Source organism: Euleptes europaea, chromosome 11, assembly GCF_029931775.1.
Source record: "Euleptes europaea isolate rEulEur1 chromosome 11, rEulEur1.hap1, whole genome shotgun sequence".
Taxonomy (NCBI): domain Eukaryota; kingdom Metazoa; phylum Chordata; class Lepidosauria; order Squamata; family Sphaerodactylidae; genus Euleptes; species Euleptes europaea.
This window is the reverse complement of record NC_079322.1, coordinates 10,831,807-11,080,570: the sequence shown is the minus strand read 5'-3', so window position 1 is coordinate 11,080,570 and position 248,764 is coordinate 10,831,807. Positions and strand designations below refer to the sequence as shown.

Here is a 248,764-nt window from a genome sequence, read left to right as displayed (position 1 = left end):
TACACCTCATAATCCGAAAAGTAATTGATAGCCACAGTTATTGCAGCGCTGACAGCGATTTGCTGGGTACACATCAGTATCTGTGTGTACAGGATTAATGTGAGTTAATTCATACGCTGAGCTTTCCAAGAACCGTTTCCCTTTTTCTAAATCAACTGCAAAACACATGGAAACAAGCAACAGCAGCCACTAAGAAGCAAGAAGACCATTCAAAACCTTCCTCACCTTGTGAACTTAATTTCCTCTCTTGCTTTGGGTCTTCAAATACCAGTGACTTGACTTTACCGCCGTGTTTCTGTGGTAACGTGGGAGTGGGGGACAGAATGGCTGTAGTAATTACCTCAAGGCTGGCTTAGGTACGCTTATCAGTCCTCTACCTCAAATGGTACTTTGATCCCAAAGATTGCTGTCACTGTTGTGAGAGGGAAAATATGGAGAAACAGAGCTATTGCAAGTGATGGCACATAGGGTTGCCAACCTCCAGGTAATTACTGGAATTCTCAAGCACTTATGGCAAAATACAGACAAAAATATGCTGTTCTCAAATCAATCTACTACACTTGCGAGCACAATTTGCAAAACAAACATTAGGCAAAATACATCTAATGCACTAATCATGATAATACATGTATAAACTCTCTGTGTAGAGTAGTAACAACAGCCGATGCAACTTGGGGACCTTGCAGCTGAGTAATGAAAGCAAAGCTTAAGGTCCTTGTGGCTGTGTAGATGAACGCCAAGATAGGTTCCCGGTAAATATCCTATTTCGCAAAACCGCTTTTTCGTTATTGGCAGTCCATTAAGACAATGTTCTCAGAACTTTTGTTCCAAGCAAACAAGCTCATAGCTCCTCTGTAGGTGTGGATGGCGCCACAGAAGTAACCACGGAGTTTGCAGCTCATGCTGTTCACTATCTAAGGCTATCAGCTCCAGTACAGTCTGAAGATGTTCTTTATTTCTTCCTTGCCTTCCAGGTCTCCAGCTTGTCTTTTGATGGGCATGTAACATTAAGCCCTGTGGTTGACAGCTCCACTTTGAGTAGGGTTGCCAACCTCCAGGTGGTGGCTGGAGATCTCCCACTATTACAACTGATCTCCTGGTGACAGAGATCAGTTCCTCTGGAGAAAATGGCCTCTTTGGCCACTGAACTCTATGGCATCGAAGTCCCTCCCCTCTCCAAACCCTGCCCTCCTCAGGCTCCACCCCAAAAACCTCCTGCTGGTGGCGAAGAGGGACCTGGCAACCCTACACCTCCCCCTTCCTCCCCGCCCTCCCCCAAGCGAACACTAATATCTTGCCAAGTCATTCAGCAGTCTGGTTATTTCTCTGCAGACGTCGAGTTGTCACATGGAGATCTCCCTTAGGCCCTTTCCACAATGCCATTCTAAACCTGTTGTCATCAGTTGTTGGCCCGATTCCAAGTACAGCGATACTGGGATAAGGGTTTCATACAGCATATCTAAGTCCGTTAATGAGCCTTCTCTGAAGTGCCTGGCCATTTCAAACTGCACTGCTTCCCCCCTACACACACACACACTAGTCTGCAGGGGTTAAAGACAGGCTTGCGTGATTTAAAAAAATTCAACCTCCCCACAAATTCTTATTAAACATCCTTTTGAGGTGCATATTCAGAGCTGGTTGACAGTGTGTTGGCTGAATAGGGGTACAATGAGTCTGAACAATCTGAGAGAAGTACAATCTGAAAATATGAAGTTATGTAGGAGAAATACAAGATAAATCTTTACTTATGTACAGACCTGAAAAACATAACCCCCACCCCCAAACACAAAAAAGTGAAACTCTTTGCAATGCAAACTCTGCTAGTAGCGGAAGACCAACATATAATAGTTACCAGTTAGTAATGAACCAGTTTAAAGAAATTAGTTGTTACTAATGAACAGTGTTCCGAGCCCCATGGCGCAGAGTGGTAAGCTGCAGTACTGCAGTCCAAGCTCTACTCACGACCTGAGTTCGATCCCGACGGAAGTTGGTTTCAGGTAGCCGGTTCAAGGTTGACTCAGCCTTCCATCCTTCCGAGGTCGGTCAAATGAGTACCCAGCTTTCTGGGGGTAAAGGGAAGATGACTGAGGAAGGCACTGGCAAACCACCCCGCAAACAAAGTCTGCCTAGAAAACGTCAGGATGTGACGTCACCCCATGGGTCAGGAATGACCCGGTGCTTGCACTGGGGACCTTTACCTTTTTAATGAACAATGTTACAGAAGTTAGTTGTTAATAATGAATCAGATTAAACAAATTAGGTGTTAGTAATAAAAAAGGTTAGGGAAAAGAGGAGATTGAGGGGGAACATGGTTGCTCTCTTTCATTATTTGAAGGGCTGTCACTTAGAGGAGGGTGGGGAGCTGTTCCTGTTGGCAGCAGAGGATAGGACTCACAACAATGGGTATAAATTATGAGCAGAAAGGTATTTGCTGGATATTAGAGGGAGAATTTACAGTAAGAATAGCAGTGGAACTGGTTGCCTATGGAGGTGGTAAGCTCCCCCTCACTGGCAGTCTTCAAGCAGCGGCTGGACAAACACTTCTCAGGGATGTTGTGTCGACCTGACTTGTCATCTCGAGAGGTCTGCCGGGAGCGCACATCAGGGATGTGACGGAAAGTCTGGATATACTTGTTAGACCCACACATCATTATCCCTTCCTGCTTATCCATGTGGGAACAAACGATACTGCCCAGCACAGCCTAGAAAGTATTAAAAGGGACTATACAGCTCTGGGTAAAAAGGTGTAGGAACTGGGAGCACAGGTTATGTTTTCGTCAGTTCCTCCTGTAGTAGGCCACGGCTTGGGAAGGGAAGGAAAAATTCTAGAAATAAATGAGTGGCTGCGTCGATGGTGTTGCCAGGAAAGGTTTGGTTTTTTGGACCATGGCTTATGCTACCTAGATGATGCTTTTCTGTCGGTAGATGGCTTGCACCTCACAAAGGTGGGGGGAAATGTGTTTGGCCAGAGCCTTGCAAGACTGATAAGGAGGGCTTTAAACTAAATCTTCCAGGGGAGCGAGACGTAAATTTCAAGCCTCACATGAAAACAATAACTGCAGATATAGATATGAAGAATTTGCGGAGGGTAGAGCATACGCAAGGAAAGACATTTCAAAAACTCATCAATGGGAGGGAAACAATTTTAAAAAAGCTGCCAAGTAGAAGTGCCTGTGGTCTAAGATGACTCTACACTAATGCACAGATCATGGGAAATAAGCAAGATGAACTAGAACTCTTAACAGAACAAAGCAAATATGATATAATAGGCATTACGGAAACCTGGTGGGACAAGTCTCATGATTGGAATGTAATACTTGAAGGGTATAACCTATTTCAGAGAAATAGACCAAATAGGAAGGGGGAAGGAGTAGCATTATATGTTAGGGATTATTATACCTGCGAGGAGGTCCAGGACTTAAACACTGGAAGCCAGCTTGAAACCATCTGGGTAAAAATTAAGGGGGAGAAAAACAGTGATGTCATTGTGGGGATATATTATAGATCCCCAAGCCAGACTGAAGAGTTAGATGATGCCTTCCTGGAACAGATGTCCAAACATTCAAAAAAGAGAGATGTAGTAGTGATGGGAGATTTCAATTATCCTGACATCTGTTCGAAGACAAACTCTGTCAGGACAATAAGGTCCAATAAATTCCTCACTTCCCTTGCAGACAACTTCATTGTCCAAAAAGTGGAAGAAGCAACAAGGGGAACAGCTATTTTGAATCTGATCTTAACCAATAATGATGACCTGGTTTATTGGGTGGAAGGAGTGGGATCCTTAGGTGGGAGTGACCATATTCTCCTGGAGTTTGTTATACAGAAGAAAGGAGAAGCCAGGAGTAGTAAGACATGTATTCTAGACTTTAAGAAAGCTGATTTCAATAAATTTAGGGAACTACTGGAGGTGATCCCATGGGTAAGAATACTGAAAGAAAAGGGAGTGCATGAAGGATGGGAATTTCTTAAAAGTGAGATATTGAAGGCGCAATTTCAATCAGTTCCAATTATTAGAAAAAATGGTAGAGGTTGAAAGAAACTAGGGTGGATGTCCAAAGAACTTTTGGTTGAGATAGGATTTAAAAAGGGCATGTACAAGAAATGGAAAAATGGGGAAATCAACAAAGAGGAATTCAAACAAGTAGCCAGCACATGCAGGGAGAAAGTCAGGAAGGCTAAAGCGCAGAATGAGCTCCGGCTAGCCAGGGAAGTTAAAAACAACAAAAAAGGGTTTTTTGGTTATGTCCATAGCAAAAGGAAGATCAAGGTAACGATGGGGTCACTGCGTGGAGAGGATGGTGAATTATTAACAGGGGAGGCAGAAAAGGCAGAATTCTTTGTCTCAATCTTCTCCCAAAAGGGAAATAGTGCTCAATCTGGGAATAATGGAGCAGAGGACGCAATAGAGGAATTACAGCATAGTATAGACACTGGGAAAGTAGGGGAATACCTGGCTACTTTTAATGAATTCAAATCTCCAGGGCTGGATGAACTGCATCCAAGGGTGTTAAAAGAATTGGCCGAAGTGATCTCAGAACCACTGACAATAATCTTTGAGAATTCCTGGAGAACAGGAGACGTTCCAGCAGACTGGAGGAGGGCAAATGTGTTCCCCATCTTTAAAAAGGGGAAAAAAGAAATCCCAAACAATTATTGCCCAGTCAGCCTGACATCAATACCAGGTAAAATACTAGAGCAGATAATTAAACAGACTGTCTGTAAGTACTTAGAAAGAAATGCTGTGATCACTGACAATCAAAATGGGTTTCTCAAAAACAGGTCGTGCCAAACTAATCTCATATCTTTTTTTTGAAAGAGTGACAAGTATGGTAGATGAAGGGAATGCTGTAGATGTAGTGTACCTTGATTTCAGTAAAGCCTTTGATAAAGTCCCCCATGATCTTCTTGAAACAAAGCTAGTAAAATGTGGGCTGGGCACTGCTACTGTTAGGTGGATTGGTAATTGGTTGACCAACTGAACCCAAAGGGTGCTCATTAATGGCACAACTTCATCCTGGAGGGGAGTGACCAGTGGGGTGCCACAGGGGTCTGTCCTGGGACCGGTACTATTTAATATTTTTATAAATGACTTGGATGATGGAATAGAGGACATGATAATCAAATTTGCAGATGACACCAAGTTAGGAGGAGTAGTTAATACCCTAGAGGGAATCCATCTATCTTTAAAAACCATTAATAGTTCAAAAGGCATATAATCACTTCCCAGAGCTTTGTTAATTTTTAATTTAGGAATTAATTTCTCTATATGAGAGATTGAGACTGGAGGCCCCTCTGGTAAATTTATTGCAGTTATAACAGATCTAACTTCTTGAGTCACAATTGAAAATAAAGCAACAAAGTGTTGTTCCCCCTCTAGGGAGCCAACATGGTGTAGTGGTTAAGAGCCGTGGTTTGGAGCGGTGGAATCTGGTCTGGAGAACCGGGTTTGATTCCCCACTCCTCCACATGAGCAGCGGAGGCTAATCTGGTGAACTGGATTTGTTTCCCCACTCCTATAAACGAAGCCAGCTGGGTGACCTTGAGCAAGTCACATTCTCTCAGCTTCACCTACCTCACAGGGTGTCTGTTGTGGGGAGGGGAAGGGAAGGTGATTGTAACCCGGTAGAGAAAGTCAGCATATAAAAACCAACTCTTCTTCTTCTAGGGCTCTAATATGGTAATTTAATGGGGAATAAAATGCTGCATATCCCCCACGAATAACCTTCCAAAAGAGGTGTGAATCATTTTGTCTGGCATCACATAATAGTTTATCCCATCATTCTCCCATATCTCTGTTCCTATGACTTAATTTCAGCCTTCAATTTACATTTAATAGGGTTGCCAACCTCCATGTACTAGCTGGAGATCTCCTGCTATTACAACTGATCTCCAGTTGGTAGAGATCAGTTCACCTGGAGAAAATGGCAGCTTTGGCCATTGGACTCTATGTCATTGAAGTCCCTCCCCTCCCCAAACCTCGCCCTCCTCAGGCTCCGCCCCAAAAATCTCCCAGTATTTCCCAACCCAGAGCTGGCAACCCTATTAATCACATAATATTCCATAGGGATTTCTCTCAATCCTCTGTTTTTATAATCTTGATAGATTACAGCATTTTGTTTTTTTAAGATCCTTACAATTACCACAGGCCCAGGGTTTTTTAAAATGTTTGTTCTTTTTACCAGTACCTGACAAGATCAATCTTTTTGAAAGGCCATAGTTAGCATTTCATAATATTGTACGCTTTTTCTAGGACCTTCTGTTTCCATTAACTTATTCTTAAGGATAATAATAATAAAAAAAACCTCTGTATCATGAAGAGCTTGTTTTTTAAATCAACAGTCCATCTAACTGCTCTAATGTGTCCAGAGTCATTGTTATGTAAATCCTTCAATATTTGTAGAGGCTGGCTACCTCTACAAATATGATTAAACCTCTATGATTAAAAAAGAGGAAGATGGTCTGACAGCAACAGATTTCCCACTGAAAACTGAACTACTGACCAAATAAGTTGTCGAGACTGATGGAGTGAGCGACTCAGCATGCCTGGACATTGAGGGGGGGGGGACTACATCACTCTAAGTGTGTATGAGTGTTCTCTCCTTGAATGGGATGTCCCTCTCTTTATCTTAACCTGGGAGCTGCCCTCTGACCCCTCCACTCTCTCCGTGTTCATTATTCTTCCCTCTCTCCACATGGCTTTTCATGGGATCACACGCATCTACAGGTCTCTCCTGTAGAAACGATGCCTCATGCTTCAATACACATGATGCCAGATCAGTTGGCAACTTGTGAGAGGGAAAGTACTCTTTAGATTAGGCCTCTCTCTTCCTTTCGACTGAAACCTGACTGTGAAATGAATCTACTTGTTGTTGTTGTTTTTGACAATATATTTATTGGGAGATTTATTTACTACACTCAATATCACGTTTCTATGACTGGGCAAACTCGGCTACATTAACCAAATTTTCAAAGCAAGAGACATTCAGAGGTGGTTTGCCATTGCCTGCCTCCGCGTGGGCTGAGAGAGTTCTGAAAGAACTGTGACTGGCCCAAGGTAACCCAGCAGGCTTCATGTGGAGGAGGGAAGAATAATTTATCTTTGAGTCATGGGATTTGCTTCAGACAGAAAAGAGGCAATATTTAGAGGGTGACCATCCCAAAGTCTAGATTTCTAAAGGGGATTGTTTGGGGGACTCAGTCTAGCATTCAGATTCTCTCCTACTTCTGGATAGTTTAAAATATCCTCAGAGAAATAATATGAGAGATCTAACCAGATGTGCTTTGTCTCTTGTCTTGTCTTAGCTGGAGGATGACCTTGGGCCATTCACTAGGGCTCTCGATTTGGTTCCATACGACATGGAAAACAGCTGAATTTTCCCTGATTCGGCAGTTTCCAGTTCGGATAGAGCCTAAGTAAAAAAAGGTGGGAAAACGACGAGCCGAATTCAGCGAGTTCGGGTGGACGCCAGATAAATTCGTACAACTTTGGCACCCCCGAATCAGCATTTTCCCGCTGCCAATGGTGGCCCAAGCTGGGTCTTCTTCTGGCCAATCAGAGCAGGGATTCTCCCTTTTGAATTGGCCAGGAGAAGAGTATAAAAACTCCCGAGTCCCTCCCGTCCCATCCCTTCCCAAGTTCATTGCCTTCCATTTTGGTGGTGCTGCGGCTGAGAGATCCTGAGCTAAGCTGCTTACTGGAATAGGATTTGATTTACTTCTCCTCCCTGCTCCTGCTGGAAGACATCCACACAGTTTGATTTTTGGGGTTTTTCTCTATACCTTTTCTCCTGTGTGTGTGTGTGGGGGGAAGCAGATTCTGTGTGGGGGGGAAAGCAGTTTCTGTGGTTGGGGGGAAGCCAAAGGGGGGCTGTTGCCTGTTCTGCCGGGGGGGTGCCCACTCACCTCTGCGGGAGTGTGCGTTCTGCCTTTTTCTGCCCGTTGCCACCCTCGCCTGGAGTTGAGTCAGTGTGGCGGTGCAGAGTGAGTGTCCCTCCGCTCGGCACCCATGCCGCCTCCTCTTCCTTGGATCGTTTGTTTGGGGTTGAGCTGAGCCGTATTGGTTTGAGGGGGGGTTGTTCTGCTGGGGGGGGGCTTGATTGCCTCTGTGGAATGTGATTTGGGGGGTTACCTGTCCTGGGGGTGCTGATTGCCTCTTTGCGAGTGAAATCTATCAATCCTGAAGATACGGAATTTGCGCAGATCGCACTTACACTAGTAGCGTTATAAGATGCACTTTGGCTGTGTTGAAATGAAAAGATATGTTACCCATGCTAGTTAAGCTGTTTACTTACGCTTTGAGCTTTGTTGGATGCACTTTTGGCATATTTACATCTGCTCTTAGAAGCCACGGACTGACTTCTACTGTGGGGGGGCAAGCCAAAGGGGGGGCAACCTGTCCTGGGGGGACTTGATCTCCTCTTTGCGAGTGTGATTGTTGCTGTTTTCACTGGTTGCCACCTTTGCCTGGAGGTCAGTGTGGGTCGGTGAGTCTCTCTCTGGCTGCCCCAGAAACAATGGGAGGTTTTGCCTTGGATTTGCCGCTCTCTGATGCACATTAAGAATTGCCGGCTCCTCTTCATTCCAATGGGCAGAGGGGGGACCCCTTCCAGACCCCATAACTCGGGACCCCCTAACCCAATTTGCACCAAACTTGGGGGTTCATGCAAGAAGGGTCCCCTCAAGCTACACTGAACGTTTGGGACCTCTAACTCCAAAAATGCCCCCCCGGAGCCGCGGAAAGCCGCGAATGTGCTTAAATGGCATTAATCGGTCGGATTTATTCGCGAACGCCGAATTTCATGCCGAATGCCACGGATCCAAATAGGAGGACTTTGGACTTCGGCATTTCCCAAATAAAAACAGGCTGAATTTTGCCGAATCCAAATTTTACCGAATTTCTTGTTTAGCAGCCCTACCATTCACACATCCTCAGTCTAACCTACCTCATAGGTCATTTATGTATGGATACTTGGACTCACATTCGCCCCCTGTCTGACTTAGTTGTTCCATGGAGTTCTGCATGAGTTTTCCATCCATTCAAAATGACCTTGAAGTGGATGCTCTATGACTTCCCCTTCAACCTCACTGCCAGCCCTCGCAATGTCCGGATCTTCCCATTCCTCTTTTAACCCGACTCTTCCCTCTCCTCTGAGCTCAGCCCGGCTGAAGTCTCTATGCAGAAGACAAAGCACGAGCCACAGACGCTTGCTGTCTCTCACAGCCATTCACAAAGCAGTGTGTAAAGAGGCAGGGATTCATATGCTTCCTGCTTCCTCAGAGCTCTTTCTGAGCAGAAGAAAGGCTTTTTAAAACCGAGGCTTGAATTATCCCCCCCTTTTCAGATTGCTCCGGTTTTTGGTTTTTGTTCCTAAAATGCTTTTTTATACGGCAATAGGGTTTTTTGGGGGGGGGATATTTTCGCTCACAATGAGCACTGCAAAATAAGCCAATTACAAAGCATCATTTAAAGGGGCAGGACTTGGTTTGAGTTTGGAGACTGCTGGTGCATAGACACCCAACAGGAAAGTGTGGGTCCAGCGAGCAATGAACCTCAGGGAAAACTCCCAGGCATAAATGTTGTTACGAGAATAAAATGGAGGTGAACAGAATGATGTAAACTGCTTTGGGTCTTCATTGGGTAGAAAAGTGGGGTATAAATGAAGTGAATAAAATAAATAAAATAGGTATGGAAAATGGGAAATATTATATATTGTACACTGTATTGTTATATATTGTTAAAAGTAAAAAGGTAAAGGTCCCCTGTGCAAGCACCAGGTCATTCCTGACCCATGGGGTGACGTCACATCCCAACGTTTACTAGGCAGACTATGTTTACGGGGTGGTTTGCCAGTGCCTTCCCCAGTCATCTTCCCTTTACCCCCAGCAAGCTGGGCACTCATTTGACCGACCTCGGAAGGATGGAAGGCTGAGTCAACCTTGAGCCGGCTACCTGAAACCGACTTCCGTTGGGATAGAACTCAGGTCGTGAGCAGAGCTTGGACTGCAGTACTGCAGCTTACCACTCTGCGCCACAGGGCTCATTTATATATTGTTACTTGCCTGTTTATTTATTTATCACTCTTACTAATTTATTGGTACTTAATTCCCTACTTTGTTTTTAAAAAAGGGTGATTGTGGAATGTGCCATCAAGTCACATCCAATGCATGGTGACTTGAAGGGCTGTCATATAGAGGATGGTGCGAAGTGGTTTTCTGTAGCCCCAGAAGGTCGGACCAAAACCAACAGGTTGAAATTAAATCAAAAAGAGTTTCCAGTTAAACATTAGGAAGAACTTTCTAACAGTTATAGCAGTTTCTCAGTGGAACAGGCTTCCTCGGGAGGAGGTGGGCTCTCCTTCCCTTGAGGTTTTTAAGTAGAGGGTAGATGGCCATCTGTCAGCAATGCTGATTCTGTGAACTTAGGCAGATCATAAGAGGGAGGGCAGGAAGGGTTTCATCAGTGTTTGGCTCTCGTGGCCCTTTCGTATATGCCCAGGGTAATGCTGATTGTCACTTTGGGGTCAGGAAGCAATTTCCCTTCAGGCCAGATTGGCCAGGGATTCTGGAGGGGTCCCCCCCCCATCTTGTAGGCATGGAGTAGGGGTCACTGGGGTGTGGGGGGGAGGTAGTTGTGAATTTCCTGCATTGTGCAGGTTGTTGGACTAGATAATCCTGGTGATCCCTTCCAACTCTATGCGTCTATGATTGTATTCAAGGGAAGAGACATTCTGGGGTGGTTTGCCATTGCCTGCTTCTGGATAGCAGCCCTGGACTTACTTCATGGACTCCCATCCAAATACTAACCAGGCCCAACCCTGCTTAGCTTCCAAGATCTGATGAGATAGGGATAGCCTGGCCCATGTAGGTCAGGGCTTTGAAGAAATATGGAATTTTGCTTGTTCAGATAGGCAGGCTTTGCTCCCTAGATCTAGGTTTTGTTCGTGGGTTTTTAAAGTGACACTTGTTAATAAACTGCCCTGCAGCCCTGGCGGTCCATAGCTCAAAGGGGCTAGTCATCCCCGAAGATGCCCTGATCCCCAAAAAAAAAAAAAAAAAGGTCACACGTAGCATAGTGCTAGAGTTGCATGCCCCCTTTTGTACTGGCAATGCTCAGAGAGCCAACTCCAGGTTAGGAGCAGTGGACTCCTGACTTGTCTTGCTGACAACTTTCTATTCCAGAAGGTGGACAGGGAAACAAGGGGGTCTGCTATCTTAGACTTGATTCTCACCAACAGGGAAGAACTGGTTGATGAGGTTAAAGTAGTAGGCACCCTGGGTAGTAGTGACCACGTACTCTTGGAATTTACAATTTTGGGGAAAGGAAAACCTGTACATAGTCAGACATATAGGTTGGACTTTAAAAGAGCAAATTTTAACAAACTTAACCTTATGCTAGGTAGAATCCCATGATTGGAAATACTTAAGGAGAAGGGAGTTTAAGAAGGGTGGGTGTGTCTTAAAAATGAAATACTGAAGGTGAAATCCCAAACCATTCCTATGAGAAATAAAAATGGGAGGAGCCTAAAGAGGCCAGGGTGGCTCCATAAACAGCTTTTTAAACAGCTGAGAAATAAAAAAGACTCATTTAGGAAGTGGAAGGAGGGCCTTATAACCAAAGAGGAATATAAACAAATAACTAGTGCTTGTAGGGAGAGTGTTAGGAAAGCTAAAGTTCAGTATGAACTTAGGCTAGCGAGAAATGCTAAACGCAACAAAAAAGGGTTCTTTTCCTATGTACAGAGTAGGAGTAAGAACAAGGACAAGATAAGCCCATTGCATGGACCGGAAAGTGAAATTGTAACAGGAGATGAAGAGAGGGCAGAACTCCTCAATTCCTACTTTTCCTCAGTCTTTTCTCGTGAGGGAAGTGGTGCTCAACATGGCATAAACAGAACATGTGATGAGGGAAGGGATTTGCAGCCTAGAATTGGCATTGGGGTAGTGCACAAACACCTGGTTTCTTTAAATGAAACAAAATCCTCTGGGCCAGATGAATTGCACCCAAGGGTATTCAAAGAACTTGCAGATGTAATTTCGGAACCTCTGTCCATTATTTTTGAAAAGTCTTGGCAAACAGGTGAGGTGCCAGAAGATTGGAGGTGGGCAAATGTTGTCCCCATCTTCAAGAAGGGGAAAAAGGAAGATCCGGGTAACTACCGACCCATCAGCTTGAGGAATACCAGGAAAAGTGTTTGAACAAATCATCAGTCAGTCCTTGAGCATTTAGAAAGGTTGGACCTGATCACTAAGAGCCAGCACGGGTTTCTCAAGAATAAGTCATGTCAGACTAATCTTATCTCTTTTTTTGAGAAAGTGACTACCTTTCTGGATCAGGGGAATGCTGTAGACATTGTTTATCTAGATTTCAGTAAGGCTTTTTATAAGGTTCCACATAGTATTCTAGTTGACAAATTGGGAAAATGTGGGTTAGATCCTATTATTGTTAGGTGGATCTGCAACTGGTTGACAGATAGTTCCCCCAAGAGTGCTAGTTAATGGTTCTCTTCCACTTGGAGAGAAGTGACTAGTGGAGTTCCTCAGGGATCTGTGCTGGGCCCTGTGTTGTTCAACCTCTTTATAAATGATTTAAATGAAGGAATAGAGGGGATGCTTATTAAATTTGAAGATGATACTAAATTGGGAGGGGCAGCAAATACGGTAGAAGACAGAGCCAAGATGCAGGATGATCCTGACAGGCTGGAGAAATGGGCTAGAACTAATAAAATGCACTTCAACAAAGACAAATGTAAAGTTCTGCATTTCGGTAGGAAAAATCAAATGCATAATTATAGGATGGGGGAGACTTGTCTGAGCAGTAGTGTGTGTGAAAAGGATCTTGGGGTCTTAGTAGACCAAACACTGAACATGAGTCAGCAGTGTGATGCGGTAGCTAAAAAGGCAAATGCGGTCTTGGGCTGCATCAACAGAAGTATAGTGTCCAGATCACGCTAAGTGATGGTATCGCTTTACTCCTCTCTGGCTAGGCCTCAACTAGAGTACTGTGTTCAGTTTTGGGCACCACAATTTTAAAAAGATGTAGACAAGCTGGAAAGTGTCCAGAGGAGGGCAACAAAGATGGTGAGGGGTCTGGAGACCAAGTCCTATGAGGAAAGGTTGAAGGAACTGGGTATGTTTAGCCTGAAGAGGAGAAGACTGAGAGGGGATATGGTAACCTTGTTCAAGTACTTGAGGGGCTGTCATATTGAGGACGGTGCCGAGTTGTTTTCTGTTGTCCAAGAAGGTAGGACCAGAACCAATGGGTTGAAATTAAATCAAAAGAGTTTCCATCTAGACATTAGGAAGAATTTTCTAACAGAGCGGTTCCTCAGTGGAACAGGCTTCCTCGGGAGGTGGTAAGCTTTCCTTCCCTGGAGGTTTTCAAGAGGAGGTTAGATGGCCATCTGTCAGCAATGCTGATTCTGTGATCTTAGGCAGATGATGAGAGGGAGGGCATCTTGGCCATCTTCTGGTCACTAGGTGTGTGGGGGGGAGGTAAATGTAAATTTCCCGCATTGTGCAGGGGGTTGGACTTGATGACCCTGGTGGTCCCTTCCAACTCTATGATTCTATGATTCTATGACTCTATGACTCTAATCAGGAGAACCGGGTTGGTTTTCCCACTCCCACACATGAAGCCAGCTGGGTGACCTTGGGCTAGTCACAGTTCTCTCTGAACTCTCAGCCCCACCTACGTCACAAGATGTCTGTTGTGGGGAGAGGAAGGGAAGGAGATTGTAAGCCCATTTTATTCTCCTTAAAAGGTAGCAAAAGTCGGCATATAAAAACCAACTCTTCTTCTTCTTCTTCAATTAATCCTTATAGATGTGATCAGATGTATCTGTTTATGCAAAGGGGACTGCACACCAACGTCTGCATTTATCCACTGTTACATAAGCAACTGAAGATGGATTGGGGCCAAAGGGTGTTATAATGTTGTGTTTTCTAATGCTCTTTCTTTCCTATTTGATTTTAATTTAGCACTGACAAAGAGAATAGTCCTTTCATGTACAATCTTCCTTTTGATGTTCATTTAATATTAAATCATGTATACGTGGGGAAAGGGAGAAAGGAAAATAGGTTCCACGAACAAAGCTTACATAAATAAGACAGAAACCCTTTTTTCATGCGGCAATAAACACCAAAACATTATGTTCCATCTCCAAGCATTCAGCGTTTGCAAAGCTAAAAGCCTGTGCATGTAAGACGGCCACAGCAAATGGGCTGCAAACAGTTCTGAAGGTGCAACCAACCAAGCCAGTAGCAAGGGATGGCATACGACTTGCAAGATTAAGAACTGTCACAGTTAGGGTTGCCAACCTCCAGGTAGTAAAGCAACCACGGTGGCACTTATGGCTAAATATATACACGTAAACACTTATATGTCCAAAATAAAAAAATCACTGTAATTGACAATCCACACAATAGCAAAATTACAACTAAGCAGTTGTTACAGACAAAGCAAAACAACATGCAACATGCTCACAGTTGATAAGAGTAACTGGATCATTATCCAGATAAGGTCCACTCTTTGCTATGCAAAGTATATAATCCCTTTGGTACAAAGTTCATAGATACCAATAATATTCAAATGGGTATCCGGTAGTTCTTCCCATTTCGCATCAGCTTCTTCAATAATGGCAATCCTATGAAAAAATATATTTCACAGAACCTTTGTTCCGAACCAGGTGTGTAACCTCTCGTAGTTAGCGGATGGTTGCTGAGTCATCTCAGCAAGCCATCCACTGATGCGAAATGGGAAGAACTACCGGATACCCATTTGAATATTATTGAACTTACTTATATGTTATTCTAGATAGTGTGAATCAGATTCTTTTAACTAAATCAGACTTCTTTAACTGTCATATTCTAAATTTTGGATTTTAAGATTACTTAGTATATAGAACTTGCTTGTATTCTTGTATGCACTTTTAAGACTTTAAATATTTTATCATACATATATTACATTGAAGTTATACAATAAAAAGACTTACTTTTGTGAGTAAATTAAGTTGTATCCTGCTTATTAGGTGACTAACTGAATAAGATAACATACCACTTCTCAGGAATGGGTCAATTCTAACAGCTTAGGCACTGACCTGCTTCAGGAGAGGTTCAAAAGCCTGAGAAATGCAGAATAACACATTCCTACAAAATTCTGAGGAATTGGAAAGAAATGAGTTGATGTTAAAAAAAAAATCAGCCTGTTCAAATACAAAGACCACAAGAATACCAAACAAGGCTCTCATTCAACAGTTAGAAAGAAAATATGTCAGTGCGTGGGCCAATGTGGGTCAGGGGGGATGGTACATGTTCACATCTGTCCCTTATGTGATTGTTGACAAACAGAGGCAACAGCATGCCTTTCCTCCCCGACAATTTGTTCTGCTTTCATTGCCATAAGATGGCTGCATGTAGTTGTAACTCCAAGGTGGTGGTGGTAAGTGCCATCAAGTAGCAGCAGACTTATGGCCATCCCATAGGGTTTTCAAGGCAAGAGATGTTCCAAGTATGATCCACGGCTGGCCCTGCTTAGCTTCTGAGATCCGAAGAGATCAGACTGGCCTGGGCTATCCAGGTCAGGGAAATCATTCAACAGAGGGTACAATATTAAATCTGGGGGGGGGGGTGCAATTAAGCCACAGCCAACATACGACAACCCCATTGGGTTTTCAAGGCAAGAGATGAACAGAGGTGGTTTGCCATTGCCTGCCTCTGTGTAGCAAACCTGGTATTCATTGGTGGTCTCCCATCCAAATACTAACCAGGGCCAACCCTGCTTAGCTATGGAGATCTGACAAGATCCGGCTATCCAGGGCTATAGTTCAGTAACAAGGGTAAGCCAGTGACATCTTTAGATCAATAGAGAATGGATTTGGGGAAAGGCGTGATTGAGAAAGGAACCTGACACATAAAAACTCATGCTTGTTGAAAATTACAGCATGTATTCAGATGGGATCTTAAGGATGACAAGGAAAACATCGCTAAATTATTAAATGTGTCTTTTTTTTTTTCCTTAGAAAGGAAGAAAGGATCATGGATGCAAGCCAGCATGAAATATATATTTCCTGAAATACATACTTCCTACGAGGGATGGAAGAATACTGAAGCAAATCTGGACCACGCCAGGAGAAGAAACTAAAAAGCAGAACTGGAGCAAAATTAAATTAAAAACAAGGGCGAGAAGGGGTACATACAGAAAATTAGAAGAGATGCTTATCGTTTAAAGTTTTAAAAAATCAAGACAAAGATTAACTATACAAAATTGCTAGAGATATTGGTATACTTTCATTTTATGGAAGTCATGGCAAGGAACTCCCAACTGCATTCAAAAGAATGGTTGTCTCAGAGCTACCTTTTTTGCCATCAGGTTACAGCTGACTTATGGCGACCCCGTAGGGTTTTCAAGGCAGGAGACATTCAGAGGTGGTTTGCCATTGCCTGCCTCTGCATCATGACCATGGTATTCCTTTGAGATCTCTTATCCAAATACTAGCCAGGGTCGGGGCTGAGAGTGTGTGACTGTCCCAAAGTCACCCAGCAAGCTTCTGTGATGTGGGATTTGAATCTGGGTTTCCCAGGTCTGACGCTTTAACCGCTACACCATGTGGCTCTCTCAGAGCTACCTAGCAGAATTAATTATAACAGGCAGCTTCCTAGACAACTTTACTGAAGTTCTGTAACAAAATTGGAGCTCTGCTAACCCTATGGCAGATACTGTTCACTCTTCTTATGGACTCCCATACATATTACAATGGCTGGGACACTGATATTACACCAGTATTTCCCACAAGGAAAAGGTACACCTGCAGAGCGGTAACAGTGGCAAGGGAAGTGAGGCACTTCCCTCGGTCGCACAAAGCTGAGGGGTGCAGAAAAAGCATATCATGACTAAAACAAACATTGTGTTACTATTATTCTTGATATTTATGTATTTACTTTTTTTTACCAAAGTAACTACTATGGACGTATAGAGGGCACAATTTTATATTCTTGCCTCAGGTGCAAAATTCGCTAGTTATGGTGTGATGGACAGCTACATTCCAGGGAGTTATCCTGGACTTGGAGCCCCGTGATTGACAGGTGTGGAATTCTGAGAGTGGCAGTTGGAACTGTGCCAGTTAAGAACAGTTAGGGGGTTAAGGAACTGAGGGGGAGAACAGAACAGGCCCAGCTGTGAAAGCTGTAAGCTGTCCGGTGGAGGATTTCTCCTCAAAAGTTAAAAAAGGAATACATTTTGAGTTATTGGATCAGGACAGGATAGACAACTAGTCATATAAGGACTGAATGACTAGCTTCAGAGAGTGATTCCTAAGAGTCTAATTTGGGGAACAGCTCGAAAGAGAAGAGTGATCTCTAAGCTAGAAAAGGAAATTGCTTTGGTGAAACGAGCGATCCCGAAAAGGGTTGAAAGAGAAGAGGCTTTAAAGCAAAGAGAGATCCCAGTCCGGTTTAAGAAAGAAACTGGGGAAGTGATTTTAAAGTTAGTAACTCCTAAAAGTAAAGAAACAGTGTGTGAAGGAAACTTGTAATTAAACCCAATAAACCAACCAACAAGAAACTGCCTAAAAAAGAAAGCCCTCTCAGTAGGGAACCAAGTTTCAATCATTTATAGGTGAAACATCTTAGTTACAACTACAAAATATCTCATGTAAGACGTGCCTACTCCTTGTTTTTCTGTGACCAGCCAAATACCTTTTATGGAGCCTTGTTTACCTGATCTATACCCTAAGATGAGACAAAAATCTTCTGTTTAGGTTTTACTTCACAAAGCCTCTCACGTGCCAGATATTTTCTGACCTTATTGTTTGAAAGAAACCTCCTCACTCTGTTACATATGGCTCTATACGCCTATCTGCAAACCTTTTACAGGTTATTGCCTTTACTATAGAAAAGTGGTGGAAGTCCAGTATTTCCTATAGCTATCAGGATCTAGTGGGTTTCTCCCAGAGCAAGACAACAAATTATCCACTAATGTTTACAACTGTTGATCTCCTGTTGAAGAGCCTCTTTGGGAGGGGCCAGCTGAAAGCAGTGAAGTAGTGAAAACACTTTCTCCCCCCAAAGGATAAAGCACCCCACCCTCCTATTCTGAATCACTGTCTCCCAAAGTGGCTTTTACAATCCAAAACGGCACTGGATTCGGTTACATGTATCTGCCTATAATTTCCAATTTGGCTCTTAGAGCAACTTTACATAGTAAGGATTTATCAGCAATAGTACGGAAGTCAAACCAGTTGCTCGCTAATCGATATGCTTAACTCTTTGCACAGCCAAAGAGTCGTACTGCCCCATCTTATCTCTATTCCTACTTACTGTGATCACTACAATATCATAGTATCATAGTCTATGGACCCGAGTGCTATCAGAAGCTACTCGGCTACAATCCTCTGTAAACCAATTTAGCAGGAAGCCCCATTAAACAAAGTGGGACTTCTGTCTGAGGTCGGTTATGCATGGGTACTTTCACTCACATTTGCTCCCCGTCTGTCTCAGTTGTTCCTTGGAGTTATGCGTGCATTTTCTGTCCATTACAGCCCATTCCTGAGCTGAGTGGCCAAAACTGCTAAGGAGGTCAGGAAGGGCCTGCGCCGGCATCCGCAACACTTGCGCTGGTGTCCGGGCAACTTCCTCCAGCACGACCAGCGTGGACGCTGGCATTGGGGTGCGGCTGCCAGCCTCCCAGCACTGACGTGGCAGCGCAGCCCCAGGCTGCCAGCAAAGCCCAGCGCCAGTGTCCTGATGGCACACTTCTGTGTGCCGTTCTCCCAGAGGCATTCCCGGGACGATCCCGCGCCAGGCCAGGGGAGGAGCTGCCTTCAGAAGGCCTCCTAAGCTGTTTCGGCCTGGAAACGCTCCCTTTGCCCTTACCTGGAAATACGCCACCTTTTTAGGTGGCATATCCCCGTGGAACCCAATGGGTTCCATGAGTTTTACAGGTAAGGGCAAAGGTTTGTCTTCATTGGGGGGGAATCCTCCTTTAGAGGCAGCACTGCTGGAAAGGGCTGCCCGAGGAAAGGGCTGCCCGAGATGACCTGGATGACTTCCTGTTCCTCTGTTAACCCGATTCTTCCCTCCCCCCTTATCTCAGGCCGGGTGAAATCCCTGTGCATAAACAAAGCCTGGGACACGCAAGCATGGTTTCTCTCACAGCCAATTACAAAGCAGTGTGTAAAGAGGCAGGGATTCAAATGCTTCCTGCTTCCTAGAAGCTCTTTCTGAGCAGAAGAAAGGTTTTAAAAACCAAAGCTTGGATTTCTCCCCCCCCTTTCAGATTGCTCCATTTTTTGTTTTTTGTTCTTAAAATGCATTTTTATGCAGCAATTGGGTTTGGGGGGGGCTTTTTTCTCTCACAGTAAGCTCTACAAAGTAAGTAATCACAAAACAGCATTTAAAGGGGTGGGGACTTGATTGGAGCTTGGAGTCTGCTGATGCATAGATTCCCTACAGGAAAGTGTGGGTCCAGCGAGCAACGAACCTCAGGTAAAACTCCCATGCATAAATGACCTGAGTAAAAATGCAGAGTGAACCAATTAATGCAGCACCCTATTAGAAAGGGGGAATGCGGGTACAAAGTATGGTACAAAAATAGGAGGGGTAGATCACCTATCAAAAATGCCCTCTCCATCCAAGGGGCTGAGCATTGCAGTGATCAGCACTTGATGGCGTTGGAGGAGCAATGCCACCATTGCTTTCCTAATGGAACAGTGCTAACTGAGGGATGCCAGCAAGGCTGTACTCCTTAGAACTTGTGTAGTGTGTGGCAAAACAATGAAATAGGTTTATACTAGTGAATTTCTCAAACAGTGGGAATGCACATGGAAGCACAAGTTTCCCTTAGCCCCTGGATTCTACTAACTTCCTTTCCTAGGCCAGCTGATTCTCTCATGGCCTTCCCTCTTAATTAGGGTTGCCAACCTTCAGGTGGTGGAAATCCCTATACAGGAAAATTATTTTTCAGTGCACAACCACTAATCACTCTAAATATTCTTTTTCAAACTGTATTACACTTTATACATATCAACGTATGATGAATTATTACAGTAAGACATACAATACTGAATGCATAAGATGGACCATAACATGTAAGTGTCCATAAGCCAAAGTTCATATAACTGTTGTTCAAAGTTATATAACAAACATCAATCCAGAATTGTAATAATGTAATAGTTGGAACACCAGGGAGGAAAAAAGAGGGGAATTCCACTTATCCGGCAGTATGATCCTTCAGTGCCAAAATTGAAAGATGCACTTGTTCCGTGTTCAGCTGATCCTTGCTGGCCAACCCTATGTTGTTCCTTGGATGTATTGCTGCTAAGAAGCTAGCGTAGAAAATGCTGCTGGAGAAAACTGTGCACTGCATATGTAATTGTACATGCATGCAATGTATACACACAGGTTGTATACACTTGAAATATGTAGAAAGTAACAAAACCCTGGTTTCATCTTGTTTCGCGTTGATATTGTGATAGCTTCTTCAGACTTTACATTTATATCTATAACAACAACAAAACATAATAGTGTAATAGTCTAATATATATAACCTTATAACCCATCTGTGTATTATATTGAAAGATATATATGCTTACCCGACTGCAACTTAGCAGTTAATGACTCTTTAGTCCTTTAATTTGTGAATTCTACAATCCAAGGGTGAAATGCACTTGACAACCCCTGCTCCACCCCCACCAATTTGAGAAAAGCTTTCCAAAACTTGGCCACAAACTGAACTCCGCAGTCACTGATTATCTTGCGCAGAAAAGAGTGATATTTAAAAACATGTGACACAAATAGGCGGGCGAATTCTGGGGCAGTGGGCAAGCCTGCACAGGGAACCAGATGTACCTGCTTGGAAAAGAGACCTGTAACCACCCATAGTACCGTTTCCCCCCAGCTGAGAGGGAGATCAGTCATAAAATCCATAGCAATGACTTACCACGGCCCTGCAGGCATTTCCAAAGGCTTTAATAACCCAGGCGGTTTCCCTGTGTGTCAGGAGCAGGCCATGAAGACAGTTCATGGTTGTGCTCCCAGGTGTTGTTTGCAGTTCTCTCCAAGGCCAGTCTGTGCCCCGTGTTTAGACTTCATAGAGTCCTTCATAGATTCTGTAACCTGTCGAGTCTAATCAATAAAACTGCTTTCGTGGACTTGCCGTCTGCTGGAATCTGTTTATGGTTTTGCCACAGGGCTAGAACTCACACTGTGGAATGTTTGGCGGTTGCACAGGTGGGACAGGTGCGGATGAAGGAGTCCTAGTCCGATTGCATTCCTGGCCACCAAAATTGCCGGCGGAGCAGGTGTAGAGTTTTAACAAACCAAAATGTCCTGCAATTTTAGCCCCATGAGCGAGACTCAGCACCTCCCCCCTTAGTGCTTCAGGCACATATAACTTGGTGTTTTTAAACCACAGCTCCCCCAGCCTAATGATGTTGTGGGGGAAGGTATTGGCCGACTGCTCGGTTTGGTGGCCATGGACTACAGCATCTCCAGAACAGGACTGTCAGGAGCTGTGCTAGGAAGCCTGGATGGCTCTTCGGAAGTTAGGCTTGCAGGAGGTTCTCCTGACACTTCAGCCGGCTGCTGCAGAAGTGGGGGGGTGAGTGCTTCAGTCGGGCGCGTTACTTCTTTTTGCATACAGGCAGGTCTGAGTCTCTGCTTTCCACACAGCAATGTATCGGTGCTGAAGGAAGCAGAGCCTGACACATATTTTACTCTTGCCGGGAGGGGCCGGCAGCTCCTTAAAAAACACAGAAACAGTACACTCACCGTACAGGAACAAGGTCACAGACAGACACAAGCTCCTCGCCCTTAAGGTCTTGGCTGCAGGCCACGGCTTTCTTCGAAGTTCAACATCACAGCAAACAGGACTCCAAATGAAGCTTCTCAAGATAAGAGATAAATCTCAGATTAGGTTGTCAGAGACAGGCAGCATGCAATAACATTTGCTCCCACGAGGCAATTAACAGTCAGTCTTGCTTATATTGCCTTCATGACTCTCCAGGTGTTTCAGCTCAACTGTCGGCTTCAGACTCTGATTCCTCCTGCGCCAACTTACATCTTTTGTCCAAAAGCCTTTCTCCTTTGATGCAGTGCCATTCTACCTTTTACTCTTCTTCTCTCCACTGGTGGAGGAGACCCTGAAGGTGAAAGGCTTTCTCTTCCCTGTTCCTGTTCTCTTGTTTCAGATGGACAGTCTTCTGGCTCAGAGGCCCCATCTTGCTGTTCCAGTGTTATCTCTTCAGAGGGAGTGAGGGCTTGTTCTGCCACCTCCTCTTCTTCTGAAGAGTAACTCTCAGGCTGACTCACGACACTCCTGTGATCCTTGGGGACCACCGTATCTGGGCATGAGTCTGCACGGCTGAAGTAGACATGAGACTTCTTTGTGCTGGAGTGAAGAGGGACTCCGTGGGGCGCTCCAGTTTGCTTGGGTATTGGGGAAGCCAGGATAGAGCATCCACCAGCTGGTTTTGTTTCCCAGGGACATGTTTTAACACAAACTGAAACTTAGAAAAGAAATCTGCCCATCGTACTTGCTTGGCTGAGAGTTAACGAGTCCCTGTCAAGGCTTCCAAGTTCTTATGATCAGTCCAGACTGATCAGCTCCTTCTAGAAAATGTCTCCATACCGTTAAAGCGTGTTTCACCGCTGCAGCCTCCTTTTCCCAAATGGGCCAGTTTAGCTGGGAGTGGGAAAACGTCTTGGAAAAATAAGCACACGAGTGTAACTGGCCGTCTTCCCCAGCTGCAAAAGGGCCCCTCCCATGGCTACCTCGGAAGCGTCTACCTGAACAACGAACATCCGCCCACAGTCTGGATGCTTTAGCACTGGCTCCGTAGTAAACAACTGTTTAAGAGTCTCAAAAGTCCTTTGACACTTCGGTGTCCATTCCACCCGAGCGGATGGCTGAGTTGCCGCACTCCCCTTCCCCACGGTTTTTAAGAGGTCGGTGATGGGCAACACAACTTGTGCAAAGTTGTGGAGGAACCCCCTATAAAAATTTGCAAACCGAAGGAACTGCTGCACTTGCTTACGGGTTGAGGGTGGTGCCCAGTCCACCACTGCTCACACCTTGTCAGGATCCATAGCTAGCCCCTGGTGTGAGATTATGTTACCCAGGAAAGTCAATTGGTCCCGGTGGAACTCACACTTAGATACTTTAGCATAGAGTTGGTTCTCTCTGAGGCACCGTAGCACTTCTTTGACCATGGCAACATGCTCCTCATAGGTTTTGGAGTAAATCAGAATGTCATCTAAGTAGACCACCACTCCTTTAAACAATAGGTCATGAAGGATTTCATTAATTAATTGCATGAAGACTCCCGAGGCGCCTTTTAAGCCGAAGGGCATCACTAGGTACTCGAACACCTGTTCTGCTGGGGGGTGGGCTTGATTGCCTCTGTGTGGGGCTGTGCTTTCTACTGTTTTCACTGGTTGCCAACTTCGTGTGGAGTTAACTGTGGGTCTGAGTCTCTCTCTAGCTGGTTCCTATTGTTTCCAATGGGCTGTGCAGCCACTCCTGTTGTTTCGAATGGGCTAACCTGTCATTCGTTTTAGTACATCCCCTGTAATGTCTTTCAGTGGAGTCAATGCAAGTCAACCGATATTCCCCTCTCCCATTATCTTCAATGGGCTGGGCAGCCTCTCCCATTGCTTCCAATGGGCTGACTTGTCATTCGTCTTAATATATCCCTTTTAATGACTTTATTCCAATGGGCAGATGGGGGGACCCCTTCCGGGCCCCATAACCTGGGCCCCCCTGACCCAATCTTCACAAAACATGGGGGTTCTTGCAAGAAGGGTCCCCTCAAGGTACGCTGAGATTTTGGGATCTCTACCTCCAAGCATGCCCCCCCAGAGCCACGGAAAGGCACGAATGTGTTTTTAATGCCTTTATTCCTGTGGGTGATTTTGGGGGGACCCCTTCCGGGCCCCATATCTCGAGACCCCCTGACCCAATCTTTACAAAACTTGGGGGTTCTTGCAAGAAGGTTCCCCTCAAGCTACGCTGAAATTTTGGGTCCTCTACCTCCAAACATGCCCCCCTGGAGCTGCGGAAAGGCACGAATGTGTTTTTAATGGCTTTATTTGGCCGAATTTTTCCCCAAACCCGGAACTTGGTGCCGAATTCCACGGACCCGAATCAGGGAAGTTCGGACTTCAGCATTTCCTGAATCAAAACAGGCTGAATTTTGCCGAATCTGAACTTTACTGAATTTTTTTTCAACAGGCCTAGTGCATACCTGCTTCACATTTCTTAAGAGCCCCTTTAACGCGACTTTTTGTGTTTGTTCCACCCCTGCCTCGAAGAATCCCCTCAAGGAAGCATGCAAAATCACAGCTGTGCATTAGCTATGCAACCGGCAATTGCTAATGACTAGGCAAACAAAGGAATGAAGGAGCAGGCGTGGGGGTGTGTGGGGGTGGTGGAATTTCTCCTTTTGCATCAGGACCGTGAACAGGCATTTTAAAGGTCACATTTTTAAAAAGAGCGAGCATCAAAATTGGCCCTGCATAAATGGCCTTTGTGTGGAAAATCATCAAACTCCAGTTTGTCATAACAATGGCATATAGGCACCTGGTAGGGCTGCCAGCCTCCAGGTGGGGCTTGGCATTTCCCAGCATTACACCTTATCTCCAGACTGCATTGATCATTTCCCCTGGAGGGAGCTGCACTTTGGAAGGGTTGACTGGCATTACTTCCCTGCTGAGCTCCCTCTCCACCCCAAACTCCACCTTCCTCAGGCACGGCCCCCAAATCTCCAGGAATTTCCAAAGCCAGAGTTGACAACATCAGCAGCTGGCCAAACTGGAGAGTGGTTTACAGTCTTGATTGGTGGGGAAGAAAGAAACGACTGTCTGTCCAGACACCTGCATTCAGATGCCCTGGAAAACTAGCCTGAAGACTTCCAAATCCAGGACATTTTCAACTTGTTTCATGTATGAGGAAAGGGGGAGAGTGTTGGGGGCATGCCATATTTCTGTCCTATTTGGAACAAGCATCAGGTTAAAAAGCACAGATTCTCCATCACAGCTTGCCCGCCTTGGGTCCATCTGGAGAAGAGCAGACAAGAAAGAATGTAAATAAATAAATAATGAATAATAATTTAAATAAATTAATTTCCTGTGTGTCTGTTTGTCTCCAGTAAAGCAAATAAGAAGAATACAGGCAAAGGTGATCAGTTCTTTGTAAACACTGGCAACATTATTGATATAGATATCAGCGCTTTCAAGTGATTTGACTTCGAAGGGCAAACTAGTTGTTATGGGTGAGGGTTGTTATGATTTAGCTCAATAATATCTAGAAATGAACATTTTGCATACATTATGTTAAAGAACATACCAAATTATATTTAAATAAATTCTCATATAAAATAGCAAGATTGAAAACGCAGCATTAAGCCAATCAGATATAAAGTGCTGAGTTAGCCTTAAGTAAGAAGGAATAGTATGAAGGTTCACTGATAATGTTCAGATAACACAGTCCAGTTACAAATTCACTTTTCCTTACTTTTTCTTTGCAGCCTTCAGAAGTGCGCACGCGTGTGTGTGGGGGGGAGATCAGGCTGGTCTCATGAAGCCGTCTTGAGCCACAATCAGGCCAAGCTTCAAAAAACGGGTCCCTCTTTGGTCAGCAGGAAGAACGGATATTCTGCTTGATGAAATCCACTTCAAACGTCAACCATTAACTTTCTGCAGCACACAGAAATTCCCTCCTCCCATCTCAGAGTCATTGGCATTTATAGACACATGACACCAAATTATTTTATTGACAGAACAAAGGTGGAGACGGAAAAAGGGTTTTCAGAGTTAGCGGCCTAACAAAGGCAGGGTTGTTCCCAGCATCCATATAGTTCTACAATAATCTATGGTCAAGCCGATGCAACAGGTTTTGAAAATGCTGTAAAATAAATCTGCAAAACACTTTGTTACTTGTTGTTGCATCCATCCCACTATTCCCTGGTCAAAGTGTGTGGGTTTGACCAGAGTACTGACAGCAGTATGTCATCTGTCTCCAGTTTAAAGCCATAATCCTACTATTATCTCCATTTAGGGTAGCTTCCTTTCATGTTATCATGATTACATGGTGTTAGTGCTTTAGCTTCTGACCATCAGGGAATTTGTGGACATTTATGGCTGTTTCCTCATGGTCACTGTGCCAACTACTTTGGGGCTTTGATTTGATTAGGCATGCGTTTTCTGAATGTCAGAGATAGGGTTCCCAGGTTTCCGGTTATGGCGGGCAAATGCCCGCCAGTTAACCAAGCTGCCCACTGTCCCTCAGCTGATCAGCAGGTGGAAGCAGGCCCAATGAGCATCCCCGTTGTGATGACATCACTTCCGCATCAATGTGGAAGCGCTGGATTGCGCCAGGGAAGCTCTAGGAGTCAGCCTCTGTGCTCGCAGCTGGGGTTTCCTGGGTAAGGCTTCCTGTGCATCTCTCCATCCTTACAGCCCTGGCCCTCCCCATATGCCTTCCTGTTTCCCGTTTCCCCCAGACTAGAGGCCTGGCTCTGCCTGTTTGGAAGCGGGGCTTCCTTTGTTCTCCTGCTGGCTAGCGGCGAGGACTGGCCTTCCTGCTTTTCTGTCCCCTCCCCCCCCCCAGCCTGTTCCCACCTGCTCAGCTGCTGCCCCGGGCTCAGCGTCAGGGGCCGGTTTGTTCGATGGGGCCCAGTTGTCCTAGGGCCCAGCGCAGCAGGTGCTTGCTCCACTGTGGCCAGAGGGTGGGGGCAGGGCCCTCTCCACCGCTCCGTTGGGACCTCGTTGAGGATGTTGGTAAGTTCTTTTGCCCGTAGCCCTTCTCAGAGGGGATAGGGCTGGCATCCACAGGGCCTCGCAGTCAGCTCGTTGTCGGCGCTGCCGTTCTCCCCCCACCCCCAGCTGCCAGGTCCCAGACTGTGCGCAGCTCGGGCTGCTAGCTGCTGCTGGCTGCCCTGGAGTCCAGATCCGCAGCTGGGACTGGACACTAGCATTCTCCCCCCAAACCATAGAGGTTTCGGGGGAGTGTGCTAGAACATCCCTGGTGCAATCCGGCATCCAAAGTAGGGCCTCAGATTATGACCTTAGAGTCCAAGTAGTCTTTCAGGAATCTCCTAGCTGCTGATCAGCGCCCGGATTTGCTGATCAATTTTCGTCGCTGGCTTTTGTAGTCATTCGAGTGGCTTCCAAATTCTGATGCCTTCTCTTTGAAGTGGTGTTTACAAACACCATTTGAAAAGTGGGAATCATAAAGAGGCGTGTGTGTCCAGGACCAGCCAGTGTACTGACTTGCCCAGGTCCACATCTAACACTCCAGCCTGTTATCTAGAGGGTTCAGGTTTGCGTTAGAGGCTATTTCAATGTTCAAAGTGCGGCCAATGCACTGTGGGCCCAGAGTGTGAGCATTATGAATCTCTTCAGTCAGCAGCTCCCTCTGTTGACATATGAAGAGAATCGTCACAGGCAGAAGTCTCAACATTGGACAGGTGCCCTCAGTCCCAAACACTCCTCGAAAAAGAACTCTGGATATAAAAGAAAACAGTTAAGGCAGTTACAATTTTTCCTCCAAAAATGTAGAAATTAATACATTAAAGCTGCCCATTTAAACTGGGCACCATACGAACAGCTCAGTTTACATTTTTTCATGCTAGGCTACTATAAATGTTAGGGGCTGTAAACCAATCCTTGGCTTAGAAAGTAGGTTAGTAGACAGCCCGGATTCTGGGATCAGTGCTATAGACAGGCTTAATAAGAATTTAGTTACATGTTGGAATGATATAAAATGCCCACTGGTTGCAACATCAATAAAGTTCCTTTAAGAGATGGTCCAGACATAGGATTGCCAGGTCCCTCTTCACTACCGGCGGGAGGTTTTTGGGGCGGAGCCTAAGGAGGGCGGGGCTTGGGGAGGGAAGGGACTTTAATGCCATAGAGTCCCATTGCCAAAGCAGCCGTTTTCTCCAGGGGAACTGATCTCTATCTGCTGGAGATCAGTTGTAATAGCAGGAGATCTCCAGCTAGTACCTGGAGGATGGCAACCCTATCCAGAGGCTCAAGCCTGTTTAAGGCTTTCCCAATGGTAATACCCCATCTTTGGAATGCCCTCCCCCATGACACTCACCTGGCACCTACCTTGTTAGGATTCAAGTGCCAGGCTAAAGTGGTTCTGCTTACTCTGGATTTTAACTGAAGACTTATTTATAGGGTTGCAAGCCTCCAGGTGGTGGCTGGAGGTCTCCCACTATTACATCTGATCTTCAGGGGATCGAAAACAGTTCCCCTGGAGAAAATGGCTGCTTTGGCAATTGGACTCTATGGCATTGAAGTCCCTCCCCTCTCCAAACCCCACCCTCCTCAGGCTCCACCCCAAAATCTCCAGGTGTTTCCCAACCTGGAGCTGGCCACCCTAGTTATTTATGAGATCTTCAGCCTTCACTCCCTGCCTGCTTACTGCTTTTATAACATGCATTTATGTCCTCTGTTTTATGCTGTGGAAGTACTATTGGTTTTATTGACTGTACTGGGGCAGTTTTATTGCTAGGGTGGCTAGTTTTATTGAACTGATTTATTGCTTTAATTTGTACATTTTGTTGTTCGGAGCCTAGAGCAAGTCGGTGGAAAGACAGCATACCAGCATTCCAAATAAGTAACATAATGTACATGCTCTTGTGAGCAGGATATTATCTGAACACTCCCTTCTATGCCTGAGAAATCTAACAGCTAGATTCAAGTCCAGCAGCACTTTAGAGACCAATCAGTTTTTGGGGAATAAGCTTTTGAGAGTCAAAGCTCCCTTCGTCAGATACCTAACAAAGGAAGCTGCGATTCTGAAGCGTTCATAACCCCCAGATCTTGTTGGTCTCTAAGGTGCTGCTGCACTCAAATCTGGCTGTGCTACTGCAGTCCATCACCCTCCTGAAACTATCTTCAAGAGAAATCTAAGAGGGTTAATTGTTACTAAGGGGACTTACCTAGAGGACAACGAGGCGTGGCACATGCTGCTTGAAGCTAGATTCATAAGGTTGCCAGCTCCGTTTTGGGAAGTACCTGGAGATTTTGGGGGTGGAGTCTGAGGAGGGCGGGGTTTGAAGAGGAGAGGGACTTCAATGCCATAGAGTCCAATGGCCAAAGCAGTCCTTTTCTCAAGGGGAACTGATTTCCATCACCTGGAGATCAGTTGTAATGGGGGAGATATCCATCCACCACCTGGCAACCTTATAGATTTGCCCAAGATTCTGGCCAACTTTATGTTAATAAGCAAAACTTTTGCTTAATTTGTTAAGGGAGACAGTGCCAATGTGGTGAGAGAAACGCATTCACCAGATGCCCCCTTCATAGCACTTGACCCTATAGATTGCACTAACATACAAGTGATGGGACACATCAACAACACCTCACAGTCACCGTGGCCCTCTCCAAAAACCAGTCGCTGTCCAGGACAACCTATACATACTTACTTTTAACTTAGAAGCTACTCACTCACCTACGAGACAGCTGGGACAGGAACCTCTTGAGAGGTGCCGTGACGTTCAACCTGTAGGCCTAGTGGCTACAGAGACAGGAAGTGGCACAACTTCTGTGAGCATCATGAAGGCGTGACCAGGAGCCTGAGCCAAATGCATGTGACCATTCAAGGCTTGGAGCCAGGGTGGCCTCACCCACAAAATCAGGGATGCTGGGGATGCCAGCCTCCAGGTGAGACCGGGGGATCCTCTGGAATTACATCTCATCTCCAAGCTACAGAGATCTGTTCCCCTGGAGAAAATGGACGCTTTGGAGGGTGGACTCAATGGCATTCTGCTCCACGGAGGTCCCTGCCCTCCCCAGGCTCCACCCCAAATCTCCAGGAGTCCCTCAACCTGGAGTGGACAGGGAGAAGCTTTTCTCCCTCTCTCATAATACTAAAATGTGGGGTCATCTGCGGAAACTGGAGAGTGAGAGATTCAAAACTGATCAAAGGAAGTATTTCTTCACACAACACACAGATCAGTTGTGGAACTCCCTGCCCCAGGATGTGGTGATGGCTGCCAACTTGGAAGGCTTTGAGAGGGAAGTGGACATGTTCATGGAAGAGAAGCTACTAGTTTAAATGGATACTAGTCATGATGCATACCTATTCTCTCCAGGACCAGAGGAGCATGCTGAATATATTAGGTGCTGTGGAACACAGGCAGGATGGTGCTGCTGCAATCGTCTTGTTTGGGGGCTTCCTAGAGGCACTTGGTTGACCACTGTATGAACAGACTGCTGGACTTGATGGGCCTTGGTCTGATCCAGCAGGGCTTTTCTGATGTTCTGATGATAGCAACCCTATCTCCCCACCACCTGCCAGTGGCCGGGGGACGGGGGGAGGGCTGGCAACCGTAACACACAAACAGAGGAGGCCTGACCCTTCTGTATCCCATCAATTGTCTGCATTGCTACAAGGTCTGGAATAGGGTTTTGGCCTGTGGGAACCACGGATCCCCTTTGGTTAATGTGAAGTACGTGAACTTGGCTCTTTTAAAAAATATTTACCATCTGAAAGGTGTTGGCTCTCCTGGCTGTGCATCTTCATGCAATAGCATTGTGTGCTACCCTGCTCACCACCAGTTCAAACGTGTGTGCTGGCAAGCCTCAGTAGAATTTACTCCTATATTTTGCATTGTTTCATTTCAAACTCGTTGCCCAAGCTTACAGGATGGCTTCTGTTCACTACAAGCTTTGACGCAGATGGTGTTATTTAGCACATTAACTAAATGATTTACGCCATCCCCCCCTTCCCCCAGTAAAGACTTGCCCGATGCTAGCAGTCACATATGGTTTACTTCCTCAAGACATCTGGGTTTGTTTTATCCAATTTATTCTTTGGAGCTACAGGCGTTCTGGCACAGCAGCATGATCAAAATGCCACTTAATACGGTAGCCCTGTAGTGGTGGAACTGCTGCTACATTAACCAGTCCCACACCACATTGTCCATCTGCTTTGGATGTCAGCCTCCAGGTGGGACCTGCGGATCCCCCGAGATTACCATTCACCTCCTGAATACAGAGATCAATTCCCCTGGAGAAAATGGATGCTTTAGAGGGTGGACACTATGGCATTGTACCCCACTGAGATCCCTGCCCTCCCCAGCCTCCACCCCAAATCTCCATGAGTTTCCCAGCCTGGATCTGGCCACCCTCCCCCCCGCATTCCCTTTGGGGGTTCCTTCCCACAACAACACTGTTGAGACTTAGGAGAGCAATTGTTGGCCTCCGCAGATGAAGGGTGCTAGTGTGTGAAACGCACAGTCTGCCCCACCCAGTGTGTTTCCTGGGTACAGACGTTACTGGGGCAGCTAGAAATTCTCAGCATGCAGAAAAAGCACTCATCCTGTTTTAGTTATATAAAATATGAAGCATTTCCTATGTAGGTTCCCAAGAGACTTGGACTTCAACACATTCAGATCATTCAGACTGGAAAACACAGGCAAAACATGCGGAAACATGCGGGAAGAGCGAGGCGACCTCTGATGGTCAGGAAAGGCATGCACGAAGCACTAGAGCAGTTGGCAGGGTGGCCGCACGGGAAACAGCCCTGCATAAATGGCATTGTCGTGGGCCAGGACGCAAATAGTAACATGCCCATAGAATCCCATATAAGTCTCAAGTGTATAAATAATAATGTCATGCTGTGATGTGCTATTCAAGGCTACCCAATACTTGTTCTCAATACTCCTCTGAAATCGGCATGGTGCAGCTGCAAGGTTGTGAGTAATAATATGAAGGGACATCAGCACCACTTATCAGAGGCAACGGGATTCTCTTCCTCGTATAAGTTAAGCTAGTGCAACTTAGTTCTCTGTCTTGTTATCAATGTCATTAACTAGAAGGTCTTTCTTGTTTAGGAGCGAGAGAGCTCTTCTTAAGGTCAGATAAGATAAGTGTGGAATATAGCTTCCTTGTGAAAGTGCTGACTGTGAACTGTATGATGTAATAGTGTAATGGGTTCCTACAGCCTTTCCCTCAGCTGCTGACCTAGAGGAATAAACCTGCCAAGGATTTATTTACAATACTGCTAAAGTATTGTCAAGGACAAACCTTCTATTCCATGGGTGCAGAAGACAAGCACTTCAGGGCAGCTGGTGCTTTACAAGTACAAGAATATCACAACCCTATGCTCCAGAGGTGCAGAAGTATCTAACCTTAGATCAGATAACCACTGATCTGGAGAGGATATAAGGCAGAGCCGAACAGGCAGAAACCAGAGAGGGTTGACAGAGGATGGCTTCGGCTGTCTGGCCTCACTCTCTCCACACATCTCTAAGATGTAAAACCAGAGAGGGTTGACGGAGGACGGCTTCAGCTGTCTGGCCTCACTCTCTCCACACATCTCCAAGATGTAAAACCTAGGAGTGTTAATGGAGGACAACACTGGTTGTCTGGCCATAGCTCATTCTATTATTTTATATCTTGCGTGATATTTCACAAAACTTCTTGTGAGATTGGAAAAGACTCTTTTTTTTGGAGGAGATTCATTTCAAGATGACTTGCTAAGGCTGGATGTCTGAAATGGATGCTTGCAGACTATTCCTTCCTATGAATAGGATGGAGACTCTTAGAATTCCTACTAACCTTAACGTGGGTCTAAGAGTAATGGGATCTTTCCATATTTGGAATACTGACATCTTGATTCCAGCAAGGATTAATGAGTTTTCACAAAGATCTATATAGTCTGACTTGGCTTTCCAAGACAGGTCTTGAAGGTCCTTCAAGAGATGAAGAGACTGGAAATATGTTCATTGAGACGCTCTCAGAGATTTCTCTAAACAACCAGAGATATCTCTCAGGGTATGAGTCAGAGGTTTCCCCAACGGGCAGGGGACGCTTCTGCACTCAGTGACAATGCATACACAGGTAGTAGAAAAGAGCAAGAGTCTAGTAGCACCTTAAAGACTAACAAAAATATTTTCTGGCTGGGTATGAGCTTTCGTGAGCCACAGCTCACTTCTTCAGATACAGCTAGAATGTGAATCCATCTGTCTTTAAGTAGAGGAGAGTGAATTCAGACAAGCATTAGTATGTAAATGTTAACAGTATGTAAATGTGAATAACAGGCGTGATGGGATTAGGGATGGTATGCAGAAGAGTCTGTGATGTCCAGGGGAGAGATGGATGTGGAGAAATCAGCATTGGTAATGAGCCATGAATGCAAGGTCTTTATTCAGCCCAGGTAAATGCATTGTCTTTAGTTTGAATATCAACTGTAATTCAGCAGTTTCTCTTTCCAATCTCCCTTTGAAATCCCTTTGTAAGAGAACTGCTACTCTTAAATCTGCAACAGAATATCCTGGAAGGTTGAAATGTTCTCCCACTGGTTTTTGAATATTGTGGTTTCTGATGTCAGACTTATGTCCATTTAATCTTTGTCTAAGAGACTGACCTGTTTGTCCAATGTAGATTGTGGAAGGGCATTGCTGGCATGTGATGGCATAAATCACATTAGAAGATGAGCAGGAGTATGAACCTGAGATAGTATGGCTGACATTGGTGGTAACAACTTCACTCCACGCAGTTCTGCTATGTACAGTTTATTTACAATATTTACACAAAGGCTTTTAGCAGTCAACATTCACTGCTTTAGACTATCAAAGTGCTTCGCCTACCACCAGCATTCCTAACAGGACAGTCTTACATTCAATGCATAGACTTATATATACATTCATGACCAATCACATTTCACCTGAGATGAGTCATTCTGGAAATCCCCATTGCTGGCTGCACAAACTAGCTCAGACCAGCATAATCACATGACTCAGCTGTCAATCTGATCAGTATGATCTATCTAACAAACTGCAGACTAGCTTAACTTAGACATATGTTGACAAGATGATGTTCCTAGAATCTATATGAGGGCAAAGTTGGCACCTTGGTTTGTCGCAGGCCTTGGTGACAGAGTCCATGTTCCTGTTAAGTAGTTTATCGTCATGGGTGAGAAGTTGTTTTAGGTTAGCCGGCTGTCTGTAAGCAAGAAAGGGACACACACACCCAGTGCATACACAGAGTGCTTATACAGATACTCTTGCACTCAACTAGAGGTTCATACAAGGTTCTCTCTAATATTGGCATATAGAGAGACTTCAGAGTTGTAAGTAAAAACTCTTTAATATTAAAGCTACACATAGCTACAAGTTACTGACTGACTGATAGTCTTGCAGAGTACTGACTTCAGATTGGCATGAAGCAGCTTTCTCTGATACAGAACAAGGGAGTTCTATATTTTCATGAACCTAAACTAACATGGATTACTTAAAGAGCTTTTGGACTTCAGCTCTTACATGAACTAGGAATCAGAGATTCTCTGACCTTTGCATATACCAAAGATATTGCAAGAACATAGAAATATTGGGAAGATTCTATGTCCTCACAGAAAAGGTTTGAATATCCTAAACATGAGTTAGGACCTTTACAAATCTCCCTCAGCTAAGCATATGAGCTGGAGAGATTTAGAAATAATATAAGGTTGTACTTGGTTTACAACTTATGCTTTATATTTCAGGTACTCTGAATTAAGATGCTTTTAACTATAACAGGTCTTTTTCCATTGTACTAATCATATTTTACAGGATTTCTGTAACTGTTATATTCCTGAATGAAATGGAGTTACAAGTTCAAGGTATGAACTCTCATATAGAGAAATATAAAGAAACAGAAAATGCTTAAGGTTGTTTAAGATTGCTTGCATATATGAACATGTAAAGAATCATAATGTTTGTACTTTATGACATGTTTTTAAGAGTGTGTAAATGTTCACATGCAGATATTTTATGTGAAATAAATGGTAAAATGAAACCCACGGTTTATAAATTTATTTGGCACACTTCAAGAAAAAGACTTGCTTTTTAAAAGTGAGTTAATCATTGAGTCTTGCTTTGGTGACTGGCTGAATAAGATAATATATCATTTCTCAGGAAGTGGTCTTTTCTAAGAGCCTAGTCACATCAACAGCATGAACAGTGACAGCCTCTGTGATTCTGTGGAGCAGAGGTCCCCACACATTTTGAGCCTGTGGGCACTTTGGGAATTCTGACACAGGTGGTGGGCACAACCCCTTAACATTGCTCCTGCAGGAGGCAGAGCCAACCACAACATGGTTGCTGCAGAAGGTGGAGTCACACATGCAGAAGAAGCCCAAGTTCAGGGGGAAAGAGGGGCAATTAAAAAATATACAGGGAAGGAGGGAGAGAATAAAAGCAACACTGTGGTGACAGCTGCTACTGAAACAGTATTCTAATCTGCATAGCCAATCAGCTTCCCAAAGGCCAATCAGAAGTCCTGCTTGGCAAGAGCCCCTCATGGTCCCACCCACTTTCTAAAAGCACTTGGTGGGCACCAAGAAAGGGCACCACGATGGGGACCCCTGCCATAGAGTCTGCCCTCTGAAACCTCCATTTCCCCTGGTGGAACTGTTGTCTGGAGATCAGTTATAATTCTGGTAGAACTGCAAACCCTACCTGGAGATCTTTGGAGGTCTTTAAGCAGAGGCTGGATGGCCATCTGTTGGGAGTGCTTTGATTGTGGGATCCTGCATGGTGGCAGGGGTGGGAGGTTGTACTGGATGGCCCTTGTGGTCTCTTCCAACCTTGTGAACTTGTGGAGGTTGGCAACCCTACTTCGAATGTATCCAAAAGGTGGACTTTGATGATGAAACCTGTCCTGCTTACTGAAGTCTCTTCTCTCCTGGAGCAGATGCACCATCCTCAGAATAAAAGAGGCATCACCTTAACTACCCAAGTTCAAGTAGCCTTTATTGGCATAAGATAAAGTGTATAAAAGCAAATACATAAAATCCGTACAGTACAAGAAACCCAATAGTTTTTTCAGTAAAATCAATTAAGGTGCATTAGACAATTTAACAGTACTAGGCCAGCATTATTTGGTGCACAAACGCTCACGTTCTTGAATCGCGAATTGTAAGAATCTTGCCACCAATTCAATTTTTATGGGGTCCTGGGTGGTGATGAGGAAAGACACCTTAATTCTGGTGGGTAACCATCCCCTGTCCACAAATAATGGGTCAATAAATTGAGAACGGCCCCTAGAATAAAATGAGCAGTTAAGGAGGACATGGGAAACTGATTCTATTTTGCCCTCCCCGCAAGGACAGGCCCTATCCGTATATGAGACCTTATTGAATCTTCCGTAGAGCAAGGCGGAAGGAAGGGCATTAAATCTAGCGAGCATGTAAGCCCTTCTCTGTTGGGGATCAGTTAAGCATGAGAGGTAGTATGCTAAGGACTGATTGTATGTCCCGGGCTTCCAGTGTATAGGGGAGCATCTACTACAGGCCGCTCCTCTAAGCTCCTGCAGATCTATATCCAAAAGCCTGTTCTTAATCAGCTCAAAAGCTGATTTCTCTGTAAGGCAGAGTGAAGAGTCCAAGGGGATTCCAATTGATCTAATTTTGCTTTCGATATAATTTGTCCAATTAGCACGTTCAAATTCTGATAGCATATGATGGGCAAAGCTGTTGAACTCTGGTTTGAAATGCCAGTGTAACCAGAATTTGGTTGTCATGAGCCAGGCTCTGGTTTCCAAACGCATTTGGTTTGTTTCTAGACAGAGCGATGCATAGGGGACACAGGATGGTAATCCTAGAATTTTCCTTAGAAATTTGGATTGTATTTTTTCTACATCCTGATTTAGAGCTTGGATCCAGATTGGAAATCCATATAAGAGCTGAGAAGTTGCCTCAGCATTAAAAACTTTGAGAGCTGCAGGGACATATTGATGGCCCTTAGTATAGTAAAATCGGGTGATTGCCGAAATGCTATTCGTAACCGTAGTTATTGCTAGTTTCCTGTGTGTCACCCAACTGGCTCTATAGTGAAAGTGAATACCAAGGTATTTAAACCATTTTATCTGCTCGATCTCATTTCCTCTTATCCTCCATTTAAGAGGGGTCCATGATTTAGCAAAGACCATGATTTTAGCTTTTTTCAAAATTCACTGTTAATCTATTTTGATCACAGTACTCTAGGAATCATGATAGCAGCCATCTCAGGCCAACTCTTGTAAGGGAAAGGACTACCGCATCATCCGCATATAGGAGCAATGGGGCGTGTATTGAGCCCAATTTAGGGCTATGACAGTCAGGTGTACTCAGAAAGGGTGCAACGTCATTTATAAACAAATTAAAAAGATGAGGTGCCAATAAACAGCCTTGCTTTACCCCTTTGTTAATTGGAATTTTTTCTGTGAGCTCTCCTAAATGGGAATATCTAACTTGGCAGCTTGTGGCGGTATGGAGCCTTCTTATCAAGAACAGTAATCTCCTATCTATCCCCATTTTTGAGAGTTTATCCCAGAGCAGATCTCTAGATATAGAGTCAAATGCTCCTTTTAAATCCAGAAAGGCCGCCAAACATTTGGGGCCCGTCCTACTGTTGTATTTATTAACCAGATGTGATAGAATAATACAATGGTCCAGTGACGATTTCCCTTTACAGAATCCAGCTTGTTCGGGTCCTAAAATTTTTTGCTCTGCCATCCATGCTATAAGTTTGTTAAGCAAGTGTCTGGCATATACTTTCCCTATTGTGGAAAGCAGACTTATAGGCCTATAGTTGTTGGGGAGCAAGCGATTGCCCTTTTGTATATTGGGACCAGAATGACAGTTGTCCAAGCATCTGGGGTGTGGCCCAGCTGTAAACTGCTGTAAACAGGTCGGCCAAAAAGGAAGCCCACCAACCAGGGAAATTTTTTGATGGTTTCAGGGTTAATTGCATCCGGTCCTGCTGCCTTCCTCGGTCTTAATTGGTCAATAAGGCATTTGACCTCCTTTGATGTAACCGGAGGCCACTCCTCTACATCATCTAACTTTATTACGGGGCCCTCTGTCCTAGTCTCCATGTCCTCATAGAAAACCTTCATAAAATATTCTTGCCAGGTCTGTGCTGTAATGACCGCATTAGGGAGGCATCTCCCCCTAGTGTCATCGGACACTAAGGCCCAAAACTTTCTAGAGTCTCTTGAGTTCGTGGCCTGGATAAGCCTCTCCCACGTTTTCCCCAGGAAGTCTTCTTAACTACCCAAAAGGGCAAAAAAGCTTCTTCGGGTCCCCTGAAGCAACATGCTTGCCAAAAACACTATTCGTTTTAGATGCAAAGATCTGGATTAGAAGCATACAGGGAGAACTGATCAACTCAGATATGAAAATCAGCCACACCTCTCCTCACCTGCAGCTACTCAGAAGCCTCTCCAGGTACATAGAAAAATACCGTTTTGTAGATTAACCCAAACAGGGGGGAAAGTCTTTAAAAACCTGCCTGATAAGGACAAAATATGTTTCTGACAGCACCAAATGTCACAGCATCGAGATGTTATAACAAACAAACAAAAAATGAGAGGAAGGAATGAGAGATCAGCCTGCCTAGGTCCCTGAAAACTTAAAAGACTCCTGGGAGGGATATGGAAAGAGGGTGGGTAGAAAGATTTCTAACTTGTTCCCCCCCTGAATTCCTTGCAATTCCTTTCCTTTATCCCTTAGAAGCTCCTTGATCCATTGATCTTGAGCAGCGTAAATCTAATGTTTGAGGGATATAAGGACTGAAATAAATCTTGCCACTGCCAATGTAGCCTTGGGATGCCTATCACTTAGTAAAAAATGCATTATGTCAGACACAGAGGCATTAGATTTATATGTTAAAAGGGGAGAGATATACCGTGATCGAAGTTCCTCATAAAAGCAGCATTCCAAGAGGGCATGAGCTAATGAATCAATACAGCCAGAAGAGCAAGGGCAGGTCCTGTCTGGGGTTAATTCCATGCAGGCCCTGAGCTTGTCAATACAAATTGTGAGCAATTGTGAGCAAGTAAAACAGATTCGCCCTAGAGTCCAGTGGCACCTTAGAAGCCAACAAGATTTTCGGGGTATGAGCTTTGAAAGTCAAAGATCCCTTCGTCAAATACCTTTGACTCTCGAAAATCTTTGATCCGGAAAATCTTGGTTTCTAAGGTGTTAATGGACTTGAATCTAGTTGTTTTAGTTGTACAATGTATTTTCTTATCGGTTCTCAATGAATGAAAATTTTATTGTCTATAGCCATTGGCCATTAGCAAGTAAAACATTAAATAGATAATGGGATATACTAAAACATTTCAATTTAAAAGAAAAGTAGCTGCTTATTCCGATACGTTAGACCTTATTTTCTTTGCTGCAAGAGCAAACAAGGAGACTCTATATGATGCACATGCATCAACATCTGATAACAGAAATATAATTTTCTGTGCAGCTGAGTGTGTACTGACACCAGATAATATTCCCGCCAAAAAATTAGCCCTGGGGCCTGGATACAATGGGCAAAATAGGATGTAACGAGGTAAGTCCTCCAAAGTTGAGGATCCATAAACACGGTTCTTGCAAATGGTCCAATATACGCTGCAAATTAGAGAAACCAGGCCAGGACGCGTACTTCAAGGTGAAGGGTGTCCTGTTTTTCTCATGTCATTTCCAAAGCCAGTCATTCAAACCTTCATTCAGTAAAGGCTCCTACTGAAAGGCATGGAGTTTGCTCCAAGAATGGATCCTATGACAGCACAAACGGGGTTTAAGGATACACCCCGCTAGCTCTTGCAGTTTTCCACTGTGGGAAACTACATTTGGAAGGAGAGCCAGCAAAACTCCATGAATTTGCTACAGAATCCAACCTGAGCTATTTTCCCTTGCTGTTCATCTCATGTTTTGACTCTCCCATGCTGCATTTCAAAGCAAATATGGAGTCCTTCGACATCAGAGGACCTATCTGTCAGCACATAAGTAAGATGAATTATGTGGTGTAGTGGTTAAAGTATTGGACCCCATGGAGTTCTTAAGGCAAGAGACGTTCAGAGGTGGTTTGCCATTGCCTGCCTCTGCGCCACGTCCCTGGTATCCCTTGGGTGTCTCCCATCCAAGCAGGGCCCAGGGCCCACCCTGCTTAGCTTCCAAGATCTGATGAGATCAGACTAGCCTGGGCTCACGGTTATCGAGTAATTATTACACAAGGACCCCTATTAGGTCACTGTATTGGGTGGATCTTAAGAGATTGGGTTCAGGGAGAGGGAAGGGTTATCTCAGCTCATCCAGGTTCACTGCTAATCTCTTGCCAAGTGTCATTTTGTCAACTATATAAATGTAATAAATACTTCTTTCTTCTGAATCAAACAGAATGACTGCAGGCTTTTGAAAATCAAGCAGCTTGAACAAGGTACCTCTCCAAAATATGATTGATATTGTCTAGTTTGGGCCAAGAAAACTGGGCAGATACTAAACAACACAGTATTAAGCAGATTTCCTTTCAAGCCTTCCTAAAAGGCTTGCTCTAACCACCCACCTAAAAGCAAAAAACACAATACCAGCAATATAAAATGAATACAATTGTATTAATGTTTATTTCTAGTTACAAGAAACAATCAGTCCCTCATTTGTACAAAAATACCTGAAAGATTACAATTAGGTTCACTAGCCAAAAAAAAAAAAAAAAAGCTATTTACAGAATGAAGCAACACATATTGAATAAAAGGTTTTGTCTCTTAAGTTAATACCTTTTGCATTCCCTGAAAACTTAACTTTTATTCCGTTTTACAGTCACTAAAATTTTTTGCATTGTGACACTATAATTTACGAGAAGCATGTCTTGCCACTGGAAAGGTGCATTGATTGGTCAAAATGGTCAGGAACTTAGTGCAGAAAAGATAAGACAAAACATCTAAAAACTGAGGCACGTATTTCTTCAAGAATATTTCAACACATTAAAAACGTTGTACTGTTTAAAAACACCTACTGTATACTTTTTAAAAAAAAACCAAAATGGTTTGGCATTTTCCTTCTCAAACATATTCCAAGATTGCTACATGAAGTATTTTATTTAGAAAATAAAAGTCATAGGCCAAAAAAAGGGGGGGGGGAAGAGGGGGGGAATTCAACAGGCTCCAGAAACAACCCTGAGCATCCCCGTTTACATTCATGTCATTTAAATACACAAAACAATTAGAAAGTCAAATGTCCTTCAGTCCTTGGTTTCTAAGCTGCCAACCAGCCGAGTCTGCTGGAAACATTTAAGGTGGGATCAAAGTTTATTTCATTTCCAGCAGAAAAGGGGGGATCACTAACAGTGTACTAAAGTAACATAGCTACCACTCAAATGTGGCTTGTTTTCTCAAGAGTTGGGAGTGTACAAAATAGACAACCATTTACATACAAAATCATGTTTCATAGTCAAAAACTTTTATTCTCAATTTAAATAAAAATGCAAATTTTATAAATATGAAACAATGCAAAATGATTTTTTTTTCCATTTTGGTGGGAAAATGCATTGTTTGAACTAAACTACGTAAACACAAGAACTGTAGTCTTTTTTCAGAGTCTAGAAAGGTCACTGACGCTGGAGAATGAGAATGTTAAATTAAGTCAATTTTTAAAAAAAATCTAGAAGGGGTTAAACAGAAACGTGCAGAATGAAGTCAGAGACACAAGTTAGCTTAATTTGATGTCTTTAAAAACATTTTAAAAAGAACACTAAAAAAATACGTTACATTTTAAAACCAAGAAGGTTCTATAGTAAAAACTAAATCAAGTTTCTTCATTGTATATGTAGACAATTCATGGGGGGACGGGGGCGGGGAAGGCTAGTAGAATGTCTCCTGTAAACTAAAATACAGTGTTTCTATACCATTGATAATTCTGCTGATATGTACGATTCAAGCTGGTTATATCCTCTTAAACTACTCTCAATGTTATATGAATATCGTATGAATAAAGAACTGCTTCAACAACTTTGACCATTCAGGTAGGCTATTCGTTAGATGAAAACTGGCATAATATAACCTGTTTAAAGTGATTCAATAAGATGTCTGGAAAGGAAGAAAGAAGGGGGGGGGGAAACCACTCAACTTGCTGGATTCAATAAGATGTCTGGAAAGGAAGAAAGAAGGGGGGGGGAAACCACTCAACTTGCTGTAGTTAACTCTGACCATTCCATGGTTAACATAATTTTGCTGAAAAATCTATGCAAATATACAGAAAACACCTGTTTATGTCTTTGATCATCTCCAAAAGCCTGATAGTGAGCAGTGTGACAGTCCAATTCAATGCCAATAAAGGTGTCTGAATCTGACAGTCCAACGGGAAAACAAACGTGCTTTTAATGCTAGTTCATCATCAGTAGGAATAAAGTATTACTTGTAAACATGGAATAACTTACAGATTGACTTGGTTCAGATGTCCTAAACCAGAGATTCCCAACCTTTTTGACCTGTGCGCACCTTTGAAATTCTGACAGTGTGGTGCTTGCAGCCACAAAATGGCTGCCACAGGAGCCGGAGCCAGAAACAAATTGGCTGCCACAGCTTACCTCCAGTCATATAGTGAAGATCCTTGTGCTGTGGTGACAGCTGCTGCCGAAGCAATGTTTTTAAAAATTTGCACAGCTAACCAAATCTTCAGTAGCCACTCCAAAGCCTCGCTGGGCAAAAGCCCCACCTGGCCCCACCCACGTTCTAAACATTTGGCTGGCACCAGGAAAGGTGTCAGCTGGCACCATGGCGTCCAGGGGCATCATGTTGGGGACCCCTGTTCTAAACCTTTAACATGGAGCATCCCCATAAATGAAGCTGTGCCAATTAAGTAATATCTATCCAACCCACCACTTACTATATTTAATCAAATTTACAGGGATAGCTCCAGACTAAATTGACAATTGCTGCAAATTCCCCATTAGGCTGCAGACCTCCCTCATGTTGTTTCTGCTCTCTTTCCCCCCCCCCCCCAGCATTTTGTGGAGATCAGTGGGTTGCAGTAGGAAGGAGCGGGCAGGAAAGTCCTGTTCTGCTGATGGAAATGTTAGTCTGGATCCACTCCAGAGGAAATTCTGCCTGTCACCATGGTCAAAGCTGGGAAATGTAATATTTCCTCTGTGTGGTGGTGCCCATGAGAATGGCCAGCATGGAAGGTTTCTAAGAGTGCCTGAACCAGCCCTTACTTGGACAATGATCCAGGACTGAAGAATGATAACCACACAACTCATTTGCTGCAGATACTGGCATATACATATATATAAATATTGGTGCATATATACTCAAGCATTTGTTATCTGAATTGTCAAATGAAAAATCTGGCAATTGCAAGCGCAGGTTTCACTGCTAATTTCCAGATAAAAGGTCAGAAAATATCAAGCTAGCACACCTTCCTCTGATCTTCCTGGTGACACTTGCATAGGGGTCTCTTTGAAGATGGAATGGAATGAGGGGAGGCTGTCTGGCTGTGCTTGATGGATCAGGGTGGTGGTAGAAAGTGCCGTCAAGTCACATCTGACTTATGATGACCCCTGGTGGGATTTTCAAGGCAAGAGACATTCAGAGGTGGTTTGCCATTGCCCGCCTCTGTGGCACGATCCTGGTATTCCCTTGAAGTCGCCCATCCAAATACTTACCAGGGCTGACCCTGCTTAGCTTCCGAGATCTGATGAGATTGGGCTAGCCTGCGCTATCCAGGTCAGGATACCATGCCCACTTGTTTTGTACATGCAGGCTGGATCTGTCCAGCTTTTCCACTGCTGCAGAGTGCTGGGAATCATGGGACCTACCTGGACAAAACCTATGCAGAATGGAGGCATTAGTCAGGAGGGAAATCAGGTGAGATTGGGTGGGAAAGTTGGCTGGATCCAACCCAACATAGGCTTCAGAGATCCTACAGAACAAATGAATGGAAGATGCAATTTCCTCAGTTCATCTGATTGGATGTCATTGTTGCATTACCAATACCAGCTGGAAACATAATTCCATAATGCAAAGACGAAATACTACCCAAGCGAAGAGACTTTTATATCTATACTGCCACCCTCACTGACCATAGGTACTACCAAAACACAATCTGTAACCATGGTTAGAAGCTTGTCAACCGTGGTTTCGGTACAATGACAGTGATAGGCCTACACCGGTGCTCTGAAAATTCAAGGAAATATAATGCTCAAAAAGAAACACTGATTCCGTGTCATACTAGGTAGACTAACAAGTAAAATGCTTCTTCCCCAACACACACACAGTCACTCAGCTGTGTTGTAGCTACTGAAAGTGGATTTTCCCAAGAGTGGTGGTGGTGGTGGTGGGGGAGACTAACAGGCTAGGCCAAGAACATTTGTGCATAGAATCAAGAGCCTTTTTGCATGACTGGGTATCCCTAATACATGACATGCACATACAGTCATCCTTTTGAAATGGTGATACCTGTAGCTTTTCCAGCTGTATCCACCATATTGATTCTTCAAGGTCATCACTGCATGACCAGGCCTCTGGTCATGACAGAGGTGAGATACATTTTTGTCCTCTAGACTTTTGTTAGGATGAAGCATCTCATGTGCATTACAGGGTCTGGCTTAGAACCCAACCCCTCCGCAAATAAGCTCCTAATATAGGTTGTAGGCAATATCCAAAACGCAAAACGAGTGCAAAGAAAACAAACCCACAAGAGAAGTGATCAACACAAAAAGTAAACACACTAAGTCTTAATTGTCAAGATTATTCCAGGGCAAGAGTTCTTTTCAATAATTTTTGCTTCACAAACTTGATTCTGTTAAGTGCACCAGCCAAGGGGCAGTTTCCAGTTTTGTTCCAATTTTTTAAAGTGATTTTACATACCCTTTCCCAATTTTGGAGGGGGACGGGGGGTGTTACTGGGACTCAGCAGCAGCTGCTCTTAAGTGTCACACAAACCAGCTAATGAGTGTCTGCTGGCACCCATCCCATCCATCCCTTTTCCAAGTCCCCAAGGTGCATAACGTTTGCGCTCTTTTCAAGCCAACCTACGAGGCTGCCGATTTCCCAGTGTCAACTTCCTCTTACAAGATTTCTCTACCGAATCCAGTCTTTTTTTGAGCAAAGCCAGGGCAAGAAAGGAACGGAGGTCATAAGGCGACACGGATGCAGTGGTGCTTCAGTTTACACGGCAGGATCCCCTTGTTGAGCTGGTAGAACTCAACAAGCTGTATTAGGTCGGTGAATTTGGTGTTCCCGTCATCCAGGCTGAAAAACATCTGTCCATCATCTTCACACTATAGAAATTTTTTTTTTAATGGAGAATTAAAAAAAAAAACACTTCTCAGTGGAAGAGAACAAGGAATTGAAGCTATCTCAGGTTAAAACTGAGCTACAGAATAGTAAACTAGGGGAAACACAAGTTTGAAATTTAATCAACAATAACATTAAAAGTCAAAGTTAGATGCATACTGGGGGTCTGTTATTGAAACTTAATTTTAGGGCACATGGGGCCTGCACCATCCTCCCCCACGGTCCTGATCTAAAGAGGAAATTAAGTTGTAAAAAAAGCTGCTGGGGCTTAATTCCTAAGTCCTGAACTTCAGCTGCAATGAAGCCTCAGTATGTGGCAGTTTTCATACTTGTTCCCACTAAGGGTTATGCTTTTTTGTGTATTTATATTGCTCTGCAGATCTCTGTGGTGCTTTAGAACAGGTTGGGTCCCCAACCTTTTTGAGCCTAGGGGCACTTCTGGAATTCTGAGACAGGGTGGTGGGCACAACTACCAAATGGCTGCCACAGGAAGCGGAGCCAACCCCACATTGTCCAGGAGGGAGGTCATTCTCTTAACATTTCAGGCAGAAGCTCTGTTTAGTGGGAGCCAGTGTGGTGTAGTGGTTAAGAGCGGTGGTTTGGAGTGGTAGATTCTAATCTGGAGGTTTGATTCCCCACTCCTCCACATGAACGGCAGACGCTAATCTGGTGAACTGGACTTGTTTCCCCACTCCTACACATGAAGCCAGCTGGGTGACCTTGGTCTCTCAGCCTCACCTACCTCCCAGGGTGTCTGTTGTGGGGAGGGGAAGTGGTAGAGAAAGTCGGCATATAAAAACCAACTCTGCTTCTTCTTCTTCAAATGAAGATATTGCTTTAAAGTATTTTCTTATATACACACAGCTTACTTTCAATCATGCAGTGAATATCATTGTGCTGTGGTGGCAGCAACTGCTGCAGCAACTTTTAAAAAATCTGCTCAGGCAATCAGATCTCCAATGGCCAATCAGAAGCCCTGTGGGTACAAGCCCCACCTGGCCCCACCCACTTTCTACAAACATTGGCAGGCACCAGGAAAGGTGTTGGAAGGTGCTCCGCTGCTTTAGACAGTAGCAGAACGGACAATTTTAGGTGCATGCCACAATTTCTTTGCCAATTATGCCCCTGTGGTGGGGGCTGGATTTTGAAATTGTGAAGCATGTACATGTTGATTTTTAGCTACAACAAAACCTAAGCTCTTGTTCACAGATTTGCGCAAAGGGTACAAGCAACTTCTTTTGAAAAAATAAACTAAAACCAATATATCCAAACACATTTTAATACATGGGGAAAGTCTGTGATAAAATCCATTCCATATTGGAAGGATGCCATCCTTACCGGCAAAATCTGAAAATGCTTGATCTTTTGATGGTGGCACAGCGTAAGCACAAAAGTCTTTGGATTACTCTGGCTGTCCCGAAGAAGAAATAGTCTGCAAGACATTGTATTTCATTATAAACATCGGTCCAAAAACCTGTGTCTCATGATGTCATCGGGGACCAGGTCTATTTATGACAAACAAATTATGATATAATTTTTATCCAAGAGACCTGGTTAACATCAAAATTGACATTAAATGGATTTCTCACATACACACTCAATGCCACCCCCCAATTACTAAATGCCCCAGTGGGGGGCTGCCATGTCTGATTTCTACGTCAGTGAAGTGTGATGCAACATTGCTTCCTCCCTTAAGATCTTTAGCAATGACTTGACTTTTGACTTTTAAAGATCAGGTCAGTTTGGCAGTGAATGCATATATTCCTCCCTGTTCCTCATCCTTTTGTTATGAGAACTGTTGGCCTGACTTGGAAAATTACAACTCTGAACCTGAAATTAAATATCCCAAGGCACAAATAATATTGTTAGGCGACTTTAATTCTCACATAGGGAATGAAACAAACCAGGACTCTTGACATGTTTTTCCAGACCTCTCGTCGACATACAGAATGTTAAGCCAATATATACAGATTGGAACAACAAGTTCTGCCCATCTGAAGGAGCTGGAGTAAGTGGGATGTTGTCCCTTTTTGAAAGGATTTTAAAATATTATTATTATTATTATAAGAAGGGAGAGTGAAACAAAGCAGCATAGAAAATGAAGAATGAGAACCTGGGAATCAGCCCAAAGCATAGCATGGGATAATGCATTCACTGAGACAGAAATAAGCACTATAAAAGGCTAACCTCTGATATACAAATATGAAGTAATATTTTGCAAACACCACCCGAGCGACCTCAAACACACCACACCAGGGATGAGAAAGAAGCAGGAAGGCCCCAGATTATAATGAGCAAATCAGCCAAAGTAGGCGACCATTGATAACAAACTGCTATGTTCCTGCCATAGTCTATTTCTTGGGATCGAGTCAAAGGCCATCTTTAAATCCATAAATGCAACATAGATTGATCCAGTAGAGGGCGATGTATATTTTTTAATAAGATGGGATAGTATAAAGCAGGGGTGGGGAACCTCAGGCCCGGGGGCCGTATGCGGCCCCCGAGGACATTTTTTGTGGCTCTCGGGAGCTCTGGGGCCCTGCTGCAGAGGCGGGGCGCAGGGTGGCCCAGAGAGTGTTCCTGGCACCATGGCTTACAGCGGTGCTGTGGCGCCCTTTTTTTTTTGGGGGGGGGACCTCCTCTCGCCGACTGTTGAGCAGCAAGAGGGAGGGGGAAAGAGGCTGGTGGATCCCGGCGGCAGAGCATGCATGCAGGAGCTGATCGGGCTTCAGGGGGGCCCTTTTGTGGACTCTGGGGAGGAGAGGGCATGGAGACTGGGCCCGGTCATGTGGGGCTCTGTGCACCGCTGTGTGTGTGTGTGGGCAGGGGAGGCTGGGGCCCGGTCACGCGGGGCCAGCGGGTGTGTGTGTGGGGGGGGGGAAGGCTTTTCTCTCTTTTCTTCCTCTTTTTCTGTCACTCTTTCTCCTTTCTCTCCCTCTCTTTCTCCCTCTTTTTCTGTCTCTTTTTTTGTCTCCCTTGTCCTTTTCTTTGTCTCCCTTCGTCCTTTTCTTTCTTTCTCCCTCTCTCTCCATTTCTTTCTCCCTTTCTCTCCCTTTCTCCCTCCCTCCTCCTCTTTCTCTGTTTTCATTCCTCCCTTGCAGATCGACTGTGGGCTGCGCCCCCCTGGCACCTCGTTTGCTCGGGCCCACTGCTGGCTGCCCTTCCGCCTGGGAGGGGGAGTGGGGGCACCCTGCAGGCCTTCTCTGTGTGGCCTCCCCTGGGGTTGCCAACCTCCAGGTGGTGGCTGGAGACCTGGCAACCCTAGCCTCTTCCCCCCCCACCGGGAGATCTACACCTGGTATGGCCCCTGAATGATGTCATAAATATGCAAATGGCCCTTGGCAGGAAAAAGGTTCCCCACCCCTGGTATAAAGCAATGGTCCGATGTAGAATAACCCGACCAAAAGCCCGCTTGCTCAGGTCCCAGTATGGAATTTTTTGTCATCCAAATAACCTATTTAATAAATAGGGTGCATACAACTTACCCACTACAGAAAGAAGACTAATTGGGTGATAATTCTCCAGTTGAGACCTGATGCCTTTCTTGTACACTCAAACTATAATTGCCTGTTTCCAGTTCCCAGGAATTAAATCTGACTCATTTATTCTCGTAAAGCCCTCTGCTAGTATAGGGGCCCACCATTTGATCTTATTGCAGAAAAGATCTGGAGGTAAAAAAATCAGGACCAGAGGCCTTTCCTAATTTCAATTTATTATCAGATTTTCTTTCTCTAGTGCAGTAACTTTGGGCCAAGATGGTAAATTTTGGATGCAAAACTGAGATAAAACAGTTATTGGGTGCGATTTGGCTCATTTGCTTGTTATATGTATGAAGGCCACAGATTTATGTGCTCCCTCCCCTCCCTTATTCACTGCACTGAGACTTTCTGGTTTGTAACAAATCACCCCATGGAGATTCATCTGCCTCCTTCTGTCATTGTCTTCTGCCAGCAAGAGAAGGCTTTTGTGTTTAATTTGGCATACCCCCAGTAAACTCTTATTGGACCTCCTTCCTGGTTGTGTGTGTTTGTACGTCTATATGCTTTTATTGTATTGCACTGTTTTTATTATATCGTTAAATATTTATATATACATTTTAAATGCTGTTCTAAAGTTTTAAATCAGGAATCCATCAACAGAGGATGCATCTACACAGGCATAACATCCAAATCGCAAGATGTATAATATCCAAATCACAAGATGTCATAGTTCCACTGTACACAGCATTGGCCAGTCTGCACTTTGGAGTATTGTGTGCAGTTCTGGAGGCCTCACTTCAAAAAGGATGTGGGCCGAATGGAGCAGGTGTAGAAGAGAGTGATGAGGATGATCAGGGTCCTGGAGACCAAGCCCTATGAGGAAAGGCTGAGGGAGTTGGGAATGTTTAGTCTGGAGGAGGTTGAGGGGGGACATGATTGCTCTCTAAGTATTTGAAGGGCTGTCACTTAGAGGAGGGCAGGGAGCTGTTCTTGTTGGCAGCAGAGGAAAGGACCCGCAATAATGGGTTTAAATTGTAGGCAGAGAGGTGTCGGCTGGATATTGGGACAAGGTTTTTTACAGTAAGAGTTGTTCAACAGTGGAATCAGCTACCCAGGGAGTTGGTGAGCTCCCCCTCATTGGCAGTCTTTAAGCAGAGGCTGGACAAGCACTTGTCAGGGATGCTCTAGGCTGGTCCTGCATTGAGCAGGAGGTTGGACTAGATGGCCTGTATGGCCCCTTCCAACTCTATGATTCCCAACTATTTCAAGCCTGTGCTGCCGCAGGAGGCGAAACCAGATACAAAATGTCAGGGAGTGAGGTTATGTATAACTCTCATAGTAATTCTTCAATATTTCAGGAAGAACCTTGATTTAACAGGATGCCCTTTAAATTAATCAATAAATGTGCTGACACCTCCAAACCAGGTACATTAATAAAAACAGTGTAAAAGTGCATACCCATCCACCAGCCCCTGCTGTTTAATAATCCTGTGCGATTCTTCCCTGGAAATCCTGCCATGAAACCAGTGCTGTGTCCTATGAATAACTGAAGAAGAAAGAGATTGTTAGTGCCAGCATGCTGTACTGTGCAGGTTTTCCAAACACATGTCCCTCAACCACGATGCTGCTGATATAGCGCACTGTTTTTTTTAAATATGAATACAGATTACAGTGTCTGAATAGCCTGCTGCCTGTGAGATGATACCAGAGATGTGATATACATGTCCATGTTGCACATGTGCACTCCGCCTCCACTTCCCTGATGAGGTCACATGGCTCCAGTTTTAAAACTCCAATCCACACATGGAAGCAGGTATCTCCATCTGAGTTTATTATTTTACACCAGGCACAGGAGACTGTTGCAAGAAGGGGGAGATCCTGCCACCCACAGCAGTAGGAGCAGTTGTTCCGGCACCTTTAACGGACTACCCGCGATGTAAGGCATTCTTCCAAGTACAAAAATGTCACATTTTGAGTACTGAAAACTACATTAACCATGCAAGAAAAATACCATCTTTACGAGCTGCACGTGACTGGTGCACCACTGCTCATTTGCTTTGCAAAAATAATAACAACGGAAGAAAGCCTAAAAAAGGCAATCGTTATTAATTTTATTTTTACTACTCCATGTAGGACTGACAGCAGTTTCAGGAATGTACGCTCTAGCAAGCAGGGCTCAAAAATCCTCCGAGGAAGGAACTTTTCTGTATCTGACTCAGAAACCACAACTGTTGCTTGACGTCATATTGGGAGGCTGTTTCAGCCAAAGACAAACCCTTAAATCGGAGTTTAATGGAACAGAGTTAAGTACAGAAATAACCACCTTTCCATGGAAGTTCACAGGACAATCTGATTCTCCAAAGGTTTTCAGGTTCTCTCTCCATGCTTTCCATTGTATTTCAGTGTTTTCTTACCTGTGCTCAGTGCGGAAGGATGAAGAGGACTTTGGCTACCCAGGGCGTTCATTCTCGTGGTGCGTTTCTGCAAAATGGGTGGGACCAGTTCAACTCGAATTGCTCATCAATGGTATTAATTTGGCTACTATATTCATGCCCTGACCTGGATGGCCCAGGCTAGCCCAATCTTGTCAAATCTCAGGAGCTAAGTAGGGTCAGCCGTGGTTAGTATTGGGCCGGGAGACCACCAAGGAAGTCCAGGGTTGCTACTCAGAGGCCAGCAATGGCAAACTTCCTCTGAACATCTCTTGCCTTGAATACCCTAGAGGGGTCCCCATAAATCGGCTGTGACTTAATACAACAAATAACCCCATGGAGATTCATCTGCCTCCTTCTGTCAATAAATTTATTATTTGATTTGAATCCTGCCATCTATTTCCATCCAAGGCCGGGCTCAGGGCAGCTAACTTTATCAAAACAACATACAACATAATAAAACTGTAATATACAAGAAACTTTAAAATATTAAAAACCAGTCCCCAATTGTTAGTCAACTGAACAATTAAAACAAGTGGTGCTCATCACAAGAGCACAGGGCCACAGTGGGCCTGGAGAAGCAGTCAGGGCCCCTGATCTGAGTTGGTGACAGCATGGTGGGGGTAGGGAGGCCAGCTCTGGTGAAAGACCGTTGCTGCCCTCAACTATAGGCCTGGTGGAATATCTCAATTTCTATCAATATTCGTTCCAAATAATTTGTCCCATAATAGATCTCTTGATATGGAATCAAAGGCTCCCTTTAGATCCAAGAAGGCTGTATATAGCTTAAGAGTTGGTTTTCCTAGAATATTTATTAACTAGGCGTGAAAGAACAATGCAGTGGTCTAATGTAGTTTTCCCCTGGCAAAAGCCTACTTGTTCTGGGCCTAATATCCCATATTTGGATATCCAAGCTAGAAGTCTGCCCAATAGATGTTTGGCATATAGCTTCCCTACTATAGATAGATTAGATTATTTATTATTAACAGCATTAGCCAGAAGAGATACAAACCTTGTCAATACAACCCATTACATGATAAAATAATCTTTGTAAAAAATATGGATAAAATTATATCAATTAAAATTAACCTTATTAACGCTAGTAACCTTTTCCGAGCTGATTTTAATTGCTACAGAACAATATTTGGCTACCTGTAAATAACACTGAGAGTCTCCCTCCCATAAGAGGAATTTCATGTTCTCTTCCTCTGGACTGGATTCCATTGTGTACTATAGATAGAAGATTTATTGGTCTAAAGTTGTATGGAGTTGTACGGTCTCCCTTTTTATAAACAGGTACCAAAATCGTGCTTGTCCAGGTCTCTGGCATAACACCGGTTTTATCCACCCATGTAAACAACTGGGCCAGTAGAGGGGCCCACCAGTTAGGATCTGATTTGAGCACTTCTCAGCTGCAACGATTTCATGTTATTATGTAGTCACCCTGTTTATTAATTTTATGCCAATAAAGGAGACTGTGATTGTTATATCTCCACCTTGGCAGCACTTTCTACCACCACCACCACCACCATATCCACGAATGGTTTTAGGAGGTATCAGCTGCCAATTTTTTTTTTTAAGAGCACCCTTACCCGCCAAGTGTACCCTTCTTCCAAGGCAGCACACTGTGCTTCGGCTGGATTTTCAATAACTCTTCCTATTTGTCCAGAAAAATCCATTGCTACTAAGGAGTTTTCAGACACACTTCGCTGAAAAGGAAAATAAAAATTAGGTTTTAAACAGAACTACTGATTTTTTTCCCAGAGTCCTTCCTCCCAACTCTTCCATGGCATTTCCAGATTATTTCTTTATTTCTCTCTCTCAAACTGCTGAGTTTTTCAAGTTCATCAGCTGCTACCCTTGCAACATTTTCACACAAGGATAGTCTGAAACAGCTGGAGATATTAGAATGTTTAAAGTTTTTAGCTATTCCCAATCCAGTGTGTTGCTGTGTTAAACCCCAGAAAACAAGAACAGAGACACCTGGTAATGATTGCCCCAGAAGGTCAGACCAGAACCAATGGGTTGAAATTAAATCAAAAGAGTTTCCATCTAGACATTAGGAAGAATTTTCTAACAGAGCGGTTCCTCAGTGGAACAGGCTTCCTCGGAGTTGGTAAGCTCTCATTCCCTGGAGGTTTTAAGTAGAGGCTAGATGGCCACCTGTCAGCAATGCTGATTCTATGACCTTAGGCAGATCATGAGAGGGAGGGCACCTTGGCCATCTTCTGGGCATTGAGTAGGGGTCGCTGGGGTGTGTGGGGGAGATAGTTGTGAATTTCCTGATTTGTGCAGGGGGTTGGACTAGATGACCCTGGTGGTCCCTTCCAACTCTATGATTCTATTCTATGATTTTTAGTGGACTAATTTGTTGTGGAGTACATATGGTTTCACCCTGACCTGGGTGGCCCAATCTTGTAAGCTAAGCAGGGTCAGCCCTGGTGAGTACTTGGATGAGCAACCACCACGAAAGTCCAGGGTTGCCTTGCAGAAGCAAGAGATGGCCAATCACCTCTGAACATCTCTTGCCTTGAAAACCCTATGGGGTCGCCAAAGCTGTGACTTTATGGCACTTTTCCACCACCACAGATGGTTGGTTTCGAGTAACTTAGCACTGGACTTCAAACAGCAGACTTCAGAATTTGCTACAGGTACTCCACAACCATTTATATTAAAATAAATAAATTTACAGAAAGAGACAGAAAATCTGGGATTTGAAGAATAGTGTTCTGGTTGGCCAAGGAGGCTTTGGGCTTGTATCTCTCAAAAGGGGGTCCCCTGTGCCCCACGGCAAGCCACAGCTGAAACTAGGGGGAGGTGAAACTAAGGGGCCTTTCAAACACTGTTTGAAAAGCAACACCCCCAATTCCATATCATAAAGGGGGGGGAAGGCAGATATTCTATGGGGCACATCTTAGCCTTGGAGCACCCCTAAAGCAGCTCTTTGGATCCTGGTCATAAGAACATGAGAAAAGCCCTGCTGGATCAGACCAAGGTCCATCAAGCCCAGCAGTCTGTTCACCCAGTGGCCAACCAGGTGCCTCTGGAAAGCCCACAAACAAGACATTGCAGATGCAATATCCTGCCTGTGTTCCACAGCACCTACTATATTTGGCCTGCTCCTCTGATCCTGGAGAGAATAGTCAGAGTCTGCTCTTGCACACTAAAGATACTGAATGAATCACAGCTTCATAAAAAAAATCAGAATAAAATCACAACAGAGATCAATCAGAAGTCAGCCATGTTGGTAAATCTAGTATACCCACTCAACCACAAACATGCCTAGTGGGAGACAAACCTCCTAGAATTCAGAGACCAGCACTGCCTGGATGTGCTGGAAACAGAATTTAATACACAAAGGCACTTTTGGGATCAGCTAAAACAGAATATGCCTCTTATGAAAAACAGATTATGCAGATGTCAGGAACGGAGCACAGACCATGAGGAGAACTTGGAGCAGCTTGACATTTTACCCAGCCAGGCTAGCCCGATCTTGTCAGATCTCGGAAGCTAAGCAAGTTGGCCCAGGTTAGTACTTGGATGGGAAGTACTAGGGTCACCAAGGAAGTCCAGGGTCACCACACAGAGGCAGGCAATGGCAAACCACCTCTGAACGTCTCTGCCCTGATCTGGATGGCCCATGATAGCCTGATCGCATCAGATCTTAGAAGCTAAGCAGAGTCGGCCCTGTGTAGTACTTGGATGGGAGACCACCAAGGAAGTCCAGGGCTGCTACACAGAAGGAGGCGATAGCAAACCACCTCTGCTCACCTCTTGCCTTGAAAACCCTATGGGGTTGCCATAAGTCAGCTGCAACTTGATGGCGCTTTCCACACACCCCCAATTTTTTAAAAGGGCAGGGGAAATGGCCCAGAGGTTGGGGTGTCTCCTACAGCTCCACCGAGCAAAGTCTGAAGCCTGAAGTCTGAAGTCCAACCTAACAGCCAGACACTATCTTATTCTATTTTTTTTATCATTTGTGAACCACTGACTCTTCCATTCCTTTGATTGCTTCATGATGTCGGAACATTATTCCAGTCAGAAGGCCAAGCATGGACTGGGAAGCCAAAATGGCCCTGGAGGAAGCCAGACTGAGCAGCCCCTGCAATGCTTAAGCAGAGCTTGGCCCTGCTTGCTTCTGGCTGTTATCAGCCCTCCACGACAGAGGCCAGTTGAAAACTTTCCCAGACAGTTAAAGGCCAGTCCATCCCTGCAGAAGACAAAGGAACATTACTGGATGCAAAAGGGCCCGAGAAGTTCCCATGTCCCAGTGAAGCCAACAAGCCAAAACAGGTGTTTCAAAACTTTCAAAATATATTTGATGCGTATTACAAAGCAAAGAAAAGGCTCTTAGAGTCATACTGTCAATGACGTTTTGTATGCTCAGATAATTTTCCTTGTTCATACAGGTACAAAGAGCAGCATGAGAGGAGGAAGAGGAGGAGGAAAAATTTGGTTTTTATACCCTGGTTTTCTCTAACTTTTTAAGGAGTCTCATAGCGGCTTACAACCTCCTTCCCTTCCTCTCCCCACAACAGACACCCTGTGAGGTAGGTGGGGCTGAGAGAGCTCGAACAGCTGTGACTCGCCCAAGGTCACCCAGCGGGCTTCATGTGTAGGAGTGGGGAAACCAACCCAGTTCTCCAGATTAGAGTCCGCCGCTCTTAACCACTATACCATGCTGGCTGTCATTGCTTGATTGCAACTAGATTCTAGTCCAGTAGCAACTTAGACACCAACAAGATTATGGGGGAATAAGCTTTCGAGAGTCAAAACTCCCTTTGTCAGACAATGAAGGGAGCTTTGACTCTCAAAAGCTTATTCCCCAAAACTCTCGTCAGTCCCAAGGTGCTCCTGGACTCGAATCTAGTTGTTCTACTGCAGACCGACACGGCTACCCTACAAAACTATCTTCACTGCTTCCAGGCATCCTAATTCCCCACAGCTCAACAGGCCATGACTCCGAAGTAACTGTGCAATAGAAAGTAGTATATCTAAACTGTGAGAAAGCTGACTGTAATACAAGTGAAATGCTCTCTATTGGTAATATAAATTACAAACTTACTACAGGCGTGGTAAAATGTGGAAGCATCGCTTTTCTCTGCTGTGGAATTCTGAAGTTCTGGTACAACAACATCCCATACTGCGGATAGGAAGAGAGGAAAATGAAAACATACGGTGCCTGATCTTTTCCAGCAGTTAGAACTTTATGGTACTGGTGCTAACAGAAAGAGAATTCACCTCTAAAACAGATACAGGCTGCCATAAATGTGAATTGTGTGAAGCTTAAAGGGGAATCGAGTACCTTGAGAAGTCGAAATGCGGTCATCCAGCATGTCCTGTTCTGTTCATCCTCAGCACACAACAATCTTAATTCTTTTGTTTCATTCCTCACTTTGCTGGGCTGCAAAACAAAGGCAAACAAAAACACAACTCTATCATGCAAAATTTATATCACAAAACAACAATCTCACATTACTGCTTTGCATATATATCCCTTGACCTGGATGGTCCAGACTAGCCTGATTACGTTAGATCATGGAAGCTAAGCAGGGTCGGCCCTGGTTAGTAGAAGAGGAGTTGGTTTTTAAATGCCAACTTTCTCTACCTTTTTAGGAGAATCAAACCAGCTTACAATCTCCTTCCCTCCCCCTCGCCACAACAGACACCTTGTGAGGTAGGTAAGGCTGAGAGAGTTCTGAGGGAACTGTGACTAGCCCAAGGTCACCCAGATTTCATGTTGGTGGGGAAACCAACCCGGTTCACCAGATTAGAGTCTGCAGCTCATGTGGAGGAGTGGGGAATCAAACCCGGTTCTCCAGATTAGATTCCACCACTCCTAACCACTACACCACACTGGCTTGGATGGGAGACAACCAAGGAAGTCCAGGGTCGCTACACAGAGAGGCAACGGCAAACCACTTCTGAACGTCCCTTGCCTTGAAAGGGGTTGCCATAAGTCAGTGACTTGACAGCACATGGAAAGGAGATTGCCTGGAGTCACCTGCTGAGCTCATGGCTCAGGAGAGGTTTGGAAGGGGGACTTCTCAGCTCACACTCTTCTGCACTAGCTTTCCATGAAGGGTGGACTGGGAGGAGCAGATGGTCCAGGAAAAGGGCCCTGCCCCACCCTATCCTCACCCCTACTCTCCAAAGGAGGGAAGGAGGGAGAAAGAACCAGTCCTGCCAGCCCTGCATGGGTTGGTCACACACCTCCTTCCACACCCAGCTCGGGGCTTGGCAAACCCTGTGCACCTCCTTTCCTGCCCCGCAAGGGGCTTGGGCTCCCAGCTCCCAGAGGTAGTCGTTGCGACATGCGACGAGGGCTGCCAGTCACTTGGGGTCAGGCCAACCCTGATATGGGGTGTCCCTCTAGGCCATCGGCCCACCAGGACTTTTCCCTGTGGTTTTAATGGCCAATCTGCCCCAGCTCTTTGCGCTCATTGGACAAAAGCAAAACCCCACCTCAGTATTTCCGTTCTTATCACTTGATGAAGGCCCCAATAATTCCTTTTCAAATGATTTCCTTTTCAAAATCATTGCCCAGGATCTGTTATTTATTTATTTATTAATTCATTTTATACCCCATCCTCACTCCCTGGCCAAAGCCGAGCTCAGGGCGGTTCGCATCATGCAGCCCATACAATAATGAATGAATGGTTTTATTTGCATTTAGCCATAGGCCTTTACAAACATGTCAAGGATACCACAGATACATAATAAAAGGAAATACAAGGTTAATAAAATTTTGGATTGATAATAAATAAACATAATAAAACTATGCTAAAATATACATAATAAAACTATGTTAAAATTGATGCATACAGAGAAATAATAACTAAAAATTGCGGTGGTGTCCCAATTGGCCCATGGGACCTAGCAACCATTAAAATCAACTCAGAGGATCAGCTCTCTTAGCAACTATATTGGACCTTATTTTCTTTGGTGCCAGAGCACACAAGAAAGTCCTATACGAAACAAACCCATCGGTGACTTTTAACAAAAATACTAATTTCTCGGCACTAGGACAAATGTTAAGGCCAGAAACCAACCCGGCAAGAAATTTAGCCCTGGGTTCCACATATAGAGGGCATTCAAATAAGCAGTGGTATAAGTCCTCCAGAGCAGACATTCCTCAGATGCAAAAACAATGATCTTTTGGATTTCGGCAATAATGCCCGGTCAATACAGCCATTGGCAGTTTGAAACTGTAGGGACGTAAAGGCTGCTCTAAGCTTTGGATTTGGTATATTGGCTAAACAAGAAGCTCTAAGATAGTCAGTTTTGTAAAGTTGAAACCAAGGAGCAGTTCCCGATTTCAGAAACTGTGTTCTGACCATCAGGGCATCAATCCATATAATAAAACCAATTGAATACAATAAAATCCTCATAATAAAACCCTAAAATATCAACTCAGCACAAATCAAAATAGATAAAATAGTGGATGGAAATCATAAGGCAAAAAACCAAACTGCTGCAGCTTACCAGCAGCCAGGATCTTGTAGCCTTCCTTAACCGTAGGCCTGGTGGAATAACTCAGTTTTACAGGCCCTGCGGGATTGTTTGAGATCTCGCAGGGCCCTGGTCTTGTAGGAGGACCACTGCAGAACACTATGCCACACTTTGAGAGACAAGACCACACTGCAGAGCCAAGCCAGGGCACCCTTCCACACTTCCTTACAGGCAGGCCATGCTCCTACAATGCGTCACACAGAACTGCAGCCATGCTACAAGCACATGGTAGGTTGTGTTGATGCCAGCCGCTGAAGCCCAACAAGGAACCAAGGACCTTTTTAAGCAGAGGCTAGATGGCCAACTGTCAGCAATGCTGATTCTGTCAACTTAGGCAGATCATGAGAGAGAGGGCAGGAGGGTCTGCATCAGTGTTTGGCTCTCGTGGCCCTTTCTTGCATGGCTAGGGTAATGCCGATCTCCACTTTTGAGGTCAGAAAGGAATTTTCTTCTGGACCAGATTGGCCAGGTTTTTTTTTTTTTTTTGCCATCTTCTGGGCATGGAGTAGGGCTTACTGGGCGTGGGGGGGGGAGGTAGTTGTGAATTTCATGCATTGTGCAGGGGGTTGGATGTCTTCTTCTTCTTCATTATGCAGGGGGTTGGAGTAGATGAACCTTCCAACTCTATGATTCTATGACCTTGAGTCCAATCCCATATATCGGGTAGGCCTTGAATCGCCTTTCCCAATCTGACCTCAAGAATGGCAGCCATTTATCCAGAATATAATGGAAACATTAATTTTATTTTTTTAGAAAAAGTACATAAGGAATTTTAATATCAATAATGACAGTGCTCCCTGAGCACTGAACACATCTGGTTTTGAATGAACCCCTCTCTATCTAATCTATCTATCTATAGAAAAGGAATTACCTTTATACAAAACCCATAATCTGTCGGAGCACTGTACATCTTCTTGCCAGCTATCAGTGAGAAGATATTGCTGTCTTCAAGGTCAGCTAACAACTGCAGGTGCCTTGGTTCCTGTGGGAATGTTTGAAAATGATTAAAAGGTAAACCTCAAGCCATGAAAAAGCATTTCCAGTTCATCTTGTAGAAGCAAAAAAATAATAATGCAAACACAAGAGGGCAGTACAAGTACATTAAAAAGGTTTCAATTCCAACTGTTTAAAATTATGCAAGAATTTGAACTATTAGATTATTCAACATAGGCTATAATTTTAAAAATTGAGATAGACTTGAAAAAAGATTTGGTTTTTATATGCAGACTCTCTCTACCACTTAAGGAAGAATCAAACTGGCTTACAATCACCTTCCCCTCCCCACAACAGACACCCTGTGAAGTAGGTGGGGCTGAGAGAGCTCAAAGAGAGCTGTGACTTGCCCAAGGTCACCCAGCTGGCTATGTGTGTAGGAGTGGGGAAACAAATCCAGTTCACCAGATTAGCCTCATGTGGAGGAGTGGGGAATCAAACCTGGTTTTCCAGATCAGAGTCCACCGCTCTTAACCACTATACCACACTGGCTCTTTGATCTTAGAGTGTATATATAGTAATTCCCTGCCAATCAAGTTGTGAATGTTAGGCACATGATCAACTCTTCCAAACCTGACCTTCCCAGTTTAACCTGGGTTCACCTATGACAGTGATGGTGAACCTTTTAGACACCGAGTGCCCAAACTGCAACCCAAAACCCACTTATTTATCGCCGAGTGCAAATGCGGCAATTTAACCTGAATACTGAGGTTTTAGTTTAGAAAAAACAACTCATACATTAACATCTTTTGCCTTAAAAGAAAAACACAATAGCAGAGCTTGCAATGATACAAACAACTTTTTATTGAAAGGTAAATGTTTGCATTTGGCATGCTGAAGCAGACCCTTCCCTCTCCCACTTGCAAACTCCACCAGCAAACGACCCCCCCCCAAACCCAGACTATGCAAACGGAAGCTGATTCCCCCCCCCCCCCGCAGCCATTTGAGCTTTACCACTCAAACCGCTGCGGCAGCTCTCTCTCTCTCTCTCTCTCTCTCGGCAGGCGGATGTCCTGGTGGGAGGGCTCGGGGAGGTGCAAGCACGCTCCGCAGGGCAGGCCACTCACGAGTAGGGAGGCCACTCACGAGTAGGTAGCCGGGGAGCACCAAGTGCAGCCGAGCTGCTGCTGCCGGGCGTGGGAGGGCCTCCGGAGGCGGCAGGCAGGCAGGCAGCTCCTGCCTCGGACCAAAAAAATTCCTGGGAACCACGAGGCACCCGGGAGGCTACAGTGGAGGTGGGTGGGGCAGAGCCGGAAAGGCCAGCGACTTGCAGGAAGAGCTAAGTCACGGCCTCAGCTCAGCGAGGGAGGGGCGAAGAGCAGCTGAGCCGCGGCAAGCCGGGCGTGCCGGCGGAAAGAGCGACGCGTGCCGGAAATGGCACGCGTGCCATAGGTTCATCAACACAGACCTATGAGGAGCAATTCAGCCATATGAATCTCACTCATTCTACATCTGATTTCCAACCCTTCAGGAATTCAGCTTGGATGGGCTGGTCTCTGTTGCGGAATGCCTTTCCTTTGGAAGGCTTGTTTAGCCACCACTGTAAGCTGCAAAGATCTTTCTACTTCAAACACGTTTAACTTAACTTGTATTGTATTACCAACCAGGCGTGCTGCTATTAAATCCACTGAACGGGTTGGATCGCATGATCTGTGAGCCTAACATCTTTGCCATATTCCACTCCCAGGAAAGTTGGTTGCTGCGGTCAGGGAACAGAAGAAACAGGAAGGGCGACTTCACCCCTTTCCCCATTACAGCTTCTCTGCCCTTCGTGGCTATTAGTCTTTGGGGTCCCACAAACCCAAGATTCAACTTTACAAGGTTGGAAAGGGCTTGCTGTGGTGGTGGAAAAATATGTGACCATGAAGTCACCTTATACTAAGATGACTGAAGACTTCAAAAAAAATGGGAATGCTATTTCGCATATGTTAAACAGAAAAGATAGATTGTTAGAGATAAAGAATAGTTTATAAAACTTACTATATAGGATAGAAGGAATTTTTTTTTAATGTAGACTATAAGAATAATGTATAGGATATTCGAAATGAAGGGACAGATTCCCCGAAGGAGTACAAACTGTGTGAATGTGTGTATATGTAATGTGTGTGTGTTTTTTTCTGAAAATGTTAATAAAATATCTAAAAAAAAAGAAGTCACCTTATACTGAATTTGTCCTTCAAGGTCAGTACTGTCCACACAGGCGGGCAGCAGCTATCCGGAATCTTAGGTAAAGGTCTTTCACATCACCTACTAACGGATCCTTTTAATTAGAGATGCCGAAGTTGAACTTAGGACGTTCTGCATCCCACGAAGATGCTCTACCACTAAGCCACAGCCCCATCCCTAAATGTACCTCCTTTTTACTGAATTAGACCCTTGGTCTACCTCATTCTTTCAACTGGAGATGCCGAGGATTGAACCTGGGACCTTCCGCATGCCAAGCAGAAGCTCTAATACTGATCGACAGTCCCTCCCCAGAAGACAGCAGCTTCTCTTGACAGATTGTGGGATTCTCTTGACAGAATGTACTCGTTTTTATTTCATTGGCAGAGAACTTCCCATTGGATTGTGCTCCAGTATACTACAGAAAGCTCCCAAATAAACAGTGACAGCTCGAAAGTCTAAAAAACAACCTGCATTAACTAACCTAAATAAAATTACCTTTGAAGATCCTTTTGTAGAGCAATAGAGTCCAGATCTCCTCAGACAAACATACAGCTTCTTCCACGACTTCCTCCCTAGTTCTTTCACATGCAAGAACCCTTGAATTTCAGGACAGCTACTGGAGTTTAAAAAATTCTGTTGGAGATTAAATGAAAACACTGAATTCTACAATTACAATAAACAAACGGATGCAACAGCAAATCATCAGACAGCATTATGCTGGGGGGGGGGGAGGTTTCAGGTTTTATTAGCAATACGCCACATGAAATGGAGTCAAATAATCCAGTAAAAAAGTGGAATTATCTGACCAAATCCCCCTCACTCCCAGACACTAACGACGGTAAATACCGCAAGAAGCTGATGGTTCAAGCGTTGCCACCACAACCTAAAGGACAGGGTTTGTAAGGATAGTAGGTCAAAATAAGGTGTGCATCAACTATGCAGCAGTGCACTAGGGGTTGATACCAAGGCCAGAATGCAGGATTTGGCTGGCCTCTGCTCCCTGAGAACCATACCTTTTGGTCTTTTATGCATGGCTGTTCCACTCGCCATCACCCCTCTGGCGACTTCGGGTCTTTGTTTGGATTATGCCTGCCATTTCCGACCATCAGAGGTCGCCTCGCTCTCCCCCTACTTTCCTCATGTTTTCAAGTTTGAGATAAAACAAGTCCCTCAAAATGCAGGCAAAATGTGGGGAAACAGAGGGGGAGAGCGAGGCGACCTCTGACAGTCAGAAACAGCATGCATAATCCAAACAAAGACCTGAAGTCATCAGAGGGGTGACCGCGGGGAAAACAGCCATGCATAAAAGACCTTTCATTGCACTCACACACTACTGTTTCTTTTAGATGAATGTCAACAAAGTAATGTGTGGAAGTGTCTCTTGAAGTTGCATTCAGACAATATGATAACTGTGGTTAGCCGACCAGATGTCAGTAACAAACCCCTGACTGCGTGTTGCCCGACATTTGTCCCTCCCTGCTGGGAGGCAGAGAGGAGGCCATTTTCCCTATGATGCCATCTGTGTTCAGGTGTGAGCTAAGAAACCCCAGTTTATTGAATTGTTTTCATCACAGTTAACTTGGGTTTGATCAATCCACAGTTTATCATGATGTCTGGATGCAGAGTCATTTGCATACGCATGCAGACCACGTATGGGATGGGACGTCTAACTTGTAATCTCCAACTACCACACCATTGCAGCAGATCATATAAACACAGAACACCAGTGTAGCCAAGACTACAACATTAAAAGAAGCACACAGAAGGCCATCCATTGAATGCTGGAAACACACACGGAAAGAGGGCGATATTCCTGCCCTGAAGATCAGTTTGTAAGAACGGCCTGAGACCTCTTTCTCTCTTCCTCTTTATTGTCACCAAGTTCTATCATCATCTTCAAAAGACACCACCAGCATATTGTTTACCTTTCCTGAGCCTCAGGAAACCTGGAAATTAGTCCTTACAGTACTACTGACATGTGTGAGTTTGGCAGCCTCTAGGAGAACCAGCGGCTTTACCACTGCCTGATTTTTATTGCCCTTTCTTTATATGAGAAGCAGCACCCAGCCAGAAACCTGCAATGATAGAATGGACCTACGATCTCTTTGTACCCAACAAACTTTCAACACAAGTCTGAGATTCATCTAAAAAGCTGAGCAGCAGTTTTTCAGCAGCTACCAGTCTTAAAAAGTATCCCCCCTACCCACCCCACAAATCTATTCAGAACTCTGCTTGACATGGGAAAATGGGAAAAACACCAAGCTCAGCTTTAAGAAGCGTGCTTAGAATACCTGCAAGAGTTGCGACTGTGGAATACAGCCGTTGGACTGCTGACCCCAAGCAACCATCTGCTCTGGAAAAAAGTTCTATGTGTGTAGGGACCAGAGGAGAGAGAGGGAAAAAAGAGATAATTTGACATTAAGGAGCATCTGATCCCTTTTTTGTCGGTCACAGTCTTTATTTCGATACGAAATCAGCTCTCTCTATATATAAAAGGTAAAGGAATTAAAATAAGATTAACAGGTGACAAATTTAAATCAAAAGAGTAGGCGATAAAAGAGGGGTGATGCCATCTATGGAGTAGGATGGTTAGTCTCAGTTTGCTGTTTGCATATCCCACTCGCCCGGAGACAAAATTTGGCTATCTCCTGGGAAGAGTCTGCGAGAAGAAGGGAAAAATAGAATTCCTTAACTCTTCCTGGAAAAACTGACAGGATGGGGACAATATACTCGGATCTAATATTATTATAGAAAAGGAAGTGCAGCAAGACATGTTCTATAAGATTCCACTTTCTCTGATTTGCATGGACAAAGTCGATGGGAAAGAGGAATGGGTAGTCTGGTTTCTCTTCAGATTGTATAAAACTTTAGTCTTTTTCTTTTCTTTTTTTACATTTCATGGCAACATCATGGGAATGGCTTTTCTGTGCACTCATCCCATGATGCTACAGCCATACTGAAAAGATGGAGTCCTATAGGAAGAGCTAGTTATGCAAACAGCCCATACAACTCGTAATTCATTAGTGCAATGCCTAGTCAGGTTTATTACACGACCTGAAAAAAGACTGATTGCGTGAGTACAAGACAAGGAATGGCTGAAGACAAATTCAGAGTGATCCATTGTCTATCACTGGTCAATATATTGATGGAATTACAGGACAACAGATCATAAGCAAAGATCAAAATGTCCCAAGAGCTTAGCCCTGGAACACATCAAGTCAGTCAAGAAGAAGAAGAGTTGGTGCCAGCGTGGTGTAATGGTTAAGAGTGGTCGTCTCTAATCTGGAGAACCGGTTGGCTTCCCCACTCCTACACATGAAGCCTGCTGGGTGACCTTGGGCTAGGTTTTTATACCCTGATTTTCTCTACCTTTAAGGAGTCTCAGACCAGCTTACAATCACCTTCCCTTCCTCTCTCCACAACAGACACTTTGTGAGGTAGGTGGGACTGAGAGAGTTCGGACAGAACTGTCACCCAGCAGGCTTCATGTGTCATGCAGGGAATTAAACCTGGTGCTCCAGATTAGAGGAGCCACTGCATGATGCTGGCATGTGCAGAATGCCTTCTCGTCATCACAACAAGCCTTCACAGACCAGGGATTAGGAGGGAGGGCTTCCAGATCAGAGAATACAGCTTTCAGGAAGGTGTGATCCTGGGCCCTCGTTTTAGAAATCTGGTTTAAAGACAAACACTCTGCAGCCCCGGTGGTGACACAGCAGCTCATCTGACTGGGCCGAACATCAAAACGAGCCTTGGATTACTCACCGTGAAGGCTCCTTCTGCTCTGGAGTATGGAGGTCATCAGCAAGATGGGTGTTTCTGATTCCCCTTGCTCAGGGAGGCAGGAACAAATTTTGACTTTCTGTCCCCTGGGGGAAACGCCCCCCCGCTTTCCAGTTGAAATACTTTCCGAGCTATAGGATCAAAACCTAAACTCCTTTTATTGTTTTAATATAAGACAGAAAGATAGCAAGAAGCACAACTGTAAGAAATAACAATAACGTTAGTAACAGTAGATAGTTAGAGCAATGTAACGCTATGATGCAATGCTGTAGGCATAACTAATATCTCAGCTATGAGTAGGGAAGATTCTAGGAACTATCGGACAAGCTGTTCCCTGTATGTAAGTTACAATTTGAAGGGTGGGCCAGATGACCTCCGTACTCCAGAGCAGAAGGAGCCTTCACGGTGAGTAATTCAAGGCTCGTTCTCGCTCTGGAGGAGGAGGTCATTTGCAAGATGGGACATACCAGAACTGTCCCCTGCCAGGGTGGGTTATAATTTTGGCAGGACGCTCTGCAGAACTCTATGGCCAAAGGCCGCATCTGCAGATGCGAAAAGGTTCAACTTATAGTGGTGAACGAATGTGGATGCAGAGGACCAAGTCGCTGCCTTACATATTTCCTCTAGGGACGCTTGTCTATGAAGGGCTGCCAATGTGGCGGCGCTCCTAACGGAGTGGGCAGTGATGCCCTGAGGTATGGCTAACCTACTGGAGCTATAGACCTGTGACATGCAAGACTTAATGGTGCGGCTTATGGCCACGCGCAACATGGATTTACCCTTATTAGGAGCCGATAAGTTAATAAACAGGGATTCAGAAGCCCTAATGGTCTCTGTGCATTTTATGTAAAACTTTGATGCTCTCCTCAGGTCTAGGGTATGCCACTCTTTCTCTTTTTGATGTTGAGGGTTGGGACAAAAAGACGGTAATACGATGTCTTGCTCCCTGTGGAATTTTGAATTTATCTTGGGAATGAAGGAGGGGTCCGGATGGAGGACCACCTTATCCCTATGGAAGGTACACAATTCTGGCCTAACTGAGAGAGCCCCGAGCTCTGATACTCGATGGGCCGAGGTGGCCGCTGTCAGGAATAAAACTTTCATTCTACAGACTTAGGTCTGTAGATTGCAGTGGTTCGAACGGCTCCTTAGTAAGAGCGGAGAGAACTAAATGTAGACTCCAGGTGGGGAATCTGTGCACCACCACTGGGGAAGTAAGGCTGACCCCTCTCAAGAAGGCCTTGACATGGGGATGCTTCATAATCTTGAATCCCGAAACCCTGGGCACCAAAGTGGCAATAGCTGCGAGCTGACGTTGAAGAGTGGCTGGCTTGAGACCCTGAAGGTGGCCATCCTGGAGGAAGGATAGCAAGTTGGAAATGCATGGCTTGAGTGGGTCAACCCGCTTGCGTCTGCACCATCGGACCCAGGTCTTCCAGGTAGTATCGTAGATGCATCATGTGGAGGGACGTCGGGAGGCTACGATGATATCTGCGATGGCTGGACCATAACCTAGGGCTAAGAGCCTGTAAAGGACCATGCAGTTAAATGATACCACCCCGGATCTGGGTGGAAAATGGGTCCTTGTCTGAGTAAGTCCTGTTGTACTGGTAAACGCCAGGGATCATGTACTGACATCTCCACTAGTGCTGGGAACCACGGTCTTCTCGGCCAAAAGGGGGCGACTAAGATGACCGATGCCTTTAGAAGTCTTATCCGCCTCAGTACCCTGGGGAGAGGAAGAGGGGGGGAGGCCTAGAGGAGAACCTGGGGCCACGAAGACAGCAGCACATCTGTCTCTTCCGCTTTGGGGTGGTAATAGTGGGTAAAAAACCTTGGAAGTTGGTGATTGGTCGCTGACGCGAAGAGGTCCACCTGCGGACAGCCCAGATTCTGAGATACAGTGAGGGAAAAAAGTATTTGATCCCGTGCTAAATTTGCCCATTTGCCCTTCGACGAAGAAATGACCAGTCCATAATTTTAATGGTAGGTTTATTGTAGCTGTGAAAGACAGAATAACAACAGGAAAAACCCCAGAAACCCAGAAGACAAAAGTCAGAGATTGATGTGCATTATAATGAGTGAAATAAGTATTTGATCCCCTATCAACCAGCCAGATTAGGGTTAGGGTTGGGGTTAGGGTTCTGCTGTCGACAGAAGCAATCAATCCATCAGATTCCAAACTAGCCACCATGACCAAGACCAAAGAGCTGTCCAAGGATGTCAGGGATAAGATTGTAGGCCTGCACAAGGCTGGACTGGGCTACAAGACTATTGCCAAGCAGCTTGGTGAGAAGGTGACAACCCTAACCCTAACTGTCAACCTCCCTCGGTCTGGGGCTCCATGCTCATGCTCGGTCTCATCTCATGGAGTTGCAGTGATCATGAGAACGGTGATGAAGCAGCCCAGAACTACATGGGGGGGGGGACTTGTCAATGATCTCAGGGCAGCTGGGACCATAGTCACCATGAAAACAGTTGGTAACACACTACACCGTGAAGGACTGAGATCTTGCAGAGCCCGCAAGGTCCCCTTGCTCAAGACAGCACATGTACAGGCCCGTCTGCAGTTTGCCAATGCACATCTGAATGACCCAGAGGAGAACTGGGTGAAAGTGTTGTGGTCAGATGAGACCAAAATCGAGCTCTTTGGCATCAACTCAACTCGCCGTGTTTGGAGGAGGAGGAATGCTGCCTACGACCCCAAGAACACCATCCCCACCATCAAACATGGAGGGGGACAAATTATGCTTTGGGGGTGTTTTTCTGCTAAGGGGACAGGACACCTTCACCGCATCGAAGCGACGATGGACGGGACCATGCATCATCAAATCTTGGGTGAGCACCTCCTTCCCTCGGCCAGGGCATTGAAAATGGGTCGAGGATGGGTATTCCAGCATGACAATGACCCAAAACACACGGCCAAGGCAACAAAGGAGTGGCTCAAGAAGAAGCACATTAAGGTCCTGGAGTGGCCTAGCCAGTCTCCAGACCTTAATCCCATCGAAAATCTGTGGAGGAAGCTGAAGGTTCGAGAGCTACACATCAGCCTCGAAATCTTACTGACTTAGAGAGGATCTGCAAAGAGGAGAGGGACAAAATACCTCCTGAGATGAGTGCAAACCTGGTGGCCACCTACAAGAAACGTCTGACCTCTGTAACTGCCAACAAGGGTTTTGCCACCAAGTACTAAGTCATCTTTTGCAAAGGGATCAAATACTTATTTCACTCATTATAATGCACATCAATCTCTGACTTTTGTCTTCTGGGTTTCTGGGGTCTTTCCTGTTGTTATTCTGTCTCTCACAGCTACAATAAACCTACCATTAAAATTATGGACTGGTCATTTCTTCGTCAAAGGGCAAGCAGGCAAATTCAGCAGGGGATCAAATACTTTTTCCCCTCACTGTATGTCGAGAAAGGCTTCCTGGAGAAGGGACTATTCGGACTTGTCCAGGTCCTGCCTGCTCAACCAGTCCGCTTGCCAAGTTGGAGATTCCCTGGATATGTTCTGCGGAGATGGATGCAAGATGAATCTCCACCCAGGATAGGATTAGTTTGGCCTCTTTGTGTAGTGTTAGGGAACAGGAACCCCCCTGTTTGTTTATGTGCGCCTTGGCTGCCACATTGTCGGTTCTGATTAGCAGGTGCTGGCCTGTTAGCTGATTTTGGAAATGCTGCAAGGCTTTGCAGATCGCTCTTATTTCCAGGGCGTTGATGTTCATGTGGCGCTCCTGTGAGTTCCACAGTCCCTGAGCCGGCTGGTCAAGTAGAGTGCCCCCCCCCCCAACCCGAGAGCGGTGCATCCATGAACAACTGGATCGGGGCAGGGTTGATGTACTGAAGATCCTTGGACAGATTGTAGGGACATGCCCACCACTTGAGACTGGACCAGACTGCCTTGGTCAAGATCAATCGTTTGAATGCTTTGAATGAGATATCAGTCTGATACGGTCGAAGAAACCATTGCAGAGGCCTCGAATGGAATCTGGCCCACCGCACAGCAGGGATGCTGGAAACCATAAGGCCCTGAAGCTTTGCCAGGGTCATAAGATGAGGTAACACAGAAAGAAGAATGGACTTGGCCATGGATGAGATTTTGGATATTTTGTCCTCCAGAAGTAGTAGAGTATTCGAGACTGTGTTGATGTAGACCCCTAGGTGGAGTAGATGTTGAGAAAGAAGAAGGTGGCTCTTCTCCCTGTTCATCAGGAAGCCATGGGTCTCTAGCAGATTCAGGACCATCTTTGTGTGACTGCAGCAAAGCTCTCTTGTTGATGCGCATATCAAAATATCGTCCAGATAGGGGTGGACTCTTATTCCTTTTCTGCAGGCCAGGGCTATCAAGGTCACCAGAACCTTCGTGAAGACCCGGGGGGCTGAAGATAATCCGAAGGGGAGGGCCCAGAACTGAAAGTGCCTGTTTTGGAACCGGAAGCGAAGGAATCTCCGATGCGGAGGATGTATCAGGATATGGAGATAAACCTCCTTTAGATCTATAGATGTGAGGAAGTCCCCCGGTCGTAGAGCCTCCGAGACGGAGCGAAGGGTATCCATCCTGAAACGACGCTTGCGAATGAATTTGTTGAGGAACTTGAGGTCGAGAATAGCCCTCCAATCTCTGTTTTTCTTTGGCACTGTAAAGAAGAAGTAGACTCCCAACAATAGCTTCACTGGACTGACCTGTTCGATGGCCTGTATATTGATAAGCTGTTGGATGGCTGCTGCTGTCCTGCACAGTTTTTCTTTGTGAGGCCTGGTGATGCCACCATGCGATCTGGAGGGATGGAGACAAACTCCAACTGATATCCCTGAGAGATTATTTGATAAACCCAGGCATCTGGGTGGGAGGTTTTCCACTGAAGGTGGAACTGACATAGCCTGCCCCCCACAGGCTGGGGAATGGCATCACTGCTTTGAAGGTCTAAAGGGCTTGTCCCGTTTATCGGCCTGAGAGTTGGGGAACCGAGGGGGCCTGGAGTAACGACCTCCCTTTCGAAAGGAGCCCCTGTATGAGCTCCATTGGTTTCTCCTGTGATCTGGTCTAAAATGGGACAGGGTGTGAAAGGAACGAAAGGAGCCCTGTGGCAAAAAACCTTTTTGATCCTTGCGAAAGCTTTTGGGCAAGGCTTTTTTAAAAATCTTTTGTCTCTACTAATATTTCATCAAGTTTGTCCCCAAATAGCCTTTTGCCCTGGAAAAGATACCCCATTAGGACCATTTTAGACCTGTGCTCCACCTGCCAGGGGCGGACCCACAGAGCCCTTCTAGCTGCAGCTGTAGTAGACATGGTTCTAGCAGAGAAGGCCATAGTGTCTAAGGTGGAGTCGGCCAAAAAGGACACCACCTTAAGGATCCTGGAGTCCCCTTCTAGGACACTTTTGTTATCTTCAGGAATAAGCTGGCCCAATTTTCTCGTTCACACAATTGCCGCTCTGGACACGAGCGGAGAAGTAATGGATGCTTGAATAGCCCATGCGGCTGCATCGTGGGATTTTTTGCAGGCCAAATCAGCCTTCCGGTCTAACGGATCTTTAATAAGTCCCAGACCCTCCTCTGTCACTAAGTCTGAGGAGTGTAGTGCTGCAACAGCAGAATCCACTAGGGGGACCTTGAGGGTTTCTGCTGAATTGCTGGCTATGTTGTAAAGCTTTTTGATCACTGCAGGGGGTTGGCGAGACACCAGGGGCTTTTCCCATTCTGCCTTTATGATGGACAGAAAATAATCTGGGACAGGGACCACCCGATGGGGAATGTTATGAATATGAAAGAACTCCTTGGAGCCTACTTGTTTCCCCTGAGGCTGAGATTCAGAGCCTTCATTTAAATCAAGGGCAGCTAAGGTCTTAGTCAGCAAAGACTGATAGTCCTCAGAGCTAAAGAGCCGAAGCTGCTTTTCCTCTGTACTAGGTTCTTCTCCCTTGGAAAATTCCCCTTCCTCCCTCTCGTCTTCACAAGAAGCAGGAGAAAAGGTGACTGTAGTTGTGGCTGTCTTAGAGGGGGGTGGGCTTTAAGGGCTGCCTTGGTAAGCCACTGATTTCCTTCTTGCCTTTGGATCCTTTGGGGCGGTTGGGAACTAGTCCCTTCCCCTGGATCGCTAATAGAAGGCTCAGACTGAGAGCCACGAGAGGAAGGGGGCGGGGAAGAAACCTGCACTGCCCTAATGCCTTCAACAAAGGCGTCTTTAATGAGGGCAGAAAGCTCGGCTTTAAGGGAAAGAAATCCCGCCGCTTCTAAGGAAGTTAAGGAAGTGAGCGTGTTACCCTCCGAGGAGGGAGTTTGCGCCTTACTGGCCGTTGTGGTCTCCGTAACGGTCACTAGAGGCTGGGAAGCCACAGGAGCCACCACGGGCTCCGGTTCCCCATCCGAGGATAAGACGGAATGGGCAAGAGATGCAGGGAGCAGGAGGCGCGGCTTTTTTGCCGCCCTTGGAGTCATCAGAATCGACTCTCTTCCTCTTAGAGGAAGCATCTCTCTTCTTCTTGCCCTTCCCCTTAGAGCCACCAAGGTGGCTGCCAGGGGGCTGTTCTTGGGCTTGCGAAGCTGGGGCAAGCAGACTTGGGTCCAAGTCTTCCTGAGCTACTGATCGGGTCGGCTATCTGCCATTTTGTTTTGATGACTAGACAGCCTAAATCAGTGAAAAGTAATGAGAGACAGAGAAGGCTAAGTAGGAAGACAGGCAATAGATTTAGTTAACAGTAAAGTGATAAGAATGGTAAAATGGTAGAAATAGAGAAACAAAGAAGTTCTTTCTAACTAAGAATGCAGAGAGCTGCACAGAACAACTGCTCTCCCGTCGCGAGGCAGGAAAGAACTGGAAAGGGGGGGGCGTTTCCCCCAGGGGACAGGAAGTCAAAATTTGTTCCTGCCTCCCAGAGCAAGGGGAATCGGAAACACCCATCTTGCAGATGACCTCCTCCTCCAGAGCGAGAACAAATGATGTTTGCACCCGGCCCAAATGATGCTTGCACCAGGCACCCGGCGCTATCAGTTCATAGCGCACCCAAAGGTATCCCATGCAGGGTTGACTCTGGTCCCAGACACATCCTAAGGAACTCTCAACATATTAATTTGTACATGTCTGCACTTATGTTTTTAAGCTACTGGGAAAGGGTAGAAGTGAAAACAGATTTGAACAACTCATGTACGACTCTCTCCTACCTTTGCCACTGACAAGGAAGAGGAAGAGGAGGAGTTGGTTTTTATATGCCAACTTCCTCTACCACTTAAGGAAGTATCAAACCGGCTTACAATCTCCTTCCCTTCCCCTCTCCACAACAGACACCTGTGAGGTGGGTGGGGCTGAGAGAGCTGTGACTAGCCCAAGGTCACCCAGCTGGCCTCATGTGGAGGAGTGGGGAAACAAATCCAGTTCACCAGATTAGCCTCCGACGCCCCAAACCACCGTTCTTAACCACTATACCACACTGGCTGGGATAAGGCTGTCAACCACTGTTGTCTATGACAGCTTGTCTAAACGAAATCTCCAAGGCTCAGAGGCCACTGTGGGAGGGAAGGCAGCAGGACTGGGGAAACAAGCCCAGTTCACCAGATTAGCCTCTGCCGTTCATGTGGAGGAGTGGGGAATCAAACCCGGTTCTCCAGATAAGAGTCCACTGATCTTAACCACTACACCACGCTGACTCTTAACTGCTACATACAGGCTTAACTGCCACAATACAGACTTCAGCAGCCTGCAAGAACTAGCAATATATGACTAGAGGTATCACAGTTCTCTTCTGAATTATTCACTTCCCAATAACTGACTGGCCTGCTTTTTGGACAAGCTAAAGAAGGAAGACCCCTGCCCTTCTACAGAGTTTAACCTGGGTGAACAAGTAAGCCAAAGAAGATTCCACTGGGTTTTACAACCACCTGCCACACAAGGCCATACAACTTGCTTTGGAGGAGTAGGTTAAACAAGCCCAGTTCACACCAAGCTCTCAAGTCCGACAATTGTTTCATCTTGCCCCATATTATGTATTGCGACCCACAGCTGCTATCCAAGGTCAAAAACAGAGAGAGGACTCTTCCAGACTTTGCGAGATCCTTGTAACTGGAGATGCCAGTGATCGAACCTGGGCTCTCCTGGATGCAGAGAGTATACTGTGCTATCACCATATACAAAGATACAGTAGGGTATCTTCATACAGTACGGTATCTTCATGAATCTCAGCAACAGTTGAGGACAATAAAAATTCCTCATAAAAAGGAGAAATAGCGGTTGTGGGAATCTATCTTCTGTAAATAGTGAAATAGGATTCCTTATAGCTCTAGACCCGTGTTGGCGAACCTATGGCACGTGCGTCGGACTTGGCACGCGGAGCCATCTCTGTGGGCACGCGGACCGCTTCAAAGCCCCCCCTTCCGCGACTCCCCGCCACCCAGCTGGCCTGCGGGGGCAAAGCCCCCCCTTCCCTGACTCCCCGCCGCCCAGCTGGGTGACTTTTAGAGACCTAGTGCCCAGCTGTTCAAAGACATGTTGGCACTTGGCGATAAATAAGTGGGTTTTGGGTTGCAGTTTGGGCACTCGGTCTCTAAAAGGTTCGCCATCACTGCTCTAGACTGAGTGAGCTGCTGCCTGGGGAAGAAACAAACAAGGTGGAGCGACCTCCTTTGCCTACCTTTCTGAGGCCTAGGTAGGACTGGCCCTGGACCCGGGGAAGCAGGAGCACCACATTAAGTTAGGGTTGATATAAATTTGATTCTTTAAAGGAAGGGGGATGTTAATTGTGTGTGAACTCTAAAACTGTGGTCCCAACACCTCCCCGCCCAAATCTGTACAGTGACTCTACATGAGGAAACACAAGAATGCAATACTCACCACAGGATTTTTAAAAAATTCATATTTTGCATAATTCTTCCTGAACAAAAATTTACTTTCGCTTCCCATCATGGATTCAACTTGAACAACAAGTTCATGATCCTCTATGCACCGCTCTGTAAAGAAGAGACAAAAGATTATTGTTGTTTTTTTTTTAAAAAAAAAAACAGGGCTACTTTCAGAGACCACATTCTATATTGCCCATCTCGGAACTCCAGACATTGGTTTGGAGTCCTTGCATTTTGCAGAGGATTGTGTGCTACGCTTAGATCGCCTGGGGTGCTCGCCAACTCCTTTGGGCTTCCCCGGATTGGCGTAGGATCTGAGAGTGCTCCAGAGCACCCTCAACACCCCCATAATCTGTGTCTTGCAGAAAATGATCGGTAACAACTAGCAAGCTGCCCTTCTGCGAACCTTACGCATTATTTTCTCCTTGAGGAATCCTTTCTAAGGAACTACAAAGTTCCCCAGCACACAGTCTGAAAACCTCTATTCATAAACCGCTTATGAAACATTCAGTTCAGTCCTCTGTTGCCCTTATACATGTTTTCATAATTCAACAATAATTATATAGGTGGAGAGCTTAGACCCTAAAGTACATGGGGATTGAGGAGATCAGCTGTGGTTTAGGTTTTGCATCCCTAAAGGAAGTGCAGACAGCTATGAAAAAAGATCAGTTTATACCACTCAAGTTGTACCATTTGTAAAACTTTCCCCCCCAAAAAATAGCGCTCAAAGTTGCAGGTAGGCAACGACAAGTTTGAATGCTCTCAACACTTCTCTCTCTCTCTCTCTCTCTCTCTCTCTCTCACACACACACACACAGAAGGAGAGTCTAGGCTCAATCCTTTTCTTTGCAATGCGGTTTCACTAGAATCAAGAAATAGTATTTTTCTCTAGCTTTTGCAGATGACTTATTACTCATTCTGGAAGACCCAAATCAATCTATAGATACCCTGTTGGATAAATTGAAACAATATGGAGAAGTCTCAGGATTTAGGATTAATCAAGACAAGACTCAGATATTGTTTAAGAATCTTTCTAAAGAAGAACAAAAAGACTTTATAAGTATTACAAGATGGGAGAAAACAAACAAAATAAAGTACTTAGGTATTTGGATTACAAATAAAAGTAAAGACTTGCTAGTTAACAATTACGTTAAACTATGGGAATCAATTAAACAAGATATGATATCATGGTCCAATAAAGCCATCTCATTTTTGGGCCGCATTTCAGTAGTGCAAATGAATATTCTGCCAAGACTGTTGTTTTTGTTTCAGAATTTACCAATAGTAACACAAACAAAATACTTTGATGTTTGGAGGAAGGACTTATTGAACTTTATTTGGCAAGGGAAAAAATCTGGAATTGCCTATAAGTATTTGGTTGACTCTAAAGAGAGAGGAGGATTTGCTCTTCCAAACTTTAAACTATATGCGGAAGCATCGGCTTTGGTATGGCTAAAGGATTGGATACAATTAAAGAATACACGCTTACTGGATTTAGAAGGTTTTGATAATAGATTTGGGTGGCATGGTTATTTATGGTACAATGGTAAAGTGTATTTGCTCCCAGTGATCCCCCACTTTCATGGCGACTCCGTTTGTCCGTTGGTCAACTGCCCCCCCTTAAAGCCACTACCATCCATCTGGGTGAATTGAATGGGTTGGGGTAGGGTGACGGCTTTCACTTTCAAAGCCTTGAAGCTGTCCTCATTAATTAAAGTACGGGGGCACCCAGAGTCAACTAAGTCCAAATACATTGTGTCCTCCACATCTCTTACCATTAATGGAGGTTTTGTTTGTATGGGCACAAGGGTCTGCGGTGGTCATTCAGTTGACTGGTCACCCGTTGGGACCAGGTTCAGGGCCGAAACCTTTTGGGTTTCCTCTTTGTCCGAGGAATTCTTGTCTGGGACGGCAGCATTTATAATCCAAGACCCGGAGGGGTCAAATGATGAGACAGCGAGATCCATGGCAGGAGATGTCGCAGGAACCTTGCATCCACTGACGGTTTTCCGACGGCAGCTTCCTCCCTTGCGTTCCGGACTCTCCTGGTGGGGACTCGAGTTTGACCGTTCGGATTGCACCAGGCAGTCTGCGGCAAAATGGATCCATTGGCCTCGGTCAGTCACGGGAGCCATCCTCCATGGCTCTCTGTCTGGACAGCTCTCTGTCTGGACAGGGAGAGATTTTGCCGCAGGCATTCCACTTCTTCCGTGAGCAGAATCCAGTCTTCAAGTGTAGGTGGATCCCTCTGCATATAAGCCCAGTACAGCACTTCAGGATGCAATCCTTCTCGGAAGTTCTGTACCCGGGAGGCTTCGCTCCAGTCCACAATTCTACTAGCGAGCCGTTGGAACTCGCTGGCATACTCTCTGACTGACTTAGTACCTTGGCGCAGTTGAAGATTGGCAGCCTTAGCTTTTTCACTTCGGAAAGGGTCTTCGAAGCGTCTTCTTAGCGCCCACATAAAGTAATTTACGGTCTGAACGGGTCGGGTCCGCCGCCGCGCCTTCCAAGAGGGACGAGACAAACCTAACCCGACTGTCTTCTGTGGGGAAGGTATGTCCACTTGATGCAAAAAGCAGGGAAGAGTTTCATCAGAGCCATCATAAGTCATTGGCAGGGCAAACGGTGGAGGTAAGGGCTGTGCCCACAGTTGCATGTACGCTCCTGGTAGTCCCGGCGCTGCAGGCATTGCCCCAACGCCTCTGGGCAGCGGAGCGGGTCCCCCCGCTCTGGGCTGCGACCCCCTTGGTTGCCGTGGCGCCAAACCACCAGGCGGTGGCACCCCCGGTTGTCCTGGCGCCCCAGGTAATCCCGGTGCCGGCTGGGGTGTTCCAGGTAGTCCTGATGCTCCCGTCCGGAGCCCCTCTGGCTGGGGTAATCCTGGCTGTGGAGCTAGGGGGAGCGGAGCAGAGGTCCGCTGCGACCCTCCTGACGATGGTTGGAGTAGCTCTCCTGGCTGACCTGGTTGTCCAGGCGGCAGCGGGGCTGGTGCAAGAGTTTGCACCTGCTGCATCTCGCCTAAGTCCTGCCACATTAAATCCATTTGATTCTGCATCCGAGCCATGTGCTCCTGCAACGCCTGGTGTTGAGTCTGTAGACGTTGGACTTCGCCTGTGGCCTCCCTGCCCGGAAGGTCTAAAATTGAGGGTATCGTCCAGCCCCCTTCACCCATGTCAGGCGTTGCCGGACTGTTGGGCTGCGCTCCGGATGCCTGCACGTCCGCCAGCGCCTCCAGCTCGGTGGCCCGGGCATCGACCGCTTCAGCAAATGATCGATCCATCTCTTGGCGAAAACGGGGTTGAGTAGGACCTGCCATCTCCACTCGTTCCCCCATGAGGGATAAGGGTACGGGATCGGGGCCCTCCAGGAGGGATTCGTTACCCCTGGCTGCATTCTCACTCACGCGGCGCTACCGATCCAACAGTCTGTCCCTACTGTCCCTCAATCTCTCTGCGCTGTGTTGCCGGCAAGATTCCTTCCACTGCGGGGTTCGGGAACTCCTGTCTAGGCTTCAATGTCGCCTAGGATCCACCTCCACATCCGTGGCCTCTCCCAAGCTCACAGCCCAACGCAAGGACTCTCCCTCCAGGATGGATCGCTGGAAGTCCCTTCCTGCAGCCTCCTCTCGGGCGCGCAGGGTCTGTATCCTCACCTCCTCTCGGAGGAGTTGGCGAAGCACTTCTCTGGCTGTAACTGTCCCGGGTCTCCCTTCCTGGGACGACCCGTCATCCCTCCTTCCAAGGGAGAGGGTGAACTCAGCCACTGCCGCCATGCAGAACTTAGGGAAGAGGCTTCAGCCTCATTTCCCCCAAAATCCAAAACAAAGAAAAGAAACAAAATGAGAATAAAGGTGGGATTAGAGTCCTAATGTAAGGTCTGAGTTCACCTGTTGAATCCCAAACACCAACTGTCCAGACAGGGTATTCTAAGAAGCTGGTTTATTTGGGAGCATCAGATGAGTAGCAGGAACTTACAGGGAAAGGTACGAGGACTCTAATGGGGGGGGGGGGAAACGAGCAGGATGGAACATATACAGAAAACCAAAGGCAGAGTTGGATACCAAGCCAAGCCTGGTTCCCATGATAGATTACAGTTATCACACTAACGGAGAACAAGCAGTCATAACAACCTTCTAAATAACACAACCTTGGAGAGCAGCTGGGCTCCCGGGCTTGGAGCTCACAAAGCCTTGCAGTCCCACTGCAGATGACAGCAGCCCTGGTGGAGCAGATTAAGAGTCCATCCCATTCATTTCCCACAGCAGATGACTCCAAGGAGACCACAAGTAAGGCACAGGGGCCCCAGCCTTCCACCACTGCTGCCTGCCCTCCCACAGTGGCCTCTGAGCCTTGGAGATTTCGTTTAGACAAGCTGTCGTAGACAACAGTGGTTGACAGCCTTATCCCAGCCAGTGTGGTATAGTGGTTAAGAGCGGTGGTTTGGGGCGGCGGAGGCTAATCTGGTGAACTGGATTTGTTTCCCCACTCCTCCACATGAGGCCAGCTGAGTGATCTTGGGCTAGTCACAGCTCTCTCAGCCCACCTACCTCACAAGGTGTCTGTTGTGGGGAGGGGAAGGGAAGGAGATTGTAAGCCGGTTTGATTCTTCCTTAAGTGGTAGAGAAAGTCAACATATAAAAACCAACTCTTCTTCTTCTTCATGAATTAGTCCAACCTCCTTTTAAAGTCTATGTGTTCACACCCCCATTTTGTCACAAAGCTTACTGGGAGACCCTGGGCTGGTCACTCTCATTAAAACATGCCTCTCAAGGAGGTTGTTGTGGGTGGAGGAGAGATTCGCCGAGATGTCCATCAGACCCCCATTTGAGAGCCAGCATGGTGTAGTGGTTAAAAGCACTGGATTAGTATCTGGGAGACCCCAGGTTTGAATCCCAGTTGTGACACGGAAGTTCGCTGGGTGACCTTGGGCCAGTCACACACTCTGGGCCTAACCTACTTCACAGGGTTATTGTGAGGATAAAATGGAGGAGAGGAGAATGATGTAAACTGCTCTGGGACCCCACTGGGGAGAAAGGCTGACTATAAATGAATGAATTAAATAAATAAAATCTGAGGAGACTGGCTTAAGAAACTGTTCCACTTCTGCTACATTTTGAGGCTTTCAAACGTTTTGTTCACTTTCATAGGACTGCTTTAAGCTCGCAAGTTCCGATTGCTGATGGCAAGCACCATCTTGCTTGCGTGAATGCCTCGTTGCAGATCCTGCACTATGGAATTCGCAACACCTCTAGCTCAAAACCTTTCAGTGAACTTGGTGCTCATAGTCAGATGTAAGTAGACAAAAAAATTTTGTGTGTGTGTGTGTTAACTTCTGTGCAAGCATTTGTGAACAGTCCCTCTGGAGTTACTGACCTTGAAAGACACGATACAATTATGCAAAAAGAACAGCTTTAGATTATGTACCTGGTATCTTCAGCAAGCTTTAGCTTTGGAACTTGTGAGAACATCAGAAAAATGCTGTTGGATCACACCACGGTTTTTATAGCCTAACATCCTGATTCTAGCAGTGACCAAACACCTCTAAGGAAGCCTATCTGTACGGTATAAAGGAAAACAGCTCTCCCCAGTTCATCATGGGGCATTCAGAGGCATACTACTAGGAAAGAGTACCCTGCTGTCCTCAACTAGGGCCAGGGCTTTCTCTGGCCTGGTCCCAGCCTGGTGGAACCCACAGGGCCCCTGCGGGATCTTAAACATTTCCGCAGGGCCTGTAAAATGGAGACATTCCACCAGACCTATAGTTGACAGCAATGGTTTATCATCAGAGCTGGCCTCCCTACCTCCTGTTTTTATGCTGTTATTAATTTATATTTACATTTATATTTAGGGGCTCTAACTGCTTCTTCCCTGACCTGGATGGCCCAGGCTAGCCTGATCTCATCAGATCTCAGAAGCTAAGCAGGGTCAGCCCTGGTTAGTATTTGGATGGGAGACCACCAAGGAAGACCAGGGTTGCTGTGCAGAGGAAGGCACTGGCAAACCACCTCTGTTAGTCTCTTGCCATGAAAACCCCAAAAGGGGTCGCCATAAGTTGGCTGCAACTTGACGGCATTTTACACACACACACACACACAACTGCTTCTTCAGGCCACTACAGCCTTATGCTTTTACGATGGGTGCCATCTGTTTTACTTGTCCTATAGTTTAATTATTTTATAGTTTTTAGTTGGAATTTTAAAACAAATTTTAAAGTATGTATGATTTTTAGTATATTGAATATTATTGGATGTTAGCCACCCTGAGGGTTGGTTACAAATCGGAATATAAATAAATAAGCATAGATATTATTTTTAGACATCACCAATATATCGAATTCTCACTGTGGCCAAATCTGTGGATACTTAAGTACAGATACTGGAACCATGAACAGACAATATATTTCTTCTAATCTGAAGAGAATCCCAGGTTTACAGAAAAATCTGAAATCTTAAAAATATACTGGGGTTTTAAAAGCAGCAGCTGTAGCTTTAAAGAAAAATGTACTCTGTAGCTTTTGCTAGGCAACCACCACAGTATTGCCAGCCTTCAAGCTAGGGTTGCCAAAAGTGGCTTGGGAAGTTCCTGGAGATTTGGGGATGATACTTGGGGAGGGGAGAGAGCTCAGCCTGGATGTGATGCCATTCAATCTACCTGTCAAAGCTGCAATTTCCTCTAGTGGAACTAATCTCTGTGGTCTGGAGATCAGTTGTAATTCTGGGAGAACTCCAGGCCCGACCTGGTTGGCTGCCCTACTTCAAGCCTTGGTTTCTGTCAATAAGAGGGAGGGGGCAGAGCCCTTTCCAGGGCTATTTTGGCCTTTGAGGACTCACTGGGGCCGGGGCCAGCAACTTGATTCCACGCAAGTTCCATGACTCACCCAGGCCCAGCTGCTGCTACTGTCTATCCAACAGCAGCCACCCCATGAAAGCCACTGTCGTGTAGTAGTTAGTATTTCAGACTAGGTTTTGGGAGATCTAGGTTTGAATCCCCTCTCTGCCACTAGTATGGCCCAGCCCAGTTACCAGAACCGTGCAGAGTTTCCCCAGGAAGAGGCTGCCAAGGGAGGGAGGGAGAAGAAGCTGAAAACAAGAGGGTAGACAAAGGTAGGTTCGATGGTGTGTGGGAAGGTCAGAAAGAAGCAGGATGAGGAGAGAGGCTATAGGAGCTTTCAGGGAAGGGAAAGAGAAAATAGTGGGGAGAGGGAAAAATGAGATCCCCCTGCATGTACTTGTGAGTCTCCAGCTGGTCATCTCTCACAACTGTTGATATTCTTTGTCCTCCATGAATCTGCCTTAACTCCATAAGAATATAAGCATTCCTACCACAATATAGGAGCCCCGTGGCGCAGAGTGGTAAGCTGCAGTATTGCAGTCCAAAGCTCTGTTCACAACCTGAGTTCGATCCCGACGGAAGTTGGTTTCAGGTAGCCGGCTCAAGGTTGGTTCAGCCTTCCATCCTTCCGAGGTCGGTAAAATGAGTACCCAGCTTGCCAGGGGTACAGGGAAGTTGACTGGGGAAGGCAAACCACCCCATAAACAAAGTCTGCCTAGAAAAGGTTGGGATGTGACATCACCCCATGGGTCAAGAATGACCCGGTGCTTGCACAGGGGACCTTTACCATTTTTTACCACAATATATGAGAAGAGATGTGGCCAAACAGAACTGGAGGCAAGCAACAGAAATTTAATGGCCAACATCCACTTTGGCAACCAGTGTATAATGTGTGTGTGTGGGGGGGATGCATTTAGGGGATTTATTTTCCCACTCCATCTTTCAGATAATCTCCACAGATGGTCCTATAAAAGCAAACTGCATTAACACTGATGGTTTTGAAGCTTGAGATAACTAGCGAAATCCACAATTACCTGCCTACATGCAATTTGGCAGCGGCGGCAGGATCTCCCAGATTTCATTGCGGTAAAAGGAATAAACAAATAATTTTATCCAATTTAATGTTCTTGTTTGAGCTATGTGAGCTAGCCAGGATACACTTACCGTCATGCAAGCACTCTCTTCTATTCCAGCTGTTGTCTCTGTTTAATCACTACAACCTCTGGCAATGACAGCCAGTGTGGTGTAGTGGTTAAGAGTGGTGGACTCTAATCTGGAGAACCAGGTTTGATTCCCCACTCCTCCACATGAGCGGCAGACTCAAATCTGGTGAACCGGGTTGGTTTCCCCACTTCTCCGCATGAACCCAGCTGGGTGACCTTTGGCTTTCCACCAAACTCTCTCAGCCCCACCTACCTCACAAGGCATCTGTTGTGGGGAGAGGAAGGGAAAGAGAATATAAGCTGGTTTGATTCTTCTTAAAAAGGTAGAAAAAAATCAGCATATAAAAACTAACTCTTCTTCTACTACTACCCTTAACCTGTCCAGTTCTCCATTCATTCCATACCAACACAACTCAAATGACAAGAGTTGAGGAAGTATCATTGTGCGTGTGGGAGATGTTGAAGTGGAGCGAAGTGATTAGAAGAGTATTTTCTAAGACTTCTAAAGACTTAAGCAGAGTTACACCCTTTTAAAACCATTTATTTCAACCGACTTAGAAGGGTTTAACTCTGCTTAGGAGTTATTTATTCTTGTTACTTTTAGTCCACCTTTCTCACTCAGACTCAAGGTGGATTAAACAGGGTCAATCAATGCAATCTATAGGATGAGACATCTAACAAGTGATGTAATAGGACTGGGATTGCAGAAATCTGAACTAAGCAGGCATATTAAACATGACATGTTAACAACCAGTAAATGGTATTATGTAAGTAGAAGTACAGTGTGTAGGATCCCACTGTAAGAAAAATTGCAGAGTTGGCTGCAAGTTTCAGGAACATGGCCTTTGCTTATGAGAAGAAGAGTTGGTTTTTATATGCCGACTTTCTCTACCTTTTAAGGAGAATCAAGCCGGCTTACAATCTCCTTCCCTTCCTCTCCCCACAACAGACACCTTGTGAAGTGGGTGAGGCTGAGAGAATTCAGAGAGAATTGTGACTGGCCCAAGGTCACCCAGCTGGCTTCATGTGGAGAAGTGGGGAAACCAACCCAGTTCACCAGATGAGTCCACCGCTCCTAACCACTACACCACGCTGGCTCCAAGTCTGAGCCAAGTCCGGTAAGAGAGAGCTGCTTCTCCACAGCCCCTAGCAGCATTGCCTTATTTTCAGTTACAGCTGGAACGACTATTTATACTGACCAGGCCAGTCCTCTTTCCTTTCCTCCCAAAATGCCCACAGATGAGAGCCAGGGTGGTGTGGTGGTTGGAATGTCAGACTAGGATCTTGGAGACAAGGGTCTGGATCCCTATTCTGCCATGGAAGTTCACAGGATGACCGTGTGCTAGTCACACAACCTACCTCGCAGGGTTGTTGAGGGGTAAAATGGAGGAGGAAAGAATACTGTAAGATCCTTTGAACTCCCATTGGAGAGAGAGGCAGGGTATGTGGTGAAAAGTGCCATCAAGTCACTGCTGACTTTTGATGACCCCATAGGGTCTTCAGGGCAAGAGACGTTCAGAGGGGGCTTGCCATTGCCTGCCTCTGCATGGCAACCCTGTACTTCCTTGGGGGTCTCCCATTAAAGTACTAACCAGCGCTGAGCCTGCTTAGTTTCCGAGATATGACGAGATCAGTCTAACCTGGGCCATCAAGGGCAGGCAGGGTATAAATGTAGTATAATAATAATATAATAAATAAAGGGGTTCAATCAGTTACCAGCAGCTTGGTCACTTGTAATGGGGCTCATCACAAAACAAGTGAAGGTCAGCTTCTTGATAGGGTGAAACTCTATAGTCATATATTATTTGGAGGGTTAAACTCAGTTGGAATCGTGGGTGCTGGATGAGTTTTTTATGGTTATATTTATTTATTTATTGTACATATAAATACAGAAAAATTACAATAGATAAGAAAGTATAATAAAGATAGGAACTGGGATTATTACTACTCATGATAATTCTTAATAAATTCACACCAAAACCATGATTAAAACTTAATGCTTTAAGCTTGTTTAGAATATTAACATAACATAAAAGAGACATTACGATGCTTTAGAAATCATGCCACATTTGAAAACATCTTCACTGCTTATCTGATAAATCATATAAAAAACAGTTAAACCAATGAGTGATACATATGACCTAATTCAATTATTTCTTTGAAGCCCATAATTATTTCTATTCGTCCCTACAAAACAATGCTTCCTATATTTTCTACAGTTATTTAAAATATGTTAATAAAATGAATCATTCTATAATATATTGAGAAGTTTGCTTTCCTAAAGGTGCTGGATGAGTGTTGAAGCTTTTTGCTATGCTGAGGTTCAAAAGAGGAAAAAGAAATTGGCCCATGCAGTTCTTTTAAGAGGAGGTGCCGGCCTACTGGCTGGGCTACCACCAGTGAGAGACCGCTTTGAGATTAACATGCAGAGTGTGCAAGTGAGCCCAGGGAAAGAAACAGAGAAGCACACAATACTTGCTTTCTAGTTTGATTTGAGAAATCCGTTGATGTCTGCACGACCTGTTTGCTAGGTATGGCTGGCCCCTCTACCAGCAGCAGCAAAAGACGGGGGTGGGGGAGGGTGTGCGCCGGTATGTATCCTACTACTCCACTTAGAAAAGTTTGAAGCCTTCCTCCAATGTAAATGGCTCTTCCACCAAAGGAAGGCTCCTGAGGCTTGTGGAAAGCTTCAAAATGGCAGGAAGCATCCCGTAATGGTAGACGGGGCCCAGTGTGATGGGTGTTCCACATTGAATTTGGAGCTGCTGTGAGCTACAGTGGGCATCTGACTAGGTAGGGGTGGGTGAATGGGTAAATGGATACCACCCATGGTGAGCAGATAGATGACACAGCGAACAGGGAGGAGATCAGAGAGCAATGTGAATGAAGGGAGGATCTGGGTGTAGGCCCTGGTTCTCATGGAGATCGTAGAGGGCTATACTTCATACTGGAAGTGCTCACACAGTTGGGTACTCTTTCCATGCAAAGAAATTCCACCCACGTAGAAAATTAGATGTGGGGGAGGAAAGCACTGCCAGAGCCATGCCCACTGCTCATGCCACTTTTCTAAGTTTTTTGTATGGAGAACATTCAGGCAAGCGATTCATAGAATCAGAGTTGGAAGGGGCCATACAGGCCATCTAGTCCAACCCGCTCCTCAATGCAGGATCAGCCTAGAGCATCCCTGACAAGTGTTTGTCCAGCTGCCGCTTAAAGACTGCCAGTGAGCGGGAGCTCACCACCTCCCTAGGGAGCCGATTCCTCATCTGCACTTTGGAAGAAAACAGCAGAGACTGCAGGATGGCAACCCCAGTGGGAATTATGTGCTGGGGGGAGTTGAAGCTATGAGCTCCAGCATTACATGGATGGATGGAAGGAGACCAACCACATGGTGCAGACCACTGTATGAGTTGCGAGAGGAGACTTGTGGGATGTTCATGCACTTGGGATAATTGCTGGCAGGGCTACCCCGAGTTCCTCTCCTGAGCCCTTGTTCCAATACATGTTTTGCTTGCTTGCTGGCTTCTGAAAATAGGAAGCTGAGAGAAAGAGCCATGGGCAAAGGTCTGCTCAACTTCTCAAAGTATGGAAGCCATAAGCAGAAGCACATGCTGGGAAAAAATATGAAGTATGTTGCAATAATTACTTGACTCTGGTGTGGTGCAGTTGTCATAGGAACACCTGGACATGCTTCTTCCCTGCACATTGGCAAAGACTTCTACTTCTAAACAGTACAGGAAATATAGCCTCCTGTACAGGTTATACCCCAACCTGGATGTCCCAGGCTAGCCTGATCTTATCAGATCTCAGAAGCGAAGCAGGATCGGCCCTGGTTAGTACTTGGATGAGAGACCACCAAGGAAGTCCAGGGTTGCTATGCAGGCAATGGCAAACCACTTGTGCTTGTCTCCTGCCTTGAAAATACCAGGAGGAGTTGCCGTAAGTTGGCTGCGACTTGATGACACTTTCCACTACCACAGTACAGGAAACGGTATAATATTTCCAGATAATAAACCTTTAAAAAAACACCACAGCACTAGGAAGCATATGGAACACAGTAACTATAACACACATACAGACTTTCAAACAGCTACATACTATAATAAAAAGACTGTGCAAAATAGGAGGACTTCATGTTTAATCCAATGGTAACAACAAGCATTTGGGGGGTAATACTTGAGGATATTTCATGTGATACACAGCAAAATTGCCAACAAACAGCCACTCAACAGGGGGCTGCACCAACATTGGAATTTTGATAGGGCTACTTTTTACAATATATACATATTCTTAAATATACTCTTAACACAGAGAGCTTCTTCACACATTACTTTGCTATGTAACACACAATTTCTTTTCCTGAACATGGTTTTGTGCCTGTTTAACTAGGTCTTTTACTTTTCATGCCACACACGACCCAGATATTTCCAACATGCCGGAAGTCAGCCTTGCCAAATGTGCATCTGTATAACCTGGGAACAGTTAGATGCATCTCTGACCTGCCAGACAGGGTTGCCAGGTCCTCCCTGGCCACCGACGGGGGATGGGGGAGGGGAGGGTTGCCAGATCCAGGTTAAGAAACTCCTGGAGATTTGGGGAAGGGGCCTGGGGAGGACAGGGACCTCAGTGGGGAACAATGCCACCCTCCAAAGACTCCATTTTCTCCAGGGGAACAGATCTCTGTAGTCTGGAGATAAGCTGTAATTCTGGGAGATCCCCAGGTACTACCTAGAGGCTGGCATCCCTACAACCAGCAGCCGGTGAGCCCAAGACATGTCTAAGGGTCATAGTGAAATCCTAAACAGAATTACACCCTTCCAAGACCAAAGACTTCAGCAGGCTTATATAACTCGCTTCAGACTGCGCCGTCAGATGTGAAAATGAAAAGTTCTGAATTCAAGGCCCACCTCTTCCGGCCATGGACAGATATGCCTCAAGGTGAAAAAGAATCACGGCAAGCATCCTGAAATGTTCACAAATACCATACACACAAAAAATAAAGGAGATGTCAAGATGCTCTCCTAATTACTACTTACACTCTTATTTGCTGAACTCTTTTGTTACCCGTGTGAAGCTATGTCAAATAGTGGTCAAGAATCATGAACCATGGGAGCAAGAAGCTCCTAAATCCAAACTTGCTTGTTTAAGGCCCTCAGCTAACGAGCCCAAGGCAAAGCTGTGTGTCTACCTCAGCCTACCGACAGCAATATGTGGGTAATATTACAAGGTTCTTGTAAGGATCACAAGAACGTATATGACTTGAATCCTTTAACTATTTTTATAGTGCGTTATTATTATGCCTTTAACACAAAAACATATCATTCTTCCTTTGAAAAGGCTCCACTGGGACCCAAATTCGAATCGTGAATATGCTTGATTTTTGCCATCAGAATGCATTTTCATTAGACGTAAAACGCGGCTGAAATAAAACACTGACTGATAAGTATATTGCCCCTTTCCCATCACTGTTAATTACCAAGTTTTTTGTGGGTAAACAGAAGCTTTTGATTTCATAATCAGCCTCCTGCCCGATTCATTCAGAGATGTCACACAGTGAAGTTTGACAGCACAATTACGGTAGTCACCATGGAAGCTACTGTGATGTCACAGACACTGAATTGTGGCATCACTGAATGAATCTGGCAGGAGAAGGATGCCAGGTACAAAGGAGAAAAGCCTCTGTTGACACACAATACCTTGGTAATCTTGGATGGGAAAGGGCCTATGGAAAGAGGATGAAGAATCTTAAACTGACTATCAGTAAAGCCGGGGTGGGGGGAGAAACCTAACACAGATTTTAAAATTAGTTGACTAATGGATATGGCCATGCTACACAGAAAGACTGCAAGCTACAATTGGCGCAGAGTGCTGCAGCCAGGATGCGAGCTGAAGTGAGTAGTAGAAACCATATCACTTCCATCTTATTCTATCTGTGTTGGCTCCCAATTTGCTTCCAGGCTCAGTTCATGGTGCTGGTGTTGACACTATACAGGCTAGGGCTACCATACCGTAAGGACCTCCTACTCCCACACAAGCCTATCTGACCATTACGGTAACCTTTGGGGGGCCTTGCTTTGGGTGCCCCTGCCATCTGATGCTAGGACAGGTGGCAACCCAAAAGAAGGCCTTCGCAGTGATGGCACCAAAGATTTCCTTCTCCAAGATGATTTGTCTGTTAGCCCTCTAATTGTCTTGTGCCAACAGGTGAAGACTTTCCTGTTTTCTTTGGTGTTTCCTCACTGACCCTTTATGTGTTCTGTTTAATTGTGTATATTTTAAAGCTTGTTTTAATGTCATTGATTATTTGCTGCCTTGGGGCCCTAAGAAGGGTGGAAAGGTGACATTAAAATATTATACCCATATTTACAGGGACTTTTTGTAACTTTGCTGGTTTTAAGCTGAATAAAGGTTGTCTGTCTATACCCATATTTACTTGAAAGAAGAAGAGTTGGTTTTTATACCCTGGTTTTCTCTATCTTTTAAGGAGTCTCAAACCAGCTCACAATAACCTTCCCTTCCTCTCCCCACAACAGACACCTTGTGAGGTAGGTGGGGCTGAGAGAGTTCAGCAAGAACTGTGACTGGCCCCAGGTCACCCAGCAGCCTTCAAGTGTAGGAGAAACCAACCAGTTCACCAGATTGTGGAGGAGTGAGGAATCAAACCCTGTTCTCCAGATTAGAGCCACCGCTCTTAACCACTATACCAGGGTGGAAGACGGCCTTCAACGTAAGACAGCCCCTTTAAAAATGTGTGCCAGTGTGGTGTAGTGGTTAGAAGCGGTGGTTTGGAGCGGTGAACTCTTCCTTAAGAGCGGTTAGATTCTTCCTTAAGTGGTAGAGAAAGTTGGCATATAAAAACCAACTCTTCTTCTTCTTTCACCACCCGCCAAATGAGAAGGGAATGGGAGTTATACAAGAATGAAAGTGTGTGAGTCTACCAATATCCCAGGTCAGAAGTCCCCAACCTTTTTGAACCTGCGGACACCTTCAAATTCCAACACAGGGAGTTGGGCACAACGACAAAATGGCCACCGAAGGAGGTGGAGTCAACTACCTATACAAATAAAACTAACTCTTCAACATGGTAGGCAGCAGCTCTATTTAACAGGATGCACAGCCAATCAAAAGGCCCACCTAGCCCCGTCCACTTTCTGAACACGGCCTTCGTGTCTGCATAAAAATTCCTGCCTTTCATTGATTCTGCAGTAGATTTCCAACTCTGAAAATCTTCTACCTGCATGAATGTGCAATAAGCATCTCTGCTTAATCCTGTTATTCGTTTAAGAAAGCACCACATGCAGGAAAGGGGGCCACTCTTTGGTGAAAGCCCTGCACCTGAAAGGTCCTCTAGAACAGCTTTATAGAGCCCTGCCACAAAAGTCTAATGAGTTCAGCTAATGACCTGCCTTCCTCTTTTTCTTCCCCCTTGCCTAATCGTAGTTTTTACTCCTTTTTAAGCTGCATCCATCCAAATCAAATTCACCGTTAAAATGTATGGGCGCCTTGTTACCCAGAGGCCTTATTCTGTAACCCATAAAATTATTTTGGGAATAAAGAGGCTGAGATTGCACAGCACAATCCACCACTAAGATATCTGAAAGAAAGTACAGGAGACACACACATGAAGAAGCATCAGAATCTTTCAGATGAGCAATTAAACCGAGCCCATATGTCATTTAATTTTCCTTAGTTCTCCCTCTTGCCAACTGTAACCATGGCACCTTAATTTCCAAGCAGGTGGAAGAACTGCTGCCTATGAAAAAGAAGGTGCCTCCAGGTTTGTGCAAAAGCTTCCCATGATGCACCAAGAAAGGGGCACTGCAGCTCTCGCTTCCCTGAAGCCAAGCGCAAGGAAGTGTCTCTCTTCCACTCTGTGCCAGAATTTTTCAGAGGTGTCTGTAACAATGCAATGCCCTCCACCATCCAGATCTCAGTGGAAGACCAGGAAACCCAGCTCTCTGCTGGGAGTCCAACTTAGTTGGTGCAAACGGTTCTCACAATAGACACAGGCACAAGCACAGCCGTTAGTGCTAACAGAATTTGCATGCAGGTTAGCAGACACCCTGAAGCTTTTAACGAGTGTTGGGCATCTCCATTGAATTGCACAAGCCCCCACCCCCAACTTCAAAGATAGAGCAGTCAATTTTGTCCCCTAAGAATATAAGTCCTGCTGGATCAGACCAAGGTCCGTCAAGTCCAGCAGTCTGTTCACACACTGGTCAACCAGGTGCCTCTTGGAAGCCCACAAACAAGACTACTGCAGCAGCATTATCCTGCCCGTGTTCCACAGAGCCCAATATAATAGGCATGCTCCTCTGATACCAGAAAGAATAGGTATGCATCTTGACTAGCATTCATTTTGACTAGTAACCATGGATAGCCCTCTCCTCCATGAACATGTCCACTCCCTTCTTAAAGCCTTCCAGGTTGGCAGCCATCACCACATCCTGGGGCAGGGAGTTCCACAATTTAACTATGTGTTGTGTGAAGCAACACTTCTTTTTATCTGTTTTGAATCTCTCACCCTCCACCTTCAGCAGATGACCCCGCATTCTAATATTAAATGAGATCAGCAGCATACAGTATTTTATGTTAAAAAACAAATAAAAAGGAGAATAAACATTTTGGACATTCATGAGATTGCCAGGACTGATGTGTGAATGTCAATCCCGTTTCCCAGCCACTATTCCATAGACATTAAATCCAACATACCCTTGCCCACCTACTTAAGAACAGCTCAAATGCACAGCACTGGAATTGCCACATGGAATTATTTCAGTTAATTTTGTCACATACATCTATGTTTGCAATAAGTCATCTGGAAGGATTGGACTCATTGAAGACATATCCAAGGCTCGTATTTAAAAGGGAATTCCATCCAGGACACCCTACCTAATCCTAGAAGAGGATGATGCTCCACTAGAGTCCAGCTGTTATCATCCACACAATGACTTTTGTAAACCAGCAACTGGCAGAGGTCCCTGGCTGTCATATCCGCTAGGATCTCGACCACTTTGCATGTCCCATCTTCACTAAAGACTTTTACATCCTGCAATACAAAAAAAAAGGGGGGATACACTTTACTAAACAGCAGCCTGGTAGTCCAAAACAAACAAAAAAACAAGAAACTGGACAGTGACTACACATAGTCTGGGCTGTGTGCGTGCTATGCAGACAGGCATTTCAAATTTTGCACCAAAAAGCCTATCTAAACCATGCAAATTGAGCCAGTTTGAGTAATTTATTTTGCATAACTCATTCTGGTTTTGCAAATCACAGGAAGGGGAAATGGAGCACTTTTAGGTCCTGGACACCCCACCCCCACCCACTCAGAACTGTATCCAGCAGTTTTTCTGGCTTCTGTGATTTCAGCAAGCATTTCCCCACAGACCTTCAAACGTCTCTTGGTAGCTAGACGTGACAGAAACTTGCTTTGCAAGGCTAGAAAGTTGCTTTTATTCAACTACAAATCAGAGGTTCCTCAGAAGACGCATTTTGGGCCCACGACTATATCCTGTACTCCTAGGAGATCACACCACGCACAGCTTTCTACACAGGATGCCTCTAGGATCCCCAGATTTACCGCACACAGCAATCTTACAAAGATTACAGCTCTTTCCCATCCCTCAGGGAATACCGGACTTCCACGCAACAGAATTAACCAAGGCAAAAAATTCCCCCAGTAGCTGTTTGGAAAGGAAGGATGCCTTGCATTAGTGCTTCAGAAACAGTGGGTGGGTGGGGGGGAACAGAATTAACCCCACAGTCTCCAGTTTGAAGCCTTCTTCTAAGGGCGAAAACGCACGGGTGCTTGAGCCTCCTTTCTTCCCTGTCCAGCCAGGATCGAACGCACGGACGTTCTTCGAACGTTCCAGCCAGGATCGAACGCACGGACGTTCTTCGAACGTTCCAGCCAGGATCGAACGCACGAACGTTCTTCGAACGTTCGAAGAACGTCCGTGCGTTCGATCCTGGCTGGATCCTGGCTGGAACAGGGAAGAAAGGAGGCTCAAGCGACCGTGCGTTTTCGCCCTAAATTGTTTCACTGAGCTCAAAATCTTAGGGGAGGGGGAAACATGGCTGTTTCATTGTAACTTTTCACTGTTTAACTTTCGAGAGTTAACACTCAGTTTTTTTAAAAAAACCAAAAGATCAATTGCTAGAATTATTCCTCCCTCCCCCCTTCCCTATAAGGTATGCTCCACATAGAAAGGAAAGGGGCTTAGGGTCACCAGGACCACCAAATCAAACGGGGGTTCCCCCTTCAGAGCATGACCCCTCTTCAAACAGCGTTCACCCTGCATGGCTCCCCGCAGGAGGAAGGGCCCGGCCTCCAGGTTGAACCCCCTGCCCAAAAGGGCTCCTTCTGCTTCCCTGCATGATCATTTCAGCTGGAGGAGGAGGAGGAGGAGGTCAGCTGGAGGAGGGTGGGGGAGAAGGGGTCTTACCTCCGCTGCGCGGAAGAGGCAGCAATCGGAAGCGCAAGAAGGCATGGGGGGGGGGGAAGCGAGCGCCCCTCTCTCGCCACCGGGGGTTTCTTCTCTGCCTCCTGCGATCCTTCACCACTCCAGCTGCAGACCCGCTTGCTCCCCCCCCCGCCCCCCTTCTAGGTGCTCTGCGTATTGTGCGCGCCCTCTTTTCCGGGGTGGGTGTGGGGGAGAAGGCAGGCAACTCCGCCAAGAGTCGCTTCGCTCAAAGGGTTACACACACACACACACACACACCATCTTTCAGCTGGTGAATCAAACCACACTGTGCGGACCAATCCTGGCCCTCCCTGCGACTGATGTAATCGTTTCCCACACAAACTCCCAGACTTCCCAATGATGCCCCCCAGGAAGGACTCCCCCCCCTCTCCCAAAAAAGGTGCTTTATGCCCACCCACGTGTTTTTCTCACACACACACACACACACACACAAACGCCGCGCTCTCCAGGCTTGGAAAGTTGCAAAGGGAGGATCCACCCCCCCCCAGCCCCACACCTTGGACTGTCCGGTGCCTCTGACAAATCTCCCCCTCCCCCCAGTCCAGGAGCAAGAGCTGGGGCCAGCCCACCGCAACTGCAGCCCTGCAACTTCTCTGAAGCTGCGTGTGTGTGTGTGTGCGCGTGCAGCCCCTTCCCCCCGGCAGGCTCATGCTCCCTCCCCTCTCCCCCTTATGCTGGCTTTTGAAGGGCGAGGAGGTCTCATTCCAAGCGGGGGGGGGCGGTTTAAGCAAGCTGGGAGCCGAAGCAAGTGTGGGGCTGGGGGCTTGACCCAACCTCAAGGGCGGCCGCCACGTAACTCCACGCATCCCCCCCCTCCCTCGCTCCCTGGCTATGTACGTGTATGCTGGCACACACGCGCAGGGGCCGGCGAGGGAAGGGTTAAGGCTGCAGCCGGGCGGGGCGGGGCTGGGGACTCGAGCTCGGCGCGTCCAGCCAATGGCTCCTCTGGACCGCGGGGACGAGGCCGCTCTCGCCGGGCGGGGCGGGGCAGGCAGGGGGCGGGGCGGAGCAGGCAGGGGGCGGGGCAGGCAGGGGGCGGGGCGAATCCCTGCTCTCCCCCCCGCCCCCGCCCCGTGCAACGCGCCGGCTGCACACGAGAGCCCCACGGGGGAAACTCTACGGGTGGGGAAACGCCCGGAGATTTTTGGGGCGGAGCCTGAGGAGGGCGGGGTTTGGGGGGAGGGACTTCAACGCCGTAGAGTCCAATGGCCCAAGCGGCCCTTCTCTCCTGGGGAACCGGTCTCCGCCGCCGGGAGAGCAGTTGCACTAGCGGGAGGTCTCCAGCCCCCCACCTGGAGGCGGAGCAACCCAAAGAAACACCCCTGTACTGTTGCCGAAGGTTAGGAAATAAGTAAGCACAGAGCACGGCTGAAGAAACTTACAACTGCTATATGGAACGAAGTGTATGAAGGTGCATAAAGTGACTATACATAAATAATTACATATATACAATATAACTAAACAGTCCAAAAGGTATATATGTAATTATTTATAGTCACTTTATGCACCTTAATACAATTTGTTCCATATAGCGCACTGGTTCCCAACCAGGGGTCCGTGGACCCCCAGGGGTCCGCGAGAACTAAATTAAGGTCCGCGAAACAGTTATACACCCATAATAAATTAATATTTTCCATTAAAAGTTATCTATTATAAAATATATATTCAAATATTCTAAGTTTAATGTTTAACTAACAGTTATGATTAAAGTTTATTTTCAAATTCTCAGAATTTTTATTTTGAACCTTGGGGTCCCTGCACCGAACAAAAAAGTCCTAGTGGTCCCTGGTCAAAAAAAGGTTGGGAACCACTGATATAGCGGTTGTAAATTTCTTCAGCCATACTCTGTGCTTACCACCTGGAGGCTGGCAACCCTAGCAGTAGCTGAGCTTTGACTTTCCCATAGTACAGGATACCTCAGGAGCACTGGGTTTCCTCCAGAAGGGAACCCAGGCGCGCATTCTTATTTATTTACTTCATTTGCACCTCACCTTCCTTCCCAAGGGGGACCCAAAGTGGCTTATGCCATCCTCCCTCCCTGCGTTTTAGCCTCAACAACCCTGCGAGGCAGGTTAGGCTGCAAGTGTGTGACTGGCCCAAGGTCACCCAGCAAGCTTCCATGACCAAGTTAGGACGCAAACCTGGGTTTCCCAGATCCTAGACCAGCACGCTAACCACTAGCGTTGCCAACCTCCAGGGTCTAGCTGGAGATCGCCTGCTATTACAAGCCAGTAGCATCCACACAAGACAATTGCTGGACCCGAGTGAGAACAGCTTGCCGCAGGTCTCCTGGTGAGGCCGCAGCTAAAACAGGACTTCCTAGGTCACACTCTTAGCCACAGATCTCCAGGCCTTACGGGAATAGTTTATATCATTTTATTTATATTTAAAATTTAACCACTTTCTATCCCTCCCAACAGCAGCCCAAACAGCCCGGCTTAGCTTGGGCTCGTCAGATCTCAAAAGGTAAGCAGGCTCGATCCTGGTTAGTGCTTGGATGAGAGACCACCCAGGAAGACCAGGGTTGCCATGCAGAGGAAGAAGGCAACAGGAAACCCCTCTGCTCATTTCTAGCCTGGAATGCCCCACGAGTTGATTGTGACTCAACAACTCTTTCTACCAATGGCAGAACGTTTTGGAATATGCAAACAGTTTCATGCACAATCAACAGCATCCACATATTGCATACGGAGGGCCCGATGAAGGCACTTGCTGACAACAGCCCGGCAAGTAGAAGGCCGAGATGAGATTCAAACCAAGGAATCCCCCATTTATAGCTCTCCATTGTTTAGTCACTATCCTACAGCTCCACGTTAAGACAGAACACTAAACATATTCTGGCAAAATTATCATAGAGAAGAATGGGAAATCAGGAGTTGGGATGTTTGTCATAGAGTATTTACAGGGGGGAGAGTTAAATATATACAGTGCGGAAACAGAATTTTTTAAATACTGGAATAGGAAAAAAGAAAGGATGAGGACTAATGGATTTAAGCTTCACCCAAGCAAGATGGGGTGCTGTGGGTAGATGAGAGTGTGATATTAAAGTGTTCACATTCAGACCATGAAAGTGGTATTCTTCCATTTCTTGATAGGGTTACATTTGCTCTTAGAGTTTGGAGGTGCTTCTTACAGTAGGAGTCCCCTTTAGTGGTACCTGTCACCACCATGGCGCCAGCTGTCACCTTTCCTGGTGACCACCAAGAGCTTCTAGAAAATGGGTGGGGCCAGGTGAAGCTTTTGCTCAGCATGGCTTCTGATTTCATTGGCTGTGCAGATACTAAAAAACATTGCTTTGGCTGCAGCTGCCACCACAGCAGCCATTTTTTGGTGTGCCCACCATACTGTTTCAAAAATTCCAAAGGTGCCCTCAGGCTCAAAAAGATTGGGGACCCCTGCCTTGCAGCTTTGCTTATGCATACTGAAGTAGCATCTGCATGACCCGAAGTCCTCATGGGGGCAACATGTCCCCCAACCCCATCAACTCTAAGGTACGACTTGGCCTTCAGTCGTGTTCTGTTTACAGAGTTAATCCTAAATGTACTAACATTTTGCAAATGAAGCTCATGCAAATCTCTCTGTTGGGAAAATATTAATCTATAATAACAATACTTATTCGATTTCTAGCCCACCCTAAGTCCCCAGTGCCTGTTCTGTTCCCTCTTCCACATTAGCAGGGATCAGGTTATCCTCCTATGAAAATATGACATGTTCAAAAGTGAATTTCCTAGTAGCCATTCTTATTTGTCTACAGCAGTGTCTAATATCAGAGGGTTATGCCCAACCTGCCCTGACCTGAATAGCCCAGGCTAGCCTGATCTTGTCAGATCTCAGAAGCTAAGCAGGGTCAGCCATGGTTAGTACTTGGATGGGAGACCACCAAGGAAGTCCAACGCCTGTGATGAGCTGATTTTTACTGTCATTATGCCTTTTAGCCACACAGTATTAGATACACTTCCCAAATTTTTTGAGTCATGGAGCACTTTTCAGGAGAGAAATTCATCACGGAGCACTAATTTTCACCTAGCACCTATATACTAAACTGAATGACAGTAGTATTTTTCTTTCTAATCTCTTCACGGAACACTAGGAGATGTTTCGTGGAGCACCAAGTGTTCCACGGAGCACAGTTTGGGAACCTGTCAGGCTGTTATCTCGGTTTAGATGTTTCCTTTCGTTTCTCTGCTGAACCGTCCAGACTTCAAGGATGGCTACACATACCAAAGCCTGGGAACGCCACTCCTGGGAAATAATGCTCTGTTTATGCTTTGTAATCTCCCGCCGTTTCTCTGCCTTATATTTCCAAATAACGGGCAAGACAAACCATAGCTGTCATCTTGCCTTCAATGCACTGTATTGCCTATTTGACCAGTAAAGCCATCTGCTTGGAATCTGATTGTCTCTGTGGTGATTTCTGGTTCGATGGGTCAAGAGCTCACATTATGACAGCTATCGTCCACTCTTCTTCATCAATTCTTTAGTCAGGCTGGAGCCCTGGAGGGTTCGCCTGCCACTCGGATGGGAGCTAAGAGGGCGCTCTCCGAGTGAACCGTGACTACTGCTTCTTGGAACCCTGGAGTCCTCATCAGAGGATCCTACCCTTCTACGGGACATAGTAGCTGAACTCTTTAGGACTAATTCAGAGGTTTGCCGCTTGCGTGGACTGGTCCAGACACAGTGGCAATCTCTAGTGAGGGTTCTCTGGATGTTAACGTTGGAGGATACTAATGCTCGTTTAGACCTCCAGGATTTTGATCAGTTGCTGGATGATGCCCGGCTGGCAACTGAGGACTTACAAATACTAACCGGTTTATTGGATAAGCTTATTGCCCGTGAGACTCTCTCATCCACGGCTCTAATGCGTCCTGTCGCCTTGGGGGAAGGTATCATGGCGGGAGCCGCACCGGCAGGTTTTTCTTTGGTACCCAATGCAGCTGACTGTCAAGCTGAAGCCAAGAGGGTCGCTATCCAGACGGCCCTCCTCTTTGCGGATTGTACAAAGGATACCACGATAGCCACCTTGGCTCAACGTTTGACCTCGACGTTCGGGGCCGATGCACCCGCGGTCGCGGTCCGAGTGCAACCATTGCTAGGTGGGGAGCCCGACCCCCTACTCACGCTCCTGGAAACGGAACTTTTACCGCACGTTACCGCAGCTGCCGCTCTGAGACTTGAAAGCGCACAAGCTCTCGCGGATAGGGAAGCTGCTGAAGCGGCTAAGGCGGAAGCCGAGGCTCAAGCCGCAAGGGATAAAGAACAGCAGTTGGCTGCGGATCGGGCGCGGACAGGTGGCCGCCCCAAAGACTCCGGAAGGAGCGGTCCTCCATTGGGTCTGTCGTTTTCCCCGGTATTTGCCCCGTCGCGCACGACCCAACGTGCACACCGCCTCGCGGAACGACGCCAAGACTCCGAGGAGTCTGAGGAAGAGGACTTGTATGGGGACAGTTCTCAATGGGCCACAAGTTTTCGGACAAGCAAACCTCATCGTACAGGTGGCCCGGGTGAGAACGTTCACCTGTTACGAGATCAGAATCGAGAGCTATCTGGCCGTGTAGATCAACTCCAGGAGCTAATGGAACGCTTACTTCAGGACAACAGGCAGTTACAGCAGGCCCTGACAACCTCGGCACAACCCGTTCCACAGGGGGCCGCAGTACCGGTTCAGGGAGTGCCAGCCCAGCCACCCGCTAATGTGCCTGTTCAACCCCCAGTTCCCGGAGGTCCCGTTTTACCTGCACCCAGGGCACCCGTGCAACCGGGCCAACCCATGCCCGGTCCTTGGAAACAACTCAAGTTGAAAACTACTTACGATGGATCTCTCGAAACCCTGCCCTGTTTCTTGCATCAGGTAGACAGCTATATGCGAGAACAAGGACAGTTCTTCCCTACAGAGGACAGCCGGGTTCGCTATGTGGCTTCCCTTTTGACAGGTAAAGCAGCCGACTGGATGGTCCTCCAGTTCGACACCCGATCCCGCTCTATCCGTTCCCTCAACAATTTCATGACTGCCTTACGGAGGAGGTTTGAGGACCCCTTTCTGGGGGAACGAGCCAAAGCGGAGCTTCTACAACTAAGACAGGGCTCTACTCCAGTTCGAGAGTTTGCCGATGAATTTCAGAGACTAGCAAGCAGAATTGTGGGCTGGCCCGAAGCCACCCTAATTCACCATTTCAGGGAAGCCTTACACCCTGACATTCTGAACTGGTCGTATATGCGGGGTGATCCCGACACCCTTGAGGATTGGATTCTATTAGCCGAAGAGGTGGAAAGCCGCCGGCGCTTTATTTCCCTTGTCCGCCAAAAACACAAGGAGAAAAGCGTCCAAAAACCCCAGCCCAAGGCACCGCCCCCCAATCCACGGAAACCCCGCGCGTCCACCCCAGGATCGCGAAACCCGGTTTCAAAGAGGTGCTTGCCTCACTTGTGGGGAACTGGGCCACTTTGCGGCAGTCTGCCCACATCGCCCTGAACTCTTTCGTCCCAGCATGGCAGCCCGAGCTAGAGGACGACCTCAACGCAGAGGCACCGCAGCCACCCGCAGCGCAGCGCCGGGAAGACCCACACCCTCTGCACTTCACGTTGAGGACTCATCTATCCTTCCTACATCGAATGACCCCGCCGGGTCCTGGATTACAAATGCCCCATTGGGGGACAACTCTCCTTCTTCTGACGAAGAGAACCCATGGAATCCTCCAGCTTTAAACCTGGAAACCCCCCTTGATTTGTCAAAAAACGGCTCCGGTCTGTGGTGAGTGGAGCGTCTCCACAGACTTCTGCAGAATCTCCTGCTAAACCGAAAGCTCCCACTAAAGTGAAGGAAGTGGAAACCACCGTTTATGTGGACGCAGTTTTACAACACTATAAAGGTGGTCCCCAACTACCCGTTAAGGCACTCATTGACTCCGGTTGCGGTCGCACTCTAATCAATGAGGCCACATTTGCAGCACTCAAAGTCAAGTCCGAGGCTTTACCAGCCCCCGTCCAATTTGCCCAAATGGACGGGAGCCATTTCAAGGGGGGCCCAGTTGATCATCGCACTACAGGGGTGGCGATGGGTATTGGCTCCCGCTGGGAGCAAATAGACTTTACCATAGCCCCTATCCGATTTGAAGTGGTCCTGGGAATTAACTGGATTAAAGGTCATAGTCCCAGTATAGACTGGGAGACGAACACTATCTCCTTTGCCAACCCCAAATGCGACCAGCACCGACAGCAAGTTGCGGTACTGTCTCCACCCGCTCCGGCATTAATCTCCGATGTCCCATCACCGCCGTCCCTACCTGATGTATACCAGGACTTTGCGGATGTCTAACATTAAAGAATGTGATGCCTTACCCCCCCCCCCACCGGGCCACTGACTGTGCAATTGAGGTGGTGAAGGACTGTACATTAACCAAGAGTAACATTTACCCTATGAGCGCTTCCGAGCGCACTGTACTACGGGACTTTTTGGACAAAAACCTTGCCAGAGGGTTCATTCGCCCATCGAATGCTCCCAACTCAGCCCCCGCGTTTTTCGTCCGAAAAAAGGAAGGCGACCTGCGCCTCTGCATTGACTTCCGAAAACTCAATGCCGTTACTCAAGCCAAAGCCTATCCTATACCGCTAATTTCAGATATTTTGGGGCAGCTACAAGAGGGACGTATATTCTCCAAATTGGACCTAGTAGAAGCCTACTACCGCGTCCGTATCCGCGAGGGGGACGAACACCTCACTGCCTTCTCTAGCTGTTTTGGAATGTTTGAATTCCTTGTGATGCCCTTCGGGTTAAAAGGTGCCCCGGGGGTCTTCATGCAACTCATCAACGAAATCCTCCATGATTTACTGTACCGCGGGGTGGTAGTTTATTTGGATGACATTCTTATTTATTCAAAAACCATGGATGAGCACGTCACTTTGGTCCGAGAAGTTCTGCACCGCCTGCGCAATCACCAACTCTTTGCAAAGTTGGCTAAATGCGAATTTCACCAGAGCAAAATAACTTTCTTGGGATATATAATCTCCCACCATGGCCTTAGCATGGACCCGGCCAAGGTCCAATCCGTCCTCGATTGGACTCCTCCCTCCAACCGCAAGCAAGTACAACAGTTTCTGGGCTTTGCTAATTTCTACCACGGATTTATCCCTAACTTCGCCCAAATAGCGCTGCCCATCACCGACCTTCTGAAAACCAAAGGTAAAGGAAGCTCTGCTACGTTACCCTCCGCTTAGATACTGTGGACTGATCAATGCCTTTGTAGCCCTCAAACGCCTTTTCACGTCGGAACCTGTGCTACGGCACCCAGACCCAAATCGAATGTTCATTGTACAAGTCGATGCCTCCGATGTAGCTATGGGAGGGGCCCTGCTCCAAAGAGGACCAGATGGTCTCCTTCACCCCTGCGCTTACTTCTCAAAGAAATTTGCGCACTCCCAATTGAACTGGCCTATTTGGGAGAAAGAAGCCTCAGCTGTTCACCATGCACTTACTCTATGGCGACAATTCCTGGAAGGGTCTAAAGTCCCCTTCGAAGTTTGGACCGATCACAAGAATCTAGCCGCCCTCACTGGAACCCATAAGTTATCCGCGAAACAACAGCGTTGGGCGGAATTCTTTGCTCAGTTTCGTTTTGTCCTGAAGCATGTCCCAGGAAAACAAAACGTTCTCGCAGATGCTCTCTCCCGGTTGCCTCAATACCCGGCGAAACTCGATCGGCCAACGAACTCTTTATTTACGCCCACGCAAAGAGAAGCCCTGCCCGTACTGGCTGTACAAACTCGATCCCAAACGCTGCCCCAGCGAAAGCACACAGTCACCGGCGTGCAAACTCCTCCAACCCTACCGGCTGCCCGGCTGCCCCGCAACGGAAACCCACGATGACCGGCGCTCCAGCTCCTCCAACCCAACCGGCCGCCCAGCCGCCTGCAGTCTGCGCACCGCCGCACGTAAGCGCTTCCCCCTCGTCAACCCCCATAACTGCTCCTACTGCCACTGCAAACAAGGGGGGGGTCCCCGTCTCCGAATCTTTCTTAAATTCCCTTCGGGAACAATGTCTTATGGAACACTCTGATCAAACCCTGCCTCCTGATGTAATCGAACAAGGAGGCTCTTGGTACAAAGACTCGAAATTGTATGTGCCCAAGGCGCTCCGAAAAGACGTCTTACACTTGGCTCATGGAGTAAAGACAGCTGGACACTTTGGGTTCCTAAAGACCCTTCACCTGTTGCGCAGACAATTTTGGTGGGGGGGAATGCGTTCTGACATTGACTCTTTTATTCGCAGCTGTCCTGTTTGTGCCACAGTCAAACGATCTCAAGGCAAGCCCCCAGGACTACTGCAACCACTTGAAATACCCAGCAAACCCTGGGAAGTGATTGCTATGGATTTTATGACGGATCTCCCTCTCAGCGGGGGAAAAACTGTATTATGGGTTATCACTGACTTATTTTCTAAGCAAATACATTTGGTTCCATGTGCGGGGATCCCCTCCGCTCAGAAGTTGGCCCGCCTCTTCGTGTCACATGTCTTTAGACTACATTCGTTTCCGCGCAAGATAATCTGCGGCCGCGGAAGTAGTTTCGTTGCTAAGTTTTGGAAAGCTTTTCTCAAATTGGTGGGGGTGGAGCAGGGGTAGTCTAGTGCATACCATCCCCAAACGGATGGTCAAACCGAACGTGTCAATGCTGTACTTGAATGCTATTTGCGCTGTTATGTCAATTACCACCAAGATGACTGGGTGGAACTGTTGCCTTTTGCAGAATATGCCTACAATAATGCTGTACATCAGTCCACAGGTTTCAGCCCGTTTTATGCGGTGTATGGACAGGACTTCGGTCCTATCACCCCAGTAGAAGGATTGGAGGGGGAGGGGGATGTCGACATTGCCTCTTGGGCACACACCCTCCGTACAACATGGCCCTGACTGGTTAGCAACCTAGACCGAGCCAAGCGCAAATACAAGGCGCAGGCTGACAAGCATCGTTCCCCCGGTAGGGACCTGCAAGTGGGTAACTTGGTATACCTTTCCACCAAGAACCTGCGCTCCACCCGTCCGTGCCATAAGCTCAGTGCTAAATACATTGGCCCATTTCCCATCACCCGCCTCATAAATCCTGTCACGGTGGAACTGTCTCTCCCCAAAACTCTGAGGCGTGTGCACCCCGTTTTCCATATCAGCCTTCTAAAGCCCCATGTTGCTTCCCCACAATGGCACCCGGAGCCGCCTCCTGAACAACCCATAATGGTGGGGGGGAAAGAACATTTCGAAGTCTCCAAAATCCTGGATTCCCGCATACACCACGGGGCCTTGCAATACCTGATCCGCTGGAAACACTTCCCCCCTGCCTATGACGAATGGGTTCGCGCACGGGATGTCTCCGCCCCCAAACTCGTCAATGCCTTTCACAATACCTACCCAGACAGACCAGCCCCCTTGCCGGATGGGAGGGGGCCTTAAGGGGAGCAGGATGTCAGGCTGTTATCTCGGTTTAGATGTTTCCTTTCGTTTCTCTGCTGAACCGTCCAGACTTCAAGGACGGCTACACATACCAAAGCCTGGGAACGCCACTCCTGGGAAATAATGCTCTGTTTATGCTTTGTAATCTCCCGCCGTTTCTCTGCCTTATATTTCCAAATAACGGGCAAGACAAACCATAGCTGTCATCTTGCCTTCAATGCACTGTATTGCCTATTTGACCAGTAAAGCCATCTGCTTGGAATCTGATTGTCTCTGTGGTGATTTCTGGTTCGATGGGTCAAGAGCTCACAGAACCTCTGAGATACAGGGTTAAATGTGTGTTGTAAGTGCCATCAAGTCGCTCCCAACTTATGGCGACCCTATGAATTAACGACCTTCAAAATGTCCTATTGTTAATAACCTTGCTCAGGTCTTGCACACTGAGGGCCGTGGCGGTAACCAGAAAAAAGCGCACGTGAAAAATGCCCACATGAAAATTGCTCACATTTAAATACTTAAGGCCAGGAGATGTTTGGGGAGGGTTCAGGAGTTGTAGCGCCAAGAAGGACAACAGTGGCGGAAATATGGGGCGCTGTATAGTCAGAATGCCCCCCATGGGTCACCGCCCTGACCTCCAGTCGCATCCAAGCACCACACCTTCCCTTGTCATTACTGCCAGGGTAGCTCCAGGTGCTAGGCTGAGATGGGCAGTTCTTTCAGGCAACACAGAGACAAGGGGCTGGAGCGATTGCATGGGGCTCAATGGGCTATGCCAGGTAAATACCTGGTGTAACTTTTCGTCGGCAAAAGTGGCTGTTCCCAGCCTGAAAGGGCGTTAGAAGCCTCCTAGCCGGTGGAACGCCCTGGGAACGCCCTTGCGGCCGCCACCAGCTGCCTCTGTACCTCTCGGGCGCTGGCATAGCCTTTGCGGCAGTGTCCCCACACCTTCCCCCTCCGCTGCCTGCCACTAGCCTAACTCCACTTACGCTGGCGTCCAGGCCTCTTGTGCCAGCGGAAGTGCCGTTTGTGCCAGCGGAAGGCCCTGGGGGCCTCCTAAGCACTTTCAGTTCCAATCCTCAGGAATGCGCTTTTAGTTTCTTTGAAATTCAATTAGAGTTGTAATTAAAAGGAAAGGTACTCATCATTTTGAACAAATAAGCTGTTTGCTTCCAAACGTATTGTGAATACAGAAATTTTTCTACATTGAGTATTTTTCCGTGTGGGCTTTTTTCTTGTGTGCATTAGTGGCAGTGGGTTTTTTTCTGTGCACAATTTTCATGTAGGGTTTTTTCATAGAACCGGCTGTGGCTCCCTTTATAGAGTCAATCCATCGCATGTTGGGTCTTCCTCTTTTCCTGCTGCCTTCCACTTTTACTAGCATTATTGTCTTTTCCAGTAGGTCTCGTCTTCTCATAATGTGACCAGGGTATGATAGCCTCAGTTGGGTCATTTTAGCTTCTAGGGACCATTCAAGTAACATGCTTATACTAAACTCAACCCAGAAAAGCTGAGTGGTCTTGGATTGAGAAGGAGAAGCCCGTCCCCCACCCAATGAACATATTTCAAGTGGAAGGGAGGAAGTTTAAGAATCAGCCATTTATTTATTTTTTAATGACACTCATTCAATGGTCAAGCTAACAGCTTTTAACAGTGCCTTAGAAAGCACCCGTGGACACCTCCTATTCAAAATTAAGGGTGAGAATGTTTGGCCAACAGGAGCTCCAGATTGGGTTAATGTTCTGTAGTTTAGTACACAAACGGAACAGATAAAACAGTTCCTTCCATTGGCTGGAAAAGGTTGTTTTTGAAAAGAGTTTTAAAAGTGAAAGTTGTAAAAGATAGGGCCACTGAAGTAGTCAATGCTCAGCTATTCCCTAAATGATTTGACCCTAGATCCAGCAAAAACTTTCAGTAGATTATTATTTTTTAATGGCAAACTGGATTTCAAGTGCACGCCCCCTTTTGCTTCTATGCCATGGTCCTAACTTTAATGACTCACAGTCTAATTACTGCAGAATCAGAAACAAGACTCCCATAACGCTGGAGAGAGAAAATAAAGCTGAGGATAAGACTACAGTATTTCTTGATCATGTTGACACATTTTTCAAGGCTGAGATTTGGAGGGAACTTTGTACACTGCAAGGAAAGTCAGGCAATGTCATGGTTAAGGTTCTCATAGCAACATTAGGTTCCCACAGTACATGTACTATATTTAGGAATATATTCAACAGTATTTATGCAAATCTAGAGTTATTGCTACATTAAAAACTCTTTGAAGGATCTATAATTTGCATTTCTTTTTGCATCTCAACAGTAAATTTCTGCATTCTATTAAAATGATGCATATAAAATGTTATATTGAACACCTCTGTTTAGGGGAACACTGTTTTGCATTCTGCAATTAGGACTTTTGTTTCCAGTAAAGGTACCAGTGCCTTCCTTCTCAAACTGTGAAATGTTTTAGCAAACTAAATTACAGCACCACCTAAAAAAACAAACCCTGAATGTGTCCAGATTGAAATCTGGAGGAGTTAGGAGTACAATTTTAAGCTAACAGAACACCTGAAAAAGCATCTAGAAATGTTGGTTTCTTTTTGTATTTCCTGTCTGTGAAAGTCTTGCACAGTTCTGGTACGCAAGAAAGGAGTGTTAAAGAGTTGCCAGACACAAGCCATAACTCTCATCAGCAGAACAGTTCAATCACCAAGTTAAGAATCATATGGATTATCAATTTAACATTTGATTATGAACATGACATTAAAAACTCACCAACACCTGATATGGGAAAAGTTAGATACTGAAACTCACACAATGAGGGATGGTTGGAAGGTGTCTCTCCCCCCCACACACACCTTAGATGGTTGGAGACAGGGAAGTAGAATGTATATAAATCTCAAAGATCCAGGGGAAAAAATCTTGGAAAAACTGAAATATATGCCATACTTATCAAACCTAAACCCATTTTATTGCTTTAACAGCATAAAAAAGTATCATTTATAATTTAAAAGTAAAGGTCCCCTGTGCAAGCACCGGGTCATTCCTGACCCATGGGGTGACGTCACATCCTGACGTTTCCAAGGCAGACTTTGTTTGTGGGGTGGTTTGCCAGTGCCTTCCCCAGTCATCTTCCCTTTACCCCCAGCAAGCTGGGTACTCATTTGACCGATTTCAGAAGGATGGAAGGCTGAGTCAACCTTGAGCCGGCTACCTAAAACCAACTTCCGTCGGGATAGAACACAGGTCGTGAGCAGAGCTTTTGACTGCAGTACTGCAGCTTAACACTCTGCGCCACGGGGCTCCTATTTATAATTTAGTAAGCATATAATGTTATATGCAAATAACAAATTGGCACATCTGTGAAGTAGGCTTCCTGGCTGCTGTGGAGAAAATAAAACAATTTAAAATGCAAAATGGGGAAATGCCCCCATAGAAAACAGTGAAGCTAGTCCACCAAGAAAGGTGGCGTAGCAACATTGCAACTCGAGGGGGCATTCCTGGGGCAAAAGGGGTTAGGATGCTGCCTACAGGCAGCTCCGCCCCCTGGAACACCCCCACACATTGGCATGGGCTCCCACTTCCGGGATTTCGTTCCCAGCCTGGTTGTGCTAGTGGCGGAGCCCCGCACAGCGGCATGGCTTACCGGCGCCAACAAAAGTGCCCCTTATCCTGGAATAAATGGGTACTTAAGTGGGGTCACGCCAGCTCCTATGCCGATTTGCTCCCCCCTTTCAGGATTGCACTCAAAATCTTCATATTATGCACTTGGACAGCGCAGGCTTCCTAATGAGCTGCGGCAAGAAGATTCTGTGCCCAGCTCCTAAACCTCTCCAAGGCTTCTTGGCATGGGAGGGGCACAGTGGAAGAACCTCTGCTTTGCATGCGGAAGGTCCCAAGTTTTGGTGATAGGTGATGTGAAAGATCTTTGCAGAAGACCCTGGAGAGTTGCCACCAGTCTGAGTAGACAATACTTGCAGGACCAGTTGCAGGTCCAGTTCAGTATAAGGCAGCTTCGTGTGTGTCCAAGTGTGTGCTTTCTCCCCACATCTCACAAGAAATTGAAAATCCATACAGTTAATTGTTAAAAACTGAAATTCCTTTCTGATTTGCAAATACCTTAATGTCCCTTTCCTGGTGCTGTGTTTTTGGGTGGTTTTTTGGTAAACTGTCAATTTTATTGTCACGTGAAAAGTGGAAAATGTATTTTTTTAAAACCCTGAAACGTCTAAATGGGCCTAGCCCAATAGCCTTTTCCTGGTAACTAACAAAACCACTCCAAAACACACGGTTTGGTTCCTGTTCAATCCAAGCTCAAGGAACAAGCAGTTAAGTACTAGAAACCTCCCTCGCTGATGCAATCTCTGGCCCCCTGCCACCAGGATTATGCAGCTCTTTGGATGCCCTGGCCAATGCTCCAAAAGAGAGGGAGGGAGGGAGGGAGGGATGGAGGGGAGAGAGAGAGAGAGAGAGAGAGAGAGAGAGAGAGAAGGCACCTGCTTTCAAACAAAGAGTACTTTAAAATGAAGGGCAAGTTTAATTTAAGAAACACCAGTGAAAGTCGACAGCTCATTTATTTAGGGCAGTGGTTTTCAGGGAATGCTTTTCGGGTCGGCCTATCTTAAGGTTGCCAACCTCCAGGTATTAAGGAGAGAGAAACAGCACGAGGCTCAACAATAATGTAGTCAGAGACTATAAAGAATATATCACCTGTGATCACAATCACTATATTTTAAACTTCACAAATATATACAATACAACATTGAAGAGCCCTAATTTAAGTAGACCTCAAAATATCCTCAATGGAATGGGATCTGCACACAGGCTTCGGAGGGATTCATAGAATCATAGAGTTGGAAGGGACCACCAGGGTCATCTAGTCCAACCCCCTGCACAATGCAGGAAATTAACAACTACCTCCCCCACATCCCCAGTGACCACAACCCTCCCCCCGCCATGCAGGATCCCACGATCAAAGCACTCCCGACAGATGGCCATCTAGCCTCTGCTTAAAGACCTCCAAAGACATGGACTCCACCACCCTCCGAGGCAGCACATTCCACCGTCGAACAGCCCTCACCATCAGAAAGTTCTTCCTAATGTTTAGGTGGAATCGTTTTTCTATTTGTTTAAATCCATTACTCCGTGTCCTAGTCTCTGGAGCAACAGAGAACAAGCTAGTTCCCTCATCAACATGACATCCCTTCAAATATTTAAACATGGCTATCATGTCTCCCCTCAACCTTGTCAACAGGGCCCCGTCAGCTCAGCTAAGGTGCCAGCCAGGCTTCTCGAGTCACATTGCCAGCAAACAAGAATAGAAAGTACATTCCTAGAATGATTACTCTCCTGCAAATGCACGCTTCTGCCAACTGTAGTGGCTTGCAAGTTCATCTGCCACTAGGATCTTATAATCTTCTGTGAACCTTAAAGGGCTCTCTGGAATGTAATTAGTGCATGCCATATGGCATCAAGAGTTACATGTCAAGCCTGGAAGAATATTGTTTCTCTTGCATTTTACTAACTGGAACTTTAAAAAACTCCGTTCCTGTGAAAGACAGTGGGAACACTATGACATGTAGGGTTGCCAACTTCCAGATGCAGCCTGGAGATGGCCCAACATTACAGCTGATCTCCAGACCAGAAGAAGGAGGAGGGTTGGGTTTTTTATACCCCAATTTTCTCTACCTTTAAGGAGTCTCAAACCGGCTTACAATCGCCTTCCCTTCCTCTCCCCACAACAGACACCTTGTCAGGTAGGTGGGGCTGAGCGAGTTTGAAGAAGAAGAAGAGTTGGTTTTTTATGCCTATTTTCTCTACCACTTAAGGAAGAATCAAACCGGCTTACAATCACCTTCCCTTCCCCTCCCCACAACAGACACCCTGTGAGGTGGGAGGGCTGAGAGAGCTGTGACTAGCCCAAGGTCACCCAGCTGGCTTTGGGTGTAGGAGATGGGAAACAAATCCAGTTCACCAGATTAGTCTCCGCCACTCATGTGGAGGAGTGGGGAATCAAACCCAGTTCTCCAGGTCAGAGTCCACCGCTCCAAACCACTGCTCTTAACCACTACACCACGCTGGAGAGAACTGTGACTGGCCCAAGGTCACCCAGCTGGCTTCATGTAGAGAAGTGGGGAAACCAACCCAGTTCACCAGATTAGAGTCCGCCGTTTGTGTGGAGGAGTGGGGAATCAAACCCAGTTCTCCAGATTAGAGTCCCCCACTCCTAACCACTACATCACACTTGCTCTCAACATTGATCAGTTCCTCTGGAGAAACTGGCTGCTTTGGAGGGTGGACTCTATGGCATTATACTCTACTGATGGCCCTCCTCTCCCCAGGCTCTACCGCCAGCTATCAGCAAACATCAAGAGCATCAAGTGTAGGAGGTTGCTGGAAAAACTGCACACAAACACACACTCCCTTGCGCAAGGAGACGTACCACCTTTTAGGACTCTGCCAGATCCAAGGCGGAGGATCTCTTGACGTAAGAAGAGAGTCTGGTTCTTGCCTGCATAACTAGAGAACTTTTGTGCGTGGCAACAACAGGCACAAAGGAAACTTTGCATACAGGGTTTTGGGTGTACTCCTTGCACATACTATCCCATGCAATGAATACAGTATCTAGCCAACCCCTGAACCACTTGCATCTGGCAATTAAAGAGTGGTTATGTGATTGCAAATTCTGAGCATTCAGAGCATGTCATGGCACATTAGCTCCATAATTCTTATGACTATCATTTTAGGTAAGTTTTATCAGACCTGTATCACAGTGCACACAGATGTTGAAAGGATGGTGGTTTACCAAAAGCCATCCAAAGAGTTCGTGGCTGAGGTGAGATTTAAAATGAAAAATACAAAGAACTCTTCTGTGAATAAGGGCAATTTAGACCTCACAACAGTTTTGTCCTAAGCCCAGCTTCAGATACTTCGATAAAAAAGGTCAGCATTTGGTGTTTATTTTTCCATGCTGAAAAAATAATAAATACTATTTCAAGCTTTGAATCTGAAACGAGAAAACTTTGAATTTGTTAGGGTCTGAATTATAATTCTGGCAAGCTGTCTTCCCCAGTTATTGAGGACTTACTGGGAACTTATCCAGAGATATTTTTACTGGAACCCTGTAAAATATGTGTTGCCTAGCAGTTATGGATGTAAAACTCACACAAGGGTTCAAATTAAACCACAGACTTGCAGAAATTGGTTGGCCAATTTAATCTCCTTCCCAAACTCTCAGAAACTTAAGGGGGGAGGGAACCAGAGGTACACTCAAGGTGCAGCTTTTGAGATGTCTGTAGGTGTTAGCTAGGACAGCCCTGGGTACAGATGACAGGAAGAAATTCTCCATAGCTTAATTGTGTAGGTATAGAATGTTCATGAACATTCCAATTGCTCAGAATTATCTTTAAAAAAAAAAACACGAAACCATTGTCAGCCAAATATGATGCTAAGAGTTCCAAATTTCTTCCTGCCATCTCAGTGGAAAGGAAAGGGAATTAAGCTATGCATACATTCCCCACTTCCACCAAGTGAGAGGCTTCATGAAGCTGCTACCCATATATGTATGTTTCCCCAATGGGAAAAAGAGAAACTCTGCAAGAAAAAGGTGAAGGAAGGCTTACTCCCCCATCTCCTACCATGGTCCTAGTCAGACCCATGCACACCTGCTATTTCAAAGGAGGGAAACATGCTAGGAGTTCCATTTAAGGATCTCTCAGTGTCCCACCTGCTTGGCCCCAAAGATACGCCCATGCTACTGATGGCAAATGATTCAACTGAAAAAAGGAAGCACTACCAAAGCATGGGGTCAGTAGTTCAACTATGAGCATGTGAAGGCTGTGCTAGAGAACATGAACGAAGTAGTGTGTGTGTATGAGAGTATCATGTCAGACTGAATGAAAGAAAATAAGTAGAGGGAAATGACCCTCATACAGGCATCCAGTTATACAATATATCGTTAGTAGGATGCTAGTAATATTAAGCGAGCCATTCAATAAGGGCTCACCTTTGGTGCCAGCTTATTCCTTTCTCAAATGCTCGGTACTCTTTGCAAGAAATTCCACTAACTCAAATCACAAAATCACAGAAGGTTGGAAGAGACCACAAGGGCATCCAGTCCAACCCCCTGCCATGCAGGATCCCACAATCAAAGCACTCCCAACAGATGGCCATCTCTACCATCAAAGCTAAGTTTATAGATTGTTTGCTTACGTAGCAACCTTTGTTATTCCAGTCAGGGTGGAGGAGATAAAGCGGTGTTGCATCAGAATCCCTCCAGTGTCAGACTGGCTTTCCACTAAGTCTAAGCAATTGAATCAATCTATGGAGTGGAACCTACTTACCTTATCCATTCTAACAGGTTAGTATAGTTAACGTAGAGTAAAGATAGGCTACTGTAATACTCTGTGGAAATGACATGCTAGGAGAATGTCTGATGGTCCAAAGAAACAAAAACTGGATAGGGATCTAAGTTTTTAATCATTTACATCCACGAAAAGATTCCCATAGGAATGCAAAGTATGAAAACCACCACCTTTCACTGTGGAGATCCATCAGCCTCCTGAAGTAACTTGCAGGCACTGATGGGTATCCCATTTTTATCCAAATGCAAACAACTAGCTGTCATGCCTAGGGGATATTCAAGGTGAAAAATCCACTGCAGTCTACATTCTGTACAGATTACAGTGTGAGAGTTTGCCATGTGCTCTCCCAAGAAGCTACAATTACCTGATCAGAATCCAATACAGCAAACAGGAGATTGAGTAAAAACCATCTCTCAGAACTAGACTTTGAGATAAGGAACCAACTTCCCACAAACCGGCACTTGGCAGACACAAGGCAAGCCACCTACAGCAGTCCTTTGGCCTCTCAACAGAATAAAGTCATGAAGCGTTCTGAACACCTGCATGCTACAAGGATAGACAATACCATCAACCATCAACTTCTCTAGCAATACTTAGTAGATCAGCCACATTTAAGAACATTAGAAGACCAAAGGCTCATCTAGTCCAGCATTCTGTTCACACAGTCAACCAGCTACCTCTAGAAGCCCACAAACAGGAAGAACGCTCTTGTACATTCTCCCCTTTGCTGTCAACCCTTGAGTACCACTGGCAACTTCAGTAAGGCTTCTGATAAGGTTCCACATGGTATTCTAGTTGACAAATTGGGAAAATGTGGGTTAGATCCTATTATTGTTAGATGGATCTGCAACTGGTTGACAGATCGCACCCAAAGAGTGCTAGTTAATGGTTCCTCGTCCACTTGGAGAGAAGTGACTAGTGGAGTTCCTCAGGGATCTGTGCTGGGCCCTGTGTTGTTCAACCTCTTTATAAATGATTTAAATGAAGGAATAGAGGGGATGCTTATTAAATTTGAAGATAATACTAAATTGGGAGGGGCAGCAAATACGGTAGAAGACAGAGCCAAGATGCAGGATGATCTTGACAGGCTGGAGAAATGGGCTAGAATTAATAAAATGCACTTCAACGAAGACAAATGTAAAGTTCTTCATTTAGGTAGGAAAAATCAAATGCATAATTATAGGATGGGGGAGACTTGTTTGAGCAGTAGTGTGTGTGAAAAGGATCTTGGGGTCTTAGTAGACCAAACATTGAACATGAGTCAGCAGTGTTATGCTGTAACTAAAAAGGCAAATGCAGTATTGGGCTGCATTAACAGAATATAGTGTCCAGATCACACGAAGTGATGGTATCGCTTTACTCTGCTCTGGTTAGACCTCAACTAGAGTACTGTGTTCAGTTTTGGGCACCACAATTTAAGAAAGATGTAGACAAGCTGGAACATGTCCAGAGAAGGGCAACAAAGATGGTGAGGGGTCTCGAGACCAAGTCCTATGAGGAAAGGTTGAAGGAGCTGGGTATGTTTAGCCTGAAAAGGAGAAGACTGAGAGGGGATATGATAACCATGTTCAAGTACTTGAAGGGCTGTCATATAGAGGAGGGTGCCGAGTTGTTTTCTGTTGCCCCAGAAGGTCGGACCAGAACCAACGGGTTGAAATTAAATAAAAAAAGTTTCCGTCTAGACATTAGGAAGAATTTTCTAACAGTTAGAGCGGTTCCTCAGTGGAACAGGCTTCCTCGGGAGGTGGTAAGCTCTCCTTCCCTGGAGGTTTTTAAGCAGAGGCTAGATGGCCATCTGTCAGCAATGCTGATTCTGTGACCTTAGGCAGATGATGAGAGGGAGGGCATCTTGGTCATCTTCTGGTCACTAGGGGTGTGGAGGGGGTAGGTCGTTGTGAATTTCCTGCATTGTGCAGGAGGTTGGACTTGATGGCCCTGGTGGTCCCTTCCAACTCTATGATTCTATGATTTAATTAACAACCAATGTTTTATATTTTCATTGGAATGGTTTCCTTTTCTTTTCTTTTTTTGGCTCCTCCTTCCTAGAACGTCATGGGTGCAACCTGATACTCGCCACATCCTACACCCACTGAAGTCAGCTGATTCTACTGACAAAGAAGACTCAAGATCATGGCCTGAAAGAATCTTCTACCGCCCCACACACACCTTTTTTTGTTTTTAACCATCCAGGCTCATTAAGACCTCTGGAGAACGCAAAAACTAGCATAAAGTTGCACTGTTTGGGTTGCTCTTATGAATACATGAACATGCTTTATCATGGACCAATAAGACCATTGGTCCATCAAAGTCAGTACTGTCTCCTCTGACTGGCGGTGGCTCTCCAGGGTCTCAGGGGGAGGTCTTTCCCATTACCTACTGCCTGGTCCTTTTTAACTGGAGATGCTGGGGGTCAAAACAGGGACCTTCAACATACAAAGCAGAGGCCCGCTGATCCACAGCCCCTCCACAAGAAGAGATATTACATGGCTTCTGTTTTGGGAGTTTGTGATGGACCAACATAGCTTCCTATGTATTTTGCCCTACAACACTGTCAATCTGTCCAGCCACAAACTCAGCCAGCCACTGTGTCTTGGGGAGCTCTCCTCCTGCCTACTAGATCTACACAAATGATACAGTTCTGCGGTGAGCGGTAAGCTTATTTCCACCATCTCCAGCTCAAGGAATCCCTCCAACACAATGAACAGTTCACTCAGCATACAGTAATCCTCCTCCCTGCACTACAAAAAGACAGACCCTTAATGGACTCACCCAAGTGGTCAAAACCCCAGACTGGATTTCTACACTGTGTGCTTCTGTTGACTTGCTCATGCTGGAGTTGTGGACAAGCAACATCACCTGACCTCAGCATTGCAGAAAACGATGCCACCCACAGTCTCACCAACACTGACATTATGATGAAAGATGCTGACAAAGGAGGTGTCAAGGTGGGCATGAACAAATCTGATTACAGGTCTCAAATACTACCTCCTACAGGCTTTTTTCCCTTCAGATCCTGCCGAAGAATACCATCAAGTACTTCAGGACCTACTACAGAAGCTTTCCTTAAGGGCACAGGAGCCAACTATCACAGAAACACTACATAAGCCTCAACCAAGAGTCTATTCACTATTCATCATCAAAAAGGCGAATTCTGGATGCCCCATTGTCTTGGGAGAGCCAGCATGGTGTAGTGGTTAAGAGCGGTGGACTCTAATCTAGTGAACCGGGTCAGTTTCCCCACTCCTTCACATGAAGCCACCTGGGTGACTGTGGGCTAGTCACAGTTCTCTCTCAGCCCCACCTACAAGGTGTCTGTTGTGGGGAGGAAAAACAGTGTTGCTTACCTGTAACTGTTGTTCATCTGGTGGTCTTCTGTGCAGGCACACATGGGTACTGCGCATGCGCAGGCCAGCCGCAGAGAAATTTATGCTGGAAAGCTTCTAGAAACTTCGTGCCGTTCGCTCCCCTTCCCACTCAATGGCTCTTCCCGCCGACGGGGTCATGTGACGGGGAGAGGAGAGCGGCTGTCCCTCCAGTTCTCCACTTCACCGCTGTGGTCCTGCCCCAGAAGAGAGCAACCCACAGTGGGGATGGAGGGAGGGATGTGTGCCTGCACAGAAGACCACTAGATGAACAACAGTTACAGGTAAGCAACACTGCATTTCATCGGAATGGCTTTTGTGCAGTCCCACATGGGAGAATAGAATACTAAAAACCACAGGAGGCGGGAGTGAGGTTGTGACTAACAACCTTTATTATATTTCTACAGAACCGATCATAGTATTGCCTTACCGACTACAGTGTCAGCCTGGGGATCCACATCCATCGAATAATGACGGATAAACGTTGCAGGACTGGACCAAGTGGCAGCCCTACAGATGCCTAATAGACTGGCCGCCCCCCTAAAGGTGGCAGAGGACATCACCGCCCTGGTGGAATGTGCCTTGAGCCCCAGTGGACATTCCTTACCAGCTGCTTCGTACGCAATGGAGATGGCCCTGGTAACCCATCGGGCAATAGTCTGGATAGAGGCCTTGCACCCCTTTTTTGGGCCGAAAAAACATACAAATTATTATCTTTCTGAAACTGCTTAGACCTATGCAGATAAAATAAAAGGGCTCGCCTTACGCCTAAGGTGTGTAGCGACGTTTCTTTAGGCGACCGGGGATCTGGGAAGAAGATAGGTAATACTATATCCTGCGAGGTATGGAACCTCAAGACCACCTTAGGTAAAAACTCAATGCTCATGCGAAGGACCACCCTGTTGCTGTGTACCTTCAAAAAAGGGGGGTCATGACACAGTGCTGATAAGTTGCTGACCCTCCTGGCCGAGGTATTGGCTACCAGAAATGCTACCTTATAACTTAGGTAACGCAAGTCACAAGAGGCACGTGGCTTGAATGGCTTCGACATCAAATAAGTGAGCACCAGAGATAAGCTCCATTGCGGCAATGGTGCTCCAATGGGAGGAAACATATTATTAATCCCCTTCAAGAATCTTTTGCTCATGGGGTGGGAAAACAATGAGCGGTCCCCCTAAACCCTCGTGTAGTGCCGAGATAGCCACCATATGCACCTTCACTGACGAGTTAGCCAGACATCTCCCCTTAAGGCAGGGGTGTCCAACATAAGGCCCAGGGGCCGGATGTGGCCCCTTGAGAGCTCTTATCCGGCCCAGAGGCAGCCACCACCACCCAATCCCAATCTGGGCTCATGAGGCATGGCCCGGCCCGATCAAGTGACATTTATGTCATATCTGGCCCTTGTAACAAATGAGTTTGACACCCCTGCCTTAAGGGATAAATATTCAAAGACCTGAGCTAAAGGGCATGTGCCCGGGTTGATACCCTTCCCATTTGCCCAGGATTCAAATTCCTTCCACTTACTACTATAGGAGTGTCTGGTAGAAGGCTTCCTTGCTGCTACCAGCACCTCTGCCACCCTTTCCGAAAAGTTCTTATCTACTGAATTAGCCACGCCATCAGGTGGAGTGACGTTGGATCGTGGTGCCACACATTCCCTATTGATATAATGTCTGCGGTATTGGGGAACTCCCAGAACCGTCCCAGGGACAGCCTCCACAGTGTTGGAAACCAAGGCCCCTTTGGCCAAAACGGGGCCACCAGGATGATTTGAGCCCTGTCGGCCACTATCTTCCTGATCACTCTGTGCATAAGTGAGATTGGTGGGAAAGCGTCCATCAAGCCCCCTTGCCAAGGGATCTGAAATGCATCCCCTATGGAGTCTATATCCCTTGCTGCCCTTGAGCAGAAGACAGGGCATTTTGTGTTGTCTCTTGTAGCGAACAAGTCTATGGAGGGGGTACCCCACCACTCTATAACCTGACACAGGAGGTGATCGTTCAATGACCACTCGTGTTGTATGTCCAATTCCCTGCTCAGGGTGTCGGCCAGCACGTTGGTTTGCCCTGCAACATGTATGGCTGTCAACGATGTGTGGTGCTAGATAGCCCATTCCCAGATGTGGAGGGCCTCCTCGCAGAGCCTCCGCGATCCAGTGCCACCCTGTTTGTTTACGTAGTACTTGGAGACCACGTTGTCTGTTGCAACAAGGATCCACCTCCCTTGCACGGTTCCTATGAAAGAGATCAGAGTGTACTTTATAGCCCTGAGTTCTAGTAAGTTAATATGCATCTGGGATTCCTCGACAGACCACCTGCCCTTAGGTTGCATGGGACCACAGTGAGCACCCCATCCCCCAAGGGAGGCGTCCGTAAATATTTGGGCTTCGTGTGTATGCACACCAAACCGTACGCCCACAAACAGATTGCATTCTTGCCTCCACCAATCTAAGGATTTGATCGCTACTCTGGGAACTGAAAGCGACTTGGCTACGGCCCTGAAAGCATTTTCCCTTGATTGTCCACATTCAGGCGAAAGTACTGTAAAAACCATAGTTGAGTGGTCTCATTCTCAGCTGGGCCATAGGGACCACCGCCGTAGTGGACGCCATGAGGTCCAGCAACCTTTGAATACGAACCGCCTTCTGAAAACGGTTCCTCTGAAAAGCTTCTACCACAGACTGAATGGTGCACACCTTCTGTAAAGGAGGAAACATCATGGCAACTCGGGAGTCTAAAACTGCCCCTATGAATTCTACCTTCTATGTAGGCTCTAGTCTTGACTTGGTATTGTTGATGATCATCCCAAGGTAATAGATTATAATGTCCTGGACTTCGTTGGGGGAAGAGCCAACCACTAACCAGTCATCCACGTAGGGAAAAATAGCAATCCTTTGAGTTGCTAGATAGCCAACTACCTCACCCACGCACTTAGAGAAGACATGAGGCACGGTTTCCAATCCGAAAGGTAGGACATTATATTGAAAATAAACCCCTTCGCAGGAGATGCGAAGGAATTTTCTACATGTCATGGATGGCTATGTGGAAATAGGCATCTTTGAGGTCTAAGACCACAAAGAACATGCCCGGTGTTAAAAGGGTACCCACTTCCTGGATTGAGACCATTCAAGAAGGTCTGACGTGAATGAATTTATTCAATTTCCGGAGGTCAAGGATGAGCCTCTTACCCCCCCCTTCTTGTCCACCAAGAAGTATCTTAAGTAAAAACCCTGACCGATCTGGTCATTTGGGACAAAGATGATTGCACCTTTGTGCAGTAATTCTGCGACCTCTGCCTTCAATTCCTGGGGAGCTTGTATGTCCCTCTGGGGGGAGGTGGAGGGAAGGAGGACAGTCACGCCATTCAAAAAAATTACATTTTTTATTATTTACAAAACCGAACAATCAGAAAAAATCGAACACCATCCAGAGTAGAACTTGGACAACCTGTCCAAAAAAACGCAGTGTAACAGAAACAGAACTATTGACGGTCAGTCATTGTGGCCCTTTTTTAGAGTTAGGCCTGTTTTGCGGGGATCTATCACCCCTCTTGTTTCTGTTCTTAGAGGGGAACCTCTTCTGTTCAGGGGGGGTGGCAAATGGTCGCCGGCCTTGAGACTGATACTGGTAAGGGGTGAAACAGTAGCCCTTAAAGTAAGAGCCTAGGTCTATACCTTGACCTAAAGGTGGAAGAAGACGACACAGGAGCTGTAATGCCCAGTGACTTGGCTACGGCCCTGTCCTTATTTTTGTGGAGGTATTCATCAGATGCCTTGTTGAAAAGGGCCCGCTCGTCAAAAGGCATGTCCTCCAGCCTATTTTTAGCCTCTTGGGGCAGATTTGAAGACTTCAGCCAGGATAAATGCCGCAGCGCTATACTGGATGCCATAGTTTTACTGGCAGCATCTGCAGCATGTCAGGCCAAATAAAGCTGGTGGCAGCCCAGCCTATACCCTTCTGATTGCATGGCCCTAGCCACAGTTTCTTCCTCCTCCGGTACATAGGAGAACAATTGCATTGCATGCTCCCATAGAAGCATTTGGTAGCGTGCCATCAGGGCACTGTGGCTAGCCACCCTAAGGCCTAAAGAGCCTGTGGCCCATCAGATCCAATTTCCTGCCCTCTTTGTCAGAGGGGGAGGAATGGGAGCCAGGTTTGTCCCTAGCTGGGATGGTGTCAGCTTCGAGGAAGCTGCTCTGAGAGTGCTGGTATAAGCAGCGATGTTCCTGTTCCTGCACCCTATAAAGGTTATCCACCTTTCTGGGGATCAAGGGATAAGACACCGGCTTGGACCAATTGGACAAGGCGATTTCCCTAATCCCTTTCACCATGGGAATAGATACAGGCTCGGCATCAGAGTAAAGGACGTCCATTGTAGGGTCCTTGTCCTCAGTAGAGTTGACATTAAGATCCAAGGCCCTGGCCATCCTGGCCAACTGTTCATTGTAGGCCCTAACATCCTCGGATAGGGAGACAGGAAAAGGGTCGCCCACCACATCGTCCAGGGAGGGCCAAGATGTTTCAGAACACCTCCTGGAAGCCCTGGAGCTGTCCTTCCATTCCGAGACCTCGGGATGGATCACCTGCCTTGCATCGCCATGGATAGGCTCCCCTGGCACCGAGTCTCTCGACGGCGAGGCCATCTGCCGCCCATCTCTAGGCAACCTCAATCATTCCTTCGGTGCTGACGCACGATCTCTGGACCTGGAATGAGATCCTCGACATCGATGCTCCTTGTGACGGCGAGGAGATGGGGAATGTTGGCGTCGCTCTTCGCAGAGATGTCAAGGCGACAGAGTATCTCGACGCCAATCGGTGTCCCAGTGCTGAAGGGAAGATTCTCGGCACCAATAGTCTCCACGACGACAAGGAGAAGGGGATCAACAGCAAGAACATCGGCCCCTTAGGTCCCAATGTCTGTGAGACCGGTAGCAGTCGCAGCGGTGCGAGTCTGCAGAAGCCCATGATCGCATCTTGACATCGGATTGAAAATCCGGGATGACATTCACATCCTGCTCGGACGGGGAGAAATACACCCTCTCGTCACGTGGTGAAGGATGATCTCTCTTGGGAGATGCAGTGTTGGCAAGAAGCTGATTCCCTTTCCCTGGAAGGGGCTCAACTACGACGGCCCCTGGAGGAGGGGGGGAAGCACTTGTGTCTCGCCCGGCTTAGGTGGAGAGCGGTTGATACTGTTTTGTTTATTGCGCTCTCTTCTCGATGTCCTGATAGGGGACAAGAGTAAGGTCCCTTTGAAGACCGACGCCTGTGACAGGGGTTTTGCATGGCTCTGTCCCTCGAGCCGTCCCTCAACGTCAGGGAGACATGACGCTGAGACCAAACCCGCTCCTCTGCTCTTGGGAAAGGCGGCTTCAAAGAGGACCCCTTGGGCTTTGATGCCGAGGTCTTCTGGTCACCCGATTTCTTCGAACCGGACGAAGTCTTGGTCTCCGATTTCTTCTTTTTGGAAGAAGAGGTTGAGGGGGAGGATTTCTTCGATGAACTTCCCAGGAAGAGGGCCAAGGACTGCTCATACAAGTGAGTTTCAACACTCTGTCCTGCTGGGCCCGCTGGGTGAGAGAACTGCAGTGTTTGCAGGACGCCGCTATGTGCCCTTCCCCCAAATAGTAAATGCACTCGTTATATTCATCAATCTGGGACATTTTGCTCCCACAAGAGGAACACTTTTTAAAGAGTGCCATATCACTCTCCATGAAGAAAAAGAGACCGAAAAGGTAAAAGCTCACTAGACAGTATAATCCATTGTTACATAAACCAATCTTTAATTTTAAGTTCTCTACTCTTTAAAAACCATTCCCCTTCCTTACAATCCATAATCTCGCTATAACTGTCCATATCCAAATTTAATTGTATACCTCTCTTCATAAAAGCCTCTACTGGGTTAACCCATCCTGGGGTTTTATTTTCCACAAACCTCTTATATCTTTTCCAGATCTGGAATAAACCAAATCTAATAATATGAGAATAAAATTCTCTATTCACTTTATCTTTTTCATACCATAGATATGCATGCCATCCAAAACGTAAATTAAATCCTTCCATTTCCAATAATTTAGGAATCTCTAAAAAGATCCAATTTTTTATCCACACAAAACAAGATGCTTCATAGTACATTCTTAAATCCGGTAACCCCAACCCTCCAGTCTCTTTTAATTCAATTAAATTACTATATGCTATTCTATGTCTTTCTTTACCCCATAGAAAGTTTAAAACATCTTTCTTCCAACTTTTAAATATTTGTACTCCTTTTAGAATTGGTAAGTTTTGAAACAAGAAAAGCATCTTAGGTAGTACCATCATTTTAACCACTGAAATTCTACCCCATAATGATAAGGGTAATTTTTCCCAATTTTTAAGATCTATGACAATTTGTTGCCATAACTTGCTATAATTATTTTGAAACAAATTATGATTATTTGAGGTTAACCATATACCCAAATACTTTATTTTGTGTTCAATATTAAAACCTTTCTTTTTGGATAATTCTTGCTGGTGTGATAAGAGTCATATTTTTAACCAATACTTTGGTTTTATTTTTGTTTATTTTAAAACCTGAGAGCTTTCCATAAACCTCCACAATTTTATTCCAGTTATCAATTTGAGAAATGGGGTTAGTCAAAAAACATACGAGATCATCTGCATAGGCTTTAATCTTAAAGTGATTTCTCCCAAATTGAAATCCAATTATATCATGAGTTTGTCTAATCTTTTTCAATAACACTTCTAGCACTAAGATAAATACCAAAGGTGAAATAGGGCAACCCTGTCTGGTGCCCTTTTGGATTTCAAAGTGTGATGATATTGTACCATTAATCAGCAAACTAGCTGATTGGTATGTGTATATTTTTCAATAGCTGTCTTAAAATTTGCTCCCAAGCCATATACTCTAATATTTTCTTCATAAAATTCCAATTCACATTATCAAAAGCTTTTTCTGTGTCTAAAAATATCATAGCTACAGGTGTTTTAACTATTTCTACAAATTCCAAAAGATCTATCACTGTTCTAACATTTTGGCTAATCAGTCTACCTGGCAAAAAACCAGCTTGATCTTCATGTATAACCTGATTTAAAACTGTTTTTAATCTAGATGCTATGATAGCTACAAAAAGTTTATAATCATTATTCAATAATGAGATGGGTCTATAATTCTTTACTTCTAACAGATCTGCGTTTGCTTTTGGTATTAATACTATATTTGCCTGTTTCCAGGTTTGAGGAATAGCTCCATTCTGCAAGCAAGAGTTCATTACTTTTAATAAGTGTGGAGATAATTGTTCCTTAAAAGTTTATAATAAAATGCTGTAAATCCGTCCGCACCAGGAGATTTATTTAATTTACTTTTACCTATAACATCATTTAGTTCCTCCATAGTTATCATGGCATCTAATAGTTCCCTATTTTCTTGTGATAATTTTTCCCAATCAAATTGTTTCAGATAGACATCAATTTCCTTCTCTGGAACTGGATTTTTCCTATATAAATTTGTGTAATAATCTACAAAGGTTTCCATAATTTTTTGTTTATCAGTTATCAATTTGCCCTCTTTCTTAATTTTTAATATTGGTACTCTTTTTTCTTTAGGTTTAAGCTGCCAAGCAAGCAGCTTACCTGGTTTATTAGCATGTTCAAAGAATCTCTGTCTGTTAAACATTATTTTCTTTTCAATTTCTGAAGTTATTAAAAATTCATATTGGACTTGTAACTTTTTAAAATTATTTATCTGTTCCAGTTTAAGTAATTTATCTTGTATTTTTCTTAACTGTCTTTCTCCTTGTCTAATTGCTTCTAATATTTTTTTCCTTTTGTGCCTCCTTCTCTTTAAACCATCTTGTATTTTGTTGTATCAAGAGTCCTCTGATTACTGCCTTGCCGGCATCCCATACTACCTCATCAGTTATTCCCTTATCTACATTATCAGAAAAAAATTGTATATCTATTTTTAATTTGTCTATTTTTTTTAATTAAAAAATTCATTAATTGACCAAGGGCTGTGTCTCTTGTCTCCTAATTTAACCCTGACTGAGAGAGCATTATGATCTGACAATACCTTGGGCAAAATAACCACGTTATCTGAGAGATTAATTATTCCTTTGGAAATCCATAGCATATCTATTCTCAAATAAGTAAGATGTCTAAATGAAAAATACGCATATCCCTTTTTGTTACCATTTAGCAATCTCCAAATATCAAACATTTCCCACTGATCTACAAGATCATTAAAAATACCGAGTAATTTACCCTCAGAGACTTTCCCTTTTTTTCCCTTTGCGGATCTATCCAGCTTTGGATCCCTTACCCCATTAAAATCCCCCATCCAGATCATTTTTTCTTTAGCATATTCAGCTAAAATTGACGCCATATTGTTATAAAATATTTTTTGGTTTATATTAGGCGCATAAATACCAACCAATAATATTTTTTGAAAACTACACACTATTTCTATCAACAAAAGTCTCCCCTCATTATCGCTATATATATTCTTAGGTTCCAAGGCAGAGGAATATACATTGCTATGCGAGCGCTACGGAGACGCTTGGAGGATCCCTTCCAGGGCGAAAAGGCTAAAGCTGCCATTTTCCAACTACACCAGGGCACAAAGTCCATCAGAGAGTACGCAAGTGATTTTCAGTTCGCGAGTAGGATTGCTGACTGGAGCGAGGCCACACAGATACAATATTTCCGGGAAGCACTGAATCCCGAAATCTTGTACTGGGGATTCATGCAAGGAGACCCACCTACCTTCGAAGGGTGGATTCTGCTTGCGGAGGAAGTAGAAAGTCGTCGGCAACTGCTTGCCCTTTCCAGACCCAGGGCTAAGGAAACAGCATCACGGCAGGTCCGCGCACCACCAAAACCAGCCCCACGAGCACTCGCTCCATCTCCCCGGAGACCGGCTTCTGACAGTGAGCGGTTCCAGTGTGTGGGACCACGACCACTGCAAGGCAGCTTGCCTGGTACGACTGGAACGGCCAGTTTCGAATCCCCGCCCTGGGAGTACAACTCGGGCGGGTGGAGACCACTGCTGGAGGAGTGTGACTACCAGATGCGCCACCACCGCTGGCCGCAACGCCCCCCTGCTCTTACGCTTGATGCAGGGATCCCCAGGGATTCCACTACCCAGATACTCGACCCCTCCGGGTCACGGATTACAAATACGCCTTTGCTGACCCCATCGGGGGTCCAGATTACAAATACCGCTGCCGCGACTGAGGACAGCACTGCCTCATCGGAGGAGGAGGTGACCTGGGAAACACCAGCGTTAAATCTGGTTCCAGATCTCGAGCAGCCAAAAAACGGACTGGGTCTGCAGTAGAGGGAGGGCCACCACAGACCACCACAGACCCCTGCACCCATGCAACCCAAAGCTCCGCTGATGGTGAGGACACAGTTTTTCTGGATGTGGTTTTACAACATTACAAGCCCCCCCCCCCAACTTTCTGTCAAAGCACTAGTAGACTCTGGTTGTAGCCGTACCCTAATTAATGAAGAGACGTTCAAAGCCCTAAGCGTAAAAGCAGTTTGCCTACCCCAACCCGTCCAATTCGCTCAGATCGATGGCAGTGACATACTGGGAGGAGTAGACTGACGCACTGGCAGGATGGCCATGGAATAGGGCACCACTGGGAACAAATACACTTCACTATAGTACCAGGCATTCATTATGCAGTAGTCTTGGGGGCGAATTGGACACAGCCCCACCATAGACTGGGCAGCCAAAACGATTGAGTTTACCCAGCCCCAATACGACCAACGAGAGGGAGCAGTTACAATACCCATCCTGGCAGCCGTGGCGAATGGGTCTCTCGCCACCTCTCACTTACCATCCGAATATGAGGACTTTGCAGATGTTTTTGATGTCAAGGAGTGTGATGTGTTACCCCCCACCGACAATCAGATTGCGCCATTGAAGTGGTGGGGGAGGACAATGTGCCCAAGAGTAAAATTTATCTCATGAGCCCCAAGGAGAAATCTGTGCTCAGAGACTTTCTGGACAAAAACTTAGCTCGAAGTTTCATCCGTCCCTCCACTGCACCGAACTGCGCCTGGCCTTTTTCGTGCGCAAAAAGACGCAAGACCTGCATTTATGCATTGACTTTTGCAAACTCAATGCAGTCACCCAAACCAACGCTTACCCCATTCCCCTGATTCCCGATTTATTGAGTCAACTAAGAGAGGGACGCATCTTTACCAAAATGGACTTGGTCGAAGCGTATTATCGCGTTAGAATTCGGGAGGGGGATGAGCCACTGACTACCTTTTCTAGTTGTTTTGGTGGACTGGGAGCCGCCCTCGACTCGGAAGCAAGTCCAACAATGTCTCGGGTTCGCAAATTTTTACAGAAGGTTCCTCCCCAACTTCACCCAAGTTGTGCTGCCCATCACCGATCTCCTTAAAACCAAGGGGAAAGGGAGCACAGCAACTCAGCCGTCCGCTCGGGTAGAGTGGATGGCGGATTGTCAAAGGGCTTTTGAGACTCTCTAACGGTTGTTTACCACTGAGCCTGTGCTGAAGCATCCAGACTGTCAACAGCCTTTAATTGTTCAGGTAGACGCTTCAGAAGTAGTCATGGGAGGAGCCTTGTTGCAAGAGGGAGACAACAGGCAATTACGCCCGTGCGCTTACTTTTCTAAGAATTTTTCCCAATCCCAACTGAACTGTCCCATTTGGGAAAAGGAGGCGGCTGCAGTGAAACACGCTTTGGAAGTATGGAGACATTTCCTAGAGGGGGCAGACACCCCCTTCCACGTCTGGACTGATCACAAAAATTTAGAAGCCCTGACGGGAACCCGCAAACTCTCAGGCAAACAAGTAAGGTGGGTGGACTTCTTTTCCAAATTTCAGTTTATAATAAAACATGTCCTGGGGAAGCAAAACCAGCTGGCAGATGCTTTGTCCCGGCTTCCCCAGTGTCCCAATAAGCTAGAGCGCCCCACAGAGTCTCTTTTCACTCCCGCACAGAAGGGACTGCCCACGTTAGCTGTGCAGACCCATGTTCAAACACAACACTCCCCGGAAGTCACGGAAGCGCCCACTAGCTCACCGAAGATGCTCACCCCCCTTCCCCCAGCACCGCCGACTGTAGCGCCGGGGGAAGCGCCCGCTAGCTCTTCACCCAGGGAGCCTCTTGAACTTTCTACGCCAGCACCGAGAGATCCTCTCCTAGAGGGACTACCCATTTCTTTCAGAGATGCCTTGCTCCAAGGGTATCAAGCTGAGCATTCGGCCAGTACTCTCCCCACGGATCTTGACCAGCGCGGGGAACTCTATCTCAAAAATGCCAAATTATATGTGCCAGAAGTACTTCGGAGGGAGGTGTTGCACCTTGCGCATGGAGCAAAGACTGCAGGACATTTTGGGTTTGTTAAGACGCTACACCTCCTGTGGAGACAGTTTTGGTGGCCGAAAATGCGATCTGACTTGGACTTGTACACTTTCAGTTGTCCCATCTGCGTGACTTCAAAATGGTCTCCAGGAAAAACACCTGGATTGTTGCAGCCTCTAGAGACTCCCTCAGGACCATGGGAAGTTATTGCAATGGATTTTATGACTGATCTCCCTCTCAGTAAAGGGAAAATGGTACTGTGGGTGGTAATGGATTTATTTTCTAAGCAAGTGCATTTGGTTCCCTTAACAGGTTTACCCTCCGCCCCAAAATTAGCTCGCTTTATTTGTGTCACGTCTTTAAATATTCTTTTCCACGCAAGGTGGTTCTCCGACCGCGGACCGCAACATGTAGCTAAATTTTGGAGGGCTTTTCTCAAATTGGTGGGGGTGGAGCAAGGGCTGTCAAGTGCGTTTCACCCTCAGACTGATGGGCAGCCGAACGGGTAAATGCTGTGTTGGGACTGTTATTTATGGTGTTATGTCAATTACCATCAAGATGACTGGGTGAATCTCTTACCCTCTGTAGAATATGCCTACAACAATGCTGTGCATCAATCTACAGGCTTCAGCCCATTTTGCATTGTGTATGGCAAAGAGTTCGGCCCTCTGGGCAGTGTGGATGTTTCGAGGGAGGAGGGAGGTGCAGACGTTTCTGAGCGGGTACATACAATTCAAACCACTTGGCCATGGTTGCAGAAAAATTTGGAACGGGCTAAACGATACAAAGCCAAGCTGATAAGCATTGTTCCCCAGGTTGGGAACTCAAGGTGGGGGACTTAGTGTACTTGTCCACCAAAAACCTGCGATCCCTACGTCCGAGCAAGAAACTCAGTGAAAGATTCATCGGCCCTTTTCTCATAGCGAGAATCATCAATCCAGTAATGGTGGAACTAGTTCTCCTTAAGACTCTGAGAAAGGTCCATCCCGTTTTCCATGTTAGCCTTTTGAAACGACATGTCCCCTCACCCAAGTGGCACCCTGAAATCCCACCAGAAGTGCCTAGCGTGGTGGCTGGGGAAGAACCCTTTGAGGTGTCCAAAATCCTTGACTCCCGTATCCACAGGGGGGGGGGACTCCAATACCTAGTCCGGTGGAAACATTTTGGCCCTGCTTACGATGAATGGGTGGCACATCATCACGTCTCCGCCCCGCGGTTAGTACGCCAATTTCGTGCATCGTACTCAGAACGTCCCTCTCTGTCTGACGTGGGGGGAGGGGGCTCTTAGAGGGGGCAGAATGTCAGGCACTGGCCTGTTATTCAGAAGCTTGCCAGGTGCTAGCCTCAAGGTCGCTATGTTGTTGGTACATCGTCTGTATTGTTATGTCTGTACTCCGTCCTACCCTGGAAACCTGACCCTGGGAAGAAGGGGCCTATCTGAATTGCCGTGGCAACCAAGAGCCGTTCTGAAAGTTTGCTGTTCTTTATATTTCCTATACCCTCAGTATTTCCCCATTAGTGTCGTTGCTTATTCCCAAGTCATTTTCTGCTTACCACTGTGCTTATTTCTCAATAAACAACTTTCTATGGAAAACCTGCCTAGGAGTTCGTTTGTGGGATTTAGCTGGTGATCCAGAGCTGACAGAGAAACTATAAACAGAGTTTGTAGCATGTGAACCAGAACTTGACCTGAAGCCAGACTCTGGCCTGGGTCCTGCCAAGAGCCCTTCTTCAGGTGACTTTAGACAGAACCTGACAACTCCTTGGGTCGTTTGTTTGGGGTTGAGCCGAGCTGTACTGGTTTGGGGGGGGAGGCTGTTCTGCCGGGGGGGGGTTGCCTGTTCTGTTCTGTTGCCTGTTCTGCCGGGGTGTGTGTGATTAAAAGTCAGCCTTACTTTTGCAACCATTTTGCAAGCCTCATTGCTTATTACAATAAATGTTTGTGAATACAGGTATGCTCCACGTTCTCCTGAACTGCTTCACCAGTGCAGGCAGGCGCAGGAGTGACACCATGACAAAAAGGAGCAGGGCAGAAAACAGTCAGTATGGCCATTTTTGCACAGTCTATGTTGATGCTCGCTCAAAGCTCTCCTTCAAAATGTGACTTTAAAAATGCAATCGCATTTCGCACGGTCCCGACTCCCGAGGCAAAAGGAGAAATTCCACTTTCCCGACTAGTCCCCACTCGCCTGCACCTTTGTTCCTGTTTGCATAATAATTAGCATATGCATAGCTAATGCACCTCTATGCTTTTCATGGTTTGCAAATGCAAACTCCAAAGACCGCGTGTTGCTTTGCATAGTTTGCAAACTTTGAAGGGCTCTGGTACTCCAGCAGCCAGCCGGCTCCTACTCATTCCAATGGGCTGATAGGGGGGCCCTTCCAGACCCCATAACTCGGGACCCCCTGACCCAATCTGCACCAAACTTGGGGGTTCTTGCAAAGAGGGTCCCTCCAAGCTACCATTAAAGTTTGGGAACTCTACCTCCAAAAATGGCCCCCCGGAGCCACGGAAAGCCACAAATGTGTTTTTAATTGCTTTATTCGGCCAAATTTATTCAGGAACGCCGAATTTCAAGCCGAATTCCACGAATCCGAATAGGGGGAGTTCGGACTTCGGCATTTCCCGAATAAAAACTGGCTGAATTATGCCGAATCCAAATTTTACCCCAAAAAAATTTCAACAGCCCTAGTGGCACATCAACTTCTCCAAGACATCTAAATAACAGACTTAAAAGGTTGCAGTTTTTAGCAGAAAGGTTTCAAAGGGAGACTCCAGTGAGAAGCTGCTGAGTTGGAATTCCAATGCACACTGGAATCTTGGACTCAAGGAAGGGTTTGGGGTTAACTACAAAGAGGAATCATTCCTCCTTGCTAGTTTATGCAAACTATTTGGACTCCTCCTACTTTGCCAATTGGTCAACAGTTGGGAGTGGTCCACACCCACTCCGGACTGGTTCTTGCTTTCATCTATGCTTTGCAACATAATACCACATACCAGGCCTTAGGAAGTTGAGCCGCCTGAGCTCCCTCTGTAATAACTCTACCCTCTCTCCCCCACCCCACCCCTACCACCATTCAGCTATTTGCAGCTTTAGACATAAATATCTACCAGCCAAATGCCACACTTCATGCCCCTGAGAAAGCAGGCTCTGGCTCATAAAAGATTACGGCCACAGTCAGTCAGTCAGCCCCCTTATGGTGTCAAGACTCATTTCCACTACAATAAATTCTGTTCTGATCAGCTCTGGTGGTTGTTTTGAGAAGAGTATTTGGGGAGAGGCTGTGGCTCAGTGGCAGAGCATCAGCTCGCCATGCAGAGGCTCCCAAGTTCAATCAATCCCCAGCATCTCCATTTTAAAAGGATCAGGTAGGACCTCTACCTGAGACCCTGGACAGCCACTGCCAGTCTGAGTAGACAATACTGACCTTGATGAACCAACAGTCTGATTCACTATAAGGTAGGCTCATGTGTCCCACTACCTCTATAATGTTCCTCCTCCTTTCCTTTGCTCATTACTGCGCCAGCCTCCCAAAGGAGTGCTTTCAGCAGCCAATCTGAGTGGCTGCCATTTTGCTTGTTTGCTTTGGTACAAGCACGTTATCCAGCAAGGAAGGGGAGGGCAGGCTAGAAGTATGAAAAATAAATAAATAAATAAAAAACACTCCAGTCAGCTATTGGAATTGTTTTACCATATCTGGGGGCCATAAGAACAGCCATACTGGATCAGACCGAGGTACATCAAGTCCAGCAGTCTGTTCACACAGTGGCCAACCAGGTGCCTGTAGGAAGCCCACAAACAAGACGACTGCAGCAGCATCCTGCCTGTGTTCCACAGCACCTAATATAACAGGCATGCTTTTCTGATCCTGGAGAGAATAGGTATGCATCATGACTAGTATCCATTTTGACTACTAGCTATGGCTAGCCCTCTCCTCCAAGAACATGTCCACTCCCCTCTTAAAGCCTTCCATGTTTCCGTATAGAGGTACTTGAGTTGATAATGCTGCAGTGGACCTAGAAACCGGGGAGGAAGATAGAATGATACCACAGCAACTCTCCCATTGGAATTTAAATCCATACTACTGGCATAAAAGAGAAGGAAGGGAAGTATCCTTCTGCCTGTGGTTTGCAATTTGATGAGTTGCCAAATACTGGCAAAAGAACCACTATGCTTGGATATTAAAGGTTGAGGAAATACGATGAAGCTGACATATATATGATTAAATTTAGAGAGGTATCAGTATGATTCGAACCATCTAGAAGCATGGGAGAAGCATTAGATTCTCCTGTTTATGACAGATATTTGATTCAAAGTATATTTCTTAAATTTAAACACCCAAGTCACTTCTGGAGGATTGCACATTTTTAACTTTCACACTGCATTTTAAATGGTGGTTGCTAGGAAAAGTTGAAGACAGCAGGAAAAGAGGAAGACCCAACATGAGATGGATTGATTCAATAAAGGAAGCCATGGCCCTCAGTTTGCAAGACCTGAGCAAGGCTGTTGATGATAGGACGTTTTGGAGGACACTGATTCATAGGGTAGCCATAAGTCAGAAGTGACTTCCCGGCACATAACATACTCAACTCAATGGGACATAGGAGCTAAACTGAACCCCTTTGGATTCCTCTATATAAAACCATCTGAAGGAAAAGAAACACGCAGCAAACCCTGAATGCAATTCCACAAGATTATTTTTAGAAGGAATGTGACAGCTAGAATCACTTCTACCTATTTTAATATTCCAGACCGAGTACTAATCCCGCCAACAGAACTGTCAGAGCATTTGAACAAAAAAGGCCAGAAGTTCCATTAGTATCCCTTCATCTGAGCAGGTATCTTTTTCTCAGCATTTAAAAGTGACCTTCAATAGGGCAAGCCTTCTAAGTCACTAGCAACAGCCAAAGTTAAGAGAAACAGCTCGCTACAGGTGAACACTAGAAGCCTTATTCTTTTCCTGGCAACAATAACTTAGCCTTCAATGAATTCTGAAGGTAGAATTGCAGCAACATGGTGTTCTTTGCATGACATGTTGGTTTTGGGTTTTAGGGGGGTGGGGTAATTGAGCAACAGTAAAGCCAAGCACAATGTCCCATTACCCCAATCTTTGCACATGTTTAGCTAAACAAGATATCACTTGGAAATAGCAGTCATGACCCACTACCAGGTTAAGCAAACAATGAAATCAACATGCTCATTAAAACATTGCCATCTGTCATGGAAATGCTCATGATACCAAAACAAATGTTGGACTCCGTTTCATTTATAGGTGAGAAGCAGCATGGTTTAGTGGTTAGACTGTTGGACTAGGAACTGGGATGCCTAGGTTCAAATCCCCACTTTGTCTTGGAAACTTCCTGGGGGATCCTGGGCCTTTCACACAGGTTGTTAACGCATGGCAAGTTTAAAAAAAAATAGTCCCTCCTCTCTCACATGCCTTTCGATCACGTGCTCATAAAATTTAATGCATGGCTGACAAGGCGTGCCGCCGCTCTGCCTCTGATGGGTGGAGGCGGCAGCGAGTTGACGAGCAGAGAGGGGGGAGGCGGAGGAGGGCATGGGAGGGGGGAGAGAGAGGTGCGGGGTCCGGCGCTCTTCCTCTGCAGGTGGAGGCGGTGGCAGATGCTGTCGAGGCTGGGCAGTCTCCCGGCGGGGTCGACCCGGGCACCAAAAACGCACCAGCAAACGCTATGAACTGCCGCAAACCTTCCATTAAATTCACAACAAAGCAGCAATAGGAAAAACCAGAAATGTGTCGATAGGAGGTGGGTAGATCATGAATGGGAGAAGGATGTGCACTTTAACTTTTGAGATTCACTACATTTGCAAGACAATCGCCGGACAAAATGGCCATGCGTTATCGACCACAGTCTCAGCCTAACCTGCCTCACAGGATTATTGTGAGTTTAAAATGGAGGGGTGTATAAAATGGAGGAGAGGGGAATGATGTAAGCCACTGGGGAGAAAAGTGGGGTATAAATGAAGGAAATAAATATAAGAAAGCAAAGGGTTAAAAGGGAGGGGCATGTATAGAAGGAACAGGGCGGCACTTACCTGTATGAGATTCACTGAGAGTTCATCTGCGCAGTGACACATGAGAACTGTTTGTGCACAGGGCAGCTGAGGAAGACCCACAGTAGTAGGACACTTCTCCCTCCTCAACGGTTATTACGACCTCTGTTTCACAAGAGGAGGGAGAAGCATGCCCGTTCCCCTCAGTTTTGCTGAGCCACTGCGAGAAGTCCTTTGCAATAATGCTGAGAGCCCACAGCAGGCTGGGATACATGTGGGACTGCACAGATGGCAAAACACCAGTTACAAGTATGTGCAACCATCTTTTCAACACGGTGGCCTTTCCACAGTTGCACACAAGAGACTAACAAGATCCCTTATCAAACGGAAGCCAAATGTGGATTTCCAGGTGACCAGAGTATGCAACACTCTTTCCTGGTGTTGGCGCATCCACAGAGTACTGTCTAATAAACATGGCAGCAGAAGACCATCTCTGGCACTGTATCTTCTCGAAGAACACAGATGAAAATGTTCAAGCCCTGGTGTGGTGAGCGTGGACTTACAAGGAGCACTGAACTTTTCAGAGTTCCAACATTTCTTTACAGGGATAAGGACCATGCAGAAGTTATATGTTCCTTTAAGGTCCATTGTAGCAGGTGGAAGAGCAAAGGATCTTTTCTGAATTCAAGTCTATTTAGGCAAAACAATGAAGCTTGTTTGATAACTAGACTGATATCTAAAGGGGGGAAGAGAATGTCTGAGACTGACAATATCATATCCTGGCTAACCACGTAAGCACCAACACTATATTCTAGGCTGGGTCTCTAGGCCACTTTTCGAAGCTGTTGGTGATAGACAGTGTCACCAAGTCACAGCAGACTTATGGCAACTCTGCAGGGGTTTCCAGGCAAGGGATGGAGGTACTTTGCCATTGCCTGACTGCGTGACAACCCTGAATTGCCTTGATGGGCTCCCATCCAGGTATTAACCAGGACCGATCCTGCTTAGCTTCTAGGATCTGACAAGATTGGGCTAGCCTGGGCCACCCACAGCAGGGCTTTGCAAAATTATATAAAAGCAAGCTTTCCTCAATGCAGGTAGTTCGCTCAGTCTGTTAACGTTTGCACACAAACTAAAGGCCCTGTTTTTGCTATGAAACACTAAAGGGAGTTCGTAGCTGGAGGCTACGTTCATCTGGCTAGATCTAGCAACAAGCTATCATGAAGGACTTCAGCTCTGAAAGGAGAGAGGGTAGATTATGTATTCATTGCCCGCCAGGAATGTTTTTAGACTCTTTCTGAGCAAAGTCAGATGTAACCTTCAAAGGTTCATTAAAAGCAGGAAGGGCTCGTAAGTAGACTTTAAGAACACCAGCTACCACCTCTGCTTTAAAGGTGTAGTACAGTGGGTGTCAAACATAAGGCCCAGGGGAGGGATTCAGCCCCTTGAGAGCTCTTATGCAGCCCGCAAGCCAGCTGAGGCAGCCAACCCCCAGTCCCAAGGTGTCAATTATCAAAGACTGTTAAATAAAAGAAACTACTGTAATACTGTCGAAGGCTTTCACAGTCAAAGTTCATTGGTTCTTGTAGGTTATCTGAGCTGTGTAACCGTGGTCTTGATATTTTCTTTCCTGACGTTTCACCAGCAGCTGTGGCAGGCATCTTCAGAGGAGTAACACTGTCCTTCAGTGTTACTCCTCTGATGATGCCTGCCACAGCTGCTGGCGAAACGTCAGGAAAGAAAATACCAAGACCACGGTTACACAGCCCGGATAACCTACAAGAACCAACTACTGTAATACTGTTTGTATTTTAAGTTTTTTTTAAAGTAAAAAATAATATCAATAGTTGGCTTTGCCTGTGTCTTCTATAAAGTTTGTATCTCTAGTTCCAGGCATTAAATTTTATGAAACACATGGCCCAGCCTGACCAAGTGACATTTATGTCATATCCGGTCCTCATAACAAATGAGTTTGACACCCCTGGTGTAGTAATATTAAATAGCTTTGCTGAACCCAGAAGACTGTGCTGGGATTTAAAAAAAAAATTTTTTTTGGGTATGGTTCATTTACTAAAATGTTTTCCTTTTAGGCATACGGTTTCCTAGAAGTCATAGGTGTCTAAAACTGTAGAATGAACTTCTGCAAATCTTTTAGAACGAAACAGACATCGGCATCTGATGAGGACAGTTAGAGTGCCAGACTAAAATCTGGGAGACCCAGGTTTGAATCCTCCTCTGCCACGGAAGCTTGCTGGGTGACCTGGGGCCTGTCACATACTCTGAAACCTAGCCAACTCAAAGGAATTCTGTGAGGATAAAATGGAGGAGGCGAAGGATGTAAGCCACTTTGGGTCCCCACCAGGGAGAAAGGAGTGGTATAAATGAAGTAATTAAAAAACTTTATCCGTGAGATGCTAAGAGGCTAGTGCATACTTCTGTCTCCTCCTGCTGGTATGAAGTTCAGGGATCGGGGATGATTTCCTGTATCTTCTCTAGAGCTGGCTATCTGTTCATTTTGCTCTTGCAAACAAAAAAGAGGAGGCTTTTTCTTGTTTATGTTGTGAGATTGCATTTTAATTGGGGTTTTTGGTGTGTTTGTTTGTTTTTGCACTACAGAGTTGCAAAACAGCTCAGGCATTCGGCCTCAGACTTATCATTAGGAGAATGTGATCTATAACTCCTCAGATCCCACAGAAATTGTTGTGGTTGCAAGGCTGGGATTGGTAGAACCGAGGATGATCTTTTTTGTTCAGCCCTTCACAGCAGGCATCTCCAGCATCATTATCTGCATGGTAAGAGCAGTGGTTTGGAGCGGTGGAGTCTGATCTGGAGAACCCGCTTTGATTCCCCACTCCTCCACATGAGCGGTGGAGGCTAATCTGGTGAACTGGATTTGTTTCCCCACTCCTACACATGAAGCCAGCTGGGTGACCTTGGGCGAGTCACAGTCCCTCAGCCCCACCTACCTCACAGGGTGTCTGTTGTGGGGAGAGGAAGGCCATTTTCCCTCCACATTTGGAACGTTTTTGATATACGGCTCTTTGAGCCATTGCAATAATAGAAGAATAAGCAGGCAAATTAGCAGAATGAAAAATGGCAGAAAATCCCTATCTTGCAAGATTGTTATTCTGTAAAGCATAAGGTAACTGGAAGTCCCACGTAAACGCCTACATTGTTATTAGTTTCAGAGAGTAGCCACATTGACCTGCAGTAGAACAGCTAGATTTGAGTCCAGTATCACCTTAGAGACCAAGAAGATTTTCAGGGTGTGAGCCTTCGAGAGTCGAAGCTCCCTGAAGGAGCAATAATAGAATAGGCTGGCAAAATTAGCTGAATGAAAGATGGCAGAAAATCCCTATCTTGTACGACTGTTATTCTGTAAAGTATAAGGTAATTGGAAGTGCCACGTAAACGCCTACATTGTTATTAGTTTAAGAGGGTAGCCACATTGACCAGCAGTAGACCAACTAGACTTGAGTCCAGTAGCACCCTAGAGACTAAGAAGATTTTCAGACTCTCGAAAGCTCACACCCTGAAAATCTTCTTGGTCTCTAAGGTGCTACTGGGCTCAAATCTAGCTGTTCACTGTTATCGTTGGCTCAAGGCAGCTGACACCCTGGAATACCTGCAAGTACAAGCATACCTCAGAGATATTGCAGGTTCAGTTCCAGCCCACCGCAATAAAGCGAATATCGCAATAAAGTTTGGAATTTTTGGTTTCCCAGCGCGTATACAAGTTATGTTTACAGTATACGGTAACCTATTAAGTGTGCAATAGCATCATGTCTAAAAAATGTACTGTAATAATAATGGGAAGGTTTGAAATATTGCAAGAGTTACCAAAATGTGACACAGAGAGACGACATGAGCACATGCTGTTGGAAAAATGACGCCAATAGACTTGCAAAAAAAAATGCAATATCTGCAAAGCGCAGTAAAGCGAAGCGCAATAAAACGAGGTATGCCTGTACTATAATTGCTCAGAATATCTCTTCATTGCCTCACTCTTGAAATAATATCTTAAAGCTAAGGCAAAAAGGGCATAATGAATTTAAGCCAAACCTTCAGCTCTTTGGGTTCTCAAGGGCATCCAGTGAGGCTGATGGGCAGGAGACTCTGGTCGAACAAAAGGAAATAACGTTGTTACACAATGACTGATTAAAATGTGGAATTTGCTGTCAGAGGATGCAGTGAAGGCCACAGGATAGATGGGGGTTAGACAGATTCATGGAGGACAGGTCTGTCAGCAGCTACTGGTCATGGTGACTAAAGAGAGCCTCCATGTTCAGAGGCAGTCAACTTCTGAATCCCAGTGTCAGGAAGCAACATCAGGGGAAGGCCTCAGTCTCTATGCCCTGTTGTTGGACCTCCAGAAGAACTGGTTGGCCACTGTGTGAGACAGGATGCTGGACTAGAGGGACCCTCACTAGTCTGATCCAGCAGGGCTCTTCTTATGTTGTATGAGTTCCTTGGCATGGTGGAAGATTAACTTAATTCTTGAGATCCACAATTCCATGTTGCCATGCATTGAGTGGCTTCTTGTTTGAAGAGCTCATTCTCCTCTTTAATCTTGGTGTTTCTGTCTATCCTGATAAAGATATTATAGCTTACCAAGGTTTTTTATTCCTTTCCCATCAACCAGCGGGTTGACGTGTTTACGACGACTCCATCTGGCGAAGGCTTTCCAGGAGGAGTTATATATTCTGATGGTCGAAGGTCTTCGAGACGCTAAAATGGTGTCTATAATCTCTGGAGAGTAGCCTAAGCCTAGGAACCTGTCCCTTTCAATGCCCAGGCGGTCAGCCTGTACCATCCTGGGTTGGGGTGAAGGATCGGCCATTGATGTAGAAGATCGACCCTGTCCGGTAGTCTCCAAGGCTCCTTGGTGGACAGTTCTCTCAGGACAGGAAACCAAGGCTGACGTGGCCAATAAGGAGCAACAAGGATCACCGACGCTCGTAGAACCCGTATTCGACGTAACACCCATGGAATCAAGGGTAGCGGGGGAAAGGCATAGAGAAGCTCTCTCGGCCATGGAGACACCAGTGCGTCGGTCTGTTCTGTTCCGCTCTGTTTGTATCTGGAGTAGAACCTGGGAAGTTGATGGTTTCCACGTGCTGCGAATAGATCTACCTTTAGATGACCGAATCGTTGGGAGATCTGCTGGAACACTTCTTGGTGGAGAGACCATTCTGCTTCGCTCAGGGTTTCCCTGCTGAGCCAGTCCGCTTGCAGATTCAAGGTCCCTTGAATGTGTTCTGCTGCGATGGAGGACAGGTTGGATTCGGCCCATAGCATCAACCGTCTGGCTTCCCTGCTGAGAACCGCCGAGCGGGACCCCCCCTGTTTGTTGATGTGAGCCTTGGTGGCCACATTGTCTGTCCTGACCAGGAGGTCCACGCCCTGAATCTGTGTCCGAAAGAATTTCAAGGCCTTTAGGACGGCTCTGGTCTCGAGGGCACTGATATGAAGTTTCCGTTCTCTGGAGTTCCATAGTCCCTGAGCCTGCCGGCCCAGGAGAGTGGCTCCCCATCCCGAGAGGCAGGCATCTGTAAAAATCTCCGTTGGAGTGGGCCTGATGAAAGGGAGCCCTCTGGATAGGTTGGTGGGCTCCGACCACCAGATGAGGCTGGACTTCACTTGTTCCGGGACAACTAGGAATCTGTCCCTCTTTCGTGTGATGTCTGTTTGGTAAGAGCTGAGGAAGCCCTGAAGAGGTCTCGCATGCAGTCTGGCCCACTGCACTGATTGGATGCAGGCTATCATCATGCCTTGGAGTTTGGCCAAAAGCATTAGGCGAGATGACTTGACGGCTATTGTCTTCTTGGAGATGTCGCATATTTTGCAGATCTTGTCCTCTGGCAAGATGAGAAGGTTGGTGGAGGTATTGATGTAGACTCCTAGATGTCGGATGTGCTGTGTTGGAATCAGCTGACTCTTCTCGAAGTTTGTCAGGAAGCCATGCTCTGCCAGCATCTGCAGAACTATAGCTGTGTGTTCTTGGCTCTGGCGTTCTGATGAAGCACAAATCAGAAGATCGTCCAGACAGGGATGAAGCCTTATACCCCTCTCGCGAGCTAGCGCCACCAAGGTTATCATCACCTTGGAGAACACTCGCGGGGCCGAGGTAAGACCAAACGTGAGGGCTGTAAACTGGTAGTGCAGATGGTGAAACTGGAAGCGCAAATATCTGTGGTGAGCAAGATGAATCGGGATGTGAAGATATGCTTCCTTGAGGTCCACTGAGGTGAGGAAGTCTCCCGGTCTGAGGGCCTCTGAGATAGACTCCATGCGGAACTTTTTTCGATGGATGAATTTGTTTAGGAATTTTAAATCGAGAATGGCTCACCAGTTGCCGTCTCTTTTTGGCACTGTAAAGAAGATAGAGTAAACTCCAGATCATCTCTCCAGCGGAGGGACTTCTTCTATGGCACAGATGTCCACAAGGTGATGAATGGCCGCCAACGTTCTGAGCCGTTTCTCTTTGTTCATGGGACGTAGGGAAGGCACCACTTGGTCTGGAGGATTCCTGAAAAATTCTATTTGGTAGCCTTGTGTCACTATTTTCAAAACCCAGGGGTCCGGATGGGAGGAGGACCAATATTCCTGGAAAAACTTGAGCCTGCCCCCCACAGGCCGCAGGAGGGTGTCATTGCTTGGGCTGACGTGGGGCTTTGTTCCCTCTGTCTGATTGAGGATTGGTGAAGCGGGAGGACCTGGAAAAACGACCTCCCCTACGAAAGGACCCCCGCTGTGAATTCCACTGGCCTTTCCTACTGTCAGGTCTGTAGCGCGACAGGGCATGAAAGGACCGAAAAGGAGTCTGGCTGTGATATTTGTAATCTTTACTTAGGACCTTGGGAAGGGCCTTCTTTTTATCTTTATTTTCAACTAAGATAGATTCTAAAGATTCCCTGAACAACTTGCCACCTTGATAACGGTAGCCCATCACAACGATTTTGGATCGGTGCCCAACTTGCCAAGGGCGGATCCACATGGCCCTCCTAGCAGCCACTGAGGTGGCCAAGGCTCTTGCGGAAAAGACCATGGAATCTAACAAGGAATCGGCCAGGAAGGAAACCGCCTTAAGTATTCTTGACACCCCCTCCAGAGCATTCCTATCATCTTCAGGTATAAGCTGGGCTAACTTCCTGACCCAAACTATAGCCGCTCTAGAGACCAGGGCCGAAGTAATGGACACGCTGGTGGCTAGGGCTGAGGCTTCATGGGAACGTTTATAGGCTAGATCAACCTTGCGATCAACAGGGTCCCTAATCATTACCTGGCCCTCTTCAGTAGCCAAGTCTGCAGAGTGCAGGGCTGAAACAGGGGATTCAACTGTGGGGACCCGAAGCAGGTTGGCTGAGGCAGCTGCCAAGTTATAAAAAAATTTGGTGAACTGAGCGGCCCTTTCCCCCCGCCAGAGGTTTAGCCCATTCGGCCTTAACTAGGCCAGTGAAATAATCTGGAACAGGGATGAAGTTGGAAGGGGAGTCATTCATATGAAAAAATTCCCTTGAACCTTTTCCCTTGCCAGTAGAGGGAGTTGTGGTTTCCTCTGACAGATCTAAGGCCGCCAGGGTTTTAGTCAGAAGTGAGGGAAAATCCTCAGCATTAAAAATTCTATTTTGTTTATTTTCTGCACCCCCCTCCTCTTCACTAGAAGAGAATTCGCCTTCTTCTCTCTCCCTTCCTTCATCATCTGTGGAAAAGGGAGAGGCATCGGGTTCCCTCCGTTCAGAAAAGGAGACGGATTGAGCTTTCAGATCACCCTTAGTGAGGCGATGCTTGCTCTTTTTACTCTTGCCGCGAGAATCCGCCCCCCTTTGGTGGAGAGGAGGGGAGGGATCCCGCGAAGTAGAGGGGCCGCAGGAAGGGGCTGGGGAAGATAAGCTGACCATTCTAAGACCCTCGGCAAAGGAGTCTCTCACTAAGGCAGACAACTCTGCCCTTAAAAACTCCAGTCCCCCCGCCAGTCCCCCCGCCCCCATGGGAACCGGCGGAGTAGGTACTTTACCCATGGAGACTTGTGTGGCTGGCCCCTGCAAAGTTGAAGCGGCGCCATCGTATGGAGTCGGAGCGGCTGCCGCCGCTGTGTGCTCCGCACCGCGGGCTGGAGACGGAACAGACGCAGCCGTTGCATGCTCGCTTATGGGGCCTGGGAACGGAGCGGTCGGAGCCGCTGTGTGTCCCTGAGCGCTTTGGAGCTGAGGCGGAGATGCGCTCATTTTCGGCACCTTCGGGGCTCTAAGACCACGGGCGGCGTTAAGGAGGCTCTTGGCCGCTTTCCCGTGCGCCGACCCGATTTTCTTTTTTCTAGGCGCGGATTTTTTCTTGGTCTTAGCGCCTGCTAAATAGCTGCAAGAGGGCTGGTCTCCGCCCTCAGGTGGTCTAAGCAGAGAGGCGTCCAAATCGCCCTGGGCAATGTATTGGTCGGGGCGATCCTCCGCCATTTTGTTTTGGCGGGAACTCGCTGCTCGATGTTGCCCTCTACTAATAAGCTAAACAGAGAAAGGATAGTCACTGGTAGATTAAGATAGGATTAGAATAGAATTGAGTAGAAGAGAATTAGGTTAGAAATCAGATAAGAAAATAACCTTTCCTAAAGCTGCTGCAGAGAGCTGAAAAAACACGCTCTCCCGATAGCGAGGCAGGAAAGAACTGGAGAAGGGGGGCGTTTCCCAGGAGACAGGAAGTGGGAGTGAAAGTTTTGTAAGGTCCTGCCTCCCGAAGCAAGCGAAGCCGAAACACCCAATCATAGATGCCCTTCTCTCTCAGAGCGAGAAATAACAACTAAAAATTGCAGTGGTGTCCCAATCAACCAATGGGACCTAGCAACCATTAAAATCAACTCGAAGGATCAGCTCTCTTAGCAACCATATTGGACTTTTATTTTCTTTGCCGCCAGAGCATATAGGGAAGTCCTATAAGAAACAAACCCAGCAGGGTCTTTTAACAAAAATACAAAATTTTCAGCACTAGGGCAAGTGTTTAGGCCAGAAACCAACCCGGCAAGAAATTTAGCCCCGGGTGTTTTATCTACTCTTTAAGCCTCCTTGAGCTCCTTAAGGAAGAAAGGCGGCTAATAAATGTTTACAATTTCCAGATGAGGCTTAGAGATTTTCTGGAATTAAAACCAATCTTCAGACTTCAGAGATCAGTTCCCTTGGATAAAATGGCTGCTTTAGAGGGTGGACTCTATGCCATTATATCCAGCTGAGAACCCTCCCCCAAAATCTCCAGGAATTTCCTGACTGGAGATGGCAACCCTTTCCATCAATAAATATATCTAAACTAAGAGGCCTTGCTTGGAGTGCTGTTTACAATGTCTTGATTTTGGTGCTAGTGGCTTCCGGGGCATTCCACACTAAAGTCGCCTACTTGGTGGGTAATAGCAGATTGAAAGCAAAAGAATCCCTGTGAGAGATGATTACAACCAAAAGTTCATAACAGTTTACCAGTTTGGTCCCCAATAACACACCGCGAGTCTACAGCGTGAAGTGAAATCAGCTTCCTCAATCCCGACCTAAGTATTCAGAACTTGACTTTCTAATCAAGCCCTTTGTTGTGTGGTATAGTGTAGTGGTTAAGAGCAGTGTGTGTGGTGTGGTGTAGTGGTTAAGAGAAGTGGTTTGGAGCAGTGGACTCTGATCTGGAGAACCAGGTTTGATTCCCCACTCCTCCACATGAGTGGGGGAGGCTAATCCGGTGAACTGAATTTGTTTCCCCTCCACATGAAGCCAGCTGGCCACCTTGGGCCAGTCACAGTTCTCTCCGAACCCTCTCAGCCACACCTACCTCACAGGATGTCTGCTGTGGGGAGAGGAAGGGAAGGTGATTGTAAGCCGGTTTGATTCTTCCTTAAGTGGTAGAGAAAGTTGGCATATAAAAACCAACTCTTCTTCTTCTAAGCTGTTACAGAAACCCTGTATTACACCTGGGCCCCAAATCCCATTTGCCCTCCCCTCCAAAGAAGCTGCCTGCTCTCTCCCATCTACTCACACTCAACACCAACATTACATCATGACTAAAGCCTTCGTGGAACCATCTCTGCCCAATTACCAGCCAGTTCTGCTCTTCCCTGACACATCAAATATTTGACCACCCCGGTCGCTGTCCTGCCTGACCACGCTGCAGCCTCCTCTCAGAGAGCCTACCAGCTTTTCAGGCTGCCCTCAGTTGGCTTCACTTCCAGACTTGCCAGTTCTGGGACAGAGAAGAGCTTTGTCTCCTTAGGGTTGCGCTCGCCGCTTTGTCTGCAGTTCCAAAAGGGATTCCTCGTGTTGCCCATCAAACTTTCTAGCTACTCGTAAGTTCTTCGAGATCTATATGCATTTGAATATGCATTCAAAGTACCCTTTGTAAGAACCCTCACAAGGAACAGGTCTAATAGGTCTGCAACTCTTTTTTGCTGGAAACATTCCTCCTAACTGGCCATCCCATTTGTTCAAGGATTTACTGGTTCAAACAATAACAGTGGAGCCCTGTTATAATAATACATAAAAAGACCTGTGATGTCCACACTGTTAATGCTTTCAAATTATCAGCTGGACTCGCGCATCATGATATACCACTGTTTATGTCCTAATTAGATGCCCATATTATCAGGAAATCTGTATAAGATTTATTTCTCCACTGGTCAAAAACTTCCTTGGCTGATCAGCTTTATCTCTGGCCAAGCTGTTATTAAAAGATGAAAAATCGCAGGTTTTTCTCCAGCTAAATTATGTACCACAGCTATTAAAGTACTGCGTACCCGGTTAGGAAAAGAATAAGCGGTTCAATGTATTATATAAAAGGGCCATCATTAAAACTGTGATGTCCTGCATTTTTAACCTTATCTTTTAGACCTGTAATGTGAAAATGGGTACAGGTCACTATGCTTTGTATTTGTATTGCTGAATACACCACCGTTTACAAATTACAGCTTGATTAAACTCAACTATGATGTCTGACTCCAGGCTGCCCAAACTGTGATTTGTGGTAACTGGTTTGTCGTGAGACTTGACTCCAGAAATCCCTGCTTGCTCGATAGCCCTGCCCCTCTTACCCTCCCACAGAGAGAGCACAGAGCAACAGGAAAAGGGAAAAAAAAACTTTTGCCACTCCAACTGCACATAGCTATAGACACTGCTTTCCGTGCCAGGCCTTTGCTCTGGCCTCCTTCCACCTTCATTTCCCTACTAGCAGGAATGTGCTTCCGGAGACATCAGTCCTTCCCAAGGAGCCATTTAAGAGGCAGTGAAACATCAAGAAAGTGTGGGAGGGAGGGGCGCTATAAAAAGCCTCCTATTGTTTCAGAGTTTTAAAAGTTCAGGGATTTAACGAAGTGGCTAGATAGAAAGTTGGAGGAGGATGGAATCTGGAAATCCTTAGCCAAGCTGCATGGTATGGTCAAGGCTTCTTCTTCCAATTAAGCAGCATTGTAGCCTTCTCAACCCAATGAAGTAACTGGCCTCTGAAACACTCTCCTTAGGATTGAATTGTTGCATTGTTAGGGGTCATTGTGGGTGTAGGGGGGAGGTAGTTGTGAATTTCCTGCATTGTGCAGGGGGTTGGACTAGATGACCCTTGGGGCCACTTCCAGCTCTATGACTCTATGATTCTACTTATAGCCTTCAGAATACCACTTCAGGGACTATCCAGCTCACCAAGTCTATTCTCCACCTTAGGCAGTCTGGGGCCATCATCCCTGAGGCCAGTCATGTAAAAAGAGTCCACCTTCCAAAGTGGCCATTTTCTCCAGGGGAACTGATCTCTATCACTTAGAGATCAGTTGCAATCCCAGGACATCTCCAGACACCATCTGGAACTTGGCAACCCTAGCGTAGGGTCATTCTCCCAGTTCTATCCCACATTTTAATGTATATTTCTGTACAACCATACATTCAGTCTTTTGCAAACTAGGTTGGAATGTTCAGAACAGCAAGGAAGAGAACCTGTTTCATTAAGTCCAACTTGTTTGCATTCACACTGAAGTCTACGCTGAAGGAGATATTCAGAACTTGGATACCTTATAATTCTCCTCCCCGGATCATTAAAAGATTTCTAGTGACAGCAAATTAAAAGACAATTGCACAGGTATATTAAGCACAATGCATTTTTAAATGGTGCCTATTTTAGAGTTAACTTTTAAATTAAATCAGCAGCAGGTTAAGATAGGCTATTAAAAATTCCACCCAGTTATTTCTAACACCAAACAAGTTTTTTTAATCTTCCAAATTAAATGAGTCATTGCCTACAGTAATAAAAGTCAAAGAGGATACCTAAACTTTTATTGCTCCAATCATTACAAACAGCCTTCATTAACTGGAAGAACGATTTTCATGCGCTTTGTACTTACAAGTCTTTTAAGAGCTTTGAAGTCTGTTTCAAGGCTGTACCGCTTACAAACCTTTCCACTGCTCAAGGGGGGAAAGTGGCTTTCGTTTTTAGCAAAACTTCGCATTTCTCTTTTCTCTCTCCCCCCCCCCAGCCCCTGCTGTGATTAAGAAGTCAGCTTCCAAAGTCCAGAACCCAGGAAATCTGCAGTACGAAGCATGGCTCTTTGCCAAAGAACTCACCTGTTTATTGGCAGGTTGACTCTGAGGTAGAGATCCAGGTGCCAGCACAGGTGAGCTCGTAGGGCTACAAAGCTCAGGAAATGGGTTTGGTATGGCAGGCAAAGAGGAAGTTCTGAACTGTTGCTCCTCTTCTTGGAGGCGTCTACGGGAAGAGACGGAAATTTTTTAGATCGAAATCTTGACTAGCAGGGAATTCAGTTAGCATTAAACATCCTTTCTGCATCCTTGAATGCAAAGGGAGATTATAAATATTCCAATAAATAAATTTAAAATAATTCAAGAAAAACACATGAACAAACAACACTAATACTGGGGGGGGGGCAATAATCACTATTGGGGGGTATGCCAAATGAAACAAAAAAAGTCTTCACTTACTGGAGGAAGACACCAATAGAGGAAGACAGATGAATCTCCCTGGGGAGGGAGTTCCAAAGTTTTTGGTGCCACGACGGAGAAAGCCCTTTCTCAGGTTACCACTTGTCTAGCCTCAGATGGTGGGGGCCTCCAAAGATGATTGGAGTGAATGGGTAGGTTCATATGGGAGAAGGTATGTAAGTCCCAGGCCGTACAGTGTTTCAAAGGTCAATACCAGCACCTTGAATTGTGCCTGGAAGCAAATTGGAGGCCAGTGTAGACGGAACAAGGCTGGAGAGATTTGGCCCCTATGACCACCTGCAGCTTCCAGACAGTCTTCAAGGGTAGAGTGGACTGCAGTAAATAACCCTTGATCCTATGGTTAACACTACTAGAGAAAGAGAAGAATTCACAAGCTACACAGAAGGAATCATGCGATCCTATGACCCATCACTCAATTATGATTAAGGGATGGGCCGTTAGGGGGAAGGAGGAAGATGTTCAGATAGGAGGAAGAAGTTTAGTTTGACAGGTAGTGGCTTTCCAAACTAAGAAAAACAGAAGTTGTAATGGACTCTGAGTTTAGACCATTCACACAGCTGGATCTTTGGCCAAAAAGCTGATTCTGCAACAGAGGAGACAGAGACCTGAAGCATGCGCAGAACACCCCACATTCAGTAAGGACCACGTGCCTGGTCAAGGCTACCAAGCTTGCATACCAGACTTGCTACCAAGCTTCCTAGAGGCACCTAGTTGGCCACTGTGTGAACAGATTGCTGGACTTGATGGGCCTTGGTCTGATCCAGCATGGCTTTTCTTATGTTCTTATGTTCTAACCTGTGGTTCCCAAGACCCAGCCATTAGGTGGGGATTTGGGGAGGGTATTTTTAATCTTCTATTTTTTACAGGGTTTTGTATGCTGCATCAAGAACTAAGGGCTGATAAGCAAGTTGAAAACATTTTCAAACCAAGAACAATAAAATCGAGAATTCTGATCTGCATCACTTTGGCTCAGTTATTTTCCTGCATCCATCTAAAATTTCCAGGAATTCAGTCTGTCCATCATGACAGCCTAGTTCAATTAAGTATAATTAATTTAGTTCAGTACCCTGACCTGGATGGTCCAAGCTAGCCCGATCTCATCAGATCTCAGAAGCTAAGCACGGTTGGCCCTAGTTAATAATTGGATGGGAGACCACCAAGAGAGTCCAGGGTCACTATGAGGAGGTAGGCACTGGCAAACCACCTCTATATGTCTCTTGCCTTGAAAACCCTACAGCAGGGGTGTCAAATTCATTTGTTACGGGGACCGGATATGACATAAATATCACTTGGTTGGGCTGGGCCATGTATACCAGAAAATTTATTGCCAGGTACCGGAGATACAAACTTTATAGAAGACACAGGCAAAACCAATTAATGATTTTTTAAACTTTATTTTTAATTTAAAATACAAACATGCTTACAATAATAACACTCTTATAGTATTTTATTTAACAATCTTTGATAATTGATACTTTGGGACTTGGGGAGGTAGCTGCCTCAGCTGGCTCGCAGGCTGGATAAAAGCTCTCAAGGGGCTGGATCCAGCCTGTGGGCCGTATGTTTAACACCCATGTCCTACAGGGTTGGCGTAAGTCAGCTGGGACTTGATTACACTTCCCACCACCATGTCCATATCAGCAGACTACTATGGATGAGTACACTGTGGCAGGACGTTTAGGGCAGAGACCATTCAAGAGCTAGTAATTTGCTGCCTCTAGGATATGGTTCAAGTCACACCTTTTTTATGGGTTTATGAGTAGCTCAGCATTTATAGCCAGCAACGCCCATGGGCTGCTACAGCTGCACCCTCTAGTCTACGACAACAGTAGGCTTTACTTATTACTGTATTTCATAAAACCTGTTTGGAAGCATAAAATACATGAAGCGCCAGTAAAACAGGGCTTCTCCTCACATTCAGTTCGCAATCTTAATTTTTCCTTGGCCTTTTGGATTAACCATCTATCCTTCTAGAAGAAACTGGCACAGAAGTGGACGTTGTTCAACTTGGGGTTCTTTGTGCATTTCACTTTCCCAAACAAGTAATGTGCTAGCTTTTGATTTGCCCTGGCTTTGAAAAGACATACAGACGTGTCTACTTCGAGCTCAACTCATTTGACATTTTCTGATTTTATGATTTCCAAGCGCTGTGAACATTAGAAATATACCAGACAAGCCAACAAGCACATTGGCTAAGAAACGAGCCTCCACCACAGTTAGGGAACATGATAGGACTGGAAATACGGAGGTGACCGTCTGTACATCAGAAGCAACTGAGACAATAATCACCTTCTGTTATTTTGTGATCTACGGTATACACCCAGGGACCACCTGGATTGTGCCCATTTTATCAAAATATCAACTTCCTGTTGATTCATGGGTGGTCCCATTTCTGTTGGGTGATGCTGACCCAGAAATAACCAAATGTGCTGCGAAATATCTGGTAATAATAGTTTCCTTAAAGGGACGACAAGGCTAAACTATTGTTAACTAATGATATTATTATTGTAGTTACTGTTATGCCTGTAAAGTAACTCATTTCTTGGTTATGTGATTTTAATTTTAAAGTGTTTCAGTATTTTAAGAATTTAAAGTTACTGCTGTTGTACATTTTAATAATCTATAATGTTAAAATTATTTTATTCTATGCACGTTGTGCTCAAGACCTTTGGTCAGATGAGCCTGAAATAAAAGGAAAGTTAGGGAACATCTGGGTAAGTTCTCTGGTCAAACCTCCGCTTGGGGCAGCCAAGAGAGGGTACTAGGAACCCTCCAGGCTCACCTCACTCCCAGCCCCCAGCCCCACTTGCATCAAGTCAGTCACTGGATAAACCAAATTCTTTGAATCAGCCCAGATGGACTTACTACCTAATACACTTACGTTGGTTTGCAGCTTTAGTCTACATTTGATGCTGTGGGAATTTTTAAGAACATAAGAAAGGCCCTGCTGGATCAGACCAAGGCCCATCAAATCCAGCAGTCTGTCCACGCAGTGGCCAACCAGGTGCCTCTAGGAAGCCACAAACAAGACGACTGCAGCAGCACCATCCTGCATGTTCCAGAATTTTGAAATTCTGACAGATGGTGACAAGCGCGAGGGGGAGCCAGTCACAAATGGCTACCACAGGAGGCAGAGACAGGCACAGAGGAAGCCCAAGTGCAGGGGACATGAGGAGTTATTTTTAAAAATACACCAGAAAAGAGGGGTGAGAGAAAATTCAGAGGTGACAGTTTCGGAGGGTAGCCACATTGGTCTGCAGCAGAACAGCTAGATTCAAGTCCAGTAGCACCTTAGAGACCAACAAGTATTCTGGGGTATGAGCTTCTGATAGTCAAAGCTCCCTTCGTCAGATATCTGAGGTGACAGTTGTCACTGAAACAAGTTTTTAAAATCTGCATAGCCAATGAGGTCTCCAGTGGCCAATCAAAAGCTCTGCTGGGCAGGAGCCCACTTGGGCCAGTTTGCAATGGGCAACGGTATCCTGACTACACCAGTTTCCAGTGCAAAAAAGGTGATGCCCCCCTTATAATGAGGTGATGCCCCTCATTGAAAGGAAGGAAGCCCAGAGTCGTGGCATGAGCCACCACTCTGGGCTTCCTTCCTTTCAATGAGGGTGACATCCAGAACACAGTGACTTGGTCACTTTGAAGGTGGGTAATTCTTACACCTGCTTAAAAGGCAATATGCTATACCTCCAATTTTAGTTCAGAAAGAATTAGATTCAGGTACTAGAAGCTTGCTCTGACCTGGATGGCCCAGGCTAGCCCAATCTCATCAGATCTCACAAGCTAAGCAGAGTCGGCCCTGGTTAGTATTTGCATGGGAGACCACTAAGGAAGTCCAGGGTTGCTACGCAGAGGCAGGCAATGGCAAACCACCTCTGTTTGCCTCTTGCCCTGAAAATTCTATGGTGTCGCCATAAGTTGCCTGTGAGTTGACAGCACTTTCCACCACCACCATTAGGAGCTTGTGAAATGTTGTATGTGATTTGGTGTTTTTTCTAAAGGTTCCCAAGGCTTAGCAGAGGTAAGTAATATTTCTTTATCCCATTCACAGCTACCAATATAGGTCAATATTACTGTTACTACTACTATTACTGTATATTGCCCTTGCAGCCGTACTCCCGAGTAACATTCTTGGCTGTGATCAGAACCCAGACCCAAGTACAACAATCTTTTTACTAGACCAGTTGTTCTCAACCTGGGTTACACATACCCCCAGGGGTACGAACCAGGACATTCAGGGGTACTCAAAAAAAATGAATAATGGCGGGGAAAGGCAGCAACTAAAGGCAGAAATAACAGCAACTATCATTACGAACATTTTGGTAACATGAGGGGTACAATTTACGAAAATGGGCAGCCAAGGGGTACGCAAGTGAAGAAAGGTTGGCAAAACCACTGCTCTAGACTACTCTGGCTTGCCCCATTAAGATGACCCCAGAGTTCTCTGAAGATGGACCACGAGCCATTTCATGGCTGCATGCATACCTGACCGCCATGATGCGCACTGGCTGAGACCGGTTCACTTTCTGCTGTGGAGACAGGACATTTGTTCCTGAGGCGGGCTGCGGCTGGCTGCGGCCGCGCTGGCCATTTTGAAGAAGTGGTTTGCTTTCCGAATGCATGCTGTAGGTGGAGTTCAGGCTTTCAAACGAAGAGTTCATATCGTTAACTAAAGCTTCCAAGTCCACGTCGTCATCTGAAAGGACATAAGAAAGCAGACAAAACTGAAGGGGAGAAGCAACAGAAGTTCTATGCAGGGAATAGGGTTGTACTGTACAAAACAATTCACAAAGTTACTTCGATAAATGATTAAGGAATGCGGTCTACACTATTGTAGGAAGATCCTACTATGTAATTCTGCATCATTTAATGTGTCATGTTAATGTGTGTGTGTTAAGTGCCGTCAAGTCGCTTCCAACTCATGGCGACCCTATGAATGAACCTTGGATTACTCACCAAGAAGGCTCCTTCTGCTCTGGGGTACAGAGGGCATCTTCAAAGTGGGTGTTTTTCCTTCACTTGCTTCGGGAGGCAGGAGCCAAACTTCCACTTGCCGTCTCCTGAGAGAAAACGCCCCCTTTCCTGCTCAATTCCAAGACTTTCCGAGCTAGTAAACTCAACCATTAGACAGGAAGGAAGTAAACATTCATAACGGTAGCCAGAACACATGAGAACATGGATGGATAAGATAAGTCCAACTTGAAGAAAGACAAATAGCCAACCGGTGAAACATAGTCACTAACTGGTTACCTTTAAAATGAGGAGGAGTCTGCAAGGCCATTATTCTGAACGCCAGATAGCCTGAACACTCCCCCTTTAACTGTTTATTTATCTAGAATAACTAATGGGTGGGCAAGATGCCCTCTGTACCCCAGAGCAGAAGGAGCCTTCACGGTGAGTAATCCAAGGCTCGTTCTCACTCTGGGGGAGGAGGGCATCTTCAAAGTGGGACTTACAAGAGCTGTCCCATGCCTGGGTGGGATTTATACATCTTGTAATATACTTTGGAGGACCCGCCTGCCAAAGGCGGTGTCCGCTGAGGCATAGAGGTTTAGTTTGTAACGCCTAACAAAAGTGGAAATGGAAGACCACGTTGCAGCCTTACAGATCTCCTCTAGAGAAGCTCTGTGATCGAAGGCTGCGGAAGTGGCCATACTCCTGAGAGAGTGGGCTCTAACCCCTGTTGGCACTGGGAGGTTACTGGACTTGTATGCCTGAGCAATGCACAGCCTGGTAGCGCAACTGATGGATGCTCGTGTCCCGAGCCCAGGCCACCCCGGGCCACCTCGGGACTTCCCAGCCTTTGGCAGCCATCAAACCCCTTGTCCACAGGGGAAGAAAAGGGGTCCAGACGGCGGGAGGAAGGGTCGCCCCACCCTTCCCCATTCCCGCTCGCCGGCAAACCTCCACGGCCGGATGGCCAGCAAGGAGGGCGCGGCGGCGCCAATGCCGCCCCAGGGATGGCGAGGAGCCGCCACCCAATCCCTACCTTCTCCCCACAGGGTTTCCCCAGGCAGGGGGGGGGAGCAGATGACCCGAAGACTGCCCAGACGCTGGCCAACAGAGACAGGGCGACTCGAAAACTGGGAGGAGTCCGGCTGAGTGGCAGCGTCCTCCCGCAGCCACTTCGAAGGCTCGGCAACCAGCTGGGAAGCGGGCGGGTACGCCCGGGGCCGGGCCGGGGAAGGCGAGGCGCACGTGTCCGGAAGGGTGGGGAGAGGGCTGCCGCAAGCCTCTCTCTCCCTTATATGGACTGGGGGGGCTGGGAGGGGGGGAAAGGGGTGGAATGGGGGATGGAGGGGATAAAAGAGGCTGTGCGGCTGAGGCCAGGGAGGAGAGAGTCAGAGTCTGACCTACTGCGTGAGCTCCTGGGCTACGACACTGGCTTCATCCGAGGGGCAACACAGTTCCGATTTCCCCTTGGAATGGTCTGAGGCTGAGGAAGCCCCACAGCCCTTCACCCCAATGACAACCCACGTTCAGGGAGGGGTACATGCCCAGGCGGGGTCTATCTCAGCTCGGGACATGGGTTTACCCTTGTTCGGGGGTGTTAAATTGATGAAAAGGGAATCTGAGGCTCTAATGGACTCTGTGCGACTGATGTAAATACACAACGCCCGTCTTAGATCTAGGGAATGACACTCCCTTTCTCTATGGGTTCTAGGGTTAGGACATAAGGAAGGCAGAACAATGTCCTGTTCCCTGTGAAACTGGGAGTTGATCTTTGGTCTGAGGACCACCTTGTCCTTATGAAATATGCATAACCCCGGTTTGACGGATAGGGCTCCCAGCTCTGAGACCCTGCAGGCCAAGGTCACCGCGGTCAGGAACAGCGTTTTTAGTCTCAGCCACTTTAAGTCTACCTGATGGAGGGGCTCGAATGGGGCCTTTGTTAGGACTGCTAGTACCATGAGTAGTTTCCACGGGGGAAATCTGTGAGCAACTGGGGGCGACGTCAAAGCGACACCCCTCAGGAAGGCCTTAACGTGGGGGTGTTTGGTGATAGGGGACCCTGGGAATGATGGTAGCTATTGCCGCTAGTTGTCTACGAAAAGTCGAGGGTCTAAGCCCCTGCTGTCGACCGTCTTGTAGAAAGGAGAGAACTCTGGATATGCGAGGTCTTAGCGGGTTAACGTGCTTACGGCGGCACCATCTTGCAAACGCCTTCCAGGTGGTCTTATATATTCGGATGGTGGAAGGTCTTCGGAAAGCAATAATGGTTTCTGTAATCTCGGAGTCATAGCCCATCGCTAAGAGCCTGTTCCTTTCAATGCCCAGGCAGTCAGCTTATACTACTCTGGGTATGGATGCAGGATCGGTCCTTGGCTCAGAAGGTCGTGCCTCTCTGGTAGCCTCCAAGGCAAATGGATGGACATCTCTATCAGAGCCAGAAACCAGGGCCGGCATGGCCAGTACGGGGCCACTAGGAGTACTGAGGCCTGGAGCAGCCAGATTCGACGCAACACTCTTGGTATGAGGGGAAGCGGAAGAAATGTGTAAAGAAGGCCCTCTGGCCACGGGGCCAGGAGTGCATCTGTCTCTTCCGCTCCTGTCTGGTGATAAAGCGTGAAAAACCTGGGCAGCTGATGGTTGTTGCGCGATGCAAACAGGTCTACGATTGGGGTGCCAAACCAGAGAGTGAGGAGGTGGAAGACTCTGCAGTGTATGGACCACTCGGATTCATTCAGACTCTGCCTGCTGAACCAGTCCGCTTGCACATTCAGAGTCCCTTGAATGTGCTTTGCCGATATTGATGACAGGTTTGCCTCTGCCCAGGTCAGAATCCGTTCTGCTTCCTTGTATAGGATCGATGACCCTCCCTGCTTGTTGATGTGTGCCTTGGCAGACACATTGTCCGTTCTTACAAGCAGGTTCACCCCTTGGAGCCGTTGCTGGAAATGCTGTAATGCCATGAAGATGGCCTTGATCTCTAGCTTGTTGATGTTCAGGTTTCTCTCTCTGAGATTCCAGACCCCCTGCGCCGGCTGCCCCTGGAGGGTGGCTCCCCAGCCAGAGAGGCAGGCATCCATGAATATCTGTACCGGGGCCAGAGTATAGAGTAGATCCCTGATGATCTCTCCAGTTGAGGAACCTGCTCAATGGCCTTGATGTTCAATAGGTGCTGAATTGCTGCAGATGTTCTCAGCTGCTTTTCTCTGCTTCCGTGGTGTGGGGAGAAAATCATGCGGTCTGGCGGAGTCCTGGTAAATTCTATTCTGTACCTCAGAGTGATAATTTGTAGGACCCAGGAATCTGGTTGGGAGGAGATCCAGTGCTCCTGGAAATGCGTAAGCCTCCCCCCACAGGTTGTGGGATGGAGGGGGGGCTTATCCCCCCGCTCAGTCTGAAAACTGGAGAAGCAGGGAGATTTGGAGAATTGCCCTCCCAGGTGAAAGGACCCACGATTGGGGTTCCATTGATTTCTGGAGGACCATTGGCTCTTCTTCTAGTCAAACTGGTAGCGGGGCAGTGTGTGGGAGGAACGAAAGGACAACTGGTTTGCGAACCCTTTATGTTCCTTGCGAAGGCTCTTGAGTAAGGATTTCTTTTTATCCTTATTCTCTACCAAGATGCTCTCTAGCTTCTCCCCGAAGAGTTCCCCTGGTAAGGATAGCCCATGAGCACTGCTTTGGACCTGTGCTCTACCTGCCGGGGGGAGCCACAGTGCTCTTCTAGCAGCTGAGTTGGTGGCCATGGCCCTAGCTGCAAAGGACATGGTGCCCAAGGTGGAGTCTGCTAAGAAGGAGACAGCCTGCAAAATCCTAGATAAGCACTCCAAGGCACTTCTGTTTTCTTTGGGAATGAGCTGGCCTGGTTTTCTAGCCCACACAATGGCCGCTCTGGATACCAAGGCCGAGGTGATGGAAGCATTAATGGCCAAGGCTGCAGCCTCGTGAGATTTTTTGCATGCCAGTCCACCTTTCTATCCACCGGGTCCTTAATCATAATTTGTCCCTCTTCAGTAACTGTGTCTGCTGAATGCAACTCAGTTATGAGGCTTTCCACTAGGGGCATCTTTAATAAATCTGCAGTGCTGCTATGCAGATTATAAAAACTTTTGGAAATTGGGGGAAATTGTTTGCTTCCCAGGGGTTTCTCCCACTCAGCCTTTAGCAGGGTCAGAAAATAATCTGGGACTGGGATGTCCCAAGGGGGGGCATCATGCATATGAAAAAATTCCTTGGAGCCTTTCTGCTTGCCTGCAGAGTTGGCAACTGTGTCCTCAGTGAGATCGACGGCTGCAAGGGTCTTAGTTAGAAGGGACTGGAAGTCCTCTGGATCAAAAATCCTAGTCTGCCTGTTTTCAACTACTGGCGTCTCTCCATCAGAGGAGAATTCTCCCTCCTCCCTCTCTTCTTCTTCCTCGTTCCCAGAGGAACAGTGTGGGTATCATGTTCCCCTTGCATGGTGATAGATGGTTGGGCTTTTAAAGCTGCCCTGGTGAGCCATCGGCTGCCCTGCTGTCCCTGACAGAGCGAATGGATTCCTTCCCTTTGGAATAAAGGCGGGGAGAGGCTCGGGCACGGCTGGCTGAAAGGCGTGCATGGAGAGAGTCAGGGGAGGAGAGTGAACTGCTGGCAGGCCCTCTGAAAAGGCGTCCCTGATGAGGGCGACGAGCTTCCATTCCCCCCACCCCCGCCGATGGGGAAGACGCCGGCACATTACCCTGTGTTGCGGCCTCTGGGCCGATAACGGGGAAGTTGGGAAACGCAGAAGTAGCTCTTTCCTGGGCGGTCCGAGGAGTCGGAGCAGCAGCCGCCACTGTGTGCTCCAGGCTGCGCCAAGGAGACTGGGCGGCTATCTTTGCTGTGTGCTCCTGGCTGTGTCGGGGCTTCAGGGCCTCCGCGGCGATCTCTCATGGCTCCTTTTTGGGAGGGTCGGGTTTTGCGCCGTGGTGAGCAGCTGCTTGGCGCTTCTGCTCTGGGCAGAGCTGACCCTCTTCCTTTTAACGTTTCCCCCCTTTTTAGACTTGCCCTTGAAGTCAGTGCGGTGACTGCATGAGGGCTGCTCCTGCTCTTGTGTGGCCACCAGTAAAGAAGGGTCTAGATCCCCTGGCAAAATCTAGGTATCGGGGTGACCCTCCGCCATTTTATTTTGACGGGAAATCTTGCCATTAAAGAGACTCTGATAGAAGCAGAGGGGGAAAGCTGAATAATAAAGGGATAAGGTTATAGATATAGGATATAGATCAGATAGAATAGTTTAAGAAGTAGAATAGAATAGATTAGAGCAGAAAAAATAGGTTTCCTATTATCCTTAGCAGAGAGCTGCAAAAATGGCTGCTCTCCTGTAGTGAGGCAAGGAACTAATTGAGCAGGAAAGGGGGCGTTTTCCCTCAGGAGACAGGAAGTGGAAGTTTGGTTCCTGCCTCCCAAAGCAAGTGAAGGAAAAACACCCACTTTGAAGATGCCCTCCTCCCCCAGAGTGAGAATCAAAATCCTCCAAAATGTCCTATCTTTGACAGCCTTGCTTAGTTCTTGCAAATTGAGGGCTGTGGGTTCCTTTATTGAGTCAATCCATCTCTTGTTGGGTCTTCCTCTTTTCCTGCTGCCCTCAACTTTTCCTAGCATGACTGTCTTTTCCAGTGACTATTGTCTTCTCATGATGTGACCAAAATATGATAGCCTCAGTTTAGTTATTTTAGCTTCTAGGGTCAGTTCAGGCTTGATTTCAGGCTACAACCCACTGATTGTTTTTTTTGGCAGTCCACGATATCCGTAACACTCCTCCAACACCACATTTCAAAGGAATCTACTTTCTTCCTATCATCTTTCTTCAATGTCCAGCTTTCATACCCATACACAGTAATAGGGAATACGATGGCATGAATTAAGTTAATCTTGGTGGCCAGTGACACATCCTTACACTTCAGAATCTTTTCTAGCTCCTTCATGGCTGCCCTTCCCAGTCTCAATCTCCTTCTGATTTTTTGGCTGCAGTCTCTCTTTTGGTTGATTATGCAGCCAAGGAATGTCATGTTAATACTTATGCTTTGTTTCAGTTCTGTTTTTAAATATCTGGTTGGTTCTACAACCCTAATCCTATCGCATTGTTTAATTATTGTCCCATCCTGGTGATTGCATTGACAGTGCACTCTGTGTAATCCTTGAGTCCCCATGAGAAAGGTGGACTATAAATAATGTAAACAAATAAGTAAATAAAGTTAGCCCTGACCTGGATAGCCCAGGCTAGCCCAATCTCATCAGATCTCAGAAGCTTAGCAGGGTCAGCCTTGGTTAGCACTTGGATGGGAGACCACCAAAGAAGTCCAGGATTGCTACACAGAGGCAGGAAATGGCAAACTACCCTGAGAGCCAGTGTGGTGTAGTGGTTAAGAATGGCAGATTCTAATCTGGAGAACCAGATTTGATTCCGCACTCTTCCACATGAAGCCTGCTGGGTGACCTTGGGCCAGTCTCAGTTCTCTAAGAACTGTCTCAGCCCCACCTACCTTACAAGGTGCCTCTTGTGGGGAAAGGAAGGGATTGTGATTGTAAGCCACTTCGAGACTCCTTAAGGTAGAGAAAAGTGGGTATAAAAATCAACCCTTCTCTTCATCTCTTGGCTTGAAAACCCCATGAGGGCTTGCAATAAGTCGGCTGCATCTTGACGACACTTTCCACAACAACCAAATAAAGTTGGCATTTGGTATGTATGGGCCTTGAAACAGTGCAGAGGTCAGGGGAAGAGAGGAGTTTGTAAACTGCCATAAATCCACATGTGGAGAAAGCGAGAAAAGGCACAGACTTCCAGAAAAGCACAATTGTCTGGCATTCCCTCCACATATCAAAGTAGTGTCAAACTTCTTTGGGTCTGCCTACAAATCTCAGCACTTTCAACGAGTTACCTGGAGGTGCTCCAAGATAAAACTTTTATTGATCATTATAGCTCTCCTTTGGCCCAGCTGAGATATTTCCTTCAAAATTATGAAGAGAGCTGCACTGAGTGGCTCCTGCTTGCAAGACTGAAGAGGTGAAATGCCTGTTACGTCACTAGCAACCCACTTTTCCTCTAAGCTCCACTTTCCCTGATGAAGCGCAAACAAGCAAATAATCCTTGCAAATCAGCAGGAGATTAGCCAGTTTAGGCCTGCCAAGAAAACACAATCTTCACTGCTGCTCCCCGCACAAAAAAAGAGCACAGTTTAACTTGCTCAGCAATAAGACGTCTGCACCTGAAAACAAGTAAAGGCCTCCTGAAAGCGCACACTTTCTATTGGACTAGCAGCAACAAGGTCTGTTCCATAGCTGCCCCCCCAACTCTGAGGGGCTCTTACAAAATACATGCTTTTACAAGCAGGTTTGCTACATTCACACTTTTCATATATTTTATACCACCCATTCCCCTCAACCCATCTGACAAGCGATCTTCTCTTCTTTAAACTCAAACAGAACAAAATGTTTCTTAGGGCCACTGAAGAGGCACCTTTTTTAAACATCGTTTTAGAATTGTGAACCTACTTGACAAGCTAGCATACATTTTCAGGAGTTTGCCGAACAGTCTTCTTTTTAACGGGGGGGGGGGGGGACCCAAGCTGTTGCTATGAGCATTCTTTTCATACAGATGTTGTATCCACTCCGAAGGTTCCCTGGAGCAGCATTTGTAGAGCTGCCAAAGCTAGCTTGGGAAATTCCTGGAGATGTGGGGCTATGGAGGTCACAGTTTTAGGAGGGATCACAGTGGAAATGTGATGCTATAAAATCTGTCCTCTGAAGCTGCCATTTCTTCCAGGGGAATTGATATGTGTAGTGGAGATCAGTTGTAATTCCTGGAGACCTCCAGGTGCCACCTGGAGGATGGCAACACTAAACACTTGGCAAGTTACAAATTTTTAAAAATTAAGATTAAATCCCATGACACATCAGTGAATCTTGTACTAAAAGAAGGTTTCAACCTATTTTAAATGGGGGGGGGAGGGACTGTGTCTTTCATACAGATGAAAGCCAGGCAGAAACCAGCAGACTGGTGTGGGCGGATGACCTAGCCAAGTGATGTAACATTCCATATGGAAACAACAAAAAGTTATACAAAGCAAAATGTTTAGAAGATGAAAATACTGTATACCCAAAGGGGAAAAAATAAAGACTGAATTGGAAAGCAGTAAAAGAATGACGTGGATGGCCCAGACTAGCCTGATCCCATCATATCTCAGAAGCTAAGCAGGGTAAGCCCTGGACATTATTTGGAAGGGAGACCACCAAGGAATACCAGGGGTGCTACGTAGAGGCAGGGATGGCAAACCACCTCTGAAGATCTCTTGCCTTGAAAACCCTAGAGGAATGGAATGGAATAGAATAGACTAAAGCAACAACTATCAACAAGAAAGTTAGTAGAAACTTACAGATAAATTTAAGATGTAAATGTGAATGCTAAACTAAAAAGCTGATTGAGAATAGTGCCTGCCTATACTAAAGAAAAAAGTCAGAACAGCTAGCAACTTAATATAAACTTACTGGAAAGAAATTGCATAAAACTGGAAGGAAGTCAACAAGTACATAAATGACTGGGGAGAGGATAACGCAAACATAATAAGGGGGAAGGAGAAGAGAGAAATGGGGTTTAATTCATATTAACAAAGGTTCAACATAGGCAGACATGGATTTTTTTTCCTGACAATAATAATTTCATAAAGCTGTTTAGTCTAGCAGTTAATAAATACCAATAACAATGTAGAACTTTCACACAGGAAAGTAAAAGTAAAGAAGAAAGCAAAAAAAAAAACACACTTTGAGGGGAAGCGGTACATGGGGGGGGATAAGGTTGCCAGATCCCTCTTTGCGATCAGTGGGAGGTTTTTGGGGTGTAGCCTGAGGTGGAGTTTGGGGAGGGGAGGGACTTCAATGCCATAGAGTCCAATGGCCAAAGCGGCCATTTTCTTCAGGGGAACTGATTTCTATCAGCTGGAGATCAGTTGTAATAGCAGGAGATCTCCAGCTAGTACCTGGAAGTTGGCAACCCGGGGGAGGGGGATCCAAGGGAGGTAGACGCTCACATAACAACAGATTAGAACACAGAAAATTCTGTAAAAGAAATCAGATTACGGAAAAAGAAAAACATGCATGGTCATAGAAGAAAAATTTAAAAAATGCTTGACAGTAACCTTAGCTGAGACATAAGATGCTTGTTAATGAAGCATCTGCTCAAAGTGTCACTATCTTTGGCAGAAAGTACTAAAAAGGCAAGCACATCATGAAAATGCAGCCTGAAAGCTATGACTACTGGGAGGGGGGGGGAAGAGAAGTAAATAGGAATTATCAATTATACATTTAGTGCATCAATGTGTTAAGAGCTTGTGGTTAAGAGTTTCCAAAAAGGAAAGAAATAAGCCACAAGCAGAGGTCAAAACAATTAAAACCAAAAGAAAAAAAATTATAGTAAACAGGGTGAGGGCAGGATGTACCAAAACATTAAAAGCAAGATACACATGATTGTGTAATAGGTCCAACTTGTCAATTTGCAATTGTTTTGTTAGACCTGTAAATTAAGAATTGTAGCAGAAATAATGCTATGTTGTCCATCCGTCTAAGCGGTCTTTATAGCGTATTAACCAGAATAGATTGTCCCAGGTGTATTTTCAATGGAGTATTACTGCCTAGACACACTGAATTTAGTGTATATGGCATTGTGACCCAAAACCAGCAGATGGCACTGCTGACTTTGTACATTTGTATTTATTCTGCATTTTAGGGTCAACCATCTGGAAGAGCCTATGGTGTTCGATAGGGGTAGCCGTAATTCAGTATTTTATAATACAGTGAAGTAAATAAGAATGTACCTAAGTTTATTTCTTTAAGAGGACAATAAAAATTACAGTCTCGAAGAAAACATCGGGGGGGGGGGGAAGAGAGAGAGAGAGAGAGAGAGAGAGAGAGAGAGAGAGAGAGAGAGACACACACACACACCTCCACTGTAATATCAACATCCAGATAAGAAAGGTTTTGTTCCTTTTAAATCTTGGACACCTGCCTAAAAGTGGGGGATAATGGAAATGCCTTGTATGAGAAGGTTTTCTACCTTGCTTCCCATATTCTTTAACTTTCTCACCATAAATGGTATGATGGGATTGACATTGATGACCTGACTGTTACCATATCAGTAGACCGACCATCTGGTCTTTGAGAACCTTGGAAACAGGTGGAACAAATTAACGGAAGGTCTATAAAAGAGATCTTCTAAGGCATAATCCTTATAAGGTGAGAGCCTTATACAGAGATATCAAGGTTGAACATTGTTTTGAGAATATAAGAAAGCCCTTGAAAACCATATAAGGAATATAATAAACAAATTCATATATGGAGTATCTGAAAAGACACCATATAAGGAAGATCATAGATTAATTTTCCCATGAAAAAAAGAGTATAAAAGGAGCCTAAATTTGTTTAGAATTTGGAGGTCTAGTCGAGACCTTCTGGGCGGTAGTCGAGACCTTCTGGGCGGTGGTGGTAATGTATGAAAATGTATAAGTAATTATTTGTCTATTCTATGCAATTCTCTGTAATAGTCTGTTGTGTGACTCTGCCTAAAAAAGTTATGTTATTGTTCTGTCTTATGCATTGAACTTGCCTTTAATATCTTGGACTATGCAATAAAAGAATCTCCCAGATTCAAAATGTTGCCTTTTTACCCTAGAGACTATTTCTACCAAGGAACCATACTTGTCAACCAAGTACACATCCTATAGATCTAGCCATTCGATGGTGGTAACAGAGCCCAGTACAGGGAGAACAAATGTGACTCAGGCTCTGACACAAACCCCTCTTCCTAACTCCACTCAGGGGTTCTTTGGAGGTGAAACAGAGGCTCTACGGCAGAGAGGTCAAACTCGTTTGTTACAAGAGCCAGGTTTGACATAAATGTCATTGGTGAGGGCCTCGCCAGCCCAGATTGTGAGTGGGGGGATGACTGCCTCAGCTGGCCAGATAAGAGCTCTCAAGAGTCCGGATTTGGCCGGTGGGCCTTATGTTTGCACAAGCAATTCCCAGCTCCTGTTTCAAAATCGTGTGGCTGAAACCAGAACAGTAGGTTGGACCACTGAGTTAAAGTTCCTGGAGCCTCTGATCACCTTATACTTAGCAGGGCGGCAACTGTATTTTATTTTGTGTCTTCTCCATACTTAACTGAAGCTTTGTAATGGCAGATACCTGGAAAATCTGGTACTGAGTGTCTGTAGTGTGTTTCAGACATCACAGATGGGAAGGGGACTGGTTGCTCCCACAGTAGTACCTGTGTACATGGTTCTTAAAAGCACAACTTCATTTTAAAGATAACTGTTCAACAGTAACTGGAAATGGAGTTCACTTGCATAGCAAACCATACCTTCCTGTTTGGTGCGGTCAAAAAAACAGAAAGCCAATTAAGAAGGACACCACTTTATAGGGCTTCCATAATATATACCCTCTTTCCTGGAATCACTTGTAAACAGACTACAGTAATCTTGGAGATGGCTTGATCTTATGACACAGTTCCAGACAACGTTCTGAACTCATGGTTCAGCTAGCTTCCTTCCTAAAGCCTTTGGGAATCAAATTCAAAACACATTTAGCCAAAGAATGGAAAAAAGACACTGGAAAGCCATTTTCTGAGCAGCATCAATCATGGAAAAGATTCAGGAGTACAGCCATTTTAAGTAAATGAGAATGGAAGGGGAGGGGGAAAGAGGAGGGACTCTGTAGCAATGGCATGCTGGGATGAAAGAGCAAAGATCTGGGTTTAAGGTTTAAACCCTAGGCTTGAGATCCAAACAAAGGGTCTTCCACAGGGAGACCTTAACAAAAGTTCAGCTGCCCAGGACCAAGGAGAGTCTGCTGTCCCTTCCCCCCGCCCCTCAGTAATGCCCCCCCCCCAAGGGCCATGTGAACTGTTTTGAAGATCTGGCTTAACCAGAACAAGTGCAGTTTCAACAAAGGGATTGTTATGGTAGTCTACACTAGATGTTGGTGGTCCTAGTAGGGTGTGTGTGTGGGGGGGGGGGGAAGACAGCTTTTCTTATTTATTGTTCTAAAGGATTTCTGAATTGGTCATTTGACTTTAGACTGTAATGTGAACTGGATATGGTTGAAAAGGGGTCTATAAATATACTAAACCACCCAGTTAGGGTTCCATAACCCTTCTCCATTCCACTTTAAGAGACTAAGAATACCAAGGCAAGCCAGCAAGCTTTGGCAAGAGGTATTCTTACCCTGCTTTTGCTGCTCGGGTATTTTTTCTCGTGGACCAACATGGCTACCTGCATTTTTTGTCCCTTTACCTTGGTGATTTAAGGAGATGCGACTTGATTGCTCCTGGAATCCAGGTTCCACTAGATCCCGCCGACTGTGCGCTGTCTGATCTACACTGTCCTGGAACAGAAAAATAGCAGAAATGCTTGTTCAGAATGGATTTGAATGATGAGAATTGCTAGCTACTTCATCAAAAGCTTTAAACAGAGAGAGAGGAAAGTATTGTTTTTATCATCATGACAAAAGAGTTGTGAAAGACTGCAGGATACAGGACTTTTCCTGAATAGTCTACTTCATATTGCATGTTAAAATGCAAACCATTTGTACTGGAAGTTGAGTTATAAATTCCATCATGGCATGTCTGAAGGTTGGTTGGAATTCCAACAACTTTGTGTGATCTACACTGGTCTTGGCCAAAGAATGCAAATGGCATCTATGCAAAAGTCACTTCCCTTGCAGACGAATGGAGCAAACTAGTGCCTCAGTGACACCAAAGCTCTCCAGTGGTTTCATCTGAGAAATGATTTATAGAAACAAGCATTCAATACGGAGCCCTGCTTTTTATTTACCCAACTTCTCCCACCCCCTAATAAACACAACCTGGTGGTGGTAGTGGAAGAAAGTGCCGTCAATGCCGACTTATGGTGAACCCGGGAAGTTTTCAAGGCAAGAGACGAACAGAGGTGGATTGCCCTTGCCTGCCTCTGGATAGCAACCCTGGACTCCCTTGGTGGTCTCCCATCCAACTACTTGCCAGGGCTGACCCTGCTCTGCTTCCGAGACCTGACGGCTTCCAAGACCTGACGGCTTCCAAGACCTGACAAGATTGGGCTAGCCTGGGCCACCCGGGTCAAGGTAAACACAACCTACATGTTATTAAATGCTGCTCTGAGTGGCAACACCAGGTACAGCCCATTGTGGAGAGCAAACAAATAAAAACAAAAAAAATCTATCCTGGGCAGTAGGAGAGAAGTAACTAGCCACTTCAACAAAAATTTGTAATTTTTGTAATTAATCCAAAGTACTCCAACTGATTTCAGCGGAGACCAGTTGGCAGGAAAGCCAGCATAGTCAATCCCGTTAATCAGTAACTTTAGCTATAAAAATGTGCTTAATTTAATCCATGTCCTCTGGCGGCAAATTTAACCAATGAGGTTTTGCTTTCCTTCATTATGCATAAGACTGTAGCCAAATACATATGTATGCTGGCTTGTGGGTAGTAACACTTGTCTATCTGTATGTGGTGAGGCACAGAAGGGTGCAAGAAGGTTTATGGATGAACTATGGGCCAATTTCTGGTGGACCACCTGGCTCCTGCTAGGATTCTCACAGAGCACACCAGGCTAGGTGGACCTTGGTCTGAGCCAGTAAGACACAAATTACACTCTTAAGGAAGAATGAATGCTCAGAAACAATCCACAGAGCTTAGCAATGACGTCTTCAATGTTAAGAAATTAAGCATCTCCCCTCTTGTTTTGCAAATGTCATACACACATTATGGACAAAAGAAATGGTCCCCAACATTTTTGAGCCTATGGGCACATTTACATTCTAACACAGGGTGGTGGGCGAAACCACAAAATGACTGCTACAGGAGGTGGAGCCACATACACACAGAGAACAAATGGAGTAATTTTTTAAAAAAATACACCAGGAAGGAAGAGTAAGACAGAATAAAACCAACACTGTGGTGATGGCTGCTGCCAAAACATTATTTTAATCTGCATAGTCAGACAGATTTCCAGCGGCCAATCAGAAGCCCTGTTGGAAGGAGCACCATCTGGCCCCACCCCCTTTCCAAAAACATTTGGTGAGCACCAGGAAAGCTGTTGGTGTGTGCCATAGTGCCCATGGATGCCATGTTGGGGAACCCTGGAATAGAGGTTCTAGTGAGACTAAAATAAAGCTGCTTACACATGACTGCAGTGAGCACTTACCACACCAGTAACTATCAGTTGTCACTAGCTGTCTGGTATTAAGAGTGATAGAGAGTGGGGAAATCTGTAAGTATGCTCTGAATTACTTACTTATTAATGTGCATATTTAACAAAAAATACTTTTGGTTAAGAACAGAAGAAAAGCCATGCTGGATCAGACCAAGGACAATCAAGTCCAGCAGTCTGTTTGCACAGTGGCCAACCAGGTTGAAACACATATAGTTATTGTAGACTGAAATAATAACCTCCTAAAGACCTCATTACTCCATTGTGGTTAGTGTCAGACTAGGATCTGGGAGACCAAATCCCTACCTCCACCATGGATACTTGCTAGCTCTCCTTTTCTGGAGGTTTTTAAGCACAGGCTAGATGGCCATCTGTCAGCAATGCTGATTCTATGACCTTAGGCAGATGAGAGGGAGGGCATCTTGGCCATCTTCTAGGCATGAAGTAGGGGTCACTGTGAATGTGTGGGGGAGGTAGTTGTGAATTTCCTGCATTGTGCAGGGGGTTGGACTAGATGACCCTGTTGGTCCCTTCCAACTCTATGATTCTATGATCTTACAGAAGGTAGTCCTTCTTCACACATACATTCCCTCTCCCTTTCACCATTGCTCAAAATACCATTTGCAAACTTGCTTCTAACCACACAACTGCCAGAATTAGTTCTAAACTAGCTCAAACTCTGAAAAGAGAATGAGGAGGAAGCCATCCTTAAGCCCAGGAGGAAAGAACAAGATACTGGGAGCACTCCCAATTGCCCAACCACAACTAGAGAAGGCAGTGTTTCATCCATATTGACTCAAGGGGTGTTTAAGCTCTCAGGTCTGCTTCAGGTTTGTCACAGAACAGATTGAGTTCTTAGTCCACGGAGTCACGGAGGGGTCTCCTGAGCCATCTGCCTCTTTATTGTTAATTTCCTTGGCTCACAATAGTTTGCATTACACGTGACCACTGCAAGCCAAGCCAAAACATTCCTAAATGAAAACCTGGCTGTGGTCAGAGGTCTAAAAGTGTGTGCCCAGGAGTGGAGAAGTACACCCAGTTCCATTTTAGCCTGGATTGGCAATATTCCTACACAATGCTCTCCAACCATCTCCTAAGACCTTCAGTAGCTAACATGCAACTAAGAGACTGGGTCTTCAGGTGCGATGCCCTGTTTGACAGGGCATAAAGCACAGTCCGCACCATGGTTTAAACTATTCAAAAGTGACCATTTTAGAGCCCGGTATCTAACTAAGATCTCAAATTATAACCTCAGAGCAGCGTTTTCTGCTCTATACTTTGAAACAATGCCAACGGCCATTTTAGTCGGGCGGTAAGGATCAACACTTTTGTATCTGCAATACCCATGTGCGGGAGGATCTACCCCATCAGCTGCTTTACTATATGTACAGCTCAGAGTTAAGTTTCTCGATAGGCTACTAGTGGGTACAAACTTTAACTCTGAAAAAGAGAAACTCATATTCCTGTTGTCGGACTCCAACGATTTTATATCTTATAGAACATCCTTGTTTGCTCTGGCAGCAAGGAAAATAAGGGCGAAGGCAGATAGCTCATAAGTGCTGTTGTTATTGGTGGTCTATAACAATGTTAATCCTTTCAGATTTATTTTTTTTATACATGCTTCCTTTTGTTTATAATGTGCTATTCTGTGGATGATGTTTTGTGAAGGCTTATGGCCACATACAAATAAAATTTTACTTACTTACTTTTACACAATACCAAGCCAGGGGGAACCGTTAACATTATTATACAGGTCTATTTAATACATTTAATGTTCTACAGCCTGATCCCAACTCCCTTTTTAATTTTGATTGGAAACAGACTTTATTTGGTTTGCAGGCAGTATAAGCTTTATGGCCAGAAGACATTCCCTGCAATACTCACATCCTTACCTGCGCATAGGATTGGTTATAACAGCACATAATGCAATTTTTGAAAAAAGGGGAGGCATAAGTGCCTGTCAGGACTATGTCAAAAGACAGAAATACAATCAGTATGCAACCTGGAGTCACATTTCATTTTGTTGTCTATTTAGACAAGGTGCTTCAAGACAAATAAGGCAGGTTGCTAACTCCAGCAGCAATCTAGCTGTACCTGAGAACAAGGTCAGAAGACTGATTAAGTGTTAAGTGTCATGCTTGGCCCTGCCAGGGCAACAGGCTTTTAATATTTTTCAGCATTTTATATTTAGTTTGTCCCCTTATCTCCCTTCCCTTAAACACTTTCTGTTCAAAGCCACAGACATGCTTCTGACTTCACATATGATTACAGTAAGTAAGTAAGCAAGCAAGCAACAAATGCTATTCTTAGACCTACTTCAAATAGTAGCCAGTATTCCATTTGTTCACATGGGCCACTTGAGTATTGCATGTGCACATGAAGCAGACCCTTGGCCCATCAAGGTCAGTATTTTCTACTCAGACTGGGAGTGGCTCTCCAGGGTCTCAGGTAGAGGTCTTTCACATCACCTATTAAAGGTAAAGGTAGTTCCCCGTGCAAGCACTGAGTCATTACTGACCCATGGGGTAACGACATATCACAATGTTTACTAGGCAGACTGTGTTTACAGGGTGGTTTCTCATTGCCTTCCCCAGTCGTCTACACTTTACCCCCAGCAAGCTGGGTACTCATTTTACCAACCTCGGAAGTTTGGGATGCTGAGTCAACCTTGAGCCAGCTACCTGAAACTGACTTCCGTCGGGATCGAATGTGGGTTGTGAGCACAGCGTAGACTGCAGTACTGTAGCTTACCACTCTGCCCCATCACCTATGGATTGAGCCTGGGACCGTCTGCATGCCAAGCAGATGCTGTACCGCTGATCTATATCCCCTCCCCATCTTATGGACATCTGAAACCAGGGGTTGTGTAGATTTTTCTTCTCCACTCATTAGACCAATATGCATACAATGACCAGATTCTTGGGAATCCCAGCTATTTTGCTTTGTTGGATCTCTTACCCATCTTGAGTTTTCATCTCTTTTGAGAAGGGATGATGTACGTATGAGGACCTAAAAACAACAGATTGACCTTATCTAGAACTTACCAGCCTTGCCTATAGCCTGAAAATGCTCTTAGGCATTAGCTCCTTAGACTGGAATCTCCCCCTCGCCCCCCCCCCAAGCCTCCACTTTCAGTGATTTTTGGCAACCTACCCAAAAGATTAAGGCAATCATGAACCAACATTCTGTTATCCCCTGCTCCAACTTTCTTATCGAAAAGGTGTGTAGAGTTGCATGACTGTTTCTGCACTGAAAGGAAACAGACTTGAGATTTCAAACAGAAGTCCAAGATTGATCTATAGGGGTGCCACGTCAAAAGCCAGAGATCCTCTTGTACCTCAATAAGGCAATTAATGCTTGCTACAGCAGATGGAAGAGGAGTCAGAGAGAGCAATGGAAAATCCAGATGTCCACCTGGCCTCCCAACTCAAAGGTACATTTTAAAAGGTGAGGTAATGAACTGGTTTCAGAGATGACCTCTTTCCTTCCAGTTCTTCAGTCCCCATTCCACTGCATTTTGTTGTTTTACTAGGAACCTTTGCTGTTAAGAGTCAAATATTATTATATTTTGTAATTGGCTTATTGATTGACTGAATAGTTCTGTCACCCTCGTAATCTGCCTTGAGTTCCAGTGAGAAAGGCAGACTATAAATGAAAAAAACTAACTAACTAACTAAGATACAGCACCTTAGAGACCAACAAGATTTTTGGAGTATGAGCTTTCAGGAGCCAAAGCCTCCTTCGTCAGATCAATTCAATGCAAAATATGCACTCTATCATAGAGGAACCCTCCTTGTTTCTCAGTGAGAAAGGCAGACTATAAATAAATAAATACAGGTAGAGTATCTCTTATCCGGACATCCCATATCCAGACTGACCCAAAAACTGGACCCTTCGAGCCGGCATGCAGGTAGAGCCAGGCAGTGTGGATGTGACTTGAAGCCATCCTGCCCGGCCTTTCTGAAGTCCGGAGAGGCAGGGCAGTGTGGCTGTGAGTCAGATTGAACTTCAACCGCGGCAGGGAAGCTAAACTGAAGTCTAGGCTCGGTCACTGTGTGCCCGGACTTCAGTTTAGCTTTCCTCCCCACTGCAGTTGAACTTCAGATCCAAAATTCAGACATAGTTCCAAAATACAGACTACTTCTGATCCCAAGCTGTCTAGATGAACACATGAACACATGAAGCTGCCTTATGCTGAATCAGATCCTTTGTCCATCAAAGACAGTGTTGTCTACTCAGACCAGCAATGGCTCTCCAGGGTCTCAGACAGAGGTCTTTCACATCACCTACTTGCCTAGTCCCTTTAACTGGAGATGCCAGGGATTGAACCTGGGACCTTCTACATGCCAAGCAGATGCTCTACAAACTGAGCTACAGCCCCTCCCAGCATATGTGGGATACTCAGCATATACATACATTCATAAATACATACATACATTTACACATACATACATACACACACACACATATATGTATATGTATATATATGTATGTTGAGTATGCCACATCCACGGGGAGGGGCTGTGGTCAGTTTGTAGAGCATCTGCTTGGCATGTAGAAGGTCCCAGGTTCAATCCCTGGGACCTTCTACACACACACACACACACAAATAAACTATATTTAGACTATATGCTTTTGCATCTGTACACAGCACCATATACATTGATGACATTATATATCCCTGCTTCATTATATATTTAAAAGAACTGGCAAACGAGATGCCTTTATCTTGTTTTCCAAGGTACCAGAAAGCATGGCCAAAAATGTAAGTAGACTTGGAGACATAGAAAGGCACACAGAAGATTCTGCTCAGGATAGCCAGACTAAAAAGTGTAGGACTCTCAAAGGAAGGTTTTTTCCCCCCAACTTTGCATGTATTCCATCCTCAAGGTTAATGCACATGGGGGTTATCCTATGCTAAGCCTAACTTCTGGGAGGTATGTTGGACCATTCATTATCTCTCAGCCTAGGGTCATGGTCAATCAAGGATGAACCCAAGGCTGACAACCCATCACCTAGTTCTCCAAAGTTATTCAGGAATACCAATTAAGCTAGCAGCCTCCTGTCGAGCAGATGCCAAGGGTTCCTGGCCAGTCACCTGTACAACTAAAAGGTTCAAATGGAATACTGTGAAAGGAAAAATGATTGTGGGAAACTGGATTTTAGCTTTTGTTCATATTCCGCAGCTGGATGTCAACACAGAGTTCAGAAAATGTTCATCACCGACTGCCAATGTTTATAAGGTGGCCATAGTTTTCACAGGAGGTGTTCTACACGAATACTCTGCTCAGTAAAAGAATGCTTGCAAATTGGGTAGCTTAGCTTGAGATAAGAGTCTTTATTTGTTATATTCAAAGTCCATTCTAAATATTTAGTAAAAGAGATTTCTTCCAATGTAGGATACAGGAAGAAATAAGGATACTGGAAGAAATAAAGGTAACTCTGAAAGTACATCCTCCTTGTCAAGTAGCCCTGATCTATGCCTGGTAATCCTTCCTATGAATACTTGTGTGGTATCCACCTCTGTTAGATGTTCCAAACCTATCAGTGTGGCTCAGGCAGGCAAACCAATTCATTTCTAAAGCTTGGGAATAAAATTTTATAAAGAATCAGGGCAGCTTGAAGCAAACATTGAAAATCGAAGGCAATTTATATATATAAACTGAAAAGACATACACACCCTTATAATTACTGCCACGTTAATTATTAAACACTGAATTTCATTGAATCATAGGTTTTCTGCTAGGAAACCTTCTCTTCCGTGGTGTAGTGGTTAAGAGGGATGGTTTGGAGCAGTGGGCTCTAATGTGGAGAACCGGGTTTGATTCCTCACTCCTACACATGAGCGGCGGGTGTTAATCTGGTGAACCGGGTTTGTTTCCCCACTCCTACACATGAAGCCAGCTGGGTGACCTTGGGCTAGTCATAGCTCTCTCAGAGCTCTCTCAGCCCCACCTACTACACAGGGTGTCTGTTGTGGGGAAGGGAAGGTGATTGTAAGCCAGTTTAATTATTCCTTAAGTGGTAGAGAAAGTCGACATATAAAAACCAACTCTTCTTCTTTGACATCCATCAATACTGCATAGCTAGGCACTTTGAGCCTTAGGATAGGCCTCAGTTCATCAAATCTTCTGCAGGTTTATCCTGAAAGCCAAGTTGTCATCACTTTGCTGAACAATGTTCCAAAACCTAAAAGGAAGCGTCTCTAATACCCTGAAATTGCACTTGAGAATCTTTGAGCACAGGAGAAGATGCTAGAGAAAACTGACTTAGCCTGAAAGAGTTTCAGAGGATAGCCACGTTGATCTACAGTAGTCAAGTCCAGTGGCACTTTAGAGATCAACAAAATTTTCAGTGCATGAGCTTTTGAGAGTCAAAACTCTGACCAAGGGAGCTCAGACTCTCAAAAGCTTATACTTTGAAAATCTTGTTGGTCTCTACAGTGCAACTGGACTAGAAAGATCTAGCCTGAAAGATGTCAAGCTTCTCCACAGTACGTTGATTTCTTTGCAGTGTACGCAACATATCTGGGTAGAGTTCAGTCATCTTAGCACAAGAACATTCTGACCCTGTTGAAAGCTAAGTTCAATCTGACCTTGAGACATATGGACACAGAGAAACCACTGGCAAACAAAAAATATTCATCTCCAAGTCCCTTTGCTATGTGTGCAATTTTTTAAAATTTACTTGATCAATACCTTGCCTTTCTCCCTAGTAGGGAGCCCAAACGGCTTCTCCATTTTATCCTCTCACCAACCCTGTGAGGTAGGTTAAGGTGAGAGAGCATGTAACTGGCCCAAGGTCATCCAACACGCTTCCATGGCAGAGTGGGGATTTGAACCTGGGTCTCCCAAAATCTAGTCCTGCCAATCTCCAAGAAGATGCAAGGACATAAGAACCGCCCTGCAAGATCAGACCAGTGGTCCATGTCACCAGCATCATATTTCACATAGGAGCCAGTCAGTTGCCTTGGAGGCCAACGAACAGGACATAGAGACCAAGGGTTTCCCCGACTGCTGCACTTTAACACTTCCTTCCTCTAAAGGTGCAAGATCCTTTTAACTGCCATTGATAGAAGCCATTGATAGAAATCTTCTTCATACATCTAGCTAATCTCCTTTTAAAGCTATCTATGCTTGGGACTGCCTTGAAAACCCTACAGCAGGGGTGTCAAACATATGGCTGGATCCGGCCCTTTTAAGAGCTCTTATCCAGCCTGTGAGCCAGCCGCGGCAGCCACTCCCCACCCCCAGTCCAGATTTGGGCTGGCGAGGAATGGCCTGGCCTGACCAAGTGACATTTATGTCACATCCACATGAGTTCGACCCCTCCTGCACTACAGGGTCGCCATAAGTAAGCTGCGACACTTCAGGGCACATTCTACCACCAACCATGCCTGGGGCCATCATGATATTCATTCCACAAATTGTTGTGTGAAGAAGTATAAAAGATGTATTTTAAAGATTCAAAACTCTCCTTGATGCAAAGAAACCACACACTGGAACATTGACTTAACTTTACGCTGACTGGAGGAACGCTTTTACAATAAATCTCCAACGTTCTCTAATGCTGGACGTCAAGATAACCAGCAAAATTTACAACTTAAATAGTAACCAAATTAGATAAAACTACAGTTCCGCTCCAGATTTCCCCAGGGGGAGACCTAAGAGCAGTGTGCAACGAACTGGCACCCTCTCCGGTTGGCAGGGCAGCCCTTCCCCATCACTAGTCCCCTCCAAAAATTCACAGGGAGTACTTAATTTTCTACTCCACTGCTGCGCAAACAATGAAATAAACAGCTCATTTTGAATTTTTGTTCCCTCCCCCTCAACCCAGATTTACTGACACACTTGAAACAAAGGAAATTGCTGCAATGCCTCAGAAAAAAGTACATTCCAACACTTCTGTCGAAGCAACGACAATAGCTCCTTTAATACCATATGAGCACACCAAAACACTAGGCTGCATTAAGATTCCTCCAAGATCAAAAGGCTCCTGTAATTACCAGCATGTTATTGAGAGAACATTTCCCTGTGTGCCAGTAGTTACAAGGGAACCACTGCATACAAAACAAGGGATAACTGATTACAGCCTTCCTCCTTTCCCCAAAGAAAGGGCAATGGCAGATGGAGACATGTTCACATAATCAGCCTTCTTCACCCACCCCAGATTTACACTGGTTTATACCCTTTTCACTACCAGAAGCAATCCGTGGCAAGATAGAGAATAAGAATGTGTGTAATTTGTACTGGCAGGTATGTTACCCCCTTGGTTTTCTGAGACTCTCCCTCCAAAAGCAACCTATTCCCACCTCCAGCACACATGTGACTAGATAACCACCGGCTTCCTGCAACCACGATTTGCAAACAGGAAGCTTCCATCAATAACACATGCTCATCTCTCCCCCCCCACCCGTGAAGTCTTCCCACTTTATGTTAAGCTTACTTTGGCATTAGATGTGACCCAATTCTAACCATGGTTCCCTGAAACCACAATATGAAGCCAAGAGTGGAAGCAGACTTGCGAAATATGGTTACAATGGATCCTGGCTAGGTTAACCATGGTTAGTATTTGCACATACCATGCAAACTATAATACAAACCCAACAGCGTGAAGGTGTGCTCATTCCAGAGACTGGCCCTGGTTTGTGAAGAACGGAGCCTTGACTACTTACTGTGAGGGCTCCTTCTCATCTGAGGCGAAGGGCATCTTGATCTGCGGGTGTTTTCCATTGCTCAGTCCAGGAAGGCAGGACCAAAACTTCACTTCCTGTCTCCTCTAGGCGGGAAAACAGCCTGCTAGATCCAGTTACAGGCTTGCCTAGCTATTAAACAGGAGTGGAAACTAACAGAAACTCACAACATACATAACAGGATGCTGAAACAAGGTCAACAATTGAACAGGATAAACAGAAGATTATAGTAAATTATCTCAGTGTTGTAGGTGTTGCTAACGATCTAAGATCTCAATGTCAGCTCTACCCTAGAAGCCCGAAGGATTTCTAAGATGTTACAGTATCCTTGATCTTTCAGATCTTTGCTCAGGTGGGCAAGATGCCCTTCACCTCAAAAGAGAAGGAGCCCTCACGGTAAGTAGTCAAGGCTCCGTTCTCCTCTGAGGCAAGGGCATCTTGATCTGCGGGACTTCCAAGAGCTCCCCATATGGGCGGGTTAACATTCTTCTTCGACTACATGTTGCAGGACTCTGCGTCCAAAGGCAGCTTACGCAGAAGACCAAGTATTAATCCTGTAGTGTTTGGTGAAAGCAGAAACTGAAGACCAGGTGGCAACCCGACAAATCTCATCAACTGGAGCTTGTTTGTCAAATGACGCTATAGTGGCTGCACTGCACACGGAGTGTACGGTGATCCCATCGGGAATAGGGACCTTGCTTTGTTTGTAAGCCTCCACTATGCATTGCTTCAAGGTGTAGCTGATGGAAGCCGCGTACATCTTTTGGCCTTTGCTAGGATTAGAAATGCCTATGAACAGAGAGTCGGACTTTCTGAAATCCGCTGTTCTGTTGATGAAAATACGGATGGCTCTACGGAGCTCCAAGGAGTGCCAGTCTTGTTCCTTAGGACAAGATGGTTTGGGGCAGAATAAAGGAAGAATGATCTCTTGTGTCCTGTGAAAGGATGAATTGACCTTAGGAAGGAAGGCTGGATCCAATCTCAGAACCAATTTGTTTTTATGAAAGACGCATAGTCCTTTACGGATGGATAAGGCTCAAAGTTCAGAGACGCGTCGAGCTGAGGTTATCGCCATCAGAAACAGTACCTTCATGCAAATAAATTTTAGTGGAACTGAGGCCAGAGGCTCGAATGGGGCCTTAGTGAGAGCTTTGAGTACGAGACTGAGTTTCTAGGTAGGGAATCAATAGATGGTAGGTGGTTTAGTCTGAGCGACTCCCTTAAGGCTATAACATCACGATGCTTGGATGTAGGTACGCCCTCTGAAAATGGAATCATGGTGGTTAAGGCTGCTTCCTGATATCTTAGAGTGGAGGCCAAGAGGTTTAAACGTACTCCTTCCTGAAGGAACTCCAGGAGCTTGTCGACCCCTGATCCACTTTTTTTCTGCGGGACCATCTGACAAATGCCTTCCAGGACGCATTATAACTGTATCGGGTGGCTGGTCTGCGTGCCTCTAGAATAGTGTCCGCCACTTCCTTAGAGTATCCACACTCTAGCAGTCTTTTCCTTTCAAGACCCAGACGGTCAGACAAAACCACTGGAGATCTGGGTGTACCATAGGTCCCTGCTCTAGGGTGTTCCAGGACGTGGGGATGGTCCACGGCTCCTGTGTCGATAGTTGGTGAAGTGTGGTGAACCAAGGTCTGCGGACCAGTAGGGTGCCACTAGGAGAACATTGGCCCCTTCCTGCTGGATCTTGCGTAGGACCTTGGGCAAGATGGGTAGAGGTGGAAAGGCGTAGAGGAGTTCTCGCAGCCAGGGGCTCAGAAGGCATTGACTCCCTCCGCCTGCGGGTGGTAGTACTTGGAGAAGAACCTCAGGACCTTGTGATTGTCGCTCGAGGCAAACATGTGCACTGCTGGAGTCCCGAATCTCTTTTTGATGATCTGGAAGGTGTCTTGGTTTAAGGCCCAATCTCCTTCATCCACCACCCGGCAGCTTAACCAATCTGCTTGTATGTTTAGCACTCCCTTTATGTGCTCTGCCAGTAAGGTCTTGATGTTGATTTGGGCCCATCTGAAAATTTGTACCGACTCCTTGTGGAGGGTAGAGGACCTTGTGCCCCCGTTTGTTCAGACACGCCTTGGTTGTTATGCTGTCTGATCTCACCAGGACATGGTGGCTCCCGACTATCGGTGCAAACTTTAGGAGGGCTAGCCTGGCTTCCGGTTCCTGTGCCGATCGCCGTGGCAGCTCAAGACTAGAGCTCCGGGCTCTAAAGCGGAGCGGGGGGGGAGGTTCCCCCCCCCGGAATAACGACGCGGCTCCCCTGGAAGGAGAGGGGAAGCTGAATAGGCTGCCGGCTCGCGCCCCGACCAAGGTGCGCCCGCTGCCTCAAAATCGGCAGTGAGCGCCAGGAGGGGAAAGCGGATGAGTCAGCGCCATTAGATCTGCAGGAGCCCGGGTGGCGGAGGAAACGGCACGGAGCAAAGTAAAAAGGTTTTTTTTTCTAATGATTAACATTTGCTAACAACTAACTCACGGAGGTGTCTAATCTGTTATCTAAACAAGGAGAAGCATTTTTGATTTTGTTTTCTACACTCGCTAACCCTAACAAAGTGAAACTTGACTTTTTGCCAAAGTGTTGCGCATTTAAAATTCCAGCTGTGCCACTTCAGACCTGAGAAGCATCTGACCAGGACTGAAAGCAAGTGAAACATTGGCAATGGAGCATTGAAGGAATATAAATGCTATATCCTCTCCAGAATTGATACTTGACTTTTGATTTTTTCTGCTTGAAACTGAATGTTGTTTTGAAATAAAATACGTTTAAACAAATATAGCTGAACTAATGTTTTAAGCAATAACTCTCACCCCCCCTCACCCTCCCTGGATTACAATAGCAGCCACTTCAAGTTTTTTACATGGAAAACAAAGAAGACAAAGTCAAAAAAGACACAGAAAAACATCCTAAAGTATTATTAAAAGAGACCAAACAGCTTCAGATTCAACAATCACTACAATTTAAAAGAAGAGCTTCTGTCACCAGTCCTGCTCTTTCACCAGCTTCTTCTCCTGGAACAGAGACATCAGTAACAGCAAAGATGACTAAAAAACCTGATGCCACTCTTAACTCTCTACAAGAACTGTTGACTAAAACACTCCAAGAGGTGACATCAGTTAAACAAGAGGTGACAGAAGTTAAACAGGAAATGGTTTCAATGAAGCAGGAAATGGAATCTGTTAAGCAAGGCCTAAATCAAAATGCAGTGGCTATTACTACACTTCAAGAATCCATCTCATCTTTAGCAGCAAAACAGGATAAGCTTGATGCAAAAGTTCAAAAGCAAGCAAAGGACAACAAAGAAACCAGAAAGAGGGTTGATGCTCTTGAATTGTCAATGGAAGCCTCCCAGGAACGCGAGGAATTGCGAGATGACAGTACCGCAATGTTGGAGTTGAAGATAAAGGAAAATTGGATTCGTTTACGTGGTTTAAAAGAAAAACAGGAAGGTACAAACCTGAGAAATTATTTGAAAATATTGTTGGCTGATTTTTTACAGGAAGACGATGCTGTGGTGGAAGGTATGATAATTACAGCCTACAGAATGAACTCTGCTTATGCTACAAAAAATAAAGTTCCAAGAGATTGTTTGATCCAGCTTTTTTCCAGAAGTCATCGTGACCTAATTTTGAATAAAATTTTAACAATCCACTAACAATTGATGGGAATCCGGTGAGACTGATGAAAGAAATCCCTGGAAGACTGCTGAGGAAAAGAAAACTTTTTGCAGAGTTTGTGGAAAGACTGAAATACAATGGAATACAATATAGATGGGAATACCCTCAGGGAGTTTCTTTTATCTTCAAGGCTAAAAGAGTTAAAATTACAGATACTGTCAAAGTAGAACAATTCTTGCGAAGATATGAAGGGGAGCTACGCAAACCACCAGGCCAAACTTCAAGAGAACATGATGGAAAGGATCGTGCTGAAGAAGAAAAGGCAGAAGAAGCAACTGGGGGGGCATCATCCTCAGATGAGTGAGGAGTGAGGAGCTGGCTGAACAAAGGGGGGAAAAAAGGGGGGAAGAGGGGAGGGCGAGAAAAGGATAATGGAGGTTTTTAAGAGAAAAAGAGAAATAACTATGGAAATTTGAGTAGGAGTTTATATTAATAATAAAAATGCTACAAATTGTATCTTGGAATGTTAATGGTTTGAACTCTCCAATTAAGAGGAAAAAAGTGTTTTACCATCTACAAAAGTCCAAAGCTAATATCTTTTGTTTACAGGAGACACATATATTACCAAAGGATATTCACAGGTTGGAGCAAACAAAAATGGGCAAATTATTCACTGCGTGTAATGAAATGAAAAAAATCAATGGTATTGCTATGTATGTCCCTTCAGTATTAGAACCTAAACTTTTATATAAAGATGTAGATGGGAGGATTTTAATTGTGGAAATTGTAATGGGATTTCAGAAAATAATATTAGTGGGTATTTATGCAACTAACATAAATCAGAAATTATTTTATTCTAATCTAGCGTCGATATTAGCAGAATACGCTAATGGGAAAATGATTTGGATGGGAGATTTTAATGGGGTAATGGTACCAAGACTGGATAGATCTACAAAGAAAAAAAAGAGTAAATATGAGGGTAAACTTCCAAGTATTTTTAATTATATAACAGATCAATGGGAAATGTTTGATATATGGAGATTAATGAACGGTAATAAAAAAGGGTATACTTTTTATTCATCAAGACATTGTTCCCATTCAAGAATAGATATGTTTTGGTTATCTAAAGATATTACAAGTTTATCTGAGGCTCCTGAAATTTTACCTAAGGTGTTTTCTGATCATAATGCGCTAATGTTAAGGATTAATATAGGTACAAAAAAAAATAAATCTTGGGTGGTAAATGAATATTTACTTAAAAATAAGAAAATTGTGGATAAATTGAAAATAGATATACAAAACTATTTTTTAGAAAATATCGATAAAGGGAGATCGGATGATATTGTATGGGACGCAGGCAAAGCAGTACTAAGGGGTTTATTGATACAACAAAATTCGAGATGGTATAGAGAGAGAGAAGGTAAAAAGAAGAAATTGTTAGAACAGATTAAACAAGAAGAGAATCTATTGAGAAAAGTACAAACTAAATTGCTTAAACAGGAATATAGAGATAAGATAAAAAATTTGCAATATCAATATGAATTTTTAATAAATGCAGAAATAGAAAAAAAAATTATGTATAATAGGCAGAAATTTTTTGAACATGCAAATAAACCAGGTAAACTATTAGCTTGGCAACTTAAGCATAAAGAAAAGAATTTACCTATAATAAGAATAAAGAGAGATGGTAAGGTTACAATGGATAAATGTAAAATTGTAGAAACTTTTGTGGACTATTACTCAAATTTATATAGACAAGGAGAGGTTTCAGAAAAAGAAATAGAGACATATTTGAACCAATTAGAATGGACAGGAATTTCACAAGAACATAAAGAATTATTAGACGCTAATATAACCTTGGAGGAATTAAAAGCAGTAATAGGTAAAAGTAAGTTGAATAAAGCACCAGGAGCAGATGGTTTTACAACATTTTATTATAAAGTTTTTATGGAACAAATCTCTCCACATCTTTTAAAAGTGATGAATAATTGTTTGCAGAATGGATCTATTCCAAATACCTGGAAACATGCAAATATAGTGTTAATTCCTAAACCAAACTCAGACTTATTAGATGTTAAAAATTATAGACCAATCTCATTATTGAATAATGATTATAAATTTTTTGTAGCGATTCTGGCAAATAGATTGAAAAAAATACTGAGTCAGATTATTCATAAGGATCAAGCAGGCTTCCTTCCCGGAAGGCTGATTAGCCAAAATGTTAGAGTAGTAATAGATCTTTTAGAATGTGCGGAATTTAGCACTATACCTTTAGCAATGATATTTTTGGACGCAGAAAAAGCATTTGATAATGTAAATTGGAAGTTTATGAAAAAAGTATTAGAATATATGGATTTTGGAAAGAAATTCCAATTAGCTATTGAAAAGATCTATACTTACCAATCTGCTAGATTGTTGATAAATGGGAATATAACATCACAATTTGAAATACAAAAGGGCACCAGACAAGGTTGCCCTTTATCACCATTATTGTTTATAATAACGTTAGAAGTTTTATTGAAAAAGATTAGAAATAATGTAAATATTATAGGTTATAAGGTTGGGAGAAATCATTTTAAGCTTAAAGCATATGCAGATGATTTAGTTTGTTTTTTAACTAACCCTATTAGTCAGATTGCAGAATGGAAAAAAACGGTGGAGGTTTATGGAAAACTTGCAGGATTTAGAATTAATAAAAACAAAACAAAAATATTGGTTAAAAATATGACACTCTTGCAGCAACAAGAATTATCAAAAAATACTGGTTTTACTATAGAACAAAAATAAAGTATTTGGGTATTTGGTTAGCTTCAAATAATTTTAATTTATTTAAAAATAATTATATAAAAACATGGCATCAAATTAATACAGACTTGAAAAACTGGCAAAGAATACCTATATCACTATGGGGTAGAATTTCAGCTGTTAAAATGATGGTTTTACCCAAAATGCTTTTTTTATTTCAAAATTTACCAATAATTAAGGGGGTTAAAATATTTAAGGTATGGAAAAAAGATATTTTAAACTTCTTGTGGAACAAAGGAAAACATAGAATAGCATACAAAAATTTGATTCAACTAAGAGATACAGGTGGGTTAGGCTTACCAGATTTAAAAATGTATTATGAAGCAGCATGTTTTGTATGGTTGAAATCTTGGATAATGTTAGAGGATACTGAATTATTAGAATTGGAAGGTTATAATTTACGTTTTGGATGGCATGCTTATTTATGGTATGAGAAAGAAAAAGTAAATAGAGATTTTAATATTCATTTTGTTAGAGCTGGTTTGTTTAAAGTGTGGAAAAAGTATAGAAAGATATTAGAAAATAAAACTCCTGGATGGCTTAATCCAGTGGAAGCTTTTATGAGAAGAGGAACTCAGCTGAATTTAGAAATGGATATATATAGAAATATTATTAACTGGAAAGAAGGGATATGGATTTTAAAAAGTAGAGAAGAACTGGATATAAAGGATTGGTTTCTATACTACAAAATAAGAGATATATTTAATAAAGATAACCAAATTGGATTCAATAGAAATAAATCAGAATTAGAGAAAATATTAATAAAAGGAAATAAAGGACTGACAGGTAGAATGTATAAATTGTTAATGGAAATTAATTTGGAACAAGAAAGGATTAAACCAATTATGATTAAATGGATGAAGGAGCTAGGTTTTAACATAGATTTGGAACTATGGGAAAAATTATGGAAAAAAGAATTTAAATTTACAATAACCAATGAAATTAGAGAAAATCTATATAAAATGTTTTACAGATGGCATATAACACCAGTGATGATTTCTAAAATAAACAGAGAAGACAGGGGTCTGTGCTGGAAATGTGGTAAGGAAAGAGGAACATATATGCATGTATGGTGGTTTTGTAAAAAAATAAAAAAATTCTGGAAGAAAGTTTTGAAGGAAACGAATAATATGATTAATGGTAGTGTGAAAAGAAAACCATTATTTTGCTTATTGGGCATACCACCAAAAAATATCAATGATGAAGACAGAATTGTCTGCCAGTATAGCTTTGCTGCTGCAAGAATTGTGATAGCTAAAGTTTGGAAGCAAGTAAATAAACCTTCAATTAATATCTGGAGAGAGAAGATATGGATATATATGAGGATGGCCAAATTAACAGATTTCCTACAAGGGAAAGATATGGAAAAGTTTAAACAAACTTGGTCAAAGGCCGCCTCATATTGGGATAAGATGGCAAAAATGGATTTTATGGTTATAATTAACGAGTTGTAGAAATTAGAGTAATTTTATACCTTTGTATTTTTAATAGCAAAATCTGATTAGACACCTGCTGCGGAAGTCGGGTGAAGGGTCACTGTTAATGGTGGGTGGTGGGGGAAGGGGTATCTTTTTCTTTTCTTTTTTTTAATATAAGAACTTTGATATTTGAGATTGTAATAAGTGAGATATATGGATACTCCTCCAAGTTTGTATTATGTATTTTGTAATTTTTGTTACTTTTTTTTTATTGTTGTTACATGTATCGTTTTTTTGTTTGATATTTTTTATTGTTAAAAAAATCTTAATAAAAATTTATAAAAAAAACAAAAAGGAGGGCTAGCCTCACTGCCCTTAGCTCCAGCAGATTGATGTGTAACTTCTTTTCCTCCATGGAACAAAGGCCTTGGGCTATTTGGCCGCCAAGGGTGGGACCCTATCCCTCTAGACTGGCGTCTGTGAACACTTGGATTGGGTCCTCATGTATGTACTGTTGTCCCTTCTGAAGGTTCGAAGGCTGGGTTCACCAGCTGAGACTCTGTTTGACTTTGATCGGAAGCTTGACTAATCTGACCCTCTTTTGGGTGATGTCTTTTTGGAAAGGCCGGAGGAGCCACTGAAGTGGTCTGGAATGAAAACTCACCCAGGGTACTATAGCTATGCATGAGACCATGAGTCTCGCCAGAGACATGAGGAGCGTTGATTTGGCTTTGATAGTGGACCTTGCTAGGGAGACTATCTTCTGTAGCCTTTCCTGGGGCAGCGAGATGGGGTTTTCCCTTAAGTTTATTTGGACCCCTAGGTGAACCATTATCTGAGAGGGGTGTAATGAGCGCTTGTCGAAGTTGACAAAATACCCATTAGCTTGTAACACCTGGATTACTTGAGAAGTGTGAAGGGACGCCTGTTCCTTGGATGGAGCACAGATGAGGATGTCGTCCAGGTATGGATGTACCTGGACACCCTCCTGTCTAAGGGTGGCTATGACGGTGACCAGGACTTTTGTGAAGACTCGAGGGGCTGAGGCCAACCCAAAGGGGAGGGCCTTGAATTGAAAAGGATTGTGACCATAAGCAAAGCGGAGAAACCTTCTGTGTAGTGCCTGAATAGGGACGTGTAGATAGGCCTCGTTGAGATCCACCGCTGTCATAAAGGTGCCAGGCCGGAGGGACTCTACAATTGAATGCAGCGTTTCCATCCAGAAATGCTTGCTTACCATCCTTTTGTTTATGTATTTTAAATCGAGGATGGCCCTCCAGTCCCCGTTTCTTTTGGGGACCGTAAAGAAAATCGAATAGACACCCTGGCCCCTTTCTGAGGAAGGAACCTGCTATATGGCCACTATCTAGAGCAGATGTTGGATGGCCCTCAGTGTCCTGGAGTGTTTCTCTTTTTTGTGAGAAACAGGAGAAAGAAGCAGTCCTGGAGAAAGGAGCTGAATTCCAAAAGGTATCCCATGGAAATTATTTGGGACACCCAGTTGTCCAGGTTGGAGGCCAACCAGGTGGTCAGGAATTGCTGTAACCTCCCCCACACTTGGGAAGCCATGGCGTCACTGGGTTGGGTCTGGGAAACTTGTCCCCTTTATGCATGAGACCATGAGTCTCGCCAGAGACTTAAGTTCTTCGCGGCTCTTGTTAAGATCTGTCTCTTTATTTAAGAGGGTATCATTTAATCTCCATCTAAATGTTGCCTTTTTCTGTTTCAGCCATTTTATTACTATAGGATTATGATCGTCCAAGGTAGTATTTTAACATATTCTAAATTTTTCACCAGGGAGGTCGAAATCCAACACAGGTCGATTCTTGAGAAGGTCCTATGCCTATCTGAATAGAATGTATAGTCTTTTACGTTTGGATTCTTAATTCTCCAGATGTCCTGCAAATTAAAACGCTGCATATCCAGTTTTACACTTTTTGGTAGCTTGCCACTTTTTTGATTTTTGGATCTGTCTAACTTGACGTCCAGCACTCCATTCATGTCCCCGATAATAATCATCTCATATTCCAGTTGTTTTTCTAATGTTGTGAAAAGTTCTGTGAAAAATTTTTCTTTTGATGTCAATGGTGCATAAATGGAGGTTAATATTTTTATTTCTCCTGTTGGGAGTTGTAATTTAAGTGTTAGCTGTCTGCCTTTTGTATCTTTCATTACTTCTAAAACTTTGATGGTAGGATCCCTAATGTATAGAGCTATATCCCTTTTTTTTTTCAGACGCCGACGATGTATACACTGATCCAAGTCGTTTATTATTTAATAGATGATTATATTTTCTTTTTATGTGTGTTTCTTGAAGGCATATTATATTTGCTTTATGTTTAAAAAGCGCATGAAAGGTCTTCTTTCTTTTTTGTGGTGTGTTCAGGCCATTTATATTGATAGATAATATTTCTAGGCCTTCCATCATATTGTTGTTTACTTGTAAGCTGCTGCCTCGTCCATTAGGCCTTCTTGATCTGCAGCCGCATTCTTATCCGTGTTCCGTGATGTGTCTGATCTGTCCGGTCTAGTGTCTTTTTTTTTACTCCTCATTTTAAGTTCTTCTTCTAAGTCATATGCTTCTTGTATAGTTCGTATCAGAATTCTGCCAGAGGGGAGTTGGACACTTAGAAAATACGGTCCAACCCATCTATACCGTATCTCCCATTCATGTAGTAGCCTGTGTAACGAGTCAAAATCCAGCCTTTTTTTCCTAACTAAAAAAGGCAAGTCCGGGAAGATCTGTATTTCTTTTCCTTTGTATATTAATGGTTCTTCTCTTTGCTTATTCAGTATATCCTCTTTTATTCTTTTATCCGCAAATTTTATTAAAATTTCTCTTGGTAATTTTTTTACAGACGCATATTTAGAACTGACCCGATAGATTTCTCTGATGTCAATAGCTTCCTCTTCGATCTCAAGATATGTAGCAAGCAACTGAGTCATATCTTCTTCTAAGCTTTCTTGAGGCATGTCTTCTGAGATTTTTTGAAAGCGAAGGTTATTTTCTCTTACTTGCATTTCCGTAGTAGCTATTCTATTTTCTGTTTCTTCTTTCCAAGTATTATGTTCTAGTTGTGTTCTCTCTGTCTTTGTTTGCCTTTCTTTAATTTTCTTTATGTCTTCTCGGTTGTCTAATATGTCCTTCGTGTTCTCCTCTATTTTTTGTTTGATATCCTGGAGTCCTGAAAGCAGCTCTTGTTTGACTGTTTTCATTTCCATCTGCACCGTGAGCACATCCGTTCTGACCGAGTTGCATTCTTTGGTCAACCTTTCTAATTCTTTGTTTATCTTGTCCATCTTATTATTTATTTGATCCACTTTTGCCTCTAATTTTAAAAGACGCCCTTTTTTTGATCCACTTTATTTGATCCGTTCTGACCGAGTTGCATTCTTTGGTCAACCTTTCTAATTCTTTGTTTACCTTGTCCATCTTATTAAATAAATAATAAGACGGACAAGGTAAAGAAAGAATTAGAAAGAATTAGAAAGTGGATCAAAAAAAGGGCTTCTTTTAAGGGTTTCTGTATCTGAAGGTGGGAGTAGGGTTGCCAACTCTGGCTTGGAAAATTTCTAGAGATTTGGGGTCGCTGGGTGGGTTGAAAAGGAGAAACAGCCCAGTGGAAATCATAGAATCATAGAGTTGGAAGGGACCACCAGGGCCATAAAGGCCCACCCCCTGCACAATGCAGGAAATTTACAACTACCTCCCCCCTCCACACCTCTAGTGACCAGAATGCCCTCTCTCTCATCATCTGCCTAAGGTCACAGAATCAGCATTGCTGACAGATGGCCATCTAACCTCTTCTTAAAAACCTCCAGGGAAGGAGAGCTTACCACCTCTCGAGGAAGCCTGTTCCACTGAGGAACCACTCTAACTGTTAGAAAATTCTTCCTAATGTCTAGACGGAAACTCTTTTGATTTAATTTCAACCCGTTGGTTCTGGTCCGACCTTCTTGAGCAACAGAAAACAACTCGGCACCCTCCTCTATATGACAGCCCTTCAAGTACTTGAACATGGTTATCATATCCCCTCTCAGTCTTCTCCTCTTCAGGCTAAACATACCCATAAATGTGATGTTACTCTAAAGCAGGAGTGTCACACAGGCGACCCGGGGCCGAATCCAGCCCCTCAAGAGCTTTTATCCAGCCTGCAAGCCAGCTGAGGCAGCCACCCACCCCAGTCCCAAGGTGTCAATGATCAAATAAAAGAAAATATTGTAAGAGGGTTATTGTTTTAAGCATGTTTGTATTATAAAGTAAAAAATAAAGTAAAAAGTAATATCATTAATTGGCTATGCCTGTGTCCTCTATAAAGTTTGTATCTCTGGTACCTGGCATTACATTTTATGGTACCCATGGCCCGGCCTGACCTAGTGACATGTATGTAATACCCGGCCCTTTTAACAAGTGAGTTCGAGCCCCTGCTCTAGGGCTTCCATTACTACTGGACTCTATGGTATATCATATAGTCCGCCCTCTGAAGCTGCCATTTTCTCTAGAGGAGCTGATCTCTGTCGTCTGGAAATCAGTTGTAATTCTGGGAGAACTCCAGGCCTCACCTTGAGTTTGGTAACCCTAGGCAATAGCCTTTCTCTCTCAATCTAGTCCTATGGAATCATACAATGGTAGACATGAATTTGCAAGTCCCCACAATATTCAAGTCTTTTTTTTATCTAGTTGAATTTTTCTTTTCCTTTCTCCCTTAGAAGCTCTTTGATCCATTGATCTTGAGCAGCATAGTTTCAAATCTATTGTTTGGGGGATATAAGGACTGAGATAAGTTTTGCCACTGCCAAAGTAGCCTTGGGATCCCTATCACTTAATAAAAAAGGCATATCAGACACAGAGGAGGAGCTATCATAATCTAAGATCCTCACAGAAACAACATTCCAAGAGCACATGAGCTAGTGAATCGATAGAACTGGAAGAGCATGGACAAGTCCTTTCCGAATATGGTAGGTTCAAACATCTATCTTGCAAAACCATAGAAGGGTTAGCATTTAATCTAGATAAAAAGAAGGTTCTAGAGCAGGGGTGGGGAACCATTTTTCCGTCAAGGGCCATTTGGATATTTATAACATAATTTGCAGGCCATACAAAATTGGGTGATCCTAACAGCTCCATAGCTAATGACTCTTCTGCAAGGGGGAAAAAAGGTTCCTTTTCTCAGCAAAACAAACTCACATCTGCCTTGAATAGAGGCTATTCCTGTCCATGGGAGGAGGTGGATCACCAGTCTTAGATCCTTTAGAGCTAGAGTTCTGCCAGGACCCACAAAGGGCCAGACCAAATGATTTTGCGGGCCTTAAACGGCCCCCGGGCCTGACGTTCCCCACCCCTGCTCTAGAGAGATGAGGAATTGTCAAAAAATAGGTATAGGCAGGCAAGCCATGTGGAAGTGGTATTCCGAAAAACTGAGATGAGCAAACGCACTGACCATGAAAAGATGTGCTAACATAATCAATCTCTTTGATATGATTTTTTATTATAGCAAAAGCTTCTATTTTTCCAAGACCTCTTATCATATCCCACAAGATGCCAATCACTGACAGTTTCTCATCAAAGATTTTTGCCATGAGGATCTATATGAGTCATGCTTCAGAAAGACTAGTTACCCCTCAGTACTGAAAAAAACAAACAGCTTAAGTTGTAGCTTAAAAGCAAACAACCATGCCCTAGCTTCAAGAGACATTTGGCCAAACTCGGAGCGAAGGGTAGTTGAATTTTGGTTGTAATTGAATTTTGGCGTTACTTAAAACCCACGTCCTGACCTGGAAAGCCTGCCTCCGTAGCCTCTTGGGCTATCTAATGCGGTACATAGCCAAACATGCCAAGCATATAAGGTTGCCAAAATTCAAGCCCTCCGCCCTTAGAAGAAATGCATGATAATCTCATGGGCCCTTGCTCACCATCTGAGAAGCCCTCTGCTGATTACAGGGCACGCTGACCCCACTGCTATCTTCCTGTTTGTAATGGTTGGCCCCCTGACAAATTCAAAGCAGAAAAAATATTTCCAAGTAGTCTGAAACCAAAGCTAGCAACCGCTGAACTGCAGTACTGGAGAGTATAGAAATATTTCCCTGCCTTGGGAGAAAAAAATCAGTCTCCAAAAGCCAAATTGAGAAGCCCAGTTTGTTAAAGAAACAAGTACACTTTCGTTCTTCCAAAGACACCACAAAACAGACCTCAAAATAGCTGTGAGCGTTGTGAAACAGGGGTGGTCTTCGTGATTCCGTGGCTCTGGGCAAAAGGCCAGGATGGGGCCACACAATCACTGATACCCCACTACCGCCATCAACACGCAGTACAGTTATCAGTAGGGTTGCCACTGGCAACCAGCAGGTGGTTCGGGAGTGGGGACATGGAGGGGCACAGCATTGCATGAGTCATTACGTCACTTCCAGTGAAAACCAGGAAGTGATGCAGGATAGCTCAAGGAATTGCCAGAAACTCAACAGTAGAATCTTCCAAAGCTTCAATTTCCTGATCTCTGTACTCTGGAGAACGACTGTAATTCCGGGAGATCTCTAGGCCCCAGCTGGAGGTTGGCAACCCTACCATGCAGAGGCCAAGCAAGGGGGGCCCTCACGCCATGTGAGGTGGGGGGGGGGAACCTCTGCTGCCAACGGGGCCATATGCCCAAGCCCCAGATGGGGCAGGTGGAAGCAGTGCAAGGAGTCTATTCTTTTCTCCTTCCTCCTTCAGGGGGTGGGGCTGTGGGTGGCTGGGACCCCTCAAGCACAGGGCCTGGGGCACCAACCTCTGTTGCCCATTGCCTAAGATCATCTCTGATCTTGGTGTACTTACTCATGAGGTTGGTTTGTGCTTTTAAAAAGTATGGATAGACGACAACTTTCTGCAGGGCCTGTAAGACCAAGATGTTCCACCAGGCCTATGGTTGAGGGAAGTAACGGATTATGATATCGGCTGGCCACCCCATCCACCTGCCTGTGTTCCTTCTGGGGTGTTCCTTCTGGTCTCCTTTGGAAACTGTTGGGAGCCACTGAATGTGTCACCTCCCCCCGCCCAAGCAATGCTAGTACCAACCTAGTGCTGACATTGACTGGGCCTCCCCTCCCCAATGGGGGGGGGGGAATGATTACATTCCATCTTGGGTTTTTTTTTTAGCAAAGAGACATTCGGAGGTGTTTTGCCATTGCCTGCCTCTGCATGGGCTCAGAGTTCTGAGAGAACTGTGACTAGTCCAAGGTCACCCAGCAGGCTTCATGTGGAGGAGTGGGGAATCGAGCCCAGTTCTCCAGATTAGAGTCTGGCCCTCTTAACTACTACACCACGCTGGCTCTCTACTGTAGGTGATACATGTAACTTAAAGGTTATGTTCAATACAGGATGTGTCACCAAGGGAAGGCAGAAGCTACGCCCCGAACAGGCAGAATCCCCTTGAAATACAGAGGATATACGGTTTGAATGTAGTCCGGTGGCCAAAAGTGTTATCTTTTGGGAAATAGCAGCTTCCAATCTTTCCTTTGCCTTTGGTAAATTACTATCTCTGGCTCTGTGCTGAAGTATGGGGACAGTGCCGGAGTATTTTACAGGGCTTTTCTAAGGATTAGTCTGACATAGAATACACTTTGAATACTCAAAAGTGAGCCATGATTACTATTAGTTGTGAATAAGAACCTCAGGATAGGGATGCCAGTATCAGGCCTGTTGAGAAGCAAAATGATTTCTTGTTAGGTCTGCTCTATGTTGAAGTGCAGCTCAATTCTGCTACAGGTTGAGTACCGTATTTTCCGGCGTATAAGACGACTTTTTAACCCAGGAAAATCCTCTCAAAAGTCGGGGGTCGTCTTATACGCCAGATGTATAAGGGCGGGTGCTGAATTCCGAGCCGGACTGGAGAATGTCCATGTCCGCCGGAGGAGGGAGGGGAGGCGAGCCCGGCGAGGGCGCTCGCTGCCTGGCTGGGAGTCGGAGCCAGCAACAGTGCATTGTTGTTGTTGCTGAAGACGACGCCGGGGCCCGCCTGCTCGTCCATGGCCGGAGCCGTCGTCGCAGCCGGAACGCCCCCCCCCCATACCCCCTCACCCCCGGCCCCGCCTGGGCAGCCCTGAGCAGCCGAACCCGTCAGCCGCACCTCGGCGGGAGCAGCAGCAGCAGCCGCACACTGGGCACGTCCGGCCGCCCGTCAGCGCCTGACAGACTCCCCCGCCGGCTGCTACCTGGCCCCGCTAGGGACAGCGCAAAAACGCGTTCCGCGTTGGCCGTGCCGAGGCACGCTGGGAAGTGTAGTTCGCGCTCTGCCCCGGCCGGGTTCTGAGCCCAGAGCGAGGCGAGTGGGTAGAAGCGCCCGTAGAGAAACCGCCTCTAGCAGTCGCAGCTGGGCGGATGATCACCCGTGCAAATCTCCTGCCGCAAAGAGTTTCTCTGACACCATAGGGGCGGGACCTTCTGCACGCCGAGCGGGTGCTCTGCCACTGAGCCACGGCCCCTCCCCTATTGGGTCAGAGAAACTCTTTGCGGCAGGAGATTTGCACGGGTGATCATCTGCCCGGCTGCAACTGCTAGAGGCGGTTTCTCTACGGGCGCTTCTACCCACTCGCCTCGCTCTAGGCTCAGAACCCGGCAGGGGCAGAGCGCGAATTACACTTCCCAGCGTGCCTCGGTTTCTCTTTGGGCGCTTCTACCCACTCGCCTCGCTCTCGGCTCAGAACCCGGCCACCATTTAACTGTGCATTGTTGGGGGGAAAAAATTTCTGTTTTGAATCTCTCCCCCTCCAGCTTGAGCAGATGGCCCCGCCTTCTAGTATTATGGGAGAGGGTAGTCTTATACGGCGAGTATATCCCAAACTCTATATTTTAGCTTGAAAAGTTGGGGGTCATCTTATACGCCCAGTCGTCTTATACGCCGGAAAATACGGTATCCCTCATCCGGACTGCTTGGAACCAGAAGTTGTCTGTATTTCGGATCTTTTCATATTTTGGAATGTTTTGGCTTTTTCCATATACATAAATGAGGTATCTTGGGGATGGGACCCAAGTCGAAACACAAAATTCATTTATGGCCGGTTTTCAGATCAGTCTGGATATCGGATGTCCGGATAAGGGATACTCAACCTGTATTATAAAATGAAAACTCATACGGAACTTACCGAGGCGTTTTCTTTCAAGTCACGATCAGAATTTAGCTGCAAGTTTAATAAGGCTTAGGACTTGGATGGGCGACCACCAGGGAAGTTCAGGGTTGCTACGCAGAGGCAGGCAATGGCAAACCACCTCTGTTCCTCTCTTGCCTTGAAAACCCATCACCATAAGCCTGCCGCATCTCAACAGCACTTTCCACCACCAGAACAGTGGTAAGTGGGGAGGTCTTTCATTTGAAACTCAACACAGACTTGCCCGTTTGTCTCTGTATCTTGTTCAGAATGGCTTGTCAAAGTTCTGCTAATGGGTTTTAGAACTGGACACAGTTTGACATATTAGCCAAGTTGTAATATTATTACATATTAGCCAAGTACTGAAATCGGGAGCACATCTTTAATATCTGGATCCGAGCCGATAAAATAAAACAAAAGGTAGTACAAACGCAAGGAGCAGCTTAGAATTCCCTCTGACTTTTGCACCCACGCATTATTTTCCCCATTTACTTGCCCTTCACTTCTTCCTGCTCACAGGAAACAGAAAATCCAACACAAAACCGAGAGAGAAAATGCATCCGTACGCAGGCAGGGGATATACCAGAACTTTGAACCTTTCCCTACAAGCTTAATAACTTTCTGATGAATCCTTACACTGGAATAAAAGCCACAGATTATATCAACAGAATCCAAACACTAAAAACCTTCATTTCCTCCTAAATTGAATAAAGGGTTCAAGTGACTGTGCATGATTACTGCTGTGCCTCCCCATTGTATAAGAATCGGAATGCGCACACAGTAAGTCATCCCTTTTTTCTGAGAAATTCTGGAACGCCTGGCTGAACTTCCAGGAACACAAGATAAGCCCTGCCAATTCTCATTGCTGGTGGGGTTTTTTTAAAGCCAGAGTCAGAATTTTGGAAAGGTCTCCTGAAAAACACCAGTGAAAATAGGCTGATTTTCTTTTTAATCCCCACAAGATTAGAGATAAATTTCCAAGGGAATGCGCTTGAACAGTGAATGGATTAAACGCGAGTTCCTGGACCAATAAGCAGAGCTGCTAAGAAAAGCAGCACATCCAAGGCACAGAACTATTAGCCAACAACTTTCTTAGAACAGAGACCCGGCGTCTACAACACTTCCAGCTTCTCAGTAATGGCAATCTAAGTTTTTTCCCCCTAAAGATACTGGAGTGTCTCTGACAGCTTGCTGTTGGCATTTTCAGTGTTACATCGACCACTTCAAAAGAAGCATATCCTAACCATGTCCAAAGTGGCCAAAGGTGATAACCTAGAACAGGGGTCCCCAACAGGGTTCCGTGGGTGCCATGGCACCCGCCGGCAATTCTCTTGGGAGCCCACCAAGTGATTTTAGAAAGTGGGTGGGGCCAGGTGATGATCTTGCCCAGTCGGGACTTCTGATCGGCAGCACTTGAGTATTTGATTGATTATGCAGATTAAAATAACATTGTTTCAGGGGCAGGCTGCCATCACAGTGTTGGTTTTATTACCTCTCTTTCCCGGCTTAGTTTTAAATTACCTCTCTTCCCTGCACTTGGGCTTCCTGTGTGTGGTTGTGCTAAAAAACCATTTTATGGTTGTGGCACCACTCTGTGTCACAATTCCAAATGTGCCCAACGGCTCAGAAAGGTTGGAGACCCCGACCTAGAAGTATACAGATTAAACCTGGCCCCTGAAAAAATGTATCCAATCCCGTTTATCTTAAATGATGTTTGAAATCACTTCCTTATCAGTGAAACTGTGGGCAAAGAAAGTGAGTTTTAAATCGCAGTGCCTGCAAATAACTATCTGGAGACTATTAAAGAGTCCAACCACCTGAGTGTGGTTAAGCAATATGGCAGAATGCACATCCCTTACTCAAACTGCAATCCAGCAAACAGACGAATGCCAAAGTTGGCCACCACTGAGTCTGGCAAGTAAAAAGAAAAATACCTTTGACAACATCCATTCTACAAAGTATTTCTGAACTCTTTTCCTCAAAGGGCCACATCCTGGGACTTGGGGGTTCCTTCCTTATTCCCCAAGAGACACAGAAATGCCATCACACAATCACAGCCCAAAGGAACAGATCATGCACTTGATTTTAGAACTGTGCACAGACGTATCCACATAGAAAGGGACATGTATCCCAAGCATTTCAGATGGGATTGGCAAGGTGAACAGCCTCCACAATGAAGCCACAGCACACTATTCCCTCTGCCACCACCGGAAGTTGGCTTTGATTGTTCCATTTTGTTTTTCAGGCAGGCACTACTATCTAAAGACACAAAACCCCGTAAGGGAAAAGAGCCAGCTTGGAGTAGTGGTCAAGAGCGGTGGTCTGGAGCAGTGGAGTCTGATCTGGAGAACCGGATTTGATTACCCACTCCTCCACATGAGTGGCGGAGGCTAATCTGGTGAACTGGGTTGGTTTCCCCAGTCCTCCACATGAAATCAGCTGGGTGACCGTGGGCTAGTCACACTCTCTCAGCCCCACCGCCCTCACAGGGTAGCTCTTGTGGGGAAGGGAAGGTGATTGTAAGCCGGTTCGATTCTTCCTTAAGTGGTAAAGAAAGTCGGCAAATAAAAAACGACTCTGGCACCCTGAAGTTGTTTTTAACCCTGCCAAGGGGAACTCAGAGTAACAGAAGATGTGAAGCTTCCTTATACTGAATCAGTCCCTTGGACCATCACAGTCAGTATTGTCTACTCAGACTGGAAGCACCTCTGCAGCATCTCAAGCAGAGGTCTTTTACATCTGCCTGGCCCTTTTAACTGAAGATGCTGAGACTTGAACCTGGGACCTTCTCCATGTCAAGCAGACACTCTACTGCTAAGCCACGGCCCTTCCCTCTGTCTCACAAATTAAAAAAAAAACTGTTGTCAGAAGCCTCAGAATACTGCATGGAATTAACAGGCCAGATTTTGCATCCTGGCTGTCATTCAAAGCCCCCTGGGGTTCCATTCACATTAACTGCTATACAGTACTCTGCACGTCTGTGTGCATGTTATTTTTTTCTCTTCCACACCTCACCTTCTTCCAACATGGGGGCTGGGGGCAGCTTCCATTTCTGCAGAAATCTCTGTGCAATTTCACAGCGAATGCACTCAGGATGTAGGGAGAGACAGGAGAAATTTACTTTTTCAAAGCAAGTGGGGAGAGGGAGAAAGAAAAAGCAAGATGTCCTGGTTGTAAAAGTGTTCCCAAAAGGCATGGATTATAACTGCAAGTGTTCATTGCAGAAATCCTAGTACAGAGTGATCTCTATAAAGCATCTCCTGGCATAGAGGTTTAGACCAGGGTGCCAACTTTGACTTAACCCCCAAATATCAGAAAGTTTTACATATGAATATTTTACAAGTGAAAAAATATCCCTCTCTCTCTAAAATGCTTCATCTTTTTCTTCTCCATACAACAGAGTTGCATTGTCATAGCGACTATATTTGCGTCCCACCTTGATGAACCAAAAGCTGGGGACGAATGCCATTTTTTGCACAGAAATTTTCCAGCTCTACTGCACAATCCTGAACAGTGCCCACCAACCAGACCAGTTAAAAAATATTAAATATCAGGGGCTTTTAGGGTTAAAAAATAAACCATAGGTTCCCCAAATCACCCCTTAGATGAAAACCAAGATTCGAGTCCAATAGCACCTTAAAAACCAACAAGATTTCCAGAGTATAAGCTTTCAAGAGTCATAGCACCCTTCGTCAGATACCTGGTACCGAACTCTGATATCTGATTTCTTTGACTCTTGAAAGCTTTCACCCAAGAAATCTGGTTGGTCTTTAAGTTGCTACTGAGCTTGAATCTTGCTCTTCTACGGCACACCAATGTAGCTACCCACCTGAAACTAACTAGAAGAGTTGTTTTTTATATGCTGACTTTCTCTACCTTTTAAGGAGAATCAAATCGGCTTGTAATCTCCTTCCCTTCCTCTCCCCACAACAGACACCCAAGCAGCTGAACCTTCCTCCAGGCAGAACAAAAGCAGAAAGCCTCCACGTGTCTCCTAAATGAGGCTAGGAGAAATAAAAAGGCTGCACCAGTCACAGGAGATAAAGGGTACTTCCATTGGCAGCTTGCTACTGAACTTATACTCTTTTAAAAAAAAACACTGCAAGACTAACAGATTCCCCTGAAGAAACTTCTTGGGCAAAATGCACAGGGAGTTATATTTTTACCTATTTCACACCATCACCCTTGGCCTTATTTTTTATCTCCTGAATGAGGCTAGAAAGATAGACGGACAAGGCTCCAAAATGAAGGAAAAGTAGTTAGAGCTATACTGTAAGGGCTCTTTACAACACCAACCTCACCTCCAACCGTAATGGTATTCTGCTAAGGGGCTAAATTGGTAGACCTTAAGCAATGGTAAAGTCTTTATAGGAACAGATACTTTGCAACCTGGCGAGCCATGAAACCAGCCAACCAATCAGGGTTGCCAGCCTCCGGAGGGGACCTGAGAACTCCTAGAATTACAACTGACCTCCAGACAGATTAGTTCCCCTGAAGAAAAATGGCTGCTTGGGAGGATGGATTCTATGGCATTATATGCTGCTGAGCTGCCCCAGCCTCACCAAACTCTGCACCACCCCCAAATCTCCAGGAACTTCCCAGTTGAGAGTTGGAAGCCATACAACCCTCCCACCAGCAATGCAAAGTAAACAACTACCAAAACTATTAAATCTTTGGAGGGCGGTGCTGAGAGAGCATAAGGTAGCCTCATTGGCCAAAGAAAAATCCAACACACGACAAAATTTATTTACTCCATTTACACCCTGCCTTTCTCCTCAATGGGGATCCAAACAGGCATACGTTGTTCTCCCCTCCTCCATTTTATCCTCACAACAACCCTATGAGGAGATCAGACAGAGAGTGTGTGACTGGCCCAAGGACACCCAGCAAGCTTCCATGGCAGACTAGGGATTTGTACCTGGGTCTCCCAGATCCCAGTCCTATGCTCTAACCACTACACAGTACTGACTCTAGGTAGCCATTATTAAGGTCAACCAATGTGACACAAAATACAGTGTAGAAGCTTTTGAGTTCTCCAGAGATCCCTCTAAGATTGGATGTTTACACAAATTAGAAAGGGAGGGAGGAAGGGGGAGTGTGTCACACCATGACCTCAAGGCCATTCCTCTGTTCCTGCTTGGAAAGCCCCCCCCCCCTTTGGCCAATTCCTGGTTTTACAGTTTCAGCTAGAAAAAACAGGCCACAAAAACTGGCTTAGTGGGCCTCAAGCAGCATAGGTGTGAAACGGGCTCTCATCTTAGGTCGCACAAGGTCAACACAGGACAATGAAGAGTAAATTCCGCAATGAGAGCAAATGATTCCATGCAACCTCCTCTATACTCAGAACACCCCTGCAAAATAATAATGACCCACCAGCCTCAAGTCCCAGGGTGGAGTTGAGAGACAATTACTTATTTAAAAATCAGACAACAAAACCAAAGTTGTTTGGTGCTTCAAACACTCTTAACCGGAAACATGGGCCACCTAACGAGAGGAGGAGGAGAAGGAGGAGGAGGAGAATACCTTGTGAGGTAGGTGAGGCTGAGAGTTCAAAGAGAATGGAGCCTTGGATACTCACCGTGAAGGCTCCTTCTCTCCCGAGGCAAAGGGCATCTTCAGCTGTGGGTGTTTTCCCGCTCTTTTCAGGAGGCAGGACCAAAACTTTACTTCCTGTCTCCTTGGCAGGAAGACCACCCTTGATCCCCAGTTACAGGCTTGCCCAGCTACTTAGAGAGGTGTAAACACGTTAAACTGGAAACACTGCACAAATGTAAAAACATTAAATCGGGAATGTTGTACAAACAAGGTAAGGTTAGGAAACAGGAACCAACGTACTTAACGTAAACCCTGACTGAACCGGTAAGGTTGGCAGGTAGGCTACTACTACGATATGTAAATAGAGGTGATAACAGTTAAATTGAACTGATCGCAACTCCTGGTCCTCCTGTTGTTCGTTTTAGCCCGGGTGGGCAAGATGCCCTTCACCTCGGGAGAGAAGGAGCCTTCACAGTGAGTATCCAAGGCTCCATTCTCCTCCGAGGCAAGGGCATCTTCAGCTGTGGGACTTCCAAGAGCTCCCTATCTGGGTGGGTTAATTCCCTTCATCTACAACATGTTGGAGAACCCTGCGTCCGAATGCCGCCTGTGCTGAAAACCAGGTATTAATTTTGTAGTGTTTAACGAAGGTATTAACGGAGGACCAGGTGGCAGCTCGACAGATCTCCTCAACTGGAGCCTGTCTGTTAAATGCTGCCAACGTAGCGGAGCTACGTAATGAGTGAGCGGTAATACCGCCAGGGACTGGAACTTTGGAGGCCTTATAACACTCCACTATGCACTGCCTCAGGGTGTAGTTGATGGAGGCCGTCGACATTCTTAACCCTTTGTTGGGGTTGGAGATATTGATGAACATAGAGTCTGATTTTCTGAACTCTGCCGTTCTGGAGATGAAAATTCGAATAGCCCTTCTAAGATCCAGTGTGTGCCAGGTTCTCTCAGCTGGGCATGATGGTTTTGGACAAAACGAAGGCAAAGATATGTCTTGGGATCTGTGGAAGGTAGAATTTACCTTTGGAAGAAAGGTAGGGTCCGGTCTTAAGACAAGTTTTTCCTTATGGACTACACAAAGCCCTTTGTTGATTAACAGTGCTTGTAGTTCTGAAACGAGGCGAGCTGAGGTGATCGAAGTTAAGAATAGGACCTTCATAAGAAGGAACCTTAAAGGTACCGTTCTCAAAAGCTCGAAGGGTTCTAAGGTAAGGGCCTTTAGGACTAGATTAAGTTTCCATGTGGGGAAACGGTGCACCGGAGGAGGTCTAATTTGAGTGACTCCTTTTAGGAAGGCGACGAAGTCGCGATGTTGTGAGGTGGGAACACCTTCTGAGAAGGGGATGACCGTGGATATGGCCTCCACTTGTCGCCTGAGAGTGGATGCAGATAACTTCAAGCGTACTCCCTCCTGGAGGAACTCTAAGATCTTGTGGACTCCTGGATTGAGGGGGTCGGTTTTCTTCCTGCGAGACCAACGTACAAAGGCCTTCCATGACGTGGTATAGATGCATCTAGTAGCCGGCTTGCGCACCTCCAGAATGGTGCTGGCGACCTCCTCTGAGTAGCCGCAGTCTAGGAGTCTCCTCCGTTCAAGACCCATACGGTCAAACAATACCACTGGGGGTCCGGATGGGTTAGTGGACCCTGCTGTAGCAAGTTCCCTGAATCCTGGATTGACAGTCTGCGCAGTGTGGTAAACCATGGTCTGAGGGGCCAGAATGGGGATACTACCAGGACTTTGGCCTTCTCTTGTTGGATTTTGTGAAGCACTCTGGGAAGGATGGGAAGTGGCGGGAAGGCATACAGTAACTCCCTGGGCCAGGGGTTTAGGAGAGCGACTGCACCTTCTGCCGGCGGATGGAAGTATCTGGTGAAGAAGCATGGTACCTTGTTGGTGGTGGCTGACGCAAATAAGTCGACTGTTGGTACTCCAAATTTGAGCGTAATGGACTGGAAGGTCTGTTGATCCAGGGCCCATTCGCCTTCCTCTAAGGTCTGGCGGTTTAGCCAGTCTGCCTGGATGTTTAAGACTCCCCTGATGTGTCCCACCCTCAGCGAGTTCACATTGAGATGTGCCCACCGAAAGATCTGTGAGGCCTCCAGGTGAAGGGCAGATGATCTGGTGCCGCCCTGCTTGTTTAGGTAAGCTTTGGTCGTCATATTGTCGGATCTCACTAGCACATGATGACGTTGGAGGTCTGAGGAAAACGACAGCAGACCAAGCCTCACCGCACGGAGTTCCAGAAGATTGATGTGGAGCCTCTTCTCCTGCATGGACCAGAGACCCTGGGCTACTTTCCCATTGAAGGTGGCTCCCCAGCCCTCGAGGCTTGTGTCTGTGAATAATTGCAGAGGGTCCTTGTGAATGTACTGTTGACTCTTCCCTAGGTTCAGGTGACTGGCCCACCAGCATAGGCTGTGTTTTACTCTGAATGTCACCTGAATCAACCTGTCCCTTTTGTGGGTAATGTCTCTCTGAAAGAGACGGAGGAGCCACTGTAGTGGTCTTGAGTGAAACCTACCCAAGGGACTATGGCAATACAAGACACCATGAGTCCCACGAGCTTTTTGAGGGACATAAGGCGTGATTTCCTGCTTCGTATAGTGGAATTCGCTAAGGCTACTATTTTCCCGATCCTTTGTTGGGGTAGGGAGAGGGAGTTCTCTATGGAATTTATCCGGACTCCCAGGTGAGTGATGATCTGAGAGGGTCCCAGGGAGCTCTTCTCTAGGTTCAATAGATAGCCGTGTTCCTGAATTACTGAAGAGTAATCTGAAGATTGGGCACAGATTGGGCACAGATCAGGATATCGTCCAGGTAAGGGTGTACCTGGATCAACTTTTGACTCCCTGGAATCTTTCCAACAGTGATACAGATTCTATTGCGGCCAATTGAATGAGGTTCAGGATAGCCTGGCGGGTTCTGAAGTGCTTTTCCCTCCTTGAGGGAAGTGGGGAAGGCACAAAACAGTCCGGTGGTAGGGAAACAAATTCCAGAAGGTATCCCCTGGAAATTATTTGAGAAACCCAGTTGTCCGGATTGGATTCCTCCCACCTGTTTGCGAACGCGTGCAACCTTCCTTCCAACTGTAGTGACTTGATGTCACTGGGCGCTGGGCTTTGAGAACTTGTCTGGTTTGTCCGACCTGGGCTGACGTCTATTGAACTTTCTGCCTTTGCAGAAGGGTCGGCTGTTATTATTCCAGGTACCCTTTCTGAAATCAGCCCTATATCTAAAGGGTGTTTTGGGAGGCCGAAAGGACTGATATGAGGCTGAGCGCCCATCCTTTCGTAGCTGTCTGGGTATGAAATGCTTCTTATCTCTAGTCTCCACTAGAATTTTGTCTAGCTTCTCCCCAAATAATCTTCCCTCCTGAATGGGGAAGGCCATCAGGGTTGTTTTGGCTTTGAAATCGGCTGGCCAGGCTCTCAGCCAGAGGGCTCTTCTTGCCAAGGTAACTGATGCCATGGCTTTTGCCAAAAAGGATATAGAATCCAGGGAAGCATCCGCCATCAAGGTGGTGGCTTTGAGAACCCTTTCCAGGCGGAAACCCTACGGTTCTCCTCTGGTACCAGCTGGATAAGTTTCTTAACCCAGAGGGGTAAGAGGCTCTGGCGAAAATGGATATGGTGGCGCTAGACTGGATAGCCAGAGCGGCCGTCTCATGAGCCTTCCTAGTTAGGGACTCAGTTTTCCTGTCCAATTGATCCCTTATGGAACCCGCTCCATCCTCTGGTACCAGACCAGGGGTCTGCAGCTCAATTATCGGGGCCTCCACTACTGGCACCTTAAGCAGATCCATGGCATGGGATACTAGGGTGTAGAGTTTCTTAATGCCAGTAGGGATTTGCTTGCCAGAGGCCGGGTTTTCCCACTCTTCTTTGACTGCCCTTAAAAAGAACCCAGGAAAGGGCATGGAATTACTTTGGATTTGCTTCCTAGGGAAGCATTCCTTAACCCCTTGTTTGAGCTTTGGAGCAGGTTTATCCGCTGCCTCCTGTTCCTCATTGAGGTCCAAGGCCAAGAGGGCCTTGGCCAGTAACCCCTGGAAATCTTCCCCATTAAACAGCCTGGGCTGTTGCTCATCCGAGGGAATGAGTTCCTCATCAGAGTCGCGTTCCTCATGATCGGACTCCTGCTCGGAAGAGAGGGGATCATCCTGTACCACGGTAGTATGAGCTGTGGTTTTCTTGGCTGCCTTTGTGGGCCATTGACTGGTAGAGGCTCTAGGGGATATAGGTCCCTGTTGTTCGCTAAGGGACTGGGAGGAGAAGGAAGCTGGTGAGGTTTCATGTACAACCCAGGCAAGTGTGTGTGTGTGTGGAGGGAAACCTCATTTAAAAGGAATGAAATGCCTGCCATTGCCTCTGGAGGGCCAAATTGACTAGGTCGTTGGCCTCCTCGCTGGAATAAGAGTGCCTGCCCGCCGTGTCTAAGGAAGGGGGGGAAGCCATCTCCCGCCCGGGGCAATCCTACCGGTGCTTCTCCTATGTTCGATGGCTACGTGATGGTCGCAGGCTGAACCGAGGTTGCCCTTTCTGGAGACGCTGAGTAGGCGGATCTAGAGGTTCCGGCTCTCGGGAATGTGGAGCGTTTTTTCTTTTTGTGCGCCGGAAGAAGCGTGTTTCTTGTGCTGCGGCGGCAGCGAGGGTTCCTCATCTGCTCCGGTTTGCACCGCCGCGCCTTTCTCTTTCCCTAATGGTCCACTGGTGCAGCCATTGGGAGGGCTGTCCCTCTGGGCGGAATGGACCAGCCCACTCTGGTAGTCCTCCAACAAGAGGAGGTCGTTCTCTCTCCCGGCTGCTGAGTCAGCCATCTTACCCTCTACTAATTGATGTCGGTCGCAGCAGGGAACGGTAGGGGGGAGGAGGGGGGTCAGGAGGGACAGACACAGAGAGGAATAGACAAGACAAATCAAAATACTAAGGTACAAAGATGACTATGCCTATATTTCCGCCTTTGATCTAATTCTAATAGCGGAGCTATGCGTAGTCACTGCTCTCCTATCAAAGGCAGGATGAAAACTGGGGATCAAGGGCAGTCTTCCCGCCAAGGAGACAGGAAGTAAAGTTTTGGTCCTGCCTCCTGGAAAGAGCAGGAAAACACCCACAGCTGAAGATGCCCTTGCCTCGGAGGAGAACTGTGACTAGCTCAAGGTCACCCAGCAGGCTTCATGTGTAGGAGTGGGGAAACCAACTTGGCTCACCAGATCAGAGACAGCCACTCACGTGGAAGAGCTGGGAATCAAGCCAGTTCTCCAGATTAGAGTCAGCCACCCATGTGGAGGAGCAGGGAATCAAACCTGGTTCTACAGATTACAGTCCACCGCTCTTAACCACTACACCATGCTGGCTCCAAGTGGCTCTGTGGGAGAGCATCTGCTTGGCATGCAGCAGGTACCAGGTTCAATCCCTGCTATCTCCAGTTGAAAGGCCCAAGTTGTAGGTGATGTGAAAGACCTCAATAGGAGACCCTGGAAAGCCACTATCAGTCTGAGTAAATAGTACTGGATGTGGTAGCCCAATGGTCTGATTCAACGTAAGGCAGCTTGGTGTCTGCATGTATGTGTGTGTTCTACAGCTAACCATGAGGCCATCTTTGACCATAGTATTACCCTATTTACCTGAAAGTGTACTTTTCTCCCACGTTTTATCAAGAAAAAGAGGGGATGGGCCATCTTAAACTTGTAGGCACGTTTTTGTACATTAACAGCACCCCTTGTATCTTTTGGGGGTTGTTTTTTGTTTTTAGGGGACCATTATATTTGTTGGAATTAGCAATGTCTACCATGCAAAGAGATGAGACGACCCAGCAGGGGGCAGCCAAGTGGTCAGCTAGATACTGTAGGAATGTGAGGTTAGAGACCTTTCCATCCTTTTATGTCATTTCTTGTTTGTCCTTAGTCGGATATAATCTCCGGTCTAATTTCCTGCTTCTTCAAGGAAGTTACCTCTCTCCCTCTCCTTTAGCCAGTAAGATAGCTAGAGGTTGTCTCAATCTCTTAGCTTTCCTATCCAAAATGTAGACCCCTAATAAACATTTAGCTTTATCTTTAACCAGTGAGACTGGTGCTTCTCTGCATAACTAGCATTCTGCCAGCATTTTTCAGAGTCATCTTCCTTTCAGGTAAATGTGGTAGGTATCATAGAACCCAATAACATCAGCTGTACCATCTTGGACTCAAGTCACTAGCTCATCATCTAATAAGGTATATGCTGTCATCACGAGTGGACACCCTTTTTCCTCTCTGAATGGGACAAATGGGTCAATCTAGACCTAATGGGCAAATCAGACATTAAAAAGAATAATATTCAGACAAGGGGAAAGGGCCTTGGTTCATTGGTAAAGCTTGGCATGCAGAAGGTCCCAGGTTCAATCTCTGGGATCTCCACTTAAAAGGATCAGCTAGTAGGTGATGAGAAAGACCTCTACCAGAGACCCTGGAGAGCTTCTGCCAGTCTGAATAGACAATATCGACCTTGATGGGCTAAGGGTCTGATTCAGTATAAGGCAGCTTCATGTGTTCAGTGAGACAACATTTCAGTCTCCCAACACAGTTTGCTGCTTACTTCAAAATCACCGTCCATTAACAAAAGAACTTCAAAGGGAAACTCCAATGTGAACCTGCTCAACTGGGATTCACTAAGAGGTTTCATGTTATCTTCTTCCCTGGGTTGAAATGGACTTGGGATTTTTTCCATCTCAACTTCAAATGTTAGCTACCTTAGCAAAAACTGGGAGTCCCTCCACAATTACAGGTGTTAACTAGTTTAGCTCATCTAGTGAATAGTCTCTGTATTTTTCTGGATTTGAATTCATTGGGTTTGAACAAGTAGCTCTAGCCCACAAAAGATTGTGCTGGTCTAAAATTCCATCAGGTTTTAAGGTGTCACAAAATCCCTGTTTATTTGTGCTGCAACAAACTAACAGGTCTATACTGGAATTGCCAATCCTGAATAACTAAAGGCCTCCTAGCGAAACCAGTCCTTATGAAAAGAACAACTAAGGATTGTTTGGCTAACAGCTCAGCCATTTAATCTGCTCCTAGCTTTACATACATCACTTTCATTTACATTGGAAGATAACAGGGAGAATGGAGTAAGAAGCAGTATCAACTATGAAGTATTATTAACTTGGTGAGTATTTGTGAGCGCTCAGTTTTGTGAAAATGTAAGCATACTGCCCAGAGGAGCAACCCAGCACTCTGCTAAACAGCAAATAGATCTGACTCTACAACCATAGCAAAAATGACACACATTTTAAAAGATATATTTTGTCACAACTTACTATCCGGTAAGGATGGTGCAAAAACGAGTCTGGGCAGCCAGCTAAAGCCATTTGCGCCTTCAGGGTTTCTTCAAAATGGCATCTATGGCTCTCCAGCACCTGCAGCACAAAGAAACAAAGAACTATGAGGGGAAACAACCATACGGGAGGCAATTCAACAACTGTGAGCACAACGGATGATCCGATAAAAAAGGAATGAAGAAACAGAGGGAAAGAAAATAGCCTGTACAGTCTTGCAGGTCTTACTGTAGTACTGAAAAGCCAGCAGACGGATTAGCTTCATTCAAGTTCTTTGAAGCTCCCTTTACTGGGTACGCAAGCCTTACTGGTAAAGTCAACCAGAATTACTAGCCCACAAAACTTTTTAGTGGCACACCTGCATACACGTACTTACATAATTCACTTGGGGCACACCAACTGGGGTATGAAAAAGCAAACTCTTCCAAATGTAACTCTCTCTCTGCAAACTCTCTGATTTCTTGGACCCCCTCCCCTCCCCACGGCTGATTATAAGCCTGTTTTATGGTCCAACGTGTAAATCTGGATGTATGTTACCTAACCCATTTCTTGCCTACCCCCTCTAAGCCAGGGCTCCCAGCAGGAATTTTGAAAGGCTCTGAGGGGATAGAATCTGGGGCCTGGGTATAAACCCACCCAAGCGTAGATTGGTAACTGAGCGATAATAAAGTAAACCAACAAGCCCAAGGTGGCTTTCTTTTAAATGTGGATGTGTAACCAGGAGCTGTGAAACATAATGTTTTAAACAGTACATGCCTACGAAAAGCCTTCTCTTTGGCGGGTTTGTAATACTCTGCCAAAACGTAGTTAAATGCTGTATGAATCAAACGCTACTGGTCTCCTGTGAATAGAGTGGCCATCCTGTTGGGGACAGTGAATAAGCTCCTGCCCCTAAGCTCCAGGCCCTGCTGGGCCTCTTGGCTCCAGCGGGTTGGGAGCACCACTGTGTGATGATGTCATTTCCAGTTTGTTCATGGAAATTATGTCAACATTCTAGGAATTCACACACCTCTATGGCAAAAACCATAGAGATGAGCAAATTCCTAGAGTGCCATGACATCATTTCTGTGTACAAACCAGAGGTGACATAACTGTCATCGAGTGGTGTTCTTCCTTGCCCCAAAGGCTCCCCCTGGTGGCCAGTGTTGATTTGACAACCCAACCTGTAAACACCTCAGTATTCTCAGGTAGGGAAACTTACGCATGGGACATTTTGCCTTGGATTTGTCACTCTCTAGATGCACGTTTTCCCCAACCGAATTCTCAAAACTCTGCATGGGGGCTTATTTTTGAATTTTGAGAATTTGGATGGGGAAAATGTAAATCCAGAGAGCGGCAAATCCAAGGCAGAACCTTCCACGCATAAATGGCCATAAAAGATCTGACGTCTCCACAGCCGTTTAAACTTACCCTCCTCTTTGACACATAACGTCCAACCTCCAACTCTCTAGCTTCAAAACTGAACTCTGGGCATAACAATACCCAGCTCCTACCAGCACGTTCAAAGCACTGCTCTCAATGGCTCACTACACTTCATTGGCTCGTGACACCTCTATGCTCTGCCTGTCCCAACAACATATTATGACTTAAAACACATCACCTTCTACCTCCAAGTAAGAACTACACATTCCTATGGCAGCCCATGCCATATACATCATTAACAACAAGTGATACGGAGCTTGAAATATAAATACACCTAAAACAAAGTACATTTCCACCCAAGTGTGAACAGCTTCAGCGCTAGACTCTTTCTGGAGCATGACCTGTGCACACCCTGGACCCTGGCCCTGCGAAAACACCAAGCCTGATGCAAAAACACGATGCACCTAATTTGTGTGTAACAATTTGATATGCTGAAAAGATGCTAATGTATATTGAACACTTGATTACATGTCACTTACCATAACACAGGTTGGTTTATTGTTATAGGGATTAATTATAGAATATGCTGAGAGCATCACGCAGGAAGGAAGCGTTCTGCAAAGCTGTGATGAAGGAAGGAAATTAGGAATACTTCGGCAGGACAGCATTTGACACTAGGGGAGGGGTGAGAAGGGAAGTGTTCTGTTTGTTATAAAGGAAGAAGGCTCCTTAAGTAGGGCTGGTAAATTCCAAATGCAGCCTGAAGTTCTCCCAGAATTACAACGGATCGCCAGACTGCAGAGATCAGTTCCCAGGGACAAAATGGCAGCTTTGGAGTATAGATGCTACCATCCCCAGGCACTGCTCTAAGAAATTCCCAAGCCAGAGCTGACAATCCTATCCGTACATTGGCAGGCCCAGCCTCCAAACCAGTGGGAGACTGGGGAGTGACATCACCTTCGGGGGAAACCCAGAAATGACATCATGCCACTCTAGGAATCACCGGAAACTCTATGATACAACTTTTTCTGGGGACAGGATTCCCACACGACCACCAGGGGAGGCAGAAAACCCTGTCCTTCAGTGTGATATAGTTTATACAGATATTTAGTTTATACAGATATTCCCTTACACGCTGCTGCAAAGCTTATTTGTTTTAGCCAGAGTTTAATTCAGCCCTCAAAGAACCAAAAACTATCAATATTAAAGCCAAGTGGTGATTGTTTCAGACCAGATCATTCCCGATCCAAATCATCATCCAGGAAGAGACAGAGGGAAAGACTTAGTACAGGGAAATTACAAGTGCATTCTTGTACACAACTCATTACCTGTGTGCCCCACAACTATTAAACAGGTTTCCTGTCTCTATATCTAGCCTTAGAATGCAGATTTTAAGATTTTTTTAGATTTTTAAAATCCACAAAATGGGGCTACGTACAGACAGGGAGGGATTTTTCTACAGACCCAAACTCCCAAAGCTTCCAGAAAAATCCCAAATGCTAAAAAGTAGAATGGGGAGAGATTAGCACACACAAACACCCAATACAGTGACTGCTCTTACTGAGATCTTGCAAAATCAGTCAGCACTGTGGGGTTGCCTGGCAACCAAGGAACTGGCGCCTGGGCCTAGGTAACCCCAGCAGGGCAGGTTGTTGGGGAAACTAAGAGCAGCCACATCTGAGATAGGAAGACAAAACGGAGAAAGGGCTGGGGAGAAAGAGAGAGAACGGGACCTTGGTTACTTACCGAGAAGGTTCCTTCTCCTCTGAGGTACGAAGGGCATCTTGCAGATAGACCGGTGTTTCCATTCCTGGTTCATAGATAGGCAGGAAGTACACAAAAATCGACCTCACTTCCTGTCCCCTGGCTGGAAACGCCCCTTCGTCTCCACTTGAGACTTCCAGAGCTAGGTCATACGCCAGGAGGGTCCGTGGACAGGAATCGGTAGGGGAATCGAAAAGGACAACACAGGACCAAACTTCAAGCGTTTGGATGCTGTAACTTTAATGCGGATAAAAACTGGGGTAACCGGGGTACACTGAACTGGATCCACTAACAAACAAACAAAAAACCTTTTTTTTTTATTTACGTATTTCACGTGCAACTTGTTTAACAGGTAGAACCAAAGTAGAGTGTGTGTGGGAGGAGGCCAGCTCTCTCCCCCAAATAGGAGCAATCGGGGACAAGGAGTAAGGTGCTCAAGGAATAAGGTGCTCCAGTCTCAGCCCCAGGGTGGGGCCAAGATGCCCTTCGTACCTCAGAGGAGAAGGAACCTTCTCGGTAAGTAACCAAGGTCCCGTTCTCCCTGAGGTGAAGGGCATCTTGCAGATAGACGGGATGTCCAAGAGTTAGTCTGTCAAAGGGTGGGAGTCATCTCCAGGAAGGATGTGCTGGAGCACCCGGCATCCAAAGGCAGCGTCCGCTGAGGAGAACTGGTCCAGATGGTAGTGACATACGAAGGTCGACACGGATGACCAGATCTCCTCAACTGATGCCCTGTTGTCGAACGCCGCCGAGGAGGCCATGCTGCGGATTGAGTGTGCAGTGATGCCAGGTGGAAGAGGTCTGTCGCTGAGCCTGTACGCTTTTTCAATGCACTTACGTAATGCCCTGCTGAGGGCGGCCTTGGAGAGTGGTCTCCCCTTGTTGGGGGTGGCCACTGAGATGAATAAAGTGTCGGTCTGCCGGAACGGTGATGAGTGAGTGAGGTTTATACGTAGGGCTCGCCGTAGGTCGAGGGTGTGCCACTCTTTCTCCCATGGGTGCTGCGGGTGTGGCGTGAAGGAGGGAAGGTGAATCTCCTGCTGTCTGTGGAAAGCCGTGTTGACCTTTGGAATAAAGGTGGGATCCAGCCTTAGGACCACCTTGTCCTTGTAGAACACGCAGAGACCTGGCCGGGAGGATAGGGCCGCAAGTTCAGACACCCGGCGGGCTGACGTTACTGCCGTGAGAAAGTTTTCATGAGGAGGGCCTTCAAGGGTGCCTCAGCCAGGGGCTCGAAGGGAGCGCAAGTGAGTGCCATGAGTACAACGTGTAATCGCCAGGTTGGAAATCTGTGGACGAATGGAGGTGCGATCAGTGAAAGACCTCTCAGGTAGGTGAGAACGTGCGGGTGCCTGGAGGTGGCGTTGTCTCCCAGTTGGGGAACTACGGTGGTGGTGGCTGCTAGTTGTTTACGCAAGGTGGAGGGTCAGAGGCCCTGTCGCGCCCCCTCCTGCAGAAAGGTCAGCAGAGATGCCGTGACTGGATTCAGCGGGTCGCAGCCCTTGTGTCTGCACCAGCGCACGAATGCCTTCCATGCGGAGTTGTAAATGCATTGGGTGGAAGGACGTCTGTCCGCCAGCATGGTGTTGACCACGTCCGAAGTGTAGCCTAGATCGAGGAGCCAAGCAAGATCCAGGTGTAGGATCGGCCCCTGGTGTAGCAAGCCCTTGGATACTGGTATCCTCCACGGCGACTGAATGGACAGCTCCGGGAGAGAGGGGTACCAGGGCCTGCGTGGCCAGTCTGGAGCCACGAACAAGACTGTTGCCCTCTTCTGTCGCAGCTTCCGCAGAGCCCTCGGGATGACTGGGAACGGAGGAAAGGCGTAGAGTAGACCTTGTGGCCAAGGGGCCAACAGGGCATCCATCTGTTCTGCTTGAGGATGTGAGTAGCGCGAGAAGAATCGAGGTAGTTGGCTGTTTGACGGAGATGCGAAGAGGTCCACTATCGGCAGGCCGAAGCAAGTGGAGAGCGTGCGGAATACTCATGGGTGCAGTGCCCACTCACTGCCCACCGCAGAATCCGGCTGGCTTCCCAGTGGAGAGTTGTTAATCTGGACCCACCTTGTTTGTTCAGGTGGGCCTTTGCAGCCACGTTGTCCGTTCGGATGAGGATGTGGTGTGCGGAAATCATCCGTTGGAAGGATTTGAGTGCCCAGTAGATGGCATGGAGCTCGAGCTGATTGATGTGGTTCTAGGGAAAAAAACCACAAGAAAAAAGCCGCAAGAAAATTGCCCACAGAAAAAAACCCACGGTCATAAATGCACACAAGAAAAAAGCCCACACGGAGAAAAGCCCACACGGAAAGAAGCCCACACGGAAAGAAGCCCACACGGAAAGAAGCCCACACGGAAAGAAGCCCACACGGAAAGAAGCCCACACGGAACAATACTCAAAGTAGAAACATTTCCATATCCACAATATGTTTGGAAGCAAACATCTTATTTATTTAAAATGATGAGTATCTTCATAATCCATTAGAAAGGCCATCCGTTACCTTGACAACAAATGGCTTCCTGAGTACCTTCAATTCAGAGAAGCAGGGCGTTACCTCTGGAGTTCTCACACAGATGTCTGAGTTGCACAGGCACACTACTGACTTGCACAATTATTACACAACTATCTTATTGCTGTTGTTTTTAGATGTAAATTATGAGTTATATTTTTTATTTTTGTAGTGCAAACAGTGGAGTTTTCAAGGAGCCAGAAGAACAATGAAGTTATGATTTACTTGGGGTTTGAGTATCTCGCTTTTCGCACTGTCAATGGAGTGGTGACTTGGAGATGCAGACAGAATCGCTCTATAAAGTGCCATTCAATTATAAAAACAAAAGATGGCAATGTAGTTCAAGAACCAACAGAGCATTGCCATGATTCCTGTCCTCAAAAAGCAGCAGCAAACATTGCCAGAAGCAAAATGAGGGAAAACATGGGAGCAGTAAGTGCTACTCCTCGCAATGTGATGGGAAATGTGATGTCAGCGTTAAATAATGATATATTGGCCCATATGCCCAGACAATCATCTCTCGCAAGAAGTCTTCTATCACAGAACAAATGGTAATTTGCCTAACCCCAAAACCATAAATTTTGACATCCCTGAAAAGTACGGTCAACTCATACTTCACGATTCAGGTGTGGAGAATCCAGACAGAATTCTGGTTTTAGGTGATAGAGGGGTCCTTCAGTGAGCCCATGCCGTCCTCAGATAGGAGACCTGAGGAATGGAGGGCTCCCACTGGCACATCTACCAGTGGTGGTTTGAGCATGTCCATGGCGTGGGGGGCTAGGTTGTATAAGGCCCTCACGTCCCTTGGTAACTGCTTGTGCGAGGTTGGTCTTTCCCACTCTCGCTTAACTATGTCCTCGAAGAATTCGTGGAATGGGACAGTCTTGGTGGATGGTAGGGACCTGGGGAAGAGGTCTTGGGGGGCCCTCGGCTGGCTCAGTGGTATCGGTGAGGTCCAGAGCTATGATGGCCTTGGAGAGGAGGTGCTGGAAATCCTCTCCCGCGAAGAGCCTGTTGTGATACTCAGGGGCTTGGGTCTCTTCCTCATTGGAGAGCTCCCCCCTCCCTTTCCAAAGGATCTGAGTCTGCTGAGGCATCTGGGGATTCCTCCCTGTGCCTAGGGCTCTGAGGGGGCCAGGCCTTCCTCGCGGCCTTGGTGGGCCAGGGGGGTGGCCCGGGTGACTCGGGCTCTGGGGAGGACTCACGATAAGAGGCCCCAGATCCTCCCCCGCGTGTGGAAGAGGGGGAGGCTGCCTGCAAAAATGGGAACTCCTCCCGGAGAACTTGCCGCATGAGAGCCATTAGGCCTTCCACCCTCCCCCCCCTCCGGCAAGGAGGGCCCCTGTAGCTCACCCGGTAGCCGAGAAGTCTGTTGCTGGTGAGCGGAGGGAGCCGCGTCTTGTAGGTCCTGGCATGGGCTGCTTCTGGAAGCACGGGCTGAACGGGGTTCCTCGCAAGAAGCCAGTTCGTGTTGCTATCATTCTGGGGAACGCTGCTCCCTCCCCAGGCCCTAAGCGGCTGCGCCGGCCGAGCGGGCCTTGGGCGGCAGTGGGCTGCGTTGGCGGGGCTTCTTGCCCTTCGCGTCCTTGTCCACGCACTTTCCTTTACGCCTGCCGCCGGAGCTGGTCTTTTTCGCCTTCGCGGCAGGTCGGGTGCGCGCCTTGTTGTTCCCGGGCTCAACTGCCTCTGCAGGAGCTCTGCCGGCTGATGAACTGGGCCCGGGTGCCGCCGCCTCAATCGTCCAATTGTTGGCTGGCTTGCGGTTGTCGGGATCCGCCGCTTCTGCAGGGAGCCAGTCGGGCGCCATGCCGTCGCTGGACTCCGCCGCAGAGAGCCTGCCGGAATTCTTGGTCGTGGGCTGTGCCACCTCCGCGGAAGCCCTGCCGGTCGTCTTGCTGCTGCCCTGGTCAACCGCGGCCGCGGGAGCTTGGGCGCCCAAAGTCCCCTGCCTGGTGTTCGGCAGGAGACCCGCCACGTGGTCCTCCGGCCGGAGGAACCCATCTGCGCTGTGGCCGGGTGGCGAAGTCATCCTCAAGGTGTGTAGGAAGCCAAAGATGTCGAAGACGCACAAAAGGGAAAGAATGGCTTGGAAGCCTGGATATAAAAATGAATGGCGCTGGTTGCGATATGGAGCAACAAGAAGTAGCTGCCTATCTGGCAAAGCAGGAAGAAAACTGGAGACGAAGGGGCGTTTCCGGCCAGGGGACAGGAAGTGAGGTCGATTTTTGTGTACTTCCTGCCTATCTATGAACCAGGAACGGAAACACCCGTCTATCTGCAAGATGCCTTCACCTCAGGGAGAAAGTAGAGCTTAGTGGATATGATTTGCCTCCTGGGTTAGTCTCATAGCTTGTAGTACTTAATAAACTAAAATATTTTGGAAAAGACTAAGCCAAGCTTGCTTCCCCCCTCTTTTAAGGTGGCTGAAGTAACTAAAATTCAATATGCAGAACTTACGTTACCCTATTTCAAACCAGACCCAAACCCCTGCCTTGCCAAGGTAGTAAGGAAGAGTTCACACATGCTTGTTCATCACATGATGAGTGCATCAGCCATAGATTGAGTGCCAGACAGAACTTTCACGTTGCTCTGGACAGTCTTCCCCTGAGGTAGACCACCCATTCAGCCACAACAACAAAAAGACCAAGAGGCCACTGTGTGTCTAACCAGACAAGGGATGCAAAATGGACAGGAATTGAAGCAGCAAGGCCACAGTGTCCAAAGCTGACTATTATCTCTAAAAACACCTCCCTTCGTCTCTTCTCTGCAGCCTCCAAAAACGAGCAACAAAATAAGTACGCTGAGGGTCAGAGTCCTCAAAGAGGAACTGAACCTTTTGCTCCAAAGTTGCTCGAGAAGATGTGGACCATTTGTTAAAAAATGGTATAATCCATTTTAGCCTAAGTTGGTATATATAAGGACAATGCAAAAGGATATGTACTAAGGAGTCCACTGACTGAAGAGGGCAGGGACACAGGCAGTCTAAAAAAGAGATCTTTAGCATACAGCCGGCACTGACTGCCCTCTCCCATGCCTCCTCTTCCACCTGCCCATGTACTCTTTCCAAGTGCTACTTCATTCCAAGTGCTCCACCTCCTGTTTTCCTGGCACCATCACCAGGGTGGACTTGATTTAAATCACTAGTAGGTTTGCCAGGTCCAAAACCCTAATCAGGAAGACATTTAAATCATGGTTTTCTACATGAAGACTTGTGGAGTATTCTGCTCAAAATGTTTCACGTTCATTTTTACTGCTTGCCCCTACCTCCTCACACTTAGCTCCTTTTGCAGATCTCTTCCACTCTAAACAACCTTCTATTCATTGAACTTGTTGAAACTTAGCACTTAAGAGATAAGGGGTTGATTCTGTGTACATAGATTTGCAAAGGAACAATGGGATTAAGGTCTTTTTTGCTCAATGTTTATTTTATAACATTTTTGCTGTGAAGAAAGGCATGTTATCTCTGCAGACGAAAATTCAGTTTTGAGAACTGCAAAACCAAGCATCTGTGATAATATCTTCTAGATAGAAAAACTGCCCAAAATAATCTTACAGAAACCTATGGATAGGGTTGCCAACCGCCAGGTACTAGCTGCAGATCTTCTGCTATTCCAACTGATCTCCAGCCAATAGAGATCAGTTCCCTGGAGGAAATGGCCGCTTTGGCAATTGGACTCTATGGCATTGAAGTACATCCCATCCCCAAACCCCACCCTCCTCAGGCTCCACCCCAAAAACCTCCCACTGGTGGTGAAGAGGAACCTGGCAACTCTACCTATGGAAGAGCATAATATTGTGAATTCATTAATGGAATTCATTTACCCAAAAAATTAAACATTGCATGAATATACAGCCTCATACTACATAATTAAAAACTAACCCTTATTCATGATGAATAACCTTTGGACTATAATGTATCTTAAATAGAAAGCTATCTTTAGATAGATTTTTCCTCAAAAAGCACTTTATTAAAAAAAACCAGATTTAAATTTTTAAAATCCAATTTTTAATTTTTTTAAATCATTGATTTTTATCCACCCTGACCATCACAGAAGAATGTGCAGGTGATGTAAGCAATGCTCCTGATGGCCATGGCAGCCGCATTCCCAGCCACCCAGTGCTGTTGAGGAAAGGGCGTAAGGTTGCTTGTGAGTGGGGGTCCTGAAGGTGGGCAGAGGATGGGAAGGGGGGCCCTGGGTACTCTTTGCCCAGGGCCCCTTCAAAACCTGGAACTAGCCTTGAGTGTGTGGCCAGATCTAAAAGTTCCTTAGAAGAAACTTGCTGCATTAGCCCCTGAACCAGGCAAAAGATTTAAGCTAGGGAGGGACTCCAGCAACTCTTCCTAGGCTCTGGGGACTGCTCTTCTAAACCCAGGCCCTGTCCTCTCTCCCCAAAGCATACGTATATTTCAGCCATTTTGTGCCATGTGAGCCAAGATGCAGGCACTCAGCAGATTGTTGTGCCGGAAATTATTGTTGTGCCTGAAATGTTCACTTCAGGCAGATAAAGGACTTACAGAGCAATCCTGAAAAAGGAGGGGTTTAAATCAGCTTAGGAGCCGGTGTGACCCCAGTGCTGGCGTTGGTGCCACTTGTGCTATGCAAGTGGGCACTAACGCCAGTTACCCCATTCTGTTATAATGAACCATTCTGTTATAACGAAGCCCTATCATGTAAGAATGCCCTCCTGAATAATTCAGTTTTGCACAGCTTGTGGAATGCCAGGGGAGTATAAGTCTTCCTGACCTTGTCAGGCAGACTATTCCATAGGATGTGGGGCACAACAGAGAATCTTTACCTGCACCATTGCTAGTGTGCTTGCTTTTAACTGAACTGTCTTGTGCCGCCCGCTCGCCCGGGCTGTCCCCCACCCATGCTTACTGGACTGGCCAGAGTTCGAAGAGGGCCGCAAGGTTCAGGAGCCTGCCCGCACCGGCCCCAACCTCGACAGGCGAGGCCTGCCGCGCTGGCCTCCCCCCTTCATCAAAGCAATGCGGCTGGAAGACGCGGGCTGGGCGGGAGACTCCCGCTCACCAGCTGTGCTTCGGCCCGACGGCCTCAGCTCCAAACCCGTCCAACAGTTGATGGGTGGGCATGCTCAGCCAAGACGGTGCCAAGCCCAGAGGCCCTCCACCCAGCTCTCTGAGGGAAGAGGGTCCGGGGAGCAAGGGGGCCTTTTAATGGCCTCAGAAGAGGGAGGAGCCAGAAGGGGCGGGGGCGGGGTTGGAGAGGGGGCGGGGATTCGGCATGGCTAAGCAAGGCCCCGCTATAAAGCCAGGAGAGTGGAAGCCAGTAAGGAGGATTGGAGGCAAGAGGCTACCTGGTTGAGAGAGGCCGAGCACCCTGGCAACCTCAGGAGAGGAGAGCACAGACACTCCCTCCGAACGGTCTGAGGCCAAGGAGACCCCCACACACACACACACTCACACAGCTCAGACCTCAAAGGCCTTGGCAACCCCCATAGCGGCAACCGGCAGGCCAGAGGCGCCAAGGGGGCACCCTCAACACCACAGACCTGTTTCATCTTTCGGGTCAATTTTAATAGCCTGCTTCGAAGGCTGCTTCATGGCTATCATGAAGTTCTTTTGTACTCTTGGCTTATTTAATATCGCCAATTCTTACGGAGGTTTTTTTAACCTTATGAGTTGCCTTGAGTAGATCGGTGAAGAGAAGGCATACAAATCTTCTAAAGGGATAGTGGCTTCCATGCTGACTTAGACATATGGAAAGGTTTGTGCTCACACGTGGAGGCGGCTTTTCTGGCATGTTTAGATTGTGAGACACCCAGGTCTATCCAACTACCAAGAAGCCAAACGTCATGGGCTGAAGCCTGTACAGTTCCTAGACCACCATAGGAGTGAAGACAGCAGGAACCGTACCAGGAAAAGTTCACGTCAAAACGCACATAATTTCACAGGGTGAAGTCTGGGATTAAATTCTACTTATAATGAAGTTATAGCCCTGACCTTGATAGCCCAGGCCCGTCCGATCTTGTCAGATCTTGGAATCTAAGCAGTGTAAGCCCTGGTTAGTATTTGGATGGGAGACCACCAAGAAAGTCCAGGGTTGCTACACAAAGGCAGGCAATGGCAAGCCACCTCTGTTCATCTCTTGCTTTGAAAACCCGATGGAACCACCATAAGTCAGCTGTGACCTGACAGCACTTTACACTCACAATCATGTTACAAGAAGCCCTTGCCTACCGTATCACCAAATGGCAGGGCTTCCTGAAACAGCAGCAACGTGGAGAACAAGGAGTTAAAAATCTAAATATTATTCCTCGTCCATGAAGCCGTTCAGTACTAAAGCTGGGTTTACCAAGAGTCCATTCTTGGCAGTGGAAGCTGTTATTGAGTTGCTTAATTTCGCTAAGCATCAATTTGTCATATCTAAACAGATGGTAAGAATTGCACCAAATACTGTGAAAAACAATAATATTTTTTCCTGTTGCAAGAAGCCAAGATATTGTGCTGGCCTTGTCAGAAAAGCTACATTGCCACCATTAAGAATCATGGCAGTATTAGACACTCACCTGGTCAAATCTGAACCAAAGCTCACAACCCCGCTCCTTCCCTGATATTTTTTACAGCTGAAAATTAAACTTCTTTAACCCTTTTAGTTGCCAAACATGTTATATCCAGTGGTACAGTAAGAACTATCTTGAGTCTGCAAACACAGATAAGTGGTTGGCACTTAAATATTACTTTTAAGTGAAAGCAATTTCAAATATTCAATAAGGATCCTTTCGCTTAGGGGTGTTTGTTACAAGGGCCAGATATGACATAAATGTCACTTGGTTGGGCCGGGCCATGTGTACCATAAAATTTAATGCCAGGTACTGGAGATACAAACTTTATAGAAGACACAGGCAAAGCCAATTAATGATATTATTTCCTTATTTTTTACTTAACATATAAACATGCTTAAAACAATAACACTCCTACAGTATTTGATTTTATTTAAAAGTCTTTGATAATTGCCACCTGGGGTGGCTGCCTTGCAGGCCAGATAAGAGCCCTCAAGGGGCCGAATTCGGGTCCCGGGGCTTATGTTTGACACCTCTGCTTTGCATTGACTTAGAGCTCATTCCTGGGGGGGGGGGACCGCAGCAGCCGAGACGGCACAGCTGAGAAGCCTCCTCAGAGGCTTTCTGGCCACTGCAGGGGGGGGGGAGTCTTTTTTCCAAAATATAACCCGGAAAAAAGGCTTCCCCCCACCAAAGGGGAAAGCTGGGCTGCGTCACCTAAAAAGGTGGCATAGGACTGCCAGGAGGAGATCCTGGGGCGAAAGGGGTTTGGAAGCTGCCTAAAGGCAGCTCCACACACACCCCAAAATGCCCTGGGAACGCCTCCCGGGATGCCAGTGCAGGGATTTGTGCTGGGAGAACGCTGGCGGACGACTCCGCCAGTGCCCGAGCCCTGCACTGCGTCCCAGCGTCCCAGGGCCAGCGGGGATGCCCTCTGTGGCAGCATAAGTGCCCATTATCCCAAAATAACCAGGTACTTACGCCACTGTGGAGTTACGTTGGCTCCTAAGCCGACTTGGGGCCCCCTTCAGGAATGCACAGTTATACAGCGATTGCATCTGCAGTACACTCTAGATCCAATTTGGTTTATGCAGTTCTATTGTATTTTTTGGGAAGAGATGGGTAAATGATTGACGAATTGAAAACATGGAGAAATGTATACATGTAACTCACTGATGCTTATGTGAGTTAGAACTCCGTTACAGAGATCAGGTGAAGAAGTGCAGGTTCAAGCAGAATGATTCACTTCCAAAGAACACCATCAAGTTACTTCAACCCACCCCCTCCTCATCTGAGGTCCTGAACTTTGCTTCATCATTAGCCCTTTTCAGACACTGACATTGGCTTGAGCAGCAAAATGGTATACACAAGGGGGGATTATGCTATATATACATGATGCTTCCAATATGTGCAGTTGCTCTTCCGTGTGTACATGGCAAAGCACACATTTCCCAGCTTTGATCCGCATGATCAGAAACCCAGATTTGTAGAATACATATTTGCATGTACTGCAGCTGGGAAAATATGTGCATTGTTCCATTCACAAACAATTGCAGCCATGCAGGAGGATCGTGGATAGCACCATCTCCCCTCGTGTGAGAATTGAGAGATAAAATTGTCACATCTGAAAAGGACTAATATTGGACTTTGGTCAGGATCAAATCCCCAATTTGCCACAAAGCTAACTCTCTTAGGGAGAATCTGAGCTAGTTGACCTCTCTGTTTAATCTACTTCCCAAAGAACTTCTTGGAAGAAGGGAAGAGTTTTAAAAGTGGTGTCCTAGGGCTGGCAGGGATGCCCTCTGCAGCGGCATACGTGCCTGTTATCCTGGGAAACCGGGCACTTACGCCGCTGCAGGGTTACGTTGGCTCCTAAGCCGACTTGGCCTCCGTTCAGGAATGCACAGTTATACAGCAATTGCAACTGCAGTACACTCTAGATCCAATTTGGCCTATACACAGTTCTGTTTTATTTTTGGGAAGTATGACCTCAGTATGCACAGGCAACATTGGTTAGTGCTTTAGACAGCCTTGCATTAAAATGTTTATACTTTGTTTTTTAAGGGATGGTTTTACATAATGCAATCTACTCATTACAAAATGAAATCTTTCATAGGGTTTCTTTTTAGGAGTCATTTCGTCTCTACAACGAGTCCTGGAAAAATGTAGATTTGAGAATCAGGGTTAGGGATGCATGGATTCTCAGCACTATCGCTGAGCTACAATTCAAGATCTAAGGGAAGCCATGACACCTCTACCAGTACAAAACTGTTCAGTTTGCTGTCTGGATCTGCACCCTGAACAGAACAGAAATAGCTCAAAAATTTCCATATATCATCTTTTGGGATGGATGGGGATTAGATTTTTTTCCTCAGTATCCATGTGCTAAAGTCACTAGCTAGAGTTAGGGTTTCCAGGCTTCAGGTGGGGCCTGGAGATTTCCTGGAATTACAACTGAGCTCCAGACTACAGAGATCAGTGGCTGCTTTGGAGGGTAGATTCTATGGCAGGTAGGACTGGCAGGATGCCAACCCCATGGAGGAAATAGGAGTGGGGCCTGGCACGCCAGTGAGGCATTGGCACGCTTATGTAAAACCCAGAAGTGACACAGCGGGCGCTCTAGCCCTTTGCAAAAACTCTGTGGTTGCAGGTTGCATGGTTTTGACCAGAAGTGATGTAAGTGCGCTGACGCAACTCTGGTGCATGTTCCTTTTCCTCCATTACTTCCTCCCACTGGCAGACAACGAAACAGAACACCAGGAGGTCTCCCATTATAGCCAAAGGCCTGGTATCCCTAATAGTGGGGGTCCCTAATGCGGCAAGCATGGGTGCCACATGGCCCAGCAACACCTTTTGTGGTGCCCACCAAGTGTTTTTAGAAAGTAAGGACAGGTGGGTGGGGCACTTGCCCAGCAGGGCTTCAGACTGTCTGGGCAGATTAAAATAACATTGTTTCATAGAATCATAGAGTTGGAACAGACCACCAGGGTCATCTAGTCCAACCCCCTGCACAATGCAGGCAATCCACAACTACCTTCCCCCCACACCCCTAGTGACCCCCACTCCATGTCCAGAAGATGGCCAAGATGACCTCCCTCTCATCATCTGCTTAAGGTTATAGAATCAGCATTGCTGACAGATGGCTATCCAACCTCTTCTTAAAAACCTCCAGAGAAGAAGAGCTTACCACCTCCTGGGGAAGTCTGTTCCACTGAGAAACCGCTCTAACCGTTAGAAAATTCTTCCTAATGTCGAGATGGAAACTATTTTGATTTAATTTCAATCCATTGGTTCTGGTCCGACTTTCTGGGGCAACAGAAAACAAATCAGCACCATCCTCTATATGACAGCCCTTCAAGTACTTGAAGATGGTTATCATATCCCCTCTCAGCCTTCTCCTCTTCAGGCTAAACATACCCAGCTCCTTCAACCTTTCCTCATAGGACTTGGTTTCCAGACCCCTCACCATCTTTGTTGCCCTTCTCTGGACACGTTCCAGCTTGTCTACATCTTTCTTAAATTGTGGTGCCCAAAACTGAACACAATACTCTAGGTGAGGTCTAACCAGAGCAGAGTAAAGTGATACCATCACTTCGCCTGATCTGGACACTATACTTCTGTTGATGCAGCCCAAGATCGCATTTGCCTTTTTAGCTACCGCATCACACTGCTGACTCATGTTCAGTGTTTGGTCTACTAAGACCCCAAGATCCTTTTCCCACACACTACTGCTAAGATAAGTCTCCCCCATCCTATAATTATGCCTTTGATTTTTCCTACCTAGATGCAGAACTTTACATTTATCTCTGTCGAAATGCATTTTATTAGTTTTAGCCCAATTCTCCAGCCTGTCAAGATCATCTTGTATCCTGGTTCTGTCTTCTACTGTATTTGCTACCCCTCCCAATTTAGTATCATCTGCAAATTTAATAAGCATCCCCTCTATTCCTTTATCCAAATCATTTATAAAGATATTGAACAACACAGGGCACAGGACAGATTCCTGAGGAACTCCACTAGTAGCTCCTCTCTGACAGGAACCAGTCTGGTCCCCAGCGGCTAGGCCAGGTGGTGTTTCAAGGTTGAACTGTTATTCAGCTCTGGTTTTATTTTGTCTTGCTCTTCCCTGGGAACAAGTGTTATCAGGGGGTTGCCGTAGCAACCAGTAGTCGTCCAGAAAGTTCACTTTCACCTTTATATCTCCCGTACCCTTAGTGTTTCCCCCATTAGTATCCTTGGCAATTTCCAAGTCAATTTCTGTAACTCGCTGTATATTTCTTAATAAATCAACTTTCTATGGAAGGCCTGCCTAGAAGTCGATTTGTGGGATTTGTCTGGTGTGCCCAGTTGACACTCTCCAAGTGGAAGAGGAACCATTAACAAGCACTCTTTGGGTGCGATCAGTCAACCAATTACAGATCCACCTAACAGTAACAGGATCTAAATCACATTTTCCCAATTTTTCAACAAGAATATTATGGGGAACCTTATCAAAAGCCTTACTGAAATCTAGATAAATTATGTCTACTGCATTCCCCTGATCCAGCAAGGTAGTAACTTTCTCAAAAAAGGAGATAAGATTAGTCTGACATGACTTGTTCTTGAGAAACCCGTGCTGGCTCTTAGTGATCCGATCCATCCTTTCCAAATGCTGAACGAATGACTGTTTGATGATTTGTTCAAAAACTTTCCCCGGTATAGACGTCAAGCTGATGGGTCGGTAGTTACCTGGGTCCTCCTTTTTCCCCTTCTTGAAGATGGGGACAACATTTGCCTGCCTCCAGTCTTCTGGCACCTCCTCACCTGTTCTCCAAGAATTCTCAAAAATAATGGACAGAGGCTCAGAAATTACATCTGCAAGTTTTTTAAGCACCCTTGGGTGCCATTCATCTGGCCCTGAGGAATTTAATTTAAAGAAACTAGTTGTTTGTGTACTACCCCAATGCCAATCCTAGGCTGCAACTCCCTTCCCTCATCATGTATTCTGTTTATGCCATGTTGAGCACCGTTTCCCTCACAAGAAAAGTAGGAATTGAGGAGTTCTGCCCTCTCTTCATCTCCTGTTTCAATTTCACTTTCCGGTCCCAGTAGTGGGCTGATCTTGTCCTTGTTCTTATTCTTACTCTGTACCTAGGAATAGAATCCCTTTTTGTTGTGTTTAGCATCTCTCGCTAGTCTAAGTTCATACTGAGCTTTAGCTGTCCTAACACTCTCCCTACAAGCACTAGTTATTTTTTTATACTCCTCTTTGGTTATAAGGCCCTCCCTTCCACTTCTTAAATGAGCCTTTTTTATTTCTCAAGTCTTTAAAAAGCTGTTTATGGAGCCACCCTGGCCTCTTTAGGCTCCTCCCATAGGAATAGTTTGCGATTGCGCCTTCAGTATTTAATTTTTAAGTTTCAATGGCAACTGCCGCCAGTTTTGGTTTTCTTCTCTCATTCCTCTTTCCAAGTGTATTTTTTAAAATTACTCCCCTTCACTTCGGCTTCTTCTCTATGTGGCTCTGCCTCCTGTCGCAGCCCTGTTGTGGTTGCGCCCATTACCCAGTGTCAGAATGCCAAAGGCGCCCACAGGCTCAAAAAGGTTGGGGACCTCTACTCTACGGCATCATATCCCTGCTGAGTTCCCTCCCCAAATTCTGTCCCCAAATTTGCCCTAGTTACAATATGGGGGGAGGTTTGCAGGATTGTCATCTTGCAGCACTACTTAAGAGCACAGCTGCCCTTCCGCCTCGAAAGCAAGCCCATGAATTGGTCTGAGAGGCAATAAGAAGCCATTTAAGGAAAGCATGTTCTAAGCCTTCGTCTCCAGTTACTAAAATACTAAACACGAGAGAATACTTAAAAAAAAAAAACCTGCTCGAGGCAGTCACATAAACTACCTTCCTTTACTTGAGAACAGACACAGGGCTGATGAAGAAAAATAGACAAATCCTGGTCCCAATCACCAACAGTGGATGAATGCAGGAACACAGAGTTAAAGAAAGGATTTCAGAGGAGAAACTTAGGATATAACTATCCAAGTTGTAACAAATTATCCTGGTTTCAACTGCCTCTCCCATCCCCAAACAAGATTTTTCAACCAGGATTTAAGAGATTTAGATAAACTGCAGTTTGAGAGGACACTTCAATGGACATCATGGTAAGATGGAGTATAAAGAAACCTCAAGTTCTGCAAGATAGAAGGGGGGTGGTGAGGAAAGCCCACAAGCACCATGTTGGGGACCCCTGCTCAAAGTACCCTTCCTCCAACTTAAGCTGCTCTTCTGCCAATGGAAGAGCCACTTAAGCTGGAGGAAGATTTCAAACGTGAGCCAAAAGGAAAGGCACTACGTCAATACTTTTATGGATTAATGAATAAACTTTGCTCAGTGGAATGACAGGATAAGGCTAGGATCCACCCCAGTATCTGGATGCAACACTGAGCTTGGAAAAAAGATATACTAACAAGACGTCGTGGACAGTTACAGATATTGAGGACTCTGGGCTTTTGGCAAGCAGCGAATTGATTGATTGTGATTTATAGCCCGCCCTCCCCAGCCGAAGCTGGCTCAGGAAGGGTAATATCATACAAGATACAGTAATACATCAATAATAAAATTAACTACAAAATCTAAATTTTAAGCAATAAAATCCCAATTTAAAACTTAAAAAATTTAAAAACTAGAGAACTACAGACGGCGCCTAAACACTACTCAAGTTGCTGGATATACGCAGCAGGTTACCCCTCAGTTAACATCAATAATATAACAGGAGGGGGAGAATAGGGAGGCCAGCAGATGATATTCACGGCTGTCCTCAGCCATAGGCCTGGCAGAATAGCTCTATCTTGAAGGCCCTGTGGAACTCTTTAAGGTCCCGAAGGCCCTGATATCAACAGACAGATCATTTCACCAGGCCGGTGCCATGGCCGAAAAGGCCCTGGTTCTCGTTGAGGACTCTTGTACACTCTCTCGTAGGGACAGATAAAGTCATACAAGTGCAACCACTGGAGGAAGGGGATCCCCTGCAGACAGCCACTGCTCCAATGCTATGGATCAACTAGCCACTTGGGGGTCTTACCGGCAGTAAGGAAAGGCCTAGCCCAGCATGGCAGCAACATCACCTCTGGCACACAACCACAGTGACATCATTGCATGGCTGGCAACAGGGGATGCTCTGGCTTCTACCATCCTGGTGGACCTGCAAGACTGTGAAAAGATATTGGGACTCAAGTACATAAAGAAATGCAACTTATGTTAAAAACTAACTTAATTCTGGATCCGAAGTATATGCTACTTGGGTTAATACCAACAACATTGGAAAAGGCATCTGAGGAACTGTACAGATATGCGGTTACAGCAGCAAGAGTGGTTTTAGCGGCAAAATAGATGAAAGCCCCAACATAAAAGAATGGAAGAGCAAATTGGTAGAATCTGCTGTGATGAAACTAACCAATCTAGTAAATAAAAGACCTAGAGAAGAATTTATCTAAAACTGGAGGCTTTATCATGCTTATGTGAGAACAATATGTTACGAGGAGTTTGATATGGAGGATATCAAAACTGTGTTATTAAAATGTATTGTTATTAAAGTTTAATAGAAATATAGAAACAGACTATATAGTATACTTTAGACTGTATCGGGATATAAGGGATATCCACAACCAGACAAGACATGCATGCTTTTGTCAAAATAACTGAACAGTAGAAAAGCTCACTGTAACCCCCATTCCCCTCATCCTTTTTTTTAATGTTCATCCTTTTCTCTTTCTTTCTGGAAAATATTTTTTTCTTAAAAAATGGCTTCTACCACAGAGTTTTTGCCCAAACACCCTGTGTTGCTGACAACATGAGGACGTCACTTCCTCTGCATTCCAGAAATGAGTCCACCCCTCCAAACCACCGCTCTTAACCACTACACTACGCTGTGTATCACCAAGTAGTGGCATCATAATCTCCAAAAATTCCATCCTCCACAGGCAATGCTAGCAATCCTGCCATGGACAGCTGAGTCATCCAGGAAACCCTGACGTTGTTCTGCCCACCCACCCCCATTCATTGCACTCATAAATAATTTAACACAGTCTCTTGGTCAAGCAGGCTTTTCCGGAAAAGGCTGGATTTTAGCCTCCATCACAGACTTAAGAAAATTTCCTTCAGAACTGATAATTTTCAACAAAAGAATGCCTACTCTGCCCCTAGAAAATATCTAACCAACCAAATAGTCTCCATCAGTGCAAGCAGAGCTGTCCTGAATTGACTTTCTGCCCTCCGTGGCATTGTGTTCTTTATGCACTAGGACAGGGCTTCTTAAACTTTTCCCACTCGCGACCCCTTTTCGCCCAAGAAATTTTTTACGTGACACCGGGTATAAAATAGGTATACCAATCAAACATTTACTGATAATAAATCATAAAGAAACCTTTTACTGTTGCCAAATTTTTCAGGAGCCCCACATTCAGCTACACAACCCCATATGGGGTCGCGACCCACAGTTTAAGAAGCTTTGCTCTAGGATAACCCATGTGACCAATCAAGGAAGGACCACTTTTTCCAAGTCAGGTTTATTTACCCACTGCATATTTTATGTACTTTCTGTAACAATTGTAATATTACTTATGCCATTAAAGGTTTCATTCATTCATTCATTTACCCTTGGAGACAACAGCACAGAGCTGAACCACACTGGCAATGTAGCGTCATGACATCACTTTAAAAATGTGGCCCTGAGTGACTGGGATCTTTCTGTGAAGGAGAAAAACCCTAACAAGGGGGGGGCACATTACATTGAAGCAGCAGCAAATACAGGAAATAATGCACAGATCACATTCTCCCCCCTCAAAAAAAAAAAAAAAGATGCTCAATAATAGTAGTATGTTATTTTCCCCTCCCCGAAAGCTCTGTTTTCAGATGCAACAATACAGATACAACAATACAAATAGGCATACAACAGTAGGCATACAACAATACAAACACCTTTAGCAGTTTTGGCCTTTAACATTTCTCTCGCTCCCCCATTGGAATAAACACATTAGCAGCAATGGCAGTCTGTAGAAACGAAACAAGAATGGGCTTTAACTTGCATGAATAAGAATGGCCCCAATTAAAGCTGACCCCCCCCCAATAATCAACTACAGCTAATCTACCAATTAAAGCTCACAGATCTATTTTAAGTCCCTTCAACCACTAAATTCAGAGACTGAACCACACCCAAAGGGCTTACATGCAACATAAATCCAAATGAACCAACACCTATTTATAGGATCAAAAGTCTGTATCCTTTTAGGCAAAATACCAACAGTAGATTCTTACCCGTGCGAAAGTATTCTAAGTTCCACACAAGCCAAAGAACAATTTATTTGTTTGGAATTCCTTGCCAGCAGGGCTGGAATCTCTTTTCTACTCTAAAAGGCGTGCATCTGGAGATTCTTTAAATGTTTTGGGTCTGGAAAGCTTCTGTATGCCAACTTCCATTCCTGTTAAGTCACTGTACAGATAGGCATACTAGGATTACTTGTTTGAAAGCAGGCAAGAGATTCAGCGACCAACATACAAAGAGTAGAATGCCTGGTACTGCCTCATTTCTCTTGCCTTTCTTTACCCTTGCCCTTTGCAAATGTCATAAGAACAGCCATGCTGGAGCAGACTAATGGACTCTCTAGCTCAGTAGCCAAACAACACCCTGAAGGCCTACAAGCAAAGCAAGACCATTCCCACTTTTCATTCTGAAGGACTCCTCAATCTTGCTGAGTGCAGGGCATTTTTGGAATTTTGAGAGAGTAGTGGACACCACCATAAATGGTAACCACAGTATCAAGGCCAGTCAAAAATGCTAGAAGTTGCACAAAATATTAAGGTTTGTGGTGGTGAAAAGTGCTCACAACTCACAGCCGACTTATGGGGACCCCTCATGGAGTTTTCAAGGCAAGAGACATTCAGAGGTGGTTTGCCATCACCTGCCTCTGTGTAGCAACCCTGGACTGCCTTGGTGGTCTCGCAGCCAAGTACTAACCATGGCCAGCCCTTCTTAACTTCTAAGATCTGACAAGATCAGGCTAGCTTGGGCCATGCAGGTCAGGGCAAGAGATGAGTAGAGGTGGTTTGCCATTGCTTGCCTCTGTGTAGAGACCCTAGACTTCCTTGGTGGTTCTCCCATCTAAGTCTTAACCAGGGCTGACCCTACTTAGCGTCCAAGATCCAAAAACATCCTCTTACAACTGAGATAGCTGTTACTGAACAGACACCCTCAGCAGACACAAAAACAACTCCTCCTGTACCAAGAAGACAAAGACAAGCCAGGATTGACTCTTTGCCTGGGGGAGGAGATGCTGTTAGATTTGAGCTTCAAAGAAAGGGGAGGGTTTGCTCCCTGTGCAACCACAGGGAGAAGTTTCCAAGCTCAGAGACTTCAGGACAGGGGTGTCAAACATAAGGCCTGGGGGGGGGGGTTCAGCCCCTTGAGAGCTCTTGTCCAGCCCACAAGGCAGCCAAGGCAGTCATCCCCCCAGTCCCGAGATGTCAATGATCAAAGACTTTAAAAAAAAGAAAATACTGTGTTATTGCGTTAAGCATGTTTGTATATTAAGTAAAAAATAAATAATATCATTAGTTGGCTTTGCCTGTGTCTTCTATGAAGTTTGTATCACCGGTACCTGGCATTAAAACCTTTATGGTACACATGGCTTGGCAATATCAAGTGACATTTATGTCATACCCGGCCCTTGTAAAAATGAGTTTGACACCTCTGCTTTAAGAAGTTTGTGCCTCCGGCCAAACAGAGGGGGTACAGCTATGATGCACCTACCCAAGATTACTTTAACACTTTGCTACTCCACCTATTGCCAGGGAGCAATGAAAAGCTGTTATTTTTTGTTCCATTCAAGACCTTTTGGGTTTTATCCTGAAGACTCAAGCAGCAAGCATGAGGAAACCCTTCTGTGGGTACCACAGCACCCACCCAGGTGCCACGGGATTATGACAAGACTCCTTTGCACATGCAATGGGAAAGTACTGTATCTTGCTACAGTCTCTTATTTGTCGTGGCTGAGCTAACCTGCTATTTAATATCACAAAAACGCTAGCCCAAAGCCACCAATGGCCATTCACAGCTTACATTAAGAAGAACATCGGTAAAGATTCCCAGCTTGATCACCGGGAGGCAGTTCTTACAAGAGACTGATGGGGCAGCCATTTCATAAGTGTCCATATAGCCACATGACAGGATGGGGGAGTGGGGAAGATATGTAACCTACTGACAACTTAAGTACCTGAAAAGAAGGCTACATTTTTCCTCCTTCAAGAAAAATAAGGGGTGATCAAATTTACATACAGGTTAGAGTTATGTACAGTATTACAAAAACCTTGCATATAACTTGCTTCTGTTTGCATTTAAAAAGGGGGGCTAGTCTCACATTCAGGGTTATCGTCCTTTCAGTTAAAATGTGGTGTACAAATTCATACTCAAGGAAGAAAAATTGTATGACATTTGGATAGGCATCAATTAGGGCAGCCGATCTTGAAGAAACACTCAATAGTTAGAATACGGGGAGAGTGTTCACTTGGCTCTGTAAGTCTATTTAAAGATAGGACTACATTTCATAGGAGGGTGTTTTTTTCAGTGCTCCCCAACATTTCCAGTTTTTCATTTTGTTACAGCAAAAAAGAAGTCTGATGAGAAAACAGCCCCTCCCCCTTTTCTGGATGTTCACATCACTAAATGAAACTAGCACTTCTGGATATATGCATGCTGGTCTCTCATAGGGTCTGCCCCCCCCCCACAATTGGGTGAAAAGGCAGCATAAGAACATAATAAATACACATGCCAACCGCCTAGCAAATTCAGAGGCACAGCTGACCCTCTGCCGTCTTCAGAAGTGCAGCTTCAGGGGGCCACTGCAACCTTAGACAGGAAGGCACAACTCCACAAATTGTAGTGTTTTACTTTAAGTAAGAGTCATTTGTCTCAAAAAGAAAAAAACACTGTACTTGCAGGAAACATAAAAGCTGGATGTGCCCAGGAGCAGGACATCACATTTGCCATAGGGTAGGAGGATCTTCACCCTGGGCTGAGTGGTCCAGGCTAGCCCCATCTCGGAAGATAAGCAGGGTTGGCTCTGGTAAGTTATTGGATAGGAGATCACTAAGTAAGTCCAGGGTTGCTACACAGAGGCAGGCAATGGCAAACCACCTCTCTTCATCCTTTGCCTTGAAAACTCTACCCAGGGTTGCCATGTCACCTGTGATTTGGTGGCACTTGCTGTCACAGAAGGGTCTCTGTGTGATCCACAGTGATCCTTTGTACAGCATCTGAGAGTAGAACAAATTTTGTAGTTATCAAAATTAATGCTGGGGGTGGGGAGAGAGAACCCAATTCTCTGCTCTTTCTAGTTACATGAGCAGAGGACCTCTTCACTGGGTAGTCTGTTTTCCCCCACGGTACCCTTTAAGACTTTTCCCTTGACATTTTTTTTAAACTATGAAGAGACTAAAAGTGAAAACTGGCTCCAGATCCAAAGACGAAGCCATGCAAAAACTTCTTTGCCTCTTGTGTGAGGAGTCCATGTAGTGGAGGAATACCCCGCTGCCAGCAGAATGAAGTGCTGTGGTCTTTGGGGAAGTCTTTGGGGACGTCTCATGCAAAGATTATGGACGTTGTTTTTATACACTTTGGAACTCTGCAAGTTTGATTCAAAAGGTTGTTGACGGCTCACACGTGCACAGTTCAACACCCTGAAGCCCAATGTGTGTGGGGAGAGGGGTTTGCCGTCAAGTCACAGCTGACTTATGGCAACGGTGTAGGGTTTTCAAGGCAAGAGACATTCAGAGGTGGTTTACCATTGCCTGCCTCTGCATCACAAAAATCCTTTAATAGTAACTTCTGACCTCCCCCATCACACACACACACACTTGCTTTTCCTTACTTCTTCAGAATGTGATGTTTCATTGAAGACCTAGGCCTAGCCTGCAAGACCCTGACTGGTAAATGCCTCAACCATCTGACAAATTTGCTACATCTGTATGATTAAATGTAGATCAGATTACTGAGGGAAGAAAAACACCACTGCCATCTGAAACCAAGTTGGCTTAGCCAGAACACAAACAAGTCAGCCCAAACATCTCTCAACTCTCTCTGGATGGGAAAGAGGTGTTGTGTGTTAAGTGCCATCAAGTCGCTTCCAACTCACGGAGACCCTATGAATCTATGTCCTCCAAAACGTCCTATCGTTAACAGCCTTGCTCAGGTCTTGCAAACTGGCTCCCTTTATAGAGTAAACCCATCTCATGCTGGGTCTTCCTCTTTTCCTACTGCCTTCAAGGAGGTAGAAATGAGAAAACGACCTTAGAGAATTCTTGTATTTCACTCCAAGGAATGCACCAGTTGCATCAATGAAGTCATTCAAATTCATCAAATTACAGAACTAAAATAGCAGTTACGAGAAGTGATCCAGCGGTTAATAGTTTCTGTATGGACAACCCCAGCATTTTTTAAGCCTTACATGTGTTATCTAAACCATCGGGCAAAAATCCACACAACACTCATTACATAATATACACCAGATCCAGGAAGCTTTTCCATTCCGATCAAAATCGAACACATTTTTATGGCAGCGCCGAACCCACCGCAGTAATACAGCAGGGGCAGCCAAACTAACTGGCCCTCTTTGCAGCATACAACCATCCTCAGAAGTTAAAAAGGAAGGAGAGTTCACTGTTCATTACCACCATTCAACCTTATAAAAAATATTAATATTCTATTCACTGTACCATGGCTAACTTCTGCTCAGTCTAGCAGTCTTGGCAGAAGCAAAACAGTTCATATGCAATTTATGGGCAGTTTAAAATTGGTTGTTGTTTTCTTGCACCATTAGTTGTGGTGCAAAATCTTGGGGTGAGAGAAGTTATGCTAAAAGGCTAACAGTTTTGCCTGCCTCTGGCCCGGGACACGACCTCCAAGGCAGAGGCCTCCTTCCTTGGCCTGACCTGAGGAGGGGGGCTCTCACCCATTTCTTTTTAAAAACCCATCTTAATTCTTGTGGGACCTGAGGAAGCCAAGTATGGTGGGCCCCACTGGCCACGGCCCAATGGGATTGAAATCCATTACCACCATGCAATTCCCTGCCAACCTCCCTTTCCAAGTCTCTCTCAGCCAGGAACTGCATTCCCATCCAACTGGAACGTGGCTGGGTATCTTCATCACCCCAGTGATGGCAGTGCCATTGTGGACTTGCTGTCCGACACCCATTTCAGAGGCAATGTAACTCTGGAAGAGCAGCATATGGATCACAAGGTACAGCTTGGGCTGGGCTCACGCTTGGATCGCCAACAAGGATTCCGCCCAAGTTTGTCAAGGCAGCTAGAGATCAGCTGCATGCTCTAGCGAATTAGCATATGTTTTACTTTTAGCTAAATATATGATTCCCCCCGACCATTGGTGTGCGACAGCCTTAAGAAAGAATAGTTAATCCACACAAAACAACAGCACAAATGTTTTCAGGTTCACGTATTAATTATGCTTGGCAAAAGAAGCTGAAGCTGTTTAAAGCGCAGAGCCTTGGAACACATTACAAATTCTCCTGGGTGCGCTTAACTATTAATCCTACTTGGGTGTCTACGTTAACATTCCTCAAAACATTTCTCTGCGTGTGAATGCGTATGTTTTTCCTATGTCTATTTTCACATAACTTTGAATAACCACAAGGTGATGGTGGGACAGTCCTACCGTAACATATTACAGAAATATTAAGTACAATACATTACATTAGCGAGAGAGAGAGAGTCTCTGTAGAGATAAAACGCCAGTTTTCAAACAAGTAGTTCTGCATTGCTTCCAGAAAAACAAAGGATCATCACACTGAAAAAGGGCTTTGGGTAAAGGGAGCCCCATAGCCAAGAAACCACTAGACAAGCTTCCTTGAGTATCTACAGCATGCCAACAGCATACTGATGCTTCTTTCAGGAGAGCATTCCCAGGAGATCTCTAGGGCCACAGTAAGATATATTGCAGGAAGAAGGCAGGAAAAGATGGTCCTTCAGATATGCAGGCTACATGACACCAGAATGGCACAGGAGCAGACAAGGTTACCTGCAAACCAAGTCTCTGCAGTCCAAGATTGCTGCAACCTTTCCAAGTCTGAGAGAAGGAAGAGCCTTTCTGGAGTAATGCTTGAAGGGAGATCTATTGCATTTCTCTGGTTCTCAGAGCGTATGAGAAAATCCAGGGTTCAAATGTCACTTGAACTGTGGACCGAGAGTCGACTTTACCTCAACCATGTCCACAAAAACAAGAATCTTCCTACTGAACTACCAGGTCATTCAACGCCATTTTACATATCGCTCAAATGCTCTGAACACACAAAGTGCTAAACAAACACCAAGAATTATTATTTGCTGACAAGTCTGCTGCTTATGCATGTGACACAGCGACACTGTGATAAGTGTAATTTCTGCAAACAATTTTTTTTTAAAAAACACTCTAATAACAAATGTTTTCCTCCCTCTGGCCAGAACAGAATATCACTTTTTGTCTCCAGCCCACAGAATTTCCTTGTACAGCCTAGAGACCTGCATTACTGGCTAGGAAGAAATTGCAACACTATTTATTTACCTCGTTGCACAAGCCCCAAAGACCTTTGTTTGACTTTTTGAGGCTCCTTCCACCCTTTGCCTTCTAGGAATTTTGCAAATTCAGACAAAGACTTGAAGAAACGCCCAATATCTGAAATCCCTTATAAAAAAAAAGAGGTGAGCTAAGGCAGAACTGGCTGCTAAATAGACAAAGATATAATTAGGGAGAAAATGTTTATTTGTATTGCGCTTAATAACAGTCTGCTCTTTCAGATTACAGGCTGGGGAAGTTGCAAATTATTCTCTCCTAACTGGACCCTGGTCTAAAATAGATGAGTTATTTTTAGCAGGGTACTTAAGTATCTCAACTACAGCCTGTACAGAAAAGCCGGCATATGTTCCTTGCCCATTCCAGGAAAAGAGTTCTCGCATTCAGCATGGATGTCCACGCTGTGTTATCGGGACCAAAACTCTTATTACGTATAACTTAAAATAAACACCCTCTGCTGTGAAAAACCAAGCCAGAAATCAGGTGTTACAGAAGCATGCACGTTGATAGTGCTAGGCTGAACGCAGGGGAAAGGGAAGAGAATGCCCATTTCAAACCTCAAGACGCTTTTTTCCAAAACCACAGCGAGCGGGCCATCTCATTTGCAAGAACTCACGGCGCTCTGAAAAATATAGCATTCTTGGGGGGGCGGGGAGGAGGAGAGGCCTGTTAGTTTAAAAGGGCAGAGGTTCTTGGCAGGCCGCTCCGATTGTGCTGATATGAGGTTGCACTGATTGTTATGGATGCAAGGAAGCGGCTCCGTGAAAGAGAGCCCGGAGTTTGCTCTGTTTAACAAGTGTGGCTGTGCAGAACTTTGCCTGGAAGCCTTCCTCAACGTGAAAAAGGTTTTGCCACCTGCCAGCAACATGGGTGAATTTAGAAAGCGCCGTCTTAATTACATTTGCAGGCCAGGGGAGCAGCCAGAGCTACTCGATTGACCTGGAATCTAAATCATTACCAACTGTTTCCAACGTTGTGCAGCCGACTTATGGCAACCCTGTAGGGTTGTCAAGGCCAAGAGGCGAACAGAGGTGGTTTGCTATTGTCTGCTTCTGCACAGCAACCCTGGACTTCCTCGGCAGTCTCCCATCCAAGTACTAACCAGAGCTGACCCTGCCTGGCTTCCGAGACCCGACGAGATCGGGCTAGCCGGGGCCAACCAGGTCACGGCTGGTTGCAACACTAACCTTTGTCAAATGGCCTCTTCAGCCCAACTCTTCCACCAAATGGTGGGCTGACGTCTAAGCCCCTTGCCCCTCTCAACTGGCCTGCCCCAAACTACAGTCATGCGGATCTGATTTTATTCTGTACATTCTGTCCAGTGACCCCCAACGCTCTGCTTGTGGGCAGTTATCATATACCCTTGACTGAACAACGGTACCCTCCTCCTATCTGGTCGTCTTCTTCCACCAAGCATGCACCTTCAGGAGGAACACACATGGAGTGGTGAGGGAAATAGGGGACACCCGCCTAGCCAGCCAGATCAGCCAAATCAACCCTGGCAACCCATGGGGTGACAGATGTCGCAGCCAGATCGCCCTCACATCCTTACAGAGAGCCCCCTAAGGTAGCACCTTAGGTTGGTGAGGGAAGGAGGGGAGATACTGTATTTCCTCAAACACTGTGCAGGTGTGTATCATTGCATGTGATTGTGGGAGAACTGAACGCTGGAAAAGATGGTTTTTCGCTTGTGGGCAGCGCCATAGCACCAGCTAATGTGTTTCCTGGTGCCCGTATTCATTTCCCCACAAAGGCAAGGGTCAATCCAGGCTTTCCTTCACCGCACTGGGCTTCAGAGGAACCCAAGAGGCATCACTTTCCCAGGGAAAGGCGAGAAAGGGCAGTAGAGAGAGCATGGGGGAATGAGATTCCTCTGGTTGGGGGGAGGCTCACTGCAGGCTCCTAGACTCGTGCTAACAGATCCCAGGGAGACCGTGGAAACCGTGGGCCCTGCTTCAGCTGCCCCCACCATCTGAGAGCCGGCGTGGTGTAGTGGTTAAGAGCGGTGGAGTCTGATCTGGAGAACCGGGTTTGATTCCCCACCCTTACACATGAAGCCCGCTGGGTGACCTTGGGCTAATCACATTCTCTCAGCCCCACCTACCTCACAGGGTGTCTGTTGTGGGGAGGGGAAGGGAAGGTGATTGTAAACCAGTTTGATCCTTCCTTAAGTGGTAGAGAAAGTCGGCATATAAAAACCAACTCTTCTTCTTCTGAGGCTAAACAGGAGGCAAACCCAGAATGGGCCTTCTTCCTCATGACAGTGGTCTCCCTCTATCAGTGCCTTTTGCCAGCAGGCGAAGACTTTTGTTTCGTCCGGCATACCCCCCACCCCCGTAATGATTATTGGCCCTCTTTCTAGTGTTGTATGTTTATGTGTTTTTAATTGAATTTTACAATTATATATATTTTTAAATTGCTTAGATGTTTTAATGTTTTTATGTTCACCGCCTTGTGGGCCCAGATGGGGTGCAAAGGCAGTATAAAAATGTTATAAATTAAATAACTTTTAAATATAAGCTGCCTGAACTTTTTTTTAAAAAACAGAATCTGATAAAAGATAACTACTCTCCACTTTGACCACCATGGACACAGAGGGAAGCCCACTCACACATTTCACAATGATACAGGACGCATCTGGGGTATTTCCAGACATCCCAGTTTTACTGGAATGGGTGCAACTCAACTTCAACCCGAGTAGGGAAGCCAGTTGGCAATACACTTGGAAAACAAGGAGAGGGAAGAGGCTCTCTGCCAAATTCCTGGCGATTTTTTTCCCTGTAGGAGAATGAACTTTTCCTAGATACCAAGCTGGAACAGGATAAGAGGTAGAATGGAAAGGAAAGAAGCATTTAAATGCACACACACTAGTGCCAGTTCTCTCGCCTTTCTCCTCCATGGAGCTAAGAACAGCATGCTTGGGGGGGGGGGGTTACCCAGCTCCCCCTACCAAAGTTTCCTAGGCAGGACCATGCAGAGAAGCCCAGCCATTTTTCAGACCTCCCATGCTCAGAAATATCCTTAGAAGACTATCACCACATCCCTCCTTGTTAAACAAAAGCATATAGAGCTTTGCTACCAAGTAGGGCGACCAACTTTGGTTTGGGAAATTCTTAGAGATTTGAGGATGGTGGGGTTTGGGAGGGACCTCAGGAGGGGCTTACTGGCATGGAGTCCTCCCTCCAGGGCAGCCATTTTCTCCAGGGGAACAGATCTCTCTAGTCTGGATATCAGTTGTAATTCCGGCAGATCTCCAGGCCCCACCTGGAGGCTGGCAACCCTACTGCCAAGGCCATAGCATAAGGGGAAAGTTTCAAGTCTGTTTAAGATCTCATGGAAGCTCACTCTAAAGCAGGGGTCCTCAAACTACGGCCCGCGGGCCAGATCCGGCCCCTGGAGGGCTTTTGTCCGGCCCTTGCCCCCCTCCCCAGAGCTTTTCTGGGCTTCCTGGCCGCGTGCGCCCAGCCGGAAGCCTCCCTCCTGCCCCAGTCGCCCCCTTCCCTGCTCCCTCTCCAGCCCAAAACCCCTTTTCCTGGGCGCACGAGGCGTCTTGCCGCCTCGCGTGCCGCCCAGTCGCCCCCTTCGCCCTCTCCCTTCCAGGCCCAAAACCCCCTTTCCTGGGCCCGGTCGCCCCCTTCTCTTCCGCAGCACGCCCCACCGGGAGACTTCTCCCATTGCCTAGCTTTGTGGCCTGGCTGGACCTTGCCTCCTTGAGCTCCATGCAGCTGAGCCTGGTCCTTCGGGCCCTCCATGATGCAGCCCAACGTGGCCCTGGCGTTCCTGTTTTGGCCGCAGTCGGGCAGCGTTCTCACGGCTCGGGGCTCTCTCTCCTCCCGGGGGTATCCTTGTGGCCTGGAGGTAATTGGAGGGGCCCTTGGGGGGGCTGGGCATATCTCCAGGGAGAAGAAGAAAAAGACTTGTGGCCATTTATGCACGGGAGGTTTTGCCTTGGATTTGCCACTCTCCAGATGCACATTTTCCCCACCCGAATTCTCAGAACTCAAAAGTAAGCTCCCCCCACCCCCGGGCAGAGTTTGGAGAATTCGGATGGGGAAAATGTGCACCTGGAGAGCTGCAAACCCAAGGCAAAACCTCCCGTGCATAAATGGCCTTGGTTTTTACATTCCAACTTTCTCTACCACTAAAGGGAGACTCAAATTTCCTTGCAATCCCGTTCCCATACCCTCCCACAACAGACGCCCTGTGAGGCAGGTGGGGCTGAGAGAGCTCTAACAGAGCTGTAACTTGCCCAAGGTCAGCCAGCTGGCTTCGTGTGTAGGGGTGGGGAAACCAACCAGGTTCACCAGATTAGCCTCCGCTTCTCACGTGGAGGAGTGGGGAATCAAATGCGGTTCTCTAAATCAGAGTCCCCACTCCAAACCACCACATTTGTAAGGCGCAGGCACTTGCCGCAGACACCAGCCTCTTTATTCCCCATTAACTCACCTCTGTGCGTGCGGAGAGGGCAAGGGGGGCCGGGGCAGGGGCGAGGCCGCGTCTGCCGAGGGAAGGCCGAGCCCCAGCCGGAGAGCAAAGGGGGAAGGTCCGGGCTTGGCGCCTCGGGGAATTTGTTCATATTTTTTTCAAACTATAGTCCGGCCCCCAACAGTGTTTGAGGGACAGTGAACTGGTCCCCTGTTTAAAAAGTTTGAGGACCCCTGCTCTAAAGGAAAAGAAAATAGCAACTTTTAAGAACATAAGATCACAACCTAAGAAGAGCCCTGCTGGATCAGACCAGCGGTCCATCTAGTCCAGTGGTTCCCAACCTTTTTTTGACCAGGGACCATTAGGACTTTTTTGTTTGGTGCAGGGACCCCAAGGTTCAAAATAAAAATTCAGAGAATTTGAAAATAAACTTTAATCATAACTGTTAGTTAAACATTAAACTTAGAATAATATTTGAATATATATTTTTATAATAGAGAACTTTTAATTGAAAATATTAGTTTATTATGGGTTTATAAGTTTGTTTCGCGGACCTTAATTTAGTTCTCGCAGACCCCTGGGGGTCCATGGACCCCTGGTTGGGAACCAGCGATCTAGTCCAACATCCTGTCTCACAGTGGCCAACCAATTCCTCTGCAAGTCCAACTACAAGGCACCGAGGCCAAGGCCTTCCCCTGGTGTTGCCTCGTGGCACTGGGATTCAGAGGTTTACTGCCTTTGAACGTGGAGGTTCAATTTAGTCACCCTGGCTAGGAGCCACTGATAGACCTCTCCTCCATGAATCTATCTAATCCCCTTTTAAAGTCATCCATTCCTGTGGCCAGCACGACATCCTTTGGCAGTGAATTCCACTCTTTTGAATTGTTTGCCTGCATCCTGCCGCTCAGCTCAAGATGAATGGGAAGCCTTCCTTCGGCCTCAGCTTGGCTAAGCAGGGTGCAAGCTATCATCTTCCTATGAACTTCCCTCGTAGCTCCTTGCTGTGACCAAACAGGGATTCCCAAAACCATATTGGCTCCTCCCACCGTTGTTTTGGCATACTAATCTCTTGTTGACATATATAAGCATTACCAAACATAGTCTCTCATTCTCACTTAGCCACACTCAAGAACGCTGAACCTTATCCTCGTACCATGCAGCTGTTTGTTTGCTTTTATTATGGATATTAAGCCAAATGGAACAGTAAAGCAACAAGAGAGAATTGCAAGCACAACCCTTTACTATCAGGAGCATAACCATTTCCTATATGACTACCCAGAATTCCCATTCAGTAGACATTGTCTGCCTAGCCCAATCTCCTCAGATCCCAGAAGCTAAGCAGGGTCTGCCCTGGCTAATTCTCAGATGGGAGACCACCAAGAAAGTCCAGGGCTGCTACGCAGAGGCGGATAATGGTGAACCACCTCTGGCCTTGAAACCTCTATGGGGTCACCTAAGTCGCTTGAGACTTGAAAGCACTTTCCACAACCAGATTCTGTCTGCATCAATAAATCCACATACTAAGTATGAACATGAAAGCAGTGGGAAAATTCAGTGTTCCTTGACTTTGTAGTTAAATAAAACAGCTCAAAGTCTTGGTTATTTATTTGGATTTTTGCCCCACCTCCAATCCCCGGCCAAAGCCAGGCTCAAGATGGTAAAAACATAATATCAAATAACATACACAAAATACAATAAAATGACAGTATAAATAAAAACAATTTAACAATTCCATAAAACATTATTCAGATAAGCAACAGATAAGGACTTCAAGGTCACCGTTAGCTTGCATCAGCAAGCCAGGTGATTCTTCAGCTAGAACCTTTCCTTGGGTTCTCTTTCCAGCCTAAACATGGAGCAGAGAGCAAGGAAAACCAAGTTGAAGGCCCAAGCTAGTACCTGCCAAGATTTGGCTCTAGGAGAAGGTCAACAAGTTGTTCATCTGCATCATACAAAGAATCTCCAATCACCACTCACAGCATTGAGGTGCAGATGGACCACCTAGTGTGTACGGCAACATGGAGCAGTAGAGAGAAAATTCCACAGAGGCAGTTTTAATTGGTCACTGTATAACAAAAAGTAGTTATGGACCAGAGTTCAGACCTGGGAGCTGAAGAGCCAGGAGAGATGGTTTCTGTGCATTCCTGTAGTCCTCATACATACATCACAGTAGGCAAGAGAGGCCATAGCACAAAGGACCACTGGCCAGTTTCTCATGGAACACCATTCATAAACCACAAGGCTTCCAGTAATAAAGTCAGCCCTCCCATGCCACATAAGGTAATTTTAAACAGATACACTTTGATCAGCCTTTGATCTAATGATGGCTCTCAATTTAAGCAAATCCAGGTGTCATATTTCAACAAGTCCAACCAGCACAAACACAGATGGGGGGGAGAATAACCGACAGGACTTAAACAATGAAACCACATGAATATAATGAAGTTCCCTTATAATGATGCACAGTAGCCATTTCTCTAGCCTGGTACTATCTACTCTGGCAGCAGGTCTTAGGGCTTCAAGGTCTCAGGGCTTTCCCAGCCCTGCAACCCAGATTCCTTGAGCTGGAGACCCAGGATTGAACCCAGAGGGGATGTGGCTCGGCGGCCGAGCATCTGCTTTACATGCCGAAGGTCCAAGGTTCAGGTCCCAGCATCTGCAGCTGAAAGGATCAGGCAGTAGGCGATGAGAAAGACTTCCAGCTGAGACCCTGGAGAGCCATTGCCAGCCAAGGAGATAATGCTAACCTTGATAGACGAAGAGTCCGATTCAGTAGAAGGCAGCTCCATGGGTTCATGAAGAGTGCAGTCTACCACTGACTAAGGGCCTCCTCTTGCAAACTATGCAGTCAGCACATCTGACTTCCAACCATGAATGTCTAGTCTGCCAACATGCCTGTTCTAAGAGCTGTTTTCCTGCCCCCCTGTTTAAACTATAGAAGTTGCAAGATGCCATGGCTCACTCTCTTCCAACTATACTGCATGAATGTATTAAGCAAGCAACTAATGTTTACTGTAATGGATCAGCTAACTTTCAACAAAGTCCCCGACAGCTTCTCGCAAGCAGAGCTTAAATTTAAAAAAAAATCAAACTTTGGCCAATTTTTTTTATTATTTAGGAATGTTCATGTCTGGTTTCACTAAAAATTATTTTCCAGAATTCTTATAAAAGGGTTCCTGAGATTTGTAATTACTACAAATAAATCCAAACACACCCTACCAAGTAATCTTTATAATAAATTAATTTTAGAAGACTGAAGTGTTCTAAAGAAAAGCCAAAATGATACAAAGATCAAATGCCAAGAGAAAAAAAGAAACAGCTAAAGAAATTCAAGAAATCTATTGTAGGCAAGGTTCTCTCCCATACAATCAACAACAGTTCTTGGTGTGTGTGTTAATTTTTTTTAAATAAAAACTAGCCAGCAAGAAGCAGATTCTTCTTCCCAGCCACCCTCTCTCATTCTATAGAGGTGTAGAGTTCAAGTTTTAAGGATTTGGGGCAGCCAAAGAACCCGAGATCTACTGTTTTCAACAAAGTGAGAGAACATTTCTATTTGTACTTTCAACAGTACCCTGACCACATGGGAATCAGATATCCCAGAATAGCTTCTGAACAATTGGGAACCACATGATCAGTCTATACTACTCGGTCATTTAAACTTTACCCTAGCTGCATGGGAAGTGCTCACAGAAAACTGGCTCCCATGTAGTTTAAGGAGCCTCACAACATACGCAGATTGGTCGGGCAAGAAGCCAGATGATCTCAAATGTGCAGTCACCCAGCCTCTGTTTATATACACAGACTGATTCACCAGCTACTTATGACACATGGTGAACCTTGCCAGGAAGAGAGAGAGAGAGAGAGCACAGGTTGTGAACAAATTTGTCTCTTGGGTGATTCAGAAACCTTGATGGCATCTGAAGACCCTCTCAGATAAGCTTTAAGCCTGGACAAATGACCAACAGTACTTGAGACCTGGGCTAGCTACCATGCCAAGGGAAAACACAACACGGCATCCCTATCCTCAAATTCTTTAGGATCAAAGGGGCAGGGCATATTCCATCAGCTCTAAAACTTTACTCAGCCAAATCCTTAGCTCAGCTTAGTTACAGGTTCCAATTAGGATTCGCTACCAACTATGTGGCTCTGGAAAGGGTCCAATCAGGCTTCCTCAGAGCACTATTTAAAGTACCTAAGTGTATATACTAAGACAGGAGGCTGGTTTGTTTAAGGTCGAAACAAAGATTTGGCAAATCTCCATCAATTATTGGCTGAGAGTTCATTTAAATCACAATTGATGACTCCCTCCCCTATTAGCAGCGGTTCCATACCCAAGATAGTCATCCAGAATAATCACTAAACTACACACGATTGGATTAGACCCTGAACATTTCCTGGAGTCAGGCTTGAGTTAGGCAAAATCATTGGTCCATTAACGCCTTGTGGATATCGAAAGTCAATCCGATTTTTCCACTATTGCCAAAATCTTACAGTGTATTGAAACCTCGTGTTAGATCCGCTGCAGCCCCATATCTGTCGACCATCACCTACACTAAATATAGATGGGCTTTCTCAAGAGCACATTTTGATGCTATGCCATCTGCTGTGTTAGAAGGAAGGTTTCGACATTTACCTTTGGAGCAACACCGTTGCCCATGTTCAGCCAATGTGGTCGAAACAATATCACGCATAATTTTGCAGTGTAAATTTTATACTGATATAAGAACTAGTATCATCTCTCCTCTGTTAGCTCGTCTTGAGCAAACAAGTTATTACCCGAGGTCTACAGAGCTAGCTCAGATTAGATACCTGCTGGAAGATAAGGAGGCTCATGTGTCGTATGCTGTGGCAAAATTTTGTCATTTGGCCATTAAGAAAAGAAACGATTTAGTAAGAAAGAAGGACGGTTAATAACCTTTTCTATAAAGTAAAATCATGTGCTGAAGTGAAGGTTTACATAATTTATCTACAGCAGACTCAGGTTTGCTGTATAGGTCTCTTATATTTAACTAGGTACCTGTTTGGTTACGGATGCACATAATGTTTACTTTTATGGTAGTTTATGTAATTTTTTTAGCGTGAATTATTGATTGCATTTTATATAAGCGTCAGTTTAAGACTGTATTTTATACATGTGCTGGTCTATGACTGTAACAATAATAAACTAAACAAAACGGCATCCTACTTATGAGTCCAGAGGGATTCCCAGTAGCAGGACAATAAGGTGGCCCCCGTTGAAGACTCGGTCGATCTTTAGAATACAGAAATAGCCCAAGCCATTGATACAATTGCTCCTAAATGCCCTCTTCCACCCCACGGAAGCATTTTTTACTACTTTGCTTTTTGACATACTTCTTTGCTTTTTGACATCCTTAAGGCAATGAAGAAGGTCTATAGAAAAGCTAGAACATGTACGGGACAATTCAAAGCAAATATCACTGGACACGAATGAGGGGCAACAAGAGATGGATTGACTCAATAAAGGAAGCCACAGCCTTCAATTTGCAAGGTCTGAGCAAGGCTGTCAAAGATAGGACATTTTGGAGGACTTTCATTCATAGGGTCGCCATGAGTCGGAAGCGACTTGATGGCACTTAACACACACACACGAATGAGGGGACATCTTATCTCTGCTGTGCAGCAGCAACCTGCTTGTACTGTCCCCACCATCAATGTGTCTCTACAGTGCCATCCAGCTGAGATACTCCAAGTCATGGAAGTCATACTCCCCAATTATATTAGTTCAGAAAATAAAGGCTCACTGCAACTTTAAAGTTAAAAATCGCTCCTGTCCATTATGACTTGGATGCCACTAGTTTAACAGTTCACTCTCAGAACATTATCCAAATTTAATCTGGCCACATTTGCTTGAATAAGTTTCTGTTGGCAAGGCCCCAGAAAGCAGACCAAGTTGCTTGGAATTACTAAACTCCAATTGCTCAGATCCTATTTGGCAGACTGGTTTCAAGATGTTGCTGGCAAAGCTCTACGGCAGAGGTTCCCAAACTGTGCTCCACGAAACATCTCCTAGTGCTCCATGAGAAGACTGGAAAGAAAAATACTACTGTCATTCAGTTTAGTATATAGGTGCTAGGTGAAAATTAGTGCTCCATGACTAATTTCTCTCCTGAAAAGTGCTCCATGACTCAAAAAATTTGGGAACCTCTGCTCCACGGCATCTTTGCAAACTGGGTTCCATCCTGTGCCCCCCACCCAGCCCAACACAGTTAGACACAAGCATTGCAACCGGATTCTATTGATTTGTAGCAAAGTGTTCACTATGTCCAACTATACTTCTTGGGAACAGAGTTGTACAAGTGGGTGGATATTCTAAACAAGTGTTCAGAAATAATTAATTGGATGGATGAAGAACAGCAAAGTGAAGTGTAATCGAGAGACAAGACAGAGGAGCTTCCCACATTATACACAGGCAAACAGGGAGTGATGTGGATATCCCAGGAAAAGGAGCATTGGAAAACATGCCCCACATCTTTGGCCAAAGAACAAACATGTGCTTCTTGCACATGGTTCAAAAATACAGGTTCTCACATCCTTTTTGCAGGGAAATGCCATAAACATGCAGCTCATATGTCTTACTGTGTGGGGGGGATGCAGAACCCCCCAAATTTGGCCACTACATATTAAGCATGAGTCACTCATACTCCCTTCACTGGCAGCATTTTGCAAACACCCCAAGAAAAAGGTATTCCCTCCAAGATCTATGTAAACCAACCACTTACAGCTTTATAAGGACGTGAGTATCATTCAGATTCATTTCAGATATGCTCATCATAGTAGCCAGACACTCTGCCAAGACAATATGTGCCATCTTGTTATAGTCAGAGACAATCTCACCAAAAAGACTGCACTGGTATGGTATACTCTGACCTGGATGGCCCAGGCTAGCCTGAACTCATCAGATCTTGGAAGAGATGCTGGATTGGCCCTGGTTAGTACCAGGATGGAGACCACTGAAGAAGTCTAGGGTCTCTATGCAGAGGAGAACCACCGCTGTTCATCTCTTGCCTAGAAAACCCTACAGGGTTGCCATAATTTGGCTGCGACTAGACAGTACTTTCTACCATCATTTAGGTATACAAGAGGTATGAATTCTGGTGGCCATATCTCATTCAGAGATAATGAAAACCAAACCAAAGCAACCAGGCTCAAAAGTACCTCAAGGCTTTGGGCCTCTGCTGGAGAGGAGAGGAAAAGAAGAGTTGGTTTTTATATGCCAACTTTCTCTACCTTTTAAGGAGAATCAAACCGGCTTACAATCTCCTTCCCTCTCCCCACAACAGACACCTTGTGAGCTAGGTGGGCCTGAGAGAATTGTGACTAGCCCAAGGTCACCCAGCTGGCTTCACGTGGAGTGGGGAAACCAACCCGGTTCTCCAGATTAGAGTCTGCGCTCTTAACCACTACACCACACTGGCTTTTCAGAACAAGTTCAAATACAAAGGCCTGCCAACCACCACTATAATGTTATCACCCTCTTCCAGTCTTCAAGACCTCGTCCTCGTAAAAGCAAGACATCAACGTGGGCCTCAAGGTGCTGACACCTCACTCCCAATTACTACACCACCTGGCTTCATATGGATGCCAACAGACAAGCTCCCCCTCTGGAAAATAAAATAAAGAAAAATAATAATGCCCCTCTGAACCTTTCCAGGAAAAACAATCAAGCTAATTTTTTGCCCACGTGAACAGTCCCCCAACACCATTTCGCAAAATAACAAAATTTGTTTTCATGTTGCCCATGCACATCAGTAAAGCGTAGCTACAACTCCATTCAAGCGATGAAATAATACATAAAATCGGATTCAATATGAGTTCCTGGAAACACTGAGGTCTAGAAAGCTAGCTCAGATCTACACTATCAGATGTTAGGCACTGGCATCAATGCATGGCCCAGGATGGGAGGTGTGCCCAAGCAGACGCCAGTTCAGAGCTGACCTCAGTGAGCTCACCTGGCAGGGCCCGGCCGGGCTACATTTCCTTCAGCTTCTCATCTACAGCACTGGAGGATTCTGAACTGCGAAGTGCAGAGATAATGCAGCCAGAGCACTTTGAACATTAGAGTGCTATACAAACGCTAAGGATGGTTATTAATGGAGCATTAGCAGACCCCCCCTACCCCCCCTTTCTCTTCTTGAGCCACTTGATCAGGCCACACTCAAGTTCTACTTGAAAATTTCTCCCTATAAAAGCTGCAACAACGGAGTTTTAAGACTACGATGGATTTTAAGAGGCCGCCCCCGCTAGATTACAAATATGCCATTAGAACCCTTACGAAACCTAAACATCACTGCAGAAGCCTACAGAAAAATTGCACCATGCACTGTAATGCAAGCTTCCTTCCCCTTCCAAAAGGTTCATCATAAGAAATCATTTAAGTTCTTCTTTTCAACCATGCTGTTCTCTTTTTTTTCCCTTTGCAAGAAAATTTCCACTTCTTTTTTTTTTTTTTTTTAAAGAGTCAGTCCTACTAACTCCCTCCTTCTAATCCCAGGATTAGCCTCGCTGTCCTCCTTGGTACCTTTTCAAGTGCTATAAAATGCAACTAGTCCATGAACACAGGGAACCTTTAATGCTATATTTACAGTTGAAAAATCTGACTTGGTCACCTTAGAAAAATGGAGGGAGGGGAAATAAAGAGACCCAAAAACAGTTAAATCGAAGCTTCAAACCCTGCCCCCTCCATCATTTTCTAATACAACAATGTTCCAAATATTTTAGAGCTACTCTAATATAACTCTGCTCTTTCAATTTCACAACTATACAGAAGGTCACTGACCAAGTAAAGAACAGAGACACAACTCTGTAACTGGGAAAGCGCCAGATCTCCCTGGAAGTTTCAGGGGTTGCTCTAGGAGAAAATTAGGACTGGCAAACTACCCTACCAATCGCCTCCTATAATGCAGAAAAACGTACTCGAGGACATACTGAAATCCGGCAGCATGGTGTAGTGGTTAAGAGCGGTGGACCCTAATCTGGAGAACCAGGCTTGATTCCCCACCCCTACACGTGAAACCAGTTGGGTGACCTTGGGCTAGTCACAGTTCTCTCTGAACTCTCTCAGCCCCACCTGCCTCACAGGGTGTCTATTGTGGGGAAGGGAAGGTGATTGTAAGTTGGATTGATTTTCCTTAAAAGGTAGAGAAAGTCGGCATAGAAAAACCAACTCTTCTTCTTCTGCACTTGCTTTGTAAGCAGGTCCCCAAAAGTAAAGTGACTCTACACTGCTTTACCTTTCCCCATAAAGAAACTGCAAGAATCTCACATCAGTTAACACTGACCAAGCTGGTATTTTGTGTTTCGCACATGAAGTTGTGAAGCTGCCTTATACTAAAGCAGACCATTGGTCCATCAAGGTCAATATTGTCTACTCAGACTGGCAGCAGCTCTCCAGGGTCTCAGGGGGAGGTCTTTCACATCACCTACTGCCTGGGCCTTTCCAACTGGAGTTGCCAGGGATTGAAACTGGGACCCTGTGCATGCAAAGCCGAGACTCTCCCACTGAGCCACAGCCCCTCCCTCTTTTTCATTTTTTAGTATTGTTGGGCAACAAGGGAATATTTCATGACCCCATCTAGCCTTGTGACCCACCGGGAGAGAATCACCACCCAACCTAGGTCCTGACCCACAGCACTGAGAACTGCTGCTCACAGGTGCACTCTCCATTCACACAAAGACACAGCAAGCACAGCTTGTGAGTTTAGCGCACAACTGAGAATACACCCCAGAAGACTGTCACTGAAGAATAGTTTTTATATCCCTTCAAGGAGTCTCAAAGCGGCTTACAATCTCCTTCCCTTCTTCTCCCCACAACAGACACCTTGTGAGGTAGGTGGGGATGAGAGAGTTCTGCGAGAACTGTGACTAGCCCAAGGTCACCCAGCAGGATTCATGTGTAGGAGTGGGGAATCAAACCTGGTTGTCCAGATTAGGGTCCACCACTCTTAACCACTACTCCACACTGGCTCTGTGTACGCATTGGCAGCCAAGAAGATTCATGCTAAATTCTCGCCCTGATGCAATCTATGTTATGCTAGACCATGACAATGCTGGTCCTGACAATTTAAAAACTGTTTTCAATCTTGCTATGTTTTCTTTTATGTTATATTTATTACTCCATGGACAAAGTTGTTTTTGTTAAAGTGTTAGGACCTTTGGCCTTACACAATAAATTTTACCTACCTACCTGTACCCCAGAAGTCCAGGCAGAAAACGTTGCCCAAATCTTGACACTCAGGGCAGCTATAGCTGTGGACTCTGTATTTTTTTTAACACTGTGTATTTCCCCAACAAAAGAGTCTAACATGTTTAAAATAAGTGATGGTGCAGCCAGCCACTGAAACAGTGTGGTGCCATAAAATAAAACTTCACACCAACCTCTAGATGGGCCTGTGGTTCAACAGCAGGAAGAAAAACGTGGCCCAGATCCAGCTGAAGTTGCATTTGTGTTACCGAGGAAGGAAGGAAATTAATCGTATGCTTCCCCCCCCAAATCAGAATCAATGCAGAGAGACTGCAAGCAACAATCCGCTGAACATGTACGTAAGACCTATTGAACAAAGTTAATTTTTATGCCATTTATTATGCTGAACAATGCAAGGCTTATTTCTAAGTAAACACCCAGAGGTCCAAGATGAAAATGACAACTCCGGAAGAAAAGGGCATGGTCTAGCTTTCAAGACAATCAACTGCTCCTACTTTGCAAGAAAGACATATACGCTCTGAAAATTATCAATCCAACAGGAAAAGATGTAAAGGTAAACAATTACCGTACCATCAGCTACACTGCCAATACTAAGAGAAAGGGAACCAAATAATCCGCTTGACCCAAGAAGTTACCGTTCAACATGGAGCAAAAATTCACAGAAGTTAGACTTCAGGTCTATCTGCCATCCCCAGTTAATATTGCCCACAAAGGAGACGTGGAGAGAAGAGGCAGACGCCTACAAAAGGCGATATCCTTCTGTAAATAATTCCTGCCTCTCCACAAGAACAGGTAACAGTTTTCAGCAGAAGCATCCGAAACAGTCTGAAGAACGGAAGCCAGAGAGGCTTGCTCGATGCAGGTCCGCCAAACAGCTCTGCAATGCCCTTTTTTACCTCTGCCCCAGAAAGAGGTTCTCAGAATAAGAAGGGAATACAGTCCTCTGCCGCTGACCTCTCTCCACCCTGCTCTGGCACCACCAGCAGTTTGCAAACTTTCTGAAGCGAGTCCCGCAATTAAACTTTGGGGAGCCGTTTGCCAAGTAAATGCCACCCTATGTTGCCCTCCCCAACTTAAACCATGAGAATCCCGCATCAGCTGGCACAGAACAAGTATTGTGTTTTTGGTATTTATAAAGACGTAGCCGCACCACAAAATATATATTGCAAAACAAAAACAGGCTGTATTTGCTCCTCAGTCACACATGACGTGCAAAGGCAACGCCAAATTTGCTATCCTGCCCCACAAATGTACACATGAAGCTGCTTTATACTGAATCAGACCACTGGTCATTTAGGTCTGTATTGTCTTCTTGGAATGGCAGCAGCTGCCCAGGGTCTCTGATGGAGGTCTTTCACATCACCTGATCCTTTTAACTGAAGATGCCTGGGATCGAACCTGGGCCTTGTGCCTGCCTTACCACTGAGCCACCACCCCTCCCTCCTCATGACATCAAAAGCCACCCGCCTGAGCATCATGATACATTTGGAGTCCTGACCCAAAGTTTGAAAACCCTTTCGAATAAACCAAGTCGTCTGGACATCCGAAGACTAAGGTGGCAAGCCTAAGCACACTTACTGGGGAGTTTGTTCCCACTGAACGCAATGGGATTTACAGCCAAGTAGAAGAAGAAAAAGAAGAGGTGGTTTCAAGTACCTCTCGCTTAGGTTGGCTTGTGCTGGGAGAACTTCCCAGAAGGTTATTGCTTTTGTCATTAGATTGTGTGTGTAAAGTCGCAGCCGACTTATGGCGACCCCTTATGGGGTTTTCATGGCAAGAGACTCACAGAGGTGGTTTGCCAGTGCCTTCCTCTGCACAGCAACCCTGGTCTTCCTTGGTGGTCTCCCATCCCAATACTAACCAGGGCTGACCCTGCTCAGCTTCTGAGATCTGATGAGATCAGGCTAGCCTGGGCCATCCAGGTGAGGGCTCCCCCCGCCCATAGTCTCCTCTAAATAAAACAGATGTTGACAGGTGATTTGGCATTGCCTGCCTCTGTGTAGCTACCCTGGACTTCCTTGGTGGTCTCCCATCCAAATCCTAACCAGGGCCGACCCCGCTTAGCTTCTGAGATCTGATGAGATCAGGCTAGCCTGGGCCGTCCAGGTCAGGGCTGTCATTAGATTATTCAGTATTAAATGAGGCCAACGATATTAAATAAGAAGAAGGAGAAGAAGAAGAGTTGGTTTTTATATGCCAACTTTCTCTACCACTTAAGGAAGAGGGGAGGGGCTGTGGCTCAGTGGTAGAGCCTCTGCTTGGCATGCAGAAGGTCCCCGGTTCAATCCCCGGCATCTCCAGTTCAAGGGAGTAGGCAAGTAGGTGATGTGAAAGACCTCTGCCGGAGACCCTGGAGAGCCGCTGCCAGTCTTGAGTAGACAATACTGACTTTGATGAACCAAGGGTCTGATTCAGTATAAGGCAGCTTCAAGAATCAAACCGGCTTACAACCACCTTCCCCACCGCAGACGCCCTGGGAGGGAGGTGGGGCCGAGAGAGCTGCGACGAGCCCAAGGTGACCCAGCTGGCTCCGTGCGCAGGAGCCGGGAAACCAACCCAGTTCCCCGGACCTTGCAAAAGCAAGGGGCAGAAAGCGGACTGCGGCCACCTCTGCCCGCCGGCACCGTTCTCGGCACCCTTCCCAGCGCGTCTCTCCCGCAGGGCCGGCAGGTTCGATCCCCCGCCGCCCTTCTCGCCTCCTCGCCCCAGACTGCGCGGCTCCCGCAAGGCAAGGCAAGGCAAGGCGAGGGGGGGGGGAGAAAAGCGCGTCGTCGTCGTCGGGGCCGGCCCCCCCCCCCCACCCCACGATTGATTGGCAGAGGCGGGCAAGCCCCTCGGCCGCAGCTCCTTGGCGGGGAGGGAGAGAGGGGGGGAGGGAGAGAGGCAGGAAGCGCGGCTCCACCCTGGGCCGATGATGCAATGGGGAAAGGGCAGCCGGGCGCCCCCCCCCCCCCGCTTTGCAAAAGCGAAGGGGGGGGGAAAGCCCAGCCCCCGGCCGACTCCCCGGGGAGCGAGCTCAAGCGCTTTCCGGACCTCCTCCGGGGCTCTGCGCGCACCCACAAGTCCCGCAAAACTTCTCCGCCTTTCCGCCTGCCGCCGCCCGCCTGGGGGGGGGAGGGGGGGCGGATCTTTGCAACGTGCTGGCCCGAGCAGCGCGGGGAGGGAGGGAGGGAGGGAGGCCCCGATCCAGCGCGCGCGCACGCACGCACACACCCCCACCCTCCCCCGCCTTCCTCACCTGCAAGCTCCAGCGCGTCGCCCTCGTGGCCGGCCCTGCCCTTCCGCCGCGGGAGAGGGGAGGAGGGGAGGACGCCCCCCTCCGCCTTCCTCCTCTTCCTCCTCCTCCTCCTCTTCGTCCTCCTGCTTCTCGACTCGCGCGGGACTCAGCAAGTTGCGGGCCGGCAGAACCGGGACAAGGGGCGGGGGGGGGGGAGAGACCCTCCCCGCGTGCAACTGGGGGCCACGCCAAAAATTAAAGCTGGAAAAG

General features: G+C 45.8%; 1 protein-coding gene across 1 annotated transcript; it reads right to left on the bottom strand.

Moving 5' to 3' along the window:
* Positions 1-44,729: 44,729 nt before the first annotated feature.
* Positions 44,730-248,545, bottom strand: GRB10 (growth factor receptor bound protein 10). The gene is made up of 17 exons (XM_056857419.1): positions 248,516-248,545; positions 202,863-202,961; positions 162,452-162,542; positions 149,689-149,899; positions 144,802-144,943; positions 91,125-91,281; positions 74,229-74,344; positions 63,913-63,987; positions 62,117-62,254; positions 59,334-59,444; positions 56,256-56,354; positions 56,016-56,093; positions 52,543-52,659; positions 50,933-50,999; positions 49,977-50,064; positions 46,378-46,471; positions 44,730-45,023 (listed from the first exon to the last, which is right to left on the bottom strand). The coding sequence occupies exons 2-17, from the start codon at positions 202,911-202,913 to the stop codon at positions 44,877-44,879; spliced, it is 1,782 nt and encodes a 593-aa protein (XP_056713397.1). The 5' UTR covers positions 202,914-202,961; positions 248,516-248,545; the 3' UTR covers positions 44,730-44,876.
* Positions 248,546-248,764: the final 219 nt, after the last annotated feature.

What these genes read in the sequence shown, in the direction of transcription:
- GRB10 (XM_056857419.1), bottom strand. Translation starts at nt 202,913, where the DNA reads ATGGCTTTAGCTGGCTGCCCAGACTCGTTTTTGCACCATCCTTACCGG. An exon ending in GTCAACCTGCCAATAAACAG is followed by an intron (nt 91,282 to 144,801) that starts GTGAGTTCTTTG and finishes TTTGTATTGCAG; the next exon opens with GATGTAAAAGTCTTTAGTGA. An exon ending in AATTTTTTAAAAATCCTGTG is followed by an intron (nt 63,988 to 74,228) that starts GTGAGTATTGCA and finishes CTACACACATAG; the next exon opens with AACTTTTTTCCAGAGCAGAT.